Genomic DNA, 208417 nt, shown 5'->3' on the forward strand with positions numbered 1-208417 from the left:
CTCTTTTTAGATGAGTGTTTATCTCAAATAAACACCTAGAGTGGAATTTCCGGGTCACAGGGTAGGTGTATGTTTAATTAAAACAACTATTATAAGGGAATCAATAGAGATCGTGAGGCAAGACTGTTTAAGTAAAAACGGGTTGGCTAAAATGGAAAGTTTTGTGTGTGTGTGTGTGTGTGTGTGATCGCGCCGAATTTGTCAGGGGCAGCAGTTTTATTTAAACATTGAAGAAATCTTTTATCTCAATTTCAGTCCTCAAACTGGAATCTCCTCTAAATCAAGGAGACCATCTTGACTGACATGATGTTAGAGCGCCATTCATTTGTAAACGGTTTGCTCTACTGGATCCACACGCTGCCATTTTGCACCATCACTAACAGCATATTCTACCCCTCGTTTTAACTGAGTCCTCTGCATTTCTACATAGAATGACTCTGGTTGGTTGGGAAAGCTGGCATAAAGAAAAACTCTAAGTACTGGCAAAATCACTGGGATGTACCCCGTAAGTCCTCTGCTGACTCCATCAAAACACTTTTTTTTAAACCAGATCAAAATAATCATATCTTTCATTATAAAGGAGAAACCTCTTCATTAATCACCTTGGAAATACTCTAGGATTTTATCCATTCTGTTTTTATTTCCAAGTCATTTGCTTGCAACCTAAGGGGTCTGTAATGCATGATTCTTCTTCCTGTTAACTGAATTAGATGCCTCATCTGAAACTCCTGATAGCAATGCCAAGTTAGCTGGACTAGAAACAGATGCTTCTAATCCAAATATTAACCAGCTAGAGACACTAAGGCACGTATGACTTAGAACAAGGACCCAGGTGCCATCAAAGCTGAGATGTCAAGGCCTCTGCAGAGTAACCTTCTAACAAGGTTTTATTTGTATATGTTTCAGTTAAGGTTTTAATCTCTGATTAGAAGGGAGAAAATAAAAAAGATTTAACTTGCCAGCCCAAGCTTTCAGCAATATAAAAAACTGAAATCTGATTTGTCTGTTGGAAAAGTAGAAAGAAGACTTGATTCAAATAAGTACCTTAGAAATTCAAAGTACAGACACAGTGCTATGACCTGTGCTATGAGCTGAAATGCATAGACATGCCCTTGTATTTACAGCACCTGCCATCAGAAAATCTCAGTGCCCTTCAGGGGAAGGCCCTGAGAAAAAGCTTTTTGATGACTGCAAAGAAACTGTAAGATAGACGTAGAAGGCAGAAGTGTCCCCGATCTAGTAAGATTTTCTCTTGCGTATTTAAAGAAAACTTTAAAAAGTCAAGTCAGCATATTCTTATTGAGAATTCAGAGAGTCTGAAATTTCAAATACATTTTTATAATAACATTAGGCACTTGGTAGACATAAATCTTTTATAAAAAAATTTATTTCTCTGTTAATACAAATTCCAACATCAACAAACAATAGTCCAGTGGAAAAATACTTAGCCATTAACATTGAAAACTTCTTTTATTTAATAAATAGAACTTTGGCATTCAAAATTCTAGCTGTAAACCCTATTAAAAAGCAAAAACAAAAAAACAACCCCTTTACAAAAAAAGAGGCAAGGATGATAGATCAGAAGGCATAAGCCAACCAGTGGCTTCACATTCTTCTTACAATAACTGTATTTCAATTAAGTCATGACCGTTGTATTTACACATGAGGTATTCTGGGTGGTTCAAAAACTGAACCTAGTTTACAAAAACCACCAGTCATAGTGACTGATTATACACTCTGCTGTGCTTTTAATATAACCACCTAGCACCTTACTACTTCTTGTCATCACACCAATGTGATGCTGAATTTTATGTTTACATATTTAAATAACTATTTATACATATATGTACATATATACACACAAATGACTATAATCCAAAGGAGCTTCCTGCTCACTAAACAGGGAAAAGGCTGGGCTCCAAAGACATATATCTGATACCTCCCCTCATGTTTACTAAGGTATCTACCTAGTAACGAAAAACTGCTCCTTGCTTTAAAAAAAAGGAAAAAAAAAATCCTAATCAAGTCTATTTACAGAAGAACAAGGTGCAATAATCATCAACATTCTTACAGCTCACGTAAAATAGAAATGAATGCTTACTGCAGGCAAAAAGGCACAAAAGGTTCTCTGTATGCAGCTGTAACAGTGTTGTTAATGACTTATTGATTTGAAACTACATTCTTTATATACTCAATACTTCTTTTAAAAAAGAAAAAAATCCAAATATCCAAAACCTTTCCCTCCTCATGATTAAATGTAGAACATTATCATGCAGCAATTTTCACCATGACATTTTGGGGTGAAGCTAGAAATTTTATGTTTTGTGAACACTGGGAAAAAAAACTGTCAAAAATGGAAACAAAATGAATTAACTTTGGCTCTGAGAGCTCTAGCTACTGGCAGTTTCAAATGACACAGTCTGAGTGAGCATGGTTATGAGAATTGCTTATTTCTGTAATTACATATCGACAGTGATAGAAAGCTGCATAAGAGAATGCCAATAATCCAAACTGAAGATGTGCCTGAGCTGAACTGTGTGATGTAAAAATATAGTCCAAGTTCTCAGCTACTGTATTATTCAATGAACTATTAGTGATACTGAAAGAACATTTTCCCAATAAAGTAGTTCCTTTAAAAATGCCCTCTAAGAGAATCCTATTAATAAGTCTTGAACTATGACAGAATTAATTTAGAAGCTCATTAGTGAGTCAGAAATGTACAATATCCATTTTAGCAACACTTTCCAGCTCTTGAGCTTGTCTCTAACAGGCTATTGGAAGAAGTCTAATTCAGTTTAATAAATTGCCATGACCAAAAAACAAATTCCACTAAAATAAAATACTGTTAACATTAAATACCGAATCCTATTTCAAATACAAAAAGGGGCCACACTTATTTATTTATTTATTTAATTCAGGCATGGCTTACCTAGTCAATACTTAAGCAAAATTTCAAACAGATTTACTTTAAAACTTAGGTTAATTTTCACCTCAGACATACAATCACTGTAATAACTTCCAAGAATATCCTAGTTCAAACTAGGACAAGATACTATAGTGTTTCTATTTGCCCATCTTACCTAGCCTAACAGTAAATTCTTTGTTTTTAATGAGATACTGATATTCTTACTATTCTAACACAAAAGGTTGTCTTGGGAAAGGGGAATTTTCTGAAAAATCAAAATCAAAATTAAATACTGACAAATTAGAATACTACTAGTTTTATTTCCCCCCAAGTTCCCTCCAAGTCTGTCTACTTATTATCTAGGCCCCTTTTCAAAACCCAGACTCCAAGAGATTACATTCTGTACTTCAGGGTTATACTTACACTATCACATCTTAAATCCCCTTTTTATGTGGAGCATACATTTTGGAAACTGAAATACATCAGCAGTAGTTAGTTAATTTTCTACTAGGTTAAATTTGTTTTAACCTCAAGATACGTGAACTAAGTCAAATTCTGTAAGTTTTAGAAAGCTAACTTATTTTTTAAAAATATAAATTACTTAATCCCAACTAAGCCAGAAAACAAAGTATCTACAGTGATCAAAACAAACGATCAAAAGTTTGTTTAAACAACAATACTAACCATAAACCCCCCAAACATATACATTTAAAAATCTAGTGACCCAAATCAGTGATTATTTGCCCATTATCACTATTATTTTAGGGTACCTTTACTTTCAAAATTATGGAGGCTGGGGTGTGGGGGAGGGGATTCTATTCAAAGAGGATGTAAAAGTGTTGTGTGCTACACTTGTGGTTTATCTATTTCAGATGCTATTACCTACTTTACTGTAAAGGGCCATTTTTACAGATCTTAATTTTTATAAGGCAGAATTCTTTGCATCAGATTTTTGGTACAAATTTACTACTCCCTGATTGTCTTCAAACCACCAACATTCAAAAACAAAAGAACACATGAGAAAGCCAAATTCTTGCTAGTGACTAAGTCCTTCCTTATTAGGTTAGGGACCTTGGGATGCAGAATCACTACAATGCACTGATTTCTTAGTGCCCAGATCCTAAGGCTTAAAAGGGCAGGGAGGACTCAGGCACTGAATGGAAGGGAAAGTCTGATGTCCTTACAATGTATTATAACTGATTGTTGAAATATAACTATAAAATAACTATTGAGAGCTGTATATAAGCCAATTTCTGAACTGAATGTCTTCCTGGGTAGTTTCCTTGAAGGCCTTATCCCAAATATGTTTTCACTGCTGAAAACTTTAGGAGCATATTTTTCTAGGAGCACCCTTTATACCAGTATATAAGCCCGGCAAGAAAACAGACATGTGATCTGCTCTTGCCTCAAACAATATTCTCCTGCTTGATTAACATCCCTCATTCCTTCTACCTGTTATTTTGTCTTGACCTAAATGAGACATGGGGTTGCATCAAGCGATAAATCAAAACAACTTGTAAAGGACAATGACTGCCGTAACTAAGTACATTAAAAAGAACGTACATTTAAACGCTCTGAAGGCAATGGAATATACAGTCCTTCCAAAATACCAGTTAAGACAGGGAAATACTCATTTGGAAGCTTAAATGATTATATGTCTACAAAAAAGTCAGTTGCATTTCATAGTGATATCCTGTACCCCAGAAGAAGAACTAACCTGGCCAAATTTGTATTCTATGAAGAACCCTGTTTTTAATGTACTTTACCTAACAAAAGGAATTGCAATATCACCTGGGTTTAGATTTTGTTTTATGCTAGTGATAATTCAGATATAAAGAATACAGGTTGATTTTTTTCTTAAAGTAGTTTCAACTTTAAAACAGATACAAAACTGTTAAAATGTAAACATTTGAGATTTGGATAAATAAGCTATTGTTCCAGAGTCACTTTGTTAATCTTTCTTTTACAATAATGATCTGAGGCCTTAGGTTTGCATTAATTATATATGGCTTTGTTTACATTGATATATATATATAGATATATAGATAGATAGATAAAATATATAAACAAAAAGTTGTAAATAGTAAGGGACATGTTAAAATTAGTTCAGATTACGTTAAATTGCCTTGTAATACATACATTACAATGCTAACGGGAAAACCATCACATCAAAATTTCACATCTCTTCAGCAATTCACAAGCACTCTGGAAAAACAGCTGACCTATCTACAGTACTAAAATCAACCCAACCCTACAACCTCACCATCTCAGCACAGGGATTGTTCAAACACAGATGGTTTTGCCTGCTGTACTACTATTTGAACACTTGCCTGCTGTGGCAACTCTCGTTCAGCCAGCCCTTGAAAACCCCAAGTACAACACAAGCTTCTCCATGAACAAAGAAGCAGCACAAGAATACAGTGTGTGCCTTTCTTAGAAGCTTTGCTTTGATCCTAGAAATCTTTATAATTTTGTGAACACACACACATACAGACACACACACACACACACACAAAAAACTACAGGATTAAAAGAAATCCTATCCCTTTATCTGAAGGGCACTCTTCACAGCTTGGTCCTACAATCAGTAGTTTGAGAATACAGAAATTTTTTTCTTATACATTTTATCATATTTTTCAAATGGTAATTTAATTTTTTTCCTGATTAGATAAGCCCCTTCGATACTTCCTCACATCCCAATTCCTCCCCAACAGAACAAATCCACAGAAAAAAATACTTATGTGCAAGTCGTATGTCACTTGCAAGTTTCTATCATGGCTCCTAAAAGAAATGTGAAGAACCTAGCACAGCAGCATGTAACAATGGGTCGTTATTGCTGTGGGACCAACACTGGTCACTGGGTTACACAGTTGTCTCCCATGTCCTGAGCATAGCGGTCTGATATCGTGGTCCGTAATTCATCTATGTCCCTCCGTAACTGGCATACATCTGACAGTTTTTTAGTGAGTGTTTCTGGGCTGTGGTCATTCTCAGTCTCTTCAGCTGAACAGTTCATTGCTGTGGAAATAAAACATGGAGAAAATCTCACATTTTTTGGGAACAAAGTCATTTTAGGATTTTCAGCTTATTATCATTGTAAATATAATGCTGGATACTGAATACAAGTCAGGCTCAGGTTTAAATTATGCATCACTCAATAGTAAATGCATCTTATCTACTTGGTCCTTTTAAAATTTTGCTAACTACAATGCATTAAATTCATACAGTGATAACACACAAATTCAACAGGTTTAATGGATGACAATATTCCAAAAGTAAAAAGGAACATGCTCTAACAGCTCTCTTCAAACTCAGAAACAAAAATCTGAAAATCACTGTGTGGTGAGGGGCATTATCTTATATTTTTACAGATTGCAAAGTATTAACAATCGAGTGTGTGTGTGTGTGTGTGTGTGTGTGTGTGTGTGTGTGGGTTGGGACCCTATGATTCTAAACAACTGAATCAGGCTGATAGCTAGTTGCCCAATGGCTGAATCACTGAGGGTAAGGCCCTGAGTTAGCTAGCTTTTAATTAATTGGAGGCATAAGAGTCAGATAACTTGTTATTTATAACAAACATTAATTGAACTGTTTTACTGTTCATGAATCATGATCTGGGCACTATGCTGAGTGCTGAGGTCAGCAAAATAATGCATACAGTGGCTTATTCTTAATGATTTACATACAGTTTCACAAACAAGTAAATTCAGTCAGGTACCACAGGTGACCTGCCACTACACAAAGGCTACATTAGCACAAAGAAGAGAAAAAAAAAGGCCTCACTGGAGAGGGGACAGGTTCACTGAATGGGACAAGGAAGCAGAATGAACAAAGGTATACAGAAGCAGAAAACAAAACAGTCTGACAGAAATTGAGAAATATCAAGAAAACCAGCTCTAAAATAGCAGAACACAAATTAAGAGAGGGGAGGTCCAAGAAACAAGGCTGGAGAGGCAGGTGGGAGCCACCTTTATCTCTATTCTCAGGGAGGGTATTAGGAAATCAGAATCACAGGTTAGACAGATGGCTCTGGCAGCAATGTAAAGATGGACTGGGGTGGGGAGGGCACAAGGCTTGGCAGAGAAACCAGCCCAGACGAAGGGCTACGAAAGCTTGAATTAAGGCAACAGTGCAGTGGAGATGTGGCAGCAGGAATAAACGTCACAAGTAGGAAGGGACTCATAGACATGAAGAAGTTCGATTATCAATCAGCTTGGAAAGGGGCCAGGGACTGGACACGGGACACAGATGGGGGAACGAGTAGGGTGGAGGATAAAATCTGGGTTGGGGTGATAGGTGGATAGTGGTTCTACTTATTGAGAGGAGGAACGGGTTTAGGGTAGGGAGGAAAGAAAAGTAGGTTCTGTTTCAAACATATTGAGTCTGTGATACCTGTGAAACTGCTGGTCCTAATATACAGGTGAGTACAATCAGGACAAAAGGGACATTCTAGGCAGTGAGAGATGAATGTCTGTATGGGTCAAAGGTGTAGAGAAAACAGCAAACAAGTGGATATGTACAAGATTACTCAGAGAAAGTAAATAGAAACAAAAAGACCAACAAGAAAATTTTCCTGGGCGACCGCCAGTATTTAAGTGGTGGAGAATTTCACAGATTGAGGCTGAGCAGTCATAAAAGTAGAAGTGGAGCCTAGAGAATGATGTCATGGAAACCATGGTAGCCCAGATTTAAGAAGGGTGGGGTGAACAGTATCAACAGATAACTGATGGTGTGATGAGATAAAGGTTCAAAACACCTCCATTTTTTTTGAGAAATTAGTTGGCTGGTCAAATTTGCAAATGCCAGCCTATAAGGTAAGGGCTCTGGGGTTGGACTTTGAAGACTGGAAGGGCTGTACACTGTGTGGGGGAGGTGCTGAGTCTCCCTTCTGTTCACATTAGGAGCACACTCTTATCCTGGTACTGAAAAAGTAATAAATGCTACACAGGACAGTGCAGATGTAGAAGGTTACAAAGTAACTGAAGGGGTGACCAGCTCTAAAATGGTGGAGAAAACCAGTCTTTTGTGTGTAAGCTTTTATTTCTTGCTCCAAGAGATCACTGCTAACTAAACACCCCATGTTCACCTGGCAAACCTCTCCTCCTTTAAGATTCAAGCCAAACACCAGCTACTCCATGGAGCCTTCACAGCCCTTCCCAGGTAGATTTAGTTGGTTTTCCCCCTGTGCTCCCACTGCCCTCTGATCACATTTCAATTACAGTACTTACCACAATGCTGTAATATTTTGGTTAATGTGTGAGCAAGGGCTGTATTCAACTTACCTGCATTATCAGCACCTTAGTGCTTGGACCATAGAAGGCATCTGATAAATGTTTCCTGAGTGAGTGAATATACTTAAACATTGAAGTGTCTTTCAAAAAGAAACAACCCAATCAAAAAATGGGCAGAAAACCTAAATAGACAATTCTCCAAAGAAGACACACAGATGGCCAACAGGCACATGAAAAGATGCTCAACGTCGCTAACTACCAGAGAAATGCAAGTCAAAACCACAATGAGGTATAACCTCACACCAGTCAGAATGGCCATCATCAAAAAATCTACAAACAATAAATGCTGGAGAGGGTGTGGAGAAAAGGGAACCCTCTTGCACTGTTGGTGGGAATGTAAGTTGGTACAGCCACTATGGAGAACAGTATGGAGGTTCCTCATAAAGCCAAAAATAGAACTGCCATAAAAAGAATGAAATAATGCCACTTGCGTCAACATGGATGGACCTAGAGATTATCATACTATGCAAAGTAAGTCAGAACGAGAAAGACAAATACCATATGATATCACTTATATGTGGAATCTAAAATACGACACAAATGAATGTATCTATGAAACAGAAACAGACTCACAGACATAGAAGACAGACCTTTCATTACCAGAGAGGAAAAGGGGAGGCGGATAAACTAGGAGTCTGGGATTAGCAGATACAAACTACTATATATAAAATAAACAATAAGGTCTTCCTGGGAACTATATTCAATGTCTTATAATAAGCTAAAATGAAAAAGAATAAATATTTTATATGTATAACTGTATTGCTTTTCTGTACACCATAAACTAAAACACAACACTGTAAATCAACTTATACTTCAATATTTTTAAAAAAGTGTTTTTTACATACCCACACTCATATATGTGTTCTCACATTTATGAAGTGGAGGGGAAAATTCTGCTGACATCTCTGAGTATAGTTACATGGTTCATTTAACAAGTGAGATACTTCGATAAAGAGTATTATTTGGTTTGCCAAAATAACTACTATGAGGCAAGACGGCAGAATCTTTTTGATGAAACTGGAAACAAAACTAGTCTCCACTCAGTCACATATTAACCATATTATTAGGCAATTACTCAATACAAACATGTTGGTACATAAACACTATGGTCTTACTCCACTCATATCTCCTTACTGAAGTCCATTTCCTCCATATTAAAAAGAGACCAACATGTCAATATTATAATAATTTAGAGCCATGTAAGTTGAGTGTTCCAGCAAAATTAGCACAGACGGGAAGAGACACTAGGATATTCTTGTGGTGGTTCTCACCATTATGTGTTCAGGAAGGCAGAACTGAGGCAGAATGAGTGGGTGTCACATTGGAAGGGACAAAGCCAGCAGGTGTGCATCACAAGGGCAACAGATCTATGGGCCATGAAAACTGGCTCATGTGACAGCATTGGCACTTACTTTAGACAGTTGCCATAGAACATACGTAAGAAAGCTTACGAGTACCTTCTCTCAAATACTTTACCAGTGGACTGATGGCTGGGTCATTAATTTAATACAACTGCCACATGAAAGCAAAGAGAATCATTACTTTTAGAAGAGTAATCAGGAAATCACACCCAACTACCATTCCAGTCACATATTAACAGAATCAGCATAGGAAACATCTCCTAGCAGGCACATTTATAGGCATTCTTCTGAGTGGCAGTCCATATCAACTACGACCCTGCTCATTTCTATAAACATAATGAGGCAAGTTCTAGCAATGAAGTAGGAACAGGTATTCAGACCCACAGATTGATTCAGAAATATATAAATCTAAGTACGAAAGGAGATAAAAACAAATAGGGAAAAGGCAGTCAGAAGTTCCCGATTCATGAAAACACATTTCTAATTGTTAAGCAATACAGTAAGAACAAGTCATTAGCCACTTACATCGGATTCCCAGTAATAATGAAAGATTAGGCTCTTTGCCCTGAGCACGCTGATTAAGAATACTACACAATGCCTTCAAGTCCAACAAACAATAGGACATTTCCTTGAACAGCTGATCAATCACACTCAAATCGAATAGTGGCCTTTTGGAAAGAATGGTCTGCTGCCTGGATTGGTCTGCTTCCTGGTCCTGATCCAATAAAGAGCAGGTCTCTTCTGTTTGTCTTTGGTTCTGCAATGGATAAAGAGAACAAAAATCTGGTTGTTAGAACAGAGGAAAGGTACTCAAAAGCCATAAAGGTTAACAATCCCTCATCCAATTCTATAAAGAAAACAGTGGAATATTACATGCCCATTAACCAAATTTAACTGCATACATATAGCAGGAAAAATAAAAAGGGAGCGAAAAAGAATTTAAATAGTGGAAACGGTGCCATCTGATGGCCTAGAGTAAACCTGAGAGAGGAAACGTGAATTCAAACAGCCTCAGTTTCTAGGGGGTCTCTCATGATCTCACATAAAAAGTACCTTGGTTGTGTATATATTTTGCTATGATAGGTATCCCAAGAACAAAAAGAACTGCAAAGAAAACTTAAACCTCATCCTACAGTTTTATTGTTAGTAGCCACAGTGATTTAGTTACTCTGAAACTATTTTTTGTACATTGGGAAAAAAGTATATATGTTACTATATTAATGTTGACAGGAACCAAACTTTTCAGTGTAAGAGAAAAAGAAATAAAAATATAAAATCAAAGGAAAAAAAAAAAACGCCAAACAACTCTGAATTGTTAAATTTGAATTGGAAGTATCAGTACAAACTCATGATTTATTATGCTCAGAAAAAGCTACGCTCACCTCTTCCCCAAATTATCACCATTTACTCCTCATCCTGAAAACTGCTAATTAAAGGTAAGTTTAACTAGCTTTCCAGTTGGAACTGTATTTCAGAAAAGCCAAATAGCCTGGGTTGATGAGGAAAATACAAATTTTTACAGACAAATGCCAGCTAATAAATGTAAAGGGAATGATATTAGAAAAAATTACTGTTGTTTTAATCATCTAATGATTCAGACAATGATCACTGGTGTAAGCTAAAACCATCAAGGGAAAGGTTGCTGGCAAACTGCACATCCACACACTTGCCTAAGTATCAACAACCCCATTAACTGCTGACTACAGAGGCTACAATGTTACAATGGAAAGAATCAGTCTGTCACCACCTTAACCCAGTGAGATGGGTACCTGTGACACTTACAGTGGGATAAACAAACAGGTATAATTTGATGATGTGAACAATACCTACAAAGTATTCGTGCCAAAAAATGTTTGCACTGAATCTAATATCTTTAGCTTTAACTCCTAGCTTACAAGAAATACAGGGGGGAGAGAACAAGATAAACCACACCATGAGGAAATGATCAGACAAAACTAGGTGTGACAAGTTTACAAGTCTGTAAGACAAAATGCCCAGTTTCTTCAGGGAGAAGAAAGAAACTTTAGGTTTATAAGACAAAATGAAACACAACACACGGTCCTTGTTTGAATGCTGGTTTCAACAGCTACTATAAAAAACACTTGGGGAGCAAGAGGGAGGGGATATGGGGACATATGTATATGTATAGCTGATTTACTTTGTTATACAGCGGAAACTAACACACCATTGTAAAGCAATAATACTCCAATAAAGATGTTAAAAAAAAAAACATTTGGGGAAGAAGGGGGTAATTTTCATAAGACTAGGTATTATCAAACGCCAAGGAAAATTATTATTCTTATTGGGTGTGACAATGGTGAAATGGTTATATAGGAAACTGTCCCTAAGTTTTGGAGATGCATTCCTAAGTATTTAGAGGAAAATGTCATGATGACAACTCAAAAACTAAAATAAGCATTTTTTATATAACATGTCCTTAAATGCAAGCCAAGTATTTCATCTCATAATTAAATGAAGAAAGTGTGACCTGTTCCAGTGATGAAGTGTCTACATTGCACCTTCCCTTGAGGATTTTCAAGGGTAATTTTGTTTATATTCAACTTATGCATCATTTGATGACTTTAGGATCTAATCTCTGTATACCATTTGACTTTGCTATAGTTAAGTTTGTGCAATTGTTTCTAAGACATTAGAAAAATAAAAGTTTGTATTTTAGATTATAATTTTAGTAAGAAACCTAATGGATTTAATTAACTGGCACATCAAATCAAGTCTTCAATTAAAAAGTGATTTATGAATATGTACAAAATAGGCATTTGCTTTAACTTAAGTAGGTACTGAATCATCCTTGAAAGCTATCTGAATTTCTTTTACTCACATCAAGCAATGTTCTTAATCTCTGAAGGTTTCTTTCTTTCTTTTCCAGCTCTTCCATCATCTTTTGAGTAGTCAATTTTTCTTTAGAAAGCTTCCCTTGCATAGACTAGAATAAAGAGAATTGCAAAGCATGTTAATGCTTAAAGCAAAATGCAATCAGGTAGGTAACCAGGAATACTGGCTCTGAATACTTTAGATGTTCTGACCTCCCTCACCCCTTGGAAGATGATGCCTTCACTTTTCAATCAACGCATATTACTTCTAGAGTGGATAATTCCAAAGCAGGGGAGGAGGGAGGAAGGAGAAAATATCATCTTTACCAAGACAGTTTTTAATCTGGGTAAAACATGTTAAATCTAATGTTGCTGTTTAACAACTATATTACAAACAGTTCTTATTTTATTGACTTTTGTTTATATATTGGGAGTGTATTAGCAAATCTATACTTTAAAAAAACCCTTTTTCTTATGATTAATAAGGTACAAGATAATAAGATCGTACGACTATCCCTGTTTTCTATCATTTGAAACAGCTAAACAACCTCTCTCAGTGTATAGTATTCCAAGCTGTGAATATGATGTTCAATTCAGGGCAAAGGTCTATTATGGGACTTAGATAAACTAATCTCTCTTAATTCCATTATAAAATTATTCAGACATGATACTATTGTGAGATAATCTTGAGTATACCAAAGCAGAATATAGGATATTTTAAGAGTGCTTGGGTCATTTCAGCTTATAAATCTGATTTTCAGCTACACACCAAAGAACTTGCCATAAACCTTGTACTTATCAGTGATTTTTTTTTCTATCAACTTTTCCCCTTTTAAACCACATGATCAATACACATGACTAAAGAAGAAATTTCATTATTTTTTGCTTCAGGTCTATATTTAGTCTCAACTCTGAAAATACTTCAGAATGCTGATGACCTAAATAGCACACAATCTACTGTGAAGGTTTTTTTTTTCCCTCACATTATCTCTGGATGGAATAAGAGAGGATAGCTGTCACCACGGGTTGAGATAAGACTCTAAATATAAAACAGTTTTCTCAGTAACACTATTCAACCTTGTTGCTTTTTAATTTCATTTGTCTGCTAAACTCTGTAAAAATACCATATTTAATTACTCAAAAGTTGGATACAAATGAATCAAGCTCTATAACAAGTACATTTTCTTCCAGGGAAAACTTGTTTTACATTCCACAAAGATCAATTCCACAGTACAAAGTCACATGGGCTATCTGATAATATATATTTTTGGATATTGAAATTCCTTTGTAACTGAATCAAAACCCATTTGATTGAATGATATGTTGGGATTTATTTATCTAGCTAAAAACTCATACTTACTGGCATGACAAGATTATTCGGCTAGAATCCAGAATTCATCCTAAATTTTCTTAAGATTTGTGACTGTTTATTTTATTACAATTGTAGAAGAAAGGCACCACAAATAAACTACTCTAAATCTCATATTTTAACAGTGAAAACAGAACCCAAGAGAGGTATTTTCACAATGCTGTAATATAATTCTTTAGAAGATTATAGTGGTTTTTATTTTTATCATATTGAACGTGACTAATAAGTAGCTAATAAATCTGACTAATACATTACTGTGTAAGACTAAATTTAAATCAGTGAAGAAAAAGGTAATCTCCATCAGAATAAACCAGAAATGTCTGGTAGTACTGCTGTCTGTCATAAGAAGGAAAATTGAATTGGGGAAATTCATTAAGCTTAACGTGTTATGTTGGTTAGGTTCAAAGGCACGAATCAAGTAGCCCTTTAATAGAAGAAAGAGTTCACAGACACATTCTAGTAAGACCAAATGCTGTACAACTTATAGGATAATACTAGGTGTGAGTGCTATAGCTGTCTGACAATAACATTTCACCTAAAAGATTAATTACTTCTCTATCCCAAATTGTATGAAAAAGCACATGTCTAAAGTTTAAGAAAAAAGCAAGGTGAGGGGAATCTCTACTACGCTTAGAATGGGATTACTGAAGTTAAAAACGAAATCATTTTTAAATGTCTACAATTTCTCTTTAAATTTCCTGTTTAATAACGATTTTTTTAAAGTCTCAGTTACTAATCCACAGGTGTTGATCACAATCATTCTTGCAGTTGAAAGTGGTTTTAAATTCATTTCTTATTTTGATGTAAATATCCAGAAACGCTAACCATTTTTTGGCGCATATACAAACAGCTCCAATGAAGGAAAGCCAAACGTGCCTGACTCAGTGCATTCTATGTACTCCACAAACCCAGTTTAGGAGGAAGTGTTTTGAAAGCCACTGAAGTTAGCAGTTTTACCATAGAAACACAGCAAGCGACCAACCTCACCCCGCCCCACACGCCATACAAGAGTTCCACAAACACATTCCTTCCTACAATCATTCATTTAGCAGAAATTACAGCCAAGCACTATCTGTTCACTGGATGGTACACCAATGAACACAACAGTCAAAACACTTGGTCCTTGTGGAACTTGTACTAGGAGGGAAAAGAGCAAAGAAAATAAACATAATAAATACATAAGTTACGTAGCATCACACACTGGGACTTGCCTCGTGCTTTGGAGAATAAATAGGGCGTGGTGAGGCAGGGGGGTTAAAATCTCAAATGGGGTAGAATAAGGGCTCATGGAAAAAGGTGACAGCTGAGTAAAGTCTTGAAGGAGGTGAGAGACTGTGTCCCATAGGTATCTAGAGAGTATGTTTCAGTCAGTGCAAAGGCTCTGAGGCGGATGGTTTCTTTTCTGTTTGAGAAAAAGCAAGAGAGCCAGGATGACAGAAAAGAGTAAGAGATCAAGTCAGAGAAGGAAGGCGAGGTGGGGAATTGATTGCATAAGTTCTTCTAAGCCAATGTTACAAACTTTGATTTTTTTTTTTTTTTTTTGCGATACACGGGCCTCTCACTGTTGTGGCCTCTCCTGTTGCGGAGCACAGGCTCCGGACGCGCAGGCTCAGTGGCCATGGCTCACGGGCCCAGCCACTCAGCGGCATGTGGGATCTTCCCGGACCGGGGCACGAACCTGTGTCCTCTGCATCGGCAGGCGGACTCTCAACCACTGCGCCACCAGGGAAGCCCACAAACTTTGATTTTTTAACTCAGGAAAAAATGAGGAACCACTGAAGGGTACTAAGAAGATATGATGTGATCTGATATTTGTTTAACAGCTCACTCAGGTTGCTGAGAAAACACTGTGGGCAAGCAAGGGTAGCAGCAGAAAGAAAGAATCCAGATAAAGAATGAGGATGCTTGAACTAGGGTGGCACAACAGTGGCACAACAGTGGAGGTCGGGAGAAGGTGCCAGATGCTAGATATATTTTGAAGAAAACAGGATTTGCTCACAAAATGTAAGGCAGAAGAGAAGTCAAGAGTAAGTCTTAAGGTTTCCAGACAGAGCAAATGGAAGGGCAGATCTGTCATTAATAGCTATGGGAAATATGGAAGGTGTAGCAGGTTTATTATTTTTTGGCTTAGGGGAATAAGAAATTCAGTTTTGAACATGTTATGTCTAATACATCAAGTGGTGACATTGAGAAGGCAATTGGATATACAAATTGTAAGATAAGGGGAGCACTTTGACCTGGAGATAAAAATTAGGGAGTAGTGAGCACACACATTATATTTAAAGCCATAAGACTGGGTAAGATCACCAAGAGAAGTATAAATAGAGAATCCTAGGAAAGAAACAAACCCCTTTTTTGAAATATGACACTGTGTGTGTGTGTGTGCAGTTTAGCAGTATAACTGACCTACAACACTATGTTAATTTGAGGCGCACGACATAGTGATCTGATATTTCTATACAAGACAAAATGATCACCATGATAAATCTAGTTATTATCTGCCACCATACAAAGTTATTACAATATTACTGACTATATTCCCCCCACTGTACATTTCACTCCTGTGACTCATTTATTTTGTAACTGCAAGTTTGTACCTCTTAATCTTGCTCACTGGAATATGATACAATATTTTTGAAAGTAATTTACATGTCTTCAAAATAAACCTTAACATAAATATCACAAATGAAACTAAACTTATCCTTAGATTATAAACTGGAAAAGTTTCTAATAAGGTAATATGTCCAATTTTTATATACTAGTCTACTAACCTGCCTATACATTACAATAGGATTTATGCAACGGACCTTAAATTCATTGTGTCTAGTTAAATCAAACAACAAAAACAACCAAAAAAATCTTAAAAAGCAAGTTCCTCTGAATTCTTTTGATTGTCATTTTACTGTACATATTTCAATTATCTAGAAACAAGGTATAAGTCAGTCACTTTAAGTTTATTGCTGAGAACAGTCAAAAGGCTTCATAGTAACTGTTATGATTTTATTAATACAAGCACACTATTTTTGCAATAGCATATGTAACTACACATAAAAGGTAAGATAATAGTGCTACTATCATAAGAAATAGCAATCAATAAAGAGCATGCATACTTAACAAGATAATGGCATTTAGAAATCATTAATAAGAAGACGATATTCTTTTAATAAAATTTAATATTTTTCTCTCAACACCTTTTTAAAAACTAGTTAAGAAAAGTTCATCTCCTACACGAGGCCATCCATTCGTTCAAGACTGGGCGAGATAGCTGTTTTATCTAGTACATAGAAGCCAACACAGAGAGTCAAGGAAAATGAATATGTTCCAAATTTAAGAGTAAGATAAAACCACAGAAAAAGACCTTAATAAAAGAGAAAAGTGGTTTACCGGATAAACACTTTAAAGTAATGGTCATAAAGATGTTCACCAAGGTAAGGAGAACAAAGTAAGAACAAAGTGACAATTTCAACACAGTATAAGATAGTACCAAATGGAAGTCACAGAGCTGAAGAATACAATAACTGAACTGAAAAATACAATAGGGGGTGTTTAACAGCAGACTAGATGAGGCAGAACAAAGGATCAGTACATCTGAAGACAGGGCAGTGAAACTCAGCCAATGAGAGCAGTAAAAAGAAAAAAAGATTGAAGATAGTCTGAGGGACTTATGGGACATTAGGCAGACCAACATTCACATTATAGGGGTTCCAGAAGGAGGAGCAAGAAGAGAGAAAGGGACAGAGAACTTAAGTGAAGTAATGGCTGAAAACTTCCATAACCTGGGGAAGGAAACAGACAACCAGATCCAGGAAACTAAGAGTTCCAAAGAAGATGAATCCAAACAGACCCACTGCAAGGCACATTATAATGAAACTGTCAACAGTTAAAGAGAGAGAATCTTACAAGCAGCAAGAGAAAAACAACTTATTACATGCAAGGGAAAGCCCATGATGCTACCAGCAGATTTTTCAGCAGAAACTTTGCAGGCCAGAAGAATGTGGCACTATATATTCAAAGTGCTGGGGTGGAGGGGAGGGAAAGAACTGCCAACCAGTAACATTCCACTTGGAAAGTTGTCCTTCAGAATTGAAGGAGAAATAAAGAGTTTTCCAGACAAGCAACAGCTGAAGGAGTTCATCACCACTAGACTAGCCTCACAAGAAATGTTAAAGGGACTCTTTAAGCTGAAACAAAAGGGTACTAATTAGTAACAGGATAAGTATAAATCTCACTAGTAAAGGTAAATATATTGTAAAATTCAGAATAATCCAATGTTGTAAAGGTGGTAGGTTAATCACTTATAAAGCTACTATGAAGGTTAAAAGGCAAAAGTAGTAGAACTATAACTACAATAATTTGTTAATGGATAGACAAGATAAACTGTGGCATCAAAAATATAAAAAGGGGAGGGTGCTATATCAAACTAAAAAGCTTCTGCACAGCAAAGGAAACCACCAACAAAATGAAAAGGCAACCTACAGAATTGTAGATAATATTTGCCAATAATGTATCTGATAAGGGGTTAATATCCAAAATATATAAAGAATTTATACAACTCAAGAGCTGAAAAAAAAAATCCAATTTAAAATGGGTACAAGTTTAAATAGACATTTTTCCAAAGAAGATATTCAAAAGGCCAACAGGCACATGAAAAGTTGCTCAACTTCACTAATCATCAGGGAAATGTACATCAAAACCACAATGAGATCACCTCACACCTGTCAGGGTGGTTATTATCAAAAAGACATAAGTGTTAGCTAGGATGTAGAGAAAAAGGGAACCCTTCCACTGTTGGTGGAAATGTAAATTGGTGTAGCCACTATGGAGAACAGCATGGAGGTTCCTCAGGAAACTAAAAACAGAGCTACCATGTGATCCAGCAACTCCAGTTCTGGGAATTTATCCAACGGAAATGAAAACACTAACTTGAAAAGATATGTGCACCTCACTGTTCACTGCAGCATTATCTATAATAGCCAAGACATGGAAGCAACCTCAGTGTCCCTCAATGGACGAATGGATGAGGAAAATGTGATTTTATATAATACACACACACACACACACACACACACACACACACAATGGAATATTATTCAGCCATAAAAAGAATGAAATCTTGCCACTTGCAACAACATGGATGGAGCTTGAGCACATAATGCTAAGTGAAATAAATTAGACAGAGAAACACATACTGTATGATTTCACTTATATGTGAAATATTAAAAAAAACAACAACTCAGAGATAACAGAGAACAGATGTGTGGTTGCCAGAGGGGAGGGAGTGGGAGTGGGGAGGGAATGAGCAAAGGGGGTCAAAAGGTATAAACTTCCAGTTTTAAAATAAGTCCTGGGGACGTAATGTACAGCATGGTGGCTATGGTTAACAATACTGTATTGTACATTTGAGTTGCTGAGAGTAGATCTTAAACGTTCTCATCACAAGAAAAAAAATTTACTAAGTAGTGATGGATGTTAATTATTAGACTTACTGTGGTGATCATTTTGCAACATATAAAAATATCAAATCACTATTCTGTACACCTGAAACTAATGTTATAACAGTTTGAAAGAAAGAAAGTATAGAGTTAATGGTAACAAGATAAGATTTTGGAGTCAGACAAAATTAGGTTTTGGGTGCACAGCTTATGTGTTGTATAATCATGGGTGAGTTATCCAACCTTTCTAGGCTCCAAATTCATCAGAAAGATTTTCCAACCTTGTAAAGTACTGTGAAAATTATGTGGTATATATGTAGACAATACCTTTGGATGCCTGCCTATTCACAAATCCCATGAATCATACATAAGTAGTCATATTTGTACTGGGATTCTATATTCTTGGGTTATAGCTCACCGGGTCAGGCTGAATGAACACTTGACCAAACCTGAGGAAGTGAGACCCAAAGTCTATGAGTTAGTCTCTGCAGGTGGCGGGAAATGAACTACAGAACTTCAGGGCTGTGGGACAGCCATGGTCTGCTGTATGAGTTAAGGAGGAAAGGAAGTCAGTCTGCAGAGAGAGAAAAGAACTGAAACAGAGGGGAATGCGAGCAGCAACAAAGCCTTTTCCTTCCTGAAGCCAGGCTTCATTCCTACCTATGGATTCCACAGATATCTCTGCATTCTTGTAATACAGTATATTCTACTATTTTTGCTTAGGCTAAATTGAATTGGTTCTGTTGCTTACAATCAAAAAGCCTAAATTACTTTTACCTAGTACAAAATACTTATGCAACTAACACTAATTCCTTTCTTCTTATAATAATATTTAAAAGCCCATTTCTTATTTCAAATCACCATGATATCTTAAAATGATATCTTTAAATATCTTATATATATATGATATATATATATATATATATGATATAAATGATATCTTTAAATATCTTACAATTTTATTTGTCAGCTATACTTCAATAAAGCTGGGGGAAAAAAAGAGCCCATTCCAGGGACTTCCCTGGCAGACCAGTGGACCAGTGCAGGTTCAATCTCTGGTCGGGGAGCTAAGATCCCACATGATGCACAGTGTGGCCCCAAATTAAAAACAACAACAACAACACCACCACAAAACAACAGAAAAGAGCCCGTTCCAAATTCAGCATTATGGGTGAATTTTCTTGTGGAAAAAGGTTTTTTTGTCTCTTTTCACTAGTCATCCCCTAGAAGAGTGCCTAGCCCATGGTAGAAACTCAGTTAACAATTACTAAATGACCTGAATTGGTGAATAAATGACAAAATATGAAAAAGTAACTATTTAACACCTAGTTTTGTTTAAGTAAGAATCTGTGTTTACTCATTCAAAACAGTTACTGAGCCTCTTTTATGCACAAGGCACTGTGCTAAGTGCTGAACTGGATAAGGAATGTTCAAAGACCTTAGTGTACCCATTATAAAGCTCTTGAGGGCTTCTCTGGTGGCGCAGTGGTTGGGAGTCCGCCTGCCGATGCAGGGGACACGGGTTCGTGCCCCGGTCCAGGAAGATCCCACATGCCGCGGAGCGGCTGGGCCCGTGAGCCATGGCCACTGAGCCTGCGCGTCCGGAGCCTGTGCTCCGCAACGGGAGAGGCCACAACAGTGAGAGGCTCGCGTACCGCCAAAAAGCTCTTGAAATAAATGTATCAGAAAAAAAAGGCATTTTATTCATCTCAAGGAGCAAATAATGCCACCACACTGTAGAGTGTAATGTACTAAAAGATTTCACTTTGGAGACAAAATTTCCCAATTGTGCTTCTAGGTAACTGAGCATAAGATGCTTTCCGCAGAAGACTAGTTTCCCAGTGTGCTCCAGTTTAAATATCTTTCATTCCAGGAAAAGACCCTTAAAACAATTCCCTCCCCTAAGGCTTATACAAGGAAGAAATCAGACTAACATCTTTTTTTCTTTTTCTTGGGACTTTTCACTTTGAGACATCCAGGATTAACACCCAAGGCACAAACTCTGAAGTCAGACAGACATGAATTAGAATCTCAGCTGTCGAGACCTTGGGCACACCTTTTAAATCTCAGCAGCTTCAAGTATAAAAATATGCTCTTTCTTACCTTGTAAGATTACTGTTGAGGCTTAGAGATAATAAACATAAACCAGAAAGAACTGCTCCTGTAACAGGTAATATCATCACTGGCATCATCTCTGACACCTCTGCATTTGGCAACAGAGGTTCTATTTCTCACTTTGGCCTAAGTGTAGACAAATATTAAACTCCTTTTCCTCATTCTTCCATACTGATAAAAGAGAATTTTCAAAATATTTGTAAAACTAAGGAGTATGCAAGCACCATAGAAATTGCAATTTTTTAGGTTTCTGTTTAATAATAATTGAAGATAGTGTACACCTCAAATTCCTTTCTTAACTATCACCTTGTTACCTGATATCATTTTAAAAATAATCTCCCTGAGGGCTCTGCTTTCAGCATGATGGCATGAGGAGCTCCTCAGACCTGCTCCCCAAGGAAACTGCTGAAAAACCATAAAATAACACATTTAAAGCTTCTGGAAATGGTTCATACAAGCAAATGAAGAAACATATTCAAGAAAAGCTATTAAAACTCAGAAGAGCTGAAGTCTGTGGTATTTGAAACAAAATCCACTTGATTCCTACCCTCTCACAGCTAAGCAAGATGGAAACTCCAGACTGGAACAGCCAAGAACAGAGGGCTCCCCCTCCCCCAGCTCCTAGTTGGACCGCTGTCTTCCTAGGAAGGGCAGGGCGTCAGCACTTCTCATCTGTAGCTGATGCTAAGTTCCAGGCAAGTGCAGCCAAAAGGTGGGGGCTCCGTTCTTCAGAGCCCAGGCCGCCTCAAGGGAGGAAGGCTTTACCTGGGGTGTAGCCACGAGAATACTGGGGCCCTGACTGCCCTTGCGTTGGCTTCTGGGGCAGGAGTATCTACTGAAAGAGGCAAGCCGAGAGACCTAGAGCTGCTGCGCACCCTCCCTCCACTAGCACTCAGCTAGAGTCACTCAGAATCTTGACATTGTTCCCACCCACAATGACTAGGCTCAGAGATTTTGCCTGGGGATAAATAGGCCACAGAACAGAGACCGCTGAAGGTCTCCCTAAAGGAACTGAATTCTTTTGCAACAGAGTATAAAGTTCAATCCTAAGGGCACTCTCAAAATAGCAGGAGATTGTGGCAAAGGCAGTTGGGAGGACAGTGTTAGATTCACTGGAGCAACAGGCTCTACTGTAGGCTGGCTAGCTTGCAAGAGAGAAACAGTAAAAGAGACAGCTGGGAAGAACACTCCTGGGAACAGTAAAAATCTCAAACATTAACCCAGGAAGCTAGTCCTTCAAAGGAGCCAGAATGGACCAGTCTATGAAGCAATTTATGCCACAGGGCATTGCTGAAAACAGCAGAGTGTTGGCAATTAATGGAGCTCAACAACTGGTGTGGTCAGAGAAAGAGTCACAAAAGACCACAGATTACATTTATACAAAATGTCTAAGAGCAGGCAAATCTATAAATGCAGGAAGTAGATTAGTGATTGCTTATGCTGAGGAGGGCATGGGGTTTAAGAGAGTGACAGCTAAAGGTGTTACTTTTGGAGGTGACAAAAATGCTCTAAAATTGACTGTGGTCTTGGTTCCATACATCTGTGAATATACTAAAAATAACTGAATTGTATATTTATTTTTGGCCACTTGGCTTGCAGGATCTTAGCTCCCCGACCAGGGATCAAACCTGAGCTCCCTGCGTTGGAAGCGTGGAGTCTTAACCACTGGACCACCAGGGAAGTCCCTCTGAATTGTATACTTTATATGGGTGAACTATAGGGTGTGTGAACTATATATCAATAAAACTGTTATTAAAAAATCTGCACAAAATTAAAAAAGCACCACTTGCCTGGGTTCCTTTTCTTCCAGGTCATGATTTTCTCAGGCTTATAAAGCAAGAGCTACCAAAAGAGTTTAAACGTGCCATTACACACCTAAGGTTAGTGTCTCAGAATTAAATCCTTTTTTTTAAACTTAAATCTCAGTCTTTCCAGTCAAGTCCCACTTGTGGTCCCATGAGCAAGCTGAGGATTGTACAATACTTCCTAAAGGCTCTAGGACTAGGACTACTACTGGGCTATAAGGAAGAACTGCCTAGAGAACTTATTAATAATACATTATTTCAAGCTTCACCCCAGAGATACTGACTCATCAGACTCACAATGGGGCCCAGATATCTGTATTTTAGAAAGCAACCCAAGTACTTTGAATATCCATATAGGTTTGGTGACCACTCATAGCACAGGCTCAAGAATACTCTTTCATGATTCAGGCGAGCTGACTCCCTTCCTGCAACTTCCCACCTCAGACACAAAGAACTGACTTTTCAAAAGTCACCTTTTACATATCTTATTCTAAGATTTTAATTAACAACTATACTGTGCACACAAAAGGCCTATACACTAAAGATTTTTTCTCTTTGTAAGTACAAAGACTAGAGAGAAAGCTTATTTTTTAAAAATCTACTTTTCCTTTGATAGAATACATATTTTTGGCTGTTAGGATTTTCAAAAATTAGTACTGATTTCTGATGAGAAATTTTCAGTTTTTCATGCATTATATAAAGCATTTACACATAGGTAAAATTTTTAAAAATTAAAAAACTTTGGGAAGAAAGAACTTCATGTCAGGACACATTACAAAACTAGGATAACATAAAAAATGGAGATAAAATCACATGATAATAATGAAAAACATTAAATCAATATTTATTTAGGTTAAAGAAAAGTTATATTCTGCCTGTATGACATTGTATTGGATTATGATCCATTTTCTCACCATATCTACTGAAAAAACCTGTTTGATGAAAGCTTTAATAAGAGAGATTGCTAAAAATTGGAATAAAATCTTCTGAGGCTGTGGAAACATCTTCTCTTGAAGCGTTATAAATAGGACATACTGTCACAGTTTTGAGATTGGTGGTCCCAACCATGCCATTAAAAGTGAACAGTCTTAAAGACTTTTAAAAGTGTCATTCTTACTTTGTAATATTATAATCATTCATTGATAGCTGTCAATTCAGAAAGGCCATTTAAATGCGTAAATTCTTTTAATGAGAAAACTTTTTAACATGTTAGAGAAAACAAGTAAACATAACAAACTTTTTTACTTTGTATCTCCTCTGCCAAAAGATTACAATGATAACATAAAGATAGCAGCTCACTGGAAACAAGGTTATATGGGTGAAATGTCCTTTTGAGGGATAAATAGGAAGGAAGGTAGTAATGCCCAGTGAAGAACTCATTCACATTCTGACTGTAGCCATGTTTATGGAAATGATGGGAAACATTCTACTGCAAAATGTCTTTTTATAGTATATATATTGACAGAAGAAAAACCTGTAAGAGGAGAAGTCAGTTTAGCTACACTGGTTTCGTGGATATAAGGAAAGGCAATATTTCTAAAGGATCAATTACTAATCAAGGTATTCATGCCAGTTAACAATATCATCTTGACGGCTGAACAAAATAGTAGATAAATCTGTGTTTTTATAACACTGAACTCAATTTCAAAATCAGCATATACTGTTACATGAAGTAAAACTTTTTCTATATTCAACAACAAATACAATATAACTAGTAGAAGACTGATTTCTCCCCAAACCTCCAAAGTTGTGAATCAATAAACTTGCCACTGACCTAAACCAGGTAAGTATTTATTTGAGTTCTGGTGCAAGGTAGTAAACTACATGTATTTTATTTTCTTTTTTAAAATTTATTTATTTGGTTTTGGCTGCATTGGGTCTTTGTTGCTGCACGCGGGCTTTCTCTAGTTGCAGCGACCGGGGGCTACTCTTTGTTGTGGTGCATGGGCTTCTCACTGCAGTGGCTTCTCTTGTTGTGAAGCACGGGCTCTAGGTGCGCAAGCTTCAGTAGTTGTGGCTTGCGGGCTTTAGCGCACAGGCTCAGTAGCTGTGGTGCACGGGCTTAGTTGCTCTGCGGCATGTGGATCTTCCTGGACCAGGGCTCGAACCTGTGTCCCCTGCATTGGCAGGCGGATTCTTAACCACTGAGCCACCAGGGAAGTTCAATAGTTGTATTTTAAATATAGCATTTTCACTCTATAACAATGCCTTATTTTTACTGCCTATAAACTGGACGTAATAAACATGGCAAGGGATTTTATTTTTTGTGTCATAAAATTTAAGCTATAAGAATAACCTGCATCTACCCAAGACAATGCAGTACTCCAAATCAGCCAAACGAACTTCTAACAAATTTGATATTCTCAACAGTGTGCAGGGGCATAAAGAAGCAGTGAAACATGAAACTCGAATAATACTAAGTTGGCTTTGTCTACTAAACACCCAAAAATGGAACAACTTCCCAGCACTGTGGAGGAACAAAACACGCAAACTACAATGGCAATGACATTTTACAATAAGTTTAATACTATACTAATAGCTAAAATGCATAATTCATGTTAAAATTGGTTGGGAAGTTCTTTGTTGTTCTTAATTATAAAGTATTTTGTGTTATTTTGGCTATGCCAAGGAATTTGAAGTAATATAAAACAGAGTTATAGCATGTTGGAAGGACATCACCATCTACATAGGACTAAGGTTGGCCATTCTTGATGTAAGCAAAAGGAAAAGCTAGGAGCTTTAAATAATCAGTAATTGACAGGAATTGCTCTATTATGTGGTTCAACTTGATGACATGCCCATTGACTATAGTATAAAGCAACAAGAATACTTCTTCAACCCAGAGTGTTCTCTTTAGGATTCTGCAGTTTCCAATGCTAGGTAAATAATTAGTATTCATTTTTTCAGAAGAGGCAATATTCTGAAAATTTCAGGTTTTTACAGATTACGCACTTTTTATATCCATCACAAACCACCAAATAACAAATGAAACAAAAAACCTAGCCTTCTCAACTGTGAGGGCCCCAAAATAACAAGTTTAAACAAGTAATGTTAAGCAAAAAATTTTCTCATTATCTGAGGCATATTTGTCTCCATCTGTAATTTTCAAGATATTTTCAAATAATATCTTGGTAAATACATGGAGTTTAGTTGGCCAGTTATCAACATTCGCTGTCTCTCTCTGTGAGGAAACTATATCCTAGACCTATAAACCTAGATGATCACAATGGCTAAGAACAAAAAACAAAACAAAACAAAACAAAACAAGATAGGCTTTGCTTCCAAAGGTAGACAATAGAATTAATGAGTATACTGTCTGGGCCCAAATATTTGGAAATAAATGTACCTCATTAATTTGACTTCCATTCTGTAATTAATTTGAAGAAATAAAAGAATGTTAACTCAAGCATTTTAAGAACAAAGAATGGAATGGCACATAATTATATATTCTTCTACATATTCATTTATATATAGTCATATCTAAATGTGACTGAAGACTTGGTTAATGTGTAAGAGTAAATTGCATTACGATGCTTCCACAAATGGGGAAAATGCACATTTCAATTAATACAAATATACACTAAACATCTATAATGTGAGAGAGAGTATGCAATAAATCCTACAAATAAACAAAAACAATAAATCCTACATGTTTTATCCACCAAAATTTCAATGCCAAAGGACAAAGTTGACTGTCCTTAATTTGTATCGCGATAACTTTTATTAGATTTACCTCCTGGATATTGTTACCAAATGAAAGAGAAATTCCTTTCATTGTGGTCTATGATAAGAAGTCAGATAACAATGGCTGAGGGAATCTAACCATCTCGTAATTCGAATGGCTTGCAGAACAACTGAAGGAATACACACTAAAGAGTATAACCTCTGTGAATCAATCCAATAAGACCACACACTTGTTGAATTGGACTAGTGTTTGACTAAACTGATAGATCACTTAATATGGCCAAAAGGCAAAGCAGATTGTCCATAAATTCTGACACTCAAACCATTACGTTTTTCTTTTTTACTTCCAGTTTTGAGAATACTCAAATTAGGAGATATAAAAATAATTTATTCAGCAAAATTTGTCCAATGGTTTTCTATCACACAAAGAATAAAATACAAAGACATATACCTCTATGTGATCTGGCCCCAGGCTACTGTCTACCATCAGTCACCTCTCACTATATCTCACAATCACTGTACTCCAGACTAGCAGCCTTCTTGCTTGTCTTAGAGCACACCAGGCACATTCAGGGCACTGGCTGCTCTCTTTGCCTAGAATGTTCTTCCCCTGCTTATCTTCATTCAGGACTATGTTCAAATATTACTTCTTCAGGGAAAACTTCATGACCACTGCATATAATGCAGCACGATCTGTCATTGCCCTCTATCCTCCTTTTTTTTTTTTTAAATAATAGTACATATCCGTAACTTGACATTATGTTTCCATTTTCTCCATCTCACCCCACTAGAATGGCCAGGGACTTGCTTTGTTCACTGATGAATCTCCAGTGCTAAGAACAGTGCCTGGCATATATGCAGGGGCTCGGTAAATATCTGGCAAATCAATAAAAGAATGAAAATCCACTTAATCTACAAATTTTGGTTTATATTTTGGGTCAGATACCCTAAGCTCTAGATACAGACACAAATATGCAAAGTGTCATACTTTGATAATACAGAAAAATAATATATAGAATTATTAGGAGGGAGAGTGCTCTTGCCGAGTTACAATGGACTAAAAACAGTTAATTGTCTTTAATTTTAGATCACTGATGACCTTAACCAAATGTGTTCTCAGTAGTAGAGATAGACTGCACCCAATTGAAAAGAGGAGAGGTAAGGAATAGAGAAGAATAATTTTCACAGTTTTTGAAGAACTGATTTACCAAGTATCATTTTCATTCTAAAGAACTGAAAGATTAATATTAAAGAATTTGCAATGTCACCTCAAGTGTTATTAATATGTTCATACAAAAACATATATGCTTTGATATTTTTTAGATATGCAATTACTAAGAGTAAATCAGCACACAGCTAAATTAAAATAAGCACAAAGTATTCCTTACCTGAATTTCTAAAATCATTCTGTCAATCTCATCTTGTTGGCGGTCTATTATCTACAACATAGGAAATATATCAGTCTGAATCAAATTTTTTTTTCCATTGCTTTTTTGGAAGTACCAAATTTCAAGAAAACAAAAGCACAGGGAATTATGAATTTATTTTTTTTAAATCAAAGTGTGTGTGGGTTTTTTTTAACAAAAGTATTCATACAAAGTATCCTTTAAACAGCTGTATGATTTGGATCACACATATGTAAAACTGTAAACGTCTTACTCTAGCTCTTGATAAAACTTTAATCTTTACAATTTATAAAAATAAGTTTGAGACAGATTTTGAATAATTTAGGATGGAAAAAGATATCCTTTAGTTTTTGCTAAGAAATAATATAAGTTTAGTTTGGCTTTTATTTAAATTTAAATTAAAGTTACTTAAACTGTTATTTTCTTTCCTAATAAAAACATTCAAACTAAAAATTCCATAAGCTATTAAATATTAGCAAAAATATAAATCAAATAAACTAGATAAATTTATATCTATGCACGTATCCATATAGTATAGATTTCACTATCAAATTTCATTATTAAAGACATATACTGACCTTACTAGCATTCTCATTTTGTTTTCTCAGGTTATCATTTTCATTCTGAAGCTGTTTTGCATCTAACATGGGAAGGCGAATTCCATCTTCAAGGCATCTTTCTACTTTTTGCTGCAAACTGTTTTAGAAAGACATAATTATATGAAGAAAATAAGCTCTCTGTGCTGATTTTGGTAGATGAACGAAGTCTCTTCTTAGCGTCTATAATATTTTTTAAGCAAGCAATAATCAAGGCCTACAGACAACAGATGACTAAGTTTGAGTACCTATATTTCATACAAATAAGAAATATAACGCAGGCAGATTATCTTTTCAGAAATAGCAAATACGAGACCAGAGTCAAGAGCTGCTTAGTATGTGACAACATTAGGCCCTGGTGAAGTCCTTCATGACCCTAATCTGAGCTCCACAATCTAAGCCGTGTTCTTTCCCTCTCCCCCAAAGGAGAGTTCCTTGATTAAGATGATTATGGTAGGGAGCCTAAGAATACGGATACACGTCTTTTGCCCTGCATTTTGAGTTCAGCAAAAGTTTGTTTGTAAAGATAATTGTTGACTAAATCAGCAGAATTACACTTCTCCTTCAGTAATATGAGGAACAATCTAGTTCCTTTTTACAGTAATCTGCATTTCTATCAATAACCTTTCTTATTTCCTTCAGCATTTTTACTACCTCCTTTTTGAACTTGGGATCTAGTAGACGAGAGGTCAGTTTCATTCTTTATTCTTTCAGGGAATTCTCTTGATCTTTTCATTGGGAGTGGTTCCTCTGCTTCTTCATTTTACTTATATTTCTCTGACTGTATGAGTTTAGAAGAGACAGTTACCTAGTGGTCTTGAAGGGCTTTTTTTGTGGGAGCGTCCCTGTATAGCTTGCGTGCGTCTAACGTTTTTGATGCGAGGGCTGTTTTTAGGATGGATGCCCTGCCACGTCTTTCCTCAGTGTGTGCTGCCCTAATGGGTGTGATTGGTGTTGTGGTGACCAGAGTTTGCACTGGATGCTGAGTGGGGCCTCCTCTTTGAAAAGCAACAATCCAATATATTTATTCCTTGACCTAACAGTTTCTTATGCTATGCTTTTAGCACAAGAGTTTCAAAGCTTGAGTTTATGATTGTAATGCCCTATAAAACAGAACAAACGCATTACCTCTTTTCATTTTGTCATAAGATTAAAGAAAAAGATATGTGGTTGAGTTAATGGAGGTCAGGAAGCTGTTTTGAGACTAGAGAATAGGATATAAGATGTGGAGTAATAAAAAGAAATTAAAGACCAAGAAAGCAGAAAACAGGAGAAAAATAAAGGTAGAGTCAAAGGTATATGGATTTTTTTTGGAGCTGAGATTAGAAACACAGAAGACTGAATTGTCCCAGAAATCAGAGGTTTTCTGCACTGAAATCTAAGGAAAAAAAAGTAGACCAGGCATATTTAAGACTTTGAAAATAGCAGTAAAGCAATATTAACATGGAATTATCAGGAGGATTTTGACTAAAAAAGTGAGTTACATTGAGTTATATATAATTGATAGAAGCATAAAGAGTGCCTTTATTAAATTTAGTTTTTTGCTGCTTCGTTTTCTTCTTCAGGATAGTGTTATCTACTTATAGTTGACAATTTATTAAGGTTTTTTAAGTTCTACAAAACAGTGCACATGTAGATGCATATATAGCATAGTTTTCTAGGTTTTTCATGAATCCAACATTAATTTTCCAGCTTAAATACATTAACAAAATATACTAACAAATAATATTCACTGCAGTTCTAACTGTATTAAATTCAAAGAGACCTGTGAGGCAAGAGATATGTGAGTAAACTCGGAAGGTGCATGGCAAACGGCCGCATCTGTTACTCTGCAGTCAGGTGAAATGGGAGCCAATTACTTCACTGTGACATGTCCCATTAAGGAGTGCAGTCCGGCTGCCCCTCTTTCTGTTACTTAGAATTTTTACTTATTCTTTGACAAAGCCATTAGATAAAGGGTTTGTGTTAATGCTTCCAGTTTTCAATTGATGTTTTTTTTTTTTAGAAAACTATTCTCATCTAAAACCTACTCTTATCTAAAACCGAGATGTCAGTATGTTGCATCGCATTGTTAAATCACAACTGAGACAACCTGTTTCGATGACATAATACTTCTGGTTCTCAATAATACATCTTTAAGAGAAATAATAGAGTACTAATTATAAATTAACATATTTTAAGTGAAATGCTTTATGACAAATAAGGAATAACTTAAAAATAACATAAAAGAATTACTGAAGGTTTTCTTACCTCTGAACTGTAGTTACCAACTCCTTTTCTTTCTTTTTCTGGCATATTAGCTGTGCCTCATTTTCTTGACACTGTTTTTTGAACTCTTCAAGCCTTTTTTCCATTTCCATCAAAGTCTCTTGCAAATTCTTGTTTTTTTCTTCTAGAACTTGCAGCTAAAGAGAAATTTTTTAAAGTTCATGACACAAAGAATATTAAATATGTTCCTACTAGAAACTGATACTGGGTTCTCAAGAATTAATAGACTTATGGTTAAAATTACACTAGCTTCATTTCATGGATAGCACTTAACACTTTATCTCTTCCTTTGTGTAAAGGGAGCTGAGAGAATGAGATTATGGAGAAGAGGAGAATAGGGTCAGAAATTTCTAGAAGACAGAGAAAAGTGAATGATCTCAATTTGGGGATATTTTTAAAATTTTAATTGTGGCAAAATATACCTAACACAAAATTCACCATCCTAACCATTTTTAAGTGTACAGTTCAGTAGAGTTAAGTACATTCACATTGTTGTAAACTAATCACCAGAACTCTTCTCATCTTTCAAAACAAACTCTCTACCCATCTACCTCTCTGTCCATCTACCTCTCCCCTCAAGCCCTGGCAATCACCCTTTGACCTTCTGTCTCTACGAATTTGACTACTTTAGGTATCTCATACCTATTTTTCTTTATCTTTAATCTATTTATCTTTGCTTTTTTTCTTAATTAAATGTCTCCTTTTCAATTCCTAAAATAATTACTGTAATCATTTTTTTAAAATTTTATTTTATTTAATTTTTTATACAGCAGGTTCTTATTAGTTACCCATCTTATACATATGCCAATCCCAATATTTATCTTTGTGACTGGCTTATTTCACTTAGCAAAACGTCCACAGGTTCACCCATGTTGTAGCATGTGTCAGAAAGTCCTTCCTTTTTAAGGCTATATTGTGTGTATACATCACGGTTTGTTCATCCATTCACCCACTGATGGACACTTGAGGTACTGTTTGGCTATTGCAAATAATGCTGTTATGAACATGCATTGTGAATAAACACCTGTTTGAGACTCTGCTTTCAATTATTTTTAGCATATACCCAGAGGTGGAATTTGTGGAGCATACGGTAATTCTATTTTTAATATTTTTGAGGAACCATCATATGGTTTTCAATAGTGGCTACACCATATTACATTACCACCAACAGTGCCTGAGGGATTATAATTTCTCCACATCATCACCAATGCTTGTTACTTCTGTTTTGTAGATATTAGCCATCCTAATGGGTGTACTGTGGTATGAACACATGTTTTAAAATCTATAGTCCTCTCTGTTCCTGCTCAAGCTCCTGTGGGTCCTTCTTTAGTTCCTTCATGATATCACCCTCTGTTAGTTTTACAATTTATAAATTAATGTAAACAGAAATTGTATTATAGGTCTACAGTCTACAGAATAATGATACTCCATGGATTAGATCAATGATTCTCAACTGGGAGTGATCTCCCTCCACTCACCCCAGCAGACATTTGGAAAAGTCTGCTGACATTTTTGGTTTAGGGGGAAGGGAAGAAGCAGCACTATTGGCAACCAGTAGGTGGAGGCCAGAAATGTTGTTAAGCATCCTTTAATGCACAGGACAGAATCCTACAACAAAAAATTACCTAACCTCAAATGTCAAGAGTCCTAAAACTGAAAGTCCCATGATTAGTAAGATTTTGAGAAAAGACTGAAGAGTAGGTTTAATAGATTTACAAATAAGGCTTCAAGAGGATAGGCCTCACCAGAGTTAGTAGAAAGACTTTGGATGAGGTACTGCTAAGAAAGGAAAATGGCCAGAAGAGAAGTCAGAGGAGTGAATGGAGGTCATAGATTAAAGTATATGAAAGAATTTATAGAAAGATTAAGAAGAATGATGAAAACAAAACAAGTATCTGGAAAGATGGTCAAAAAAAGGTCCTGTTAAGCCTTGGTGGATCCCACAGAATACTCGGAAAAGTCAGAACTGAGGTGCATGAGTGTGTGTGCATGCGGTGGGGTGTCACTGGTTTAGAAACTACCTTTTAGAGTAGAACAGTAAGTGAGAGAGTTAAGACAGGTTCATTAGGAAGGAAACCGCATATTAATTAAGAACAAGAAAGATCTATTCATGCTCAGATGAACAAAGTTTCTAATTAAAGTTAATCCTAAAAACAGCAATTAAGCACACAGATTTAACTTACAATTAGCCAAATATACAACTAAAATTTTAAATGATAAAAATTTACAAAATGAATGAAAAATTATAAAAATGAAATGTCTAAAGAGTCAACTTAAAAAAGAATATGTTTCCCTCTCATTTAAAGATCAGAATTTTATTTCATGTTACCTGTAGACTCTGACTCTGTACATCATCAAGAGTTGGAAGATCAGCCAGATACTTTTCTAAGGTCTCAATTCTTCTCTGCTTTTCTTTATTCTGTTCAGATTCCTTCTGGCACTTCTTTTTCAGGCTACTGATGTATCTATCTCTGGTTTTAAGCTAAAGAAAAAGATTATGAAGCTTCAGTGGTTTTGTCAAAAAACAGTAATATAAAAGCCAACAGTCTAATCTTAGGCATCACTGAATTCACCAACCGTTCCAGATATAGTTAACACCACTTCCAACTTAAGTATGATTTATCTTATTTCATAGATTCGAAGATTCACATTTTTTTCAAATTCTTGTATCATTGAAATCAAGAGTTTTGAAATTTTTATTTGATTTTACAATTGATGATATAAACTGCAGTCAGGCAGCAGTAATGATGTAGTTTTTATTGCCTGCACATGTGCAAATTTGGTCAAGGCTATTCATATCTTTGTCATTTCAACAGTATTATGTACATGTTGAAAGTGTGTTGAGTTTAAATCGTATTTAAAATACCTTTGAAATATTACATTATAATTTGGCATTGAAAAATGTTATTGGGTACCCAGAAAGACAGTTTCAGGGAACAACTGAAAAATCAGTGAAGCAAGTATTCATCTCTGGAAGGATGACTTTAATTTCTTATTTATTGCAAAGTTATATGCAATGTTTTACGTGAATTAAGAAAGGAAGATATCTATAAGTAATTAAAGCTGTTTTGTTACTTACAGACTTACAAAGGAATCGCTTATCATGCACTAAAGCAAAGCAATCAAAGCCAGGGCACTCACCAAAATTACCAAATACTTAGGAACAAATAATGGGACTAGAGAGACTAATTCATACCTCAAGCAAGACTATTGTTAAGGCATTGTGTCAGACTGAACTTGTACTATATTCTCTTACTATACAAAATAAAGATGTGCCTTACCATTAATGTCATCTTAGGACTGATGAAATACTCTAATTGAACACCTACTATGGAATACATACAGTTCATGATCTTTAGTAAATCCCAATTTCTGTAGGTTGAACCTCAGACTTTTATGTGCTATTTTTTTTCACCTTTCCACCTAAAACATACGATCTTTAAATTTTGTAGATATACTATCTCTAAAGCTCTTTCATAATCAAGATCAATTAAAAACAATGTATATACAAATAGTTGCCTAAAAAGTAAATTCCAGACTCACATTTACCTTAATTTACCAGTCTTCCAAACATTTAACATTCTTTCAGAAGCTTACAGGGTTCTAAAATATCTTTATAGCCTTTTCTCATATTCACCAGGGAAATAAGTACGAGTAATTAGTAGTATAATAGATTACTCTTTCAAATTTTATTAAAGCTAATGCTTGTCCACAATCCAGTTTCTTTCATGCCTTATCTAACTTATTTCAGGTCCAATGTATAAAAACTTTTATTAAAACAATTTCAATTGGAAAAACAAAACACAAAACAAATATACACTACCAAATGTAAAACCGATAGCTAGTGGGAAGCAGCCGCAGAGCACAGGGAGATCAGCTTGGTGCTTTGTGACCACCTAGAGCGGTGGGATAGGGAGGGTGGGAGGGAGGGAGACGCAAGAGGGAAGAGATATGGGGATATATGTATATGTATAGCTGATTCACTTTGTTATAAAGCAGAAACTAACACACCATTGTAAAGCAATTATACTCCAATAAAGATGTTAAAAAAAAAAGAAAAAAATACCCCAATTTCAATTGGAGAAACAAATGACATCGCATTTCATCTATTCATTCCATCAATAACGTTAGGATTCACTTAGGTCCTTGGGTAAGGAGCAACAACGGTAAAACAGACAAAACCTTTTATTTGGGCTTTCTTAGGACTAAAATCAAGTATGCTGGTGTGACAATTTAACTTTTGATCTATCAGAACTCACAGACTGTTGGCCCTGGCCGTGACCTGAAAGACCATATAATCCTGCTCTTGCCTTAGCAAATGACCCTGTAAATTACAGAAGCAAACATAACTACCAGCCTGTTTTTACTACATGCTCCCTAATTTACACTTAATTGTTTGTGTCTTAAATGTGACATAATTGTTTAAGTGACATAATTGTGTCCTCAAAAAGCAGCCACTGGAATAAGTTAGTCATGCTGTCTTCTATGCAAAGGTGTCCTAGGTGTCTTCTTTTCCTTTGGTCAATTCTCTTCTTTGCTATCATGTCACGCTTGCTGCTCTTGATCACAAATCTCGGCCAACACTCTCCTCTTGGATACCATCTCTGTTATTTGTGGCCACAAGCTGATCACACATAATTACTGGATCTTTTTTGTTTATTTTTTCCAGCCCTGCTCACTGATGAGAAGCTCTTTATTTTCTGTTTTTTTTTAACTTCCAAGTTTTATGTTGTTGCAGATTAGCAGATCAACAGAGGTTACTGAATTCTGAACTCCAGTAATTACCTACAGGTAAATGAGGCACCACTAATAAATCTTCCCTATTCTAGTTATAAAAAGTTAAGTAAAATTTCAAGGAGGTATTATGCAATACTGAGATCATTCCTAGAAGGCAATTCCCCATTTCAGAAGAGGTTTACAAACAGATTTATTTTTCTTCATAAATACAATTATTAGAACAAAATAGATTAGGGAGAAAATGTTTTCCACTAAAATTTTTATAAATTATTATTAGAACCAAGGCATCAGCTGGAGAGTTAAATTGTCTTGAATTTTACTTCCAGCTTTTCAACAACTTCTATCTACATGCAACTGGACAAATTACTTAACTTTTCTCAAAATTTCAGTAACCTCATTTTAAAAAAAATGGGGTACAGTATATACCTCATAGGGTTTCTGTGACACTAGGATTGAATAAGAAAATGCATTTAATGTACATTAACATACTATCTGGCACATAAAAGAAAGTGTTCAACAAAGAGTAACTTCCCTTGTTATTCTTACCACATTAAATGTTTTTCTGTCTTAGAATCAGTCTTGATCAGGGTTACTGAGACTAAATGTAGAAGGAAAACAATGCAATCTAATCTCATGTGGGCCCAGGGTGCTGTTTAGTTGATGCATTATCAATGAGTCTAATTTCCTAGCTTCTACACTCCCTTCAAGAACTCAGGTCATCTCCATGTCCTCTGACACAAAGTCTACCCTCTATATTAACCCCATTCCTCAAGGTCCACTGGTATAGACACGTCCATTCTTAATTGTCTCACTTCACAGAGAGGCTATTTCTCTTCTTTTCCAAGAGGAACTCTTCCACCTTGGCATCTGTTATCAACATTCTCCTATTTCTCCTTAGGAATTTGGTCCATCGTGCACCCATTCTGACATCTTCGATATCTCTAATTATTCTTTCCCTAGTCCTTTGTTGGGGTTATCTCATTCCCTTCTCTCCCTTTGTGGCAAAAATCACCTGAAAGCATTTGTTCATTCATTCATTCAATATGCCAGGGACCATGGCTGGTGCTACATATGCTACAGTGACACATTCAGATACATCCCTGCCTTCACAAAACTTACAGAGATATATAAAAAACATAGCAACATTCAAATTTGTGCTGAGAACAAAATGCTTTAAGCATGTATAAGAAGCGGTTGGAGGGAAAATATATCTAAGTTGAGACTTGATAAAATATTGATAAACAGGTGACTGGGGAGCAGGAAAAGAGAGCCAAGTATTCATCAGGCAAAGAGGACACTTTATGTAAAGAACCTATACCAGAAACAAGTTCTGACCCGCTTAACAACTGTAAGACACTATACCAAGACACAGTGTACCAGAGGGAGACTGGTAGGGCCCAAGGCTATATAATTAGGCAGGCTCTTTCAGGTCATAGAAAATATTAAATTCTTATTTTAAAGACAATGAGATGGCATAAGTGGGTTTTAACCAAGTAAGAAAAATGACTGGATCTTCATTTTAAAAGGTTCATTCCTCCATACTATTAAGAATGGATTTGCAAGGCTGTGGAGCACCTGGAACTCTCACTCATTGGTAGTGGAAGTGTTAAATGGTACACACACTTGGGAGGACTGGGGTAGTTTCTTATAAGTTAAACATCTACACTATGAACCAAATGACCTAGAAATTCCACTATTAGGAATTTCTCCAAGAGAAATGAAAACCTATGTATACCAAATAAAGTCTAGTACAATAATGTTCACAGCAGCCTTATTCATAATTTTCCCAAACTGCAAACAATCCAAATATCCACTAACAGGACAATAGATACATTGTGAGAGATCTATATAATGGAATGCAACTCAAGGATAGACAGGAACAGACTACTGATACGTGCAACAACGCAAATAAATCTCAAAGATATTAAGGGAAAGAAAACACACACAAAAGAACATATATGGTATGACTCCATTTATACAAAGTCCAAGAAGACTCAGAACTAATCTACAGTGATAAAAAAGTGTTTCGGGGACCTCCCTGGTGGCGCAGTGGTTAGGAATCCATCTGCCAGTGCAGGGGACACAGGTTTGAGTGCTGGTCCGGGAAGATCCCACATGCCGCAGAGCAACTAAGCCTGTGTGCCACAACTACTGAGCCTGTGCTCTAGAGCCCGCAAGCCACGACTACTGAGCCCACATGCCACAACTACTGAAGCCCATGCGCCTAGAGCCCATGCTCCGCAACAAGAGAAGCCACTGCAATGAGAAGCCCGCCCACCACAACGAAGAGTAGTCCCCACTCGCCGCAGCTAGAGAAAGCCCGCGTGCAGCAATGAAAACCCAATGCAGCCAAAAATAAATAAATAATAAATAAAATTTATTAAAAAAAAAGTGTTTCAGGGAAGGGAAGAAGACTGACTAGAAAGAAGCACAAGGGAACTTCTTGGATAACTGAAATGTTTATGATCTCATTTTAGATAGTGGTTATATGGGTATACAGTTGACCTTTGAACAACGAGAGGGTTGGGTTGCTGACCCTCCATGCAGTATACAACTTACAGTCGGCCCTCTGTATCTGCTTTTTCCTCCACATCCTCAGATCCTCAAATTGTGTAGTATTTACTACTGAATAAAATCTATGTATAAGTGACCTGCACAGTTAACCCATTCTGTTAAAGGGTCGACTGTATACTATTAGCAATATTCATAAAAACTGAACACCCAAGATCTGCACACTTGACTGTATGCAAATTATGCTTCAATCTTTAAAAGTATAATAAATAAAATACATAGAATTACAACAACAACAAAAGTGATTGAGGAGAACAGGTAGACAGGGCAAGGGTGAATTCAGAGACACCAATGAAGAGGCCATTACAAAAGCTTTGCCAAGAGCTAAGAACCTGGACTAGGCTGGTAGTGTTGGACAGGTTTTGTATAGATTTAGAAGACAGGCTTGATTAACTTAGTAGAGTTTCTAGCATGAGTAACTGAATACACAGCAATGAACATTGAAGAAAATGTTGTTTTATGTCGTTTGAGAATAGGGCAGTCAGAAGGCAAAATTAAGAACGGATTTTAGACATGAGAAGTCTGAAGTATTTTGAAGACATCCAATTAGGAGCTGTCTCATAGGTAGGTAACATATAAACTGATTTTATTAAGCAATAGACATGAAAAATAATAGAAGATGAGAAAAATTTAGATAAAACATAAAAATATATTTTAAAAACTGCCTCCACTGAATCTTCACAATTTTCACACAGTCTTTTAATTAACAAGTTTCAGGTGAGAAAACATTTTAATCCCTCCCACTTATGTATGACCGATGGATATTTCCATAGCTCCCTCCAGATTGTGGTATTAGATAAAGCCCCAAAAATACACAAAAGAAACAAGAAACAGTACCTGTTTCAAGGTACTTTCAAGTTAGCCACAATAAAATACATCATATAGCTGAGAAAGAGAAACCATGTAAAATTTGTCAGTTTTTTGGAAGATAAAAATTTTAGCTCGTGTGTGTGTGTGTGTGTACTGACTCAAAAATGTCAATGAGCTCTCAATTAATAGCTCCAAACCTGCCTACAGAAATCATGGTGACGCCTCAAGATCACTTGAAGGGAAGGTTAGTTAATAGAATAATAAGCTGGGTATAACAAGAGAAATCTAAAACCAATTATGCAACTAAGTAGTAGCTTAAGGATCTATGCCTCTTCAATAAATCAGGGCTAGCATGTATCCTTATCTTACTTGATCTTTAATGATACTATAATGGAATGAGATGAAGTCTGTGAAAATACTGTAATAAAGGCAGAAAGGTCAAATAAATGGACAGATGTTTTGTGTATATAGAGGTATCTGGCTTTCAGCTACTTATTCTGAATCAAGGGCTTCAGCTTAAATAACGTGAAGTCATGTGCTTCTGAAAGAAGGACCACTTTCATTTCATTTACCAATCCTTCATATCCCACATTACAAAGACACAGGGCCCCAAAAGGAAAAGGAGAACAGTTATTGGTGTCACATCTCAGTGTAGACAACTAACTTTAAAAAAAGCTTTACTATTACTTAGAAAGACATAATATAATACACAGTGGTATTTTTATCTCTCAAAAAAAAATGCCTGGATTTTTGTAGATAGCACAGGGTTTCTCAAAAGTTACTGTAAAACTAATCACTTCAATGTAAATAAAACCTGGTATGACACCTGGCATACAGTAGATGACAAAAAAATCATATGTTGAAGGAATGCCCTTGACCCAATTCAACTTTATTAAAAATACCTACCTTTTCCTCCAGTTTCTTCTTCTCTTCACTAAATTGGCTTATCCTTTGCTTTAGAAACTGATTGAGCTGTAAAACCTCTTTCTCAGTAGATGCAAGCTTTTGCTCAAGCTCCTCTTGCTGGGAATGGGATGTTGACTGGTCTGAAAATGGAGTCTGGAGGGAAGTATTCTCATATTGTGGCTATTCAGAAAGAAAAAAAACATAGGTAAGACTTTAAAAGTTTACCTGTCTTGAATAAATGGAAAGAAATTAGAAATGAGGTACCTACAGTACAAAGAGCACAAATAGCCTTTAATGACAGACCTTGGTATAAATCCCAGCTCTCCTGCTTCCTAGTTATGTGCCATGATCAATTCAAATTGCTTACCATCAACAAGTTATGTAAAGTCCCTAGCACACAGCAGAAGCTTAATAAAAAGCAGTTATTATTTGGTTAAAAAGTATCAGAGTATAAAAAGTACATTATAAAGAAGTGAAATCTCAGGGGAAATAAATAAAAACTAAAGAAATATTTCCTCACAGGTGATCATTTTTTAGCTAATATTAAACTCAGTAAGTATTAATAGAGTGTTTCCCCTAACTTGAAACTAAGGTCCATGAAATCAGGAATTTCTGTCCATCTTAGTTGCTCTTATATCCCTATTTCATAGAGCAGTGACTGGCACAAAATAAATGTTAAAAAATAATTGCTTAATGAATAAATGTATTATTCTTTTCATGAGCAAGGCTTTGAAGGAGAGTCAGACAAAATCTCTTCCCTCCCCTTCCCCCTGCAGCATTACAACCTGGAAGAGGAGGGCAGGAAATACAAATATTTCCTCAAACAAATTAGAATGTGATAAGAATGTGATACCAACAAAGTAATGTGAAAGTAAAGAAACAGATTACTTTTCTATTTACTAAGCACATATGTTAGGCATTGTGTACTGGGGAGTCAACAGTTAATAAAACAAGGTCCCATCAGTTTAATAAAGTGTCACACACAAAAAGACAACAAAGACTGCCTAAGTGCTAAGATAGCTGTATGTGTAGTAGCTATAGAATGGCTTTATACAAGTGAACTTGAACTAGGCCTTGAAGAACTCATACTTTTTCAAAAGGTAGAAATGCAATTCAAAAATTACATGCACGGTATGGTACTGGCACAAAAACAGACACATAAATCAGTGGCACAGAATAGAGAGCCCAGAAAAGAACCCATACTTATATGGTCAATTAATCTACGACATAGGAGGCAAGAATATACAACAGGGGAAAAAACAGCTTCTTCAATAAATGGTGTTGGGAACACTGGACAGCTACATGCAAAAGAATCAAACCGGATGCCTTCTCACACCATATAAAAAATAAACTCAAAATGGATTAAAGACTTAAAATGTAAGACCTGAAATCATAAAACTCCTAGAAGAAAACACAGGCAGTACACTCTTTGATATCAGTTTTGGCAATTTTGGGGGGATTATGTCTCCCCAGCAAAGGCAACAAAAGCAAAAATAAACAAATGGGACTAAATCAAACTAAAAAGCCTTTGCACTATGAAGGAAACTATCAACAACAAAAAGGCCACCTACTGAATGAGAGAAGATAATGGCAAATGATTTCTCTGATAAGGGGTTAATATCCAAAATATACGAAGGACTCATACAATTCAACATCAAAAAAAAATTTTAAAATGGACAGAGGACCTGAAAAAACACTTTTTCAAAGAAGACATACAGATGGCCAACAGGCACATGAAAAGATGCTCAACATCACTAATCGTAGGGGAAATGCAAATCAAAACCACAGTGAGATACAACCTCACACCTGTCAGAATGGCTATCATCAGGAAGACAACAAATAACAATAAAGTGTTGGCCAGGATGCAGAGAAAAAGAACCCTCGTGCTCTGTTAGTGGGAATGCAAACTGGTGCAGCCGCTATGGAAAACAGTAGGTCAATTTCTCAAAAAATTAGAAATAGAACTATTATATGATCAAGCAATTCCACTCCTGGGTATCTATCTGAAGAAAACAGAAACACTTAATTTGAAAAGATACATGCAACCCTATGTTCACTGCAGCAGTGAACAACAGCCAAGCTATGGAAGCAACCTCAGTGCCTATGGATAGATGAATGTATAAAGAAGAGGTGATATCTATATCTATCTGTCTATCTATCCTTCCAACAGAATATTACTCAGCTATAATATAAGATGAAATCTTGCTATTTGCGACAATATGGATGGACCTAGAGGGTATTATTATGCTAAGTGAAGTTAAGTCAGACAGAGAAAGACAAATACCATATGATTTTGCTTATACACAGAATTTAAAAAACAAAACAAATGAACAAACATAACAAAAGAGAAGTAGTCATAGATACAGAGAACAAACAGATGAGGGAGATGAAGAGGTACAAACTTCTAGTTACAAAATCAGTGAGTCACAGGTATGAAATGTGCAGTGTGGGGAACATGGTCAATAATACTGGAATATCTTTGTATGGTGACTGGAGGTAACGAGACTTAGTGTGGTGATCATTCTGTCATGTATAGAAATACTGAATCAGTATGTTGTGCACCAGGAACTAACATAACATTGTAGGTCAATTACACTTCAAAAACAAACAAACTCATAGAAAAAAAGAGATCAGATCTGTGGTTACCAGAGGCAGGGGTGGGGGAAGGGGAAGTGGATGAAGGGGGTCAAAAGGTACAAACCTCCAGTACTAGGGATGTTAACGGACAACATGATAAACATAATTAACACTGCTGTATGTTATATATGAAAGTTGTTAAGAAAGTGAATCCTAAGAATTCTCATCACAAGGAAAAAATATGTTTTTTTCTTTTTCTTTTATTCTGTATTTGTATGAGATGGTGGATGTTCACTAAACTTACTGTGGTAATCATTTCATGATGCATGAAGGTCAAATCATTATGCTATACACCTTAAATTTATACAGTGCTGTATGTCAATTATATCTCCATAAAACTGGAAGGAAAAAAATTTTGATTATAGAAACAGCATTCATCATGTGCATGGTATTTCAAAGATAACCGACTCAGGCACTGCCCTTTACAAACTCAAATTCTAATCAGAAGCATAAGAGAAACCCTTAGATGATTATATACAGGATACAATATAGTATGGCAGCCAAAGAAAAGCCATCTTCAGTACAAAGTGTTGGAAGGTGGGAGGATAAATGAAAAGGGCATGGGGAGAATGAGGGAAAAGGCTTTACTGGAAAGGTGGCTTTTGGAACAGCCTTTGAAAATAAGGAGGATTCTGGCAGGAACAGAGAAAGGAAGAAAAGCATTCCAGAAAGAACATTTTAAAAAGGTAAAAGACGGAATATATGCACAGAGTACCCATAAAGTTTAGGTTACAAGAAGGGGGAATAAAGAGAAAATTAAAACATCTACGTGAGACCATACTTTAGAATCACAAGGTTCAGAATTCAACCTTAATGCATAGGAAATGGGAATGCGGTGATGGTTCTAGAACAAGAAAGTAACATGTTTAAGAAGTCTGTGAACTCTGTTTTGTAAATCTCTGTATTCCCTAGCACTTACCATAGCGTAAACTACCATAGTGTAAACTCTTAGTAACTTTAGATTAAAGGGAAAAGAAAAGAAGAAAAAGGACAAGAGAGAACTATAACAATTGGAAGTAATGAACAAGATGAATTAAAGGATATGGTGAATGGATATGAATATATCACTTTAGAAATTATCCTAACCTATTTAGCTGAAAAAACCAAGGAGCTGAACAAGAATACTGAGAACAGAAGGAAGAAGCTCTGGAAGCAGAAATGAGAGGATTTAGAGAAAATTATTTTTTAAGGTGTGAATGGACAAGAAATGCTAAAGGTTCGAAATTCTGAGTCTAAGTAACAGGGAAGATCATATTCTGAGCAGAGGTAAGTAGGTCATGTGGGAGAACAGGTTTAAGCAAATATACTTAATTACAATTAGAGCCTATTGATATTAAGATGCCAGTTAATATCAATTTAATATTAAGATACAAATATATATGAACATCAGGCAAAGAGATGGGTCTAGAACCCAGAAAAATGGCCAGGATAGGCTAGGAAACTGTAAAAAAGTGAATACAGATTTACAATTTCCCGTCAGGCATATAATGAGCTCAGAAATTGCCAACCTGTTTTACCGAGAAGTGAAAAGCTGAACAAACTGAAAAATCAACAACTCTTCTTAGATTTGTCAGAGAAGTGAGGTTATCGGGCAAACTGCAACCCCCAAAATTGGAGAAACAGGCAAATAAAGAAAATCACACTTACTGGAACAGAATTATCCATGGGAACCAGTGCTGAAGTAGGAAAACCAGAACTGTAATTGATGAATTTGTTGGAGGCTCAAAGTGAAGGTCTGAGAGTCAAAATCTCCAGGGGCACCCAGTCATAGGGGACACCCAATATCCTTGAATTATACCCCTAGAAGCTCTACCAGGTCCTCACAATGAATCCCCTTGTGCTTCCAGCAGAGGGAGGAGAAGAAAAAACCATTCTGAAATGCCAGAGCTCCATGTTCTTCTTAACAAGGCCTGTCCTCAGGAGAAACTACTTTACCAGAGACTAACCTACCTAGAAGGGAACTAACATACCTAGAAGGAAAAAATCCCAAACCAGCTCCCTCTAGCCTTCCACATGGGGGAAGGGTTAATAGCCAACTCAGTTGCCTCTAGCCATCCTGTCCTACCTAAGGGTGGGAAAGAAAAAACTAAGAAGCACTGGTGAAGTTCACAGTCCAGGAGCACAGGCTCATGAAAAGACTAAGTCAGAGGGCCAGAGAATGCTTCCCCTGCCCCACACCCTACCATGACTTTACTAAAGGCCTACTTACCACACTTCCTTTTATCAGTACATCTGGAGAGACTGAACAAGCATCAGAACTAGAGTCAGATATGTCACAGATGTTGGAATTATCAGAACAGACATTTTTTAAAATGTCTATGATTAATATGCTTAAGGGCTTTACTGCTGAAGTAGAAAACATTCAAGAACAGATGGATAATATAAGAACAGAGCCGGAAAGACTATAAAAGAAACTCTAGAGACAAAAAACACTGAAACAGAAACGAAGAATGTCTTTGATGTGGTTATCAGTAGACTGGACCTGGCGCAGGAACCAATCTGAGCTTGAGGATATGACAGCAGAAACTTCTAAAACTTAAGAGCAAAGAGGAAAAAGATTGGAAAAAATAGAAGAGAATATCCAAGAGTTGTGAGATAACTACAAAACTTGTAATATACATCTTATGGGAACACCACAAGGAAAAGAGAGAAAGAAAACAGCAATATTTTAAACAAGATGATTTGAGAATTTCCCCAAAAGGTCACATACCACACCTCAGATCCAGGAAGCTCAGAGAATAAATGCCCCCAAACTACACTTAAGCATATCATATTTAAATTTTTGAAAATCAAAGATTAAAAAAATTGTGAAAGAAACCAGAGGAGAAAATACCTTACCTATAGACAGGAAAAGATAAGAGCTTTATACAACTTCTCAGAAACCATGCAAGCAAAAAGAGAGTGGAGTGAAATATATGAAAGTCAGGCACTTTCTTTCCTATATAACAGCAATGAACAGGTGTAATTTGAAACTAAAAACATTACCATTTACATTAGCACCCTCAAAAACATAATAGTATAAATCTAACAAAATGTGTATATCAAAGAAGCACAAAATAAATGAAGAGATATTCCCTGTTCATGGACAGACTCAGTATGGTCAAGCTGTCAAGTTCTTCCAAACTTGATCTATAGATTCGATGCAATTTCAATAAAAATCCCAGCAAGTTATTTTGTGGATAGTGACAAGCTGATTCTAAAGTTTATATGGAAAAACAAAAGCTCCAAAATGGCCAACATAATACTTAAGGAGATGAACCAACCAAGATGGAGGGCTGACACCCTGACTTCAAGACCTACAGTAAAGCTACAGTAGTCAAGAATGTGTGGTACTGGGGAAAGAACAAACAAACAGGTCAATGGAACAGAATGCAGAGCCCAGAAATAGATCCACACGAATACAGTCAACCAATCTAATGACAAAAGAACAAAGGCAGTACAATGGAGCAAAAACAGTCTTTTCAACAAATGATACTAGAACAACTGAACATCCACATGCAAAAAAAAAACCAAAAAAATATTCTAGACACAGACCTTATACCCTCCACAAAAATGAACTAGAGATTGGTTCAACATGGCAGAGAAGGACGTGCTCTCACTCCCTCTTGTGAGAGCACCAGAATCACAACTAACTGCTGAACAATCATCTACAGGAGGACACTGGAACTCACCAAAAAAGATAGCCCACATTCAAAGACATGGGAGAAGCCACAATGACACGGTAGGAGGGGCGCAATCACAATAAAATCAAATCCCGTAACTGCTGGGTAGGTGACTCACAAACTGGAGAACATTATACCACAGAAGTCTGCCCACTGGAGTGAAGGTTCTGAGCCCCATGTCAGGCTTCCCAACCTGGGGGTCCGGCAATGGAAGGAGGAATTACTAGAGAATCAGACTTTGAAGGCTAGCGGGATTTGATTACAGGACTTCGACAAGACTGGGGGAAACAGAGACTCCACTCTTGGAGGGCACACACAAAGTAGTGTGCGCATCGGGACCCAGGGGAAGGAGCAGTGACCCCATAGGAGACTGACCCAGACCTATGTGCTAGTGTTGGAGAGTCTCCCGCAGAGGCGGGGGGGTCTCGGAAGTACTCCTTGGCATGAGCCCTCCCAGAGTCGGGCATTAGTCCCACCAAAGAGCCCAGTAGGGCTCCAGTGTTGGGTCGCCTCAGGCCAAACAACCAACAGGGAGGGAACCCAGCCCCACCCATCAGCACACAAGTGGATTAAAGTTTTACTTAGCTCTGCCCACCAGAGCAACAGGCAGCTCTACCAACCACCAGTCCCTCCTATCAGGAAACTTGCACAAGCCTCTTAGATAGCCTCATCCACCAGAGGGCAGACAGCAGAAGCAAGAAGAACTACAAGCCTGCAGCCTGTGCAACAAAAACCACATTCACAGAAAGACAGACAAGAAGAAAAGGCAGAGGGCTATGTCCCAGATGAAGGAACAAGATAAAACCCCAAAAAACAACTAAAGAAGTGGAGATAGGCAACCTTCCAGAAAAAGAATTCAGAATAATGATAGGGAAGATGATCCAGGACCTTGGAAAAAGAATGGAGGCAAAGATCAAGAAGATGCAAGAAATGTTTAACAAAGACCTAGAAGAATTAAAGAAGAAACAAACAGAGATGAACAATACAATAACTGAAATAAAAACTACACTAGAAGGAATCAATAGCAGAATAACTGAGGCAGAAGAACGGATAAGTGACCTGGAAGATAGAATGGTGGAATTCACTGCTGCGGAACAGAATAAAGAAAAAAGAATGAAAACAGACTAAGAGACCTCTGGGACAACATTACACACAACAACATTTGCATTACAGGGGTCCCAGAAGGAGAAGAGAGAGAGAAAGAACCCGAGAAAATATCTGAAGAGATTATAGTCAAAAACTTCTCTAACATGGGAAAGGAAATAGCCACCTAAGTCCAGGAAGCACGGCGAGTCCCATACAGGATAAACCCAAAGAGAAACACACTGAGGCACATAGTAATCACATTGGCAAAAATTAAAGACAAAGAAAAATTATTGAGAGCAGCAAGGGAAAAATGACAAATAACATACAAGAGAGCTCCTGTAAGGTTAACACCTGATTTCTCAGCAGAAACTCTACAAGCCAGAAGGGAGTGCCGTGACATATTTAAAGTGATGAAACGGAAGAACCTATTACCAAGATTACTCTAGCCGGCAAGAATCTCATTCAGACTCGATGGAGAAATTAAAAACTTTACAGACAAGCAAAAGCTAAGAGAATTCAGCACCACCAAACCAGCTCTACAACAAATGCTAAAGGAACTTCTCTAAGTGGGAAACACAAGAGAAGAAAAGGACCAACAAAAACAAACCCAAAACAATTAAGAAAATGGTTATAGGAACATACATATCAATAATGACCTTAAATGTGAATGGGTTAAATGCTCCAACCAAAAGACACAGGCTTGATGAATGGATACAAAAACAATGGATACAAAAACAAGCATATATATGCTGTCTACAAGAGAACCATTTCAGACCTAGGGACACATACAGACTGAGAGTGAGGGGATGGAAAAACATATTCCATGCAAATGGAAATCAAAAGAAAGCTGGAGTAGTAATATTCATATCATATAAAATAGACATTAAAATAAAGAATGTTACAAGAGACAAGGAAGGACACTACACAATGATCAAGGGACCAATCCAAGAGGAAGATATAACAATTGTAAATATTTATGCACCCAACATAGGAGCACCTCAATACATAAGACAAATGCTAACAGCCATAAAAGGGGAAATCGACAGTAACACATTCATAGTAGGGGACTTTAACACCCCACTTTCACCCATGGACAGATCATCCAAAATGAAAATAAATAAGGAAAAACAAGCTTTAAATAATACATTAAACAAGATGGACTTAATTGATATTTATAGGACATTCCATCCAAAAACAACAGAATACACATTTTTCTCAAGTGCTCATGGAACATTCTCCAGATAGATCATACCTTGGATCACAAATCTAGCCTTGGTAAATTTAAGAAAATTGAAATCGTATCAAGTATCTTTTCCGACCACAAAGCTCTGATACTAGATATCAATTACAGGAAAACATCTGTAAAAAATACAAACACATGGAAGCTAAACAATACACTACTTAATAACGAAGTGATCACTGAAGAAATCAAAGAGGAAATCAAAAAATACCTAGAAACAAATGACAATGGAGACACGATGACCCAAAACCTATGGGATGCAGCAAAAGCAGTTCTAAGATGGAAGTTTATACCAATACAATCCTACCTTAAGAAACAGGAAGCATTTCAAACAAACAACCTAACCTTGCACCTAAAGCAATTAGAGAAAGACGAACAAAACCCCGCAAATTTAGCAGAATGAAAAAAGTCATAAAAATCAGATCAGAAATAAATGAAAATGAAATGAAGGAAACGATAGCAAAGATCAATAAAACTAAAAGCTGGTTCTTTGAGAAGATAAACAAAATTGATAAACCATTAGCCAGACTTATCAAGAAAAACAGGGAGAAAACTCAAATCAATAGAATTAGAAATGAAAAGGAGAAGTAACAAGTGACACTGCAGAAATACAAAAGATCATGAGAGACTACTACAAGCAACTCTATGCCAATAAAATGGACAACCTGGAAGAAATGGACAAATTCTTAGAAATGCACAACCTGCCGAGACTCAACCAGGAAGAAATAGAAAATATGAACAGACCAATCACAAGCACTGAAATTGAAACTGTGATTAAAACTCTTCCAATAGGGCTTCCCTGGTGGCGCAGTGGTTGGGAGTCCGCCTGCTAATGCACGAGACACAGGTTTGTGCCCCAGTCCGGGAAGATTTCACATGCCGCGGAGCAGCTGGGCCCGTGAGCCATGGCCGCTGGGCCTGCACGTCCGGAGCCTATGCTCCGCAGCTGGAGAGGCCACAACTGTGAGAGGCCCGCGCACTGCAAAAAAAAAAACAAAAAAATCTTCCAACAAAAGCCCAGGACCAGATGGCTTCACAGGCGAATTCTATCAAATCACTGAGAGAAGAGCTAATACCTATCCTTCTCAAACTCTTCCAAAATATAGCAGAGGGAGGAACACTCCCAAACTCATTCTATGAGGCCACCATCACCCTGATACCAAAACCAGACAAAGATGTCACAAAGAAAGAAAACAACACGCCAATATCACTGATGAACACAGATGCAATAATCCTCAACAAAATACTAGCAAACAGAATCCAACAGCACATTAGAAGGATCACACACCATGATCAAGTGGGGTTTATTCCAGGAATGCAAGGATTCTTCAATATATGCAAATCAATCAACGGGATACACCATATTAACAAACTGAAGGAGAAAAACCATATGATCATCTCAATAGATGCAGAGAAAGCTTTCGACAAAATTCAACGCCCATTTATGATAAAAACCCTCCAGAAAGTAGGCATAGAGGGAACTTTCCTCAACATAATAAAGGCCATACATGACAAATCCACAGCCAATACCATCCTCAATGTTGAAAAACTGAAACCATTTCCACTAAGATCAGGAACAAGACAAGGTTGCCCACTCTCACCACTCTTATTCAACATAGTTTTGGAAGTTCTAGCCACAGCAGTCAGAGAAGAAAAAGATACAAAAGGAATCCAAATTGGAAAAGAAGTAAAGCTGTCACTGTTTGCAGATGACATGATACTATACGTAGAGAATCCTAAAGATGCTACCAGAAAACTACTAGAGCTAATCAATGAATTTGGTAAAGTAGCAGGATACAAAATTAATGCACAGAAATCTCTGGCATTCCTATACACTAATGGTGAAAAGTCCTAAAGTGAAATTAAGAAAACACTCCCATTTAGCACTGCAACAAAAAGAATAAAATATCTAGGAATAAACCTACCTAAGGAGACAAAAGACCTTTGCAGAAGGTATGCAGAAAATTATAAGACACTGATGAAAGAAATTAAAGATGATACGAATAGATGGAGAGATATACCATGTTCTTGGATTGGAAGAATCAACACTGTGAAAATGACTCTACTACTCTACTACAAAGCAATCTACAGATTCAATGCAATCCCTATCAAACTACCACTGGCATTTTTTACAGAACTAGAACAAAAACTTCACAGTTTGTATGGAAACACAAAAGACCCTGAACAGCCAAAGCAATCTTGAAAACGAAAAATGGAGTTGGAGGAATCAGGCTCCCTGACTTCAGACTATACTACAAAGCCACAGTAATCAAGACAGTATGGTACTGGCAGAAAGACAGAAATATAGATCAACGGAACAGGATAGAAAGCCCAGAGATTAACCCACGCACAGATGGTCACCTTATCTTTGATAAAGGAGGCAAGAATAAACAGTGGAGAAAAGACAACCTCTTCAATAATTGGTGCTGGGAAAACTGGACAGGTATATGTAAAAGTATGAAATTAGAACACTCCCTAACACCATACACAAAAATAAGCTCAAAATGGATTAAAGACCTAAATGTAAGGCCAGACACTATAAAACTTCTAGAGGAAAACATAGGCAGAACACTGTGACATAAATCACAGCAAGATCATTTTTGACCCACCTCCTAGAGTAATGGAAATAAAAACAAAAATAAACAAATGGGACCTAATGAAACTTTAAAGCTTTTGCACAGCAAAGGAAACCATAAACAAGACCAAAAGACAACCCTCAGAATGGGAGAAAATATTTGCAAACGAAGCTACTGACAAAGGATTAATCTCCAAAATTTACAAGCAGCTCATGCAGCTCAATAACAAGAAAACAAACAACCCAATCCAAAAATGGGCAGAAGACCTACATAGACATTTCTCCAAAGAACATATACAGATTGCCAACAAACACATGAAAGAATGCTCAACGTTATTAATCATTAGAGAAATGCAAATCAAAACTACAATGAAATGAGATATCATCTCACACTGGTCAGAATGGCCATCATCAAAAAATCTAGAAACAATAAATGCTGGAGAGGGTGTGGAGAAAAGGGAACACTCTTGCACTGTTGATGGGAATGTAAATTGATACAGCCACTATGGAGAACTGTATGGAGGTTCCTTAAAAAACTACAAATAGAACTACCATACGACCCAGCAATCCCACTACTGGGCACATACCCTGAGAAAACCATAATTCACAAAGAGTCATGTACCAATATGTTCGTTGCAGCTCTATTTACAATAGCCAGGACATGAATCAACCTAATTGTCATCAACAGATAAATGGATAAAGAAGATGTGGCACATATATACAATGGAATATTACTCAGCAATAAAAAGAAATGAAATTGAGTTATTCATAGTGAGGTAGATGGACCTGGAGTCTGTCATACAAGTGAAGTAAGTCAGAAGGAGAAAAACAAATACTGTATGTTAACACATATATATGGAATCTAAGAAAAAAAAATGTCATGAAGAGCCTAGGGGTAGGACGGGAATAAAGACACAGACCTACTAGAGCATGGACTTGAGGATATGGGGAGGGGGAAGGGTAAGTTGTGACAAAGTGAGAGAGTGGCATGGACATATATACACTACCAAACGTAGGGTAGACAGCTAGTGGGAAGCAGCCGCATGGCACAGGGAGATCACCTAGGTGGTTTGTGACCACCTAGAGGGGTGGGATAGGGAGGGTGGGAGGGAGGGAGACGCAAGAGGGAAGAGATATGGGAACATATGTATATGTATAACTGATTCACTTTGTTGTAAAGCAGAAACTAACACACCATTGTAAAGCAATTATACTCCAATAAAGATGTTTTAAAAAAAACAAAAACAAACTTGGTTGGTGGGAATGTAAATTGGTGTGGCCACTACAGAAAACAATACGAAGGCTCCTCAAAAAAATAAAAGACAAATCTACCATGTGATCCAGCAATTCCATCTCTGGGCATATACCCAAAGGAAATGAAAACAGGATTTCTACAAGATACATGCATCCCCCCCCATGGTTATCGCAGCATTATTCACAACAGCCAAGGTATGGAAACAGCCCAATGCCCATCAACAGATGAATCGACAATAGATGTAACACACAATGGAATATTACTCAGCCACGAGAAAGGATGATATCTTCCATTTGAGACAATATGGGTAGACCTTGAGCACATTATTCTAAGTGAGATAAATCAGAGAAAGGCAAGTATTGTATGATACCATTTATATGTGGAATCTAAAAAAGTTAAACGTGTAAAAAACATAAGAGTACCTCCTTACCAGGGATGGGCGGTGGGGAGCTCCCACAGGGGATAAGAGTGATGGTGTTTAAGCGTAAAACTTTAACAAGTAGTAAATATGCCATAAAAACCTAATGCACAGTGTAATGAATACAAACAATTATATCGTACTATATATGTTATGTAATGTGATAAATACCACTACAATATCAATCATATTACATACAAATGTAACAAAGTAACACGCCACACACCTTAAACTTACACCATATTACATGTCAAATCTGTTCAATGAAAAAGTGAAGAAAAATAACACTATTCACATGCCAAAATAATTCCTTCACTAAAGAAAATTTTATTATCTTATTAGTTGTTTCTCCTAAACTTTTGCTGTTTTATCCATTCTCTGTATCAATCTCCTGGAAAAATGTTTATCTTATGTATTTATCATATCATTTAGTACTTAGGGTTTTCCTTGTATTTCCTTTTATTAATTGTACTTTTCTTTTAAAATGAATTTCTCAACAATATTTTAATTCCCCACATAATTTAAAATTCTTCTAATATTTTTAGCAGCCCATTTTCCTTACCTTTCCAGATATTTCTATCTGTCCTTGCAGACTGACTTAGAGAGCCCTCTTCTGGCCTGATGCTGTGTCAAAAAACATTTTCTTCAGCTTGCAAATAATGTAAGTTTTAAATGCTTTTGGTAATATAATAATAATTGTATAATTCAAGTAAAACCTTTATTCAGAATAATAAAGTTATAAGGAGAAACTGCATGGTTCTATTAAAATACCCTTATCAAAGCAACTTATACTACTTAAGTAGTATAGAAATACCACTTTCGAATAACTGTACACTATTAATCTCAGTATGACAGAGCCTTGGTATCATGTGATGGAACTTGAAGATGAAGCCACATAATAACAAGGTATTTGATACACTAGTAACTGAAGTATGATAAACAAGCTGGAATCTCTGTTAAGTGCCTCTGCCTCAAAGAAGTCTGATAGTTATTTGGTCTTTAATATGTCCCGATTTTAATATAACAATGCCTTTAATAAAACTACAAGTTTGAAAATATAATGGTGGAAAGAATTCCACTTAAATTGATTTTTTTTAATTCTAGGAATAAAGATGTTAATGAAAGTGACCAAACAGAAGTACATACCACCATTAAGTAACTTGCCAATAGTTTTTCTTCTTTTTGTAAATAAACAAGCCAATTATAAAGTTTACATAGAAATATATAAAAACAAATATTAAGGACAATTCTTAAAAACAGTAATAATTTGAGAAAGTAGTCCTTCCGGCCACATAAATTTTGTTATGAGGCGTCATAGACCCTGTCTGTGTTCCCATTAGACTGTACTCTCAAGGACAAAACCAATCTCATTCACATTTCTATTCCTAGCACCTAGACAATGCCTAATCTATAGGAATCATAATAAATTTTAAAGGATTGGGTAAATGTGTTTACCTATATGGTCTCTCCCTTTATAGTTTGAGATTCATGAGGCAGGAACTATTTTTCACTTTTGTGACCTCAGAATTTAGCACAGTGGATGTTTAATAATTGTTTGTTAAATGGGTTCATTTCCAAAATGGTTTATTTATAAAATACTCATCAGAATTAGAGAGACTTCATGGTAGAAAAAAATAGATAAAGGAAAAGAATATGATATAAATAGAATGAAAATATTATGACAATTCAGAAAATACATTATCAAATCAAATTATATGTAAAAGAAATTAACTTTTTTCCATTAAAGGGTTCATAAAATCCATAAGCAAAAAAACCAATACAGAAAAAACAAGCAAAAAATACGAAAAAACAATTCACAGAAAAAGAAACATGAATGGGTCTTAAATATATAAAAAGAAGTGCAACATCAGTCTTAGGAGAAATACATGTAGAAAACAAGAAAAAGATCTCAAATCAACAACATAACTTTACAACATAAGGAACTGGAAAAAGAAGAACAAACTAAATCCAAAGCTATCAGAAGGAAGAAAATAAAGATCAGAGCAGAGATAAATGAAATAAAGAATAGAAAAATAATAGAGAAAATAAATGAAACCAAAAGTTGGTTCTTTGAAAAGAACAAAATTAACAAACCTTTTGCTAGACGGCCCAAGAAAAAAAGAAGACTCAAATTACTAAAGTCAGAAATTTAAATGGAGACAATAGCAATTCTATCAAAAAAAGGATTATAAAAGAGTAGTATAAAGAATTAACTGTTCAACAAATTGGAAAAACTGGATGTTCTTTTTTTTTTTTTTCCAGTATGTGGGCCTCTCACTGTTGTGGCCTCTCCTGTTGCGGAGCACAGTCTCCGGACACACAGGCTCAACGGCCATGGCTCACGGGCCTAGCCACTCCACGGCATGTGGGATCTTCCCGGACCGGGGCACGAACCCGTGTCCCCTGCATCAGCAGGCGGACTCTCAACCACTGTGCCACCAGGGAAGCCCGCGGAAAAACTAGATGAAATGGCGAATTCCTAGAAGCAAAACCTACTAACACTAAATCATGAAGAAGTAGAAAATCTGAGTAGACCTACAACTAGTAAGGAGATTGAATCAGTAATCAAAAATCTCCAAACAAACAAAAGCCCTAGCCCTGAACCTGATGGCTTCACTGGCAAATTCTACCAAACATTTAAAGAAGAACTAATATCTATCTTCCTCAAACTTTTCGAAAAACTGGAAGAGGATGGAACACTTGTTAACCCATTCTGAGGTCAGCATTATTCTGATACCAAAGCCAGATGAAGACACTACACGAAAACTACAGACCAACAACCCTTTTGAACACTGATATAAGAATCCTCAACAAAATATTAGCAAACTGAATTTAGCAGTATATAAAAAGGATTATACTCCATGACTAAGTGGGATTTATTCCTGGAATGTAAGGCTGGTTTAACATTCAAAAATCAATCAATGCGGGCTTCCCTGGTGGCACAGTGGTTGAGGGTCCGCCTGCTGATGCAGGGGACACAGGTTCATGCCCCGGTCCGGGAGGATCCCACATGCTGCGGAGCGGCTGCGCCCGTGGGCCATGGCCACTGAGCCTGCACGTCCGGAGCCTGTGCTCTGCAACAGGAGAGGCCGCGGCAGTGAGAGGCCCACGTACCGCAAAAAAAAAAAAAAATCAACCAATGCTATTATACAGCACAAAAAAACAGCAAAAAAAGAAAAACAATCATCTCAACTGAGGCTGAAAAGAGCATGTAGTAAAATGTGACACCCTTTTATGATAAAAACACACAAAAAGCTAGGAAAAGAAGAAAACTACTCAACATAATAAAAGCTATATAGAAAAAACCCATAGGAAACATCATACTCAATGGTGAAAGACAGAGAGCATCTCCTCTAAGATCAGGAAAAAGGATTCCCACTTACAACACTTCTACTGAACAGAGTACTGGAAGTTCTAGCTGGAGCAATTAGGCAAGAAAAAGAAATTAAAGGCATCCAAATTGAAAAGGAAGATGTAAAATTATCACTGTTCACAGATGATATGATCATACACATTCTTTAGCAATAAAGAATGGATTCAGGGACTTCCCTGGTGGCGCAGTGGATAAGACTCCATGCTCCCAATGCAGGCTCCCTGGGTTTGATCCCTGGTCAGGGAACTAGATCCCATGTGCATGCTGCAACTAAGAGTTTACATGGCACAACTAAGGAGCCCGCCTGCCGCAACTAAGACCCAGTGCAACCAAATAAATATTTAAAAAAAAAAATGTATCTCCACCCTCCTGGGTTTGAGCTGGAGAAATTAAAAAAAAAAAAAAAAAAAAGAATGGATTCAGCAAAGTATCAGAATACAAAGTTAATACAGAAAATTTAATTGCATCTCTATACACACTAATAATAAATGATCTGAAGAGGAAATTATGAAAACAATTCCATCTACAATAGTATCAAGAAGAATAAAATACTTAAGATGTAATTTAGCCAAAGAAGTAAAAGAACTGTACAATGAAAACTAAAAAACACTGCTGAAAGAAATTGAAGATGACACAACTAAATGGAAATATAGCCCATGCTCATGGACTGAAAAACTTATATTGTTAAGATGTCAATACTACTCAAAGTGATCTATAGTTTCAAATGCAATCCCTATCAAAATCCCAATAACATATTTTTTGCATAAATAGAAAAACCCACCCTAAAATTCATATAGAATCTCAAGGGACTACAAATAACCAAAACAATCTTGAAAAAGGGGGACAGAGGAGGACTTACACTCTGTGATTTCAAAACTTTCTACAAAGCTACAGTAATCAAAACAGTGTGGTTTTGGCATAAGGAGAGACATATATAGACCGATGGAACAGAATAGAGAACCCAGAAATAAACCCTCACATATATGGTCAAATGACTTTTGACAAGGTACCAAGACAATTCAATGGGGAAAAGATTGTCTTTTCAACAAATGATGCTGGGAAAACTGGATATCCACATGCAAAAAGAATGAAGTTGGACCCTTACCTAACACCATATACAAGAATTAAGTTGTAAGGGATCTAAGACCTAAATGTAAGACCTAAAACTATAAAACTGTTAGAAGAAAATATGTGGCAAAAGCTTCATGACACTGGATTTGGTAATGATTTCTTGGTTACGACACCAAAGACACAGGCAATAAAAGAAAAGTAGACAAATCGGACTTCATGAAAATTTAAAAATCTCGTGCATGAAAAGACACAAAGGACTATCAACAGAATAAGAAGGCAACCCACAGAATGAGAAAAAATATTTGCAAATCATATATCTGAGAAAGGATTAATATCCAGAATAGAGAATCTCTAAAACTCAATAAAGAAAAAACCAAAAAGTTCAATTTAAAAATGGGCAAAGGACTTGAATAGACCTTTCTCCAAAGAAGATACAGATGTAGCCAATAAGCACATGAAGATGCTCAACATCATTAATCATTAGGAAAATGCAAATCAAAATTATAATGAGATATCATCAGGTTGGTTACTATCAAAACCCAGAAAATAACAAGTGTTGGTGACAATGTGGAGAAACTAGAACACTTGTACACTATTGGTGGGAATGCAAAATGGTACCTCCACTGTGGTAAAACAGTGTGGCAGTTCCTCAAAAATTTAAACAGAATTACCATATGATCCAGCAATTCCATTTCTGGGTATATACTCAAAAGAAATGAAAGCAGGGTCTCAAAGAGATATTTGTACACCCAAATAAATAATATAAAAAATGTTCATAGCAGCATTATTCACTATAGCTAAAATGTGGATTCAGCCCAAGTGTCCATTGAAAGATGAAGGGAAAAGCAAAATGTGGTATACATAAAATGGGATATTATTCAGCCTTAAAAAGGAAGGAAATTCTGACACATGTTACAACACGGATGAACCTTGAGGATATTATGCTAAGTGAAATATGCTAGTCACAAAAAAGACAAATACTGTATAATTCCACTTAACATGAGATACCTGGAGTAATAAAAATCATAGAGACATGAAGTAGAATAGTAGTTGCCAGGGGTCGGGAAGTGAAATGGTGAGTTACTGTTTAATGAGTATAGCGTTTCACTTTTATAAGATTATGTATAATAGTCCCAAACTAGAAACAACCCACATTTTGACAAGTAGAGACAGGTTGAATAAATTATGCTGTCTCCATAAAATGGGAAATCAAGCAGCTGTAAAAGCAAAGGAAAGGGATGCTGCCTATGTAATGATATGAAAATAATCACTGTATTTTATATAATTTTATATAATATTAAGGGAAAGAAGCAAGGTGTTGAATACTGTATTTATTTTGATACTTTTTGTGAAGGTAGGAGGATAAAATACATTTATATGTGTTTGTTGTGATATAAGTCAACTCTGGAAGGCTACACTAGAAACTGTTAATAGTAGCTCCTGTTTGTGTGGGGAAAGGGTGTGAACTGGACAGATGGAAAACAGCACTTGGACATCTTTCACTACACATATAAATATGAACAATGTGAACAGATTATTAACTCCAAAAAATGTCCTAATCTTTCAAGCTTAGTATATAATTTACATGTTTTACTAATAAATCAACTACAAAATCCTTTATAATCTTACCTGCAAACTAGCCACATAAGAATCCTCACAATTTACGTAATGTCCTAACATGGCATGTTGTGCTCGTAATTCATTATCCCTTATTCTTTCATGCAGGTGGGTAATTTGTTGCTTCTGCCTGCAAAACATAAGTTGAGGTACCACATTACAAAAAATATACTTTTCTAAGTGATAATTAAAAGCAGAACTTTCAGTATTCTAATTTGGCATAAGAGTTAAAAGTATGATCAATCTTAAAATTCATAATAGGAAATCTTTTTAAACCACAGTACCATGAGATATGTTAAATACAGAAAAAGTTTATACTGTAGAGTACTTCTGACACTTTAAAGAACATAATCTTTTGTAGAATACTCTTCTTAGATTCGAACAAAGTCATGCTTTGCTCTCTTTCTTCTTGTTGCCTAACATAAAAACTGTTTCAATCTCAGTCTGGAATGTCTTTACCTTAATATTATTATTTCCATTCGTCCAAATTCTGTTCAACACTTAATACCAATTGAAGCTTCTGAAAATTTCATTGTCGGGGTGAGAGGTATTTTTATAAATATCATCTAGCTCAACTGCTGTACTATGCCTGCATCTTATCTACAACATCCAGGTTGCATGGTCTACACATAAACATTACCAACGATGGAGAACTCACATGGTGGCAGATTTGCATCTCTGGATAGCTCTGAAATTTCATTTTAATATAACCTCATGCTGGAACCAGAAACACTGAAGTTCAAGTATTTCCTCAGTGGATCATAGCTTTTTTTTTTTTTTTTTGCTGTACGCGGGCCTCTCACTGTTGTGGCCTCTCCCGTTGCAGAGCACAGGCTCCGGACGCGCAGGCCCAGAGGCCATGGCTCACGGGCCCAGCCGCTCTGTGGAATGTGGGATCTTCCCGGACCGGGGCACGAACCCATGTCCCTTGCATCGGCAGGCGGACTCTCAACCACTGTGCCACCAGGGAAGCCCCATAGCTTATTTTAATCAAATTATTTAACTTTTGTGAATATGTATCCTTAAACATTTGAAAACCATTATGTGCCAGGCAACATGCTAAGACCTTTATATGTATTATCATTAATCTTCAAAAATGTAATAACAAGTCTCATACTAAGGTTATAAGAGAGAGAGTGAGAGCAAAAGAGAGCAAGAGCACGTGCCTTCAAGGAATAATAAGGATACATGTGGGTAAACAAATAGCTTGATGTTTTCCAAAATTACTTACAAAATAACTTTTGGAGCAAGTTCAGACTGCATCAAAGAGCTTATTCTATTCAGAGCTGTTTTTATTTGTTTTTCAGATATGCTATCCTTTATGAACATCCACACAGAAAATATCAAACAGGAAACAGATAGGTTAGGAGAGATTACTCACATGGTACTTTTCAAATAATGTAAAACTTTACAAAGAAAACTAAACTTCCTCTTCCAGCCAAGATGGAGTAACAGGAACCAGTTTTGCCCTTCCCCTTGACATAATTACAAAATGGAACAAAATACAGGTAAGAAAGACTCTTAAGACACTGGACAACAGGCAATCACCGTGACTTCTGGGAGGTGGACAACAAATTCTATGAGTCCTAAGATTGCCAGAGATTAGCGTTTTAAGCCTTAGCCTCTGAACAGGGAAAGTGACCTCTCTGAGTTGAAAAAACAAAGCTGGTAATCTGGAGAAACCAAGGCAGCTAGAGTTCACAGCGCAGAGCCACCCTTGAGTATTCAGTTGAGTGTTAACTAACGAATGCGTGAAGAAACTACTTTAAGTGGGGAGGGGGCGTTATGGGGTGGGGGTGGGGGATATGTTAGCCAAAAAGATTAGAAGAAACAGTGCCTGAGGCTCACATCGGGCCCGGAATTGTGCCTGTTCCCAAATGCCAAAACTTCATAATTTACAGGGTATCAGTTAGCAGCAATTTCCAACTGAGGGCAATCTGGGGCTCAGAACAAAGTGCAAGAATACAAAAATAACGGCTTCCCTGGTGGTGCTGTGGTTAAGAATCCGTCTGCCAATGCAGGGGACACGGGTTCGAGCCCTGGTCCAGGAAGATCCCACATGCCGCGTAGCAACTAAGCCCATGTGCCACAACTACGGAAGCTGCGCTCTACAGCCCGCACGCCACAACCACTGAGCCCGAGTGCCGCAACTACTGAAGCCCGCACACCTAGAGCCCATGCTCCACAACAAGAGAAGCCACCGCAATGAGAAGCCCGTGCACCGCAACAAAGAGTAGCCCCCGCTCGCCACAACTAGAGAAAGCCCGTGTGCAGCAACAAGACCCAATGCAGCCAAAAATAAAAATCAACAAAATAAATAAATTAAAAAAAAAGAATACAAAAATATGTAACATCCAAAACAAGCTAAAATTCATAATGCCTGGCATCTCAAAGAAGCAGGAAAATATGACCCACAATAAGGTGAACAGCCAATCAACTGAAAGTGAGCTAGAACTGACACAAATGACAGAATTAATAGTGAAGGACACGAAATCAATTATTGTAACTATTTTCATATGTTCAAGAAACTAGAAGAAAGACATAATATGTTAAGCAGAGACATGGAAGACATAAATATTATCCTGAATGGGATTAGGGCAGATTAGAATTTGCAGAAGAAAAGATTAGGGAATTTGAAGACATATCAATAGAAATGATCCAAAAAGAAACAGAAAAAATAGACAAATAGATGAAACAAAACAAACAAAACAAAAACTCAGAGAATCAATGAGTTGTGGATTTCTTTAAAAGGCCAAATATATGTGTAATTAGAATCCCTATAGGGGAGGCGAGGGGAGGAGGAATGAGCAAGAAAAAGTATTTGTAGAAAACTGGCCAAATTTTTTCCAAATCTGCTGAGAATGACACACCCACAGATCCAAGAAGACCAAAGAACCCAAAGTGCAAATAACAAAAAGAAAACTAAACCAAGGAACATCCTAATCAAATGACTTAAAATCAGTGATAAAGAGAAAATCCTAAGAGTAGTCAGAGGAAGAACGCTAAATGCGTTAAGGGAGTATAGCCTGAAAATACTCCCAAAGTATATTAAAAGGATGCTTTTACATTTAAAGGCAGACCTTGGAGATATTGCAGGTTTGGTTCCAGACCGTGGCAATAAACAATATTGCAAGAAAGCCAGTCACACGAATTTTTTGGTTTCCCAGTGCATATAAAAGTTATATTTACATTATAGTGTAATCTATTGCATAATAATATGTCTAAAAAAATGTCTGTACCTTAATTTTAAAATATTTTATTACTAAAAAATGCTATCATTTGAGCCTTCAGCAATGTATATGTCTCTCATTTAATTACATGTGGAAGTAAAATCACATTATAATTTTGCTAGGTAAACTTTTAAAATCAGTGGTGGATTCTTTGGTATAGTGTGGATTTTTTTTTAATGGAATTCATATTAAATGTCCTTCTAACTCATCTGCTTTAGAAGCTAGGACTTATCATATTTCTAAAGCAAGGCCTAAGTGTACATATCATGGTTATTAAAAGTTATTGAAATTCCAACTTCACAGATATGATCAATTAACATATGACAGTTTGCTCATAGCAATTTGCAGAACATCTTTTACTTTGAGACGGACCCCATAATGCAAGAGTCATATTTATTCTCTGTAAGTGTTGAAGTAAGATTTGGTTATTTTTATCAGCTTATCTGAGTATTTAAATACAGTTTCAATAGTTTGTTTCCATCTATTTTGGTTGTTTACACCTAAGTATATAGCTTTATAAAATCAATTTCTGAATCTATTTTGTTTCAAGGCCAACTGCTACACTGTGAAATTTGATTCTGACACTAAACACCTTAAGTTAGCATCAGACTCCACAGCTTTAAGGGCATGATCCCCAAAAACAAAGCCTCACTTCAGATGCCAGACTCAAGTGGGATCCCCAGACCATCCACACTTCTAACCAAATGGCTACAAATCTGGAGAGTTCCCAGAGTTTTTATTATAGAATTTCATTGTGTGGGCAAGATTGATTAAATCACTGAACTCAATCTCCAGCCTCCTCCTCTCCCTGGAGGTTGGACTGGCTCAAAAGTCCCAACCCTCTGATCACAGGGTTGGTCTCTATGGTAAATAGCTGAAGCTGCTATCCAGGGCCCAAGAATCACCTCATTAGCATAAATGCAGGTGTGTTCCAGGGCTCATGAATAAAAAAGACATTCTAAAGATTTACAGTCTCCTTTCCAAGAACCAGAAGCAATGGCTAGTCAGATTCTCTATTGTTGGACAAGATCTTTAGAAGATTTGTAGATACTATATTGTAAATTGCAAGTAATGACAAAATGAGAATTCTCCTCTATACTGCCAGTATCATTTACTAATAGCATTAACTCAGCCATCACCACAGAGGGTATAGGGTTTCCTCTCTGAATCTGGCTCCAGTGCACTGACTTACCCCTATATTTTATCTGTTCAATTCAGCAGCACAAGCTATGCAATTTCTAAGTGTAAATCATCATATGAACTACTAGTATCAGCAACAGCCTAGGTTAACCAACAACCTTAACCTCTTTTTCATTAAAATGAGGCTATTTGCTCTGCATGAATATTTAGTGAGTACCTACTATGAGTAATAAAATGTACATGAAACTGTCTCTTCTGTGAAGAGATCCAAGTCGACTGAGGAAAGACAAGCACGTAAACATAACTATTACATATACAAAACATGTATAATGTGGCTACTATTTGCTGATGGGCACTATGCATCAGACAGTATTAGTGCTTTTTACATACATTTATTCATTTAATCCTCATGCTGTACAACTAGGTGGGAGAGGAGAGTTGCCTAGAAGAGTGATCTTCAAAAACCTCATTTTTTGCTTAAGTGGTGAAACTCCTTGTACCCAGGCAGATGAGAAGATCAATATGCAAAAGGTCAAGTACCCTATTCAGAATTACCTAAATGGTTAGTGTCAAATATAAAGCATTAGAAACCAGGTTTCTTCCTTTTTTTTCTGAGTTGTTTTTGAAATTAACCTATTTGCTTTTTCTCACAAGATGGGGAACATTTAAGAAGTTTCTTTTTCTTTTTAATTAAAAAAAATTTTTTACTTTATATTGGAGTATAGTTGATTAACAATGTTATGTTAGTTTCAGGTGTACAGCAAAGTGATTCAGTTGTACATATACATGTATCTATTCATTTTCAAATTCTTTTTCCATTTACGTTATTACAGAATACTGAGCAGAATTACCTGTGCTATACAGTAAGTCCTTGTTATCTATTTTAAATATAGCAGTGTGTACATGTCAATCCCAAACTCCCAATCTATCCCTCCCCGCACCCGACTCTTCCCCACTGGTAACCATAAGAAGAACAGTTTCTATAGCAGTTATTTTTCCTTAACATTTATCTGTTTTGACCTAATTATCCAAAATCTACGAAAGCTATATGCATTGCAAAAAAAACCCCAAGTTTTTCTCATGCAATCATGAATAACTTGATATTTTCAGGAATAATATCCAGCATACAATTTTTAGTTAAGTGACTTAAAAGGTATCATCACCCACACTGTATTCCAAAGTAGAAAAGTTCAGCATCTTTACTCTCTTTACTCTCAGTTCCATCCAGGAAGAAACTAAATCCTGTCAATTCTGTCTCTGAAATAGTCTCTGCATGTGTTATCACCATTTTAAAGGCCATTAGTCTAATCTGGTTCCTGGAAAAAAGATATACTATACTTTTGTTCTAATTTTCATCACTATATGTGTTATAAAGATCTTTATATATGAACATTTTTACCTTTTTTTTTTTTTTTTTTGCGGTACGCGGGCCTCTCACTGCTGTGGCCTCTCCCATTGCGGAGCACAGGCTCCGGACACGCAGGCTCAGCGGCCATGGCTCACGGGCCCAGCCACTCCGCGGCATGTGGGATCTTCCCGGACCGGGGCACAAACCCGTGTCCCCTGCATCGGCAGGTGGACTCCCAACCACTGCGCCACCAGGGAAGCCCGAACATTTTTACTTTTAAATTCTGGTCATGTTGCTTTAGAAACAGGAGTTGCTACTTTTTCTTCCTCTGTTTTATATAATATCAAATGCATTAATCATCAAAAACTTTATAATAAGCATGTAAAATATCAAAGATTATTTAAGACACTGGGTGTGGTAGATTGTTTACAAAAACATCCACAAGTATTCCCTTCCCTGTATTACTCATACTCCTTTTTGATGTGATTTTGCTGTTCCTACTGTCCCCAGGTGAAGTCTCCTGGCTTTGTGACCAATAAGAACATAGTGGAAGTGATTTTTGTTTTTTTTAAGCAGACTTGATTTTTTAGAGAAGTTTTATGTTCACAGAGAAATTAAACTAAGGGTACAGAGATTCTCCATAGGGACTTTGTGCCAGTTCTGAGCCTAAGCTCCAAGAGAACGTGTGTGCTTCATTTTCTCTTTGAACTTCACCCTATGAACAAACCCTGGTTAGCATACTGGAGGATGACAGACCCCCATGGAGCATAAGGACCATCCAGATAAGGCTAGCCTAGGCCAGCCAACTCCTACTTGACAATGTGGCTACCACAGATCCAGAAATGAGACTAGATAAAGAATCGGCCAAAAATGGGCAGAAGACCTAAACAGACAATTCTCCAAAGAAGACATACAGATGGCCAAAAGATACATGAAAAGATGCTCAATGCTGCTAATCATTAGAGAAATGCAAATCAAAACTACAGTGAGATACCACCTCAGACCAGTCAGAATGGCCATTATCAAAAAGTCTACAAATAATAAATGCTGGAAAGGGTGTGGAGAAAAGGGAACCCTCCTACACTGTTGGTGGGCATGTAAATTGGTACAGTCACCATGGATAACAGTATGAAGGTTCCTTAAAAAACTAAAAATAGAGAGCTACCTATGATCCTGCAATCCTATCCTGGGTATATATCCAGAGAAAACCATAACCTGAAAAGACACATGCACCCCGATGTTCACTGCAGCACTATTTACAACAGCCAAGACACGGAAACAACCTAAATGCCCATTGACAGATGAATGGATAAAGAAGGTGTGGTACATATATACCATGGAATATTACTCAGCCATAAAAAAGAACGAAATAATGACATCTGCAGCAACATGGATGGACCTAGAGATTATTATACGAAGTGAAGTAAGTCAGACAAAGACAAATATAATATGATATCACTTACATGTGGAATCTAAAAAAAATAATACAAATGAACTTATTTACAGAACAGAAACAGACTCACAGACATAGAAAACAAACTTATGGCTACCAAAGGGGAAAGATGGGGGAAAGGGATAAATTAGAAACTTGGTTGAGTAAATACACACACTACTATACATAAAATAGATAAACAACAAGAACCTACTGTATAGCACAGAGAACTATACTCAATATTTTATAATAACCTATATGGAAAAAGAATCTGAAAAAGTATATATATATATAAAACTGAATCACTTTGCTGCATACCTGAAACTAACACAACATTGTAAATCAACTATACTTCAATAAAAAAAAATTTTTTAATTAAATAACAGAATTGGCCAACTGAGCAACTTGAATGATTTTGGATTATTTCCTTAGTATCCATCTATATATACAGAATTGACAAATATAAATATATTTTAATAGATTACATCAATAATTATCTACATTTCTTACTGCCATAGACTGAATGTTGTGACATACACCCCCCCCTCCAAATTCACACATTAAATCCTAATGCCCAATGTGTGGTATAGGGGGTAGAGGGCCTTTGGGAGGTGACTAGGTCATGAGGACAGAATCCTCATGAATGCAATTAGTACCATTACAAAAGAAGCTCCAGAGAGCTCCCTTGCCCCTTTCATCATGGGAGGTTACAGCAAGAAGACGGCCTCTATGAATCAGGAGGTTGGCTCTCACCAGACATTGAATCTGCTGGTGCCTTGGGACTTCCCAGACTCCAGAAGTGGGAAAAATAAATATTTGTTGTCTATAAGCTACCCAGTCTATGGTATTTTATTATAGCAGCCCAAATGAACTAAGACACTTATTAACTTATACCCAATAGAATGGTATAATGGTGTTTAAAAAATAATAAAAGCCAAGTGATTCTGATTGAGGGCAAGTCTATTCATATTAATGAAAGTCTGAATTTTGGTGTGTTTAAAAACGGTATTAATTTCAAGTCTATACAATGAGTTAAATTATTTAAGTGTTCAAAATATATATCCAACAGGGTCTATAATTATTTATACATAAAATTCACTTGTACTAGAAGTATCTAATATTTTAAAATAGCCTTTTCATAAAATCAATTATAACTATCTCTTACAATCTTCATTTATTTATCAAACAGGGAAGTATCAAGCACTAAGTACATGTACTACGTGCCAGGTTCTGTTCAAGATGTTGAGAACATAGTGGAGAATAAGGAAGCCCAGATGTCTATGCTCTAGTTTACTTCCCAGCAGATCTTGCTTAACACTGCTAAGTTTCTAAGCAAAATCTTTTGAAATTTCAACTATTAAATATATTTAAAGATTTGAATTAGGATTTAATTTTAAGGCTAAAATATATACTACTTTATCCCATATAAGCACATGAAAATAAGTAGTAACTAGCACTGATTAAGAAAAAATGCCTCCTCAAACTAGTTCCCAATTACCATGATATGCAACATGTTTAACTATCCCAAAAGTATACATAAATGATGTAGAACCAATATAGATCATAAATAATTAAGTAATATTAAGGTTTTTTGCTGAGAATAATCAGGAGACTATTAAGTTTAAAGAAATTTGTTTTCAGAGCTTTGGTACTGAAATAGGCAAAATTTTGGAAATGTCTCCCAAAATTTTCAAAATTCTTATCTGTAGGTCATTTAATTTTAAACATTCATGATTTTCATGCTTTCTGTGCTATCAGATCTAACATATATTAGTTAAAGGAAGCTACCACTTTAAAGTAGCTTTCCAATTTGATAGTTCCCAAGTATAAAACACAAAGACCCTAGCTTTGATAGTTCATCAGCATTGCAGCTAACTTGTTACATGTACAAAAAAGATGGAGAGGAGTTTCCAAATAATGAGTTACCCTAATATAAATGAGAAGATGGTAGAAATCAGACACAGATAGACAGATACATAGATAGATAGGCAGATAAACCAACTGACCCTCAGTTCTGATAGTGGTTCTTAAAAGTACTGGGATTGGGGATGGACAGACATGAGACATCAGTGTACTTGTAAGGTTCTATTTCTTAAACTCTAAGCAGTGGGTACAAAGATATTTGTTTTATTAATCTACATTTCGGCATGCCTGAAATATTTAGTAATTAAAAAAAAAAGACTCACCGATCAATTACAATTTCTTTCTGCCTTAGTAGTCCTTCTTTTATTTTCAGCACTGATTCCCACTTATTGAAATCTTGATAGCCAGGAGGTGAATAACTTTGACGAGATGATCCAGTCAAAACCTGCACAAACATGTTTAAACTATTAGTATACTAAAAGTGGCTAAAGGGAATATTTATATGTCACCTTGTATTTTCCCAGTGATTTTCATTTTAAAAAAAATAGAGAACTGTCCATTTGATTTTTTTAAAAAACCATCTTAAATCACACCTGTGAATACAACATAACTTGAAGAATTTCAAGGAAGTTCTAAAGTAAATGTACAAATCTAATGAAGAATTGGTGACAAGAGAACATTATTATAATACTATATGTAAGATCCTGTTCTCATTACCTTGTGGAAGCTTTCTGGAAATAAGAAATTAATCATTGCCTAAGGAAGGAGTACAATAAAAGAACATACCAAGGCTAGACTGTACAAGCATTACCAGAAGGGTTTCCACAAGGGAATAAAAATAGTATATGTAGCATTCAGACTTCAAATTGTCATTCATCACATCAACCTTTAATTACACTGAAATTTCAAAAGCTAAAATATTTTCACGAAGTAGTAAATATATCCATAGAAAATGACTATTAAGCAGATAATCTAGATGATTACTGGTCTCCAGTGTTTATTATATATCATTAAGAAAAAATTCGATTTAGACTTTAAGAAAAATTTAAGATATTTAAAACAGATAATAACAAAACCCAATACAGCAGATATCCTCAAATTTCTATCATTGAAACAAAATCAAAATTTTAATACTGGTGGTACTGGTTGAACTGTGTCCCTTCAAAAAGATGTTGAAGTCCTAACCCCTAATACCTCAGAATGTAGCCTCATTTGGAAATAGGGACTTCACAGATATAGTCAAGATGAAGTCATGAGACTGATGTAAAAGGGGAAATCTGAACGCAGACATGCACACAGAAGACTATGTAAAGAGATACAGAGAGAACACCATGTGAAGATGAAAACAAGAGATTGGAGTAATACAAACAAGCAAAGGAACACAACAAGACTGCCAGAAAACCACTAGAAACAGGCCTGAAACAGATTTTTCTTCATAGCCCTCAGAAGGAACTAACTCTGCTGACACCTTGATTTTGGACTTCTAACCTTCAACACTGTGAGACAATAAATATCTGTTGTTTAAGCTACCTTGTTTGTGTCCTTTGTTATGGTAGCTCTAGGAAACTAGTGAATTTCCAATACAACTGGTAAATCAAATAGGAAAATAAATTCCTTGGCAAGCTAAGAGATGCTATATAAACACCACAAAGCAACTTTAGGAGAATCAAATGTGCAGCAAAATTTTTTATCCTTTGTTTTCCAAAGATGCTACTGACAAGACCTACTTCTGAATACACCACTAACTGGGTGACATCAACTAGTCCTAGGTTAAACCTTTAAATTAAGATGATTGTCAAGTAATACTAGGACAGGATGTTTCAGGCAGCACAAAGACAGCACAAGGTGATCAGATTAAGAAGCGTAGAAACTAGATAACAGGGTATATAACTTTGTCAGATGGTCACATATTTGGAGTCTAAGTGACACATAGGGTTACAGAGACAGGTTAGTCAGAGATCTGGTCTTTGAATTTCACTCTTTCTCTTGCCCAACATATAGCTCAGGCTGATACTGGGCCAGTACGCACCAGTACAGATATATTAGTTGTAGCAGTACCGAAGTACTTTCACTGTGGTTGAACACTAGCTGCTGCCCAAACCCAATCCTGAGAACTTGACATCATCCAACAAATAAAGAGTTACTTCCTGGCATAAAAAGGGGCCCGTGAGACACTACTTATGGCATCCTTCCTGATTGGTTGGTTTCTACTAGTCAGCCCCTCAAAATTCCCCCACCCCAACACTACCTACCAGCTTATATTTAGTTGGCAGAGCTAGGATTCAAATATAGGCAGCCCAACAAAAGAGCACCACACTGCCTCACTCTTTCTACTATGGCCCAGTTGACCAAGAGGTATTTCAAATTTCATAGCATTACAGGAACTGGAAAATATGTTTGAAAGTAATTGCTCTTAAAAACCAAGAGAAGATTAAGCACTATAAACAATATTGTTGATATTAAGAGAAAGCCTATGCTTATTGCAACTCCATGTTACTTAATGACTATCAGTTTAATAGGTAGTCATTTCATGAAATTTATTTTGTCAAACTGTAGCTCAAACAGGAATTCATTAAAACTGGTAAAAACTAAGCAAGACAAAAGACCATATCAATAATTCCAAAACTCAACATAAGATGTGGAAATTATCAGAATGATATGGTGAACCATTTGTGCTATAATTTATAATACTAAATATTTAATTTATTTGTAGTATAAAAGTAAATATATATTTTATTTATATATTGAATTATGTATTAATATCCTGATAACAGGTTACAGATATTTTAAATATTGGTTTTTGTATATTGTTACCATGCCTAACAAAAAACTTCTAAGATAGCTGGAGGATCTATGGTATCCTCTTCCAAAACTTTATAAAAGGTTCCTCCACTGCTGATTACCACAAATCAGGAATGACCTATACCATAATATTTTAAGCTATGCTTTACCTTACATATCTTGTACCTATTTCAATAAGACAAGTGCCTAGACAATAGATGATGATCTTTTCAAGAAGACATTAACTATTCTATTCTTCCACCAGTCATCTGCTAAAATTTTTCCCATGGCTGACAACTTAAGGAAAAGCCTTTTCTTGTTTTATAAAACTTCCTGGCATCAAGAAAGAGGGAATAAAGAGAAGAAACAAGTAGATCTGCAAGACAAAAGCAAACAACAGTACTACCTGGTTTATAGCACCTGAGTCACCGACAGGATGGAATGCTGAAGTACTTGCCAGATACATCCAGTGAATATACATAAAACAAAACATGAAACTTTATGCTTCTGATTTGTAGCTCCCTTAACCTAAACCCTTTAGAAAACAAAAATTGACCCATAAAACTGAGCAAACAGGAATAAAGGAAAGGAACCCTTTCTCTGTAATTAAGATGCAATAAACAATTACCAAATCAGCAGCATGGCAGTCTTCCTACGAAACTTTAATCCTGATTCATAGAAGTAGTTTAAAAAGGAGAATGAATCCTGACACACAACCTAATGCTGCAGGTGGAGTTACACGTAATTTTAAAAACCTGTTTATATCTACCTATCACTGAAAATGACAATTACGGAAACATGTTACCTTTTAAGGCTTTTGTAATGAGGCCATAGGGCATGCTATACTAAATGAAGTTATAGAACACAATTTGAATTACCTAGCAAGAGTTATTAAAATCATATTGTGACATCTCAAATAGCAAGGCAGCTACTGTACCTTTATGATTTTGCATACTATATAAACAATGCTGTACTACTAAAGATATACAGAAAAGAAACAACTGAAGAAATTTTATTTTTATTATAATTTATAGCAAATTGGAAGTTTGTATCCTCTGACCAACATCTCCCCATTTCCCTACCCCCTACCCTCTGGTAACCACCATTCTAGTTTCTGTTTCTATGAGTTTGGCATTTTTAGATGTCACATACAAGTGACATCATACAGTATTTTTCTTTCTCTGACTTATTTCATTTGGTCAACTAACTTCCGAAGGGGCAAAGCTGATTAAATGGGGAATTGAATTTGGTATCTAATCAAAAGAAGTGAAAACATATGTCTACAAAATCCTGAAGGCAAATGTTTAATCACCCAAAACTGGAAACAAACCATTAACTGATAAATGGATAAACAAACTGTGCTACATCCACAAAATGCAACACTAACTCAACAAAAACAAAATATATACTAACCATGGGCCTAGACTTTATTTTTCTCTCTACCTCAAAGTAGGATTGAGGGGAAATGAAGGGCTTGCCTGCTGGGGGAGAATATGTAAGTACTCAAAGATGCTCTGTAGATGATACAATGCACTATCTCGGCTATAATTTCCTATCTATTCATCGCTACGGTGCTATCCTACATAGGCAAATAATTGAGAGATAAATGACCAGATGAAGTAAATACTGTACACCAAGAATGCAAAAACAGAGTTGGAAATGAAGGGTAGCACAATATGCTACCCCAAAATACGACTGTAGGAGTTCAGGACACGCCACCATAATTAATGACATATTAATTATTTTGAGCTGTAGGCACTTGAAAATGAGCAAATGCAGGGAGAGGCTTTTTCTGAACTCCACTCTCTGCCTAAAGACAGATCCTCCCAAAGGAACTCAACTGTCATAAATCCCCTCCCTGGGAGTTTCATCAATCTGGGAGGATTGGCTCTTGTCACAGGAAAGGAGACTAGAAGCAGACATTGCACCCAGACAAACTTTCCCACAGGAGGTTATCATCTTTCCTATCTATTCTTCTAAGGGCCTATTCAACTCTCCTAAAAATCGTCTATTGTCCCCTGAGAGGCCTGCATCCCTCCTCTGCTTTTCCTGAATTGGGTGGTATTTAATCATGAATTCTAAAGCCACCTCTCTGAGTTCCTCATTTTCGTACACAAGGTACATAGGTTAATAAACTTCTATTTGTTTTTTTCTTGTAATCTATCTTTTATTACAGTGGTCTCAGCTAAGAACTAAGAATGGTAGAGGGAAAATTATTTGTCCTCCCCTATGACAATTACAAGCTGGTTCTTAAGAGTTGTCAATACTTAAGAAGAACAAAGAAGCCTTCTCTTAAGATGGGACAATGCTGCTTCCAAATATGAAAAAGAAGAAAGTATTTCATATTAAAATAACCTCTCCCCATAACCATTAGTAACACATTTTTATCCCAAGTAGTTAGAAAGCAATTAAGAATTTCTATTCAATTAAATCCTAACTGGTCATGAGAGGAATATCATTTTGTGGCAGAATTTCAAGTCATCAGTCATGTTTCTACTTGACTGTAACCAATATAAGTAATCAAGGAGAATATAATTTAAACATATGAATATATAATTTATATTTATAGCTTGTGAATAATAAAACTGTAACTAGACATGAACATGAAGTCTAAAAGATAATTATCAAGGCATATAACTGTGAGCTAACTTCAAGCACGGAACAGAAAGGACATCAACAAAGTAATGAATATTTCAAAATCTGTACAGCAAAACAAGGACAACTTTTACAAGTAAACATATTTTATACATATTTGGTAGTTACCAAACTCAGGGAGGGAAGGGAACTCCTCATTTAGATGTTTTACCTAAAAATACATAAGATACAATTGTTGCAATGGTGGTTTAGAGGAGAAAACAGTAGACTAGCCAAATAGTCTAGCCAGTAGACTAGCATAACTCTTCTGCATCTAGAGCCCAACCACCCAGAGATATAACACATATATTGGCACCTCTTATTGTAAACAGCAAATTCCACTCTCATAACTGAATAGGGAAAACAAGCATCTACAACAATCCCAAACATATCTATTTAGATGAGACCCAGATGCTATGGAAAGTTGCCAAAATATGTCATGTAATGGTCAAACATGCTTCTAAAATAAGCTCACTATTTGCATCTGAAAATAGTTCCAAATTCTTTGGCTTCAGCCTGGACAAATACTGTTAAATTTAGATAATCTAGTGCTGCCACACTTAACTAGAATACAGCCTCTGCAGTTCTTCAAGTTTGTTATCTCTCTTTCATTTGCTTTTGTTCCTTAGCTCATTCATCACTCACAACATGTCAAATAACACAGCAGATCTTCCTCTCTTTCCTGGAATAGTCTATCTGAAGAGATACTCTATGAGTGCTTTTTGGTAAAAGGATCAGGACACCTCACCCAGAAGTAAGTTCACAAAGCTCAATAATGAAGATGAAAATAAATTACAAATTACACAGACTTTAGAGTTTTTATTCAACAAGAAGGAAAAACACGGACTATATGATTACTGAAAGAACTGTCATTAAAATAAAATCTGTATCTTACATATTTTATTATTACTAAAAGAATGTGCATTTAATAAAAATAATCTGTATCTTAACTAAGCCCATGTAATTATTTATGGAATGTATTACTACATATTTCTCTAACAAAATAAAAACAAATCATACAAAAAAATTCTATCCATAACCTCTTCATCAGAGTGACTAATTATAAACAGAAGTATGCATCTTAACTCTTGAAACTTAAAGAAGGAACTGAGTTTTTAATGATCTCATTAGTTCTTCAATTTGTCTTGATAACTAACTATATAATGCTATTTTTGCCATCCTAATATGCTTTACTGAAATAACAATGCAAATATATCAAGTTACTTCAAGGGTAAAAGACCCTAAAAAATGACAAAAAGAAACTAATGAGAGGAATATATCCTACATTTTATATCTTAAAGATACATGTACATGAAAATAAAGAGAACCCTAAACATATTAGTGATTCCCACCATGCTAAACAACTAAGTTACTATTAATGTAACTATTTTCTTTTGGAGGAAGGGACATTTTTCCTCTCAAAAATCAATCTGGTTTATGTCTAATCTGTGTTAGCATGAGCATGTTTTCTAAAAATGCCAACAAAGGAATGATCTATGCATGAAACATGATCTCATTACAGTTATAATGCAAAAGTGAAGCGGGTAAACGATATATCCAAGATTAAGGAACAAATCATTTTCCCCAAGAAATCAATTAGAAGATTGGGGGTGGGGGGGTGTTTAAGTCTTCAAATTTAATCATGGATTTTACTTATAAACAAATAGAACGTAGCATTTTCCAACGGTTTTGTATAATTACTTAAGGATAACAAATGCACCAGACTACAGAACCAGATTCTACTAAAACGGAGCTGTAGCATAAGCGCTAACATATTTCACTTATTTTTAAAAGCAGATTACCAAAATATGTTTTATCAAGTTTTTTATCATATTGTACTATTGAGAGATAAAAGAAAAATATACAATAATACATGTGTTTGGAGACCAAAGCACTGCCTACATTATTTTTAAAATGTATGAAAGGATTTTTCTCAAAGTATACAAAAATAATTATTAATGATGGTTATTTTGTGAGCAGAGAGGGAGGAGGCTTTTACTTTATATCAGTTGGGATTAACTGACTTTGCTTACCATACATGTACTACTTACTTCTTTTCGGACAGTGTAATTATGGGCCATTAAATACTTTATTCTTCCATATGTTAAAATTACTGTTTTTTAAAAAAATATTTCAAGAGTCAACAATGGGTAATCTTCTCAGGGTAAAATTGTTGAGAGGAGTTTAGAGGGGCAACTTGATTGCTGTTCAATTTAAACATCCTTTCACATATTTTGCTAAAAAGTATAAGCACCAGAAATGTTAGAGATTTTCTTTTTTGTCATGCCCAGAGTCTAGTTCATCCCTAGCCCATAGCACACAATCAACAAAAAGACAATGACTAACAACAATCCCTCAAGTATATTTCTCAGCCTTCAAAACAATCCAAAATTATTTTGAACAGCACAGACAGGTATTGTAATTAGAGTGACAGTACTTATGACAGTACTTACGGCAGTGGTTCCTTTCCCACTTTAGTCTGCATCACAATAAGCTTGGCCTTATTCTTTTATAACTCCTGGTACTCAGCACAGAACCTGACAATATTTGCTAAATATTAAGCAATCTAAAAATTTACAATCTACAAAAGTCTACCATCCCTGAAATTACCATTACTTAAAAATCTCTACTATCATTTTTAGAGCAATGATATACATAATAAAAAGAAATGTATATACTCTAAAGATTAGAGTTCAAAGATCAATCCACAAACTTACATTTGAATAAAAATCATGCTTTCCAGCTCTTGAGGTTCAGCCTCATTTCTTTCAGACCCAGGAAATCGCTGAATAATCTACATAACTAATTTAATTTTAGTTTGCATTTTAGAGATACATTTGAAAGAAAGTCTTCAGTGACCATACTGTGTTTCTATTTTGTAGGTGTAAAGTCTCAAGAGCATTTTCTGATTCTCAAACAATCAGTACACAGATTCATAATGATCCAAATACTGAATTTTTAGATATTTTATGTTTTTAAGTTAGATTTTAAAAATCAACATATTATGCTGGAGTCAACAATCAACTCTTCAACTATCCATGGCCCTAACTAAGCAATAAACCTATAAAAATGAATACATTAACAGGGCAGTCTGATAAACTTTGCCAAAAGTATGCTCTTGATCTTAATGCTAAGGGCTGGTCCTGGAACCTACTCACCACCTTTGACCAACTCAAGGGCAAATGAAAACCCCAGATGATGACATGTTCACATCCTTTTGCTGTGCTATATAAGCTTTTAATTTGGAGATGGGTTAAGGAGGAAGTACAGATTACTGAGATATAGCAAAACAATGTACAACTCGCAGTACATTAAACTGCTGATAAAAAGTTACAATGTCTGCGTATTAGAAAGTTGGGCTTATTAACCTTTTCCACTGGGACATCTGGGCTTGCTTTATAAGATAAACATGAATTTTACATATCAAAATCCATTTTACATAACCTTTTCAAGAATGCATCTATGCTGAAAATTCAAGGGTCAGTTGGTCAGTTGCATTTGTATTCCATACCTTCCTTTAACTTATCCTTTTACAAGCTCACTTGTAATGGCAAAGTAACATTAAAAATATCCATTAACCTTAATTTCCAAGGGATTAGCAGTGTGAGGAGTAAAGAAAAAATAAATCAGTCTCTATTCATGAAATTTATGGTAAAGAAAAAATACCTACAAAATGTATAAAGTCCCCCTCTAACTTCTGCTTTATCTGAGTTTCCTGAATTGCTAAGAGATATTCACTTATTACTTATGCAATTAAAAATTAAGAACAAACAAAACAGGTTTCTCCCTACCTATTTTTGAATAATAAAGGCATTCCAAAGGAACAAGAAAGTAAGGAATAGATTCCAGATAGAAGAAATAACACACACAAACGGCAGAGTTGTCAAATACGGTGGGAATAGATGACAACACCAGATTAGAAAAAACCTCTGTATGCAGTGCTGGAAAATTTGGGGTTTTAATCTTGAGGGACATGGTGATAATAAAGGAAAGTTCTCAGCATGTGAGAACCAAATTTACCCTTGAGAAGGCAACTTGGATATCAGGGTAAAGAAGTGGAGAGGCTCAAGACAGAAGGTATATGTAAAAGTTCAGAGGAGAGCTGATGAGGCTATGTGAACACAGATTTCTAACTGGCAATCTGCATTTGATTTCTTAGTGGACCAGAGTCTGGGAGAAGACAGAAAGAAGGATGAGTCTCAAATTTCCATTTTGGATGACAAAATAAATAATGATGCCATCATAAAGATTGGGAATGCAAGGAGCTCAGTTGCTGGGATGCCAAGCACAAAGATAATGAATATAAGGGACAGGGTGGGACTACAAATTATTGAAGTGGATTAGAATCTTCCTAACAAAGGAACAACATCATGGTCTACAGAGTTCTGAAGCAAGTATCTGGAGACCTGAGGGTTGTTTTTTGTTGTTAAATTGGTTGTGTGTGTGTGTGTGTGTGTGTGTGAGAAAGAGAGAGAGAGAGAGATTTTCCATTTCTTATTTTGGCTTCAATTCTGCCAGCTTCTTTCGTATAAAATATGTAGTTCTCTTAGAAATCATATTGCTTCTTACTACATGTGCTAATTTGACTCTCGATCCTGAATTTTCTTGACCTCCTAGTGTTATCTTGCAATAGTGGTTAACTTCCAAATGTTAAATGTTTCACCTGTATATTACTTGTTTACCGATAGACAAGTTCCTTAAAAAGCCGCAGAACATGCTATAGCATTTCTTTCCATCACTTAGAGTGTATTTTGTACGTTTCCCCCAAATTGTGTAAACCTACATGACAAGCCCCTCCCTTAAACTAACTGGCTTCTCTTGATGTCAAACTTCCCCGTTGCTAACCGGGATATTTAATAAGGAAAGAGAATCTGTCCAGAGTTCAGCACTTTGGAAAAAATAAAATGCTTGAGCCTTCAAGTATCTGACAAGTCAATTTTAAAAGCGAATCTACCTCCCTAAATGATCAAGTTTTATAAGTTACTTTATTATTGGTCTTTTTTACCCACGACTTGATGAATAACTCCTATTCTCTCTTCTCTATTACCTTAGGCACTTCCCCATCCCCTAAGTCTCAGACTACTAGTCTCATCATTTTTGCTCTTAGATGTTTTTTTCAACTAATCCTTCTTTAGGTAGCTTTAAATTTTAAGGCAGTAATTCTCAAACTTTTAATAGAACAGAACCCTTAAGAGTTAGGTAAAATCCTTGGGAGTCTAGGGGGTCTAACCTTAAAAAGCTCCCTATCTTTGAAGTATCACAAAAATTTATTCACAGCTTGCATTTTGCTGTATTATATATTTAAGTATTAAAATGCTTTAATTCTGTCACCACTTAAATTATCTTTTTGTCAAAAAGTTTCCAGAAAAAAAAAAGGTCTACCTTGAAGCTTCTTTTGCTTCTGACATACCACTACAACTTGAAGTTTAAATACTCAGCGTAAAAAAGATTTTTATACATCACAATTTCCTTTACATAGAGTTAAGTAAAATTATAAGAACTTTTAAGGAATACATAATTTAAAATGCCACAAAACTATAAAAACAAATGTAAAGAACTTAACCCAGGAATCAGAATAATCATTTACTTGGGTAGGGAAGATAGGGGGAACATGGCAAGACCATGTGGTTAGGTATAAGTTATTAACATCCCAGCTTATGTTCAGGTGGTAATCTTAGAGGTGCTTTTATTTTTCACTATTAAAATAAAATAAAAACTAAATAATTACATAAATAAAAGCAGGTCTTGCAATATTAAGAGTATATAAAGTAACATGAATTATTATGAATCCAATGAGCAAAGAAAACAAAAATTAAAAAAAAATTTAGAGGCTCAATTCAGGAAGCATGGGCTTATGGTTCCACCTTCCTTCAGTCTTTACAAATATACTTACATCACCTTTAAATGACAAGAAAGTTTATTTTCTCAGTTACTGTACTCTTATCCCCAATCTCTCCCAATTATTCTCCTCCTCCCCCATGATGAGCTTTAAAAGTGAGAAGAAGTTTTTAACTGTTTATAACACTTACTTCTGCAGAATCACTCATTCACTAACACCTTGCAATCTTTCCTCGTCCCCCTTTATTCACTCACTCATCCAATCATCCATTCAGCCAATATTTACGGATTGCTATAAGCCAGGTTCTATACTATAAGGAATAAAGAGGGTATAAATTGGATAGTTATAGAGTCATATAAGTTATATATAGTTATAGTTACATAAGAGTTATTGGATAGTTCTCAAGTAGCTTGGAATCTAGTCTAGGCAGATATACTAATAAACACAATAAAATGAGACATAATAATAGGGGTAACATGCAAAAGTATATAGCATAAGAGAGGGCTGCACAGAAGACATAAATTGAAACTAGCACTTTAATGGGAATAAAGGTTAGTAAGGGACATTCCTACAAAAAGTGAGGAGGCTTAAAATAGAACAACAGCCTGTTCAAAAAGCCGCAGGCAGCTGTACAAGGCCACAGCACAGGATACAAGGGAATGTGATACGAGACAAAGCTGGAAAAGCAGTGCCTAAAAAAGCAAACTAGGAGGTCTGGATTTTAGCCTGTTTGAGAACTCAGTCTTCTTTCCACAAAGGGCTGCCCCATACTACGACAGAAACAACCCCCAGCATAGGACTTCTTAATTTTTTGTGCCATGGACATTTTTTGGCAGACAGCTAAAGCCTACTGACCTGTTCTCAATGTTTTTATATCATAAAATACATAGGATGCCAAGTAATTTTTATAGACACTCCACTCTTAAGGTAGTGAAGCGTAAGGGTGGGCTGTGCATAGTAACTTTCTTCTGGAGAGTACAGTAAGGAGGGAGAGGGAAAAGAGTAACTTTACCATGGAGAAACTTGACGAATACTTCACTTCAGCCAGGTGATCAAGGTTAACGACATCGGTAAGTCATGCTGATAGTTTGTACACTCGATATATGATGAAAACGGCACTTTACCTCTCTGATCTTCCTCTCAAAAACACATTAACCAGCCCTAGCCATGAGAGAAACATCAGACGAATCCCAACTGTGGACATTCTGTAAGAAACGGTCACAACCAAGTGGACCAAAGGAGGCACAACTACTAAATGTAATCTGGTGTCCTGGAAAGAATCCTGGGCAAGAAAAGGAACACCAGGGGAAACAGGAAATCTGCATAAAGTATGGGCTTTAGTATCAACACTGGTATAACCGCTGTGAGAAATGTACCATACTCATGTAGGATGTGTTAACAACAGGGGACACTGGGTATGGGGTACACAGGAGCTCTCTATATTTGCAATAAGTCTGTAAATTTAGAACTGTTCTAAAATAAAACTTTAGGGACTTCCCTGGCGGTCCAGTGGTTAAGATTTCATCTCCCAATGCAGTGGGTGCAGGTTTCATCCCTGGTCGGGGAGCTAAGATCCTACATGCCTCACGGCCAAAAAACCAAAACGTAAAGCAGAATCAATACTGTAACAAATTCAATAAGGACTTTAAAAATGGTCCATATCAAAAAATAAAATAAAATAAAACTTGAAAGAATTAAGTGAGATACATAGGATTAGAAAGGAAATAAATTACACTGAAATAAATATTTTAAAAAGAAACAAATTTGTGTTGTAATATTTCTGCTTTTCTTTTATTTTCCGTTTCTGTTATGCTTCTTTATTAATGTATTAAATAACAATATATTTACAGGCAGGTCTAATTTTGTAATTTCAAGTGGTATGAATGTAAGCAGTATTTCAAGCTATCTGCAACAACCATACTATATGAAATTACCTAAGATTGCTAACGGCTGACAGTCAAACATACTGCTAATACTTCTGCAGTTTGTGGCCTACAGTCAAAACTGAAGAAATGCTAAACCTCATTTAGAGTTTAGTAAAAATAAAGATGTCTAACATTTTTCCTATCCAAGTTCAAAGGGCACTGAACTCTATCCATGGACTGCAGATTAAGAATCATCTTCAAAAGGAAAATAAGTGCTAACACTAAATGGACACTGTGTTGCAAGATCTCTAATAGTCATTATACATACTTCTTCTCATTAAATCCTCACAACAAACCCATTCCACAGATAAGGCAGCTTCGACAAGTTTGTATAAGGTCATGCGACCAAAAATGGATTCAGACTATAGTCTGACTCTAAATGAAGATTCTGACAAAGCGTCTCCAAAACCACTTTCTGGCCCCTCACTGTGGAATTTTTGAGGAACAATCTACTGACTATACTGCAGCTCACCAATGCTCCTGGTAAGCAACTTTCTGTTTAGGCAATCAGCCTAAAACGAAGGTGTAACGCTTCCTAGAGCTCCATTTGGAGTAATAATAGAGATCACCATCCTCAGCAGCAGCAGCAGCTAACCAAAACGAAAAAGGGAAACACAGAAGCTCCCCGCCCTTGCACCAATCCGAAAAGTAAATTTTCATCTCCATTTTCCAACTCTAACACACAGTTTGTTAGTATCCTTCTAAGGGTGTGTGTGCCCGCCTATATATGCTTTTAAGCAAATCTGCCAACATGTGAAATATCTAGGCCATATTTTATTTGGTCTGTGGAGGTTTCTTATACAACTAAGTATTACTAATTCTATTTTCTTAGAACTAGAGGTGCAACTACAATGATCTATCCCCTAAGCTTCACTTTCAAATGAATGTGTAGGTGAACTTAAAGCAGACTTTCTAAAAATAGTTTGAGTTTTCAGTAATTCAGCTATCTCCATCTTAAAATTCCTTAGTTGACATATACTACTCTCTGAAATCCATGTCCAGATTACGACTTTCCCCCCACACAGCATGCCAACCTATCAGAGAATTATAACTGAACAGATCTGGATTTAAACCCTCAGTCTGTCCCTTAGCAGCTATGTCATCTTTGACAAATTACTGTAAACCACTTTAGGGTTATATTTCAAGGCCCTAGGTTTTGTATTTCAGTAATCATTGGCAATTGTTAATAATAAGAGATCCTCATTATGTAATGATTGAAAGAAAAAATGCTTGAATAGCACTGAGCAAACTGTGAAACATTCATGCAATTTATTTAATTTGGGGTTTTACTTTTAAGTTGTAAAATTTTCCCTTAGCAATGTTTACAGAGGACCTTTGCTGAATGTTATTTCTGATAGTTTTAGTTGATTCTTTAAATAACAAGAGATTTGTTCTAGCAAAGGATTTATCTTTCTTTGGAAGAAGCCAAAATCATCTCCATTTAAGGACACATAAGCAGCTGCTGCAAGGGCTTTTAGTCACCCATAAGAGAGTGAAGCAGACTGGGTTCACTCTGCTGTAAGTATTCTAAAAATTAAAAATAACAAGTAGCTTCTCCAGAATTACAATCAAGATTTAAGAATTAGAATCTGGAGGTGTGGTGATTTAAGTAAATCTAATATATAAACAAAAAACAATTAGAAAAAACAGGAAAATGATGCCTGGCTTGTCGAAGGAATCCTTTTCTGTTCTCAGAAGTTCAAAACATCATTCCATTTACTAAAATTTCATTTACACAGTAATTTTCAGGAAAACAACTACTGCATTAAATGAGGCACACCCTTTCAGAAGTACTAAATTTCCAAACACATGCACACCTATTGTCAATAAAGTATCACTAGCTAGGATGCCACTGATTAGTGATTTGTGATTATTTCTTTTTTGCTAGAAAGTTACTCTTGATACTGTCAGCTTATTGGAATTTTAGTAAGATTTTACGGTAAGTTAATGTAGCTGTTAAAAAATCCTAAGTACTTAAATGTGTAAACAGTAACTTTTCTTGGGGTGATATCTATCAGTTCAAATGAGAATTACTATTCATAAAAATGTTGTTAAAGCCCTAACTGAGAAAACACAAAATTTTTAAAACCAAAATCAGATTTCTCAGCCTGGCTTTCTCACACATACTCTTCTCCCCCATACACACGTAGGTATGAGAAAAGAAGAAAATAAGTCAGGAAAAGGTATAAAATTTGATTCTGTGACAATGTTTAATTATTGTCTTGCTAGAAGCTAACCTAATGAAGCTGCAGTATTAAAGCAACAGCAACAACAAACTCAATGAAAGCTGTTTGGCTTAAGCCAGTATTATTATTCTCATTCTATTAAAATTCCTATTACTTTATTTTAGTTCTTCAACATTATCACCCTCAGTTTACAATTACTTCTAAGCCTGAAGATGCATGAACCTTTAAAAAAGAGCTTTCTACCACGCTGAACTTACTTTTTCACTTATCTCCCATATACTTTTTAAAATAAAGAACAAAAGGCACAAAGTGTTAATGACCTTTCCATACCTAAGGTTAAGATAAATGACATTCTAAAAAGTTTGGTTGTGATAAGACTATGGCTAACCAATCATAACTTCAGAATTCCTGCGTGACATCATAAGACCTCCCTAGAACACTTTTTCTCCTCCACCTACTTCAATTGTTCCCATAACTCTGGTAACAGTCAGAAAACTTTCCAGCTAAACGCCAGATAATACTTCATACAACTTACAATATTCTATATTGTGATCATCACAACAGCCAAGGTAAGAAACAGATTTCACTGATTATGGCAATTCTTACTTTCTATAACTCAAACTTACTGAACTTTTTAAAAAGCTAATCATATTTTATAAACTTCAGTTCAAAGTTAGATAATAACATGTCTGACTGACATAAAGCTTAATTTCTAAACAAATGCTTACCCATTCAGTGATAGTAAGAATAAGACTTAACCCAGAAATGATAAAGATAGCATTCATCTTTGGTCCTGGTTGTTGGTTTATCATTTTAATTCAAACTTCACTTTTATTTTGCTCTTCAAAAGTAAATTTCTACCAATTAAAATATCTTTCAATCATGACACCACGTTTGGTACTAGTGGTGATTTGATTTCTCCATGCAAAAATATGGTTTCATTTTGTTATGTGTTACTCTGCTGAGAAGTAGGGTAGGACTGAGCTGTCTGCTTACATCCGGAATACTAAGAACAGTTGTGTTACTGGCATCACTACTCCAATATTATCATTATGATTCTTTACAGGGAATATTAATGAAGTGGAGTTTAAGAACATATAGCACGAACTAAGTCCAGTCAACTTCTATTAAAAAATCCAAGCTTTTAATAAATTGAGTTATTTATATTAAATTCAATATTATATCATAAATAACAAGTTTGGACATTTCAAAACACTTGTCAAAAACATGTAAAATTCTTTCTGAAGTTACAGAACATTAATTTCTTTATTTTAAAAATAAAGAGACATTATTTTGGTAGCACAAATATTCCTAAGTATCTCATTTGAGTGAATTTGATCAAATGAATGTTTATTTTGCTATTAATGAATATACTTTTATCAAGTTACTAGCCTCCAGTGTTCCTCAGTTTCCTCTCTTGTATTTGGAAGGTGGAGAGGAGGATGAAAAAATGCCCAGGAATGGAGATGCCACCATAAATTTTATAACTTCTGTTTAAATTCTACTCTACTCTTTATCCTCAATTTAATATATGAAATGTGTTTTCATTCTTAACTTTCAGTCAGGGCATAAAGGATACTACATTGATTTTATTTCATTATTTTTATTTATATATATATATATGTCAAAATAAAATTTACCTCTAGAATTCTAAGTTCTTATGACCAATGTTAACTCTACTGCTTTTTATAGATAAGAACTTTGTATAATTCCTTAAGCAGCTTTCCTTGAGGCATGCAAAAGCATTTATAATTTCTGTCTACCACTGAGGCACCCTAACTGCCTCTAAGTATCTTCATATTCATAAAATGTTTTTCCTTTGATGTTACACAAGAGTCACTCAGTGCAGGTGTTTTATAAGCAGATTTATGCGTTTTTACTCAAATATCTATCAAATTACATTCTCACACTTCATATGAGATGTTCATGAATTCTTTTATAGTACCAAAATTTCACATCACATACTGCTCCACGAAGTTAATTTCTAGAAAGAGCAGAAATTCTGCTATTAAAGTTATCCTTCGTGTGCCAGATTAACGGAAATTACATAGTTACAGTGACTGTTATTCAAATTTGAAACATAATGCCCTAGTGCCAGACATAATGTCCCAACTAGTTCATCTCTTTCATAATGTGAAATTTAAGTACTGTCTTTGTTTCATGTGGTTTAAGACTAAGTGCTTAAAAGAAAAAAAAAAGTGTCTGATGAAATAAAATGGAAGAAATGTGAAAGATGTTTAAATTATGAAAAATTGATTAAGTCTTAAAAACACATGAAAGAGCTAGAGTACTCTGTCTAACTAAGAGGAGTCATGTCACTATCATTTCCTAAAACTCAAGTATCAAAATTATTTTAACAGTATTTCAGTGGACATAAAGGAAAATAATATTCCAGAAAAAACTGCATTTCGTTACTTATTGATATGATTTATTTCTTAATCTCACTAATTAATTGGAGATAGAATATTTACATAAACAAAATAGTTCCCCAGAAGAATTAAAATTTTAATGTATTAAATGTATTAGGTAAAATATTAACTGTGTCATGTATTAAAGTTTTAAGTAAAAATTAAATGTAAAAATTAGAGTACCTAAATTAGACTGTATATTTATTACCAATCCTAGAATAATGAGGGCAATTAAAACTTCCTTCTTTATTCTTGAACAATATTCTAAATGCACCATATACAAATATTTCATTTGATCCTCTTAAATCCCTATATGTTTGACACTCCATCTCTATTTTACAGTTTAGGAACAGATGCAAAAAGGTGAACTGCCCAAGGTCACCGAGCTAGGAAATGGTGGAGCCTTGACAAGAGCCAAGATTTTATGACTCTAAAGCACACACACGTCTCATCCACTGATCAACATGGCTTAAAAATAAATCATGACATTGGCAAAACAAAATAAATTGAAAGTCCTCAAATGGCACTCTAAAAGGCAAAGTTAGAGGATACAAACTTCTATTTTAATTTAAAACCATTCCATTTCATTTAAAGTTAAATTTATGCATGAGGTATGATGTCCTTAATAGCCTTATAATATTCTGATCACTTTCAAAGCCAGGAATATAAGAAAGTTATAGATGTTCTCAGTTATTAAGCGATACACCCTGGAAGACAAACCTCAAACTAACTGCACAGATTTTAAAGAACAATAACATGCACAAATTAAAGTTTCTTTTTATTTAATTTGTTTTATTGCTAAAATACTCATGTCTTTAATCTTTAGCTTTGATACCTAAAATTCAGGTTAATTTCTCCTCAAAACTTTTCAAAAAATTACATTTTGTTATGTACTGTTTCTTAATCTCACTAATTAATTGGAGATAGGAGAACACTTGCATAAACAAAAACCACACTTTCGTATTTTATTCCAGTTCCATATTAAATCCTTGGCTTTCCTAAGTTTCATTTCTGACCTCCTCACATTCTACCATTTAAAATATTTAACCTCATTTGTTCTGAAGTGCTTGAATAGAGCAATCTTGCTTTATTTACGCTATGAAAATCACTAACTTTCATCTAAACTGTTAACACGGTACTGATCACACCAGCAAAGAAGAAAACCTAAAGGTCAGAAATCAAGGAAGTGATGTTTCTAAATTACAGTGACCTAAATCAGATAATATGTAGTCTCTTTGAACATTTCCAGAAATAGTACATCAATGTTCTTACCCTACATAACTCTGAAGCATGTATTACCAGAGAAACACAAGAAAATGAGGCCTGGGTGTACATCTCCACCCCAGTAAACTTGTAGTCAACTGAGGACCTCTAGTGCTTTCTAAAATGTATTTCACCTTCAGGTCTTTCCAAAACAGGGAGAGAAGGGAGGCCAACTTACCCACATTAGTGGGGATATATTTAACTGGCATTCATTTTCCTTAAAACTTCCTCTACACTTCCTCCTCACATGCTTTTCCCCCCCGAAGAAAAACCTGAAGGTTAAAAAGAATATTTTAATTGCAAATAAATTAATCTTAGCATAATAAACAGACAATAAAGACAAGCCTACAGACTAGCAACAGCAGTGTGCCAATTTCAAAGAGAAAATCTGTACGCTGCTGTTTAATGAATTTTCCTAAAGGCAGAGCTTTGAACTCAGGGAAACAATTTATTATGGGGTCAATTTAGGGGTGGAGAATATGTTGATTTTTATATGTTTACACAATTCTTCTCATAACCAGGCAGAAGCAGCTTGAAGATTCTTTCAAATAGCCAGTGTGGACCAACAAAGCTCTGGAAAGTTGCTAACACAAAACAACTTCCAATACAACTTCCAAGTTTATTAGCATTAGGCAATCTCAAAAGGAAAATGATTCTACCAAAGTGAACTTTTGGATGCCAACAGATTGATGACAAATCTAATGATGAACTGTCCTGATTTAATTCAACAACCACAACAAAAAAGATGCATACACAATCGCTTCTGGATTATCTGAGAAAATGACAGCAAAGAGTAGGAAAAAATAACGCCTCCCCCCAATAATCCTAATATAGACAAGTCCTGTAACTCAAATCTATAGAGAATTCTAATCTTCTGAACCAACCTAATGGGAAAAATTTTTCAAAAAATGATCTGTCAGACTGTAGTCTTAGATGTGTATTACTTGAATTTACTAGCAAAATATGTCCATGTTTATTTTACTAAAAGCATAAACAAGCAGATAAAAATTAAAAGGGAAGCAAAATTCTGAACACCACAAATAAAGAATCTAAGGAATTTATGGTTTCAGCAGAGGGAGTACTGAAAAAAAACTGAAGTTCAGTAAGTTCTGCAAAGCACTGAAAGTGCTTAAATTACACGTGGGGATTACTGCTCAGCGTATATAACATCGTTAAGGTATCAATTGCCTAGCAAGTCATAAAGCAGACACCAAAAGTCTGCAAAAGTCTACTGAGGTTCCTTTTGCACAGGAATGCATCTGATGTTACCTTAAAAAATAGAAATCAATGCAGACAAAGTGAGAACTACTGCAGAAGCTGACAAGGTACCTTGCACCCAAAATGTTGCCTAACATGGCACATGATACCTGTTGAAGGATTAGAGTTGCCTGTAGTTTGGTCTCTCCTTCTTCCACTTCAAAAAAACAGAATACTATCTTGAACTTGACTGTATTTACTTCCCAATTTCATCTTTTTGAGCAAAAGAGGAAAAGCGGACAAGCAAAGGCTTTATAAATCCTACAAAGAACAGTAAAGAGTTATTCTTCCCATCCTTCCAAAAATTTGAATAATCACAGTGCCCACAGACATACAAGATATTCTGTGGGTACTTTTCTGCCTCTTACATGTAACTCAAGAGACAGGGATCTGGCACATCTACAACCAAATTCCTATCAAAGCATCTTTCATATTTTCAATATTCTGATACTAGGGCCCAGATGATGAATTAATTTTCGAAGTATCCTTACTCCTCTTGTCCTAAACACTTAACTTACATAACTGCCATCCTTTTAAAAAGCCCCCCCCGGGGGGGTGTTGGGGGGGTAGAGCTAATTTCAGTCTCCTTGGTTGTTTAGGCCAGATGTAAGTTCAGAATACCCCAACACAATCTATTTCTGACTATCCCAAAAGAATGCTCTAAAACATTAAATTAAATGAAAATACAGTGAAACTATTTTTCTAGGCTCTCTACCAAATACTACTGCATTAACAGCTTGGCTCTAAGAAAGAGAAGGAAAAAAAGACTGCAGGAGTTCTAAACTCATAGGATGGCTGTGACCACAGAGGAGGAAAAAAAAGAAAAGATAAACACCTGACAACCATGCCATAAATTATGATGTAGTGAAGGTCACAGACAACTCTAAAAATAGGACTGTGCTGTTCCCACACACGTTTTTCCAATTCTCAACATATGACTGGAAGCCCCATCTTGTAGGGATGAATTTTGGCTTAATTATTATCATACAGATTTTGGAAGTTCAGCAGAATTAGGACTCAACACATTGCAGATTGTACCACTGTAAAATAAATTGGGCCCAATAAATTGCATGCATATAGCTAACATTTCAGCATGTAAAGTAGGTTTGTTTTGGTTTTAGCATAAGGTTATAAAGTGACTACAAATCACTTTAGAATTATAACATATTTCTAAGTTTGACAAGAAATAAGACAGTATCTTTGGTTGTCTCCTTTATAATCAATTTGTCTCCAGGAACAAACTATCCTTTTCCAACAATAGTTGGCTGAAGTATTATGAGATCATCTTTAAAATCTATTCATTGTATATTCATCATTAGATAGCTCATCTATTTAGGGCACACCTCTTTGTATTTCACAAACACCAAATATCCACTTGTACAAAGCCCACTTCAGGCTAACAAAAAGAAAGAGACTTGAGAAGAATATTGGAGATTATGTGTTTATCAAATTCTATTTTCTACATGGTTAATCTGTTAATCACAGCACTATCTTTGATCATTAATAATTTTCTAAAAATATTAAAGTAAATCATAAAAACCCTTGTTTAACTTCACTGACTTGTTCAAATGGTACTAATTTTGCACTAAGTACTAGAATACAAAATAAACACGTGATTTCTTATACTCACGAACTAGAATTCTAGTGGGGGGCACAGGCATGTAAATCAAAATTACAGCACAGCCCAATAGCCATATCTTGATACAGAGCCCTACTAAAACCCAACAGAGGTGATAACCAATTCTGCTTTAATGAGTAATGGAAGGTTTCATTAGGAAGTGATATTTAAACTGGGCCTTAAGGATTAACTGAAGTTTGCCTGGCAAAGAATCAAAGGTAGAGGCAGGGGGAGGGAAGACATTCCAGGCAGAGCCAGAACAACATGTGCAAAGAACAGAATCATAAAAGGGAATGAAGTATTTATGGAAAGGTGACATGTTTCATGTGACTCAAGTACCACTCACCAGTGTCAGGGTAGGGAGTGACTCTTGTATATGCTTCATGATGAATAACTGGCCTGCTCTTCCTTTTCCATGTTATATCTCACAATAATTTTAAAATTTAGACCTTTTATACCATTTAAGTCCTGAAACTTCACAAAAATTAAGTTTAAATAGGAATTACCAATGCTAATTCTTTACAACCTTCTTAGTTGTACTCTGTTATATAAAGAGATTAGTCAGATTTGTACAATAAAGTAACAAAGAAAACCTTCTCCACAATTACCCAACAGTATAAATCCGCTATATCTGTAATAAACAAATATAAGCCGAAACAACTTAAAGGATGCTTCTTCTTAAGGAACAAAAGAAAACCCCTTTATTTCTATAGTATTTTACCTGAGGAATTAAAAAAAAAGTAATTAAATTAAATTTATACCAAGATTATGCTGTCATTTTCTATTAAGTAACAGCCACTTGTATTGGAGAATGAAGAATATATGCTAAAGATATATATATATATATATATGCGCTAGAGAAACACAGTTTGTTACCAACTCTTTGAAAGAATGAAGTTTGACCTAAGTTGGTTTTTTGGATCTCCTCACTATAGGCCAATACTATGAAGGAGACCAGAGTCTTCAGCCAAATGAAAGCCCATAATTCAAACATATATATACACTACCAAATGTAAAATAGATAGCTAGTGGGAAGCAGCTGCATAGCACAGGGAGATCAGCTCGGTGCTTTGTGACCACCTAGGGTGGTGGGATAGGGAGGGTGGGAGGGAGATGCAAGAGGGAGGGGATATGGGGATATATGTATGCGTATAGCTGATTCACTTTGTTATACAGCAGAAACTAACACACCATTGTAAAGCAATTATACTCCAAAAAAGATGTTAAAAAAATTAATAGAGCCAAGTTGAAGTGCTGAAATTATATAGAATCTAACCACCATATACCACATGGTTTCTTTGTAACAATAAATGAGGAGTTCTAACTGATCAGTCCTAATATAGATCTTCCCCTTCCTCATTCTTTCAGTTCTTCCCTCTGCTGTCTTCAGCACTAGTCTCTCTCAGAAATACAGCTGAAGGTTGAGATGGGTTTTCATGAGACATATAGCCACTAGAGAGAAAATGAAATCAGGCAGCTGGGGTAAGGTAGTAATATCTTGATTAGCAGTGATATATCAACAAATGTTAACAGCTATTATCTTTGGCAGTTAATTACAGTTATTTTTAAAATTCCATTTCTAATTTTTCTTATTTCAAAATTTACACAGACGTATCCTGATTGACAACAAATATCACCAAATGTTAATAGCTATTATCTCTGGGCAGTTAACTCACAGCTAGTTTTTAATCTATATCTAATTTTCTACAATGATCTGTTGTTTTAAGTTTTGTTTTGTTAATTAATTAGCACCAATAATTGATTAGGCAGCAACTAATTAATTAGGCAGAATAGCTTGTGGGAGCTCTGAAAGAAAACAAATGGAAATGCTGTTCTTAAGTACAGGTCCTTTGCAAATAGCAACTGTCTGTGCTAGACAGTGAGATAATGATAATTTTATTACTATGCCTTCTGAGTCTTGACAGCCTTCAGTACTTAATACCATCTTGTTAAAAAGTTACTTAAAATAGCATATTCTACAAAGCTATAAAATCATAAAAAGGAATGAGAAACATTTGAATCTATAGTTCTGGTAAAACACTGCTCATTGGACTATTTTATTCTGGAGTGAAATCAACATCCAGAGAATAATTGAATGCATGCATTTCTTATTATACGACTTGCTCTGGAGCTAGTTATATACTAATGTTCACAAAAACTATGCTCACAGAGAAAAAGCCTTAATAAAACTATATGTAAGGACTTCCCTGGTGGTGCAGAGGTTAAGAACCTGCCTGCCAATGCAGGGGGCACGGGTTCGAGCCCTGGTCTGGGAAGATCCCACACGCCATGGAGCAACTAAGCCCGTGCACCACAACTACTGAGCCTGCACTCTAGAGCCTGCGAGCCACAACTACTGAGCCCGCAAGCCACAACTACTGAGCCCACGTGCCACAACTACTGCAGCCCACACGCCTAGAACCCGTGCTCCACAAAAAAGAGAAGGCACCGCAATGAGAAGCCCACGCACCGCAACGAAGAGTAGCCCCCACTCGCCACAACTAAAGAAAGCCCACGCACAGAAACAAAGACCCAACACAGCCAAAAATAAATAAATTCATTAAAAAAATAAACTATATGTAAGAACTTTTGCCCAAGGGAATAGCCCAAAACAAGCTGCACCCTAACCAAACTATACTTCCAGTCATTTTGAGAGGAGGAGGCAAAGACTAAAGTTATTACACCCCAAATACAAGACATCATGGTGACCATCACCAAAACAGACTGACAGAGACAGAGCAACACACACACAGACTATAGAGATATTTGATGTCATAAATACAAATAATGTTGAGGAAGAGGGATTAACGCAAAACTGTTTTGCCTGTTCAGAGGATAGGTTACACATATTATGCTAATCCATTTTCTATTTTTACATTCCAGACAACCTAAAAGAAGACAGTGATCTCACACTTGGCTGGCAGCTTTTTATCTTTCTCTTGACCGTTTAAAACTTCAGGCTTCCTGCCGTCCTGGTGTCATGGATAAAGTCCAATACCTCACTCGCTCTGCTATAAGAAGAGCTTCAACCATTGACGTGCCTCAACACGCACGTCAAAATCTCCAGAACCTATTTGTCAATTTCTGTCTCATCTTAATATGTCTCTTGCTGATTTGCATCATCGTGATGCTTCTCTGAAGTTCTGCTGCAATCTCCAGTGCTGCAACTTATCACCATCAGCTTAAAATCTATCATCCCATGAAGAAGGGAAAACAATACTACGTAAGAGACCACTTCCTAAGTAGAAGAATTTCTTTGTGAAAAGGTCAAGATTTGGAACAAAACAAATTGTTAGCAAATGTATTCATCTGCTGGATGTTGTAAACATAAAAAGGGCTTTATTTTAAAAAATTAACTTTAAAATGACTATAATGTAACTGCTAATTTTCTCAAAAGAGCTTATAAGTTTCTATCCCAAATCTTTCCTAAGGATGAACTGGGGTTTAATTTTGAAATTGCACTGCTAACAAGTTCACTTCATATATAAAGTATTAGCTTCACTCTTTGGGGGTAAATATAATTTATACTGTACTGTAAAAGCCTCTTTGATGTTTATTAAGTATTTTTCAGGTCTTTACCAAATATATCAAAATAATCATTCAAATGAAATGTCATCATTTGAAACAGCCCTAACATCTGTTATCTTTACTATCATCATACAGAAGTCTTTGTAGTAATTTTATCAGAACCTACATTCTAAAATAGAAAATACGTTTTTTGTATACTACCCTAATATTTTAAGTTTATGTGAATCAAGTTAAAAAACCAAGATCATACCCTTACATAAGTAAAATTTAACTAATTTTTTCAAAGAATTACAGAATTTTAGCACATGTAGGTAAACTGTAAATCTGTTCTCTCTAGGACTTTATGATCAATAGACAAGAACTGTTGGTTAATTTAACATCTGACATTGTGATTAGCCATAAATACTAATACACTAATAGAAGAGAATCAACCTTAATTTAAGGCACTATAGCTAATTATCTGAGTTAGAGCACATAACTGCCACACTGTATCTCTGGAATCATGAAATTTTAAGACATCAGAATGATTTTACAGGTGGTCTTCTGTTCTAATCTCACACTCAATGTAGGCAAGGAACAGAATAAAAGAAAAAATATTATTTCCAGCATTAAAAAATAAAATTTTTAACTATCTCTCCAAAATTAACAAATTCTTTGATTAAATTTTGAAATGAACTTTTTTTGTGTGTGTGTGGTATGCGGGTCTCTCACTGTTGTGGCCTCTCCCGTTGTGGAGCACAGGCTCCAGACGCGCAGGCTTAGCAGCCATGGCTCACGGGCCCAGCCGCTCCGCGGCATGTGGGATCTTCCCAGACCGGGGCACGAACCCGTGTCCCCTGCATCGGCAGGCGGACTCTCAACCACTGCGCCACCAGGGAAGCCCTTGAAATGAACTTTTTATCCCACTATTGTTTATGATAGGGCTTAGCTATTTTCATTAATCTATCACCCAGATGGTAAATACATATTTGGTAGGCCACTCAATTACGCTAAATTATAGATCCAGCAATACTAATCTAGTCTCCTCTAGTCATTTAAAAATATCTTCCAACAACTCATTAAACAATAGAAGTAAAAACTGGTTTAGAAAATATATTCACCAAAATTTGGTAATTTAAATTGACTCAGTTTAAAATTAAGTCTAAAATGGTTTACACCTATATTGCACAATCCGATAATTTTAACTTACGTTCAAGACATACTAGCGATATAGTAATTATTAAAGGAGTAGAAAATATGTAATTTCCTACGATTTGCCAAAATATGGTTGCTAAAAGAACTGGAAAAGTCAGTGCTGACCTTGGTTTGTAACACAAGTGCTACTAAGAAAATAGTGAAGGAAATATTGCTTTTAAGTTTTTTCTGAATCCCTGAGGGGTACTGGAGACAGGAAGGGGGAAAATTTTGGTTCACTGATTATCTGAGAACAGAGGGAAAAGGGGTTTCTTACTAACAGAGGGATTTCTTGAGTGAAACCTCATCTATGGGTTGGATATCCCTAACATCAACTAGAAGAGCTTATAAACAAGAAGTAATGCATTCACTCCACTGGTGTCAATAATAACCCATGCAAAAAATAACCAAGTTCTGTAATTAGCTGCAATGATCTTAAAAAATAAGTGGAAATTTTACAATAATAAGTTCTATCCTTTTCATTATGTTGCTCATTACAACATCAACTTCAAACCATAAGCTGTGAGGTTATGGAGTTTTTCCTAAGTCAAACAGAAATAAAGAATTTTTTTTTTTTCATTCTGCCTTTAACAGAAATTAAAACCTTATACTTGAGGATTACAGAATACTGTACCTTAGATTATATTGTAATGTACCTTAGATTATATTGTAAAACAAAAACCCATTCTTTAAATGCAACTTATTTATTCTGTTTATCATGATGTGTAAAGAGTAAGATATAATGAACTATGTATTTAAACATTTTAAAATACCAAATGCTCAAATACTTTCTACTGTAGAATAAACTCTAATCTTACTTTACAGGGTACCAAAACTGAACTAATTCTTAAATGTTTAATGTTGTCTTTTTTATTTTATCTCGTCCAAAATGTTTATTTAATGCAAATAACCTACATTAAAATGAACCTTCTTGAACTCAGTGAAATTGCTCATGATTGATATGACCATAAAACAATCTAATTATAAGCAGTTTTGATTTTGTAGGTTGTTTTCAGTGACTTTCCCCAAATAAAATAAGATCAAGATTTCCTAGTACAGACACAAGAGGGCAGACCTACATAAAACAATGAATTTCCTCCTGTCTAGAAGTTATTTATCCTTTGATTATTTTTGAGTTCTGGAAAAGCGAGAAAATGGTAAAATTTCAAAAACATTTGCTCTTCTTCTAAGTAACAGCACACTTTAAAATGTCTAAAAATTATATGCCAGTACTATACAGAAAAGATGACAGATTGAAAAAAGCCAAACATATTAATAAGTTTATTCATTAAAACATGTATACAAAAATCAATTATATGCATTTTAGTTAGCTAGTGAATGTCGTATCCTATCTATTGAGAGTGTCACAGTGTCCACATCTTTCAATGCAATTGTGCTATATTATGTTAAACAGTAAAAAAGTTAAAAACAAAACAGGGTGCAAAAATAAGAATAAAAAAAAGAAAACTTTCTTTTCAGAGAATGTAATAGAATACACAAAATGCTCTCACATTAAAAATAAAACCTTTCATTTATATGTGATGTTAGACAAAAAGCAAGTCATTTAGCTTTAAGTCATTCTACCAAATATTTATATTTTTTATTTATATAGGAGAAATCTTCCAGTAAAATACGTTGAAATCATTAGGTGCCAATATCCTGGCTGATCAAGCCTCTCCTTGGTTAAAACAAGCACAAAATTTTATCTTCCTCCTCTTAATGATTGCAACCCAGAACTCAGAAAGATCCTACAGAATATAAGAGAAAAGAAGAACTACTTTGTCAATAAAGAGAACACTTCTTCACTTCTGTCTGGGGGGTCCACTGTGAGCTTATATGGACCCAATGGACACTGCTGTGTGTAGAAGTATGCATCCTCCAATCCCTTCTCACCCCACCCCAAAAGGGAAATGCAAAAGGGTCCTGGAATGGGAAACAGTCTTTCCAAAGAGAAGATAAGACTTTGCTGTTTGTTTTTCTCTTATGTCATAGTCCATGCAGGGTTAGACAGCTTTTGGGGAAGGTGGAAAGAGAGCAGCAAATGTAGAACAGAGGAACGAACCAAAGATTGTGGTGGACATTGCACATGGAGGCCTATACTCTAATCAACTGAGGGCATTGATGGCTTCTCTTCATTCACAAGGGAAAACGCTTCAGAGTTCCACATCACCTACACTCTAGCTGATTTAATAGGAAACCATGGGAATCAAAGAACACCATGCACATAAGACTGTGAGGCTGGCTCAGTAATTATTTAGAACTGAGTTCTAAGAGGAGTGACACTTCCATGTTACAATACTAAACTTTTGAGGGTGTAAAGGGAGAAAGGAGGTTCTGAGGATCAATTGAGATAAACACTCTGACAGCTACAAAGTTCTAGATAAATTTATGGTGATGTTAGATTGTGACTCTCAGCCAAATTCCTCTTCTTTGTTGTAAATAGTTTTTGTTTTTTTTTCTTCACGGTGACAAGCAGTTGTCCTTGAAAATCATACACATTCTCACAATTTATGAGATGGGATAATTATTATTAAGCCTCTTCCCTTTATGCAAAAATTAGACTAAAAGAAAATCAATGTTTTTAAAGAGACTTAAGACAAAGATGACCACTTTTAAAATACAGTATTTAGAGGCTCCAAGGAGAAGGTATTTAGAATTTTTTTTCTGTAGTAGTCCAAGAGAATTAGAAGAGAAGCGGTCATTTAAACACTGCAATTAAAGTGTCTAGGTTTTCCTTACCTGGTTTCATCTTTCTACTATGAAACTTAAATGCACTATAAAGAGACCATCCCAAAGAAGGTTAATCAAAAAGTAGGGTTTCCCAAGCACAAGCAAGTTTTGTCCCTTATAGACTTCTTCCTGTACCAACGCACCAAGAAAATTTAAAAATTAGTTTTCTCCACAAAGCACCTCCAAGCTCCCTACCCTCTCTGCACTGCTTCAAGGTCGGGGAAAACTTCAATTACAGAAGCGGGTCCTCCCACCAGAATGGAAGAAGGAATGAATTAGTACTTATTCCTTTAAATTCACTCAACTCTCACAGTTACCTCCCTATCGCACCTACCGTTCTGCAGGTTGGAGCAGAACATTCAGCCCCTCCCCCCACCACCCGAGGCCGCTCCACTTCTGTGTAAAGACACCAGCTGCAGAAACAACTACTTGAACCCTGCTCTCCATAATCACAAGCACCTGAGAACTAAAATATGGTAGTATTTGATAAATTAGGTCTCCTATCTTTCAACTGCTTGAATAGATAAATCACAAATAAATCTGGTTAAATTGCTCTTTTCTGATTTGTAATTCACACATCATAATGATACTTCTGTTTGGTTATGCAATTTAAATATATATAATCAAGATGATAAGAACTATGTCCAAAACAAGAGTAAAGAAGGCACATGCGATGTGTTAAGGGTTCTCCTGTGAATGTAGCACATTAGGTTATGTGTATGTTTTGGAGCTGCACTCAGATTTGTGAGGTTCCTAGGTAAGTGATTTCCTTATCCTTTCATAGAATATATTCCTTTAATCTTTGTTACTTTTTTATTAGTAATTGTAACGATTAGCAATTTTAAGTTTTTACTCTAGGGAAATTTTACAATTTTCAATGGAATTACTTTGTTTCAGAAAATTCTGGCAATCGGAAAAAAATTGGATGATAGAATTTATGAAAAATTCTACAGATAATTGGTTTCCCAGTTAAAATGAGCTGTAGAAAATTACCATGGAATAGAAAACATTTCCAGATCAAGAAATTTAAACATTTACATGTTACGTTAGGGGGTACACACCATTTTTCTTTTATGTAATATTATTGTAAAATGTTTTCCTTAAAATGATTAATAAACCCTGACATTCAATTTAATTAAAAAAAATAAGCACATCTATTTTATAAACCTAAATACATACCAACCACTACCAAAGCTTTATAAATGACTTTAGTTACACCTTCTCATTTTATAGATGTAGAAACCGAGAAGAAACATATATATGGCAAACAGGTTCATGAAAAGGTGCTCAACATCACTAATCATCAGGGAAATTCAAATCAAAATCACAATGAGATATCACCTCACACCTATCAGAATGGCTATTATCAAAAAGACAAGAAATATCAAGTGTTGACAAGAATGTAGAGAAAAAAGAAACCTGTACACGTTGGTGGGAATGTAAACTGGTGCAGCCACTATGGAAAACAGTATGGAGGTTCCTCAAAAATTAGAAAGAGAACTACCATATGATCTAGCAATTCCACTTCTGGGTATCCATCTGAAGAAAGTGAAAACACAAACTCGAAAAAATATATATGCACCCCTATGTTCATTTCAGCTTTACTGACAATAGCCAAGACATGGAAGCAACCTAATTATCCATCAGTAGATGAATGAATAAAGAAAATGTGCCATATCTGTGTCTGTGTGTGTGTGTGTGTGTGTGTGTGTGTATGGAATACTACAATAAACAATGGAAAGTTATTCATCCATAAAAAGGAAATCTTGCCATTTGTGACAACATGGATGGACCCTGAAGGCATTATGCTAAGTGAAATCAGTCAGACAGAGAAAGACAATTATGTTTTTAAAACAAGCAAACAAAAAATCACAATCATATATACAGAGAACAGATTGGTGGCTGCCAGAGGCTTGGGCTGGAGGGTGGGTAAATGGATGAAGGAGATCAAAAGGTACAAACTTTGTTATAAAATAAAAAAGTCACAGGGATACAATGTACAGCATAGTGATTATAGTGAATAATGCTGTACTGTATATCTGAAAGTTGCTAAGAGTAGATCTTAAAAGTTCTTATTACAAGGAAAAAAATTTTGTAACTACGTATGGTGATGGATGTTAACTAGAGTTACTGTGATGATCATTTTAAAATATATACATATACTGAATCATTATGTTATATACCTGAAGCTAATATGTTATATGTCAATTATATCTCAATTCAGGAAAAAAAAAAAAAGGAAAGAAAGAAAAACTCAGGCCCAGAGATACTAAGTATTAAGTGACAGGTAGAGAATCATCCAGACTCTGAATCTGATACAACAAAATCCAAGCCTTCATACACCCAAGTTAATGTTCTTTCTATTATACCATGCCAGCTCCTTTGTTTCTGTTTCAAGTATTGAAACAGAATTGAGTATTTTTTGCTTTGTTTATGTTTATGCCCATTTAAAAAAATGAGAAGGAAAATAAAGGCCAAGGCAGGTAAAGGTTTAAAGTTTTCCGTGTTACTCCAAAATAAGCCCCTCAAATATTTGGAGTTCCGTGTTACTCCAAAATAAGCCCCTCAAATATTTGGAGTCTCAAATATTTTTTAAGCTTTGTTTACCAATGCAATACTTTTAGAGTTTATAACATTTATGCTTATTATCCTGTAGGGGAAAGGAAAAGCAAAACAACCTGTGCCTATGGACACACTGTCATATGCTTACTTCAAGTGCGCTGGTACTCATAACATCCACTGGAGGGAAGCAAACACTAGATTTTGAGCCTTACCTGCACTGGTGTTTCAGTTTCATGTCGAAACCCTTCAATCTGCTGCTGCTGCCAAGGAGCTATACTGTGAGAGTCCTCTGTAGTTCTACCTTCCAAAGGGTTTGTCCGCAACTGCTCAGTAAGCCACATCTGCGTCCTCACAGAAGGCTGAATGGGAACTCCACCTACTGCTTGTTGACCAAGCATTAAATATTTCGGCGGTTCAAAAGCCTCTGAGCTTGTCATAACGGGCTTGCTTTCAGGTAAGGCACTATATGTCATGTCTAAGGCCTGTCTCCTAGGAATGGAGGAAGAAGCTCTAAAGTCCTCTTTGCTGCAGCTCTCAAATTTATATTTGTTGTCCAGAGTTGATGGTCGTTTTTTATTTATTTCCTTGTCCTCTAGCTTAAGCATCTCCATACTGTCATGTAAACAGCTAGGTCCAATTGTCCTTAGTTGTGATGTTAAAGCCTTGTCTCTCCCTGTCTTTTCTAAACCTCTCCTTGACTCTTCTGTGTGCACAATGCCACCCTGGCTGCAGTTACCTGGGACAGTGAGTTTGGATAAAGATGACCATTTCCGGAGAGGCCGGAAGTCCTTCATGTCTAGTGAAGAGTCCTGCTCTCCCCTACTGTGGTTTCCCAATGTTTGCATAAGGCTTATACTCCATTTTGAGCCATCTGATGTCAATGATTCCCTATGTTTGGAAACTGAAGTGCTGGAGTTAGATGGCATGACATGGGCAGTAGGAAGAGTAACCAACGATCGACTAGGCTTAAAAGATAATGTGCCACTTGAAGTTGAATGATCTGGAAAGAAAAAAGAATGCCAAATTAGTTGTAATTAACAGAAAAAAAAAAAAGAAGCAAAATGTAAAACGCCAAAACAAAAATCTGAACATGGTTTCCCAGCACAGGTTTTTCAGAGGCACTTTCATCAAAATGAGGGGCTTATTATTGTTACTATTATTACTCCTTTAAGTTTATCTGAAACAAATCAAACATACTTTCAAATATCATTTTCTAAAAACGGATACATAACAAAATATATGCTCATCTGCCATCTACTTACAGATGAAAAATGACTGGGAAACAGGTTTATATTCATGCTATTTAATCTAAGTATTGTGCCTTAAAAGAAAAATCCATCTCTGCATTGAAAGGTCTTATTCATGATCTATCACTGAAGCCTCAGACACAACTTTATTAAAAAATCGTATCTCTTAGTGTCTTTCCTCAACTGTGGAAATAGTGGCCCAATATGAACATTTTAGCACCTCTCAAACTACAATTCAAATTAGAATATGGGTAAAGGTGCTCCTGCAATAATGGAAAATAATCAGAAAGTGTTCTAGCAATATATTTGCAGATACAGAGTAGTTCCTACACTCCCAATCTCCCTTAATGGCATCATCAATAATATATTTCCCAAGCTAGAACACTTGGAGTCTACTTTGATTCCTATCTTTCTCTGCACATTTACTAAATCCCCATGTTGTACATTTATTTGTTTATTTATTTATTTATGGCTGTGTTGGGTTTTCGTTTCTGTGCGCGGGCTTTCTCTAGTTGTGGCGAGCGGGGGCTACTCTTCATCGTGGTGCGCGGCTTCTCACTGTCGCGGCCTCTCTTGTTGCAGAGCACAGGCTCTAGACGCGCAGGCTCAGTAGTTGTGCCTCAAGGGCTTAGTTGCTCCATGGCATGTGGGATCCTCCCAGACCAGGGCTCGAACCCGTGTCCTGTGCATTGGCAGGCAAATTCCCAACCACTGCACCACCAGGGAAGCCCACGTTGTACATTTTTACTTCCAAAATGATTACATAGTTACTGCTGTAGGTCAGGCCTTCACATAATACTACCCTACACATAGGAACAGCTGTAGTAGGCTCTACGGAAGCCCAAAGGATAAATAAGGGCCTCTATACTCAATGGACTTACTATCAAGTACCAAATTAAAATCAAAGATTATCATTTTTATCACATGATATCTAGAAAGGGGATAGCGATTTGAAATGTAGGGGGAGAGGAGGTGGGTGGTGAAAGGCAACTTTTACAGTTTTTTCTGTATCTTTCCATGTTGTTTGACTCATAACAGAATATATTTAAATATTAGTTGTGAGCTTTGATACTGTTTTGAAGAAATAAAGTAATAGAAAAAGAAATGTTGAGAAAGTCATAAGAAAATTCAGATGAGAAAGACCCAGGCAAACTAATTAAAAAATGGAATTCCAATAGGTCTTTGCACAGAATTTATTCACCTGGAGATGAAAGGGGAAAAACATTATAGATGAAAGAATACAAGAAAAAGTAATATAGTAGACATTTACCATGTAACAGTTTCCCATCAGCTTCTGCAGAACCTTTTCATACTCAAGAAAATTCCCACATTACAAGCCCAACCTCCCAAAATAAATTTTAGACCTTAAATTCCCAACATACCCTGCAACTATGATACAGACATTCAGAAGGACCTGCACAAGATTTGTTTGGAAGTGAGTCACATGAGAAAACAGGCTCAGTGTGGAGCTACCACGTTTGGCAACAGCAGAGGCATTAGCCCCCAACAATGACAGCAGCAGAGGTGGCCAAACCAAGTTCTGGCCCAGAAGTGGCAGCAGTTGGGCAGCAATGGTGGTTTCCTCCAGTGGGGCTGGAGGGTGCCAGTTCTCAGAGGTGACTGAGGTATATTACCTGGAAGCTTAACCATAAGCCTGGCTCTCCAGCCCTCCTCAAAAATTCTGAGTTAACCAAATGCCCTTAAATAAATTCCTCATCTGCTCAATCATCCAGTCAGCTTCTTCTACTGATTCAGAACACTAACTGATCCAAGTATGAAGCCAGGAGAATATGGCCTCAAAAGAAGAAAAACAAATTATCCCATTTATCTGCAGTATGCAGTAAGTATCAAGAAAAGCTGCTCAAGATAATTCTTGAAAGGTAAATGTAAAGCAGAGCTGTGCAAATCTTCAAACACCCTGCTACAGAAACAGCCTACCCTTCATTCGGCAAGAAATGTGACCTACCAAAAGTTTCCAAACAAAGGAGCAAGTGACATGACCAAAACTGTACTTAGGATGATTATTCCAGTAACTGCTGAGGACAAATTAAAGCAAAATGGTTGGCAGCAGGAAGATTAATGGATTATTATGGTAATCAGTAGAAGAAGGAAATAGAGAGGAATATGCTACTGAAGGTCAGTTCTAAATAGAAACAGGATAAATGACCCCCAAATTCTATGGAATATTGGTATTAATACATTACAGCACTATATCTACATCTATATATGTGTTTGTGTTACTATTCCTAAAGGAATATTTGTATTAAAATCATCATAGCCTCTCAAAAATATCTTCAATTCTTTAAAAAACAAAAAATGAGTTTTATATCAAATTTAAAATTTTCAGACTTTTACATTTTTAAAAAGCTGTAAGTAAAGATGGTGTAAAGGCTAAGTGTAATATTTTTGAAATCAGCATTTTTAGATTCAAATCCTGGCTCTACCACTTAGTAGTTGCATGTTCAAACAAGTTACTTAACCTTCTTGCATCAGTTACCTCATCCATAAAGTAAAGAGGACAACAGTGAAGATTAAATGAAATAATACATGTAAAGGACTCAGAAGAATTCCAGGCAAAATAAAGACTATTACCAGACACAAAGAAGGATACTACATGATGATCAAGGGAAAAAAAAATTGATTGATCAAGGGATCAATCCGAGAAGAACATATTACAATTGTAAATACTTATGCACCCAACATAGGAGCACTTCAATACATAAGGCAAAAATGCTAACAGCCATAAAAGGGGAAATCAATAGTAACAAAATCATAGTAGGGAACTTTAACACCCCACTTTCACCAATGGACAGATCATCCAAAATGAAAATAAAAAGGAAACACAAGCTGTAAATGACACATTAGACAAAATGGACTTAATTGATATTTATAGGACATTCCATCCAAAAACAAAAGAATACACATTTTTCTCAAGTGCTCATAGAACATTCTCCAGGGCAGATCATATCTTGGGTCACAAATAAAGCCTTGGTAAATTTAAGAAAATTGAAATTGTATCAAGTATCTTTTCCGACCACAATGCTATGAGACTAGATATCAATTACAGGAAAAACTCTGTAAAAAATACAAACACATGGAGGCTAAACAATACACTACTAAATAACCAAGAGATCACTGAAGAAATCAAAGAGGAAATCAAAAAATACCTAGAAACAAATGACAATGAAATCACGAAGACCCAAAACCTATGGGATGCAGCAAAAGCAGTTCTAAGAAGGAAGTTTATAGCAATACAATCCTACCTCAAGAAACAAGGAAAATCTCAAATAAACAACCTAACTGTACACCTAAAGCAATTAGAGAAAGAAGAACCAAAAAACCCCCCAAAGTTAGCAGAAGGAAAGAAATCATAAAGACCAGTTCAAAAATAAATGTAAACCATTAGCCAGATTCATCAAGAAAAAAAGGGAGAAGACTCAAATCAATAGAATTAGAAATGAAAAAGAAGAAGTAACAACTGACACTGGAGAAATACAAAGGATCATGAAAGATTATTACAAGCAACTATATGCCAATAAAATGGACAACTTGGAAGAAATGGACAAATTCTTAGAAAAGCACAACCATCCAAGACTGAACCAGGAAGAAACAGAGACTATAAACACACTAATCATAAGTACTGAAATTGAAACTGTGATTAAAAATCTTCCAACAAACAAAAGCTCAGGAGCAGATGGATTGACAGATGAATTCTATCAAACTTTTAGAGAAGAGCTAACACCTATCAGTCTCAAACGCTTCCAAAATATAGCAGAGGGAGGAATACTCCCAAACTCATTCTACGAGGCCACCATCATCCTGATACCAAAACAGACAAAGATGTCACAAAAAAAGAAAACTACAGGCCAATATCACTGATGACATACATGCAAAAATCCTCAACAAAATACTAGCAAACAGAATCCAACAGCACATTAAAAGGATCATACACCATGTTCAAGTGGGGTTTATCCCAACAATGCAAGGATTCTTCAACATACGCAAATCAATCAATGTGATACACCATATTAACAAACTGAAGAAGAAAAACCATATGATCATCTCAATAGATGCAGAGAAAGCTTGCGACAAAATTCAATACCCACTTATGATAAAAACCCTCCAGAAAGTAGGCACAGAGGGATCTTACCTCAACATGATAAAGGCCATATATGACAAACCCACAGCCAGCATCGTCCTCAATGGTGAAAAACTGAAACTATTTCCACTAAGACCAGGAACAAGATAAGGTTGTCCACTCTCACCACTATTATTCAACATAGTTTTCGAAGTTTTAGCCATAGCAATCAGAGAAGAAAAAGAAATAAAAAGAATCCAAATCGGAAAAGAAGTAAAACTGTCACTATTTGCAGACGACATGATACTATACATAGAGAATCCCAAAGATGCTACCAGAAAACTACTAGAGTTAATCAATGAATTTGGTAAAGCAGCAGGATACAAAATTAATGCACAGAAATCTCTTGTATTTCTATACGCTAATGATTAAAAACCTGAAAGAGAATTTAAGGAAACACTCCAATTTACCATTGCAACAAAAAGAATAAAATACCTAGGAATAAACCTACCTAAGGAGACAAAAGACCTGTATGCAGAAAACTATAAGACACTGATGAAAGAAATTAAAGATGATACAAACAGCTGGAGAGATATACCACGTTCTTGGATTGGAAGAATCAATATTGTGAAAATGACTATACTACCCAAAGCAATCTACAGATTCAGTGCAATTCCTATCAAACTACCAATGGCATTTTTCACAAAGCTAGAACAAAAAATTTCACAATCTGCATGGAAACACAAAAGACCCCGAATAGCCAAAGCAATCTTGAGACAGAAAAATGGAGCTGGAGGAATCAGGCTCCCTGACTTCAGACTATACTACAAAGCTACAGTCATCAAGACAGTATGGTACTGGCACAAAAAGAGAAGTACAGATCAATGGAACAGGTCAGAAAGCCCAGAGATAAACCCATGCACATACGCTCACCTTATCTTTGATAAAGGAGGCAAGAATATGCAATGAGGAAAAGACAGCCTCTTCAATAATTGGTGCTGGGAAAACTGGACAGCTACATGTAAAAGAATGAAATTAGAACACTTCCTAACACCAAACACTAAAATAAACTCAAAATGGATTAAAGACCTAAATGTAAGGCCAGACACCATAAAACTCTTAGAGGAAAACAAAGGAAGAATACTCTATGACATAAATCACAGCAAGATCCTTTTTGACCCACTTCCTAGAGAGATGGAAATAAAAACAAAAATAAACAAATGGGACCCAATGAAACTTAAAAGCTTTGGCACAGCAAAAGAAAACATAAATAAGATGAAAAGACAACCCTCAGAATGGGAGAAAATATTTGCAAACGAAGCTACTGACAAAGGATTAATCTCCAAAATATACAAGAAGCTCATGCAGCTCAATATCAAAAAAACAAACAACCTAATCCAAAAATGGGCCGAAGACCTAAATCGACATTTCTCCAAAGAAGATATACAGATTGCCAACAAACACAGGAAAGGATGCTCAACATCAGTAATCACTAGAGAAATGCAAATCAAAACTGTAATGAGATATCATCTCACACCAGTCAGAATGGCCATCATCAAAAAATCTGGAAACAATAAATGCTGGAGAGGGTGTGGAGAAAAGGGAACACTCTTGCACTGCTGGTGGGAATGTGAATTGGTACAGCCGCTATGGAGAACAGTATGGAGGTCCCTTACAAAACTACAAATAGAACTACCATATGACCCAGCAATCCCACTACTGGGCATATACCCTGAGAAAACCATAATTCAAAAAGATTAATGTACCACAATGTTCACTGCAGCTCTATTTACAATAGCCAGGACATGGAAGCCACCTAAGTGTCCATCGACAGATGAATGGATAAAGAAAATGTGGCACATATACACAACGGAATATTAGCCATAAAAAGAAATGAAACTGAGTTATTTGTAGTGAGGTGGATGGACATAGAGACTGTCATACAGAGTGAAGTAAGTCAGAAAGTGAAAAACAAATACTGTATGCTAACACATATATATGGAATCTAAAAAAAAAAAAAGGTTCTGAAGAACCTAAGGGCAGGACAGGAATAGAGATGCTGACGTAGAGAATGGACTTAAGGACACAGGGAGGGGGAAGGGTAAGCTGGGACGAAGTGACAGAGTGGCGTGGACATATAAACACGAACAAATGTAAGACAGAGAGCTAGTGGGAAGCAGCTGTACAGCACAGGGAGATCAGCTCGATGCATTGTTACCACCTAGAAGGGTGGGATAGAGAGGGTGGGAGGGAGACGCAAGGGGGAGGGGATATCGGGATATACATACACGCACAGCTGATTCACTTTTTTATAAAGCAGAAACTAACATACCACTGTAAAGCATATACTCCAATAAAGATGTAAAAAAAAAAGAAATAGCTAAACTAAGTGATATTTTCAATATAACAGGCAAAAGGCTAAATATCCATACTGTACAAAGAACTCCAAAAAAATCCCCAAAACAAAACCCTAACAACCTAATTTTAAAGTAGGCAAAAGAAATCCATAAGCAAACCACAAAACAAAAAGCAAATAAAGAATACATGTTTAGGGCTTCCCTGGTGGTGCAGTGGTTGATAGTCCGCCTGCCGATGCAGGGGACACGGGCTCGTGCCCCGGTCCGGGAAGATCCCACATGCCGCGGAGCGGCTGGGCCCATGAGCCATCACTGCTGAGCCTGCGCCTCCAGAGCCTGTGCTCCGCAACGGGAGAGGCCACAACAGTGAGAGGCCCACATACCGCAAAAAAAAAAAAAAAAGCATACATGTTTAATGGAGGCAGCCGAGGTGTCCGTCGACAGATGAATGGATAAAGAAGATATGGTACATATGTACAATGGTATACTACTCAGCCACAAGAAATAATGAAATCATGCCACTTGCAGCAACATGGATGGACCTACAGATTATCATATTAAGCGAACTAAGTCAGAAAGAGAAAGACGAATATCCTATGATATCACTTGTATGTGGAATCTAAAATATGATACAAATGAACTTATCTACAAAACAGAAACAGACTTGCAGACTGTGGTTGCCAAGCAGGGTGGGGAGTAGCGGGTGGGAGAGGGATGAACTGGGAGTTGGGGATTAGCAGATGCAAACTAGTATATATAGAATGGATAAACAAGGTCCTATTGTACAGCACAGGGAACTATATTCAATATCCTGTGATAAACTGTAATGGAAAAGAATATGAAAAAGAATGTATAAATGTATAACTGAATAACTTTTCTGTAGAGCAGAAATTAACACAATATTGTAAATCAACTATACCTCAATAAAATAAATTTTTTAAAAAAGTTTGTTTTTCAAAAAAGATATTTCAACTCACTAAATAGAAGTACATTCCCTATCATATTCATAAAATTATTAAAGGCTGCTAATATCCTACGATGGTAAGAACATAAATTGTTATAGCCTTTGGAAGAAGAGGGGCAATCTGTCTGTATACATCAATATTTAAAATATGCAAACACATAAGTAAATATATGTATACATGTGCATATGTGTATGTAAATACATATATATTCATGGGCACAGAAATGATCTAGAGGAATATACCACAAATTTAATAAACAAAGGTAGAAAGAGGAGAAAAGGAGAAAGATGCTTTCACATTTTACTTTACACAACATCTTATTTTAATTACCATTTGGCCAAACTTCTGCAAAGGTGTTTTATTCTGTGACCTCAGAGAGTTTGAAATATCTCATAGAACACTGTTACTAAAGTGTGAATTATGTATCAGGTGACTGTCTCACTTTCTATGTCACAGCTGAAACTTCTGAGACCAGAGATCACCAGTCCTGGGTGCTACTTTTATCTGATAACAGGCTAACTTCCTGTCTACCTTGGTAGCTCAGTATTTCCCAACTGCAGAGAAAATCAACAATTGGTGATAAAAACCAATTCCACATCAGACTAGTATTTACTCCTACAAATCTGAAAGCTACTGATAATATATGCTGTTCATAGAACATTACATTGAGAATAGAATTTACTCCAAAAGTCACTTATACCTGAAGTTCTCAAACTTTAAAATACAACAAACTTAGCTGGTATCTGGAGCCCTACTCCGAGAGATTCTCTTTCAGTTAGAGTAGAGAGGGTCCAGGAAACATCACTTTTTAATAAGTGATTCTGCTGTTCTATTCACCACATCATTCCACCTAGGACTGATTCCAGTTCTGAAGCCTTCAAGTTTAAATATCTTAAGTTCAACCATCACCAGTATCCGAGTTTCACTGTAAAAACTGATTTACTGTGACATTCAGAATTCATTACTGTGAAAACTAAGGATTAAAATTCAGTCTACCCACATACATATGCACATACATACACATGCACGTATACACCATGAATTAATGAATAAAGTATTAAATATTTGACAGTTTAAGTATCTGAAAAGAAGGACCATTCTATCTAAGAAATGAATCAAAACATAATTTATTTTGCCTAACAAAACACAATCAATTGGAGGTAGATGCAATGTGATTCCTAATGTGCTTTCTTATACTACCTAATTGTAGCCACAAATCCCAAATGCAAGCTATTATGATGGCATCCAGCCCATATCTAAGTTAGAACAAGTGAAATCTAAAACCAGCAGAAGGCCGTCCTTTTAAAAACCAGAGGACATGGGACTTCCTGGGTGGTGCAGTAGTTAAGAATCTGCCTGCCAATGCAGGGGACATGGGTTTGAGCCCTAGTCCAGGAAGATGCCGCAGAGCAACTAAACCCGAGAGCCACAACTACTGAGCCTGCGCTCTAGAGCCCACGAGCCACAACTACTGAAGTCTGCACGCCTAAAGCCTGTGCTCCACAACAAGAGAAGCTACCACAATGAGACAACGAACAGTAGCCCCGCTCACCTCAACTAGAGAAAGCCCACGCACAGCGATGAAGACCCAATGCGGCCTAAATAAATAAATAAATTTATTTTTAAAAATTAAAAAAAAAACACAAAAAACCAGAGGACAGGGTTTATAGAGAGCACAGAAGAGCTAACGGTTTCAGACATAGGCCTAAATCATAGGCCTAAATGTAACAGCTAAAACTATAAAACTCTTAGAAGAAACAATAGGTGTAAATCTTCATGATCTTAAGTCAGGAAGTGATTTCTTAGATACAACACCAAAAGCCCAAGCAACAAAAGAAAATAAACTGGACTTCAATAAAATTTAAAAATTTTTTGCTGCATCAAGAGAGTAAAAGGACAGCCCAAAGAAAGGGAGAAAATTTTTGCAATTACACAACTGATAGGGACTTTCATCTAGATTATATAAGAAACACAACTCAATAATAAAAACACAAATAATCCAATTTAAAAATGGATGTGAAATTTGAGTAGTCATTTCTCCGAAGAAGATATACAGATGGTCCTATTAAAGCATACAAAAAGGACATTTTTGTTTGTCATTTTTAGGGAAATGCAAATCAAAACCACAATGAGACATCACTTCACACCCATTAGGATGGCTATCATCCGAATGACAGATAGTAAGTAAGTGTCAAGTGTCTGGCAAGGATGTGGAGAAACTGGAACCCTCATATAATGCTGATGGGAATGTAAAATGGTGCCGCTGCTTAGGAAACAGTGTGGCAGTTCCTCAAAAGGTTAAACACAGTTACCATATGATCCAGCAATTCCACTCCTAAGTATACACCCAAGAGAAATGGAAACATATTCACAGAAGCATTATTCTTAACAGCCAAAAAGTCAGAATAATGCGATGTCCATCAAGTGATCAATGGATAAATGAAAAGTGGTACAATGGAATATTATCTTTTATTATGGTAATAAAAAGAAATGAAGTACTGATACATGCTACAACATGATGAGTCTTGAAAACATTATGCTAAGTGAAAGTCAGTCACAAAGGACGATATATTAGACGATTCCATTTATATGAAATGTCCAGAAAAAAGAAATTTATACAGATTAGTGGTTGCTTAGGGATGGGAGGGAAGATGGGGAGTGACAGCTAACAGACTTCTTTTGGGGAGGAGGGGGGCAGGCTAAAAAATGTTCTAAACTTAGACTGTGGTAATAGTTGAACAATTCTGAGAATATATTAAAAAGCATTAAATTGTATACTTTAAATGGGTGAATTGTATAGTATATGAATTATAGCTCATAAGAGATAGTGTGTATAACTTCTAATAAACTAGAAGGAAAATGTCATGAAGAAAAAGTGAAACAAAGAAAGCAAGAAGGAAAATACTTGAGAAAAGCAGACTATAAAGTATACAATATGATTTAAAATGCATCAAAGTTTAACAATCACAGTAAATGAATATCCACTCAAAAGACAAGAATTGTCCACATAATTTTTTTAATCTAGCTAAAGCTAAATGTTTACAGAAGATACACCTAAAATATGAAGTCCTATTTTGGCATTATGGTATCTGCATAGAGACTGAGAATGATTACATAAAAGAATTACACAGAAATAACTATCAAGAACATTAGGAAAAGTGTATGTCAGGTATCAAGATTATGAAAAGCATAGTTCCATGAACTGCTTGCTTTTATTCATTATATCTTAAGGATAGAGAGAAGCTTCTGTTTCCCTACTGCCAAACCTATGACCTATTCTTTTAGCAACTGCACTTGATAGCAATAGTACACAATTCTGTGCAAATCTTGGTTCTCACTTTGTTATTGTCTAATCATTATTACCGATCACCTTTTTTTCTTGAATATTTTATTTTTTTCTCAATTGTATTTTGTGAAGTCACTTCAAATCCTATTGAAGCAGAAAACGAGTGAGAAGTTCTAAAATTACTTGTTTAAAATAATTACAGAAGTCTACACTGTTCACAAATTAGTTCTCAAGCTCTTTTTGTACACTGTCTCTTAGCAACCATTCACAACAAACTAAGAAACTTCATTCTCTAAGTTTATATAAAACAAGATGAAAAGCTGGTTTTTAAAAAAGGGGGGCATTTCTGATCTCCAACCAGACTACTGGCAACTTAATTAAAGGACAATCTGAAGTACAGTTTAAAGAGGTCAACAATTCAAAGCAAAACTAGTTTTAGGGACTTCCCTGGTGGTGCAGTGGTTAAGAATCCGCCTGCCAATGCAGGGGACACAGGTTTGATCCCTGGTCTGGGAATATCCCACGTGCCACGGAGCAACTAAGCCCGTGCGCCACAACTACTGAGCCTGTGCTCTAGAGCCCATGAGCCACAACTACTGATCCCACATGCCACAGCTGCTGAAGCTCATGCACCTAGAGCCCGTGTTCCACAACAAGAGAAGCCATCTCAATGAGAAGCCTGTGCACCACAACGAAGAGTGGCCCCCACTCACCACACCTAGAGAAAGCCTGCAAGTAGCAACAGAGACCAAACGCAGCCAAAAAATATAAATAAATTTATTTTTTTTAAAAAAACTAATTTTAAAAGCTGGTCAGTAAAAAAGCTCCTTTTCGTATTTACACAAAAATTTTAGTTATTTTTTTCTTGAATGGCTTTTGAAATTTCATTCAACTGTACCATTTTCTAGATATCTCCTACTAGTCTCAATTTAGATTAAGTCTCATCAGGCAGTTTACTTGCAAAGAGCTAAAAGTGTTATTTCTCTCCTATAAAAATGGTTATAAATCAAATTGTAATGATCTCAAATTATGGGATGTGATTTTCAAAAATTCAAATTTTCTCAGGAAGAAAAACTGTAATTTACGACAGAACTGACAAGAAATTATCATTTGGTCCTCTAACCACTTGCATGTCTGGGGAAATGTGAAGTCATTAACCTCTTCCCTAAACCCATGGCTGTGCGACTGAAGGGCTTTTCCAGGTCAGAAGTACATGGGTTCATCACAGTTCTCAAAAATGGACTAAATTCAGCTCAGCTTGATCAGGTTCATATTCTACCAGGCCAAGAAGCAAAATGATATGAAAAAATGAGTGAATGAATAGACAAATGGATGGATGAACAACAATGAAGGTAAAAATGAGGGTCATAAAGATACAAAATATACCTCCAACAAACAATTTTAATTTCTGCAAATTTACTACAGCTGTAATGTTCTTATATGCCATGTTTAAATTGAAATATTTTAAGCAGTAAGGTAAGATTAACAAGAAAATTAAGTAGAGATGGGGAGCAAAGGAAAAGGGTTATTTGGTTTGCAAAAGAATATAAATCATAATTGTTTTGAATACTGCCTTGAACTTATTTGATTTCACAAGCAAAAAAGTATTCTGTGTATAACCCTTCACCTCTTTCCATATGCAAATGAAGAACTAAGTCCATAAAGGTTAAATTACTTGACCAAGTACAGATCTTAAAAGAGAATCCTGGTCTCCTGTTTCTCAGCCTAGTATTACCTATACTATCCTACACTGCACCTCTCAGTTCTTCCTCTCTAGTTTCTCCCTTCAAGAACAGATATCTAACAGTGCGGTTAAGCGCAGGGCTTTAGAGTTAGACTTGAAGAATCTCAGCTCCACCACATGAACCACTGTATAAACCCAGATGTTATTAATGTCCTCTAAGTTTATTTTTCATCAGTAAAGAGAAAATAATTATATTTGACCTCATTATATTTGATTCTATAGTGAAAAAATTTTTTAATCATGTATAGAAGTATAAAACCTCACACTGAAAAAAATCTATGGTACATACTCTTATTAACGTTAAGGTCAACAGACCAACTAATCCACTGTAATATCTGGAGGTCATGTTATGGAAGTACTCATCATCAGAGTCCTGAAAGTTCCAAAGCTATGAAGTTGCAGCAACATAAGATTATTCCCCAATGAAATGAACCTTAATAAAGCAAGGAAACAGGTTAGAGAACAGTCTAAGAAAATATCATTTACTTTGCCTATAAAATGGATATAGAATTGTACCCAACATGTTATTTTTGAATTAACTGAAACAATCATGTAAACCTCTTATCATGATAGATACATAGTAAATGCTCAATAAATATTATTACTATTGTAATTAAAAGGTTAAGGGGGAACTCTTGATTTGTTTGAAAATATCACCTAAGGTATGGGGGTGAGCACAGAATATCTGAAATAAGATTGCCACGTGTTATAAATTTACAATTGTATAAATTTGGTGTTGTGTACATGTGGGTTTTACCATTTTGCCTTCTTTTTACTTTAGTATATGTTTGATATTTTCTGTAAAAAAGAAAAAAAAACAAGAGTAAGAACAAGAGGATATTTTGCATTAAGATGAGGTGTTTGGTTTTTTTTTCTTGCTGTACGCGGGCCTCTCACTGTTGTGGCCTCTCCGGCTGCAGAGAGCAGCCTCCGGACGCACAGGCCCAGCGGCCATGGCTCATGGGCCCAGCCGCTCCACGGCATGTGGGATCCTCCCAGACCGGGGCACGAACCCTCGTCCCCTGCAGCGGCAGGCGGACTCCCAACCACTGCGCCACCAGGGAAGCCCAAGATGAGGTGTTTTAAAGAAACCATTTAGCAAAGTAAACTAATGAAACCTAATCACTGTAATAAAATACACAAGCAAAGAAAACAGAGCCTTGGGAAATTTTTATGATGTCTTCCAAAATTAGTGGTTGCCTATGGTAGGGGGTATAGGGTTGTTGGAGGAGGGGGTGATGGCTAAGGGGAGTGGGGTTTCTCTTTGGGGTAATGAAAATGTCCTAAAATTCATTCAGGTGATATATATACAACTCTGAATATAATACTAAAAGCCACTGAGTTGTACATTTTAAATGGGTGAATTACGTGGTATATAAATTATATCTCAATAAAGCTGTATAACAGAAAGAATGTATGATTTTCATTGCCTAATTATCTCCTGAATCATCTAATTTTCTCCTTTCCTACTGTCTCTTTTTATGAACAAGTCATCATTGGCTCCCACCTGCAATGCCAGTGGTCTCCTGGCATCCCGTTTTGCTCTCCTCTTGATTCATCCTCAGAATGTTCTCTCACCAGTTTTGACCATGCTGTCCTCTCAGCCTAGACTACTCTCCTGCCTTGTTTCGCTCTGTCAGTTCTTACTCACCTTTTTGGTCCTCAGCTTAAACATCACTTCTGCCAGGGGTCCTTCCCTGAATGCAGTGGATTTAGGAATGTCCTCCTACCCTGTGTACTTTGCCTATCATACTGCTCATATTTTATGATAATTATTTCCTGTCTTGTCTTCTCTACTAGACTTTATGTATACAATGAACACAGAAAATGTCTGTTTAATTCTAACCACTAGCACAGGACCTAACACACAGTAGATAATAAATATTGGTTACTTGAGTAAATGACTGAACAAGTCCTTACATTACAAGGCCTTCATTTCTTCATAAAATAAGGACAATACACCAAATGTTAACTTTTCTTCCTTTCTGACATATACTCACAGGATGACCTCAAAATTTATACTATTCAACAGTCCTACTATTTCTTAGTAAAAACAACTAACTAATCAAGATATGATTAAATTGAAGTCCATTTTTATCAGTCCCTCCTACTTGAAATAAATGAGGTTAATTGGATAAGAAAATTATCTCTGATACAAATTAGCAGTTGGAAATTATCAAAGAAAAATATTTAACTCTATTTGTACCTTTTTTTAGTAAAATATATAAATATGCTTGAAAATTAGCCCAAATAGACTATTAGAAGCTACACTTAAGAGCTCAGATTTAAAAAACTAAAAGAACTGCAATGTGAGCCTGCCTCTCAGGCACCCTGTGATTCGGGAGAGGAAGACCGCCCTGTGGAAGGTTACAGAGCCAAGTCTAAGCAAAAATTAAGTTCTTTTCTAGCCTCAGGGTCCTCTGCTCCCAGTCCTATACTCCTCTTGCTTCTTCCTTCATTACTCAACTCTGGGACCACATCTAGGTTATGCCCTACACAACAAATGCTGTATACTTCAAGAGCAACTCTCCTTTCTGTGCCGGCGGCAGCTATTTATACATGGCCTCCAGGTCTCAGCAAAGAAAACCAAGAAGGAAATTGGTGATCTGCTGATGTGGCTTATGTTACAATTTGGTAGTTCTGCAGGCACATCTATCCTTATGTCACAGATCTACTTCCTCCCACCCTGGAATCTGACACCCCATGAACAAATTACCACAGTTAGAACGTGGTGCTGCTAATGTTAGTGTTCCAACTTATTAAATATAAAAATCTCACACTCTTATTTAGCATTATTTGAAATCTCAAAATACCATGGCTAAAAGCAAATCACTCAATGGTAATTTTAGAATATTTTTCTGTACTAGAGTTCCTCCCCTGCTGAGATTTTGATGTAATCCTCTCCATGTTGATCTCTGCAGTTCTGCAGTTTTTGAAACAAAGTACTCAATAAATATTTATTAAGTGAATAAATGAACTTCTAAAAGCTGTATGTTAGCAAAGAATAGAAAGGTACCTTTATTTGTGTCATATCATTTACAAAGCTGGATATTTATCATTCCTAGAGCATTTAGAGTCTGTGTGATAAATATATATTCTACACTCATGTGTGAATTTAAAATTTTTAAATAATTAAAATAAAGCACAACATTAAAATTAAAAATAATATGTTATTCTTCCAGATGATTCACAGAATACCTTGAGGATTTAGCAATGGCCAAAGAGCGTCGACTGGAACATCAGTTGTAAGCATACAGTACTATAGGGCAAAGAAGGAGGAGGGAAAGTGAAGGTCTAACTAGACAGTACCTTTTAGTTTGTTTAAGGTTTGATGACTTACTTCACAGCTGTACTGTTTACTTAATGTATCATGGAATTTAAGTAAAATTTACTCATGTACTTTTATCTATACCCCCAAAATTAAATTTACATTTAGTATAAAGAGGTATACCATTTAACCATAATTGTCTTTTTTTTTTTTTTTTTTTTGCGGAACGTGGGCCTCTCACTGTTGCGGCCTCTCCCGTTGCAGAGCAGAAGCTCCGGACGCGCAGGCTCAGCGGCCATGGCTCACGGGCCCAGCCGCTCCGCAGCACGTGGGATCCTCCCGGACCGGGGCACGAACCCGTGTCCCCCGCATCGGCAGGCAGAGTCTCAACCACTGCGCCACCAGGGAAGCCCATAATTGTCTTTTAAACAAAGATAAATAATCATTAAGATAAATAAGAACTCAAAATTTACTATTACAGGTTAAATATTTGAATTATATAACATGAACATAATGTTATTTGCAAAGAAAAACTTTCAGAGGGTTGTGGCAAGATAGGCTTTTTCCTCCTAAAACTGAAATTGCATCCAAACTTTACATATGAAAAACTGGTGCAATCACACTCTTTACCTGCTCACTTTCATGTGGGTACCCACTGGTCTAGCAGTCAGCTATGTGAGACTCCAGGATAATGTTCCGTCTTCCTCCTAATTAAGTCTGAGGGCCTATACCTCACACCTGATGGGAGAATTCCAGCAGGGATTACTGACATTATTCCTTTTCCCCATTCCTTAACTGAGCAACAGAACTCTTCAGAATTTCAGGGATTCTCCAATCTAAAATCTTTCCTAACCCAAACATTTATATCTCACCACAGAAACCTTAACTTTCTCTTTGCCAAAGGAACCAGGGCAATCCCACTGCAGTGAAGCTTTTACCACTGTCAAAATGATGAAAGGAGTATGCTCTTAGTAGCCCCAGACTGACAGTAGAATATAATTTATCATAGACATAATGCTATGGATATAAATTTCTATTATATTAAATATTAAGCGGGTGACAGTAGCTATTTTGAGAAGCCAATATTGTTTCTACTGGGAAATATATAAACATATATACACACTCGTAAAATCTTTGAAAGTAAACCCTTTACAAATTATACTGTCAATACCAATATGTCCAATAAAAATATAATGCAAGCGGGACTTCCCTGGTGGTGCAGTGGTTAAGACTCCACCTGCCAACGCAGGGGACACAGGTTTGGTCCATGGTCCGGGAAGATCCCACGTGACACGGAGTAACTAAGCCTGTGCACCACAACTACTGAGCCTGTGCTCTAGAGTCTGCAAGCCACAACTACTGAGCCCTCGTGCCACAACTACTGAAGCCCACGCACCTAGAACCCGTGCTCCGCAACAAGAGAAGCCACTGCAATAAGAAGCATGCGTGCCGCAACCAGAGAAAGCCTGTGTGCAGCAATGAAGACCCAACAGAGCCAAAAATAAATAAATAAATTTATTTTAAAAAATAATAATGCAAGCTACATTTGTAATTTTAAGTTTTATAGTAACTACATAAAAAAAAAGGTAAAACTAACTTCAATATTGGGACTTCCCTGGTGGCGCAGTGGTTAAGAATATGGCTGCCAACACAGGGGACACGGGTTCGAGCCCTGGTCCGGGAAGATCCCAAATGCCGCAGAGCAACTAAGCCCGTGCACCACAACTACTGAGCCTGCGCGCTAGAGCCCGCGAGCCACAACTACTGAGCCCATGTGCCACACTACTGAAGCCCGCGCACCTAAAGCCTATGCTCCACAACAAGAGAAGTCACCGCAATGAGAAGGCTGCGCACCACAATGAAGAGTAGCCCCCGCTTGCCGCAACTAGAGAAAGCCCACGCACAGCAACGAAGACCCAACGCAGCCATAAATAAATAAATTTATTTTAAAAATAATACCTTTTATTTAACCAACTGTATCTAAAATAGTATATCATTATGTAATCAATATTAAAAAGTATTAATGAGATATTTTATATTCTTTTCTTAATACAAAATATTCAAATCCAGTGTGCAGCTTACATCTCAATTTGGACCAGGCATAGTTCAAGCACTCAATACCCCCATGTTACTAGTGGCTACCATATTGAATCACACAGCTCTATACGATTGTTTTCCATAAACTACCCTGAATATCTTCAGAAAGGAAATGACAGTAATTTACAATAGCTGTGAATGCATATATTGTATCAAGTATATTACGTAAATTGTGATAAGTTACATTAAAAGTTTTTGTTAATAAACCCATGTAGTATGTAAATCATGCAGTTATTTGCTACATGTATTGAGATTTTTACAATAATCAGTCTTTTAAGAATTCAAATGAATTCACACATTTCAGCTAAAAATTGTCACAGCAAACCAAAATAATATAGCACTTCATGCCACAGCCTCAGAAATCAAGTAGGAATATACACCCTCCTCCAAGACAAATATTAACAGTAACAGAGTTAAAGGCAGTTAACTAAAATATTCTGCAGATACATTCTAAAACAAACTCAAATTATATTTGGTAACAGGTCCAAATTTCATGTATATTATTTAAAATTAATATAATTTTACACCACCGTAATTCTCAACTGGGGGTTTAGTACAAAGGAGATGAACACTTTTTAGGTTATTCTATTATGTTTAGAATTTAATAAGGATAGGTTTGTTTAATTTTATAAATGAGAAAAATAAATACTTTATAGACCTATGATAAGTGGATGACAAAAAGATTTATGTAATCAAAGACCAAAGTATGTAAAGCATATATAAGTGTGTATATAGATATATGTATAAAGTATACACGACACTGATATGAAATAATCTAATACACAGCATGTTTTAATGCTGACATTATGTTATAAATACAACCTATTAGTTATATTCTAATGTAAGGCTATTTTCAATATTCAATAATCCTCTACAATGGTTATTTCCCTGAGACCTTTACATTAAACAGATATGGCATGTAGCAAATCCAACAAGGAAAAGCAAAGATTACAAATTAGATGACTCAGGAAACTTACCAAAGAACAGAGATGGTAAATAGCTCCTATGAAGCAGAAATCATGAGAACTTCAGAAAGACATATATTCAGGAAAGAAAACTACACTAATTGGAATCAAGTGTTGTATCAGCAAACACCCTAAGCTTTTGTTCTAAATAAATAATCTTTAATATGCCTGCTAAAATTATTCCCTATTTTTAGATAACACTCTTAAATAATTGATTTTTTTTTTTAAACAGGAGTACCCTTCACCTCTCCTGACAGTCAATAAATAAATGTAATCAAAGTCATTCGTTACCGGCACTGTCATTCAAACCATAATTCTGATTCATTTTCCACAGGAGCCTCAAGTTTCTGTTATTTATTGTCAGTCTCCCAGAGTCCTACTACTCCATCTTATTTTCATGCGCCATTGTTATACTTATCATCCTTTCCTAGAACTCTTTCCCTACTTGCCCTTTGTCTTCAAATTCTGACACTGCTTTATCCACATAGAATAGCCTCTAAATAACATTACCTACTATGATCACGCCTTGAACTCAATGGATTCTTTGTCCATTAGAATATTTTGTATAGTGCTCTGTAACATACCAGTAAAATCACTCATTGTTTTATGTATTAATTAAAAAACTAGCAGGGAAAGGAGTTGGGAGTTCAACTTGGAGGTAATGGCAAGATCTAATGGAAGGCCAAAAATAAATAAATAAATAAAAATAATATCTTCACATCAGCCCAATTCAAGAAGAAAGTGAGAATCATACTCTTCATCCCTAAAAAATTATAGGGACTTGCATTTAACACCTGATGAATTATCCAGTGAGAAAAGCAGTGATATTTGCTGTTAACACAAATAGTTTTAAATTAATTCAAAGAATAAAAAGAAGCAGTTTTCTGAACAGCAATAGAAAAGGTGAGTAATTATATATAATAATACACAGCAGAATCAAAGAGTTTCTGGAGATTATAAAAAAGACACCATTATAGTCATATTCTCAATGAGATATTCTCAGTTCTTCAGCCAGTCATTATGAAAATGCAGCATCCCAGCCCTGACACTGCGTGGCCTAGTCTGGGGGGAGAGAGGGGAATTTTTTTTTAAGCTCTCCCTGGCTGAACTGAGGAAAGAAAATTCCCAGCTGGACCCAGATTAATACCATAATATTCTATGGAGGTTGAAGTAACCTGACTATAAAAAGATTATTAGTACCGAGTTTCTAAGACAAAGCTTCAAAAAGCCAAAGAATTTATCTCTGAACCTCAAGTAAATTTTTGAGAAGTCATAACACAGGAACAAAGTTAGCAGAGAGTATGATTTGCTTAAAGCAAACAGCTTTGTAATAGCACTAAAAAAAAACCCCCAGAGCATCCATTCTACAATTTTTAAATCTCCAGATCTGTATCCTTCCCACATCATTCTATCCTCAAAAAAAGTTAATTTTTATAGTTCAGTTACGAGACCAAATAGCTAATAATACATTTTTTTAAGCCTTCAAAGCAGTTTCCTGCTTGATTTTCAACTCTACTTAGATCAAATTACTCTCCAAAAATTTTATGGCTCTCTATTTAACCACATAGATGTAATAGAGTGCTGTGGATTGAACTGTGTGCCCCACACAGATACACTGAAATCTTAACCCCCCAATACCTGTGAAGGTGATCTTATTTTGAAGTAGGGTCTTTGCATATGTAATCAAGTTAAGATGAGGTCATACTGGATATGGGCGGGCCCTAAATCCAATGACCAGTGTCCTTATAAGGAAAGAGAGAAAGAGATATCTGAAGACACAGAGGAGACCTAGAGAAGGCGGCCACGTAAAGGAGGCAGACATGAAAACTATCATGCCTCAAACCAAAGAATGCCAAGGATTGCCAGTAACCACCAGAAGCTAGAAGCGGCAATTAAGGAAGACTTGTCCCTAGAGCCTTTGAAGGAAACATATCCTTGTCGATACCTTGATTTTGAACCTGTAGTCTCCAAAACTGTGAGAAAATATACTTCTGCTGTTTTAAGCTACCCAGTTTGTGGTAATTTGTTATGGCAGCCCTAGGAAACTAACAGAGGGGAATATGGGTTAATAGTTCCGAACCTGCTTTACTTGTATACTGAGGGCTGAATAACTATGTAAATAGATGGTAGATGGTGGAGGTATCTCACTATTGGAAAGGGAAATTATAGACAAGGGGAAAAAGCTAAAATGAGCTCTGCTATACTGGATTAGAGTCAGAGTCATCAGTATGAACTCATTTAGCTTAATATGGATACTTATGAATAGACACAGAAATAATTATAGATATGCATGTATACACAGGCGAGTATACATACCATATAACCTAGTTCTGCCTCCGTGACGGTGTAGAAGCAATAACACCCCAGCGGTAACAAGCACTCCCGGCACCCAGATCTTGGTTTCTAAATACTATTCTCCAGTAAAAAGAACCAGGGATCTTTGGAGAAATGGCTGATCCTAGGGCTACAGTAGGGAAGATATAAGATGACCATGGAACACCTTACACTACCCAAAAGGAAGTGCTCAAAAAACAAAAGGATGGGGATGGAGCACAGAGTGTCACAGGAGTCAACCTGAAAGAGTTCCCAATGGCAAAAGGTGGAATAATTTGAGCAAGAAAATAAATATTATTGGATAATAACCCAAAAGATAAATATACACAGTCCATACTAACATAAATAAATGATTGGATAAATAAATAAATGAGGGAAAACAGTTGAGTCTTTCTTATGACAGAATTCCAAACAACATACGTAGATATTTTTCCCTCCAGGATGTAAAACTCTGTACCCCCACCCCCATTTTCAGTTTGGGCTGGACTTAGTGACTTGCTTCCAAACAGTAGAATATGAAGAGGGTAAAATAATAGTCCTATAGCAGAGAAATCTTGCAAACACATCTTAACTAAATAATCAAAGTAAACATCACCAATGATATCATGTGAATATCATGTACCCCTTGATATGCTACGAGCACCTGTAGTATATTATTCCCCAAAAGTACAGTCTCAGTCTAATCAGGAGAAAACAGCAGACAAATCCAGTTTGAGGGACATTCTATAAAATGCCTAACCAGTCCTCCTCAAAACTGTTAAGGTTATGAGAAACAAGGAAAAAGTAAGAACCTGTGACAGACCAGAGGAAATTAAGGAAACATTAGTGTGGTATCCTGAATAGAAATTAGGAACAGATGGTCACTGATGGAAAAATTGGTAAAATTCTAATAAATTCTGAAATTTAATTAAAAAATAAGTATGTGTATATATGGGCCCATATTGATATATATAAATTATTGAATAGATAAATAAGTAGGAGAGAAGGGACAAGTATGCCTTAAAGAATAATTCCAAGTATTAAATTCAGATACTTCCTCTTCCAGGAGGTGGAGTTTAATCCTTCCCCTCTGACTTGCATCCAAAGAACAGAATATAGAAAGGGGAAAAACTGTTACTATATGGTGGAGAAATGTAGCAAGTCTGATACTACCAGTTCCTGAGCATTTTTGAGGATTTTTAATAATATATATTGACAGTTTGTTCCGAATTTCTCTGCTGCTGGTTTCAGATTTAGCTCTTAGGATCTGCTAAGAAAATTTGTATTGTTCTGACTTATAGCTCCCAGAATTTTACTGTTGTTTTCTCTTTTTCCCCCTGTCATCATATGGTTGTTTTTGGTTTTGTTTTGTTTTTTAATTTTTTTTCCTGACTTTTAGTGCGATTTCAGAAAGGAACAGAATTAGAGAACTGTGTTTAGTTTGCTATCTTAAGTTGGAAATTCGCTTGAATATATTTCTAGGTTAGTACATATGTAGCTACCTAATTAACTGAATACACCGTGATATATTTAACCATTTCCCTACTGACACCTGGAGTTCTAATTTTTCACTCAACAGTGTTACAGTGGATATTCTTGTACATATTATCTTTGTTCAGCTGTGTGTGTGCTGAATCAAGGATATATACACTTTACATACATTATTTATAGGTAAGTAATTTAACCTCTAAGTGTTACTTAAAGGTTGACCTCACTTTCCCTATCAGAGGGCTGTTGTGAGGGTTAAGAGTTAACATGTATAAGTGCCTAGAACATGGTTAACAGTTATATAGCTGTTAGTTAGCATTGCCAAATTGCCCCCTATAAAGGCTGACTACATATCCTAGTTATTAGAGTACTATTTTTCCCATCTTTGCTCAGATCCTGGATATTACAGTCTATTTTTATGGAAAAGGGGGCAATTTTGCTAGTGAAAAGCAGTATCTCACTGTCTAGACTTTCACTTCACTATGACTGAGTTTGATCATCTTTTTGATGTTTATTGGCCATTTGTACTTTTTACATGAATTGTTTATTTCTTTTATCTATGAAATTTTTAAATTATGAAATATTTAAAATTTTCATAGATAAACACCTATTTGGGGGCATTATCCTTATTTGTAGGAACTCTTTAAATAATATAGATATTAGTTTCTTGTTAATTTGATTACAAACATTTATTCCTAGTATGTCCCCTTTTTTATTTAATATCTTTTATCAGTGTTCAAAATTTTTGAATTTCTATTAAAGTCTGTGTTGTGTGGCTTAAGAATATATTTAATGTAAAAATATAAAATAAATTTCCTATTTCCTAGTACTTTGATGATTTTTAAAAGAAATCATTAGTTCTTTGCTCCATTTCAAATTTAATTTTCTTACAGTTTGAGGTCAGTATCTATTAACACTTTTTTCAGGCTTAATCCTTCCTTACTATTTTGAAATGCTGTCTTTATATCATGTATTAAATTTCCAAATAAACATGTGTTTTTAAAAAGTACTTAGGTTGGTATGTGTGCTACAGAAATCTATATATCTAATAGAAAGAGTAGGCTTGTTGTATTCTGTGATCTGTTGTTTGGGTCATCTGTTGTAAGCTGGCAGGAGGACTTTCATTCATTCTGTGAGTTACTTCCAAAACATCAAAAAGTAGGCCCCCATGAAATCCTGCCTTACTCTCAAACTCCTGTGTCAAACCTAGTCCTTGGCTTATCTCAGTGGTGGATCTCCTTGGAGAAGAGAGCAATTCTAGGAGCCTCAAATGACGTAGATTAGGTCATGTGACTCGTATCTCAGTGATAAAAATTTTTTTTAAGAACTCCAATTCAGAGAAGATAAAAAAAAAAAAAGAAAGCCTATCACAAAGCATATATGGGATGATCCAGTTTTATTTTAAAACCTCTATGTATGTAAATAAATGCAGAGCAAAAGATGCGGAAGAACATGCAACACACTAATAACACTTATGACCTCTGAAAACAAAGCAAGGACTGGAAGAGAGAAAATAAAGGGAGATTTAACTTTTTCTCTATTTAATTCTATGAGTTCAAATTTTCAAAGACCATAAATTTAATACTTGAAATACAAATTTGTTTTTAAAATTATATTAATCTTTATGCTTTTTTAAATGTGCATTTTTCACCTTTTTAAAATCAGGGTTGGGGAGTAGAAGAAATACACACAGTAGTTGACATTAAGGAAAAGTTTTACAATCATTTTATAGTTCTTTTTCTCTTCATTTTTTTTCATTTATATTTATATGACAAACTTTCTTGTTTAAGATCATTGCCTGAGTTCAGAAAGTTATATTCTCTCCCTCACAAGACCCACTGAAATAACAGAAAAGTAATAAAGTGGAAGCTCATGACAATGAACAATATAGGACTGTCAACAACAAAAGATTACAACAGAATTCCAGAAGCTAGAAAACGAAGAGTGTTAACTTTTGAAAATATACAAGTTTTGGTAACGCAACACAGGGCGTTCATCTCTCTGGGGAAACATCAAAGAGGCTCTAAGCTCGTAAATATCAAGTACAAAAGTAGGTTAAAACAAGAACCTTAACTGCAAGTGTGTGTGTGTGTGTGTGTGTGTGTGTGTGTGTGTGTGTGTGTGTGTGTGTGTGTGTGTGTGTATTTATGCATTGTTTCATTGAACACTATTGAGCACCCAGTCCCTATACTATGATACAAATAATTAACCCAAAGTAAAGCAGGGTTGTAGGTACAAAGCTGTGAGGGTGGCAACAGAAGTATCACTGTTTTAGGGAGCAGGGAAGGAGAACAAGAATCACTTTTAAAGTAATGATGGTAATACAAAGAAACTGCACTAAGCAATTTAAAAGTCATATTATTAAATCTTCATAAGACATTTTGAAAAGTCATTATCTCCAATTTGGAGATGAAAAATCTGAGTCTCAAAGAAATGAGAAATTATTCAAGGTTGCACAGATAATTAACCGATAACAGGTTTAACCAAAGCTTAAGCTCCAAATCACCATATTGATAAGAGTAGTCATTTCATTTTTTGAGAACTAGTTTACTCATTTATATAATGGTCTAATTAATTATATTATCTCTAAAGACCCATCCAATTCTAACACTATGACTAACACCAAAAGAAAATAATTCTACTACCACTTATAGCTTAAGAAAATATTCCATTAGTATAATCAAAAGCTTGAAAAAAATATATCTATATAAAGAGGCATTTTCTTAAATACTTAAGGATTATCATCAGTCTCTCACTGAAAGTAATGCCCTTGAAAGCAATTTTTTTTAAGATAATAATTTTTGCATTTAGAGAAAACTAAATTTGTTTGGTTTAGTTTCTACTTCCTTACTGAAATCTAATTCTTTCTTTAGTGTATCAACTTTTTCTCAAAACTCTGACATCAACTTCAAAAGTAATGCACATAAAATACTATACTAAAATGCTATTTCAGATCAGTTAAGTAGAAAACTCCACTATACAACTGTCAATTAGCCTGTCAACTTTATCCCAAGGGTCCAAATATGAATAATACTTGAACAAATTTACAATAAAATCAATAGTTTTAAGAGTATTCATTCACAAACTAAATAAGGCTGTGGAAAAAGGATATAAAATCTTAAATTTAGGGAAGGTAAAAAGAAAGTTAAAGAAACAGAAGCACTATATATTTAAATTCTTTTCACTTTTCAGTTTAATAAAAGAAGAGTATTTGTCACATAATATGGGGTTTTTTTTGGTAATTCACCTTCCTATTTACCTATCCCTGCACCACCTTGCATATATTTCCTTACTTTCCTTGAGTTGTATGTTTTAGTCAACTGATACTATTTGCAAGACCATAATGAAATCAATATTCTATGCAATTGCTAGCAAAGTTATGACAGATAGTAATAGTTAAATAAGATTTTTTTTAACAGTCATTAAAACGACAGTAAGAAGATGGAAAAAAGATACTCTTCTCTATACTTACCACTAAGTGTAACTAAAAGCTCTGGACGTTATATATAAAACGAGATATAATTCAAAGTTGGAGAGAAGAAGGCAGACCAACTAGTGGTCTCAGGACCCAAGCAACAAGATGGTGGTGAACTCCTTGTGTTTTCTTTTTGTCTCGTACCTTCCAGACTTGGAGCTGGAAAAGCCAGCAACCAGAAGAACCAAAGGGCACAGCCAAGAAAGTCCCAACAAAAGCGTGTTCTCCCTAGTCAACAGACCAAGAAAGAGGAACCCTAACAAGACAGATGATTTTTAGACAGTAACCACTCTTCTCGAGGCAAATATCACAGAAAAAACTGCAGCCCTACCTGCACCCACACCAATGAAAATCAAGTGGGGAGCCTAGACTTCCAACCTTGCCAAGTTGTAACAATATATTCCAATAACCCCACCAGGGTAGTATCAAAGAAGTCCAGGTAAAGAGACAGAACTTTCACCCCGTCTGGCAGTCTGAAGCCCCCTCCCCTCCACCCCCCACCCCCCCCACACACACACGTTATGTTAGAGGAGGACTAATAGAAAGTCTAGACATTCACCATCACCCAGCAGTCGTGAGGCCACTCACACGGTGGTGTCAGTGATGATGATATGGAAAACCAAACTCACCACCTCCACCCAGCAGTAACGCACCCCCTCCAAACTTCTCAGATGTCAACAGAAGCCAAGGGGAGAACCTGGACTTCTAACTCCACCTGGCAGTAAGGATACAGTGCCTTTCCCCGCTTCACATGCTCAAGCAGTATCTAACAACACTGTCTAATGGAAAAATTTAAATATATAAAGTAATTAATATTTGTAAAATTTTTATTATGTTTACTTAGATGTAAATATAGTTTACATTTATAAAACATGTAATAAATGTATAAATAAAAACAATATTTATTATGTAGTAAATAATTTAAATCCAGAATGTCGTAACAAACAAAATTCTCCAAGTTTCAAATGAAAATCATTTATCATACACAAGAAACAGTAAGTTCCCAAACTGAATGAAAAAAAAGAAAATCAATAGATGCCAACACCATGGTAACAGAATTGTTAGAATTCTCCGACAAACATTTTAAAGGAATCATCATAAAATCGCTTCAATGAACAACTGAACATGCCTAAACAATGCCTAAAACAAATGACAAAACAGAAAGCATCTACACACACACAAAAGGTCTCAGCAAAGAAACAGAAGATATAAATGAGGACCAAAATTAAACATTTATAACTGAAAAATGCAATAGAAATAAAAATCTCAGCAGATAGGCTCAACAGCAGAATGGAGTGGACAAAAGAAAAATATTAGTGAAGTGGAAAACAGAACAATAAAAATTACCTAACATGAACAACAAACGAAAAACAGAAGGAAAAACAATCAAACAAACAAAAAAGGACACAGCGTCAGGACAATAACAAAAGATTTACAATCTGTGCCATCAGAGTCCTAGAATAAAAGAGGAAGAGGCTAAAAAAGTACTCAAAGACAATAATGGCTGAAAACTTCCAATATTTGGCAAGAGACATAAACTTGCAGATTCAAGATGCTGAATCCCAAAAACATGTACAAATCCCAAAAAGGAAAAACCAAAAGAAATCCACCTAAAGACATGTGATATTAAATTTCTGAAAACTGAAGACAAAAAAATCTTGAAAGTAGCCAGGGAAAAATGAGAGCAGATTTGTCATTAGAAACCATGGAGGCCAGAAAGAAGTGACGATACTTTTCAAGTACTGAAAGAAAAGAACTGTCAAACTAGAATTATATACCTACTGAAATTATCCTTCAGAAATCTAGGGGAAATCAAGACATTCTCAGTTGGGGAAAAATTAAGATAATCTGTCACCAGCACATGTATCTTAAAAGAAGGACTAAAGGAAATTCTCTGAACGAAATGGAAACAATAAAGAGGAACCGTGGAGCAACACAAAGGAAGAGCACAGGAAGCAAAAATGTGAGTAAATACAACAGGCTGTCTGTCTCCTCTTGAGTTTCCCAAATTATGTTTGATAGTTGAAGTAAAAATTATAACACTGTCTGATATGGTTATAAATATATGCAAAGGAAAGAGCTAAAACAATTTTATTATAAATGGGGTAGGTAAAAGGATATAAAGGGAGATAATGTTTCTACACTCCACTCAAACTGTTAAAATGGTAAACTATGTATATATAAGTTATCTGTATTACATATCCACATTATATATGACAAAACACATAATGTAATACCTAAACCAACCACTAGAAGAGATACACTTAAAAATACTATGGTTAAATCCAAGTAGAATTCTAAAATTGTTCAAGTAACCCACAGGAAGGCAGGAAAATGAAAATAGAAACAAAGAGAACAAACAGAACACCTGAATATTAATACATCAATAATTACATTACATGTAAATGGTCTAAATATATCAATTAAAAGACAGAGACTAGCAAATCCAACTGTATGCTGTTACAAGCAATTTAACTTTGAATATAATGTTACAGACAAGTTAAAAGTAAAAGAACAGAAAACATACCATTTAAACATTAATCAAAAGAAAGCTGGAGAGGCTATATTAAATCAGATAAAGTAGATTTCAGCACAAAAAAAAACTACCAGAGATAGAAGGACACCATATAATAATAAAAGGGCCAATCCACCAAGAATACATAGCAATCCTAATTGCATATGCATCAAACTACAGAGCTGCAATATGTGCAGCAAAAATTTATAAAACTAAAAAAAGAAATGCACAGATCCACAATCATAGTTAAGACTTTTAATACTTCCTTTCTCAACAGTTGAACAACTAAACAGAAAATCATCAAGGATATAGAAAAAAATCAACAACACCATCAACCAATAGGATCTAATTGACATTTACAGAACATATACCAAATAGACCATATGCTGAGACCTAAAAGAAATCTTGACAAATTTAAAAGAAACAAAATCATAAAGTATGTTTTTGACCACAATGGAGTTAAACTAGAACTTAATAACAGAAAGTTACCAGAAAAATCTCTAAACACTTCAAAACTAAACAACATGCTACTAAATAACCCTGGGGTCAAGAGGAAGTCTCAAGGTAAATTAAGAAAATATAATGAACTGAATGAAAACAGAAAATATCAAAATTTGAGAATCACAGCTAAACCTTGTCTGAGAGACAAATTTATAGCACTAAGTGCATACATCTTAAGAGGAAAGTTGCAAATCAATATCTAAGCTCCCACCTTAAGAACTTAGAAAAGGAGCAAAATAAACCCAAAGCAGTAATAAAGAAATAATGAAGAGCAAAAACCACTGAAATTGAACATAGAAAACAAGAGAAAATTAATGAAACAAAGAGCTGATTCTTTGAAAAGATCAATAAAATTGACAAATTGCTACCAAGACTGAAAAATAAAAAAGGAAAGATGACACAAATAACCACTACCAGAAATGGAAGAGGAAATACCACTACAGAGGCTGCAGAAATCAGAGGTAAGAGAATGCTATGAACAACTCTACATTCACAAATTTGACAACAGACAAAATGGACTACTTCCTCAAAAAAAAAAAAAACTACCACAACTCATCCAACATGAAAAATAATTTGAATAGTTCTATGACTATTAAGGAAATTTAATTCATGATGTTAAACTATAAAAAATAAATTTCTAGGCCCAGATGAAGAACTCTAATAAACATTTAAAGAAGAATTAACACCATTCTACACAATCTCTTGCAGAAAATAGGAGGGAACGCTTCCCATTTCATTTTATAAAGCTAGTATTACCCTGATATCAAAAGGAAAAACATTCTTACTTATAGATGACATAACTGTCTACAGAGAAAACTCCAAGAAATATACCCAAAAACCCCTCCTAGAACCAAAGAGTTCAGCAATATCACAAGATACAATTAACATATTGATACCAAAATTGGAAAATTAAATGCCATTTACAATCACTCCTCCAAAAATGAAATACTTAGCTATAAATCTAACAAAACATGTACTGGACATGTATGTTGAAAAGTATACAATACTGGTGAATGAAATTAAGATCTAAATAAATGGAGAAACATACCATGTTAACGGATTAGAAGACTCAACAGAGTAAAGACGGCAATTCTCTCCAAACTGATATATGGACAACACAATTCCTATTAAATTCCCAGAAAGATTTTTTGTAAATATAGACAGAATTATTCTAAAACTTATATAGAAAAGCAAAGCAACCAGAATAGCTAAAACAAGTTTGAAAAAAGAATAAAGTGGGAAAAAAAAGAATAAAGTGGGAATTATTCTGGTTTCAAGATTTATTAGGCAAAGAAAACGAACCTTAATCTAAAAATCTCACACTGTGCAGAAAGGATCAGCATGTCTTAGTTTTCCACACTCTGCGCATTCCAAGAAAGGTTTGGCCCTTGTCTGGCTCCTAAGATGCAACCACTAAACCCTTGAAATATCCTGCCTAATGAGAATGTCTTTGTTTACCTGGGGACCTTGAGTGACTCCACATAGTCCATGCTAATAATGTGATATATGTTTGGAGCCTTGAACCATGTAATATCAGCTTGACTTCTCAAGGGCTGGAGCCTAAGGTCAGCCACAAAGGCAGTCAACCATACCAACATAACCTACCCACAGTAAAAATCCTGGACACCAAGGCTTGGATGACCTCGCCTGGTGAGCAACACTCTGTATGTGGTATCACACACCACTTCTGAGAGAATTAATCACTGTCCACACAACTCCACTGGGAGAGGACAACTGGAAGTTTGGACCTGCTGTCTCCTGGACCTTGTCCTTTGCTTCTTTTTCTACTACTAATTTAAATCTGTATCCTTTCACTGTAAAAAAAAAAAAAACCGTAACCACTAGTATAACAGCTTTTCTGAGTTCTAGCAAATAATTGAGCCTAAGAGTGGCCTCAGGGACACCCAAACATACACACATTATACAAAATTAACTCAAAATGGATCACAGACTTAAATGGAAAACATAAAATGATTAAAATTTTAGAAAAAAGAAAAAAGAACAATATTCAAGATCTGGGACTAGGCAAAGAGTTCTTACTTAGCCTTGACTCCAAAAGCACAATCCATATAGGCAAAAACTGATACACTGGACTTACAAGCTTAAAAACTTCTGCTCTGCAAAAGACACTGTTAGAGGATGAAAAGATAAGCCAGACTGGAAGAAAATGTTTGCAAACAGAAGAGCCAACAAAGGATTAGTATCTGAAATATATAAAGAACTCTTAAAACTCAAAAGAAAAAAATCCAACTAGAACATGGGCAAAAGACATGAAGAACATTTCAACAAAGAGAACATACAGATGGCAAATAAGCATGTGAAAAAATGTTCAACATTATTAATCTTTATGAAAATGAGAATTAAAACCACAATGAGATATCACTACATTCCTATTAGAAAGGCTAAAATTTAAAAACCACCAAAGAAAAAAATTAATTAATTAATTAATTAAAATAAAAACCACCAAGGGCTAGCAAGGATGAAGAGAAAGTTAGACCACCCATACAGATCCACTTCCACCGCTGATGGAAACGGAATAGTCACTTTGGAAAACAGTGTGACAGTTTCTTTAAAAACTAAAGATGCAACTGCCATACAACCAGCTACCGTGCTCCTGGATATTTACCATAGAGAAATGAAGACATGTGTTCACACCAAAACCTGTACATGAATGTTTATATTTAGAGCAGCTTTATTTCTAATAGCCAAAAACTGGAAACAACCCAGATGTCTTTCAGTGGGTTAATGGTTATGCAAAATGTGGTCTATCCAATACTACCATTGCTAACTACTACTCAGCAACAAAAAGAAATGAACTATTGATACACACAACAACCTGGATCAGTCTCCAGAGAAAAAGGTCAATTCCAAAGGCTTACATACTGTATGATTCCATTTATAGGGCACGCCTGAAATGACAAAATTACAGAAATGGAGAATAGATTAGTGGTTTCCAAGAGTTAAGAAGGGGTGGGGGGGCTTCCCTGGTGGCTCAGTGGTTAAGAATCTGCCTGCCAATGCAGGGGACATGGATTCGAGCCCTGGTCTGGGAAGATCCCACATGCCGTGGAGCAACTAAGCCCGCGAGCCACAACTACTGAGCCTGCCCATCTGGAGCCTGTGCTCCGCAATGGGAGAGGCCGCAACAGTGAGAGGCCCACGCCCCGCGATGAGGAGTGGCACCCGCCCACCGCAACTGGAGAAAGCCCTCGCACAGAAACGAAGACCCAACACAGCCAAAAAAATTAATTAACTAAAAATAAACAAATTAATTTAAAAAAAGAAGAGGGGGAGGGGAAGTGGGCATGAGCAGAATAAGGTATACTGTGGTGATAGGAATGTTCTGTATTTTGACGATATCAATGTCAATATCCTGGTTGTGATACTGAAGTGTAGCTTTGCAAGATACTAAATGGGGGGTGAAATAAAGGGTATATAGAATCTCTGTGCTATTTCTTTAAATCACATGTGAATCTACAATTATTTCAAAATAAAAAGTTTAGTTAAAAAATGAATGAAGGGGGCTTCCCTGGTGGTGCAGTGGTTCAGAGTCCGCCTGCCAATGCAGGGGACATGGATTCGTGCCCCAGTCCGGGAAGAACCCACATGCCGCGGAGCAGCTAGGCCTGTGAGCCATGGCTGCTGAGCCTGCACGTCCGGAGCCTGTGCTCCACAATGGGAGAGACCACAACAGTGAGAGGCCTGCGTACTGCAGGAAAAAAAAAAAAAAACATTTTGATGATGGCCATTTTGACTGGTGTGAGATGATATCTCGTTGTAGTTTTAGAGAAATGCAAATCAAAACTATAATGAGATATCATCTCACACCAGTCAGAATGGCCATCATCAAAAAATCTAGAAACAATAAATGCTGGAGAAGGTGTGGAGAAAAGGGAACCCTCTTGCACTGCTGGTGGGAATGTGAATTGGTACAGCCACTATGGAGAACAATATGGAGGTTCCTTAAAAAACTACAAATAGAACTACCATATGACTCAGCAATCCCACTACTGGGCATATACCCTGAGAAAACCATAATTCAAAAAGAGTCATGTACCAAAATGTTCATTGCAGCTCTATTTACAATAGCCCGGAGATGGAAACAACCTAAGTGTCCATCATCGGATGAATGGATAAAGAAGATGTGGCACATATATACAATGGAATATTACTCAGCCATAAAAAGAAACAAAATTGAGCTATTTGTAATGAGGTGGATAGACCTAGAGTCTGTCATACAGAGTGAAGTAAGTCAGAAAGAGAAAGACAAATACCGTATGCTAACACATATATATGGAATTTAAGGAAAAAAAATGTCATGAAGAACCTAGGGGTAAGACAGGAATAAAGACACAGACCTACTAGAGAATGGACTTGAGGATATGGGGAGCGGGAAGGGTAAGCTGTGACAAAGCGACAGAGAGGCATGGATATATATACACTACCAAACATAAGGTAGATAGCTAGTGGGAAGCAGCCGCATAGCACAGGGAGATCAGCTCGGTGCTTTGTGACCACCTAGAGGGGTGGGATAGGGAGGGTGGGAGGGAGGGAGACGCAAGAGGGAAGAGATAAGGGAACATATGTATATGTATAACTAAATCACTTTGTTATAAAGCAGAAACTAACACACCATTGTAAAGCAATTACACTCCAATAAAGATGTAAAAAAACCCAAAATAAAACAAAAAAAAATGAAGGAAAAATTAATACGATCAGAAGAACAATTTCATTTGATATATAACAACACTGAACATTATTAAATATTCAAACACTACTTTATAATTTCTTGGTTTTGAACAATAAAACATATCCCTTGAATTTTCTCAATCACAGCCATTCTACAAAGATTCACGTCTAACCAGTAAGAATTCAGCTCACCTTCCACACTGTCAGAACAGGAAGTTCCAATGCCAGTGTCACCACTGTCAGAAGCTATACTATGTCTCCTGATATGGTTATTTCGCTGGTTAGATGGAACAGTTGTGGCCTGCCACAATGATTCATTACCAGGTAACCATGCTGATGAAGAATAATCTGGGCCTACAAAAGAAAATATGCAGAAGTTAACATTTATAATGTCTGTGAGTAGATAGAAGACATCTTTTGACCTTGTAAAAAATGCAAGTAAGGTAAAATAAGCTTATTTTCTGCCAAAAATAATTTAAATAGATTGGTGATATCTAAGATTCACCAAATAAACTTACTTATCACACATACACAAATTCAATGCTGATTTAGCAGCTTCCTCTGGCTGAAGAGCTCTGATTTCTGCTTATAGACATTGAACTTTTATACATGGAACTACTGTCTGATATAAAATATCAACTCTATCATCAATCCATCTGGAAATGTCAGCACTCTGCTTTGTAATATTTCATAGTTAGGCATCTGTGATCCCAGACACAGGCATTAGCTGAGAATTGGGACTCAGGGAAAATCGAATCAAATCATATTGCATGACAATGTAAGTAGAATGTGCTCATGGAAGGTCAAAAAAATCTATTTTTTTCCACTATAACCTAACCACTTAAAATTTTAAATTCTTTTGCATTATTTTAATTGATTTTATTTCTTCAGTTATCTTTTGATAAAAGTTTAACACCAGAGCATCTTCCTGGCTCTTTGTTTAATTTTCCCTTTTGAGTTACATTAAATCTTCATTGTTTAGCTAATGTATCACTTTTCAGTGTTCTCTTATAATCTTTATTTTCACTTACGTTGTCCATTTTTACTTAACTTCCATTTGTCTTTTTCTGATTTATCCATCATTTTATGTTTTTGCTCACTTCATTCTTTTACTGTCTACAGTGCCACTCGAAATATACCCATGGGGCTTCCCTGGTGGCGCAGTGGTTTAGAGTCCACCTGCTGATGCAGGGGACACAGGTTCGTGCCCCAGGCCGGGAAGATCCCACATGCCGCGGAGCGGCTGGGCCCGTGAGCCATGGCTGCTGAGCCTGCGCGTCTGGAGCCTGTGCTCCACAACGGGAGAGGCCACAACAGTGAGAAGCCCACGTACCTCAAAAAAAAAAAAAAAAAAAAAAAAAAAAAAAAAATATATATATATATATATATACATATATACACACACACACACACACACATACCCAGGGACCAGTGCCACTCTGTGAACTATTAATTACAAGTTCATAAAAATTAGGTGCAGAAATAAAGGACAAGCAATTTTAAATCTTGAATTTTATACAAAGCTATAGTAGTACATGTTTTTATCAACGGTTAACACAGTGGCTCTAAAATTGAAGCCTGTAGACTTATTTGTGGGAGTTAACAAGCTCTGTACAAGAATTTTGAGCCTTCAATTCAATTATACCCTTGAAAATTAATAAGCATATTATAGATGATGTGAATAGCTACCTTAAAGCAGATATTTTCACATAATTATAATACTCCCATTTGGGTTTTATGTTTGCAATTGCAGTTGCTTCTAAGTAAAGCAGAAATGACTGGCCACTTAACATCATGATGTGAAACAAAACACCATTACAGAATTATCACGTTACACGCTACTGAAATTGGCATGCAAGGAGAGCTTTCTAGCAGTTTAATAAACATAAGAATCACAAAATGACAAACACATCCACAAAAGTAATTACATCATTTTTACCACACTTAGGAACAGTCATTCTCTTTATTAATATCAAAATATATAAAGAGATTAATAATAAAACCAGGGACTTCCCTGGTGGTGCAGTGCTTAAGATTCCACGCTCCCAATGCTGGGGGCCGGGGTTTGATCCCTGGTCAGGGAACGAGATGCCACATGCATGCTGTAACTAAGAGTTAGCATGCCACAACTAAGGAGCCCGCCTGCCACAACTAAGACCTGGTGCAACCAAATAAATAAATAAATATTAAATTGTTTTAAAAAAATAATAAAACCAGACCTGAAGCTATTTTCTACCATATTAACCCCAACATTAAAGTTCTAGTTCTAATAAAACATTATGCCAAATTATTATTATCTTTCATTTCTATTTATAATATAATTTATAAATTAAGTTTGAGTTTTATAGATCTATGAAGTATACAAGCAGCCTTAAAAGTCATATACATTTAAATTAACTCAAGCTTAAAAAATAGTGGCCAAAGAAACACTTCTACCAGCTTTGAGGTCTAGAACAACCACCTAAAACTTTGTAGATTCTAGACCTATCTCAGAATGGGACTTATCTTAATTCATCTAAGCACTCACACATTAAAGCACCAGGTGAAGGCATTCTGTCACCAGATCTGCTCTAACTCTGATTTGTCTATAATCTGCACCAAAGATATTTTCTTTAAACAGCTCCTCAGGTAATATTCCTTTAAATCAACTCAAAGTCCTATCTAAACCATTATCAAAAAGGGCAACCAGCCCACTACTTTCTCTCCCAAGTGCAAACCTATTAACTGGAGAAATTTTTTAAGGAATACTCAGAAAACAACATAAATAGGCTGGTAGTACATGGAAATGGCAAATAAAGATATGAAAAGATGTCCAACCTTACTAATAATGAGAGAAATGAAAAAGACAACAATGTTTTTATTTTTAGATTTTTAAATTATCTATAACATTAAATACCACTGGCAAATATTTGAAATACCAATGTCAAACAAAGTGCAGGGAAAGTTCACATACTTTTGTAGGTATATAAACTGATAGAACCTTTCTAAATTAGGGCATCTGGAAACAGGTATCTAAATTTCAACATGTACCTAAATTTCAACATAAGACCTCCTACTAGGAATTTTTATAAAGAAGTAATAGAGAAGTATAAAAATATATAAGCACAAGGACAGTACTTTAATAATAAAAATAAATGCCTAGAAACAAAATATGTAAGTTAGTTGATAATCTTCAAGTGCTAAAAATAATTTTACTGACCTTTTTTTTTTAACATGTAGTGACATTCAAAATATTAAGTATGTGTGGGAGCAAAGCATTTATATCACTACATATATAGTATGATTCCATGGTTAGGGAAGAGATTGTACATTTACATATATGGAAAAAGGAGCTTTCAGGGAGCTCTACGTCTAAATGTCAACATTGACTACAATGTTTTACTAAAGGAACAAATACATTACAGAACATTTACTCTATCACTAGGGATGATGGCGACGATGATGATGATGATTATACACTATCATCTTCCGGGGAAAAATACTGAAAATTACTTATATTGATTTGCAGATTACATCAACATTTGATTCTGAAAGGAACCAGCTATAGAGCAAGATATGTAAATTCAACAGATTCCTGGTTAACAATTTTACAAAAACTGCATAAAACCACTGAAATAAAGTAAAAACTCTTGCTTTTAGACAATATAACCATCTTGAGCAGTATAAAGTAGTATTACATGTTTAGGCCACAACACCTCCACCCCATTTATTGTTAACAAATCTTGGCCCAAGGAAACCATTTGTAGATAAAAAGATATAATCCCCCCCCACCCCCCCCAGCCCCCCCCCCACACACATACACACCAGTAATGGGGTGGTAAAAGAAGAAAGAAAGAAAAAAAACACTGATAATGATATGGTGTTATTACCAGAAGCTAGGAAGATTTTCAATAATTAGTCTTAAATCATTAACTATTACCAAGAAGAATGGCTCAACAAAACTTTTTCTGAAGTTTTCTGAAGGTCAGACAGTAAGTATTTTCACCTTTGCAAGCCATTTGATTTCTATCAAAACTATCCAACTCTGTCACCATTGTGGTAAAGGCAGCAGTAGACAACAGAATGGGTATGACTGTGTTGCAATAAAACTTTATTTATAAAAACGGATGACAAGCTAGATTTGATCCATGGGCCCTAGTTTGCAGACCCCTGATCGAGAGTAAAAATTTATTCTAATAGATAAATATTCTCTAAAATCCAGCTGACTCAAAATGAGTAACTTTAGCCAGCATGTTAATTCATTCCTTTATTCAGAAGAAATTCTAGTTCATCCTAGAGCACATACCAGCAAGTCCTGCTGCTCTAAATCTGAAAATTCATCGGAGCATTACTGAAGTTATCTGAGGACTACCAACACCAACAACTTTTTTGGATTTCTTTTTCCAGAATAAACAGTCTCGGTTTGTAATAAGGAAGAAACTTTTGCATTCTATTACAAGTTAATCACTAAAGGGATGTTTCCTATAAGCTTAAATTATACATAATGGCCCATCTCTGGGAAACCTGCCTCCCAGGTAGTGAGCATTAAGGTGAAATACCTCTGTTTAGCTCACGCGAGAAACATCCTGACCAGGCCCACCTGTGAATGACTACAGGGAGGAAGAAATTAACACATCCCCTCCGGAGGCTGACCGGAACCAGAAAATGTTTGACTTTACTCCCTCCCCTTTTAGTATAAAAGAAGCCTGAATTCTAACTCAGGCAAGACGGTTCTTTGATGCATGAGCCCACCATCTTCTCAGTTTGCTGGCTTTCCAAATAAAGTCACTATTCCTTGCCCCGACAGCTCATCTCTCGATTTAACAGCCTGTTGTGCAATGAGCAGTACGAGCTTGAACTCGATAACAAGTTGACCTGTATGGTTTATTTATTTATTTTTTGGGCCACACCGTGTGGCTTGTGAGATCTTAGTTCCCCAACCACGGATTGAACCCAGGCCCTCGGCAGTGAGAGCACAGAGTCCTAACCACCTGATTGCCAGGGAATTCCCCTGTATGGTTCAAAACTCTTAGACAACATCAAACATAGTATGATGATTACTTTTATGTGTCAACATAACTGGACCATGGGGTGGCCAGATACTGGGTCAAACATTCTGCACGTTTCTGTGAGGCTATTTTTAGGTGAGATTAATATTTAAATTGGTAGACTGAGTAAAGCAGATTGCCCTCCATATGTGGATGGGCCTCATCAAACCAGCTGAAGGTCTGAATGGAACAAAAGGTTGACCCACCCCCAATAAAGAGAGAATTCTTCCTGCCTAAAGGCCTTCAAAATAGAACAATGGCTTTTCCCTGTCTTTGGACTGGAAGTGAAACATCAGCTCTTCCTGGGTCTCAGGCCTGTCAGCCTTCAGAATAAAACTCCAACATCAGCTCTCCTGGTTCTCAGGCCTTCAAATTCAATTTGAAACTAAACCATTGACTCCCCTGGGTCTCCAGCTTGCTGACTCACACAGCAGACCTTGGGTCTTACCAGCCTCCATAATCACATGAACAAATTCTTTACAATAAATCTCTTCCTACAGATATATAGAGATAGAAAAAGAATATAAATACACATTTCTTTTCTCAAGTGCACATGAAACATTCTCCAAGACAGATCGTGTCTTATGACACAAAATAAGTCTTACTACATTTAAGAAGATTTACACCATATCCAGCCATCTTTTCCAATGACAATGGTATGAAATAAATCAATTAAAAGAAGAAAACAGAAAATTCGCAAATATGTGGTGCTTAAACAACATGCTCCTAAACCACCAATGGGTCAAAAAAGAAATCAAAAGGGAAATCAAAAAATATCTTGAGACAAATGATGGAAACACAACATAACAAAACTTACGGAATGCAAAAGCAGTTCTAAGAGGGAAGTTTGTAGTGATAAATGCCAACATTAAGAAAGCTCAAATGAACAATCTAACTTTACACCTTAAGGAACTAGAAAAAGAACAAACTAACCCCAAACTTAGTAGAAGGAAGGAACTAATTTAGGATTCCGGGCTTTCACTGCCGTGGCCTGGGTTCAGTCTCTGATCAGGGAATTGAGATACTGCAAGCTGCGTGGTGACGCTAAAAAAAAAAAAAAGTTTAAAGAAGGAAGGAAATAAGAAGAATCAGAGTGGAAATAAATGAAATATAGATTAAAAAGGCAACTGAAAAGATCAATGAAACTAAAGCTATTTTGAAAAGATAAACAAAACTGACAAGCCTGAATGACTACGGGAAAAAAAAGTCTCAAATAAAATAAAAAAGGTGACATTACAACTGCTCACACAAAAATACAAAGGATCATAAGAAACTGCTATGAACAATCATAAGCCAACAAATTGGCCAACCTAGAAGAAATGAATAAATTCCTAGAAACATACAACCTACCAAGACTAAATCATGAAGACAAAGAAAGTCTGAACAGATCAATTACTAGTACAGATATTGAATCAATAATCAAAAACCTTTCAACAAAGATATGTCCAGGACCAAATGGCTTCACCAGGGAATGAATCCTACCAAACATTTAAAGAATTAATACCAATCCTTCTCAAACTCTTCTAAAAAATGGAAAGGGAGAGAATAATTCCAAACTCTTTTTAAGAAGCCATCATTACCCTATACTGGACACTACATTACCCAGACAAGGACACTACAAGAAAATCACAGGCTAATATCCCTAATAACATAGATACAAAAATCCTCAACAAAATATTAGCAAACCTAATTTAACAGCACATCAAAAGGACCATACACCATAATCAAATGGGATTCATTCCAGGGATGCAAGAATGGTTCAACATATGCAAATCAATAAATGTGATATACCACATCAACAACATAAAGCATAGACATCATATAAACTCAAAAGATGTAGGAAAAGTATTTGATAAAATTCAACATCCTTTCAAGATAAAACTCTCAACAAACTGGGTACAGAGGGAACATAACTCAACACAATAAAGGCCATATATGACTAGCCCACAGTTAACATCATACTCAACAGTGAAAAAGCTGAGGAACAAGATCAGGAACAAGACAAGGATACCTACTCTCACCACTTTTACTTAATGAAGTACTGGAAGTCCTAGCCAGAGCAATTAGATAAGAAAAAGAAATAAAAGGTATCCAAATCGGAAAGGAAGCAGTAAAACTGTCTCTATTTGCATATGACATACTATATATGGAAAACCACCAAAAAACTGTTAGAACTAATCAGCAAATTCAGTAAAGTTACAGAATACAAAAATCAATACATAAAAATCAGTTATGTTTCTATATACTAACAACAAACTATTGAAAAGACATATTAAGAAAACAATCCATTTACAATTGCATTGAAAAGAAGACTAAGAAGTAAATTAAACCAAGGAAGTAAAATATCCACACATCAAAAACTATAATACCTTGAGATGAAAGAAACTGAAGAAGACACAAATAAATGGAAAGATATTTCATGCTCACAAATTGGAAGAATATTGTTAAAATGTCCATACTACCCAGAGTAAGCCACAGATTCAATGCAATCCCTATAAAAATTTCAATGGTATTTTTCACAGAAATAGAAAAAACAATGCTAAAATTTGTATAGAACCACAAAAGACCTTGAATGGCCAAATCAATTCTGAAAAAGAACAAAGCTGGAAGCATCAAACATCCTGATTTCAAACTATACTATAAAGCTATAGCAATTAAAACAGTATTGTCACTAAATAAAGACTCACAGATCACTGGAATGGAACAGAGAGCACAGAAATAAACCCATGCATACACAGTGAGTTAATTTACTATCAAGGATCCAAGAATATACGAAGGGGAAAGGATAAATGGTGTTAGGAAAACGGGATAGCCAAAGGCAAAAGAATTAAACCGTTCCCCTATCTTACACGATACACAAAAATGAACTCAAAATGGATTAAAGATTTGAACATAAGACCTGAAACCATAAAACTCCTAGAAGAAAACATACAGGTATGCTCCTTAACATTGATCTTGCAATGATTTTTTTTGGATTTTGACACCAACAGCAAAAATAAACCAATGGTACTATATCAAACTAAAAAGCTTTTGAATAGCAAGGAAAATCATCATAAAAAGAAACGAAAGAAAGAAAGGAAGGAAGGAACGAACGAAGGAAGAAAGAAAGGAAAGAAAGAAATAAAAGAAAAAAGAAAAGAAAAGGCAACCTATAGAATGGGAGAAAATATTTGCAAACCATATATCCAATAAGGGATTAATATACAAAATATATAAAGAACAACTCAACAGCAAAAAAACACCCAAATAAACTATGGCCAAAGGGCCTGAATAGATATTTTTCCAAAGACACACACACACACACACACACACACACAAAAACACACACAATAGAATATTATGCTAAGTCTTAGCATCAAATGTAGAATATAATGACTATAGTTAACAACAGTTTTGTATACTTGAAATTTGCTAAGAGAATAAAACTTAAAGTGTTCTCAACTAAAAAAAAAAAGGAATTATGTGAGGTGATGGATGTGTTAACCAACTCTAATGAGAATCCTTTCTCAATGTATATATGTATCAAAACATCACATTTACACTTTAATACATTACAATTTTATTTATCAATTATACCTCAATAAAGCTAAATTTAAAAAAAAAGAATCCAACATTTGGGACAATGGGGCTATAGAATGTTCCTTAAGCGTTATTTCTAATAAGGAACTGTTACAAATAAACCAAAAGGGAGAAGGGAACACAATTTTGGCCATTAAAATAGTGAAGACCTAAAAGTATAAAATGTTTATATTGTCAATCTAAGTATGACATAAAATTTAATAAATCAGAAGTTCACAAATAACCTCAGATTTCATATTGTCTAGGAATTCTCTGAACTCTTTTTTTGCCTGTTTCTAGCTTAGCACTCACCATATCAAACTGAAGTTATCTGTACCTGTATCTGTCCTCCTTCTAGACTGTAGTAATAGTCATTGAGGGCAAGGACCATGTGTTCCAGATCTTACTCAGTGCTGCAGCCAGCACACAGTAAACATTCAAACAAACAAAAAAAACTGCATAAAGCAACTGGAAAGAAATACATCAAAATACTACCTGTGGTTTTCCCTAGATGGTAAGATTACTGGTAATTTCTTTGACTTTTATGCTTTGTATTATTACTTTAATAATCAGAAAAATAAGCTTTATTTTTTTAATCCTTAAACCCCACCACTAATAAACCAAATAATTTACTTATTAAGTACCTCTTAGTTATTCTATACCTGTTCTAAGTAACTATTAATGAAAGTCTTTGGAGATATGTTTTCTGGGAAATGGGTATACAACTTACTTGGCCTAGTTTGGAACAAAATGCGTACATTCTAACACATCAAACTACCTTAACTTTTTTTAAATGTTTAAAAATTCAAAACTACAAATTAATGTTCACAAAATGAATTATATTTATACACTTAAAAGGAAAAAAATTTCTTCAAAGTAAAGAACTTAGAACAGACTGGTTCTTTGTTTTGGTTGATAGCTACAAGTCTGTTTCAATATCACAATTAATTTAGTCCAGTAGAAGAAAAAAATTATGAAGCTTTTTAAAGCTGTAGGAGAGTCTACCGGGGAAACACAGCAACTCATATACTTTGACAAAAGACCAGTGCAGTCCTTTTTCTAGGAAGGTATCCTCATCAAAAGAACTCTAGAAGAAGGAAGCATATAATAAGTCCAATCACATCAGACAAATCATTCGATCAATCAATGGGGAAAACATGTCCTATTCAGAACAGCATCTTATTCTTTTAAATCAGTAAGACATTTTAATTTGCTTATGATGGTATCACAATGATCTTATTTATGCTGAACTTTTCCTTTTAAAGGAATAGGCAGTTCATTCAGGTTTCCCAAAATGACGAAATTATCTCTAGAAGGTGATCTCCTCTAGCCTGAATTCACATTTGTCTTAACCTTTAAATATAACTACTACTTTCTTAAAAAGATCAAATATTTTATGTGCCTAGAACACTGAAGATAATTAACAAAATGTCATGATTGAAATAACATTCTAATCTTTCATTTAGATTGAATGAATTCAATCTGAGAAGAATGACATGGCGTGTCTCTATTCAACATAATCCAGAATCACAAAGCAGTCAGAATTAGACACGAATATGTTTACCAGGTGATACAAGGAAAATTTTCTCACACAATAGTTATAAGACTACACTACTAAAAGGGAATTACTCAATTTCTAGGTATGTAAAAAAAAACAAACTTTAAGGCTCAGTGATCTCTGAAATAAAGTATTACCTAGGTCCTATCATATTAGAGCAACTGAATGACTGTGTAGAATCCGCTCTCTCTAGAACAAAGATGCATTTCTGCAAGAACAGCAAAGATTCCCAAGACACCATACATTGGGACTTCTCTTTGGAAGGCAATACATTACATTTTTTAATACCAATTTCAATAATTTTAAATAGAATACTGAACGCCCAGGGATAACTTATTTAATAATTACTAATATTTCTCACATTGGAAAAACAGGAAGATTAGCATCAAATGAATAAGTAACCTATTATATTTTATTTTATTTCTGAAGCTTGTTTTCTAAATTGGAAGCAAAAATGCATACAACATCAAGTCTTCCACAATATGCTAACATAATTGTAACTGCACTTACAAGAACTAATCTTATTGAATTTTTAAAATGACAATGCTAAGCCAAAAAAATAAACAACACCATTGACAAAGCAGATTTATAGTTGTAAATAAAAAGCTAAATGTACAATACAAACTATGAATACAAATTACGGTGTCTTTTAAAATGCAGGTTATCACCCATTCAGTGCACTGAGACCAACCTTTTTTAATAAAATAGAAAAAAAAGAAAATATCAAATCATATTTACCCTTATTTGACATAAGATACAAAAATCTCACAATATAACATCTCTGAAATGTTAACAAGTACTTCTCCTCAAAGTTCAGAACAGTAGCCTTCAAACTGCCCCAATTCTATCAATAGAAACCAAGTTAAAAAGAAATAAATGCAGGGAATACAACAACAAAAATCTCTTTTCCTTAACTCATACACCTAATCCATTTCTGAAACTCTTCAGTCCATTTCAGAAGTATTCACTGAATTAGTTCTCTCCTCTTCTTCCCACTGTCACAGATCATATGTCTTTTGGCTGAACTGCTGCACAGATGTCCTGCTGGAGTAACTCTGCCCAAGCCAGCCTCTACCCTACTATCAGAAAATATATTTACGTCATTCTTTTGCTTAAAACTCAAATTCCTTAACTTTGGCAAAGTTCTTCAACTGGCAACCTCATTTTCTAAGAGTTTACAATCCTACCCCTCCCACATCAGCTCCTCTACACTCTGTAGCTGCACATACCTAACCACTGCCTCCAAACAGATCAGGTTCTTTCATTGACTCCAAGCTATTTCTCTTCTCTCTCTTCTTTAAGAGTCCTGATTCAGAATTAACTTGCTCTAAATGTTTTCTCTGATTTCTCCAGGTGGTACTAAAATAACTACTACTTTGTGCTCTCCCAATATATCACTCAAAATACCATAACAGCATTTACTAAATTATATTAACCCATATGTATATGACTTACTTCTTCCTCACCAAAAGGCAACATTTTTAGTCTCTAGCACAGAGCTGCACAGTTAAGACAGGGTCTCAATAAATGTAGTCATTATAACTACTGGGTACCCAATAAATGTTCCTGGCATAAAATTAAAATTTTGGAAGCTTTATAATTAGATCTTAAAAATAGTCTTTGTTTTAGAAGGATTAAAACAGGGTGTTTTTGTGTTTCATTTTGTTTTTGGTTGTTGTCTGTTTGTTTTAAAATCCAGGAGATTTTAAACTATCCCTTGAGCCAGTTTGCATTTAAGTATCTATTTAAAGATCAGTAAATATTTTCCAATGCAGATAAAAACAAACAAACAAAACAATAAATCACTAATAATTATAAGTGATTTGAAAGGCTGTTGGCCAAAATTCCTAATAAATGTGGGAAAACAATTTTCAATAGCGTCAAAAGGCACCAAAAAACAGAACATTAAAACACAAGAAAAATACTCACATTAATAGTAATCAGGAAAACAAAAACAGAAAATCTTGTACTACACTGGAAAATACCTAGCTAAAGTGAAAGAAACATAATATAGAGATATTTATGTTATTCATCCTACTCTTCTACTTCATTTCAGTACTGTTTATCTCTAGGGTAAGTGACTCCAATAGTTTTAACTTTTCTTTAATTATAGAATTAACAGTATAGCTTAGTGGAAAAGAATATGGACTATGAAACTAGACTGCCTGGGTTCAAGTTCTGTACCACTCTTATAAGCAGTGAGATCTTGAGTAAGTCACTTAGCCAATCTGTGCCTCAGTTTCTTCATATGTAAGAAGAGAAAAAAAATTATAGTATCTATCCTATAGGGCTGTTGTGATAATTAAATGAATTAATATGTAAAGATATTTTTTAAAGTGCCAGGCATAAAAACAGACACAATAGATCAACGGAACAGAATAAAGGGCCCAGAAATAGTCTCTTCAATAAATGGAACTGAGAAAACTGGACAACCACATGCAAAAGAATGAAACTGGACCTTATCTTACACCATACATGAAAATCAACTCAATGGGTTAAAAATGTAAGACTTGAAACTGTAAAACTCCTAGAAGAAAATACAGGGGTAAGCTCCTTGACATCAATCTTGGCAATGATTTTTTTGGATTTGACACCAAAAGCAAAGGCAACAAAAAGTAAAAATAAAAAGTACACTACATCAAACTAAAAAACTTCTGCACAGCAAAGGAAACCATCAACAAAATGAAAAGGCGATCTGCTGAATAGGAGAAAATATTTGCAAGTCATCTATCTTATAAGGGGTTAATAGCCAAAATGTAGAAGTAAATGATACAACTCAATAGAAAAAGAACAATCTGATTAAAAAATGGGGAGAGGAACTGAAAAAACATTTCTCCAAAGAAGACATACAAACGGCAACAGGTACATGAAAAGGTGCTCCACATCACTAATTAGCAGTGAAACGCAAATCAAAACCACTGAGATAGCACCTCATACCTGTTAGAATGGCTATTATTAAAAAGACAAGAAATAACAAGTGTTTGCAAGAATGTGGAGAAAAGAGAAAACTTGTACACTACTGGTGAGCATGTAAATTGGTGCAGCCACCGTAAAACAGTACAGAGGTTACTCAAGAAACTAAAAATAGAACTGCCACAGGATCCAGCAATCCCACTTCCAGGTATATACCCCAAAGAAATGAAATCACTATCTCAAAGGGATACCTGCATCCCCCATGTTCACTGTTGCACTATTTACAACAGCCAAAACACAGAAACAACCTAAGGGTCCATCAACAGATGGATGACTAAAGAAAATGCATTTGTACAGAATGGAATATTATTCAGTCATAAAAAGAAGAAAATCCTGTTGTAACATGAATGGACCTTGAGGGCATTACAGTAAACGAAATATGCCAGAGAAAGACAAATACTGTATGATCTCATTTATATGTAGAATCTAAAAACAAACAAACTCATAGAGACAGGGAACTGACCTGTGGCTTCCGGGGGCAGGTGGTGGGAGGGTGGGGGTTTGAAACAGGTGAAGGTGGTCCAAAAGTACAAACTTCCAGGTATAAGATAAATAAGTTTGTGGATATAATGTACAGCATGGCGACTATAGTTAACAATACTATACTGTATATCTAAAAGTTACTAAAATTAGTAAATCTTTAAAGTTCTCATCACAAGAAAAAAAACATAACTATGTGTGGTGATAGACATTAACTAAACTCATTATGGTAATCATTTTGCAATATATACATACAGCAAGTCATTATATTGTACACCTTAAACTAATACAATGTTATATATCAATTACACCTCAATCAAACTGGAAAAAAATCTACCTCAATCTAAGTTAATTGGCTTTCTTGCATTTAAGGATTTAAATCGAATTTTAAGTAATCAACACCTAGTATTCTTTGCTTTCTAAATATAAAAAAGAAATCTGGAAGTTCATTAACTATTACAATTAAAACTACTTATTAGTACTATTATTACTAAAATTAATAAAAATAATTTAAAAAATATTACCACAAAAGGTATAAGACTATAGTCTTCAGATGTGATTCTAAATGTCGTTACATTCAATTTGAGTATAACAAGGAAGAGTTTTAAACTAGGTTGGTTCAGGTGGAGGTTAAAATTAACTCAATTAAGAACAATGATCAGATGGATAAATAAGTGGTTCACCTTTCACATAAAAAGTATGAATTCAAACCAGTAATATTCACTCATGATATAAAACAAGGAACTCAAGAGCGTCAGGGTAGCAACCAACAAAGGTAAGACCATCTCCTTCTACGAAAAAAATCATGTGCCTGTCGATTTCAATATGTGGAGAGGCCAAAGATTCCTATCTTACACTCTGGTTACATGAAATGCTGTATTCAAAAGAGTATTTTGGTAGCTATTTGGAATGAGGGCCACATATTTAATTTAGTCTCTCATAAGCCTTTGTTTCTGTTTATAAACTGGAAAAAAATGAGGTATGATAAAAACTAATAAGAGGTTTTTTTAATAAAACCACTACAAATGTGAGGGAGTATAACAAGTCGTATTCCAGAGGGGTTTGTCTTTGAATATAACTATTTCACAATATCAATTAATAGAGAAAATATTCTACATGGTAGCAAATTATGTCCAAACTTAAGAAGGATCATCAGCCCAGGAGGAAATAAAAGCCCCAATAAAAATAAACATTCCTAAATAAAGTTGTTAAGACCTAATGAAAATTCACATAGCCACTGACCTCCAAAGAAAACACAGTAAGCTCATTATTTCTCAATTAGCCTTTTGTTTTCTGATACTTAGGAGCCTAAGTGCTTTACATAATACATTTAAATGCCAAAATGAAAACAAAACTTTAGTTTTAAAACACTCCAAAATAAAGTTTTGAGAAAATTTATAAATAACACCCCCTAATTTAAAAACTTAACTTCTAGTTAAACTTTTCAGTACATTATTCCTAAAATGAGATGGGATGCTCAGAATTAATGAAAAAGCTTCAGTAATGTCATGACAAAGCAATGTATATTGATTATGATCAATAAACACACAATATCTGCCTCTACAAGACAGTGAAAGCACCTCATAGAAAACTTTAAACTTTACATGAAATGTAGTCCAAATTTTTCATCCCATTCTCTTTCAGAAGGTTAACTAAAAACTAGAGTTCACTTCAGAACTCTGAACTTTTAGTGTTAAAACAGCATCAATAAAGCAATGAAGACATCTACTATGTAAAGAGGGCATAAAACAAAGTTCCTGATCTTGAATCTACTATCTTTAAAGTAATTTAAAACCTTACACCAGTTCAGATGCCCTAGGCAGAATCCTATAGTCAAGACTCAGTGACTGTTCAATGTAAGGCATCCCAGGAGACACCACCGCTAGTTTTAAAACTGAATGTCCCAGGCAAACCCAGATAGTTGGTCGCCCTAGCTTGAGAGGTGGTAAGGGCAAAGAAAGCAACCCAAACACTCACTGAGAACTTATGTACCAATTCTATGTAATAAAATGTGCAGACTCGATTAGAGAGTCTTTAATCCCTACTAGTTCTAACTTTTTAAGTCTCTCACTGGAAGTATGCAGTGGCACTGGTCCATCCTCTTCTGTCTCGTCTTACATGGCCTCTTGGAAGCATGCGGCTCTGGTGGTGAAGACTCCTTCCTCAGTCTCCTCTCCTCTGGAACACCACACCCTGCTGGGTGCACTCCTACTTCACTGGCTGCTCCTTCTCAGTCTCTTTGGATGGCTCCTCCTCCTCTATCTGACCAGAAGACGGTAACCTCTGCTGCCTTCTCCATACTCTATGTGATCACGTTTAGACATCATTTAGACACAGCTAACTCTCAAAATCCCTACCTCCACCTTCCCATCTCCCCACTGAGATGCAGACTTGTATACCCAACTTCTCACCTGAACCTCTAAAATGCATCTCAAACGCCACACGGCTAAAACAGGACCCTTAATTCCACTTATCTTCCTCACATTCCTCCACACCTCAGAAAATGGCACCACCATCCATTATAATTACTGAAGCCCCAACTAAGACATCGTCTTTGATTCCTCCTTCCTTCATTTACCACCCCCAAACCATCAGTAAATCCTGTCAGCTTTATTTCTCGAGTATATTCCAGGCCCATTCTGTTCTCTCCAATCCGATCTTACCACTCTGATCCAAGCCATCATCTCTCACCCAATCACCGCAATGACCTATTAACCGGCTTCCCTGCCGCCAATCTTTCCCCCACTGCGCCACAATTTCTTCCCCCACAAAACAGCCAGGAGTGATCTATAAACACCAAGGACAGGGATATCTACTTCATCTCCCCAGGACACAGAACACAGAACGAGGTTTGCCTCACAGTAGCACTCAGTGTGCTGAGCGAAAGAATGAACAGTCATCTCCCCTACCCACCCACAGCTGCCCTCCCCTCACACAGAAAAGAACCCCAAATTCTTACTAATTCTTACGATGCCTTACATCAGGCCTCCCTCACCTCATATCCCTACTCACTGTGCTCCAGACTCACTGACCTCTGATATTCCTCAAGCTCCCCTAATTCATTTCCACCTTGGAGCTGTTTCTATACGCTCTGCCTGGACACTCCTGCCCCCATGTCTGGCTCCTCATCATTCAGGTCTCAGAGCAATGCTACCTCCTCAGGGAGGCCTTCTCTACCCAGCTCTACCCACACCATCTCACCAGCTCCCTTTTCTTCACAGTACTTAACATCAGCTGAGTTATCTTGTTAGTTTACTTACAGACTGTTTCCTCCCTACTAGAATGTAAGTTCCCTTAGAGCTGGGACCCTACCTTTCTTGTTCAATGATGTATCCCCAGCACCTAGTACAATGCCTACCACACAATGTTTACTGAAAGAATGACTCATATTCACCAAGTACTTATGTACCTGCCAAGCACTATGCTAGGTAACAACAATGAATTTTTTTTAATTAAAGAAAAATAGAAAGTGCAAGTAAAATATTAGTATGAAGAGCAATTTGATGTTCTTTTATGTTGATCAGTCCCGTTCTTAAAATGAATGACCTTATACAATAAATTCCACTTTGTAGAATATTATTTTGCCAGTGTAAAATATATATATCCTTAAGTAGTAACAATAATTAGTATTTCATTGTAGCTTTAGAAGTTATCTAAATGATCACATTGTTCATTTTTTAATATACAATTTGAAGGAACTAATTAAGCTATAACTCAGTAAAATCTGACAGCCTTCATTTCTTCATCTTTTTCTCAGAGTACAAATATACACATTTCATCCAGTCAGAAAACTCAAGACTGTGTAAAAACTTTCTGTTCTCAACATACAGAAACATTCACAACAGAGGCTGAACTCACCATTTACTGTCTGGCCTCAGATTAATTTACCAGCTTCATTCAAGCCAAGAAGCTATCAGTAATAATCAGGTTCATTTCACAAAAGTCATCACTAAAGTTGAGATTCAACCCTCATCCCCCAAAGCCTATTATAAAAGAACACGTCCAAATGAGTTTAGGCAGAAGAGTTATGTTTCATTGTTATCAGAGTACTTTTGGGTCCATTTAATTCAGAACCACAGAAAAACTTTGTATTTGACATAATCATACCAGTTACTACCACCATCATTATGACATTACTAAACACCTTATGGCCAGGAATCAACTAGGAAAAGGCAGATTTAAAGCTTGAGGCACTGAACAAATGACACTTCTTCAGATCATGTAAGTATTTTCTATAGCATTTTCTCTTCAGCACACTTTAAAACTATCATATCCTACCTCCAAATGTTTTAGGGTTAAATGTATTAATATTTTGAAAGTATGATTTATAAAAAAGAACAAATTCAGTATACTTAAGTACTCAAAATATCCCCATATCATACTAGATTTTTAAAACCTAAGGGAAATACATCTATCTTTCATCCAAATTTGAAACTATTATACATTTTGAATAACAGGATCTTCTCAAATGCACTCAACCAAATGCATAAAAGACATAACATTTGTTCTATTTAAAATTAGCTTTCTAACCACACTTGCCAATTGAAAAAAAAAGGAGGGGGAGGGGCCTTTTGTTTGATCTTTGTAGGGACATATAAGAAAATATTCATTTTATTTTCATTTATAACAATTATCTCTGTAAAGCTGAAAAACTGTGGGTAAAGCCAAAACAAAATTAAATCCTAAAGAAAAGGTCAAAAGTTCAGTATTTTCCAAACCACGCTAATTAGTCCCACTTGTTTTAACTGCTATTACCTTAAAAAGAAAGTTTTCTCCAATTTTTTAGAACACTGGTTCTACATTACCTTTGGTTTTCCCTTTAGTTACATAACTGTATAAACAAACCAGTTTTAGGACACCTAGAATTAACCCACTTACTGAGACAAACTCATTTAAATACCAGAAATAATTTACCTATCTGTCTTCACACAGGCCATCAAAACCAAAATGATTGCTGATAAATTCAATCAGAAGACTGGTTCCTTCTGCTTGCAGAAAAGCTCTAAAATCACTCAAGGTAGTCAAAAGATAATACTGGACAGTGTTTCAAATATATAAATTCCCTTTAAATTCTAAGAAAAAATGCCTACATGAACCAATTCAGAGGTCATTATCTTGACCTTCACCGTCTGCTCATTTGCTAAAGAAACCACACAAGTTTTTCATCTAAGGTATAAATTTTTAAACTAAAAAAATTTTGAAGATTTGCTTGGCTCAAGAAGAAAATAAACATAATTATATCACTATTTTGTAAAAGTAATCTATTCTCAGCATATAGCTGAAAAAAAAATTTTATTGGAAAGGCATGTCCTGACTTACCAAAGGTTTATCACTGTCAAAGGTTAGATAAAATATATTTGTTGTAAAGACATACTGTCCAAATTTATTAAAATTGGGTAGTACTTATAAAGTATCTTCTTCCACTATATTCTTTGTCACAACAAAGGTTTAGAGGGTACAATATAACCTCAAAGTCCTTCCTTCAGTTAATTAAAAATTTCTAAGCACTATGATGTTTTCTTCTTCATAGAAAACAATGGAAAAATGGATACAATGCTTGGGGAATATTAAGCCTTCAAACATGTTATTATTACAAATAAAGTTTAAGAGGTTAGGTTACAAAGACATTACAGATGGCTTCTGACATGTACAGATAAACTGAAACCATTCCCTCCAGCCTCTAGGGATAATGAAGTACCTTCTCATTCACTGAAGTTACTTTGATTGCAGAGTTTGTAAGCACCCAGTGAGCATCAAAAACCTCTCAAGTGCTGTCTCCTCTTCTTAGGACAAATGGTATACATTTCAGAGAAAATAATTTCCTACTTATATGATTTTTTTTTACTAAACTCATGGCTACGTTCAATTCTATTATTTCTAAAAGTGTTGCAGCAGGACCAAATTTAAGAGAATGATTTCAAATCTAACTCTGGATTTTAACATTTTTATGTCTAGATCTAACGTACAGTATGCTACTACAGTTAACAATACTGTATTGTATGCTTGAAATGCATTAAGAGGGTAGACCTTAAAGTTTTCTCACCAAACACACGACACAAAAAGACGGTAACTATGAGGTGATGCATATGTCAACTAGTTTGAGTGTGGAGATCATTTCACAATGTGTGTGTGTGTGTGTGTGGGTGTATATCAAAACCAAGTTGCACATATTAAATGTATCTATCAATACAATTTCTATTTGTCAATTACACCCTAAATAAAGATGACAAAATTATATATGTCTAAAAAAAACCCCACATCACAAATTTCTGAACTATCACAGAATTGCATTATTTGAAATTTTAATAGAAATCTGAGTTTGTGCCTGATATTTTTTAAATAGCAAAAATACTAACAACAAAAAACCACTTCCAAATGCTTCTGCTTTTTTGTTTCTCAAACAGCTTTGAAAATGTATACCAAAATGTCAGTTACACAAGTAGAGCTCATTTTGTGTAAGAAGGTTACTTAACAGGAGTCCTAGAAGCATCTAAAGTTGTAGGAAAATCTTTGTGTAAGTACATATGGCGGTTTTTTCTGGATAAATGATCCATATAACTTGCAGCTTCTCATGGGGGGTTCAAAATTCAATTAAGATTAAAGTGCGTGAAAGAACCGTCAACGTCAGATAACCTGTCACAGGCAACCCAAGCCTTATTTTTTATATCACAAATTAGGGGACGATTTATCCTAATTTGGCGGCTCCTACACAACTTTTAAGTGATAAAAAGCATGAAATGGCTGTGCGTTACAAACAGCTCTCTTCACACACCCAACGCGGCAAACCCCCAATTTTCCTTGAAAGGGCCAGGGACAGGCAAACGGATTAACACCCCTATTGCTCAAAGATCGACTGGCTTTGGCAGGACATGTCCTCCAGAGAGGGCTGCTGGGCGGTGACCAGGTCGCAGTGAGGGGCAGGACCCCTCGGCGGGCACTTGCAGCCAAGGCATCACCAGCAGCCTCCTTCCGCCCCAAAACGCGCCCTAAAGTAGGGTGTGTGGACGCGGCTGCAGCAGATCCCGGTCCCCCTGGCGCGCGCCGCGCCGCCGCCGCTGCAGCACTGTTGCAGCGACCTTCCCGCCCGGGGCTCCGTGAGCCCCGTTACCCACGTCGGCCACACAACCCACGAGAAAAAGGGAGGAGGACGCACAACAAAGCCTAACCCGAGGAGGCCCAAGCGAGCTGTAAGTTGGGGCGCCCGGTTTGCGGCCCGAGGAGGAGCGGCCCGGACACCGAGCCGCGCCGAGCCCGTGTGCCGCGATGCAGGGCGGACAGGGCCGGGGACGCGGGGCGCCAGAAGTCAGCCCGCGGGGCCGGGCGTCAGCAGCCGGGAAGAAGCCGGGCTGGCGAGCTGGCGAGCGGCGTCGGGGGCGGGCGGCCAGGGGGAAACCAGGCCTGAGGAGGGAGGGGAGCGTTGGCGGGGTCCCGAGGCGCCGCGGTCGGCCGCGACCCCCACCCCAGTCGGGGGCCTGTCCCGTTACTTACCCGCCGGGAAGCTGCGGGCTCCGCCGGGGCTGTCCCGGCCGCCGGCCTCCGGGGCCAGGAAGCGCCCCCACATCGCGGGCGGGAGCGCCGAGTGGGCCGGGAGCGCCCGACTCCCCACGTCCGTCCTCCCTGCCTTCGCCTCCGGCGGCGGAAACTTGTCCGAAGCCTGGGCCGCTGCGGCACCGGCGGGGGGACCAGCGGGCGGGCTGGTTAACGGCCGATCAGCGACGGGCGGGGAGCGCAGGGGCCGGATTCGCCGCGGCGGCGGCTGCCATGGTCGAGCCGGCTCGGTTGAGGCCCGGGCCGGGGAAGCGGCGCCTCTGCGATGTCGGCGACTCGGTCCCCGGCTGCGCCCAGCCTCAGAGGCTCCAGGCGAAGTTGCAGCTGCGGCTTCTCTCCGCCCTGCCTCCGCTGGGGGAGCCCGAACCCGAGCCGGGGAGGGGCGGGGCCTGGTGGGGGCGGGGCATCGGGCGCTTACAAACGGCGTGCGCGGCGCCGGGCGGGGCTGCGGACGGGTACCAGTGGGTACCTTTATTCCGCTTTTCTCCGCAGGTGGCAAATAGTCGCTCGGACACACCAGCGGCATCCCTCCTTCCCCATCCCCGCGCCCTGCGAGATGAGGAGAGGGAGGAAACTTGGCCCCGGGCCTCGTCTTTTGGTTCCCCTCCCCCCCCCCACCTTGGGTAATCCCTCAGGGCCTGCAGGGCATAGCTCAGAAAAGGGCGTGGAAGACCTGCCCTCCCTTCACGACTGCTTGTGATGAAAGAGGTTTCCTCGGGAGGGGCTGAGGGACTCCCAGTCTCATTTGGGAGTGATGAAAGAGGTTTCCTCGGGAGAGGCTGAGGGACTCCCAGTCTCATTTGAGATTGGGATTAAAGTTGTCATCATGCATTTCATAAGCATCGTTTATAGATCACTGTGGAGGATAGAGAAGTAGTCATTTTCCTCAACTCGCAAATTCAATGCCTGGGTGTGGGGTGGGGGGAGAGAACAGATACCAAAATATCTACGACACGAAGACCTGTGCAGAAAAAAGCAGAAAAGCCCCAAGGTACTCAGTACCAGAAGGTTCAGGGAGGGGCTGTAAATTTTAATCTAGTAGCCCAATGTTTCAGATAAGCAATTAGAAAGGAGTGAAAATGGCACGAAAGTGTGTAATGGGAGTGTAACTGCCTTACACCCTAAACCTTCACGTTCCTCCTCTGCCTGGTCAGTTCCCACCCTTCACCTGAACCCATAGTACAGGAGCAGGTATCCTGAGAAGGAAAAAAGGATGCAGCAATCTCTTTTTAAATCTTACTTCTCATGGGCAATATTTATAATCCTTCCAATATTTAGATCTAAAATAGTGCATTTAATAAATATTGGTCGGGCACTGTAGAAGGAGGCGAGCTCTGCGCATGGCCGATGAATCAGGTAAACCAGAAAGCAGGTCCCTAACCCTCAACAGGCTTTGAGTCCAGTGATGCTTTTTCCTGTTTTGGATGTTTGCTAACAAAGGCCTCATATTTGTATTTAAGCACCCTGTAATTGGGAAATACTGCTTAAAACTTTTAGAGGTTAAATTACATCTAGGTGTATAACCTATCACTTACCACAGCTGTTTTGTAATTTATCAGATTGCAGTTTTACATTTAGGGTCCCCTGGGTACAGTTCCACTTATTTCTCCAAATCATGAGCAATTGGCCAAGGGTCAACTGTTTCTAAGGATAGAAAGTGACAGAAACATGAAAAAAAAATGTGACTGGTTTCTTTCTGTGATTTAAATGTACATTAGTTCATGTAATATGACGCATGCATAGTATAGGTTCAAAAAGAAACCTAAAAAAGTAAATTCTAAAATGAATTATCAGAAGCTATAGAACCAGATGAAAGTATCCTTTTTTTTTCATGATTTATACTTACCATACTCTCATATTAGGTATAGCATTTATTAAATACTAAACTTTTTCTACACAGTTCCAAGAAATGTATGAACTATTGCAGATATATCTCAATCCTTTGTGAGTTTAATATGTACTATTGTTATTCCAAAACTCTGCCTACTTCCATTCAATTCTAAGCAGTGTTTTTAAAAAATCATTTACTCAGGTTTTCTACATGTTTTTGTCAAACTGAAGGGCATGCCACTATATACAGCAAAAAAGTATGTGTGAAGCTGAGACTATGTAAAATATTTCAATACTTATTGAAATAAGAGTAAAAGCAAAGAGAAAAACATGTTGCTATTTTGGAAGTTGGCACCAAAGATAAAAAGTTTTGTGTCCCTACTAATTAAACTTGAGAGGATAGAGAGCTAATGCAATTAAAATAACTGAAATACTAAGAATATTATGTAAATAAGGTAAACTATAACCATCCTTTTTTTTATCATATGAATTCTGAATATATATACAGTTGATCCTTGAACAACACAGGGGTTAGGGGGTGCCGACCCTCTGTGTGATAGGCATTTTTGAGTATAATTTATAGTCACTCCGAATCCCTGGTTCTTCAGTATCCACGGTTTGACATCCGAGGATTCAACCAACCAGGGATCCTGTAGTACTGCAGTATTTACTATTGAAAAAAATCTGCATATAAGTCAACCCACACAGTTCAAACCCGACTGTTCAAGAGTCAACTGTATACTGAACTGAGATTTCCCTCCACATCCATGACACACCCAGTATCCACGGTTCTCAGAATGAGTAAAATCAGTCATAGCACAAGACTGAGAGACAGGACTACCTAACGATTACTAAGCCCAATTTTGTAAACCAGCATGTTTTTGTTTCATTGTAACAGTAGGTAAAGACCATAAGGAGGATCTTACAAGCTAAGACATTTATTACAGAACTTCAATATTTTAGTAATTTTTCATAAGTAGAGACAATACAGGTAAGTAATAAAAACAGTGATTGTGTATGCTTGTGTGTGTGTAAATATGTGTGTGTGTGTATATATATGCGTAGTTGCATGCTGGGACAAGGACACTGGCAGCAGAAGTTCTGGGAAGTACTCCTTGGTGTGAGCCCTCCCACATTCCACCATTAGCCCCACCAAAGAGCATGTATGCTCCAGCGCTGGGTCGCCTCAGACCAAACAACCAACAAGGAGGGAACCCACCCATCAGCAGACAAGCGGATTAAAGTTTGACCGAACTCTGCCCACCAGAGCAACACCCAGCTCTACCCAGCTCTACCCCCAGCTTCCATCAGGAAGCGTCAACAAGCCAAGAGGTCACTGAAGAAATTGAAGAGGAAATTAAAAAATACTTAAAGACAAATGACAATGAAAATATGACAATCCAAAACCTATGGGATGCAGCAAAAGCAGTTCTAAGAGGGAAGTTTATAGCTATACAAGCCTACCTCAAGAAACAAGAAAAATCTCAAAAAAACAATCTAACCATACACCTAAAGGAACTAGAGAAGAACAAACAAAACCCAAAGTTAGCAAAAGGAAAGAAATCATAAAGATCAGAGCATAAATAAATCGAATAGAAACAAAGAAAACAATAGCAAAGATCAATAAAACTAAAAGCTGGTTCTTTGAGAAGATAAACAAAATTGATAAACCATTAGCCAGACTCATCGAGAAAAAGAGGGAGAAGACTCAAATCAATAAAATTAGAAATGAAAAAGAAGTTACAACGAACACCACAGAACTACAAAACATCGTAAGAGACTTCTACAAGCAACTCTATGACAATAAAATGGACAACCTGGAAGAAATGGACAAATTCTTAGAAAGGTATAACCTTTCAAGACTGAACCAGGAAGAAATAGAAAATATGAACAGACCAATCACAAAGCAATGAAATTGAAACTGTGATTAAAAATCTTCCAACAGGGCTTCCTGGTGGTGCAGTGGTGGAGAGTCCACCTGCCGATGCAGGAGACATGGGTTTGTGCCCCGGTCCGGGAAGATCCCACATGCCGTGAAGCTGCTAGGCCCGTGAGCCATTGCCGCTGAGCCTGTGTGTCCGGAGCCTGTGCTCTGCAACGGGAGAGGCCACAGCAGTGAGAGGCACGCGTACCGCAAAAAAAAAAAAAAAAGACACATGAACACCAATGTTCATTGCAGCACTATTTACAATAGCCAGGTCATGGAAGCAACCTAAATGCCCATCGACAGACAAATGGATAAAGAAGACGTGGTGCATATACCCCATGGAATATTACTGAGCCATAAAAAGGAAGAAAATTGGGTCATTTGTAGAGAGGTGGAGGGTGAGGATACCTCATCTCAAGTCCCTGATTCCTGGGAGATACAGAAGATGAATCCCACCTAGAGAGTGTCATAGAGAGTGAAGTAAGTCAGAAAGAGAAAAACAAATATCATATATTAATGCATATATGTGGAATCTAGAAAAGTGGCACAGATGGACTGGTTTGCAAGGCAGAAATAGAGACACAGATGTAGAGAACAAACGTATGGACACCAAGCAGGGGAAGCAGGGGTGGGGGTGGGATGAACTGGGAGATTGAGATTGACATATATATACTAATATGTATAAAATAGATAATAATAAGAACCTACTGTATAAAAAATGAATAAAATAAAATTCAATTAAATAAATAATAAAATAAAATTAGAAAAATGTATTGTGCATAATATAGGGAACCCTAAGAGAGTTTAATATTTACAAAAATATAAAATATCAAAACCAACAAAATGTAGAAAAATTAAGCCAACCAGTAACAATTGAAAGTGTTCCCAAAGAACAATTGCCACTTGATAGAAACAGATGTGTGGATGAAGTCTGAAAAATTTGAAGGAACAGATAATTCTGGTGTGTCAAGTGTGTAACAAGGACTACAGTATATAACCTCTTTCAGATCACAGAAATGACAGGTTACCAAATTTATTATGGGTTGTCATAATCTCAAATAACCACTTATAATAATAAAAAAAGAAAACTAAGAAATTATTTCTCCTGACGACAAGTTTGAAAATCTTAATTGGATTCCTAGCAGATTCATTCAACTATACAAAGGTGAAAAGAAGAGATATAAGTTACTTAACCTGTCTGTGCCTCAATTTCCTCGTCTGTAATTTGTGGATTACAATAGTAATTACTTCATAGGATTTTTGTGGGCATTAAATGAGTTAGTATTTGTAGCATGCTTAGAACAATGTGCACCCTGTATTGGTGACACAGACATACAATCTAGAAATGGAGTCCCATTATAACTCACCAAGGAAAAATAGCCTTGATTGGTACATCTAGGTTAGTTATAGATGATGCTTTGTATCAGAATGGTATAACAGAATAGTGTAAAGTACTGATTGATATCATTTCCTGACCCTTTGGGGTTGCTAATTAGTCCAGGGATTATGGTGAAATGATACACTTATGAGAAATATTTACCAAATTCTTTGGGGCCAAGTTCATAGAAGCCTTCATTCTAGGCTGTGATTCCCTGAACTCCTCATATGGATGTCTGCTTAGCTACTGGGTTTCCTGTCTCTGCCCAATGCTACCAAAATAGAAGAAGGAAGATTAGGGAGAGGTGGCTGGGTGGTGTAGCCAGGCCAAAAGGGTGAGAAAACCTCATCTCAAGTCCCTGATTCCTGGGAGGTACAGAAAATGAATCCCACCTATAACTTTGGCTCCAGAGTTGGGTTGCAATGGCTAATGAGAAAGTAGGTAAGATATGGATCACTGAATAATGGAGCAGTCCTATGGGTGGGCAGTGAGGCTGTGAAGGATGAAATTAAACCAAAAGATAAAGTTTAGTCTTCCAGGGACCATCAATGTTTACTGGAACTGCTGAGGACTGACATCTTTGTCAGTGGAACTTATTATGGTCGCCACCTGGTCATACTGAGCCTCAGAAAAGATTCAAGGTCATTTACAATGAAAGGGGACAGCAACCTTGACAAACTATAAGGAAACAAATTCTTCCCTACCTGTCTTCCTTTTCAAACACCAAATGGATGTGTGGAAGGAGGGAAGTGTGGAGTTCAAGAAAGCTGATCATGCCTTCACTAGAGACACACACACAGAGTTTCCTATCTAACCTGCACTAGTGGAGAAGAGGACTGTTTTAATAACAAAATGTACAGAATGTTATGAAATTGGATTGGGATGTACTCAGTGGAAAGAGGAGTTTTCAATAGAGTTCAGTTGGTAGCAGTTAGTGGGGAAAAAGCTGAGGGTATATACTCTCAATGGTTTGAGAATTTTCACTAAACTGATGAAATATTTTATGTAATCCTGAAAACAATCTGCTATCAACTGTTAATATTAGCTCCATTTTAAAGATTGAGGAGGGACTTCCTCAGTGGCACAGTGGATAAGAATCTGCCTGCCAATGCAGGGTACACAGGTTTGATCCCTGGTCTAGGAAGATCCCACATGCAGCGGAACAACTAAGCCCGTGCGCCACAACTACTGAGCCTGCACTCTAGAGCCCGCAAGCCACAACTACTGAGCCCACACGCCACAACTACTGAAGCCTGTGCGCCTAGAGTCCATACTCCACAACAAGAGAAGCCTCCGCAATGAGAAGCCCACGCACCACAGCAAAGAGTAGCCCCCACTCGCCGCAATTAGAGAAAGCCTGCGTGCAGCAACGAAGACCCAACGCAGCCAAAAATAAATAAAATTAAATCTTTAGAAAAAAAAAAAAGGACTGGGGAAAAAAAGACCTAGAAGTTAAATAAGCCCACATAGGCAGGAAAGAGCTACAATTCAAATCTAATCTAAGGAGCTTTCCCTATCATGCTCTTTAACATGTTGCAAAAACAAATATTATAAGATTTTTCTTCCGGTGCCATGTGAGAAGGAAGTACCTAATTATAGGATTTCTGTGCAGTGTTTAGGCTTCAGCTAAGACTGGAAACCATGTGACATTAATCTGTAGTATTGTATGATTTTCTTTAGCTGCGGCCATCATTTTGAGTATAGGAATAAAGAAGGCAGATGGATAAACAGGATTTTGCATTGTGGGCATTTAGGGAAAAGGAGCAAAGAATTTAAGGATATTGGCTGGAGCATGGATGAAGTGATGGGGAACCGGGTCTGGCCTATCTGGAGAAAGCAGTGATGTCAAGAAAGGGTGAAATGTTGAGAGAAGGTTCAAGGAGTAAGGGAGTGGAAGTTTCACATGAAATCAAACAGCAGATATAATGAGAGTAAGGGAGCGAATGGTGGAAAGATAGGGCATTAGGGTGAATGGGTAGCATGTTGGAGTTTCAGATTTCAGAGGTGGGGCAGTGGAGGAATTCAATCTATGAGGTAGCATTGGAGTTGCTTCTCTCTGATTTCCCTTCAAGAAAGACCTTGATGTTATCCACAAGGACATTCAGTCCACACGCTGTTAGCACCTGCGGGATCTGCCTTAGCTTTGGAGGCCTCTCTTTTCTTGGAGAGCCCCAGCCAATGGCTGAGCACAGCAGAGATACTGGGGCCTGCTAGTCTTTCCAGTGCAGAACCCTTCTAATCATCAGTCTTTGTCCTCTAGCTCCCCATTGGATTGACTGAGACCTCATCTGATATGCACTGTGGTCTGAGCCTTTCCTTTCCAATCCTATTTCCTGCCCCTTTTATCTTTAACCCTCCAATAAACGTCTTACACTCCTAACTCCATTTTAGCATCTGCTTCCCAGAGAACCCAACTGAAACAATACGTGAAGATAAAGATATAAAAGAGTTAGATTTTCATCTATGTATCTGTTTGTTGTAAATAGTAAAATGGGGGTTCTTAGAGCATGCTGAAAGTGTTTCTGAGGACTGTCAACCGAGGATGAGTTACCAGAAAGGCAGCACAGAGCAGCATGGACTGACACCAGACAATGGTATAGATAAATAAGCACCTTACATTTTGAACAGCAGAGGAAGGCAGGATTGAGAGAAACAACAGGTTTGAGTGGACTCAGAACGCCACTTGGGCACACATGAAACTCACGGGACAAAGTCCTCAATAGTCCTGCCTGGGGTGGTCCTGGCTGCCTCTGTCCCAGTTAGATAAGTTTGCCGCTATCCAAAGTGCTTCCAGAAGCAGACTACAAACTTGTGCAACTTGTCGAGTTCACTGAGGTCCACAGGATTTAATTAGCTAATTAAGAGTAATTAATTTGTTACAACTTCACTACTCAAATAATTTTAAAACATTAAGACAGTTTTCACAGTAGCTTCGTTACTTCTAGGTAGTAGGTAGTATTCAATTGAATAGCTCTGCTAACTTTGGTAAGTTTTCATTCCAAAGAATTTTCCCCGTATTGCTTACACAATAGAAGAATGTGTAAGGATCTCCGGAACTGTAAATAGAGCTAATATCACTAAAACAATCCCTAGAGTGATCTGGGCTGATTTAAAGAGTGGACATTTTAGCTAAAATTTCAATGGAATTTTAACAAGTATTATATATTCAGAAAATAAAAGACAAGTCTAGCTATAAATTCTGGATTTATGGGGGAACTAATTTCTTATCTTTGTTATTTTTTTCTGATTGTAAAAATAATACATACTAAAAAACTGAAAGAGGGTAGTATATAAATGTTCATTACTTACTCATTTAGTAAATATTTGTTGAGTACCTAAGCAGAGCAGGAAAAAGTAGGGACAGGTAGGAAAGTTTGGCTTACTTCACTATAACCCTTTATAGCTTTTGAATTTTCTGTTTTGTAAACATACATACATATCTATAAGGTGTGGGTTGTTTGGGGGTTTTAACCCAAATTATCACTCAGAAAAGATAGAGTCATGTTGTGCTCCAGTCCTTACAAGTCTCTAACATTATGGATCACCCTCTTACTTCATTTTGATCAACAACATACTGATTGGAAAAGTCATCTAGCTTGATGTAAATTCGATCTATAAAATCGGGAATCTGTATTTTTTTAAAAAAAGATAAATTTAAAACATAAAATGTACTACAATAATTACTACATTGTAGTGATTAAAAATACATATTAAATGTGAAAGTGGAAAAAAGGAACATATCTCGTGTTATTGTTAAGCAACAATATTGTGTTGACATTTAACCATTTCACTAATATCTCAAAATTTTAACATGTCAAGTTGTCCCAAACTTGGGACACATTTTTGAAAATGCGTCTTAAAAAAAAATGGGGATCACCTTATATTTGGACATATCTAGACTAACTTAATTAAAATTAATTCATTAAAATTGGTCTATTTTTTCTCTACTTTGAGCCATAGTCAAGATATTTCTTAAACATTTCTAATTTCTTATAATGTTGTATTTGGGGCATCTATTTTAACATACTACCTAAAACTGAATTCAGAAGGAATAACTTCTTATAGACTTTTCTTACAACCCAGTAAGACTTAAAAGTTTTTAAAAACCTAGAATAACCAATTTGTACTTTTATTGTAGTGATTGAGACTTTTTGTTTTGTTTTTTTGTTTTTTGCGGTACGCGGGCCTCTCACTGTTGTGGCCTCTCCCATTGTGGAGCAATGGCTCCGGACGCGCAGGCTCAGCGACCATGGCTCACGGGCGCAGCTGCTCCGCGGCATGTGGGATCTTCCCGGACCGGGGCACGAACCCGTGTCCCCTGCATCGGCAGGCGGACTCTCAACCACTGCGCCACCAGGGAAACCCAATTGAGACTTTTTAAAAATGTTCTCTGTACCTTTAATCACCAATTACTGAACTGCAAAATTGCAAATGAAAGCACAGAAAAGCCACCTGAACATCAAATATTCATTATCATAAGTACTCACAGAGAATCTGAGATGAATTAACAATGAACAAAGCATCTAAAATTAAATTCACACTCCTCATACATATATTATGAATGATGACAAAATAAATTACAAAAGATATATATATGATATACATAAATTTATGACACTTTCCTAATTGGAATATTATATAAATATATTAAATAATTAGGTACTTTTTTATTCCATTACAGATAATCTAATGAAGTTATGAGCAAACTTTAGCCTTAGTAAAACTGGGCAAGTTATCTATACTGTGACCATCACTGAAAGGTAACTGTTTTCAACTGAGACCAAAAGATAGAGATAGCGGTAGGATTTATTTTCATTGTCTTAAAAAGGTGTATGATTTCAGCAGGAGGCACCTGTTGTGACACTAAGGAGGCAGGGGATGGATTGGGGGCATCTGACCAGCATTGGAGAGAACAGAGCCAAAGGCATTATCCAGAGAATTCTGCACAGCAGTTGCCTGAAGGCTGCTGCCTTCTTTGCTCACCCTTGAATGCCAGCCTGGTTCTGGCCCAGGCCCAAGAGCTAAGTTTCAGATCATGGCAGGCTTAGGACAACGGTGCAGACTGGAACATCTAATCCCACCCGGCTTACCCTAAAATGGCCCCTGAATTCACCCAGCTCCTGAGCCTGTTGCCTGAAGCTGTTTCTAAAAAATTGAAGCGTAGAAGAGCAATGCAACTTTTGCTCTGGGTTTGAGTTTGGGTTTTACCGTATCATTTTTTTAGAGGAATTTTCATCTTCCTCCATACCATCTCTTAGGACAGATTGCTTAACATTTCTTAGAGGAAATGAGACTCAGTTAGCAGATGAGTGTGCAGATCTCCGTGTTTCCAGGGCGGAGGTAGTTATCACCCTGTAAGTACCTACCAGCTACACGGGAAGCCGATACCAGGCACTGTAGTTTCTCTGTTGTATTTTCATCTAGGGGCTTATAATGCATTCCCTTAGAATGTTTTGGTATGTATGGGCATTCTCCGGCTAATACAGTCTCCAGTAAGAGGTGACCTTTCTCGGCTGCAAGGTGGCTTTCTGCTGAGGTGACGGCCGGCTCCTGGAGAAGTTCTGCTGAAGGAGACCTACAGTGACAGCCACAGTGAAGCGCATGTGCCTTGATCCCTTTTCACATACTGGCAAAAAGCCAGACCCAGAGCATTGCTCCAGTGAGTAGCTGGGAGAATTGTCAGATTGCCAGATGAGGGGTAGACTGTCATTTATAAAGTGATGGTTTTTATAGACTCCCAGTAACCCACACTTCAGCCACTTACCTGAACCCTGTAGTTTCTGGAAGAAAAAAGAGCCAGATTATTCCCATATTGGAATAAAACCAAAACGGACACTGTATTTAGGTTGGCGGGATCTATATCTTTTCAAAATACTTTAGTATTTAGTTCAGTAAATAGCCTTTGTGTGATCGTGTCCATAACTCACACTTTTCCTGAGTCTTGAGATGCTCTCTGCTCCTCTAGTTGCCATTAAGGGTCCCTCAGTCTACCATGCCCTGGGGGGGCTTTGTCATGTTGCCTGTAACTGCGTCATTAACTCCCTCCCCTCTTGGGTTATCTGAATCTGGTTTTCTTTCTTTTTTTCTTTTAATAAATTTATTTATTTATTAAAAAAATTTTTGGGGCTGCGTTGGGTCTTCATTGCTGCACCCGGGCTTTCTCTCGTTGCAGTGAGGGGGAGCTACTCTTCGTTGAGGTGCTCGGGCTTCTCATTGCAGTGGCTTCTCTTGTTGCGGAGCATGGGCTCTAAGCGCACAGGCTTCAGGTGCGCGGGCTTCAGTAGTTGCAGCATGTGGGCTCAGCAGTTGTGGCTCGCGGGCTCTAGAGCGCAGGCTCAGTAGTTGTGGCGCACGGGCTTAGATGCTCCGCATCATGTGGGATCTTCCTGGACCAGGGATCGAACCCGTGTCCCCTGCATTGGCAGGAGGATTCTTAACTACTGCGCCACCAGGGAAGTCCCTGGTTTTCTTAAATATGATAAGAAGAATATCACTCAATGTGAGAGATCAGAATGTTCAAAGAAAAAAATGAGCGAAATATGAGAACTGAGAAAAATATGATTACCATAAAATGTCATCTTAAGAAATGTTCTTGTAGTTTAAGAGTTATATAAACAGAATTGATATTTATTAATGTGTTCTATTAATGCATGCCAGAGTAGATTATAATCTATACCCAGGGCACTTTTTACTGTTCCTTGGGAAAAAAATAAAAAATAAGGTTTCATGAAATGTAGTTTACAAATGCATTTTAGTAAGACATTATTTTTCCTTTAAAATTAAATTTTTATAAGTCATAAAATTTTAATCTTACTGCAGCTAACTGTTAAACACTCAGGATCATTATGGGGTTATTTTAGTTAGAAGGCTTAGGATTAATGCATTCATGGACTGAAATTTGGGCGCAGAAATTGCATAAGATCTTTACTTTGTCTTATCAAAAAAAAAAAAATCAGAGAAAAGTCATACCAAACTTAGAGATCTTAAATCTCTAACAATGTAAATATAATTATATTATATAACTGGTAACGTTTTTTGTTGCACTTAAACGTATATCTAGTTTTATAGAAGCAATAAACATTTCTTATAGAATATTTAGAGAATATAGAAAAAGAAAACAATTATAAATAGAGAAAGAAACTGGGATCTAACTATAATGATTATCTTAAAGAACAGAGCTAAAACTACCTCATAGGCCCGTAATATTATATCATGAAACGGCTTGTTAACTTTCAGGGGTGATGGTACTGCAGCACAGAAATGCACAATGTAAGGTGCCAGCTACCAGAGATGCAAGTACAGACACAGCCCTGTTCCCTGCTGGCCCTGGACCTTTTGAGCTCAGTTTCCTCATTTATCGAACGGGATCACTGCAGTACTACCTCATAAAGCTGTCATGAGGAGTAAACAGGATCATGTTTGATAAAGTGTTTCAAAAGTTGTAGGTGAGCTAATCTTTTTAAGAAGGACAAGGAGCAAGCAATCCAAAAGAGAAACTAGAGCAATAATGAAAGGTAGTGCTGAGTGCTGAACACTGTGCCAAGAATTTTGCCTGAACTGTAGCATTTAATCTTCATGACAACATAAAGAATAGTAGGAATGATTATATCTCCATTTTCTAGATGAGTAAACCGTGGCACAGAGAGGTCCAAAGAGACGTGCAGAGTGAGAAGCAGAGCAGGAATTCAAAGCCAGTTCTATCTGACTCTGGGACCTGAGTACTTTCCTATGAGCTATGCCATAGGAAAGAGTTTAACTTCATTAGTAATCAAAGATTTAACAGTTAAAAGATATAGAAATGGAAATGCAAAGGAATGATAAACATCCAATTCCAGTTGTCTCTGTAGAGGGGGGATAGGGAGCAAAATTGGGAAGGGGGTACACAAAGACTTCAACCATATATGTAATATTTTATTTTTATAAAACTAGTGAAGATATGAAAATGTGTTAAGATTTGATAAACCAGGGCTATGGATTAATATTTTTCTCCATACTTTTCTGTATGTTTTAAAGAATTCGTAGTAAAAACTTAAAAGTGAACTAACATCATTTTATTTGTTTATATGAAGATTATATAATTAAGAAAATAATTCTGGGGAAAATCTGGAGAAACGGATATTCTCATATGTTTCTGGTGTTATAAATAGGTCCAACTCTGGAAACCAATTTGGCAATATGTTTCTAAAACCATAAAAATCATCATACTCTTTGTTTCAGTAATCTTCCTTTGGGATGCTATCCTAAGAAAAAAATATGAAAATACACATGCACGTACACAATGAATACACACACTGAAAAAACTATATGCATAAATATGTCAACTGCAATATCATTTATAATAGTGGACTGTAATTAACAATCTAAAATTTTAACAATAGTCAACATTATGCAGGCTTTAAAGTAATATTTATGAAGGCTTATAGCAATTAGCATAATTGTGGTGATGTAACATTAGTTGAAAAAAGTCAAAATATGAAATTGCATCACCACTGGAATTAAATCAGTGAAAAAAATAAGCATAGAAAAAAGTTTAGGAAAAAACACCCTAAAATGATGAGTACAGAATTAGTGTTAAGATGATGAGATTATGAATATTTTTCTTTCCTCTCTCTTCCAAATTTTTGATAATATTGGTCTCTGACATATTGTTTTTGTAATGCAAAATTGTTACATAGTAAAAACCTAGCTTTGGAAATAATGAGATATATTTGAAAATGAACTAAAATTCAAGGGAGAGAATGAGGAGTTCTAAGGAAGGTGGTAGACCATCCACAATCAATGCAGTAGTTCAGAGGAAGGGGCGCTCATCAGGCTGGGGTCTTTAGGAATGCTTCCTGAAGGAGGGGCTGTCTGGGGGTTCGATAATGGTAGAGCAGGGTAAGAGCTGAGAACTAGGAAAGGGGCTAAGGGCTGTGCAAGCTTCGAAAGTAGAAAGATGTGAGATAATCGTAGGAAACAGCACTTCTTGTCATGGAATATTTTATTTTCAGTTTTTATCTGCAGGGTTTTTTTTTGGAAAATATGATGACTTTAAAGTTGTCATGGTTGAATTAATTCCACAAAACAACTGGTTATAGAATCACAGCAACATAATTATGAGCTGTGCTTCTGGCTTCAAATCTTTCATCTAAAAATAATCACAATGACTACATCTTGGGAAAATAAAGCCGTTACCTACTCTTGTGTTCCAACTATCTTGGTAGTCATTTACTGGAAAATGGATCATAGGTAAAATAACTCCATGTTTTTAAAACCCTGCTTGTCACTCTTACCCCAGCTGAGTTGATTAATGAAATAAGTTTTAAACTTTCATTGTATAAGCATTCTCTTACATGAACATGACAGAGGAAAAAATCTTTTCTAATCACACAAGCCTGCCTATGCTCCCGGAGGGGCACAGCCCCTGGCCCTCCTGAAGGCTCAGGGAGTGTATTTTCTGGTGCAGAAAGACAGAGGCCAGGGGTAGAGGAGTGGGGGGTAGGAGGAGGGATGTTAGGTAAAATGAATGAGCCTGTATATGCTCCACTGCCCTCAACATATACCAGCTGCTGTTTGCCCAGCTTCCTTGGGTTTGATAAAGAGTCACTGAATAATATATGAATTAACAGGCTGAATGGATGATAGTTATCATTTATGGAATGATTACTTTGTGCCAGGAGTTTACATCCATTAACACTAATTGTCATAAGAATCCTGGTGAGTGTGTAGCACAAATGCCAGGGTACTTAGTTTCTTTAACTGACTCTTGGGTTTTTTTGGTTTTTTTTTTTCATTTTTTAAATCTTTTAAGATCAGTGTAAAATAAAAGTACTTGATTGCTGTCTCACACTGGTGAGAAATCTGCTGGTTTCCCCCACTTTTCCAGGTTTCTTTTCCTGACCTCACATTCTATTTTCCTACCCAGGCCAAATTTCTTCATCTCACCTCTACATCCCTCTGTGTTTTCATTCCCTTCTACTGCACTGCCTTCCCCAATACCACAAACACATCATCCCAATTTCTTCACTTCCCAAAGTATCACCCACACATGATTCCTTGTGCGACAAACATCTATTTATATTCTGGTGAAAAGGTAAGGAATGGTCCACTGCGGTGCCAAGTAACAAGTCAGCGTTGACTATTAAGACTCTCGCCCCAAATAGAGCCCCAGGTTTTTGGCTCTATTGCTGGACTTTTCTCCTTCCTGGGGTTGGTGCTTTCATCTCAAATTCTGGAATGCTCAAAATTCTTACTTTATCAGGCAAAGCAATTTAGTTCTCTGCCTGGGGCTTCCACCTTCATGTACAAAGTAGGCTCATCAAGGTGTTTTCCTAAATTTAGAGTCTTAGGAATCTGAAGGCTGTTGTCTGCTGTAGTTCTAAATAGCATTTTCCCCCCACCCCTATGTTATTATTCACATTTTACACAAGATGAAACAAGTTTAGTGAGATTAAATGATGACACAAGAAAAATGGCCAGAGTTTGAATTAAAAGCCTGTCTTGACTAACGCAAAGCTTATGCTCCTTCCACTAAACCACGATGAATATACGAAAGTCAGTACTTACTGAACGTTTACAACATGCCTGGCTCTGTTCCAAGAGCTTTAGGTGCATCAACTCATTAAATCCTCACATTAACTAATATCCATGTCATAGATACAGAGATAGTAAGTAACTTGCCCAAAGTCACATAGCAAACAAAGGCCAGGATTAGAACCCAGGTAGTCTCTCTGGTTCCCTCATCGGCTGCCAGCCTCATGCTCTAGCTCCTTGCGGTTCTTTCAGTGGCTGGAAATGGGGGCAGATACTGGATGACAGTTCAATCTGCACCCTGAAAATGGCATCAGTGTGGTTTAGAAACTCAAGTTTTCTGGGAAATTCCCTGGCAGTCCAGTGGTTAGGACTCCACACTTTCACTGCCAAGGGTGCAGGTTCGATCCCTGGTTGGGGAACTAAGATCCCATAAGCCATGGGGTGCGGCCAAAAAAAAAAAAAGGAAAGAGACTCAAGTTTTCTGAAGCTGTGACAATGCAGGGGCATTGTTGGGGTCTGAAGGTACAAACTAGATTTGCTCAGTGACAAACTGAGTTATAAACTTTATAATTGCTGCTTTTGAAAATAATAAAGTAATTCAGTCTTTTCTTGCTTAACGAGTTGCCACAAGTTCACTTAATTCATTTAGTCAGTCATTCAAGATTTATCGAGTGTCCTTAGTACCTCAGGTCCTGTTAGGCGCTGAGGAAACAAAAACATATCCTGCAGTAGCTCAGAATCTTATGGGGAACTTGTAGTCTAGAGCATGCTGTAATATGACTCATTCATCAAATAGTTACACATTTGATGATGTTTGAATCTATAGACAGTCGTATTTCAGATCAATGTATAAACGAAATGTCTAAGAATTACTCCTTGGAGGAAAGAGAAATGACTCTATCTCCAATGGTAGCAAACCCTCAAACGTAGGAAATGCACAAGGCAGAGCCTGGCTCAGGTGTGTTCAAACATATGATGACCTGAAAAGTTCTCATCCTGGAGTCTACGATGCATATTTTGAATGTTAGGAGGACAGTCATGTCAGGAGTATGGAGATCTACATGGAGACATAAAAAGGCAAGTTAAAGGGTAAGGTTTCTTCCAACACTGATCTATGGGGAATGGTGCTGAGATTCTAGATTTCCCTGCCCACTTCTTTAGAGAAAAAAAATAAAATATTAGCATGAAGAAGGGCATTAAGCTAGGTCAACCACTGCTTGACAGAACTATTCCTCAAGAATAGAGAACTTGTGGTGAATTCCATAGCGGTTCAGTGGTTAGGACTCAGCTCTTTCACTGCCGAGGGCCCGGGGTTCAATCCCTGGTCAGGGAACTAAAATCCCACAAGCCACACAGCCCAGCCAAAAAAATTAGAGAACTTGATTTGATTTATTTTATGCTCAAAGTTCTGATCTAAGGTTTGATTTCCTGAATGGACATGACCATCAGGGCTAGATGTCTCATGGAGATGACCCCTAGCAATTCTCTGGGAAGGAACATCTCTCACTTTAATAAGTGGGCATCTTCATTTAGAGTTGGAGCTTAAATGTGAACTAAATCAGTCGTTTTCAAGGTGTACTCCTAGGGCCTCAATGGCAAACAGTGAAAGTTTTAAACTGCATGTGAAAATTGTGTGTTGTTTTGTGTCTGGTTTATACATTGGAGTTTTGCAATTAGATTTCATTTAGGAAAAGAAAAGAGCCCCACTGCAAAAAGTGAACACCTTTGAGATTTTGGTCCATTTCTCTATTCATAAGGAACTGAGGCCCAGAGATTAAATGATTCACTGAAAAGGCCATGGTAAATCTTAAAACTAAGTCACCACTCTCAACCCAGTCCACTGTGCAGACCTTCTGCTTTCTGTCCACAAGCCACTGCTGAGTCTGGGGAGCATGGCAGTCACCCAGGCCAATGTAACTCTGGATGAACTATGCATTCCTAGTACTGCAACAGCTAAGAATTAGGTTCTAAATGGGAAGATTCTACTCAAATACTGACTGGCCAGCTACCATTTATTGTTTATATAATTAGGTGCTACATAATCTAATTTGAACCTCACAGTATCTGTTGAGTTGGGCAGAGCAAGTATCTCCCCAGCCCCCATCCTTAATTTTGCAAAAGGTAAAAGATATATCAATATCTCAAAGATACTGATTTCCTCAAGGAAACATATAGTAGATTGAAAAACAAAAAAAAAAAAAGGTCCTAAACTCCAGTCTTCTTTTAGAAAGACAAGGCTCAGTTCATTTTCTTATGTCCTGATTAATCCAACTAGTAAGAATATGCAGTGCCTGTGTAGAGGGAGACCAATGATGTCATTAAATAGGACAGCTTCCAAAACTGACAGGCATAAAAACGGAGAACAAAGTTTAGATGCCAAACTATGAGCCATGGACATCTGCCAATCTTTATAATTATTACAGGGAGACCCACATACTTCCATGAAGTATGCTTATATCTGCACCCTGAATAAGTTGGCTTGCATTGATATGTATGCCTATTCTTCAAATGAATGTAGATGCTCTTTTGTTCAATAAAGTATGATTTTAATTAAAAGCATTACTGAATTCATAACAATGTGCTTTGTCCTAATGTGCCGTCTCAATCAAATTCTACTAAAACTACAATTTTACTGTTATGTGGGGCTCTGTGAAATTTTTTCATCTTAAAAATGGGCTCCTACTTGAAAACTTGGGGACCATCTGTTTGAGGGTAAAATAAAGGGAACAGAACAATATTAGGATAGGAAATATTTTAAAACATACTTTGTATCTTTTCCTAGGCCCCTTTGTTAATGTTGTATAGCTAAATTATCCCTCTGTTTTTTATGTTGAATGGCTGCTTCTTATCTGGCTTTGTTTCTTATGTGTGGTCAGATCACTGATTCTCAGAAAAACTACTCTCCAGCCTAGCCCTACATTCCTCCAAGATAATATCATCTACAGGGGTCAAGTTTCTTGCTAGAAGTGTCGATTCACAGAAGTAAGCAAACTAGAAGTACAACCATGAAATGTTAAAGAAACTTTCAAACTTGGACAGGACATTAATAACAAATACTATATTAACTATTAAGTATCTCTTAAAAAAAAAAAGTAATATCCAGTCACACTGACCAACAAAATTGGCACAGTAAACAGAACACAGAAAGGGCTGTAAGCAACGCATGTAGGAACACTGAGGTAATGGATAGGCTCCACGTCTGCTGAGGACTCCAGAGGAACAGCTGTTCCCTTCTCTCAAAACAAACCCGACTCCAGTGCATTTCAGTGTGCTTACCAGCTCAGATCTGCTTTTGAGGAGTAAGCCAAGCACATAGCCACTGGTGATTTACCTTAGGGAGGACATTAGGGAAACTTAAAAAACAAAAGTCAGCTTGAACATGACCTGTTTCATAGCTTTCCAACATCTCTGGCAATCTTCCATTCAGTCCACCTCCCCTCCCCCTTGCCCTTACTTACATTTGATTCTTTGTCAGATAAAACATGGAGACAATGGAAAGCAACTGGGAAAGAAACTAAACATTTCCTTCTGGAAACATTACCTATTTTTAAATAACAACTCAGACTCTGTAAATATTTTCATTAGAAAAACCCTATGAGAACCCAATTTTTTACAGTCAGAACCTAGAATTTAAGGTCTCCCTTCAGTGTACTATCAAAACTCTTTACATCTGCAGCCAATCTAGGCTTTTATCTCTGGAGATTGAAGTTTAGGTCCTTAATCCTAGATTTATCTCATGAACTAAACTCATTTAATTCCACATAGAGCTGGGGTTTGGAAGTGGAATGTAGAGAGGAAAGTCAGCGGTACATTTAGTTTCACATAGCAGAGCTTTGAACTGACTTATAGGCAAGTCTTCTAGTCTCTCTGTGCCCCAGATAATTCATATTTAAAACAAAAAGGATCATACTAGACAATCTTTAAATTTCCTTACTAATCCAATGTTGTAGGATCCTTAGAGGTCTGAAATGGGAAGTGAAATGTGAAGGGGTGTAGCAAACAGAATTATGGTGATGGTAATTGGATTGTCCCTCCCTGATGTGGAATTACATGGCATCTGTCAAGTGGCTCTGCAGCACCTCCCACCAGAGTAGGCAGAATATATTTCCCCACTGACCCCATTGGGCTTGACCATGTGACTTGCTTTGGCCAACTGAAGTTAGCACATGGGATGCAAGCAGAGGCTTTACATATGCCTGTCTTTGGCTTTAGCACTTCTTTGCTTCTGTAATCTACTGGCTAGCCACTGACTCAAGAACGAGGAGATGTGGAGCTGACCAAACCTTGAGCAAGAAAAACAGGAGAATGGGATTGACATATATACACTAATATGTATAAAATGGGTAACTAATAAGAACCTGCTGTATAAAAGAATAAATAAAATAAAATTCAAAAAAAAAGGAAAAATGTGAAAGTGAAATATTAAAAAAACAAAACCCCCCCCCCAAGCATCTGCTGTTTTAAGCCTCTAAGATTTGTGGCTGGTTGTTATGCAGCACTACTGCAGCAGAAATCTGACTAATACCACAGACCTCTTGCTCTTTTGACTTTTCTGTGTATTTTATCCAACAATATGCCCACTGATCTGAAAACTTCTTCAAGGCTATTGAGCTGCATTAGAGGCGTCGTGCCATTTCAACTTGACCATGGAAATGTTCTCCTCATTAGGACAACCAGCAGGGTTACTGTCAGCACTAAAAACACTGCACAACTTAAATTTAGTCTACTGAACTTTCTGTTTAAAGAACTCTGTGTTCCTAGCCTATATTGAGAAATGACTTCTACAAAAGGGTACTGTGTTGACTGTAAGGATGGTGATCACTGTAACTTACAGTGTCGTCTTTGTGACAACCTTATGGAGAAATTTCTTTCTGGTTTCAGTAACTGGAGAAACTGTATTTATCCCAAGCAATTTGTTTGAATCTATGGACACCAGTTCTGTAACTGGTTATGAGCCCTCTTGATACTGCTTGCAAAAGTCAGAACCAAATATGTAGCTTTCCACAAGCAAGTACATGTAGGTGACCTTGCAGCATACATTTTGTTTACTAACCTCTCTCCTGGTTTTACCTTTTTTTCCTACACCCATTTTCTCTCTCTTTGTTTTCCTTATAACTTACTATTGTTATTACATTAGGTATTGTTATATTGTATATGTTTATGTCAACTACCTTAAATCCTTTTTGGAACTGAATTGAGAATATATATATTTTTTAAACTACTATTAATAATAAAAGTACTAATTTCAATTAATACAATGGAGATAAAAGTATAATTACACCACTGATCTGTCAACTCTTTCACTGTTAAAACTTACTGAGACAATGGTATTTCTCTAAACTATCCCTAGGAAGGTATTGTTTAAAAAGTACTGATATCCATTTGTACCATTTCAAATCCACCATCAAAATAAATGTAAGGATGAAAAACTATCTTCAGGGGCTTCCCTGGTGGCGCAGTGGTTGGGAATCCGCCTGCCAGTGCAGGGGGCATGGGTTCAAGCCCTGGTCCCGGAAGATCCCACATGCCATGGAGCAACTAAGCCCGTGCGCCACAACTACTGAGCCTGCGCTCTAGAGCCCACGAGCCACAACTACTGAGCCCATGCCACAATTACTGAAGCCTGTGTGCCTAGAGCCCATGCTCCACAACAAGAGAAGCCACCACAATGAGAGGCCCACGCACCGCAACGAAGAGTAGCCCCTGCTCACCGCAACTAGAGAAAGCCCACGCACAGCATCGAAGACCCAATGCAGCCAAAAATAAATTAAAAAAAAAAAAACTATCTTCAAGCTGGTAGAGAAGTTTTTTATTTACTAAGAAATTGACATGTTATTCTATTAATTATTCAAGTGAATTTTTAAATATTTGTTGAGCACCTACTGTGTACATATGTGATGCTAAGTGCCATTGGCAATATAAAGATGAATAAGGTACTTCAAAATCTTTCAGAAGCTCCTATGTGTGTTAGGCGCTTATACATTACAAGGATTTGGTTACCTCAGGTGTAACTGGGGTTCACTCTAAGAATGAAGAAAGGTGAGGCAATGTGGAAATTCTCGGGACCTCTGGCAGAAGCACAATCTGATCTCTAATTGTAGTTTATTGCTGTAAACCATCAAGAAATAAATCAGTCACCAAGGTCAGGGGGCTGGTGACTAGGGCAGGACAAGTATAGGAAACACCAGCAAAAAACAGAAAATAACCATTCAGGTTGATGAGAGTAGGAAGCTGAACTAATGTGGGTCGGTAGATGGAAGCCAAGAATAATCAGTAATGAGCAGAGCCAAATCAGAAGCTGAAAGAAGGGCTCTGATGCAAGACACTGATCTAAGTGTACATGTTTTAACTACTATTGAATATCCAAAGGGGTATAAAAATGGGGGAAATACGAATTGGCACTTGCTATAAACCTTAAGGGCTCGCTATTAAAGTGTTCTGTGTCTAGAGGTAAATGTGAGATATAGGGCAGTTAGGGAGGGACAAATACCAATCCTACCAACATCTATAGGAAGAACACTAAATGCTAGAGTCCACAAAGAGCAATATCCCAGGACATCCCAGCTTACCCTTCATATACGGAGGTGAGCCATAAGAAAACAAGAATTCTGTGACACAGTGGTTGTCTCTGACCCTGCCCCCTCTTGCTGTAACTCTTCCCTTACTCCAGCAGACATCTGGAATCCAACTTATTAAAGTAGAACTGTGAAAAATCTTAATTTTTCCCTTCTCCCATTGTCTGCACCTAATATTTGAATAGGACCCTCAAACAATTCTGAAACTTGTGAACTTCATCCATGGAGATAAACACAGTCATAAAAATGAACAAGCAGAAAGAACCATCTTCTAGATTAAAAGCATCAGTTTTAATCTATAAAAGGCAATTAACCAGAGGTGTAAACATAAATGACCTCATCCATGAACAGTTAATAATACAAATAAAACAAACAAAAAACTTTAGCAAACTCTAAAACCCAGGAAAAGATGCTGGGCTATCAACAAGATGCAAAAGAACATCACACCATATACACATTATATGCAAAATTTAGCACAAAATAAATCATAGACCTAATTGTAAAAGCTAAAAGTATAGGGACTTCCCTGGTGGCGCAGTGGTTAAGAATCCACCTGCCATTGCAGGGGACACGGGTTTGAGAGCCCTGGTCTGGGAAGATCCCACATGCCGCAGAGCAACTAAGCCCGTGTGCCACAACTACTGAAGCCTGCGTGCCTAGAGCCCGCGCTTCACCACTAGGAGTAGCCCCCACTCACCGCAACTAGAGAAAGCCTGCGCACGCAAAGAAGACCCAACGCAGCCAAAAGATAAATAAATTTTTTTAAAAAAGCTAAAAGTATAAAATTCTTAAAACATGGGCACAAATATTTGTGACCTTGAATTAGGCAATGGTTCTTAGATCTGATGCCAAAAGCACAAACAAAAAAGACAGAAACAGATAAATTGGACTTCATCAAAAGTAAAAACTTTGTGCTTCAAAAGAAACCTGGAGAAAGTGAAGGGACCACCCAGGGAATGTGAGCAAGTATTAGCAAACCATATAACTGGTAAGGAACTTGTATCCAGAAGTCTTACAACTCAACAATAAAAAGACAAATAATTAATTTTTAAATCATCTGAACAGACATTTCTTCAGATAAGATAGACAAATGGTCAATAAGTATCTGAAAAGTTGCTCAACAATATTAGTTATTAGGAAAATGAAACCATGATGAGATACCACTTCACACACAGTTAGGATGGCTGTAATAAAAAAAGACAAACAGTAAAAAGTATTGGTGAGGGGCTTCCCTGGTAGCGCAAGGGTTGAGAGTCCGCCTGCTGATGCAGGGGACACGGGTTCGTGCCCTGGTCCGGGAAGATCCCACATGCCGCGGAGTGGCTGGGCCCGTGAGCCATGGCCGCTGAGCCTGCGCGTCCGGAGCCTGTGCTCCGCAACGGGAGAGGCCACAACAGTGAGAGGCCCGCCTACCGCAAAAAAAAAAAAAAAAAAGTATTGGTGAGGATGTGGCGTAAGTAGAATTCTCATACGTTGCTGGCTGGAGTGTAAAATGGTACAGCCATCTTGGAAAACAGTTTGCCAGTACCTCAAAAAGTTGAACATTGAGCTATCATATTACCCAGCAATTCTACTCCTAGAGAAATGAAATATACCCAAGAGAAATAAAAACGTATGTTTGCACAATACCCTAAACAGAAATGTTCAGACCAGCATTATTCATAATAGCCAAAAAATGGAAATAACACAAATGTCCATCACCTGATGAATGGATAAACAAAATTATACACACACACGGAAATATTATTCAGCAATAAAAAGAATGGAGTACTGATACATGCCACAGCATCGATGAACCTTGAGAACGTGCTAAGCGAAAAAAGTCAGACACAAAAGACCACATATTTTATGCTTCTATTTATGTAAAATGTCCCACTATAGACAAATCCATAAAAACAGCGGTTCAGTGGTTGCCAGGGGCTGGGTGGCAGGTAGGGGAAATAGGAAGTGATTTTTAGTAAGTAAATAGGGTTTCTTTGGGGAATGATGAAAATGTTCTGAAATTAGACAGTGGGAAAGATTGCACAACTCTATGAATATCTTAAAGTCCACTAGACTGTACACTTTAAAAGAGTGAATTTTATGATATGTGAATTTTATCTCAATAAAGCTGTCACTTTAAAAAATATTACATATTTTAAATGGGAACTATTTGAAATTAGGAGCAATTGCTTTAGAAATAAGAATAGGACTGTAAAAGTAAAATAAAAAAAAATTAAAAAAAGCAATGAAAGCAGCAAAGAGCAAGATAGGAAAATGCCAAAAATCAAATCAATGAATTTGAAGACGAACTCAAAAAACCTTCCAGAATCCAGGGGAAAAAGATATAGGAACAAATAAAATGAGAGAAGAGATGATGTACTGAGAACAGATCTAGGATATCCACCAACCGGGAATGTGGTTTTAAGCAAACTGTTTAGCCTCTTTGGGCCTCAGGTTGTCATCTGATAGAAACAAAAGCTTGAACAAGATGACTTAAGTATATAATATGGGCCAGAGCAGTGGTAGGAAGTAAAGAGAGAAAGCTAGGCTGGGAAAGATAATGAAGTCCTGATCTTACAGAACTAAAATATTGGGGGTGGGGTGAGGAGGGGGCAGGGAAGTGCACGCAGTCCTGCCACTGTCCATAGTGCTGAACCATTACTGTTTTGTCTGAATGCCGATTGGAGGAGTTAGGAATTGCTTTGGTAAGCAACATGGAGAGCTCACCATTTTAGAACTGAACAGTGATACTCTGAGCTAATGTACATTTATGTTTTTAATTACCACATGTGTGCTAATGGTCACCAAACCCATATGTCTAGCACTGACCTCTCTCCATCTCTCAATGCATATTTTCAATTATACATACCTTGGAGATATTGCGGGTTCAGTTTCAGGCCACGACCATAAAGCAAATACCACGATAAAGCAAGTCACATGAATTTTTTGGTTTTCCAGTGCATATGAAAGTTATGTTTTTACTATACTGTAGTCTATTAAGTGTGCAATAGCATTATGTCTAAAAATACAATGTACATACCTTCATTTAAAAATACTTAATTGCAGGATTCTCTGGTGACGCAGTGGTTAAGAATCTGCCTGCCAATGCAGGGGACATGGGTTCGAGCCCTGGTCCGGGAATATCCCACATGCCGTGGAGCAACTAAGCCCGTGCGCCACAACTACTGAGCCTGCGCTCTAGAGCCCGCGAGCCACAACTACTGAGCTCACACGCCTAGAGGCCATGCTCCGCAACAAGAGAAGCCACCGCAATGAGAAGTCTGGGCACCGCAGTGAAGAGTAGCCGTCGTTCACCACAACTATAGAAAGCAGGCGCACAGCAACGAAGACACAATGCAGCCAAAAACAAACAAATAAATAAATATAAATAAAGCTTATTAAAAAAATACTTAATTGCTCAAAGATTCTAACCATCACTGGAGCCTTCGGTGAGTTGTAACCTTTTTGCTGGTGGGGGTCCTGCCTCGATGTTGACGGCCGCTGGTCAGGGTGGTGGTCGCTGAAGGCTGGGGTGGCCGTGGCCCTTTTTAAAATAAGACATCAGGGGCTTCCCTGGTGGTGCAGTGGTTGAGAGTCCACCTGCCAATGCAGGGGACACGGGTTCGTGCCCTGGTCTGGGAAGATCCCACATGCTGCGGAGCGGCTGGGCCCGTGAGCCATGGCCGCTGAGCCTGCGCGCCCGGAGCCTGTGTTCCACAACGGGAGAGGCCACAGCAGTGAGAGGCCCGCGTACCGCAAAAAAATAAATAAATAAAATAAAAGACACCAGGGAAGCCGATTTACTTTATCACAGCACCTAATACACTCTATTTATTCTTGATACACTGTTCTCTATTTCTCATTAGACTGTGATCCTTGTGGAACAAATGATTTGACTATATAAATCACTACTGTATCCTCAATGTTTGGCACAGAGCATGTCATTAAACAATTTATCAAATGAATCATTAAATGGATGAATAACATGAATCTGTTTTCTCTCCATTCCTTGCTCCCTGGTGATTCAGTCAAACCAAACTAATTGCAGTTTCTTGACTCTCCCAAGCCTTCCCTTGAACCCAGGCTTTGGCTTCTCTATCTGACTTGATTATCAGCTGAATGTTTCCTTCTCAGAGTCAGCTCAGTTGTCGCCTTTGGAACACCTTCCCAGGCAGTCACAGCCTTCATCCTCTGTGTTTCCATAGCCCTCAGTTCCTACCAACTATCACAATCCTGTTACTTTTAATGTTCACGTCTGATCCCCTTCAGGGGATATTAGACCGTGAGCTTCATATCCATTTTTGTTTCCTTAGCACCTAAAAGGGGTCTTTCACCCAGTAAAGAAAGAATGGGGCTTGCCTGGTGGCGCAGTGGTTGAGAGTCCGCCTGCCGATGCAGGGGACGCGGGTTCGTGCGCCGGTCCGGGAGGATCCCACATGCCGCGGAGCGGCTGGGCCCGTGAGCCATGGCCGCTGAGCTTGCGCGGCCGGAGCCTGTGCTCCGCGGCGGGAGAGGCCACAACAGTGAGAGGCCCGCGTACCGCAAAAAAAAAAAAAAAAAAAAAAAGAAAGAATGACTGAATAAACAATACATACATGAGTTAGGCTCTAGGAATATTAGCAGGCAGTGTGTGCAGAATGAACTAAGTAGGAAGGAAGACGATATAGGGGAGAAAATTATAGAAGGTTATGTAAGAGCCATGCATTTGTAGATACTGAATTAACTGTAATTCCTTACTTCCAAAATTAGTTTTTCCCGTGTGCAAAATGAAGAGCAGAATGGTGATATCAGCACAATTGTTGCTTTGCCTAACATGTCTTAGTCACACCATCTCTCAGTCCACCGTTTACTAACTGCTAGCCTTTAGGTGTCAACTTTAAATAACCTCAGGTGGCAGGCAGATATCCTAAAGGTGTGATGGGCCTGTGAGGAACTAAATGTCCATGCGAGGGGCATCAATTTCAATTTTTAAATCATGTGGTCACCAAACAGAACAGTATTTGGGCCTGATGTGGTCTGCAAGGAACTGGTTTACCTTCCCTTCTACACATTTTGAAATCAAAACATCTTCTAAACTACAATGGAACTGAGTGGGGAGAGATGTGGACAATCTTTTCAACATTGTAGAAAAAGAGGCTGTTTCTATAATTCTGGTAAGAAGTAAAATTCTTTCTGAAGTGGTTTCATAGTCTGCCAGAATATTAGATCAGAAATTTCACTGGCAGCCCAAAACAGAATCTTTTCCTTCTATGTAAAATATCTTGATATCTACCGTTGGCACTGCTTTTGCTTTTTTCTAAACATAGTTTCTTTGCTTCTTGATTACAAAACTAACACAAACTCTATGTAAAAATATTTGGAAAATAGAGGGAAAAAAGTTAGAAAACAATTCCTCAAAATTAGTCCACCAGTGGGCTTCTCTGGTGGCGCAGTGGTTAAGAGTCCACCTGCCAATGCAGGGGACACGGGTTCGAGCCCTGGTCCGGGAAGATCCCACATGCCGCGGAGCAACTGAGCCCGTGCGCCACAACTGCTGAGTCTGTGCTCTAGAGCCTGCTAAGTCACAACTACTGAGCCCGCAAGCCTAGAGCCGGTGCTCCGCCACAAGAGAAGCCACCACAATGAGAAGCCCGCGCACCGCAACGAAGAGTAGCCCCCGCTCGCCGCAACTAGAGAAAGCCTGCGCGCAGCAACGAAGACCCATCACAGCCAAAAATAAACAAATTAAAAAAAAAAAATTAGTCCACCAGTGATCAACGTCTACCCACCAGCATTTTAGTTTATGCATCAGATATGAGGTAGAACTGTGGAACTGACGTGCATGCTCAGAGCTAGGTAGCAGGTAAGCAGGAAGATACTTCAGTTCTAAACAGTTGGTCATCTGTAAGAACTTAAGATCCAGCTGAACTATTAAAGACATTCTGAGGTGATGCTGGAGTGCCTGACTGAAACCACATGTCTGCAGAACAGGGTCTGATGAGGAATTTACGATTGTTGAAATGGAACTTGGTTCTGAATCCACAACAGAGCTATTGTGCATATGACATTTGCTTTGAGAACTGAATTCGGGATTAACAGTAAACAAGAGCTTTTGAGTCCTGCCCATAAAGAACCTTCCCTTGCTTGCCAAGTAATTCAACGTAGAAAATGTACTCACCAGTACATTCAACATAGAAAAGTACAGTTTTTGACCTTAAAACACTGAATGCAGTCTGAAAATTTAAAGATGTGGATTATACAAGTCAAATGAGAGAAGACAGTTTCAACAAACAACATTGTTTTTAAACAAGGAACTGTGCTGTGTTTTTATGTAGAGTGTATTGTGTCCATGTATTCTTGGGTTCATCTATAGAACCATAAGAGGGAGAAGCACTGGAAAACAAGGAGATGGACAAGTCTGAACACGAATTATCAGGGATCTGGGGTGAAAAAAACCCAATATGTCCATTATTAACAGTAAAGAGACCGAATACTCAGATTTTCAGAGAAACTTTAAAGATTTCAGAATATCTAAAGTTGTTCTTTTTTTCCCACTTAGTTTAAAAAATTTTTGCAGTTTTCCTTTTATTTCATCTTTTTTTTTTTTAATTTTTAATTTTTGGGCCATACAGCATGTGGGATTTTAGTTCCCTAACCAGGGATCGAAGCACAGCTCCCTGCTTTGGAAGCACGAAGTCTTAACCACTAGACCACCAGGGAAGTCCCTGCAGTTTTCGTTTTGATAGTATGTGAACCCCATGAAATTTTCCTGCAAAGTCACTGGTATATCAGGGGACAGAGTTTCAAGAATATCTCAGATGGGGACTTCCCTGGTGGTGCAGTGGTTAAGAATCCGCCTGCCAACGCAGGGGACACGGGTTTGAGCCCTGATCCGGGAAGATCCCACATGCCGCGGAGCAACTAGGCCCATGCACCACAACTACTGAGCCTGCGCTCTAGAGCCTGCAAGCCACAACTACTGAGCCCGCATGCTGCAACTACTGAAGCCTGCGCACCTGAAGCCCGCGTGCCTAGAGCCCATGCTCCACAAGAGAAGCCACCACAATGAGAAGCCCGCACACCACAACAAAGAGTAGCCCCCGCTCGCCACAACTAGAGAAAGCCCACACGCAGCAAAAAAGACCCAATGCAGCCAAAAATAAATAAATAAAATAAATAAATTAAGAATATCTCAGATGAGGGACTAGGAAAATGTAATCTATTAGAGGTACTTTTGAAACCCAGATCTATTTATTATTTTACTATAATTAAACCTGTGATGCACTTAAATATCATCAAACAGTTTTAACAATGCTTTCACCTACCTTAATATTCATTTCAAAATTATTAATCTCAGGAAAACAAAAAACAATCAAGGAAAAATAAAAAGAGGGTAGCTTTCAAAAACCAAGCAGCTGTTCATTCAACCTAAATATCATAAGCTGATTTTATTAAGTAAAGCCTTACATTTCACAGTCACAGCAGTTTATCAATACATGTTTACTCATTCATTGATTCCTTTTATTCATCAATCATATTTTTAGTACTTTATGTAGTAGGGTTATATTGTACTAGGTGCTGGGATTTAGAAACACAGGCCTTCCGGGTGTGAAATGTGGTCTTCACCTCCAGGACCCCATGGTTCAATTCCATAAAGAAGTTTTAAACAAGGGGTGCCTTCGCCATGTATTAAGGGCACAGAAGTGATTTGGCAGACAAACGGTGCAAGGAACGTGTCCCCTCCGCTGCTCAATTGTTCACATGTCCTAAGTTTGTGTTTCAGGCAGAGGTGAGTGAAGCCTCACATAATATTATGCCCTAAAGTTAAGTCCTCCTACTCCTGAAATACACACACACACGCACTTTCAACTTGCTCTAAATTTTTGCTCTTGAATATCAAGCACTTAGTGCTAAAAAGTTATTTTTAGAGTTCTCAGCTCCAATATGGAAATGTTTCTAGAGCTTGGATCTAGAAGTTTATGCCTTACTTGAATTTCCAGAGTTGTCATAATCCACTGAGGACAACGGACACAAAGCACTGCCACAGGGGAGATATGGCCCCGATTCGAAAAAGTACACGTTTTTACAGGCATGAAGATTAAGGCAGCTAGAATCCTGTAGTTTCCATGACGAGAAGTTCTGGAGTTCCCAGAGGCCTCCTAGGAGTGATCCATCCTACATCACAAAGCTTATGTGTTCTTCTGAAGAGTCCAGACAAGATGATTTTGAGGGTTCTCATACTCTGATTAGAAAAAGCTGATGGCTACATTTAAATATAGCGCATTGTTTTTACCACTTAAGGTTGCAGCAATTTGATCAGACAGCTTTCTTTTGGGAAGATTTCCAAATCAATGTTTGGGACAGAATCTAATCTTTTTCGTGCCAAGCTGGAGGTTTTTGTTTTTTGGTTTTTTTCTCCCTTGAAATGTTTATATGGAAGAATATGAACTATAAATATTTTTATATGAAAACTTAACTTTTTAACGTTTTATTGACTGCATTGCAAGGAGTCATTTGGCCCAGGCAGGGCAGAGAGAGTAACGTCTCTCGGGGTCGCCTGCAACCACTCCTCTGTCTCCTTTCCCAACTCCAGCAGTGATGCCGGAAAATCAGTGCTGCCTCTGGGTGTGTATATGCAACATGGTTTGACAAAGATCATAACGTTCTCATCAACATGTAGTGACAGACCAATGTCCGTTCATAAATTCCAGTGTTTTTCCTTGTTGAAATAAGTGATTAACACGTGGGTATAACTGTCTACTACAGCTACCTGGTTTTGTAAAGCATATTGTTAATTAAAGGGCAGGATTCAAAAGCTTAGCCAACTCTGTAAAAGCTCTAAACTTAATCATCTGTTTCTTGTAAACTTCAGCCTGTGGGGTAAAGAGGCATTTGTTGGATCATGGCCTGCTCGTCTTTGGGGAGGATCTTTCCACAGACTGGACTGTTTTATCAGGGAGCCTAGATAAAGGTCTCAGGGCCACCTATTTTGCCAAAGTCTTTCACCCTGTCAAACTAATTTTCCTTTCAAAGAAAAAAAACTATGTGGAAAGTTAATGTTTAATTTTTCATAATAATATTTTCTCTTCACCTGTTTTTTTCCATTGGTTTCATATCTCAGCTTAACATCCATCCCAAAGGACTTACACAGGAAATGGAGACCAAAGCTAAAACAAACTCACACCCTTTTCTCTAGCAGCCAACTTTAAAATTAGCACTTAAAAATCAAAACATACGGCTTCCATGGTGGCGCAGTGGTTGGGGGTCCGCCTGCCAGTGCAGGGGACGCTGGTTTGAGCCCTGGTCCGGGAGGATCCCACATGCCGCGGAGCAACTAAGCCCGTGAGCCACAGCTACTGAGCCTGCGCTCTAGAGCCCACGAGCCACAACTAATGAGCCTGCGCTCTAGAGCCCACGTGCCACAACTACTGAAGCCCGCGTGCCTGGGGCCCGTGCTCCGCAACGGGAGAGGCCACCACAGTGAGAAGCCCGCGCACCGCAATGAGGAGTGGCCCCCACTCACCGCAAATGGAGAAAGCCCGCATGCAGCAACGAAGACCCAAAATAAAAAAATTAAAAACTAAATTAAAAAAAAAATCGAAACATAAAACTCTCTCTGCTGAGAGGCTCTCCCTCTAGGTTACATTAGAAAAATCTACCCTACATCTAAATGGAGTTTTTGCTGTTTATGACCTCAGCTGTCATTATTGTGGCTTAACTAGCATATGTAAGGTTTAAAGACAGTTGAAGCTGTAAAGAAATCTCATAAATTATGAGCAACCTACAGGAAATGAAAGGTCAGCATTGTTTCTTCCTATCCTTCTCCCAACAGGGCTGAAGAGTTTCCTTACAGCCTTGAATGCAGTCTGCTGTGGCATGTCTGTATTTATCCATCTCCCTTAAGGCAAGACATAACAGTAACCTCTGATTTCACAATCTCACATAATAAGTAATTATGAGCTACAGTCCTGATTGTTTCCTTTCAGCTGAATTTTAAAGAATTTAGAAGCTCATTCTTTTACATATTCATAACCAAGAAATGAATTCTGATAGTAGAGACTATTAATATGCTAATCTTTCCCAGCATTATATATTTCACGTGAAAGGAAAATCCAAAGATGATGACGAATCCATCATCTGTTCTACTGACAGGGAAATTTAATTTTGCTTAGTTATAGCTACAATTTCCCTTTTGCTTTTAAGAATATATCAGGAAAAAAATTGCAATAAAACAAGATAGGAGGTCGGCCAGTGGAACAATTATGTATGGCACTTAACACATAAAGGTGCTTAAAACCAGTTAAATAATGGCAGTCTCCAATTAATAAACCAAAAATAAACTCTAAATCTTGCTTGGGCTTCAGACATCATTTTTTTTTCTATAGAAATAATATGATAACTAGTGTGTGCTTTACGGGGTCAGCCTACAAAAGTATTTACATTGATATCAATACAATACTTTTTTTGCTATTATTCTTGTTCATAATGAAAAATAATTTTAAAATACAGTTATATACAAATAAGCAAAAGTTTAAAACTATGATTTAATACCTTTATTTCCCATGAATGTAGTAGAGAGAGAAGCAGGTTTGATTGTGCAATAGTGAAGTAGAGGGAAATTTTGAGATATTTTTGAGAAGGATTTTTTGGTACTTTCAAGTTTAGAGGCTGATTCGGCAAAGTATCGCTTAGCCTCTCCTTTTTCTTGGTACTAATAAAGTGTCTGTCCCCAGTACCGTTCTCCCATGTAAGGGCCATGATTTTTACAGTCGTTTTGTGGGATCACAAGTGGAGCAAATACAGAGAAAGAGTGATGGGTGACAGCAAAGAAAATAAAGGTAGAAAAGGGAGGAAGAGAGGAGAAAAGAAAGTAGTAAAGAAAAACAATTTTTTTAGAAAAACACAGTTGACAAAAGCTAGAAAAGTGAGAGAAAAAAGTGGGTGGGCTAAAGGTAATAAAGCAATTTCTTACGGAGGAACCAACCAACCGGAGAGTTCTGCAAATAGGAGGCATGGGGAGAGCTTGGAATGTCTGTGATCTCCTGAGAGGGAAGAAAGTTGGGAGAGGAAGAGGCTTAACTCAACCAGTTCCGAAGCAGGACACTGGTGAGTGGAAAGCCCGGCCAGCTTGGTGATGCCTAGAGCAAGGGGTCTGCAGGGGGGACCTGAGGTCAGGCCAAGGTCTGTACAGACCGAGGGTCCACGGGATCTGAGGACATATGTCCTCAGTTTAGAAATATCTGTGTGTGTTTAGAGACAACTTTACTGAGGTATAATGTACATGCCTTAAAGTTCACCTGTTGCAAGTATGCAATTCAATGATCTTCAGCAGGTTTACCATTTTGTGCAACCACCACTGCCATAGAGTTTAGAACGCTTCCACCATTCCAGTGAGATCTTCCTGTTCCTGTACAGTTAAGCTCTGTTCCCACTCCCGGCCCCAGCAATCACTTGTCTGCTTACTCTACACACAGAGCTGCCTTTTCTGGACATTTCATATAAATAGAATCATGCAATATGTGGTCTTCTGTGTCTGGATTCTTTCACTTAGCATGGTGATTTTGATGTTCATGTTGCAGCGTGCATCTAGATCTCCTTTTATTGTTAAATAGTTTTCCATTGTATAAACACATTTTGTTTTCCACTCACCAGTTGACAGACATTTGAGTCGTTTCCACTTTTTGGCTATTATGAATAATGCTGCTTAGAACATATTGTGTGCAAGTCTGTGTGGACACCGCGGACGAGAGGGCGAGATTAACTTGTTTATGGAAAATACAAATTCTCAGGTCTGTTGTGTCCCAGGGAACACACTGCCTGGAAACAGTCTCCACGCAGCAACTCGAGCAGACTTTTTACAACAGAAAATCAGATCACATCCCTCTGATTACCATTTTCCAGTGACTTCCCATCTCACTAAGAGTGAAGCCTGACCTTGCCGTAGCCCACAGGGCCCTGCCTCACCTGCCCCCAGCCGACATGTCTCACTTCTTCACTTGCCACTTCTCTCTCACTTTCAATTTCACCAAACAAGCGCTTACGCCGCCCTCAGGGCTCCTACGTAACCGGTTCCCTTTGCCTAGCATGTTCTTGCCTGACCTTCATTTAGCTCATTCCTTCTCATTCAGGTCTCTTCTCAGATGTCATTCATGTAGAGAAGTCTTCCACAGCTTTTTAGGGTGCTACCTAAAATAGCAGCCATGCTTCTCTCGCTATTAGCTCACCCTGGTTCATTTTCTATGAGCCCCTATAACTGAATAATCAGAAATCACCTTACTCATTGTTTGTGGGCTGCCTCCCAACCAGAATGCAAGCGCAACGTAGCAGGTACTTTGTTTATCTTGTTCTTTGATGTATCTCCAGCACCTAGCATGTGGTAAATGTTCATTAAATTTGTTGAATTAATGCATAAATAAAAAGCCGAATTTGGTCGTCTTTTTTTTTTTCCAAGTCTATACTTTATCCCTAGAATCTCTAAGTCAGTTAAACGATGCTGTGAATTCAGTTTGTGAATTTCTAAGCCAACAGACCAAAGGTCAAATACTGGCAAACCATGTACCGTATCTGGCCTTCACATATGTTTGTTTTATGCAACAGATACCTTGGAGCCCCATTCTCATTTCTTTGGCCCACCTCTGTTTCATCTGCTGAGAGTTCAGGTTCATCTCCTGTTGACAAGGTCCCATCTCAAGCAGGTACAGAAGTATTCTGCCTTCTGCCCTGGGTCTCTCCCATGCCCTGGAGCAACTGGGCTTATGTATAAACACAGCCCTAAGGTGAGCTATGTTAGTGCTCCCCAGCGAAACGTCAGCCATAAACAAATGTGGGAGCCATGCTTCATCCTCACTTCCCTCAGATGGAAAATTCTGGAAAAAATTCACACTTTCCAGAAGTCCCAGCCAAACCGAGTCCCTGTGCCTTCAGCAAAGACTTGGATACCACACGCTTGTATCGACTTTACCACTTCTCTTGTCCCACTCTCCCTGCTCCTCTACTCCTGTTTCCTGGAATCACCTCCTTCACATGTGACCTGCAGCCAAGTCTTTGTCTCACCCCCTGCTTTCAGTGGGAGCCAAATTTAGTCTACACCTTACATAGCTTTTTATTTTAAATTATAAATTGTCCAAATTTAAAGCTCAAAATATCTCACGTTAAATTCTGGGTTTTCAACTTTGTACGCTGCATATAGCTTAGTATACTGCATGTAACATCACAAACAATGCTTTTTATGGGTTTTGTTTGGTAAAAAAAAAAATTATAGTTTATATGGACATTAGCTTATCTTCAAATTTTCAACCTTTCAGTTGTTAATAGGTCATTTCACCTGTTGCATGAGGAAAATGGTCTCAGAGCTGTGATTCCATTAGGAATGAGAGGAGGCAGGGAATTCTTTCTATTGTAGAGTGTGGCAGAAAAATCGTAAGGGGTTCTTGGATGCATTAGATTTCCTGTGGGATGGGAAATCAAGCAATTAATGGCTACAGTACTAAAATAGACAGTGATCAGTGCTTGTGAATAGAATTGCTTCATCACTAAAGCAACTCAGCCTTACTGTTTGTAGGTTAAGACAACTGTAACATGTGACTACCAGAAGAATCTTTCTTTTTGTTTTGATTTTGAAGCCCCATAAGTACAACTCATTCATTCAAGCATGTAGTAATAAAAAAAAGATTAATTGCAATAATGTTACATTCTTCTTGTCCTGCACACCATGCTTTGCTTGTAAGAGTACATCCTTTATCTTTCTACCTTCAACAGAGTCAATTATTGGGGGAATTCCCTGGCAGTCCAGCGTTAGAACTCAGCACCTCTCACTGCCTGTGGCCCGGGTTCAATCCCTGGTCAGGGAACTAAGATCCCGCAAACCGTGCGGTGCGGCCAAAAAAAAAAAAAAAGTCAATTATCTGTGGTTCTTGCCTCAGGTTAAGTTTTGCATCCAGCTCCCTCCCTTCTGATTTGCCCAGTTCACTTCAAAGTAACTTGTATGTCTGAATCCATCCTGGCATTTGATCTTACATGGGATTTACGTTTGTCTAATACTTTGGGGACTTTTCCCACACCTTTGGTGATACAATGTCTCAGACTGCTTATGACTGAACCAGTTTTATAATTAATTATTCCTAATTCTTATGTGTCTGACTTGTAGACCATATCAAATTTATCATGTGTAACTATAACTCTAATAATCTGCTCTGGTATACCTATATCTCTAGAATGAATATTAGGAATACCATATTTTATCCAGACCTGTTACTTCGTGAACGTCCTAAAGCATTTCTTTCCAGGAAATACCTCTCTGCTCCCTGGTAGGACTGCCGATCACAGGGCACCATCTTTCCTTTCACAGGAATGGGTATGTTATCCAGGCTGACCAATCAGAACACTCCATCTGTCCGTCGCACGATTTGTTCGGGAGCCATACTGGGCCAATCATAGTCCTTTCTTGAAATTTTGCTGGAACCATTCAGAAAGAGGTTACATCTTTTTCTTTTCATTGGGATTGCTGCAGTTTAATGTAAATCCAAAGCTGCTAGTGGCCATGTTTGCCAAAATGGGAATTTTCCTTGAAGGTAGACTCAATAGAAAGGAGAACAAAGACGGACAGACAGAAAGGGAAGAACAGTTTAAGAAAGAGAAAGACTGAGATAAACAAAAAGAGAAAGATAAACAAAAAGAGAAAGAGAGCAAAAGACTCTGTCAAATGACAGAAGTTAGATGACATTATTTGAAACTCTACGTCCAGCCATGCCTGAAGCAAGCAAGTTTTCTTAGCCAAAGATATAAATATTTTTCTTAAGCAAATTTCAGATAAATTTCTGTCACGTGTACTTGGAAGAGGCCTGACTAATGCTTCGTACAGCTACTCAGAGGGTAGGACTGGTGGGTTAGGCTACACCACTGTGGATGTCTTTTTTTCTTCCATGAAGCTTGTGGTTCTCACCAGGATCGATTATCTGGGGAGGAAGGAGGTCCTCAGGTAGAAACTCAGAGCTGAGAAGATGGTCCTGAGATAGATGGAAGCTCCTGTTCTTCTTTGGGTCTTAATGATGACAAAGCCAGATATTTGGGGATATGTACTTGCAGAAACAGAACTCAAGAGAAAAAGTAAAGAGCCCTGTAATGGGTTAAAAACCGAAGATGAGTAAGTTATGCAACGTCTGTTAGATGGGTTACTTTTATGGTTTCACTCTTATCCAGTTTGCCATTTTGTTAGCCTTTAGTAAAGCTTAATTTGGGCATTAAATCTGTCTCAGCTGAGCTAAATGATATACGAGAAAAAGTCATGTGCCCATATACGGGACAAAGCATTGGAAGCAGGGTATCAGTCTTTGCCTCCCAAGGCCAGCAGGTGATAACAGTCATTAAAATAATCCCCGAGGAGAAGTTCAGAGCTAAGAGCTGAGACTGTAGAGTACAGCCTCCTCTACGAAGAAAAGCCTCCCCCTCGTTGACTGCGTCAGAACATCTGGGTTTTATTTCATCACGGAAGGCATAAATGTACTACACCAATTACATGAAAGCATAAAATTATACATCTGAAGTAAATAAAAATATTAATCTTCTAAGTAGAAAAAGCAACATGCCCACTTCTTGTAATCTAACAGATCTATTAAGGCTCCTGCTTCATTTCCAGATTTGGGGCACAGACAGCAGTGAGCTAGGCCAGTACAGAGGAAATGAAACAACGTGCAGATATATCAATAGAAGGGGGCATCTGGGATTTTTGCTGGTGGGCAGGGAAAGAAATCATTGGAAAGGAAGTTTCACTAAATCTTGAACTTTGTCTCTTTTGGACACCGGGGTACCCTCAGTGCCAAGAAGCATGCCCAGCACGTAGTAGGCCAAAATGTGAGACTCAGGCTATTGAGTTTGTCTTACTTCTGATTGGAATTGGGCCTAAGAAATAGGCATGCACAGATTGTGAAGGGGGAATCTTGTGGCCCCAACTGTTCAGATGAGACAGAAGGAGAACAGAGACCTCTAGCCCCGCTAGTTGGGAAAAAATAGCTGAAATTACAACATTCAGTACATGACCGAGGACAGTCCCAGGATAAAACTGAAAAGTCTCTGTGAGTGAAACATCTGCCTATCTGCTCCTCTGGAGCAGTAACAAGTAAGGGCTAGCACCACAGCATATATGGAAGGCACTGCCTTTATTTTCCAATTCCAAACTGCATATTTACTGATAGTTTCCACTGAGTCCATTATTAATACATTTTTTACAAATTCCCATTCTTTCAAAGAAAGATGTTTTCCTCCTTAATTATTTTTACCAGCTGGAGATTGACCCAGGCAATACTGCTGGTAGGTGGATGAACATTTGTCTTTCCTAACTTTTAATAACATCAAAAAGTAAAACTTACAAAGAAACACTCAATTCTGAAAACAATATTAGTGTTGCAAAAATACATTTTTTTCTTTTGGACCAACATCTCACAGACAATTTTATCCAGAAGACCTATATCAGCCAGGGAGCCTCATTGCAAACAACAGATATGGACTTTGCCTGGTTCGGGCAGAAAAGGGATTATTTAAAAGATATTGGTTAGTTCAAAGATTGTCCAGGTTCAGAAGCCATGCATCCAGGGATACAATGAAAATCACATCACAAAACTATTCCTGTGAGGACACAGCTGCTGCTGCCACTTAGTGTCAGAAATCACAGCTTGCACAGTTGACACTGTTGGCACTGTATCAATACATTGGATGCTACTACAGATGCAGCTGGCCTTAGAAACCAGATGTTGTTCCTACAACCACTACAAGTAGAAATGCTCCCCTCTCTCTTCTTATTTGTAAGACTAGCTTCCAATTCAAAGTGAGGCAGAAGAAGAGACCACCTCTTATTTTTCTTTTTAATAGGTAAAGAAACTCTCACAGAACTAACCGCATAGCAGACTTCCTTCAATGTCTCATTGGCCAAAATTGGGTCACATGGCCCTTTTTAAGCCAACCACTCATATGGAAAATAGAATAACCATGATGGGCTAGATGAATTGATTCACCTGTTGGGATGGAGATGTAACCAGCCTTCCTTGGAGTGTAAAGTCACATGGGGGAGCATGGGTACCTATACAAAACTGAAGTTTTGTTCTCAAGAAAGAAGAATGGCTATTGGGTTCACAACCAATGTGGTGGACATTTCTATGGAACCGTAATGTTTTTACAACATGGCCCATTTTATGAGACCCGTCCACATGCTTCTTCCCAAGCTTCTTTGTCACCAATTCTCTTGTCTTATTCTTTTCATGTCTATGACAATCTGACCAAAATATTTGTTACTGTCCATCAACTTATCTCTCTTTCCAGGATAAAACAAAGACGTTATACCACTTAAAGTTGTACCTACTGGAAGAATTTTGCACCTTCAATTAAGTGGGACTGAGCGGTACTCAGCAAGCCATTTGAGGCTGGTGTCAGCTTATTATGCAAAGCCATCTGTAAACTACACTTTCTTTTTCTTCAGTTACCTGATACTAGAGAAGTGTTCGTGGTGTTGTAAGTGTTGGTGGGGGGAGCGGTGGCCTGTGGCATGAGTAGGCATAGTAGGAAGACATCAGCCTGTGAAACCTTAGCTTTCAGGACCTGCTCAGATGCACTCACCTATATACTATTTCCACTTGGATATGTCTGACTTTATAGCTGGGTAGATCAGATAACACTCAGTTCATGATGGGCAGCTTATATTTCATAGTCACCTGGTTTCTGTCAGGGCCCAGTAGCAAGCTAAGTACTATTCCTCCAAAGAGGAACGGAACGGACTTCGCTGAGGAAGACATAGCTTTGTTCTCAAACCTTGATGTTTCTGTTGTGAATCTTGTATTCAGTCTTTCCGCACCACAGACTTCATTTGATTTTTGAGCACCACTGATCTTGTTGGGTCCTAATAGGCCATATGGAAAAGTTGCAGCCTGGACCAGCTAGAGAGTCTTCCTCTGGACCCTACTCAAAGCTGTCAGGCTTTTGGGTCACTCAGGAAAGAGTTGACGGGCACACAAAATGTTATATCTGTTGCTTCTAAAATCCAAAAAGCACCAGAAATCATAGTACTTTTTTCTAGAGGTAGGAAACAAATTGTCCTTGACGTTAGAGAGGATAAACTCACATGCCACATAGCACAGATCCCAAGAAACGTCACTGCATTAGCATAGGATTTATTTCCTACCTTCTGGCATGCATGGTTTCAATCTAAAATACCAGCCATTTCCTGCTCTTTGGAGCTCATCAGTATATTATTGCCGATTTAGCTGGGGATGGTGAGACAACCTAGTTCTTATAGACTAATTTATGGCACAGAGAATAGAGAGTTAAAATAACCTGGAGTTGAAAATATGTTTCTGTCATTTGAGGTGCAATCAAACTACTTCTTGTGTTCTCTGTTGGAATGGAGAAAAAGGAGCGTCCAGATACAAGCTGCAGTCATACAGTGTATGTAGATTTGCTGCAAAAAAAGCAACTACATTTGGAAGATCATGTATGCTTGGAATTCCCACTTGACTTCGCCTACAGCAATCCTCTGTGATTCTCAAGACTCACCTATCTTTTGCACTGGCCAAAAGTGGGGATGGATAGGAAACACTACGGCCTCATTCTCTGTGATTCCCCCCAGAGATGAAGTTTAAAAAATATTACAGTAATTTTTTATTCAACATGTCAGTGTAGGAAGTCTGCCACTTTCTGAGGTCATCTATCTTAATAATATACCCAGAAACTGGGGAAATAATCATGGCCAGGGCTCAGGGTCCTATTGGGAAGCATCAGTGTTCAGGGCACAGGACTACTCTAGGTACTTTAAGTAGAAAGAGTTTTAAGACAGAGAATTAGGTGCTTACAAAAATCACTGGAAAGGCTGGAAAGGAAGGTGTCAGAAGGCCACCACCAGAACTACCATGTTCAAGAACACAACACCAGAGCTACAACCATTAATCCTGGAGTATTTTCCATTATACAAATGAATTAGGACTCTAGTAGGCTGCCATCTATTTTGATGTCTGTAACTCTACTGAATATAAAAGACTTGCAGAGATTTTTGAGAGTTGTATCATTTTGAATACCATGCCAATCCGACTGCTGTTATTATGGTCAGCATACCCACCTTGACTTTAGCAGTTAAGTACCACAACTTGCCCTCTTCCATCTTAGCATCCCTATTGAAATCAGGAGCCCTTTTCAACCACAGAGTATTGTCTTCTTACCCCAGCATATGAAGAAGAACCACAAAGTACTTTTTATACCTATGCAATTCTCAAGTCTCTGGTCTAGGACATATTTTCTGGACATTTCTTCCTTTTCCTAAGAGGAAGGAAACAGTCGGGAATAGGTGAGTGGTTCACATGTGAGGATCTACCCCAATATTTATATCTCCATAAACTTTTGGATTTCTGCCTCTATATTAAAATAAGAAATTTCTAGTATCTCTGGTTAATTTAGAATGGACTGCTGTTGAGCACAGCTCAAAAGATAATTTAGCAAATAATTTAGACAACTTCCAATTGTTTGAGCTAGCACATTAAATCCAGAATTTCTGATAAATACATCTCTATTGATAAATTCTATCTGGTCTATAATTTTGTTCTTCCTTCCTTGGTCTAGTACTCTCAGGATCCATTTCCACATATATATTCTCCATATTTTTCCAACATAAATTAGCAGTCTTTCTATTCTTTTGGCAAGTACATCTTCTGATCCTGGATTTGGCTTTATAATGAATCTCCCGAGGCATACGGAGATCTGAATCTGCTTAGATGTTTGGTTATGTTGAGGAGCAGTGGGAGTGACGTGTGAGGAGAATGACTTGCCCTGTAAAACCATTCCATGGACTCTCTTATATGAGATCATCAAGGACACCTCAGGCGAGACAAAAACAGCATCATCAGACAGGAAGGACTCTTTTGGCTACCCGTGTGAAACTGGCCTAAAGAGTCAGATGTTTATTACATACATAATAATATTTCTAGAGGAAAGGTGAGTTTCAGGAGCCTCTGTGTTTACTTTGTCCTTAGGTGGGCATCCTTTGTGGTTATTAAGGTGGCTGCTGCCAGACTCTAATACTTCCTTGTTTATATTCAGTAGGGGAGAGGACATTTCAGAGTCATGGAATATAAGTTCTCCCATTTAGAGTGATTTTCAATCTCTGCATCAATGATAGTCACCATGGAGATGGCATGTACAGAACAGCTTTCAAGACTGGGTTCTTGAACCAGTCATTAGGAAGGGGAAAGGAACTAACATGATGGCTCAACCTAATAAGTTTACCCCTGTACATGAGGATAGGTTGAATACCCAAATAAAATTGAAGTTTCCATTAGGAAGGAGGAAGGGGAAAGGTCCACATGGTGCAACATCTACTGATATGGTTCAACAGCTACTGAAAATTAGAAATGTTTTCTTTTACCCAGTGGTCAGAGAAGAATAAATGTAATAGAGTATATAATTCTAATGTTCAATCTTGGAAATAAATGTGGTTTTTTTCTTTATATTTACTCTATAGATAGCTCTGCTTTGGCATAACAGAGCTTTCACTTTCTAATGAAAATTTTATGCCTTTGATATCATTTTCTAGTTCCTAATTAGACATATGCCTACTAAATGACTACCTCTTATTTACCTAAGTAAAAACATGGTTAATGCAATTTCTGTTATAAAGTGGTTTAAGTGAAATAAGTATGTGTGAAGGAGGTGGGAGTATTTTGTGCATTTCTTTAAGTATACCTCTTTACACACCTACACTTTCTAAAACAAGCTGACATTTTCCAAGTGTGGTGGGTTAAAAATGGTCACAGAATTGTTTACAGCTCCTTTCATCAAGAGGTGGTCTATTTTCCGCCCCTTAAGTCTGAGCTGACCTTGTGTATTAGTCTGCTAAGGCTGCCATAACAAAATACCATAGACTGGATGGCTTAACCAACAGAAATTTATTTTCTCACAGTTCTGGAGGCTGGAAGTCCAAGATCAAGGTGTTAGCAGGGTTGGTTTCTGGCCACCCTTTCACTGTGACCTTTTCTCTGTATATGCATGTCCCTGGTGTCTTCCTCCTCTTATAAGGGCACTGGTCCTATTGGATGAGGGCCCCACCCTTATTATATCATTTGACCTTAATTTAAAGGCCCCATATGCCTTTAAATTACATTAAGTCACATTCAGAGTTAGGGCTTCAACATATGAATTTTGGGGAAGTACAATTCAGTCCATAACACCTTGCAACTTGTTTGACAATAGAATGCTGCAGAAGCGATGATTTGTGGCTTCTAACAAGGCCTCAAGAAGCCTTTGCAGCTTCCTCTTGCCTTCTTTGGAACCTCAATAATATGTGAAGAAGCCTGAGCTAGCCTGCTGCAGAGGTTCTGTGGAGAACTGAGGCACCCTGATCGTTAACCCCAGCTAACTGCCCACTGACTGCAATTGCAAGTAATCTCAGTCAGTGCCATGTGGAGCAGAGATGAGCTGCTGCAACTGAACCCTGAACAAATTGCTGCCCCAAGAATTGTGAACTAATAAATGGTGTTATATTAATCCACTAAGTTTTGAGGTAGTTTTTATTCAATGATAGATAACTGATACACCAAGCCTTGTCTAATTTTCATTGGTTCTTCATGTTGTATCCTTTCACTGTCATTTTAGTGAGATGTGGGAAAGAAGTAGACCCAAAAGTATATTATCATTCAACACGCTTACTTAGAAATCAATAAATTATATGTTATAGATAAGAAAAGTTTTTTAAAAGAGGAATAACTTAAAAACTTAGTCCTATTTTATACGTAGAAAAACAGAAATAACGTATCAACCAATGTGGCTGTCAATAATGTAGGTAATTCCATGCAGCCCTGTAAAACATGGTGTGAGAACCCTGAGTAGGGACTGAGAAAATGCCATTCCACGTCTGTCTTCTGTCAATACCTAATGAGCCCCTACTATGTGCCATTGCGTTATGCCCTGTGGTAGGTAGGTGAGTTTCGGGATGGGTGGGGGAATGAAGGTGAAGATGGGGAGGAGAAGGTTCCATTCATAAACAAAACTGTTAATTAAATAGAATTTAAAATATATATTTAATTTTATCTTTATCTCATCTTTCTTAATATGGATCTCATAATCTAATGGCCCATGTATCATGAGATAATACATGCATAGAGTTTATGAATAAAAATGCACATATACTGGGAGGAAATGCTCGCAATATTTTTACTTACACATGTAAATGATCAAAAAATGTGAAGGATGAGCTAGGAAGCACGGCTGCCCTTTTTAAGAGACAAACGTAGGTGAGAAATGTACCTGTCATGTAATATAAATAAACACACCCATGCGTACAAGATTCCATCTAACTGCCATGACAAAGGCCTTGGGAAAACATCAAGGCATATCTACCCATGGAAAATATCACAGTAAAGACCTACTCTGTGCTGACACTGTAATAACCTGTTTGGAGGAATCAACGATGGAATTGGGAGTTTTCTAGCCTGATTTAAATTACGTCCAATTCTCTTGGGGTTTTCCTTTTAGGTCAGGCCTGATGTAGTGGTCTCAAAACCTGAAAGTTCTTTTCAGATCATTCTAAGGGTTCATACCTATTATAAAATATTACAAAAAAATCCTTGGAACCCCTCTACCTCCCGGCTCATCTTCCAAGTGGCCTAATCAGACTCAGGTGGTTTGGACTCTGTTCCAGGAACCTTGCATCAAGTCCACTCTGATGTGACCTCAAACACCAGGAAAGAGCCATGTTTTAAGCTGAGAGTTCACTACATTGGGGAATTTTCTCCCACCAGTTGCCTGGCTTCCACTGAAGATGTTTTCTTTTTTCTATTTTCACCTTTCACCTTTCTTTCAGTTACTTTTTTTTCAGAAGATTTTTATTCATAGTCTTCTGGTTTTTAAGTACCTATCACATCCATTTTCATGCTTTTCCTTTACTGTTTTATTTTTCAGTCTCCTCTTAGCCCTCCCTCACCGCCACATCTGCTTTCCTCCTTTTCATTTTTTCCACATTCATTTATTCCATGCCGTCCCAGCTGCTTTCCTTTGTTCAGTTCAGAATATTAGCCAGAAGTTTCCCTATTGCTAAGTAACAGCATCACCCACACACACCCTTTTCCACTCTGCGCATTTCTTCTGCTGCTTTTATAAGTGCATGGGTCAAACGGGCTCTCAAAGAACACGAAGGGTGGTGCTTTGATCTTCTCCTCGTAACCAGGGGATGCACACCATTCCGCACACTGCCTCTTATTAGATTTTGGCTTCTTGTTTTACCTGATAATTTGCCCCAGGCTGTCAGATAACACTAAAACAGCACAAAACATCCCTTTGAGCTTAGACAATTTATAGACAGGAGGAAGGGATATAATTTCTGCTAAAGGAACAACGAAAGAGAAAATGTTTAAAGTTTATTTACATGGCCTGGCCTGGGCTCATCAAATCCAGGTTTTAAGAGCTTTCTATTAGGGATCAAGAGAGCCAGCAAGTCCCTCTTACAGACTTTTATCTTGTTGAGTTTTGAAGAAGCTACTAATGGCATGTGGAGTATGGTGTGCACAAAATAAAGGATAAAAACAACAAAAGAACTCATTATGCAGTTTTTCAAATCTCGGTCCTTTTCCAGACATCAATCTGACATGACAATTGTACCAAAAGCATAACTGGAGTTGTGTCATCAGCCCTTCTCAACATGCTATTAAGAGATTCCAAATCTTCTGGCACATTTTAATACTTTAACGGCAGTGGGTACTCCATATGTCCAAACACTAGGATAGAGTACTAGAGATACCAGGACCTTGAAAAAATCTTCTTTTCACCCTTGTAATGCCATAAATAATTTTCCTCCCTGGTGTGAATTCTTTCTTTCTCTCTCTCCTTGTACATTGATGCAATGCCTGGGAAGCCTTCCCTGATAACCCTGCCCCACATTGTTGGTCTCAGCTCTTTGCTACAGTCAACACTGAGCTAACTGGGGAGCATTGGGGCTGCTTTGTCTGTAGGAACCACAGCCTTTCACTAGCTGTGTGTCCCTGCTCCTCGGGTACTTCTCTCTGTAAGGGAAGGACTCAGATCTTGCATGTAATGTATACTTGATCAACCGCCTTAAATTTAGGCATAGAACACAGGTACTCTGATGAGGGAGTTGGTTTTAGTTTCATTTTCTAGAGAGGAGAAGGAACAGTAGTTTTCTTTGTTTCTTTGAACAGGTCTTTTCTTAAAGACCAAGTTCATCAGCACTCAAAGTGCCAGAAATGAAGCTTATGTGTTTCCATCACTATCCAGGTTTGCAGACTGAGCATTTCAGTAGAGAAAATTTTCAAGAGCCTTATTTTGGCCCTTTGGTTGATTTCTGAAAGTAGAATCCCTCTGAGACTAAAATCCACTCCAAGGTATTCTAAGAATGCCTGACCAGAACTGGAATTGGCAAGCTACTATGATTTTCCTTCTAGAATCGAGCCTCTTTGGGATGCTATATCTTCTGAAAGGTTCAGAAAATTTTAATATGATTTTAGTTTTTAGCTTAGGGTAATCTCAACTAATGAAACATATATTTGAACTTCCTGGAATTTTTGATTTATGTACTGCTTACTTTAAGCAACTGAAAATTAAACAAAATTTTTACTACCCTTCAATATTTGCTTCTCTTTTAACTCTTTTCTCCAACTTGTACTGGTCAACACCACTTATGTCATATTGATTTCTTTTCCTCACATCTCTACGTGTCTAATTCCTTTGTCCCCTTCCATCCCACCTCCTCAATGTGACCTATAGTCCCACAGTCCCTCCTGTGACTGAAAACTGGCACTCTTCCCAGTAAACAATCTTACAATCCACCCAGAACATCTACATGGTAATACAACCAGAGCCCTGGAGGACTCTCATATTTCCTGACCTCTCAAAGCTAATGACTCCTCTATTCATTCAGCCACCTATAACCTTGGCCACACCCTCAACCTCATCACCTGGGACGGCTTCCCCTCTGAAACATTTAGGTAAAAATTTTTCTTCCAACCATAATCTCCTTCTCTTCCAGCCTCATTTAGCTACTTTTCACACACTCCACCAGAACTTTCACTTCACAAGCCCAGCCCAATTCTTCACCAAGTAGTCTCCTTTTTTCACTCCTTTCCTACCTGCAGAGATCTCACGATCCATCACTTTAACTATGTTCTCTAGCATCGTGACTCCATTGCTCCTCGTTAGCAAATCCCCAACCTTGAATGAGTTCATCTTCATGTTTTCCCTGTCCATCTGCACCCACGCTACTGAGATGTCCTGGAGAAATAACACAACTCTGCCACGGGTGTTTTCCAAGCCCCTGTCATCAAGCACTGGTCCCTCGAAGCTGCACAGCAATCCTCATCATCTATCTGTTATAAACCATCATCCATTCATTCATTCATTTACTTATTCCTTAAATATTTATTGAATACCCGCTCTAGCAGTATGCTGGGTCCTGAAAAATAACTGTGAGCGAGACAGACAAGGTCTCAGTCCTCAAAGAGCTTAAAATCTAGCCTGGAAGACTGAAACCAAAACCGTTCCAGCGAATTGAATTCCAGAGAATTGAATTATTTGGAGGCTAATGTTTAAAAAGAATGGTGAATGGATGAAATAGTTACTATGGTGAGTGGGAGAGAAGATGGCTAGCGAAACAAAGGAGGAGAGCTAGCAGCTTTTAGGGACCAGTGCTTAATGACACAGAGTTGGAATAGTACCAATGGCCGACTCGTGTTATTTCTCCAGAATAACTCAATAGTGTGGGTGCAGACAGGGAAAACATGAAGATAAACACTTCCAAGGTTGGGGCTTTTCCATGCTGATGACAGGCAAGGGAGTTGAGAAACTAGAGAGAAACCTTATGGAAAAGATAATTCAGATTAAAAAGTATTAATGGATTTGAAGTGCCTTTTGATAGTTATTTCTTTTCTAAACAGATACTAAAAGTACAACTGCTATCATATGATTGTCTGGAAAATTATTAACAATTAAAAGGCATCCTCATACTCCAAAAAGTTGTAATCTCCTTGTATATTGTTCTAAGAGATATATAAAATCTTATTTTTTGCTAATTCCTAGTGACTTTCTCTTTTCATTTTTTAACATTATACAAGTACAAAAGAATGAAAATATTCTCATTTTTAAAATATTCAGACGTTACAGAAGTACTCAGAACAAAAGCGAACTCTCCCAACATCCTTCTTCCCCTTTGCCATTCCCTGTCCCTGCACATAGGCCCTGTTAAGAGCTTGATATATGTCCAGACAGGTCTCGTTTTAATGGGTTTACATACAAAAAGATGTTTGCAGGCATATACATAACACACCTAAGTTTTAGAAACTGCATAGTTAAATCATCTTTTTGAGAGGGGAGAATGTAAACATTAGAAAGACATGTCTTCCTTCAAATAGGAATAAACTTCATTGCAAATCACTTGGATCTAAACTTAAGCTGCTTTCTATAAGCTGATACGAAAGCTCAATGATAGAGAATATTAATGATCCAGGGAACAAAACAATAAACCCACTTGCTGACTCATCAGGCTGAGACGTGATCTTAAGTAAAATTACACTTATACACTTTTATGTTATACACTTTTATCACAAATAAAGTTAGGAAACAAAAGAGAAGATCTGTAAAGATAGATAAGGACTCTATTAAATGCTTTCACTACAAACACAGCATTTACCCATCTGAAGTGTAAGTTAACTTTAGCTATCAGTATCAGGGTTTGTGAAACATGTTCTAAATAAAATACAGAAAGTCATAATATATGGCAATATAGGATTGATAGATAAGAAATCATAGCTCTTGTTAGTCACTTCAGAACTAATTGAACCCCCAGGGAACTGACTCACTGGGTTTTATTTCTTTTTTTCTTTTTTTAAATTCAATTTTTATTTTATATTGGAGTATAGTTGATTTACATCTTTTTTTTCTTTTTTTCCCACATTGGACTAGTCATATATTTTCCACACTATAAAAACTCAATGCATCTTTTGGAATGTGACCTAGATTTTACAATTGCTATTTGCTTGCTGCAGTGTGACTCAAATATATAGTTTTTGATAGTTCCTAAGATTAAGGACAAATAGTTTCTTCCACAATGTGCATATGTACGTATATAATTTTGGATAGAACTATGCAATACATCTTCTACAACTTGCTTTTTTCACTTAACAATATGCTGAATTCCTTTTATACAGTACATGTAGATTTACCTCATTCTTTTTTAATTCCTCATTCTGTGTCATAATAAGGAAACACCATACTTCATTAAACTACTTTCTTTTCACTACACTTAATTTTTTATTACTACAAACAATACTGTAATGGGATGCTTTGCATATATTTTTGTTTACATATCTAAGTGTTTCCATAGGATACATACCTAGAATTGGAATTTTAAAGAAAAGGGGTTTTATATTTTTTGGTTTTATATATCTTGAAATAAATGCAAACTTTTCCATGTCAAGATGGACAAAGTATATAAAAAGTTAATTCACAGAACAGCAAATCTAAATGACCAACAAACACATATAAAGATACTCAAACTGATTAACAGCAGGAAAACAAAAATTAAACAATGGGATATCACTTTATAGCTATTAAACTGGCAAACATTTAAAAGACCAATAAAACCTATTACTGGTAGAAATATGGGAGAAAATTGCCTTAGCTTTTCTTGGAAAGCAATCTAGCAACATCTATTAAAACTAAAAATATATATAGACTTCGACCAACAAACTCACTCTTAGAGAATCCAATCCCATAAAAAGGCCAAAAGGTCAGAATATAGAAACAAAGGGGCTCTGGGCAACATTCATTTTTTTCTACAAATACTTGTTAAGTGCTGACTATGTTGCCACCGCTTCAGAAATGAATAAGACACAGGCCCTGCCCTCAAGGTACTCACAGCCTCTTGGGGGAGAGAGTTAAGTGCCCAAGCAATTGGAGTTCATGAGAGAGATGCAGAGAAAGCAATTCAGGCATTAGATGGAGGGCTGCAAAAACTTCTCAGAAAAGCACACTCACATGACTTGGTAAAAGACAGCATGTTCCTAAGGCCTTGGATTAAGTTGTATGGTCCACGAGAGCTAAACAGAGTAAAGATAACTGGACATGGGGAAACATAACCCTAAACTGGCCATGAAACAAAAATCACAGGTAATCTAATTTTTCTAATGGCAGGGGTGACACAATATGAGGTGCACGATGGAAAAAGGATTTATTATACTTTTGGGGAATAAAATCCAAAGAGTCTATGATTAAGTGGTAGCCAAAAATGCTGTATTGTTCTACGCCTAGTACAGAGTACACTCTTGAAACGTATCTGTTGAACCAACAAAGACAGAATTGGGAAGAGCATGTAAAAAGGTTTAGCTCTGTGGTGATCATTTTGGAATGTATAGAAATACTGAATCACTATGTTGTATACCAGAAACTAAGATTATGTTGTGGGTCAGTTATACTTCAAAACCAACCAACCAAACTCACAGAAAAAGAGATCAGATTGGTGGTTACCAGAGGTGGGAGGAGGGGGTTGTGAGGGGATGGGAAATTGGATGAAGGTGGTCAAAGGGCACAAACTGCTAGTTATAAGATAAATAAGTACCAGGGATGTGATGTGCCACATGATAAATATAATGAACACTGCTGAATGATATACACAAAAGTAGTTAAGGGAGTAAATCCTAAGAGTTCTCATCATAAGGACAAAAATTTTTTCCTTTTATTGTATCTATATGAGATGAAGGATGTTCACTAAACTTATTGTGATAATCATTTCATGATGTATATAGGTCAAATCATCATGCTGTACACCTTAAACTTATACAGTGCTGTATGTCAACTATATCTCAATAATACTGAAAGAAAAAATGTGGTAGAATAAGTGTTTAGAAATGTGAATGTAATTATTTACCTTCTTTAATTAAAAAATATGTATTAAAAAATGTTTAGCTCAGATAAACTTAGATTTAGTCAATAATCTCACCTATTCAAGACTTTTCCTTGAATAGACTCTCCTCCTTCTCACTCTCCCTACCTCCTCTCTTTCCTTCCATCCCTCCATTCTTTTCTTTCACCATTTTTCAGAAGGAAAGACTGCAGTCAAATTGAAATTCTAAATCCCATTAACCTCACTTTGACCCTGTTATTTCACCATTTAACCATGAGACAAAATCATCAGCTCTTAAAACATGAGCTTTAAATGCCAAAACAGTGTTGAGCAATTTTTAAAGGATGAACATTCCATAGGAGAAGAATGTCTAACATTAAAAACAAACAGTTCATTAGAATCATAGTAATCTATGACAACCAAGATAATATCAGTAACAGACTTCAGGAAGGGGTCATCAGACTGTGGAGAAATAAACGCAGCACATCTAGAAAGAAGGTAGGTACATTTTCTCCCTAACGATTGTCATTAAAGGAAAAGACATTGGTGTGGGTTCGAATGAAAAGCCTGGGACCTCCATGGACTAATGCAAATGTTCCCAGGGTTTAAGTGCCGCTTGGCAAGGCTCCCATATAAACAGCAAAACAACTGCATAGCAACATACATATGCCCATTTCTCACCCTTTACTGTTTCTCCAGAGAAGAGACCCCTACTACTCCCTGTCGGCTTCGTAAATTTTGGCAAACAGGAGTTGCGTCTGTATGCCAAGTTGAGGAGTGCCACAGGCTGGCATTTCCCAGCACGTGCTGTTCATCACGTGGGTTCCTGGAGCACTGCCTGTTGGCTTCAGAGGAGCTGGAGCCCCCCTTCCCCTCCCCCATTTCCTCTCACAAAGAAAACACACAATAACCGTTAGCAAGTGTGTGTGTGTGTGTGTGTGTGTGTGTGTGTGCGCGCGCGCGCGCGTATCCCAAGTATCTTTCGATCTGGTGACCTGTTTTAGGAATATTAAGAAAGAGTTTCCAGCTTGTTTCTTGCATTCTCAGGAGTACACAGAGTTCGCAGTGACAGCAGAATAACAGACACTTCTAAAACAAAGAAAACCCACTCTAAATGCTGCTTCGCTGGGACCATTCGCCATCTGTTTATTTCCTCATGGCAGTGTTGCTCATGGGGGACTCCAGCAAAGGCACCAATGTGCAAATCCAGACCGGAGGGCTTTTCCTCTCCAAGAGGGTGTTTCCTTGAACTTTCCCATCTGCCTCTGAGTAAGATGTAGAAAATATTATT

General features: G+C 36.9%; 2 protein-coding genes across 3 annotated transcripts; one reads left to right on the forward strand and one right to left on the reverse strand.

Annotated features, from left to right (window-relative positions):
* Nucleotides 1-1369: 1369 nt before the first annotated feature.
* On the reverse strand, nt 1370-157703 carry CEP85L (centrosomal protein 85 like). Of its 2 annotated transcripts, none has more exons than XM_073789531.1 (13): nt 157606-157703; nt 135119-135280; nt 100151-100938; nt 68358-68479; nt 59034-59151; nt 40088-40267; nt 33393-33545; nt 31046-31200; nt 28778-28895; nt 28182-28232; nt 12397-12501; nt 10083-10314; nt 1370-5923 (listed from the first exon to the last, which is right to left on the reverse strand). In XM_073789531.1, exons 1-13 carry the CDS (start codon nt 157685-157687, stop codon nt 5760-5762), a joined length of 2430 nt encoding a protein of 809 aa, XP_073645632.1. In that variant the 5' UTR covers nt 157688-157703; the 3' UTR covers nt 1370-5759. The 2 variants fall into 2 exon arrangements, with proteins under 2 accessions (XP_073645632.1, XP_019785202.3); XM_019929643.3 differs by lacking the exon at nt 157606-157703 and adding an exon at nt 156011-156587.
* On the forward strand, nt 83843-95594 carry PLN (phospholamban). The gene is made up of 2 exons (XM_004325872.4): nt 83843-83968; nt 92829-95594. Exon 2 carries the CDS (start codon nt 92926-92928, stop codon nt 93082-93084), a length of 159 nt encoding a protein of 52 aa, XP_004325920.1. The 5' UTR covers nt 83843-83968; nt 92829-92925; the 3' UTR covers nt 93085-95594.
* Nucleotides 157704-208417: the final 50714 nt, after the last annotated feature.

The sequence above is a fragment of the Tursiops truncatus genome, chromosome 12 (assembly GCF_011762595.2).
Source record: "Tursiops truncatus isolate mTurTru1 chromosome 12, mTurTru1.mat.Y, whole genome shotgun sequence".
Taxonomy (NCBI): domain Eukaryota; kingdom Metazoa; phylum Chordata; class Mammalia; order Artiodactyla; family Delphinidae; genus Tursiops; species Tursiops truncatus.

Coding starts and splice junctions, on each gene's coding strand:
- PLN (XM_004325872.4), top strand. CDS start 92,926: ATGGATAAAGTCCAATACCTCACTCGCTCTGCTATAAGAAGAGCTTCA.
- CEP85L (XM_073789531.1), bottom strand. CDS start 157,687: ATGATTTGGAGAAATAAGTGGAACTGTACCCAGGGGACCCTAAATGTA. Junction 31,201..33,392: donor TACAGAGTCAGAGTCTACAG/GTAACATGAAAT, acceptor ATTTCTCTTTAG/CTGCAAGTTCTAGAAGAAAA. Junction 12,502..28,181: donor GAATGATTTTAGAAATTCAG/GTAAGGAATACT, acceptor TCTTTATTCTAG/TCTATGCAAGGGAAGCTTTC.